Source organism: Triturus cristatus, chromosome 5_2, assembly GCF_964204655.1.
Source record: "Triturus cristatus chromosome 5_2, aTriCri1.1, whole genome shotgun sequence".
Taxonomy (NCBI): Eukaryota; Metazoa; Chordata; class Amphibia; order Caudata; family Salamandridae; genus Triturus; species Triturus cristatus.
In genome coordinates, this window is record NC_140588.1 from 205645331 (window position 1) to 205933688 (window position 288358).

The 288358-nt window shown below is 43.7% G+C and overlaps 1 long non-coding RNA gene across 2 annotated transcripts; it reads right to left on the minus strand.

The window, feature by feature from the left end:
• Positions 1 to 31121: 31121 nt before the first annotated feature.
• On the minus strand, positions 31122 to 206332 carry LOC146822804 (uncharacterized). Of its 2 annotated transcripts, none has more exons than XR_014961835.1 (5): positions 206244 to 206332; positions 181917 to 182001; positions 169703 to 169864; positions 136136 to 136195; positions 31122 to 32787 (listed from the first exon to the last, which is right to left on the minus strand). It is a non-coding gene; the product is annotated as an uncharacterized LOC146822804 (long non-coding RNA). The 2 variants fall into 2 exon arrangements; XR_014961834.1 differs by lacking the exon at positions 31122 to 32787 and adding an exon at positions 134026 to 134851.
• Between the last annotated feature and the right edge of the window lie 82026 nt (positions 206333 to 288358).

A 288358-nucleotide genomic window follows, 5' to 3' on the forward strand; every position in this document is an offset into this window, starting at 1 on the left:
ATATATATTATACTATTATACTAAATTGTTGGAGAAATATTTTTCAATTTTAAATGTGTCAAGTTGTTATGTTTGACAACATCCACTCAGCAGCACTAAAGGTGGTCTTACTAGCAGTGAGCTGAGCTGTTATGCAGCAAATATTTTATGAGGCAGGATTTTACAGCTTATTAATGGAAGGTGTGTAATGTAGCTGTTAGAAAAGGAATCCGGAGAGACAATTTCACGTCCTATATCACCAGAGATGTGAGGCAGCAAAAACTGATCATAAAAGCCCAGAAAGATTGAGTTCCCTCGGAAAGTGCTTAAGAACTGCAACATAGTGTTGTCAAAGAATGATCAAGTGTTTCCTAATTTGTGAATCAAACAGCAAACAGTTGAACCATTATGCATGCAAGAACCCCTTTACATTGAGTATTTCCTTTGTCTTTTAACAACAACTATAAAATATAATGGCATTAACATTCTAATACAACAAGTAGGAAAACTACCTCAGTACTGTAACATGTATATGTGGAAGTTAGCCCCTGCAAGTATTACATACATTTACAACCCCTTTGAGAGGAAGGACAGAACACAGGATATTCCCCAGAGGTCACTAGTTGCAAGTGAATATTCTTCATTTTTGCAGGGTGGGCTTATTTCCATCTACACCGTGAATGGCATTGGAGCGGTTAACCTATATTCTTTGTTATTTCAGGATGTTTCATGTCCAACATTTGCCGAAATAAAACCGAAAGAAAAAATGAGACAAAAGAGAATGTCCACCTGTGTTACCAAAATATTGTGTGGCCTTTGGATAAGAACATCACCTCTTGGGGCATAACAGCCACCCAGTAAATCAATTGGCTAAATTGATTGAGAACCTATTTGATGAAGCAACAGCTGCATTAGAAAACATTACCAATAAAATAATCACAATGAGGACAATGGTCATCCAGAATAGATTGACCTTGAATATTTTGTTGGCCTTGGAAGGTGGGGTCTGTAAGGTAACTAGGCTGAAGCCTTTCACTCACATTCTTGGAAAGTGTCAAGATCTGCCACACTATATAAGATCTACCACATAGGTAAAGAAGCACAGAACATGTGGGAAGGGGGTTTAAGGTACTCACTGACTTCTGGACTTGGGGCATGGGGAACATGCGTGCTGGAGGTTGCCCTGCAGGATTTGGTATCTTGTTGCTCCTTTCCATAATACTAACTGTTGTACCCTAATGTATTTCTTCTGCTGCAACTAAAATGTTTAGGCCTCAAAACCTAGCTGGTCAATGTGTTGACATGAACATGGTTCATGAGGTCCCTAGGAAGGTAATACCAGGACCCACCATAAAGTAGGAGGAAAAGGTAATGGTGGCCACTGTGGTTAAGTGAAAGACACTAATAAGTGTCAAAGGAGGGAATGTAGAATACACTTTGTTTCAGGTTCCACTTTGTGACACTTAAATATGAGCTTGCAGAATGTCTAATGGCCTGCCGGCCTGTGCTGAACTCGCAGTGACAGCAAGGCTTTGAGAAATAAGGAAATCATGAGTGTACATGACAAACTGTCGCTTTGCCTCACTTTTTTATTTCATAGGTCAATTTCCGTATAGAGTTTAATGTTTGAGGTTAACAAATATCTAACACCTGAGTATGGCCTTAAGGCTGAACCAATATAAAAGCAGCCGCAGGCTGCTCAGGTAACAGTGGTGGGGCCGGGTGGGGGCGGATTTCGAGGGATGATTCAGAGGGAAAATTACATAAATAATTAATTTTCCCTCTGCATCATCCCTCGAAACACCCCCCACCCGGCCCAACCACCCCACTGCTGTTACTTGCACGGACTACGGCTGTATAAAAGAAAATATGAAGAAGTTATAAAAACTCATGAAATAAGCTATTTGGCTGGCCATTGCAGAAATATGCATGACTCCAAGCTTCTGCATTTCATAAAGTGATACTTTTAATCTTAATGCATATTTGTTTTATTGGTTTGAACTTCTAAATTATGAATTAATCATAGCCACTAGTGATACTCAGGACTTTCCACGCCATAATTTTTTTCATATTATTCCACTGTAGATGTGCCTTATGCAAATCATTGTGGTTCCTGTCTAATAGAAATAGTCCAGCCTGAACTTCCAGGCCAGGTGCCCTCCAGCCAGGAACACAAGGCACCGCAGGTATGTTTCGTTCAGTGCAGGGGAGACATTTGAACATATTTTTTGTCTGTTTACCATGGTTCACATGATGTTATGTCATTTGGCACTTGTAAAGCGCGTCTGTCACTCCGAAAGGAGTATCCTGGCGCTGACTTGGTTTGGAGGTGAGAGTGGGCCTTGAAGATACTAAATATGAGAGAGGCATAATTTGTCTGGGGCAATAAATACCCAAGTCTTCAGGGCCTTCTTGAATTGAATTTCTGATTTAAGTAGCCTTAGATGAGGTGGAAGTAAATTTCAGGCAGGAGTTGATAGACTCCGACTGGAAAAAAATCGGGCAGACATGGCATCTGAGGAGAAATCTAAATAGAGTGAGTGGACGCTGTCATGAATTCCACCAGTGGCAGCTCTGCTCAATAATATTACCGGTGGCTGATTCTTTCATGGTATGTTACCCAAATAAATACCAGGCGCTATAACATGTTGCGGAAGAAAGAGGGGTGGACGTTACACTGCCTATTTTTGACTACTTTCAATTTTCCGGCACACTTTAAATACGTTTTACTTGTTCATATATGGTCCTCTCTTTTCCTTTCAATCTAGGATGTATCTGTCGTACTTCTTTGTTTGGTGCGTCATTTTTTGTTATTCTTGCCACAGGAAAACAAAGAGGAAACGTGGCCCTCTTAAGACAGAAGCATAATGTTACGCCCTTGAAAACTATATGATTTTAACAACTTCAATGACTCTCAATACATTTCCAGCTGTGGCTACTCTGGGTACATCAATTAACTTGACTCTTTCAGACTAATTTCCCTTTGACTTTCTGATTGATCTCAATCTCAGCACAAATTAATTGACTTTGCTTTACTTCTACTCAATTTCCTTTCCTGAACTCCTTGCCTAGCCTTTCGGCTTAGTTCATCGGAAGGCTGGTTAATCCTGCCACCAAATTGATAGAACTGCTTTTTCATCCATTTTGCTTCCCACTGATCACTTGGTCGTTGCACGTAGCTGCTTTTCTGCTTTACCGTCTGGTTCGTGACTTTGATATTTTACTAATTTTGTCAAGCAGATGAGATTGTCTTATAATAGCATTTCTCTCTACTTTCACTCCTGTTTCTCTATGCAATTGGCTACTATCCTTTAAGTGCCCAATACACCTTACTCTGAAAACTATTTCCTAAGTTTTATCAAAATTTGCCTCAATCCATTTTAGATGTAAACCAAGAGTTTCTACAATTTACAAATTACCTGACCTGTAAATTAATTTTCAATAACATTCATTCTTCAATTGATTTTCCTGTGTGCTTAACACATCTGCCAAATGTTCATTCCATCTACACAGCCATCGCTCATATTTATGTTCAATGAGCTGGATCCTTTCACTATAAATGGTGAATAATGTTGTTGTTGTAGACTTGTAAAGCGCACAGCTACCCAACACAGGGGCGTCCCGGCGCTGTAGACCGCTGGGGAACCCGTCCTGGCTATCCCTGTGAGATTGTCCCTTTCTGGGTATCTCCAAGGTGAAACCAGGCATCCCCGGCGTCTGTGGGGGGCCGTTGTAGAGATGAGGCAAGCTTAATGCCCAGAGTTGCCGAGTGTGTTCCTGGTTAGAGTAGGTACCGAGGCGAGAATTATCGAGTCCGTTTTGATCCTGGTCCACGACCCTGCCGCACAGGCCGATTCTCTGCTTACGGGTCTGCCGCCTCTAACTAGTGAGCCACACCTCTCCACCATAATATCCAGCCAATTAGAAGAGTGGAATGATTCTTGCACAAGTGTCCAACCACACATGTGCGAATCTGGAGTGAAACTCAGGGGCATATTTACAAGCCCCCATTGCCACAGGAACGTCACTTTTTGCGACGTTCCTGTGGCAATAGGGAGGGACTTCACCTTATTTACAACGCAGTGTTAAGCCACTTAACATGGTTTAACACTGCCTTGTAAATAAGGCACCCTTTCACACTATACTTAGCGTGACTGGGGTGGGCAATGGGTGTTGTGGTGGGAGTTCCGTAGCAACGCACATTGATGTTGAAGCTTCCCCATAATTACAGGACTGGCGTAAATATGGGGCAGCGCCAAAATTAAGACAAAAAAAATGGTCTTAACATGGTGCAACGAGGAGAGATGCTTTGTTTGTCCTTGTTTTTGCTATTTCTATGTGTGCTGCATTGTTCAGCATATATAGAAACAGCAAAATGCCCTGCATGATTGTTAATGTGCAGGAAGGTGTCCCTTCCTGCACATAAACAATCATTTTAAAAATGACGAGTTGCAACTTCTATGTGTGATGCACAAAGCAGCACACATAGAAGTTACAAATCGCCATTTAAGATTGTTTATGTGCAGGAAGGGACGTCTTCCTGCGCATAAACCACCATTCCCACAATGCAAGCACCCTTGCACTATGGCGCCAGCGCCATGGAAAACACAGGGCTGCACCGTATTGTTGTTAATATGGTGCAGCTCTGCGTTTCAGAAGTGGTGGAGCACGCTGTTAACCCAAGAAGGCTAACGCCACGCTCATTGCTTTTCTTGTAAATATGCCCCTCTATGTTATATCGGTCACATGTACTTATATATTTATGAATTGGCTTTCGTGTGTATTCAAATTGTTTATACAATTGTGTTGTGTTAATAAAGTAAAGTTTATTGATGTTCAATTATTTATAATCTTTACATCTCAGCCGAGAAAGAGAAAGAGTGGCACAGATAAAAGCAGAATAAAAACATACAATAGCAGAGCATGATAAGAAACACTACAATGCCAAGCTCGTATTAAGGCCCATAGGGGCATATCAGCAACAACCGGTGATAATTATCGCTAAGCTCACTTAGCGCTAGGATAATTATCGCCGGCTATCGCCGAATTGTATCGCTGAGATAGTGTGCTATTAGCAACGCGTATCTCAAAAGCGATAAAATTCCATGCACAAGCTGCCAATTGTGCGATTATCGCTGGAAATACAGCGATAATCGCATAAAGTTTGGCAATAGCTTGCTGATAGGTCAGGGCAGACTCAGCCATGATATCCACCTTCTATTGGATATCATGGCTAAGTCAAACTAAAAGCAGGCGTAAGGAAAATAGCTATAACCAAGGTTAGCGCTACTTTTCTTATCACTATGCTTGTTAGTGTGCCCATTGATAATTGGAGAAATGTCGGTTTGCGACACTTCTCTAGTTATTTTTTAGCTGGAACGCCCACTTTGCATCTCATTCGAGATGCAAAGGTGGGCGTTACGGGAAAGGGCGCTAAAGCAAGGATTCACACGATAGCGTGACCTTGCTTATATAGCGATAAAATAATTGCCGCTTTTCGGCCGAAATTTTTTATTGCCCCCTTGTTGATATGCCCCATAGACTTTACGACTTAGCGTGTATTTTTTGTTACAGCACTGCATTTTATCAGTAGTGCATTTCATCAGCAGTGCTCACCTCAGCCACAGAGGCAATGTAGAGATCAACAGTGTAGGCAGTCAGGTGGGTTCAAGCTTGAGAAGGTAACAGGTCAAGTGAATGGTTTAAATAAACAACTGAGGCCTCCATTACACATTTCATCAGCCCCATGTCATTGGCGCTACTGCCATTACTGGACGAGTCAATGTGACAGCCATAATGGAAGGTGACATACAGATGTAACCATCTTTGAATGGTCTTTCTCTGCACACCTCACGCATGAAAAGACCTAATTGAACTATGCTATAGACATGTAGCAACACCAGTAACCGTAATAATAAATAAAAGCAGATTTAAATAAAATTCTTCTAACTTTAGTGGTTCTCGTCTACCCTGGCACTTTAGTTTTTGTCGCAAACTGAACGGACATAAATGCCATTGACAAAAATGTGGTAAGGTCTGCATTCACAGTCAATGTCTGGATGTACACTGCTTGTCAAAAAATGTATTATTTACAGCATTGAAGTAAATATTTTGTTATCAAGACCCTAAAAAAATCCACAGCAGTTTGCCCACTTCACATAAAACATTCCATTAGCTCCTGCATCTCTTTTTCAATAAGACAGATTTGCTTTTTTATCGGTGCTGTACGACTGTAATCCATTTAGTCTTTGAATCGTCAGTCTTGATGTATCTATATTAAAATTAACGCTTCATAAATGTCCCATTCACAACACTCCAAGGGGCAGATTTATGAGCCCCTTGCGCCACTTTTGCGTCACTTTTCCCATGTTAAAAGTGACGCAAAAGTGGCGCAAGGGGCTCATAAATCTGCCCCTAAGTTTCTTCCAAGGCAGAATTTCTATCAGAACAGCCCCATCCCAACCATAATGTCGCCTATCATGGGTAGTTATAAGCAGATCTTTGGATTTTTTTTTATATGACCTTTGCATTCTATTCTATTCACATATTAAATGGCATATTTATTGAGTACATATACCATTTGTGTCCAGATATTGTAATGGTAAAATACATAGCCCCTACAAAAAATATGAGAGCACTCATAGCCCTAGTCATAAGGCTAGCACTGAACCTAACGGTGACCTAAACTTAAGCCACCCGAAACCTAACCAGGATGGTCAGTATACATGCGTGGACGTACACCTGTGTCTTGAGGCCGGAGGGAGCTGATGCTCACCCTCCAGCCGAGATCATAGTTTATGAGGTTTTTCAATGTATATTGTTGCAGCCAACAGTGAGTCACTTGTCTGGAAGTCTAAATGTTCATTATAACGTGTACCAGCATTTATTGTTTATTCTTTTGCAATGCAATATGGCGTTTCTGTAATTTGCGTACTGAACTTTGGAAGCGCTTAAGTGGAGCCATATTTAAAGGCGAGTAGCCCACTATTTCCTTCAATGATACCTTATGAGATTGCCATAGACTCCACATAGGTAGTCATTCCCTTTTTTCTTCCAACTGGTCCTTTTGTGCTTTGCCTGTTGCTGTTTGTTTTCGTGTTGTATTGTTTGGGTTTGAAGAGAGGTTTCTTTGTTCTTACTTTTTTCCTGTTTTAAGTGCACCCCAAATGATTCCATAAATGTGTTAAAGCCTACTTTCTTTTTTACATCACAGCTTTATCGTACCTTCATAACTTTCAATGTATTAATAGAACTGTAACGTCAATAAATCAATCAGCAGATTTGTAGAAGTTTTCTTCTCACCTGTAAGGCTACCCAGATGCTTGCAGCGCCAAGTTGATAGCCAAATAGCCAGGTCCGCAGAGACTTTTGGAACTCTGAAAGAGATGGAGAGGTCCGTAGACGAAAGAATAGCTTGTTCCATGTCTTCACTGCTAGATAGGAGAAGGAGAGACCTCTGCATCTGCTATGTTGGATGTGGGGGTGAGGGCTAGAGAAAGGGATGCAGAGCGGAGGTTTCTGGTGGACTGATGGAAGTTCAGGTGGTTGTTCATGAAGACAAGTCCGAAGTTGTGTAGGGCCTTATATGAATATGTTACAAGCTTGAAATGACAACTTTTCTGTAAAGGGAGCCAGTGGAGTTTCCTGAGGGAGGGGCTGCTGTGGGTTTGTCTAGGGAGATACAGGACAAGTGATACTGTAGTGATCTGTATGGTCTGTGGTGATCAAGGAAGTTATTTGCTATTCCTGCGTAGAGAGGGCTGCTGTGGTCCAGGTGGCTTCTGGTGAATGATACGCTCGCCTTCATTCCAGACGTGGGCGAAACAAGGTAACCCCTTGTCAAAATACTTTTTTTCAAGAGACCCCTCACCCACCAGGGGTGCCCCTAGGTGGCATGCTTCATCATTGGGGTTCCTCTCAATTCTCTACGGATTGAGGCGTGATGCGACTTGCGAATTACGTAGGAACACTTTTTATTGTAGACTATGTGTAGTGCAGTGATGTGGAGTGGAAAGGGAAAGAAAATTTAAAAATACCTAACTAATTGGCCACTCTTTTAATCCCACCCCTAGTTGGTATGGTTCAAAATCAGGGGTTGTTTACTGAGAAAAACCTGACCTTAATGAGTCTGGTTGTCTCAGTAATGTGTTTTTGTCAACATGTTTTGAGCTGTAGTGAATCTTTTAATAAGGACACAAATCATGCACACCGAATGCGCACTGTATACATACGGTTCTAGTCATTCATCTGTGTTTCTGTAGATGCTATATTATTGTATCATTTTCAAAGCCAGGGTTGGAGGGGCTTGTAGTCACACTTTTGTCAAAGCCGCATGCTATTTGCTCCTGGAACCGCCTCCCTCTCTCGGTCATGGGCCGGGCATCCCTGGCCCAAATGGTGCTCCTACCGAGATGCCTGTATGTCATACAGAACTCACTCTTCATTATCCCAAGCTCCACCTTTAAAAGCCTCAATAGTCTTTTGACATCACTGGTCTGGGATGGACAGCGTAATAGGGTTAAGCTGGAGATACTGAAATTAGACACCGAGCACGGGGGACTAGGACTACCAGACCTGCAACTCTATCACATGGCCACCCTCCTTCAGTATGCAGCACTCTGGAGAAGGAGCTATTGGCGGATTGGGGATGGGAAAATAACTTACTCAGATGTCTCATGATGGGGTCGTGAACACCATCACAACACCCATTTGTGGTGCGTCAGGTGGAGGTAGACTGGGAAAGAACAGTCACATTGGTTCTGCATGGAGCTCCTTATTCACGTGCACTACCTTTACAATGGTTGCAAAATTATTGCCATATCCAGAACGTTATGGACTTGGCAAAATGGTTTGAGGGAGGGTGCCTAACTGCGGGTGACATATATTGCAATGGGACGTTTCTTAAACGGTTCCTACACTCGCCAAGGCGCAGGACTGCTTTGGCCTTCCGGAAAGGCAATTTTTGCAGTATGCGAAGATCTCTTACACCACTCGGGAGATATGGACTGCATTCCCAAAAGAATCAATGGAATCCCACACATTGATAGCAATTCTAGACCCACACAGTGATTGCACAGGTGTGTGTCGTGGCCTGCAACGTCCGATTCAAGCTCGTACAATTTCAGTATCTGCATCGTACCTACATGACACCCCTCATGCTGGCCCGTATTAACAAAGTGCGCACTGTAGAATGCCCTTTCTGCGGCATTGCACCAGCTGTAGTTGCACATATGACATGGGATTGCCCTAGACTTCAGTGGTATTGGGAGGGGGTGTTTAAGACAATCAGAAGGACGACCGGCATCCACATTGAACACACCATTAAACACTGTCTCCTGGGGTCCTACTGACCCCGAAGATGACTAACAAAATGTGGCATAGGTTTGCAAACTTACAATTGGTGCTTGCCAGATGTCCCATAGCAATACACTGGACGCAGGCTGCGCCACTCACAGCACATAAGTGGATGACAGATATGCGGGAATGGGGGGGTGGAGAAGGAGAGGCCGCTACGTATAGTAAGCACTGATGAGAACACTGAAAGAGATCTTGAGACATGGAATCTATTGTTAAATAGCCTGCAACCTCAAAGTCAGGTAGTTGAGGGAGCAAGCACTCCCACACAACTAGGCACTCCGATGTCGTGGCCTGGAGGTGAGGAACATGAAGGCTTCCTTAGCTGATCTTATTTGTAAATGTGACAATTTCGAAGGTAGATTGACAGATGTGGAAAAAAATAACTGAAGGTTGGAGATGAAAATGACAAGGAGTTACAGAAGTTACAATGACACAAAAGGTGTAGTTAAGAAAAAAACACATGAGAGAAACCATGTCTTAAATCTTAAACAATTTCAACAGAATAAGTACCCACTATCTGGTGGAGGTTTCAGAAAAACACCTTACATGCATCATTTCATCTGCGTTATATGTTTGAAGTCCTGATTTCAGCAGACGAGGACGCAGCCTGAGAGTCATTGACACAGGCATAGTATAAGGATGGGTAATAAACAATAAGAGGAATGAATATGACTACATTGTCATGCTGGGTCTGGTGGCTTAGTGAACTAGTAAGCCCACTGTAAAGGACTGTGTTAAACCTTATGGTCTCAGTTCAAATCCAAGTGGGTCCACTCAGCCTTTTATCCTTCTCATGTTGATAAAATGAGTACCATTGAGTTGGGTAGCAATAAACATCTGTTATTCAGCACCAATATACCCTTGGGTGAACGTGCACTTTACAAATACACATGATATGTTATTTAAAAATACACGTTATTTATATTTCATTTCAGAGAGAAGGTGCAAGTGAGAAACTTTTCCAAAAATCTCCAGAGGCTGGCTAACCCTCCTGCAGCAAATATTACCTCTCCATTTATCCTGATGTCTATGCAGAAGAACAGAGGAATTACAGAGCATTTGCTGACCCCAAATATATTGAAAATATAATTAGATATTAACACTATATAATAGTATCACTAATTAGTAGTTCAGAAATAATTCTAATTTAACTTTTGAAGTAGCTTAGTATATATCTTTACGTCTCAAAAACCTTTACAACTAGATGATGTCATCAGTGATGTCTTTTGAGAAGTCATCACTGATGTTATCAGTGATGTCACTGACCATGTCATGAGTGAGGGTATTTATAGGTGGTAAAGTGTGCACAGTTTCATGCGTGCAGCCTTTGAAAAAGTACGTTTTTCCAAAAGGCGATGTAATGTTTTGCTGTATTGTGCAACTAACCGAAGCTGCTCAGTTGGAATAAATATCTTACTTGAAGAGTGCACATTGTCCTGAGGTAACTCCTTGGTGTTTAAAATATATACATATAGTGTGTGTGTGTTTGTGTGTGTGTGTGTGTGAGGGTATATATATATGTGTATATATATATGTGTGTGTGTGTGTGTGTGTGTGTATAGATACTGAAAAAAACCAAAGGTTACAGGGACGTTATAGTTAGGCTCAGATTTCACTTATTTAAAACCATTGAAATTCAGCAGTTATAGTTACCTAAGCACATTATAACTTACAACCCGCAATGCACTACTTATGACCTCACATATTACATCACTCATAGCATGGTCAGTGACATCACTGATGACATCATTGATGACATCTCAAATGCCTTAGTCACTTCAGCTGCTGTATGGAAATTTTGTGGTAATTTGTCAAGCGTGAGAAAAAATGGGGCTCCGAAATGCAGTATCCCCATCCAGGGGAGCAAATCCTCCATGGATCTGACTGGCCTTAAAATGAGATCTGATTGGCTGTCAACACTTCAAACAGTAAGTGTTGGTTGGAATATCTCTGAGTAAGAAAATATAAATGTAATGGCTGCTAAAGTCCTCATGTAGGGCAATACATGTTAATCCTTTGCCTGGTATCGATTTCTACCTTCGGGCTAAGGGCCTGATTTAAAGTTTGGGGGACAGGTACTCTGTCTAAAACAGGTTGGATATCCTGTCTGCCTAATTACAGGTGCATTGTATCTTAATGCACTCATAATTAGACTAATAAGATATCCATCACATTTGTGATGGACTACCAACCCACAAAACTCCCAATCAGGCTGTTAGCCTTTTTTGTGAAGCTCAAAATCCTACAGTGGGGTAAGTTTGAAGCTGTATCTGATAAATTCTGTTAACAAAACTAATTTTGGCTAAACCTGCACACCTTTATCGGTAGAGCATGATAAGCTAAATTGCCACAACTATATGGCTAAGAAGAACATTACCAAATGAAGAATATTTGGACAAAGTACAGAACTTTGGAAAATAATTGGAACGCTTATCCGTGGACTATTATCCTGTGCTTGAGAGAATCAATTGTATCTGGAACCTTGGTGTGATTTTGAAGAACTAAGTAGCCACTCCTACCCTCTGGGAGCACCACATTTTTATACACACCACTTTGAACAATATATCCTAAGGTTTGCGCCTGTACAGCTTTCCTGGATGCCTGTGTGGCAATCGTTATACTTTTTTGCACCTGGAGACAAGTGACGCATTGGCAGTGAGTTTTCCATGACACTGACAATTCAATAGTAGAAATCATTTCATAAGCATTTTCCTTTGTGACTAATTAAAATGCATGTTAGACATCTCGTGGTCCAATCTTGTGCTTATAAACAAATTCAATCACCACAACGCTACACATCTGTGGTGCAGTATTTATACAGTTTCTTCTCGTGCTACTTAAAATTTCAGCTCAGTTAAACAAACAGATTTTGTCGTGTTCACATTACTTTTTTAATGCAAACCAGACCCAAAGTTTTAATGCGGGGTTTACAGTTGAGCGCAAATCAGGATTTGTGTTGAATGGTAACCCAAAGTGACCTAAAGTGACCCAAAGCTGCACAATACACTGCTTTGAATTACTTTGCATCAAGGCTGCTTTCCATGGGTGGTGCATGGACATTAGGATGCAACCAACATGTGCTTTGATGCAAATTCCTATCCATAAACAATTGTAGACAGGGATTTGAAGCAAAATCTTCCCTCCTTGAAACAGACATCACACAGAGAAATATTTATATTTATCCTTGCTTTTCCTACTTTGCATGTGTACTACATTGTACAGCAATCATTCAAAGTAGAAAGCACCTTGGAGCATAGTTTTTGGACTGCAAGGAACCCCTTCCAGCACAAAACAATTGCTCCCCTGAATGCAGGGACCCTTTCACTATGGCACATGGCAGCCAAAAGTGTGCCAGCTCAGAGAGATAGGTTGATAGTGTCACATCTTTGTTCTGCTCTCTCTTCTTTACACAACGAAGTGCAGCAACTTTACTTGTTGCACTGCACTGTGTTAGTTCTATGTACATCTGGGCCTTCATATTTACATATAGCCTTTCTTGATTGGAGGCCTCCTTTTTTTAAAAGTTAGGTTTTGTTCAGACAAGAATATAGCATAAGCCGATTAGTATGCAAATACTGCACAACACATTACAAAGTTTTATCATTACATGAACATTTGAAGCATCAATAAGTTTTAAAGGTCAATTACATTGCTCAAGTGCATTTTGTTTGTTTGTAATATAACTCCTGATACAATAAAACAATTTACATAGATATAGTGTCTGGATCATGTTGGCAGCAAGTGTGGTCTAGGCAAGCCTAGAGGTTTTTGGGTGCCTTAATCAGGGGGAGGAGGAGTGGTAGCCTCCAACTCCTTCGTGCGTTACAGGGAAGGCGGCCTCCATATGTGGCAGGGTAGTCTGCGTAAAATGGTGGGTGTTTAAGCAGCTATTGGGGCGATCTTGGCGGGGTCGCAGTTGGCTCTGGTCTAGGGTCGTCTGGGAGGGTCTCGCCATTCCCTCTGAGCCAGATAGTGAAGGGTTCCCATATATCTTTCGGGCGAAACGCCATTGGCATAAGGTCCCAGAATGCTGCTAACTGCTCTTGACAATAAGCTATGTCTCGCACCCACGCAGCAGCACAGGGAATTCTAGGGACACCCCAAAGTATAGCTAGTCTATGCTTTGCGAGCAGTAGCATGATACCTGTTAGGTGGCATTTCTCAGGTGGGATTTCCTCCACGTAGCTCAGCAGTGCCACCAATGGGGTACACTCCAGTGTCAGTCCAGTGAAAGCCTGTATAGTGTCATATACTTCTTCCCAAAATCCAGATATAGCTGGGCAATCCCAAGCAATATGTAGAAAGGTAGTGGCTTCACGTCTGAATTCCAGGAACACAAATCTGGGCGTAGTCCCAGTCTGTGTAGCTGTAAGGTGGTGCGATAAAAAATAATAATAAAAAATGAATAAAGTACATGGTTACACTAACTATTGTGTCCCCGCGCTGCGGTACAAAGAGGCACATATTCCGGACAGGGCAGAGAAAGCAGAGACAGCTTAAACAGGAGGGCTAACAGAGGGAAAAAAGCCACATTTTCAGCTCCTTTCGGAAGATTGTCTCCGAAACCTCCAACCGGAGCCCCAGGGGGAGTTTATTTCATTGCTTTGCTGCTAAAAAGTGAAAGGAGCGACCACCCATCCTTGCTCTCTTGATAGATGGAATACTGACCTGCCCCTTCCCGCTGGATCTTAGTTGACGGGTCGGGGAATAGGGGGCTAGTAGATCATGCAAGTAGGTGGGCCCATTTCTTTGTAGGATACGATGGCTGACATAAAGAGCCTTAAACAGAATTCGCTCCCTTACTGGAAGCCAGTGAAGGGAAGCTAAGGCCTTATTAGAAGGGGCTCTCTTGGGTAACATCAGAACGAGATGCACTGCTGCATTCTGGATACGTTGGAGTAAAACTTGTGTAAATTTAAAATGTAGCTTGTAGTTTGGGGATAAATATCTCAGCTGTGAGCAACAGAACACCTATTGTTTGTCTATAGGCAGTTCTTCCAAGTCATGTCTCCACTGCGCCAGAGCCCCGGGGGCAGCCCATGTGATATTTGTTTGTGTGAGATTATATAGCCTAGTTATCAGTCTTCGAGGTGACGGTGTGGTTAATACGTGGTCTAATGGTTTCATGATAGCTGGGGAAGTTGGGAAAGTACGGTGAATTGTTTTGCAAGTAGCACAGCGTTGATAATATAGAAGTAATTCCAAAATTGGCATTTGCATGTCTCCCTGGCTCTTTACCGGCTCAAGAAATGTGTCTTGTGGATACAAGTCCCCTATTGTGGAGATACCCATATTTCGGGCACACATTATTGAGGCCTTGTCATGAAGAAAGGGAAATTGTGGGTAAAAGGCAAGTGGAATAGAGGGTGCGTAGAGCAGTGGGGTCCCAGTCCGCTTCTTCAAACCTTCCCAAGCCCAACGTAGCGTTTCGACTGTGTTTATTTAGTTAGCAGTTCTATGATAGGGTTTATAAACAGCCACTTGCAAGGGGGTTGGGTCAGCCACGTCCTTCTCAATGGTCACATGTGGCTGAAATGGGAGGGGATGTATCCAAAAATGAAGATTTTGGGCTTGTGCACATAACGCATAGAGTTTGAGGTCAGGAGCACCCATCACTCCCCCCGATAGTGGATGTGTTAATAGTTCCCAACTCATCCGGGGCTGACCACCGGCCCAAACCAGGGCAATCATGATGGACCACAGGGATTTAAAAAAAGGCCTGAGTTAAGGGTATTGGTATATTAGCGAATAGGTATAAAAATTTAGGGAGAAATATCATTTTGGTTATGGCAATTCTACCAGCTAGTGTCAGAAGCAGAGCAGCCTAGAACTTCGACTTGCGCTCCAGCCAAAGTTATATGCCATATTTCTTGTAGGTCTCTAGTTAGCCATACGCCAAGGTACTTAACAGCACCGCCAGCCCATGTAAGTGGAAATTCCAATTGGGTTTCTAATGGGCCTTTGGTTAGAGGCAGAATAGAGGATTTTGATGTCAGACATACCTCCATAATGGAGGATTTCTCTTTGTACTGGGTTTAAATTGTCATCTGGCTTACAAATGTATAATGTTATGTTGTTGGCGTACATGGAGATTATGTGGCTTCTATCTGTGAATCCTAGTCCCCGAGTGGAGTGATGTTGACAAAAATCTAGCAGCCAATGGCTCCATTGCCACCGCAAAGAGTAGCGGTGAAAGCGGGCATCCTTGTCTAGTTCCGCGGGTTATGAAAAATGGTTCAGATATTAGACCATTTGCTTTGAGCTGGGCTGTAGGTTTGGTACATATTAAGCTAATCAATTTAATAAAATTAAGACTGAATCCCATCCTGGGTAGGATGGTAAACAAGAAAGGCCACTCCAAGGAGTCAAACGCTTTGGTTGCATCAAGAAACACTTCAATGGCCGGTATTTGAGGGTCATTATGGTGGACCATGGCAAAGAATGTGCGCAGATTATGTGCTGCTTACCTGACCGGAATAAATCCAGATTGGTCGGGCCTGGCAGTAAGTGGTAAAAGCAGCTGTAATCTGTTAGCAATCAGTTTGACAAGAATCTTTGCATCAACATTATTTAACAAAAGGGGTCTATATGAGTCACAAATATTTATTTCCTTGTCTGGTTTTAATAGGGAAATGATAACTGCCTCATGCATAGCTGGCGGTAGGATTCCTGTTTCCAACGATTCCTGATATGCATCTAGCAGTCAGGGCGCTAGCTCTTCCACGTATGACTTATAGAATCAGCCCGTCCAGCCCAGGAGCCTTTTCGCCAGGTAAGCTTCTAATGGCTTGTGTGATGTCTTCGACTGAGAAGGGTACATCTAAATAAGCTCTGTGGGGCTCGCTAAGCCAGAGTAGTTCAATTGCGTCCAAGTATTCACCGAGTTCGGGGTTAGGTGTATTTTGTGTGGCTGTGTATAATGAAGAATAAAATCTAGTTAGATACTCATGTGTGGCCTCTTGCCCTCTAATGGGGGATGAGTTTTCATCCAGCAGCTCGGCTATAAAGTTAGGGGCCGTGAGTTGTTTGAGTGCATTAGCAAGGGTCCTACCTGACCTGTCACCCTCCCCATAGCTACGTGCTCTTTCATTTTTCCCCAAGAATCTGGTTTACCATTCCGCCTCTTTAAATTCCGATATTTTACTCCGGATAGATGCCAAGTGCCTGAGTCTCTAGATTAAAAGAACAGTAGCTCAATAGATTTGGATTTCCTGCTCCAATTTTGTAAGAGTAGAACAGATACATCTAAGCACCCCAGACTGCTTAGAGATGCAATCCCCTCTTATTACAGCCTTGCAGGCCTCCCATAAAGTTGAGGGAGAGTCCCCGGACCGTTCATTTTTGGAAAAATATTGTGTGATGTCAGTTCTAATTTCTTCTTGAATGCTTCATCCAAGAGGGCATATGGGGAAGATGCCAACTAAATGTGCGAGGGGATGTTTGTGTAATCCTCCAGCGCAACACAACGGGGCATGGTCAGACAGTGTGCGTGATAGATGTAGCACATCCATGGTCCAAGATGCAACATCACATGTTACAAGCTAGTAGTCCAATCTGGACTGGACGCTGTGGTAGGAAGTAATGCAAGTGCCTTCTCTGGTGTTAGGATATCTGCTTCGCCAGATATCAGTAAGACCGTGCTCAATGATAATATTATTTAGCTGCTGGGACGCATTGAAGTGTGGATTGTGAGGGGCTCCGACTCTATCCCAGTCGTTGTTAAGAGTAACATTAAAATCCCCACCCCAGATAGTCGTGTCACCGCCTGTTGCCATTACGTTAGCCCATACAAGGAGGAAGAAATGTGGGTTGTCAACATTTGGACCGTGGCTGGCCACCATGGTGACCTGTTTTGTCATGAGGGTGCCAGTTAGAATGATATAACTCTCATCTGGGTCTATCTGCATGTGCGTGTTTGACCAACCAAGGCCGCGTCTAATCAGTATTGAGACCCCCCTGGCGAAGTTGGAATATGGGTCCGAGTGTATCTCTCCCAGTATCCATTTTTCAGTTTAGGATCAGTAACGTTTTTCAAGTGAGTCTCTTGGAGGAGGCACACATCTATGTGGTGTCTTTTTAAGAATGCGTGTATCAGCCATGCTTTTCTAAAGTCATTAAGTCCTCTCAGATTCCATGTGAGGAATTGAGTCTCAGTCATGTCTTAGTAGGAAAATTGTATGATACGTTTTATGCATGGGGAGTACGCACTGCAGAGCATCTAAAATGGAATAAGGAGATGGCATTGCGGTTTCTTCATTTTGCATAGATTAGAAAGTGCTTTGCCTATTGCAAAGACTAAGTTGCTATTTAACCTTTGCAAATGCAGTGCAGTTAGTGAACATGTGTCTGAATATGCAGTGAACTCCCTGACCCACCCACATCCCACAGCAACCTCCCAATTAGGTTGTGACTTATAACAACCCACCCGCCCTTGAAATACCCCTTTAACAAAACAAAAACACAAGCACATGGGAGATCTTCCTGTGGGGCTTGGGACATCGGCTTTTACCTGCCATATGGCAGGGTGGTCAGTCTTTGGCATGTGAGACGGAATATGCCAAATAAGAGGCTAGTGCCCTACGAGAACCACAATCACTGTATTACTTATTACTATGGCCAATATACCTAACGCGGTTACTACTAATGCAAATGTATACAAATGTGGGTGACAAGAGTCACAGCTATTGAAGAGACATAACAAATTATAATCACTTAAGTACTGTTCTGAAATGGTTTGTTGTGAGGATTAGGGAAGTTGCCACCCTTCAGTCATTATCGCTAAAGTTCTGTTCAGGAACGGATTGTTGCGAAGAGCAAGGATGCGACTTCCTTGAGCATATATGCTTGGTGAATTTTAATGCTGACATAGCGTCCGTGAAGAATTGAGTTTGACCTTTGTGTGTGATTTTTATTTTGACCGGATACAGCATAGCATACGGAATGGAGGCGTTTTGTAGAATGTGTTTCACTGAAGTGAACTCTCTGGGTGCAGCCTGAACTGCGGGGGTGTAGTCTGGGAAAAAGGAGAGTTGATTTCCTTGGTAGGATATAGGGCTGTTAGCTCTGGCCTCTCTGAGGACTACATCTCTGTCCCTATAATTCAAGAGGCGTGCAATTATTGGACGTGGCGGGGCACCAGGTGGAGGTCTAGGGATCAGTGAACGGTGAGCGCGCTCAACAATCATGACTTGCGAGACCATTGGTCCAAATAGTTCACGGAGCAGGTTTCTATGAATGGCTCCATTTTCAGAATTGCCATGGATTCTGGAAGGTCAGTAATTCTAAGGTTGTTGCGCCTAGAGCATGCCTCCACATCCTCATTTTTAGCCTTAATTACAGCCAGGACTTTCTCCATGTTTAGTATTGTGTGCTGGATTCCGCATGAGAATCTTGAGTGTCTGATAGCCTATTCTCCAGGGTGTCTAAACGATTCCCATCCACATCCACCCTTTTTTTAACTGTTTCCAGGCTGGAGGTAAGTGTGTCTATTTTGATATCTATTTTTTGAATTCTTGAGTGCACATCCAGTACGATAGTCTGCAAGTCTTACTCCTACTGTTCCACCCCGTCTTTGGTGCCCTGGGTAGTGTTTGTCTCTGAGCTCACATCAGTTGTGCGGGTTTGGTGCTTGTTCTCAAAGAGGAGATTTGACTGTTTACGGTCTGTTTTACCCAAGGTTGCAGATGGTGTAGGGTTAATGCAGGGCGACTCAGCCGAATCACCACACCTCTCCAGGGTCTCTGATCCAGTGTGTGCTGCGCACGCCCGCAACGCAGGCAGTTCAATAATTCAACTGTGTGTGGTGCTGAGGTGATTTAGTGCATTTCGGCAGCGATGTCTGTTTCGCAGCCTGAAGGGTGGAGGGTGACCCCCAAATACGAGGGGGGAACCAGAGTTAATATCCGTGGGCTAAAAGGGTGGGAGGAGTGCAAGGTATCGGCAGCCAAATGAGAGGGAGAGGCCCGATGGGCACCAGCTCAATCAAAACCGCACTGCAGCAATTCAGCGAAGTAGGAGTGGGTAAGATGGCGGAGGCCCACCCTGGCACACTTCAATCTCGCACAACAGCCCCAACCGTCCTCGCCCCAATGTGGGAGCAAATCCAGAACCTTCCTCAAAGCGGGTCTCGGGCACACTGGACCTCCGCGCTAGCCCGACCCTCACAGGCACGAAGTGCCAGATGGGGCCTAGGCCTGAACGGCGCGGCCTCGCCCGGTCCGCACCAACTCCAATCCCAGCCCACACTCACCACACAGCCTCCCTGCTCTGCCCCACTCTCAGTCCCTCGGGAGGCGCCTCCGGTTTTCTCCATGGCCTCAGATCCTCGATGGCAGCTTACAGCAAGCAGCACAGGCGGATCACAACTCCCGAACTCCGGTGGAACCACAGGCTCCGGGGGAGCACGCATCTCACCCTCTCAGCTGGTGTCGCCTTGAGAGTAGAGAGCAGCAGTTGACCAGGGCACAACTCCCGACCTCCAACAGCTGCCAGTCGCTTCTAACTCTCTGAGGTACGGGAACCCTTCGTGTGTAGTGCTAGGGTGCTTCTGGCCATGTCGGCATCGTTACTGGGCGCTGTGGTGTGTGGTGGCCATTTTCGATAGTTGATCCTGTTGCGGCACCGTCCGACAAGTTTGGCTATTTCCAGATGGTCCACCCAAGTGAAACTTCACCCGGACAGCGTAGCCGATGGCTTCTTATGATATTGTTGCGTTGGACTGGCAGATTCCGTGCCTTTATTGTGATTTTTGAAGGATTTTGGAGCCTGGCCTGCAGAGACCCTTCAGAAGGCAGCCATTCTGCAGCACGACGTAGTCAAGCCCTTGATTGAAGGCTTCCTTTCTTTTGTTTTCATCTCTGCATCCTAGGCTGCATTTCTTAATGTTTCATGTATCTTGATGTCTTTTCTTTCACCTCCTTTCTTCTCACAAGAACAAGAGCTGATTCTTCTGAATTATCTTTTGCCTAAAACACACTACTATCTGTGATCTTCTTTCATGTCTTTTTTCACACAGTTTTATCACTTTTCTTCATGTTTGACTTGCAGGTTTTTGGTCCTAATTGTATGAATTCAATTTTGTGTTCTCCTCTGATATTTATTGTGATGTTTTATGTTCCAGAATATCACTTTCTTATGACTCTTCATTGTCTCTGGTAATGTTTTTGTTCAAAGCACTCTAATGCTTTTAGACCGTGTTCATGCCATGTAAAACTACATAATATATAAATCTGTTACAAATAATAAATTATGACGTTTGATGCCTCTACCCCTGACGATCACCTTAAGAAATAAAAGAGACTTGCACATAAAAAGAGTTAACAAGTTACATACAGGCAATGACTATTACAGGAAGGTTACATTTTCTTCACGGACACATTAGGCACGCAAATGTGCTGTTAAACTCTTAATACTTTATGTCAGATTAACCTTCACACAAGCACTCATCACAAACAGACTGGAGTACAGACAATTCAAACTCATCACAGATCAATACAATGACGTGTACAACACCAGACCAGCATACCTGAACAGACCAGCCAGACAGACAACTATGCTGAGCATCACTCCCACTAACACACACTCCCAGCATTTGCAAAAACACAGCAGGAAGGCGCCTGTTCTCCTTCATCGCTCCCAAAACTTGGTACAAACTCCCTCAATGCATCAGAGGCTCCTTCTCACTCTTGAGTTTCACAAGAAGTTGAAGGCCCGGCTATTTCAATAACCATGCGGGGTCTCTCACTTTTAACTTCTGCCCAAGCGATCAGAAGCCACACCGGAAATTAGCACCCTCTACAAATCGACATAACATAACAACATAGCACTTTATTCATGGCACTTTTCAAGCAGGCTGCAAGGGATCATACCATTATGTTAAAAAGTCTCTAAAGTCACAAAAAGCTAATTTCAGCCAGCTATAGTCAGCAGATGTTCATTTACTAGGTGCCTGAAGACAGATCATATAGGAGACAAATAAAAAAAGGAAAGTTATCGAGAGAAAAAGAGCAAGGAGCACGAAAGAGAGAAAGAAGGTGTGAAGAAGCACATGGCAGTGGTGTAGCTAGGGGTGGGAGAGGGGTGGTCCGCCCCAGGCGTCACGAGTCCCGGGGGCGGCGGCATCCCCTCTATTACCTGGCGTTTCAGGGTGTCAACAGCAAGGTCCACCCCGCTCCTCAATGCGTTTGCCGCACAAACGGAGAATACTCGCCAGCACCCCCCCACTGCTCTTCACTGCAGCCGCCGCAGTGCGGCAAACGCAGGGATCATCATAGGTGGCCAGAGGGCTAGCTAAGCCACTGGCATATGGAGGTCGGGAAACAATGAGAAAAAATTGTGAAATGCAACAAAAAGAAGGCATAGGAGTATATATTGACAAATGAGACACCTTAGACATGGTGGAGAAAGTGAGAGTAAACATTCGAAAGCAATATGGAGATAACTGATTGGAAGCCACTGACACTGAACCCAAAAAAGGAGAAAAATGAGGAGGCGGTGAGGGAATCATTCAGCAGTTTTAATGGACTAAAGAGATTCTTACGATGAATCAGGGGGCATTCCTTGATATGAGAAAGAACCAAGGGTCATATTAACAAGGGCTTTATCTCTCTTTTTTGGCTCAAAAAGCCGAAAAAGCAGAGATAAAATTATCGCCCTATTTACAAGAGGGTGCTAACATGCATAATCGCATGTTAGCACCCCTTTTCCCGACGCCTCCCTTTGCATCTCTAATGAGATGCAAAGTGGGCGTCACAGGGCGTACCCCGGATGGACTACCTTGTACAATATCGCTGATGTTCACATCGCGATATTTACAAGGCAGCCCACAGGATTTTAGCACACGTTAGATTTTGGCGAAAACTGAGGTTTTTGCCAAAAACTAATGTCTGCTAAAATCTTAACATAGGGGGTGAATTATGCTGATACGACCACAGGGTCGTATCAGCAAGGTTATTGCCGTCTTGCAGGGAACATTGCTGGAAAACCAGCGATGTTCCCTACAAAATGGCGATTTCTTCGCTATCACTGGATTTCTAATCGCCGTTGTGAATAGCGTTGTTGATACAGCGCTATCACGGCGATGAAATCCAGCGATAGGATAAACATCGCTAAACGCGCTTAGCGATGTTTATTTCCAATCGTTGTTGATATGCCCCCAAGTGCTGAAGAAGCAATTTAAGAGAGGAAAAGCTAGTAAGAATTTCATTTTCTGTTGGAAAAATGCACACAGAGGAAGGTTGTACAGGAAACGTAAATGATGAGTCAAAGGTGATGCCAATATTCCTGGCTGATGAGGAAAAACATACTTGGAATCAAAGGGAAATGAATAGGAGTATTTTTTGGCTGAAGAAATAGGAAATAAGGAAATATCAGTGTACTTAGGATTAGGTTTAAAGATATGCAGCAACATCCTGTTTTCAACTGTAGAAAGACAGGAAGAGATCTGATTATTAAAGGAGTGAGTGAATGCAGAAAATAAAAACTAGATCGGGGAGTCATCAGCATAAAAGCGTGAGGTGAAGCCAACAGTGGAAATAATGGAGATCAATGGAATAACATAGACAGAAATAGTGGAAAACAAAGCATCGAGTCTTAGGAAACACCATACCAAATAGAGTAGAAAGAAGATACAGCACTTTTGAAGGAACCTGTGAAGGACTGATCAGAAAATAGGATTGTAGCTGTTAAAGAACAGTGGCAGATTTCCAAGTGTCGAGAAAGAACAAAGGAAAATACTTCCAAGCATTTTAAAAGCAGCTGCCAGATCAAGTAAAATATGAAAAAAGACTGTTGTAAAATCCGTGAAGTAGAGTAGTAGACACAGTGAAAAGTGCTGGCTCGATAGAATAGTCAGGATGAAAACTAGATTGTACAAGCGGAAAAAGACTATTAGCCTGAAGAACAGAGAGGTGTAAAGAAAAGTTTCAGTATTTTAGAGAGAAACATGAGCAGGGAAATAGGCCAAAAATAAGAGAGATTATAAGAATCAAAAATAATCCTCTCAGGTGAAGGAATAATTTAAGCAGATTTAAATGAAGATGGAAAGAGTCCAGAACAGAGATACATAGGGGCAAATTTACAATCCCCTTACGCCAGATTTGCACCGCCGTTGCATCACTTTTGAGACGCAGCGGCGGCGCAAAGCCAGCGCCATGCTGCGGGCTATTTATAACGTGACACATCTAGGGTGATGCGTCACGTTGTAAAGCCCTGCGCCACATGTGGGCATTCCTGCAGGGGGGGGGGCGTTCAGACGCAGGAACGCCTCCTAAAAGTGGCTGAGTGAAATCTACAAGATTCCACTCAGTCACTTTTACGGCCATGCTGCGTCAAAACCATGCGCCTGCTTGAAGCAGGCGTAAGGATTGACGCAGCATATTAGGGATAGGGGCACCCCGAGTCATGCTGGAGCTCCGTCACGCTTGCGACGCAACTCCAGCAATGCGCCGCCTTTCCGCGGGGGGATGCGACACGCATCTGCCCATCTGTGTGGCCCATCAGTGGTGGCGCACGGGTGGGCAGATGCGTCGCAACTCTTCTGGCGCATCCCTGCTGATTAGCAGAGATGCGCCAGAAGTAGTAAATCTGCCCCATAGATTAGAAAACTATAACATATGAGGTGATTTCAAAGATTACAAAGTTTTAAAAAAATAGTTGGTATCATATGTAGATCTGGGGCCTGATTTACAAAGGTAACCTTACACATTTATAAAAGTTTACGGTTTTCACTATTTACAAAAATGCATTTTAATTGTAAGTTTAGGAGTGCGGAGACTCCGCATATAAAAAGATAAGACATGTCTTTCTTTTTATGTGCAGCAATCTCTGCCCGACTTTGGAGTCTCTGCACTTGTAAAATTACTATTAACGTGCAGTTTTGAGAATACTGAAAACGCCTAAACTTACACAAAGGTATAAGTTTACCTTTGTGAATAAGGCCCCTGGTTCTGAAATAGATGGAATTATGCCTTTTTTTGACTCAAGGAGGGCATTGAAGATACACAAAGAGAAGAGTGAGAATCAGGAAGAACAGAAGAACTGTCTGAAGGGGTCAAGGAGAGCAGTGCAAATATCAGAATTTGTTTAATTAAAGTACATAACCAGCTAAATAGCAGTGTGAAAAGACAGAGAAAGGACCAATGGTAAGAGGAGAGAGCAGATGATTAAACATGATAAATAGATGGCAGGGATCATGAGAATGTTAAATAAGTGTTTGAAAAAAAAAAGTGTTCTTTAACAGATATGAGTTGAAGGGCAAAGTTAAGATTGATAGAACGAAAGGGAGAGAAAAGGGTAAAAATATATATAAGCCAATCAGACTGGCTTTATGAGGGTGCCATCATATTATTAGAATCATTCGCATGTTTGAACCTTATAGCTAGAGGTGGGTAGGATGTTTTATTCCATCCGCCAAATTGGCAGAATTTGGCAACTCAACAATACTCTTGTAATGCAGAATTCTGGCCAGATTCCACCAATTGCTCCTCTACTGCGATTTTCTAATGCGGACAGTCGCTGGTGGTCGCGACAAGTCGGAGTCTGGGAGCTGTTTCCTGACTAGGAATTCCACTGGTCAAGTAGATTTTTCACACCAATGACAGCAAAATCATCTTGAATGGCTGAGCCCTCTTGCGCACCACATGGTGCCATTTGCTCTAATTTTTCAGTGCTGCTCGCTCTACAGGTACTAAATGACAGTGAGAGCAAGGCAACATGCATATGTTTTGCCTGTGGGTGGAATCCCTCTGACTCTGCCTGGATTTTTATGCAACTCTGTGGAATTTCTCAGAGTGAAACTCAATAAGCTGCTACTTATAACATCACTACAATCAAAAAGAACAATGGGCCCAATTCACAAAAGTAATCTGAGACAAAATCATAACTTTACGACTTTCCGTATTCACAAAAGGCATTTTGGAGTAGTAAAGTTAGCAATCCTAACTTTACTACTCCTAAATGACTTTTGTGAATACCGGAAGTCATAAAGTTAGGATTTTCTCTTAGTTTAGGAGTAGTAAAGTTAGGAATCCTAACTTTACTACTCCTAAATGCCTTTTGTGAATACTGAAAGTCGTAAAGTTAGGATTTTGTATCAGATTACTTTTGTGAATCGGGCCCAATGTTAATAAACAATAACTTTCCTTAAATGCAATTTCTCATTATCAAGGTTACCAATAAACCATTTTGATTTCTAAAAACATATGTGTCAGAGTCTTTCTCAACAGTTTACAGACCACCAAATGTAGCCATTGGACTAACCACAAGGAATTCCTCCACTCCAGAGGTTAAGAGCAAGAGCTCCAGCTTCGGCAGTACTTGATTCAATAGCCAACCTTTCCTCGTGGTCATAAATTCAGTATAACCTGAAACTTAGGGCAAATTTGTAAAACATTTCTGTGGAAGTGGGTGGTCAAATTCTGCAGGCCTCCCAAGCATTCATTTAATCCATTGGCCACTACCTTCTTGGGACCACTACAATCCCCAGAAAATGTGTAGCATAGCTAATTAGTATCATTATCTAGTGCTCCTCACCCGGGTTCATGCATAGTTTATGAGCGGGTGGGCTTTTCTCGGCCTTGCGCCATGTACCCTTTATTCTCTTAAATCCAGGGTGCCCATGCCCACTGAGTACCCAGATGCTGAACCACATCAGAGGGAGGTCTGGGAATCTACTCCCACCATCCCTAGATGGCTCCCTGCCCCACCGGCACAGATGGTTGTTGTACGGGAACCGGCACGTCATTCTCCCTACCCGCTTTATGCATGCAGAGTGTAGGCACAGACCTGCTTTACTCCCCCTGCCACAAGGAGGGGGAACAAGGCACCACCACTGGGTGGGGCGAGACAGCACTCACCCCATACTCTTTCATATCAGGCTCCCAGGGATGAAGTCTCAGACCTCTATCAATACTGTGCTAGCCCCAGGGGAGATGAGGGCCCCTGGGAACAGTTGATGGTATGTGGCAGAGGCCTCACACATGGCACTTCCCCACAAGGATAAATAAACAGAAATGTACCGACCCCTGGACCGTGGCCCACATTGAGCATAATTTAGTGAAATATAGTGGAGCACTATGCACAAGATTTTGTGGTTCTTTCCTTTAATAAGGCAAATCTTTAAACCTGCATATCTTTGGCCCCATTGGACTGATTGCCTTCATCCTTGGCTCCTTTTGCTCCTGGTGACCAGACACTAGGAGCATATTCTTTAGGTCTCCTGCCCTCTAAAATGGTGCATTTTGTAGGGATATGGATTCTTGGTCTCACTTTGCCAGGCCAGTCATCTGAGTGGGATCTGGTGCTCATCTCCTGTTGGTGTGTCATCATGTGCAGCCCCCACAACCAGCCAGAAGACCCTCCTCCTTGCTGCACTCCCCAGGCCCCAGAGCATCCTGGCATCTTGAAAGGCAAGTTGGTGGCGGTAGAGTCCAGGTCATTTTTCAGGCTAGTCTTCAAGGGTATAACGGAGACAGCACCACTGGCCCTAGAGAGAGCCATTCCAATCCTGGGGATCAGCTGGATTCAAAGTCCCTAGTCCATCCTTGCAGGGTTTCAGGTGGCTTACACTTCCAGCTGGGCATCCTTTCGCTGTCATTGCTCCCACGTCCAGGATCTTCTCAATTTTCTTTAATTTGTGCAGTAATGGTTAAGTAGGGGTGGGAAGTTTGAGTGGCCAGAAACTGCTGGGTTTCCTAGGATGCCACATCATCCCCCACTCTCCCCCAACGCCCCTGCACAGCATTCAAGAACAATCCAAGATGGTGACTTTCTATGTTGTTAAAAATATAGCACATCCCTGTACTTTTAAAGTGACATAATAGCTTGCAGTGCCATGCAGCATCCCTTATTTGTAATAAGACCCCACATATTTTCGAGTAAGCACTGTAGACCCACATTATGAATGCCCACTCATGGTATAAGGACTACTGCTGGTCATCATCAGTCCTTGCAGAGTCCTTTATGCTATGCGGAACGTACACGTGGTGCACACTCTTGTGCACATGTTCACATGTAAGCAGTCTAGTGCCTTCTACCATAGCTGTGCAGCAGTGGCATTACCTTAAAAGTCAGACATTGGCAGTTAGCACGCTCAGTCCAATTATCGTGATATTACCATGAGTTACGGGTAGTCAATTGCAAAAAATCCTTGTGGACTAAATGGGTGGAAACCATTTACTACAGTCTAAAAACAACAACAAAAAGAGATCAAGGGGGTAAATTGTCCCGGAAAGAGGCTGTTAACAAGTCAGGTAAAAGACAGTGCATTTTATGTTATATTGTGGATACAGGTCTTGATGGTGGCAATGGGACGGAACACCTAAAGGAAGTAGATAGTTGGAAATGGTCAGAAGGTGGAATTTAATTCAAAACTTTATTTCGCATTAGGTTAAATGCATAAAAGCAAGTGAATAAAACAGTTCATATAATGTGTGCAGAAGGTGGAATTAGTGGTAGTGATCACGAGGAAGCAGTCTGAAAACAAGTGGAAAAGAAGATAAGATTTTCTGTATCACCAAGCATAAGCATGGGAGTAAATTGCAAGAAAAAGGACAAATCAAACGATTACATTATCAGGGACCTGTGAATGAAAGCTGTCCAAAACAAATAAAAATAAAGTGTACAAAATAGAACAGTGACAGAGCCTCAGAAAACGAGGTTAGTGGGCCAGTTGGCCAATAAGAGATAAGATAGTCCAAATGTGAAGGGTGAACTTGTGAGATGAAGTGAAGTTCAAAATATGAGCTAGACAGAAAAACGTACAGTAGATATGGCAACAATCCTTTGAATTTGATAAAGAATGCCAACCAGGCACCCACCTGTACAATCTGAGGAGAGTGAGAAGCAAGCGACTCAAACACAGACAATGTAGCAGAGACGGTAGAGTTGTTCAAACGTATCAGTGTTTCAGCAAAAACATAAAGTTGTAACTGTAGGGAGAGAAAAGTATCTAATGCAGTGATATTTATGTTAAAAAAAGGTCTAAAATTTCAGAGATCCATCTTGACATAGAAAGTAACATAAGAGTCCAATATTTGAGAATAAATGCAATTGGCTATACCTGAAGTTTTCTTACTAGGAAGTGAATGATGACTAGTGATGTGAAATAGGACCAGATCCTATTATGTTACCTCAACTCTGAAATAGCATATGTTGTTGTGCAGGACATAGAGAAAAAGGACATAAAGGGTGAGAAAGCGTTGAGCGAAGAGGTGCTGAAGTATGGAATAGTGGCCCAAAATGTTGTCCAGCATCTATGGAACAGTGTTAGCCCAAAGCCCAGGAAGCCAAACAGCTTCTTAAGCCCAGAACTCAAGCAGAGGTCAGGAGAAATAGCAGCTGATACTAAGCAGAGCATGTTGTCTTAAAGTTGACAAGGACAGAACACTGATGTGCTGCTTCACAACAAACACACAGAGGTAAACCAATGGGAGGCAAAGGCACAGGCAAGGGAAGTTGCTATATTGGTTATTGGGCACAGGGGCACATGGAAGGCAGAATAAAATTACAGAGAGAGGCCAGATTGACAACATATTAGCAGGCAGAAACTCCTACACATTACCCACACAGTCTCCATCATTCCCTCACAGATGACTGCTCAGGCAGATCAAATTGCCTTGCACTGCAAGGCCCAAAGAGCACAAACAGCAAGCAGCAGCAGCAGAGAGAGTGGGAAATAATCAGGGTGAGCAGAAAATCAGTTGGTATAGTCCTCTTCCTATCACTGCACTCCCATGAAGACTTCTAACAGCAGAGGACTGGAGCAGCAAAGACATTCATGAAAATGGCCAGCAGGTATACTAGGCCACTCTGGATCTGCACGCAGCTGGAAAAAGAGAAAAATGATAGGATGTCTGTATTTATGTGTGCTGCCATGACTATTCTGACCATTGTGCTGTGCCATGATGGCGATGTGCATTTCTTTTAACTGCAGCAATATTAATTGGTGTATCTAGTACACAAAAAAGAATCTTGCAAAGTCTGCACATTAAAGCATCACTTTATGTGCAGTAGTAAATCAGAAAATGACAATAAGATCCTCTGAAGCTCACTGAACAGTTTATTTCTATCCTTTTGTGACTTAAATGCAGAATTCCCAACATAATGATAACAATTAACCAAAACATAAACCACCCCATTAGCCTCCACCCAATTTTACAGAATGCATCCATGACACTTGTTTACCCATCACTATGTCTACATGCAGTATTTCTTCTTTTGCTTCTGGAGATACGATGGATCATTATGAGGCCTTGGATGAGGAGAAACTGAGTCTCATTGCCCATACAGATCGCTCCCACCCAACCAATAGTTTGGCAAGTTTGAGTTTATCAGTATTACACAGTCGGCAAATTTAGGGACATATCAGCAACAACCGGCGATAATCATCGCTAAGCGCACTTAGCGCTAGGATAATTATCGCCGGCTAGCGTGGATTTTTATCGCTGAGATAGCGTGCTATTAGCAACGCTTATCTCAAAAGCGATAACAATCCTAGCGCTAACTGCCTAACGTGAGATTATCGCTGGAAACCCAGCAATAATCTCACGAAATGTGGCGTTAGCTTGTTCATAGGGACTCACAAACTTAGCCATGATATCCACCTTCCATAGGATGTCATGGCTAAGTCAGTCCTGAAGCAGTAAGGAAAGTAGCGATAAAAGGGTTATCGCTACTTTTCCTGCCGCTATGCTTCATAGCGTGGGGCTTGATGATAGGAGAAATGCCGCTTAGTGACATTTCTCCTGTCATGTCATGTCAGGAACGCTCACTTTGCATTACAGATGCAAAGCTGGGCGTTAAGAATAGGTGCGCTAATGCAAGGTTTCACGCGTCAGCGTGACCTTGCTAATTAGGCGATAAAAGCGGCGATAATTTTCTATCGCCTTGTTGCTGATATGCCCCTTAAAGCTTTTCAGTCTTGGCGGAAGTGTGGCTGCCACAATCCCCTCTGAAAGATAAGTGATTACCAATGCGAAGCCACTGTCATTTGGCTATTCCCAAGCATTTCCACAAAAGTATTATATTATGCCTAGACTGAAATGTAAATGTAGGTGAACTCACCCCCTATAGTTTAGTGGATTTTTCTAGTTGAATCAGGTAACCCAGGAACTTCCTTGGGTAATCGTTATCTTCAACCAAAATTAGGCAATCTGAGGACAATCCCACCATTTATGTGTCAAGTCTCCTATTGCTTCATAGCCCTCCAGCTCTTGGAGATAAGCTGTAGATAAAGCATATGTAATTTCAGAAAGTGTCTCCTCAGTTAGTTCCCCCAATCTGTGTCTCTGGCGATGTCTGTCATTTGATTTTGCTTCCAAAAGGGGGGCATGTATCTGCAAGAGTACACCTCTAGTGTCTTATGGTTGCTGCACATACGTTTCAAAGGGGTTACCACTTTCGTTGCCCCCTTCTTCAGCTCAGGGTGCACTACCCTGTGGTGTCGCCCTGTGCGACAACGTTTGTTGGCGCCCCCCAATGAGCACATCTACCACAGATTCTCTCTCTTCCACCATTTAACAGTGTTCCTCAAGTCTCTATCACCACTCTCTCTCAGACTGATTTAGTTTTGTAGCACCACTCATACCAGTGTAGGGTGTCAGAGCACTTTACATCACCACACATTGGCACAGAGACAATCATACATGTGTAAATCAGGGTATAGGAAATGTTACTTAAGACAGAGGACTACAGGATTTAGGAGTCACATGTCATCTATACTGCTAGACAGTATAGTTTAAGAGTCCTTGGTGTGGAAAAGCACAAATTCAAAATTTAAAACATAACATCATTGTTAGGGGTTTTCTTTATTAATAAAAATTGATTTCTTCTACCCAAACAAACACTTTTTGCAAGTTTAGGATAATGACAGACAGGGCAAAAAACATATAGCGCTAATATATATCTTGTAGTTTGCATGCAGCTCTTTGATGACAGTTAATAGCTCACTATGCTATATTAGGAATTTAACCTATAAACTGTAACAAAAGTAATAAAGGATCGCTGAGACACAAGCAGCAACCCATTGATCTATTTACATTATGTGTACTTTGTAATCTGCATGGTACACATTCTTTGCAATAGGCACATTAACCTACTGCACTACCTTACCATGAGTTAAAACTTCCACTAGACAAACCTACGGTCTCTCTCCAGCAGGAACATTAATCCCTGGAGTGATCTTGACCTTTTTATTGATGGCTGAAAATTGAAGGAAGCAAGGAGCACGGCAGCAGGTGCTATTAAAACAAAAATATGCCTGCAACCAGGGCGCCCCCACCCCAAGTCACAGCCCGTGCGGTGGCACCGGTCGCACCGCCCTAGAGCCGGCCCTGTCTGTGGTATAGGACTGTGCAGCAGAATTTTGCCGTGTCTTCACCTCAAACTCATGCATACATTACTCAAAAATGTAAACCTCCCCATTGTGAAATATGTCTACTATCATTAAGCAACCTCCACCTCGAAAAAGGGTCTGGACTCAGGGTTGGGGAAAAAGGTTTAAAATGCGTAGGTGTGTGCAGAAACGGGAAGGTAGTCATTTGTATTCTTCAGGTTATGGCGTCTCAAGTTGAAACTGTGATACCTGTGGTGGTGCTTAAGTATACATTTGGTGAGCATTCGGATTTAGGTTTTCTTATGAGAGCCCATAATGAGGGACCTGTAATAACCCTATCCAAATAGAGCCATAGTGGCTCTGACTCCTGTGAGCACCATTCAGATATCACCCTCAATTGGGTTGCATAATAATGTAGATTAAGATGTGGTAACACCAAAATTCCTTTATCTGTAGGCCGGCACAATGTGTTGTCAGCAATGAGGAGCCTGTCCTCCTCCCTAAATGAACTTCAAAAAGGTCTATTTAAAAACTTTAAAGAGCGACTCAGAAATTTCTATTGGAAGGACCTTGAAAGGATATAATATTTTGGGTAGGATTGCCAATTTTAATGAATTATTCTACCCAGACAGGGCTATTAGTTCAAGAAGGAGAATACCAACAATCAAGAAGCATGAGTCCAAATTTCCCTGCATCGGGGGTTGATCTATTGCTAAACTGACATCCCTACATAAGTATTTTGAATCAGGAGGAAAGGTGTCAGTACATTGAGTCTTCCTAAGAAGACTATCACAAGAGAAAGAACTCATTCTGAGATGCTCTCTCTCCGAAGAGAGAAGTTGGGCTCTTTCCCTAATTCTAACAACCACCTATCCACTGGTAGCATTCCCATGATGCACAGCTTGCACGGATTCCACAATGGGTATAGTCATGAGCGTACTTTTCCACGGTTTTCTCCATGTACATCCTTTGCAACAATTTGTCCTTGATTCCCATGCCTTCTCCTGTGTGAAACCAACTTCGGTCTTTATCACCTCCAATCCATGTAATTGTAACTTCTTCTACTTTTGCTTAGCTGCTAAAACAATGACATTATCTTGTCTACAAAAATGTTTCTCCACCTGCAATGCAAAATGTGGGAAAGAATAGATTACACAGTGCACATGAAATTCAGAACATTAATCCTAAAGTGAGAGTTTGTTAGGGGTTTGCATTTCAAGCAACAGCTTCAGTTAACATATGAATATATCACCCGTTTGCATAACTAATTTAATTTCGACTAATACATTTATCTAATGGGAAGCATTATCATTAATAAACAAATTTGGGGCCAGATGTACGACCAATTTGCGAGTGTAAAATCGGTCGCAATCCGAATTGCGCATGCAAAAATGGCCGAGCGCAATGTACGAAATGCACTCACACACCTCAAAATTGTGATGCGAACGAAGACCGACTCGCAAAAATTGTGATCAGAGTTTGTTTTCCGCAAATAGCGACTCGCAATTAGCGAGTCGCAAATGACAATGTACAGACCATTCGCAAATTGCGCAAATTGGACCATTTGCGCATGCAATTTACCGCTAATCAGAACAAGGTGGTAAACAGGCCCAAACTATAAAAAGTGGCCCAGAATGCATCTGAAATCTTTCCACAATGGCTGCCCTGTATGTGATGGCAATGAGGATGTGGATACTGGCTGCTCAGCAGAGAAGGTGGAGACAGGAGAGAATATTTAGAGTCAGGCTGACATTGTTTGAGAAGACAGAGGAAGAGCTATATGAACAATACAGGCTGCGTAGCACTGTCATTCTAGACCTCATTGACACCCTGAAGCCACAATTGGAAAGCAGAACCCTGCACAGCAATGCAATCTCCACACATGTGCAGGTGTTGCGCTCCCTTCACCTATTGGCCACTGATAGCTACCAAGATGTCATTGTATTGGCTGGAGGTGTGTCGCAGAGTGTGTTTTCAAGTTTCTTACACAATTTCCTAGATGCCATGCTACACCACATCCATCACCACATCTACCTGCCGAGAAATGATGTGGAACTTGAAAATACAAAAATGTAATTTTATAGACTAGCAAGTTTTCCACTGGTCATGGTTTGCATAGATGGGACCAAAGTGCCCATATGTCCCCCCTCACGCATAGAATACATATTCCATAATAGGAAAAGCACACATTCCCTCAACATCCAAATTGTCTGTGATGCAAACAACATCTTCACAGACATTGTTGCCAAATATCCAGGAAGCACACATGACTCATGCATTTTCAGACACAGTGGCATATACCAGAAATTAGAGGTGACTTTAATGAAGGATACCTACTAGGTACTGAATTCTCTTGTCCACTGTAAAATGTAATTGCACTATGGTGTCTGCCTACATGTTGTCTCACTATCACATATCCCCCCCAGGTGACAGTGCGTATGCCCTGCATCCATGGATCCTCAAACAGCATCTGTTGAACACCAACACACCTGAAAGGTGGTACAACAGGGCACATAGATGCACCAGATCAGTCATTGAGCACACATTTGGCATCCTAAAATCACAATTGCGTTGTCTTCACAATAGTGGTGGAGCCTTGCAGTAAGCGCCTGAGACAGTCTAAAAAATCATGGCAAACTGTGCCATACTCTACAACATTGCCTGCAGGTGGCTTGCCCGTGGAGGTGTCTGAGTCAGACTCGGGAGATCAAGACTCTAACCCACCAGCCCAACAGAGTAGCGATGGAAGCTCAGCAGCAGAGGGGAGAAGATGTAGGGAACACATAGCCACACATTATTTTTCAAGGTACGTCATTGACATTTGCAGTCTACATGCAACAAATGACATCACAAAATGAATTTCCCTTTATTTGAGGGGCATGTCAATGGACAATGCTGGACAACCTGTCCATCTCAATCCAAATTAAACTAGAAATGTCATGTAGTTATTGCACCAGCCAAAAAACCAACAGGCACTTTTCTACATGAAAAATAATTTTTTGCCTCTTCGTCCAGCATGTGGTGATCTGGCACGTGGGATTGGTGGCTGCCGACTGCTGCTTCGCCACTCTAAAGGTGAATCTGCAGTGGAGACACTGCTGCGGCTGGACACCTCACTGTCAGCTGTCTCTGTGGCTCCTCCTGTAGCAACCATTTTCATGTGTATTGCCTAAACTGCAGATGTAATTTGTTGCAGCCCTTATGCAACGTCACCACTGTAGTGGCCCTTTTCAATTTGCAGAGCCAGTGTGCCCTTGCTGTATTGCGTTGTTGCCGTTGCCAGCCTACCAATTGACCTGGTCATTGAGTGCATTCCGTGTGTTCTGCTGCGCTCCATTCTTCAGTGCTGCACTCTCTCCTCCAACAACTCTGTACATAGCTGCCCATTAGCCCCTGTAAGGGCATCAAATTTACCCTCAATATGGGCCTGGTTTTCAGCCATTTGTTGGGTGATGTTAAGGAACCCCTAACTCAGCTTTGCATTTATCAGCCTTATCTGCTTTTGTTGCAGGTGCTGAACCTTCAACATGGCCTGCTCCAATCCACCAAATACCGAATGATTGCCTGCTCCAGTGTGGGTGGGAGTATGCATCGGAGCCTGAAGCCTCCTTCCTGACTGCTGTGCCGGACGTTAAACCCAGACCCTTTTGCCCAGAGTGCGATGGGATGATGCTTGCTGCTGTGTTGCTGGTTGCTGGTGCGTCATGCCCTGGAGTCTGTGATGAACTCTGTGCAGCATTTCCCAGGACATTAGAACAAGTTGGCTCATCCTGCCTTTCCTCCATATGGACCTGCTCCTGCTGCGAATCACTAACAGCTCCCATTGGCTCTCCACCCAGAGGTGTATCTATGTTACAAAAGGGGAAATAAATAAAATATTTTGAGTCACTAGCTCAGTGGTGGTACTATGTTCACAACTCATGTCAGTCCCTATCTGCACTGTTCATGTCACGTACTACATTTCCCACAATGCACCAAGTGTGACTTTTGGATCATATAGCGGGAGCATGTAGATGCAGTTGGGTGTGGGTGTAGGGCATGCATTTGGGAAGCAGACTTCTTAGGTTATTGTGAGATTGTTGTTTTTTTAATAAAGCCCTATTGATCCAGGTTTATCAGTTTTATAAGAATATTCCTTAATTGCAGGGACAGGATTTTCAAATATATTTTAACGTCCATATTTAATAAAGCACTCAGCTTATAGAAGGTACAGAGTTTAGGATATTTTCCCAGTTTATGGACTATAGTTTTTGTTGCCACTGCCATTGTAAGTGTGACCTCCACAACACCCTGCATAAAGGAGTTGATCAAGGTATGCCTTTTGCACATTAGGGGAAAATGAGCCTGCGGCATATAAGGCTGAATAAAAAAACTTTTAAAAGGCTGTGACTTAACTTTCCTGTTGAGTCAAGAGGTCATTCATGTTGCTCTTAATTTCTCTAACGTACCCATTCTCATGTTTCTGCCTAATTTGCTTTGTTAGAAATTTACCCACTTTGTTTCTTTGGAATAATATGAGCTTTTCAACTGGAGGAAGGACAGCTCCAACCTGGTAACATGATGCATTCTCAATTGGCCCCTGATTCCTGAGACCAATGGGAGCATGCACGAAGAAGGTGCCTTCCCATAATTTAACTCTGCTCTCTGTAGTACGTTTTCAAATTGTTCCCTCCACAGCTGCCTAATTCTCCTCACACCAGAAAGCGGGTCTATATAGTTTCCCCTTATCATCACCTTAAATTCATCCCATAGGCTCATTATTAAATCCTCCCTATTATTGTTGTCTTTAAAATAGTTTTTAATATAGGAGAGGAGTTTGTCTTTAAAGACTAGGTCTCTCAGCATGAGATGGCGAAGGATCCTTCTTGACAAACGTTTAGGTTGACTGTGCCAGTCTGAATGCAGAGTGGGTGAAGCATGATCTGATAAGTAAATTTGCCCTATATCTGCATTTTGAGCTGATGGGGATCAATGCATTGCTCATCAACGGATTGTCAATTTGTAAGGGAGAACAGTAAACGTGTGAAAAAAAATGGTATCTAGCTTTGCTCTGTAGTCTCCAGATGTCCTGTAACCCAAGATCTTTCATATATATTTTACGTTTTTTAGAGAAGAACCCAGTATGTGACACCAGTGTGTTTGTTCTATACAAGCTTTGTCTCGTGCCAAGTTAAAATCTCCCATTAATCTTAGGTCCCTCTGAGCAAATTCCTCTAATATAGCTGTCAAGCAACAAAACAGCCTTGCTCTGAGTTAGGTGCATATATAACTGCAAAAGTGACCTTGCTCCCCTCCGCACAATTTGCACAAGTAATGTCAAACCATCCTTATCTCTTTTAAGATCCTTCATCCCAAATGCAAGAAGCCCTTTAATAAAGGGTTCATACCAGTTATGGTCTGCCCTTCTATACCTATTGTCCTTGTGCAGTTCTTTCATGTACTCTATCTGAAGAAGAGAGCGTTAGCCTCATGGTTTGTGTAGTGCATGTGGTGGGTATTAACTTCCTCTTGTAGTAACTCTCCAATAGGGAGGGAACACAAAGAAACAGTACAAACATTGTAAATAGTTGTAATAGTGATGCGGTACAGATAAGGGTTCCTCCCAGAGGATACCCTGTATCACCACACAGTGATTACCTGGTGCACCATCCGAGGGTGGCATGTCTTATCTTATGGCATCAATTAGACTCCAAAAGAGGGCCCACCTTGAATTAGTAGGGAAAAAAGTTCAAGGTTAAGACACTTTTTGTGTCTCATTCCTCCATAAGGCACTTGAAAAAATGAGAATACTTGCCTCCCCTCCACAGGCCATTCAAAGGATAATAAATATGTATTCAGTTCTTAGGCCCCGTGGAAGGATGAGCAGAAGGCTCTTCCTAAAGAAAAGTTGGTATGACACATGTACATTGTTTAACAGATTGATAGGCAGTGAAGCTTCTACTGAAGACCAATCTTTAGCTGGGGATTTTGGTACCCTTGCACTCTGGAGTCATGGCGTTCTCCATTCAAACTTCTCTGCAGTGCTGGGTCTAGTCTTACCTCATGATTCCGCCACGTGGTCTAAATCTGCACTCGCCTCCAGGGTCAGTGCAAGAATTGTCGCCATTTCTTTGACCTTTGAAATTTAGTGTGTCTTATTACGGTATTCAAATGACAGGCCAAATGGGTAGAGCCACTGATATCATATTCTGTCATGGCACAGTTTGGCCTTGATAAGCTGAAGCGCTGGCGGCATAATAATGTTGAAGCTGGTATATCCTGAAAGAGAGCAAATTCAAAGTTCCTGTGTTTGATGGAGTCTAGGCTATTAGCAGCCTCAAGAACTCTTTCTTTTTATTGAACTTCATGAACCTTAATTAGAATGTCTTTTGACCTCCATGATTCTCCTGTGGGCACTGGTCTATTCTGTGGACTTGCTCAAGTCGAGTGTCTCCTTATTCTCCTTTCAGAAGGGCAGACACCAGTTCCCCCATAAAATGTTGTAAATGTGTTACTTCTCCCCTTCTTGAAGACCATGAATCCTAAGGTTCTCCCTACAGAAATGGTTTTGCAGGTCTTCAAGTTTAGCATTGTTGTGTTAGCCTGTAACTAAAGGGTATGTCATTTTTCAGTGAGGGAGTAGGTGGCATGCTCCAGGTGCTGAACTTTAGCCTCTGCTTTAAATACTTGGTTGCCTGATGAGTCTATTTTAGGGGATAGAATAGAGATTTTCTCACAAAGATCAATGAGAAGAGCTGTCAACTCTCTGGCTAGGTTGTTTTAATTTTCTCACGCAGTTCTGACTTGAACATGTGGAGGGTCGGTTTTCATTGGCATCATCCCTGGAGGTGAACTCTCAGATGTCATAGCTGATGATCGGGAAAGGGTTCCTCTCGTATGAGTCAAACAGGTTCTTCTTCTTTTTGAGGTTTTTCTTCAGCTGCACCTGATGAGGTGGCAACAGCCTCTTATTGAGCTCCTGTGGGGGTTTGTATTTTCAAGAGTGGGAGGGAGCCAGCCTCCCCAGCCTACAGAGTCCCCAATCTAGGGCCCAGTTCATCAATTTCCCCAATGAAGACACCCTCCTTAAGATAGGTATATAGATCACTTATTTCTATAGGGTCCACATATTCTTATTTGGAGCTAAGGAAGGCTAAGCATGCAGCCCCTCTGCAACCCACCATTGTACATAGAGAATAGGTCCAGCATACTGATCCTTCCATGGCACCAACATGGTGATCTTCACCCCTCTTCTGGTCCCAGGCATTTGCCCCAGCTTCAAATTGCCCTCTTTAGCCTCAAGTTCTATTGTGCAGATCTCAGCAGGCCACCCACCTCAGGCCGCCGCTATCACAGCTCTGTCAACCTTTAAGTCCTTGTGAGTGTCGAGCTCACCAGATTCTCCCACCATGAGCACTGCTCACCTTTCAGGTTGATCTGGTTCTCTCAGCATCTTAGTTCAGCTCTTGAAAGTCTACATGGTCAAGGAGGCTCCACTCTGGCGGTGGGTGTGTCCCCAGGGAAGCGCAACACACCTCACCGAACCAAGCTACATCCTGCATGGAGGCGGCTACAGTCCTCAGAAAGTTTTCATTTGCATCCCCTCCACCACCATTTCTAGAGAGGGGTCGGTTTGGGAGTTCATAGTGCTCCTCAGGATAAGCTGCAATACTTCACTTAGCTGACACTCAGATATGCACCGTGGGTGTCATTTGGTAGTCCTCTTGGCTCGGCAGATCCCGGGCTCAATCCTCGAAAGTGATGGAGCCACCGATCTCTCATACCCAACCCGTGAGACTGTCCATCTCTCGCCTTTCTAGGTCTACTTCATTCTGGGAGAAAAAACCCTTAGTTAGCCCTGTACACTGCAAGGGGATGTGAAGTCTCGGCGAGATCTAGCTGACGGCAATCATCTTGGACCATTTCCTGGCCACGCCCCACAGTGCTGTGCATTTTAAGAGTATCCATCTGACAAGCAGACCTCATGGCCAGCTATGACCACCGTCACTGTCGGAATGCAAGAATCAGCTGAGCAGAGTGCTTGCAACAACTAGGGTCTCTGTTTGGACACACTGTTGCATCTGAGTCCAGCATTTCTGATAACCTTGTAAACAGCACCTTAGACGATAATTTGAAATATAATGGCACATAATTGCGTTATTCTGTTACATTTGATTAAAACAAATAGTATAGAGGAAAAACGTTTTTTTTTGTTGAAACACTGAAATTCAGCACATTTCAGTAAGGACTGTACCAAAGCCATGTGAAACTATCCTAACCTAAAAAAGAGAGTTGTGTCTAATCTCAACCAGCCATGGTAATTTAATCTCTGCAGCAGACAAGCCTGAATAGTGTAGGATAAATCAAAGAATGTTGAAACAGATGTCTCATTCCCATTCGCAAACCAGGGATGTGCAATTTGCATACTGATTGGCTTGTAAATGTAAATGACATTTTTTGTAATATGACCTATATAATAATAAGTCACATCACAAATTGCCCATTTGCTTGGGGTTGCAAAACAACCTGCCTAAGGATTTTTAAGTAGGCTGGACAAAATGTGCAAGCCCATGTGCTTTAGCTGCCAGGGAAGGGTGGGGGCTGGCAAGCACTGCATACCTGCAGCCCTGCGTTTGCAAAACACAAAAATATTTTATAAAGTAGTCTGTGATCCTCAAATAAACTGTTTCTGCTCTTAAATTAAAAGAGTTTCCTATTTTGGAAAACATCTTTGAGGTGTCAGTAACTGATCACTGGTTTGTGATCGCGATTATAGTTGAAAACTGTTGAAACACACAAAACTGAATCACGTTTAGGAAGGAACACCTCTTTCAAGCCCTGCTTTGTACTGCAGGCCCTTTTTACATCTGGGCTGAAGACAAACTTTTCCCAAAAATGCATTAGAAACATAATTATGTCTGCAGGAGGTTTTAGTTATTCAAGTTAACTACCTGGGGGGGGCTTATTTAAAAGTCCCTTGCGCCACTTTTGCATCATTTTTAACATGAAAAAAGTGATGTACGGGTGGCGCAAGGGGTTTGTAAATAAGGCCCTGGGCTTCTTAAATATCACTCAACTTATTGTTCCTTCCACCACAGTTCATACCATTGGACAAGCCCACTTAAATCATTAACTGCTTTATTTTGAATAACTGCGGGGCATATCAGCAAGGGCCGGCGATTTTTATCGGCCAGCGCTCTTAGCGTGAGGCTAATTATCACCTGCAAACTCTGAATTTTATCGCGGAGAAAGCGTGCTGTTAGCAACGCTTATCTCCAAAGCGATAAAATTCAGAGCGCAAGCTGCCAAATGTGCGATTATCGCTGGAAATCCAGCGATAATCACACAACTTTTGGAGATAGCTTACTGATAGGGCCTCACATACTTAGCCATGATATCCATCTTCCATAGGATATCATGGCTAAGTCACTTTCAAAGCAGGCGTAAGGAAAGTAGCGATAACAGAGGTTATCGCTACTTTTCTTGTCGCTATGCTGTTTTGCGTGAGGCTTGATAATAGGAGAAATGTCACTTAGCAACATTTCTCCCATTATCCTGGGGAGGAACGCCCACTTTGCATCTTATTAGAGATGCAAAAATGGGCGTCAAGGGAAATGGCGATAAAGCAAGGTTTCACGCGATAGCGTGACCTTGCTGATAAGGCGATAAAATTATCGCTGCTTTCGTCCGAAAATGGACTCAAAAGCGTCGCTAATTTTTTATCGCCTGCTTGCTGATATGCCCCTACATTTATTTTGTGCACATACATACATCCACCTAAAACAACCTAACAGAGAAAGTTGAAGGCACTTGTATTTCACAGTAGCTGCTTGTTCCTATATATATAGTAGTGTGACATCACATACTTCCGTAACAATCAAGACATTTACTGAAAACTTCAGTTTTGACTCTTCATAAGTCAGCTTTGGTATATTTATTTAGACTGTAGAACACAAGCACAATTCAGTAAACTAGCAACAGGATTGATGCAAATGTATATGCTGAATCCACAACTCCTGAAAATTGAGATATTTCATCTGACCTGAGAGGGACATCTAGTAACAACTTGAGGTACTGCAGCTTTGTAAAAACTTCAAGCAGTTGGCTCTGACGCTAAGGGGACATCTAAACCACTTGAAGCACTGCAGCTTTATGAAAAATGTTTCTAATTGTTACTTCTGGCTCAAGAGGGACTTTGAGCAATGAGTTGAGGTAGGGCAGGATTAGAAATGTCTTGCTAGTCTCCAGTTTGCTGAAAAAGAGCCTCCCAAACAGAAATACACATACATAAACCCAAGAGCATTTTTGGGCAAATTACTTTATCCACTGGTTTGCTCAACTGACATGAACAATTTGCTTCTACCTACCATAAAACAAAGTGTAAGGCAGCGGCTCAGCATAGTTCAGCCATAGATTGGCCTCACTATGAGCAAATGCTGGTGACTGACACACACATGTAGCACTAGTTAGAAAACATTCTGTTAACAATAATGTTGAAAGCAGGTGCATTTTCCAGTGACTTCTAGTACGTCTGCATATTAAGTGTGACCACATTGTTCCATAGTAATTAGACATTTGTTGACCATTTTAGCTGTATTGCCTACCTCATGTTTTGGAAAAATCATAAGAAAAAATATACATAAAGAAAAACCTTTAATAAACCCTTTTAGTCCTTTTGGGTTGTTAGAAAACCACTCAATTTATGCTTCCTTCCTCCACAGAACACCGTATTAAAAAACTGTAGTCAGACCCACTTTCATCATTTGCTACTGCAGTGACTGCATCTCAATTTTGCACGAACCTCGCATGATTAGAGCATTGAAGGCAAGTTTTCCCAGTGGCTTCTAATGCAGTACGGTTTCATCACCCACTTCCATACCAGTCAATGCATTTACTGAAAGCTGTAGTATTAACTCATCTTTATAAGTAAGCTTCAACATTTGCCCCTATCTTATAGAAAACAAGCAAAAACTATTACAAAAGAACAAGTGTATGTGCAAATTGATATGTTGAAGCCACTCCTTCTCAACTTTGTGGAAGACGCAAGAAATTCCATCTGCCTCGAGGGGGACCTCTTGTAATGACTAGAGGTGCTGCGGCTTTGCAAAGACTTCAAGCAGTTGGATCAGACTCAAGATGGACATCTAGTAACAGATTGAGGTAGCAGTTTTGTGAATGTCTTGCAAGCCTTGGGTTTTCTCAAATATAATGCATGGCACAAATAGATATATACATGTCAAAACAAAAGGGCTTTTGGACACATTTCTTTATCCAGTGGATACAGAATATTTGATTCTTTCTATCCAAGAACACAGTATAGGACAACGGTTTAGTACAGATCAGCAATAGGATGGCTTCTATGCAAACAACTGCAGTTTACTGGCACACATTTAGCACCAGTTAAAAAACTATGGGGCATATCTACTATGACGGCGATAAATAAACGCAAAGCGCTCTTAGCGCTTTGTTATTTATCGCCGTCTATCTCTGGAATTTCTCGCCCTGGTAACACGTTATTAACAACGCGTTACTCCAAGGCAATAACAATTCCTGAGATAGCGGGGAAATCGACGTTTTGCAGGGAACATCGCTGGTTTTCCAGCGATGTTCTCTGCAAAACGGCGATAACCTTGCTGATACAACCCACAGGGTTGTATCAGCATAATCCACCCCAATGTTAGGGATAGGTAAGTCTGCCTTTTAGCAGACGTTAGTTTTTGGAGAAAACAGCGGTTTTCTTCAATAACTAACATGTGCTAAAATACTGGGGCAGCCTTGTAAATATCGCGATGTGAACATCAGCGATATTTACAAGGTTGTCCTGCCCAGTGACGCCCACTTTGCATCTCATTAGAGATGCAAAGGGGCACGTTGGGTAAAAGGGTGCTAATATGCGCTAATGCATGTTAGTATCCTCTTGTTAATAGGGCAATAGTTTTATCTCCACTTTTTTGGCTTGTAAAAGCCCAAAAAGCGGAGATAAAGCCCTTGTAAATATGCCCCTATCTGCGAAGAATGAAGTTGAAGGCACTTGACTTGAGATTAATGGCATCTAGTACCTCTGAATATTATCATGTCATCACATTGTTCCATAGTAATCAATGCATTTACTGACAGCTTTGGTTGCCTTGCCAGCCCACAGTTTCCAAGCAAAATGTGATAAAAACCCACTTATAAATAATTAGGGCATCCGGTTTTATGGTGTTTGTTTTTTGGCCATTTCCGTCTGTATTTATCCATATTTATTTTGTGTACTGCGTATAAACGATGTGGTAAAACTATACATTTCCACATATATTTAACTGATCGGCGGGCACTCATACTTTGATGTCTGTTGTGTTTTAGCTATTTAAGCTGCCAAATATTACTTAATGATATATCTAGTGGTAAATACTAGCATTATACCATAAATATATGTTGACACATGCGTTATTTAAAGAAATGTCTTCCTGTTAATTTCCCATACTGTCCATCTGCTCGCTGCTGGCTTATAATTCATGAAAGACAGCACGGAAAGACACTTCAAAGAAGCACAACTTTCTGTATTTATCCACTTTTAAAAATCAATGCAGACAGAAAATACATTGGGGCATATCAGCAACAACCGGCGATAATTATCTCTAAGCGCACTTAGCGCTAGGATAATTATGGACGGCTAACGTGGATTTTTATCGCTGAGATAGCGTGCTATTAGCAACGCTTATCTCAAAAGCGATAAAAATCCTAGCGCTAACTGCCTAACGTGAGATTATCGCTGGAAACCCAGCGATAATCTCACGAAATGTGGCGTTAGCTTGTTGATCGGGCCTCACAAACTTAGCCATGACGCTCACTTCACTTACTTGCAAGCCGTGAGGGGAACGGCACAGACCATTCCTGATCTATTTGCCCACGCCCACGCCGTGAGGGGAACGGCCAGCGCGAGTCCAGGCCATCGGGCCACGCCGTGAGGAAAACGGCCTACAAGGAACTACATTTCCCAGCGGGCTCTGTGTGGCGCTTGTAGAACGCGTCAGCCCAGCGCCGGGCTTAGCCCTCCCGCAGCGCAGGACGCGCGCGGGTGAAACCCGGGCAAAGGGCGGGCCGCCTGGGGCCGTCCGGGGCCGGGAGAGGCTGGGCTGGGCCACCCCCATGAAATCTTGTCTTGTGGAATTGTCCAATCCGTAAGGGTTCCTTTTTGCTTACTTGGGGCGGCAGCATTTAGCTTGCTGTATGTGGGTCTTGTTAATTCAACTTCAGCATGAGTAATAAGGGCAAAATGTCAAAGCCTGCTTCTTCTTGTCGTATTACCAGGCTTAAGGCTGCTACGGCACAACCTCTCCCAAGCCTTACTGCCATTGACAAGATGCTACAGAAGACAATTGGGGTTGTAGCATCTGCAATAGAGAACACAGAAAGGCGATTGTCTATTACACCGGCTGCCCCTCCCCTTCAGTCGATTGGGGATTTCTCTGCTGGCACTGTTAACCCCCCTGACTTTAGCTCTTCTCTCATGTGCTCTTTTGTAGAGTTGCCCTGCGCTCAAATTGCACATGATGGTACTGACCTCCCTGAGGTCTCTAATTCACTTTTACTACCCGTAATTGGAAAAGTTTCTAAACCATGCTTGAGAAGAAAGAAAGGTAAAAATAAAAATAAAAAGCTGGCTAAACTACCTTCACCTCCAGCGGATGTAGTGCAGGTTGCCGATAGCCTCTCTTCGAACAATCTGGGAACTCCTGTCTGGGTCACACACCTTCTATCTGATTTTGAAATACACATTGGAAAGATCATTGGTTCATACCTCAAGCCATTAACATCTAGGCTTGACAGATTGATCTCTCTGATTAACAACCCAGGCCCAGGGAAATCCCAATTGCTCGGCTTTCCAGGAATCTCTGGCATTGATAAATCCACTCCTATCCCTGATCCCATAATTCCATTAGCTGGTAAAAATACAACAGCTGTACCGGCTTCGGTACCCGTAAATCCTTCACCTGATCCCGCCTTACTTTTGACTAGGGCAGGCATAGTAGATGAGGGAAAATCCCCACCCCGGAGGGGATTTATTGAAAATAGACCAGACCCATTGCACCGCCAACCTCGATCTAGTGGAAGAAGTGGAAATAGCTTGGAGGTAGGGACCCTAACAGCTTTGCCCACTCTTGACCTTCCGACTGAATCTTTACCATATGTTGTGGTCCTTGTGGGGGTTTCCTCCTTAAGCCAGGGGAAGAGTGAGGATTACTTCGAATTAAAAAACAAATGTGTCCAATGGCTTAATAAGAACAGGCCTCTTCCTCCTAACATTCCTGGTGAAATACTGGGTGTACGAAGGGTTGATTGGATCGGGAGTGGGCCTAAAACCATAACGGGAAACTGTGTTGTAATCAATTTTAGGAGTACCAGGGCGGTAGAATACATCTGCAGCAGGTCGCTACCTTGGTCTAACACCCAAATCATCCCCTTGCACCTATCATATTTCTACCCTACTCCCCATCGGAGATCTGGGCAGGATTTAGTTAGCCGACAGGAGGGGAGCCAGAATATTCTGCCATTAAAAACCTATCAGGGTACTACACACCGGGAGGCTCACCATCTATACTCCCCTCTACTCTCTTACTTTCCACTAAGAAACAGGTATAGCGGGTTGGAGCAGGTCGAATGACGCTCGGTGTGGCAGAGCACTTTACCCCAAGCAGGTAATGCGTGGAGTATGCCAACAGGGCAATCGGCGGGTACCGGTGGCAGTAGCACCTACCAGAAGCAAGCAAGGAATAGCTTACGAAGTATAGAGCTAAACCCTTGTTTATAAAAACGTGATAGAGAAAGTGGGCCAATATTTTATTACAGAGGGAGGCAGTGTTAGACAGACCCATACTCAGCCAAAAACAAGTAATTCCTGGTATACGGTCCAATGTAGGGACAAAAGGAAGGCGATAACTGTAGCTCTGCTCAAAAAGAATCCTTGTCTAGTTAGAGCGGCTAGGAGGGATTATGCTAGGTCACTAGTGATAGCGAAACGGGATTGGGAAGAACAACATTGGCAAAATCTTAAAATCGTTTCCCTGAGCAAGAACTCCTGTATTTTCTGGGATTTAATTAACAAAGCCAGGAGAGGGAGATCGGAACCGATCGCTAACCATATAACAGAACAACAATGGTTTATGACCTGTATTGTGGTGCAGATGAGCCAAGTTCTCCACCTCCAATAATGGATAGTGATGTTAGAGTATTTATGGCTCCCGAGGACCCCTTCTCCATTAATGAGGTTAAAACGGCTATTAAACATCTGATCCCTGGAAAGGCGGCAGGTCCCGATGGGATACCTGGGGATCTCCTTCTAAAAGACCCAGTAACTTGGGCTAAATTGATCTCCCTAATAATGAATCTGATTTTAAGAGGCCACCCAGTCCCGGACTCATGGAAGGGAGCTGAGGTGGTAACAGTGTTTAAAAAGGGGGCGAGGGATGACCCTGCCAACTATAGACCGATTAGCCTGATAGACGTGGTCCAAAAGGTGGTTGGCAGGGTCATCATATCCAGGGTAGGGTCGTGGATAGAAGGAAATAATAATCTTTCCCACTTCCAAGCGGGTTTTAGGCAGAAGGTGGGTACGGTCGAACAGATCTTCCATTTTTTTGCCATTTACTGGAAGGTCGTGACCATCGGGAAGGGTAGCTTGTACTTGGCATTTATAGATCTCAAAACAGCTTTTGATCTGGTTCCACGTTATAGATTATGGGATGTTTTCCAAAAGATGGGCTTTCCCATTACCCTCCTTGAATTAATCAAGAAATTGCACGAGGGGAATTATGCAAGGATTAGATGGGGTACCCAGGGCCAGTTGACAGAGAGAGTGGCCGTAGGGAGAGGAGTCCGCCAGGGATGTGTAATGGCGCCAACTCTTTTCTCCCTTTTTGTGAACGGAGTGGTGGACCACTTGAGGGAGGACCCAGCCGACGCCCCGTTCCTGGCGGGGGAAAAAACACCTACGCTGCTCTTTGCGGATGACACCCTCCTGATTTCTAAAACTCCGACTGGCCTCCAAAAACTGCTGGACCGCTTTAGCTCGTTCTGTGAGGATAGAGGTCTTGCTATCAACACTTCCAAAACAAAGCTTATGGCCTTTTCGCCAGCAAAGAGATTTAAGAATAATGTCTCCCTTAATGATACCCTATTGGAGTTGGTATATTCATTTGACTATTTGGGTGTAAGGGTCAATAGTCTGATGAATTGGAGGGATCATTTGGCCAAAATGCTTTTAAATCATAAACGAGTATCTGGAGCGATTCTGCGGGAGCAGAGAGAGTCCACGAGTAAACCCGTAGCCCCGGCTCTTTCTATGTATGAAGGACAAGCATTGCCCTCGGCGCTTTATGGATCTGAGCTGTGGGGTTTTGAGGATACAACCAATCTGGTGAGCTCAGAAAACAAGTTTTTGAGAGAATTGGTTTCACTCCCTACCTCCACCCCGGTAAAACCACTATGTCAAGATATGGGTAGGCGTCCATTAAAAGATATAGTTTGCCTGCACCCGTTACTCTTTTGGGTTCGTCTCAGGAGGTCGCCAGAACTTTCAAACTACACGGCTGTCTTGGATGAACTAATTTTACTCAACTCGGGTAATAAGATTAAGTGGTTGAGTAAACTCAAACAGCTGGTTTTAAAATTAGGGCTAAATGAAATATGGGCTAGCCAATTACCACCCTCCAAGCAAGTTATGAAGAAACTATATTGGGATTGGGTCCAGGAGGAGGCTATATGTAGAGGCAAAGGGGGTAACCTTACAGAGCGGTTCTTAGAGTTTAAACCCGAAAGGAAACTCGAACCGTTCCTTGACTTTATACAAAAACCCCTGGATAGATCACTCTATCTAAAACTAAGGTTCGGGACCCTCCCGGTGAATGAATTTACTGCTGGGTGGAATAATTTAAGCTCTATAGCTATATCTTGTCCTGGGTTTGCAGCCCCTAAGGAGTCTGTGGCTCACTTCCTCTTTGCTTGTCCAGCTTACAGGGGTGCAAGAATGTTATGGCATAAACCAATATGTAGGGAGTGGGGTCTAATGTGCCATAAGATGGCCTTGCGGGTTTTTATTACCGATACGTCCTCCCTAGTTATGGTTTGTGGGGTAGCTAAATTTCTGGGCAGTGCCTGGCAGACCCGCATGCGTAGGATAAAACAAACCCCTCAATGATGTTTACATGAATTATGACACGTTGCTTTTATGAGGTTATGTATTCTGTTTTAATGGCATATTTTATTTTTATGATTTTTAAAAAATGTAATGTACTGCTTGTACGTACGATTGGATTGGTGTTACGTTTTTTTATCTGTACAGGATGTGTACACTTTTATGATAAACATTTTTTTCGAAAAAAATAAAACTAAAACTAAAACTTAGCCATGATATCCACCTCCCATAGGATATCATGGCTAAGTCAGTCCTGAAGCAGGCATAAGGAAAGTAGCAATACCAGAGGTTATCGCTACTTTTCCTGCCGCTATGCTTCATAGCGTGGGGCTTCATGATAGGAGAAATGTGGCTTAGCGACATTTCTCCTGTCATGTCAGGTCAGGAACGCCCACTTTGCATCTCATTAGAGATGCAAAGTGGGCCTTAGGAATTCGTGCGCTAATGCAAGGTTTCACGCGTTAGCTTGACCTTGCTAATTAGGCGATAAAATTATCGCCGCTTTTCGGACGAAAACGGCCGCAAAGGCGGTGATAATTTTCTATCGCCGCGTTGTAGATATGCCCCATTGTTTTCTGTCTGTATTTATCTGTAAAAATCAGTAAAAACGGAAAACAGGGAGCCTTATAAATAATATGCTTCCTTCATCTGCAATGTGCAGCAACAGGTGACTCCATGTCATTGGGCAACCACCTTCACTTAGAAAAAATACATATCGATCATGTACATGTCAACCTAAAACTCATTCTCAATGTTAGAATGTTTAAGACACTTGAATTTCACAGTGACCGCTAATACGTATGTATAGTAGGGTGTCATTGTACATCCAACAAGGGCAGAGACTGTCAGTTGATTCCTTTGTGCTCTACTGCAGCTTCCCAGAGTGTTCTAAAGAACAACTAGAGCGCTAACATTCCTACTTATGACAAACGTATGGCTCACCTGAAGCCATCTTGATTGGAATAAAGTGGTAACTCTTAAAACATTTAATTTAAAAAGGAACAAAATGAGAGGGTTCATTTTGCCATAGAAAGTATGATCAGTGCTGCAGAAAGAAACATTAGGGCACATTTTGAGTGACTTCTCAAATCCTCTTCTATTTCATTAAAAAATTCTGACAAGCAGACAGAAACATGCAATTTCAATACCAGCAGCAGACTTCCCTGGTGAGCAGTAGCTTTACTACAGTGATCTAATGAGCAACTAGAGTGCTAACATTCTGAATTTATGGCAAATATGTGACACATCTGAATGCCTTCTTGATGGAATCAAAGTAAAAAACTGAAAGTCTTCCTACTGAGGAGACAGTATTAAATGAGGAAATTAGGAAACTTCATAACAAATAAGTCTCCCAAGATGGCCGCCAGAGACAAAAGAGCCCAAATGTAGCACAAATATCACCCAGATGTAGCCCAAGTATAGCCCAATGACAGAGTGTCCCAGAGTGCTCTAAAGAACAACAAAAGTGCTAACAGTCTTACTTATGACAAAAGTATGGCACACCTGAAGCCATCTTGATTGGAATAAAGTAGAAACACTTAAAACATTTAATTTGCAAAGGAACAAAATGAGAGGGCTCATTTTGCCATAGAAATTATGATTAGTGCTGCAGAAAGAAAAATTAGGGCACATTTTGAATTCTCAAATCCTCTTCTATTTCATTAAAAAATCCTGACATGCAGACTGAAACATGCACTTTGAATACCAGCAGCAGACTTCCCTGGTGAGAAGTAGCTTTACTAGAGTGATCTACTGAGCAACTAGAGTGCTAACATTCTGAATTTATGCCAAATATGTGACACATCTGAATGCCTTCTTGATGGAATCAAAGTAAAAAACTGAAAGTCTTCCTACTGAGGAGACAGTATTAAATGAGGAAATTAGGAAACTTCATAACAAATAAGTCTCCCAAGATGGCCGCCAGAGACAAAAGAGCCCAAATGTAGCACAAATATCACCCAGATGTAGCCCAAGTATAGCCCAATGACAGAGTGTCCCAGAGTGTTCTAAAGAACAACTAGAGCGCTAACATTCTTACTTATGACAAAAGTATGGCACACCTGAAGCCATCTTGATTGGAATAAAGTAGAAACACTTAAAACATTTAATTTGCAAAGGAACAAAATGAGAGGGCTCATTTTGCCATAGAAATTATGATTAGTGCTGCAGAAAGAAAAATTAGGGCACATTTTGAATTCTCAAATCCTCTTCTATTTCATTAAAAAATCCTGACATGCAGACTGAAACATGCACTTTGAATACCAGCAGCAGACTTCCCTGGTGAGAAGTAGCTTTACTAGAGTGATCTACTGAGCAACTAGAGTGCTAACATTCAGAATTAATGGCAAATGTGTGACACATCTGAATGCCTCCTTGATGGAACCAAAGTAAACAAGCATTGAAAATGCAATAGGTCTCACCCTCGTCTAAGTTAAAGCAATTCTATTTGTAATTAGGTGGCTTTTTAGCTTTGCTTTTATTAGTGTTTTTCAAACTTTCATGTACATAACATGCAAATGTATGCATATCTGTATATGTATATGTATGCATGCATTTATATTTATATTTATATAGATATGCAGATTATATTTATGTTTATATATGTATGTATATATATATATATACACATATACATATATATAAATGCATATGCATATATGTGCATATATATATGTGCATATGTGTGCGTGTAGAGAGAGGTAGAGAGGTAGAGAGGTGGAGGTAGAGAGGTAGAGTTAGAGAGGTAGAGAGGTAGAGAGTAGTAGAGAGAGAGGTAGAGTGAGGTAGAGAGGAAGAGAGTAGAGAGTGAGTAATAGAGAGTAGAGAGTGAGTAGTAGAGAGTAGTAGATGGTAGTAAAGAGAGTAGCAGAGAGTGAGTAGTAGATAGTAGTAGAGTGACTAGTAGAGAGTGAGTAGTAGAGAGTGAGTAGTAGAGAGTAGTAGAGAGTGACCAATAGAGAGTGAGTAGTAGAGAGTGAGTAGTAGAGAGTGAGTATTAGAGAGTAGTAGAGTGAGTAGTAGAGAGTAGTAGAGAGTAGTAGAGAGTGAGTAGTAGAGAGTAGTAGAGAGTGAGTAGTAAAGAGTGAGTAGTAGAGAGTAGGAGAGAGTGAGTAGTAGAGAGTGAGTAGCAGAGAGAGAGTAGTAGAGAATAGTAGAGAGTGAGTAGTAGAGAGTGAGTAGTAGAAAGTTGTAGAGAGTGAGTAGTAGAGTGAGTAGTAGAGAGTAGTAGAGAGTGAGTAGTAGAGAGAGTAGTAGAGAGAGTAGTAGAGAGTGAGTAGTAGAGAGTAGTAGAGAGTGAGTAATAGAGAGTGAGTAGTAGAGAGTGAGCAGTAGAGAGTGAGTAGCAGAGAGAGAGTAGTAGAGAGGAGTAGTAGTGAGTGAGTAGTAGAGAGTGAGTAGTAGAGAGTAGTAGAGAGAAGTAGAGAGTGAGTAGCAGAGAGTGAGTAGTAGAGAGAGAGTAGTAGAGAGTAGTAGAGCAGTAGAGAGTAAGTAGTAGAGAGTGAGTAGTAGAGAGTAGTGCAGTAGTAGAGAGTAGTAGAGAGTGAGTAGTAGAGTGAGTAGTAGAGAGTAGAAGAGTGAGTACTAGAGAGTAGTAGAGATCGAGACGCAGAGAGCAAGTAGTAGACAGTGTGTAGTAGAGAGTGAGTAGTAGAGAGTAGTAGAGAGTGAGTAGTAGAGAGAGTAGTAGAGAGTAGTAGAGAGTGAGTAATAGAGTGAGTAGTAGAGAGTAGTTGAGAGCAAGTAGTAGAGAGTGAGTAGTGGAGAGTGAGCAGTAGAGAGTAGTAGAGAGTGAGTAGTAGAGAATGAGTAGCAGAGAGTGAGAAATAGAGAGTAGTAGAGAGTGAGTAGTAGAGAGAGAGTAGTAGAGAGTGAGTAGTAGAGAGTAGTAGAGTGAGTAGTAGAGAGTGAGTAGTAGAGAGAGAGTAGTAGAGAGTGAGTAGTAGAGTAGGGCCAGGACCCCTGGTAGTGTCGGATCTATTTGCTACTCGCGGCTGGCGCTTTTGGGTCTTTGGCCGGAGCAGTCCAGGGAATGCACCCGATTCCTTCTGGATGGTGAGGCACAAATGCACTCTTGTTCCTACTGCCACTTTTCTACCTTTAGGTATGCCGGCAGAAGCGGTGGGAGGAAGGGCGGTGCACCTCCCCATGCTGGGTTTGGGAAGGGAGATGGCTCTGGGTCATATGCTGCCCCCTGTTCTAGGGAGATGCAAGCCTCGGCCCCAGAGCCTGCGACGATTTCAGTGAACAGCATTATAGGTATTCTCCTTAACGCCCGCTCAGTGGCCAAGCATAAACATGAACTAGAATTGTTTCTAAGCGCGTATTGCCCTGACATGGTCTTTATCACCGAGACCTGGACGGGTGCAGCATCTAGTCCCGACTGGAATACTGCCCTGCCCTCTGGCTATGCGTTATTCAGCCAGGATAGAACAGATAGCAGAGGTGGCGGTATAGCCATAATCTATAGGGAAACACTGAAGGTTCAGGCTAGGGCTGTAGCGAACCTACATGCGGAAGCATTGCAATTTTGTATTAAACTAAAAGACATGACTGTTTTCCAAGGTCTGCTGGTTTATCGGCCGCCAGGCCCCAGAGCCGCCTTTCCACTGGCTCTTCAATCTCATCTGGAGTCCTGTACTGACTCTGAATTTTACTCCATCCTTGGCGACTTTAACTACCATCTGGAGCTTGATAACAATACCGATACCACCAGACTCTTGGATTGTCTGGCAGCTTTTGGTCTGCATCAACTGGTTTCGGTCCCCACCCATATTGGTGGTCACACCTTAGATGGTGTGTTCTCTAGCCACCTTGACCTATTATTCTGTAGGGCTGAACCCCTCCCCTGGACTGATCATAGAGCGGTGTTCTTTAAGGTTGGGGTTAAGTCAATGGCAGCGGGTGTTCCCCATAAACCTACTAAGATCTCGTTCAGGCGATGGAATAAGATTACCTGCGCTGACCTAACAGCTGCTCTGGACCATTCCCCCCCAATTTTAAATAGCAATAACGAGGTGGCAGCAACTCAGTTTAATGACTGGATCCTGGGAGCAATAAATTGTGTTGCTCCCCTTCAGGTTGCCACACGTAATAGACGTCCACCGGGTGCCCCTTGGTATGGACCAGAGCTTAAAAAGTTGAAAGTAGAGTGCAGAAGGCGCGAGTGACAATAGAGAGTGGAGTACAGTAGGGTTAGCAATGCAGCCTACAATGATGCCCTCAATAAATATAAGCAGGCCATTCTGAGTACAAAATATGCCTATTTTACTCGGAGAATTGAGGACGCAGGTAATTCTGCCAAATAACTTTTTAAATCTGTGTCTCTTTTGGCCAAACCCCAGCAGGCCAATTTGTTCAGTCCCGACCAGGCTTTCTGCGATCAGTTGGCAGCCTTCTTCCAAAACAAGGTGCAGACAATATATGACGACCTGGCCAATGCATCAAGTTTAATATCTGCCTCCTGCAAGCAGCAGATACCATGTACGGAGGAGAATCTGGCGTGCAGTCTCACCTCCTTTGGTCCTCTGTCTAAGGAGGAGGTATTGGATTTGTTAAGATCTATAAAATCAGGCTCAGCTACCGATCCCTGTCCTCCGCAAACTATGCATTTGGCGGCTGAAGGGATCGGTTCCACCCTCACGTCCCTGATCAATCAAGTTCTGGCTGCGGGGACCTATCCAGCTGCCTGGAAGATGGCCAGTATTAAGCCTCTTCTTAAAAAAGCCTCTTTGGAGCCGTCAGATTTAAAAAACTATCGACCTATTTCTGGCCTACCATTGGTAGCTAAAGTAACGGAGAGAGCTATAAATCGAAGTCTAACTGACCACCTAGACAAACATGGCCTGCTTGATCGGTCCCAGGATGGTTTCCGGCCTAAACACTCCACTGAATCGGCCCTAATAACGGCAGCGGAGGGAATTCAGGCAACAGTTGATGGAGGAGGGAGGGCAATTCTTGTCCTCCTTGACCTATCTGCCGCTTTTGATACCGTCAATCATGCGGTGTTGGTACAGCGACTAAAAGAGGTAGGGATTACTGAGCGGGCCTTGGCCCTCCTCTCCTCGTTCTTGGACGATAGAAAGCAGAGCCTAAACTGGGCGGGCCTACATTCAGGTAATTTTACCTTGCCTTGTGGCGTCCCACAAGGTTCCGCTCTCTCCTCGACCCTCTTCAATGTGTATGTCAGGCCATTAGCCAGAGTAGTCAGGAAACATGGCTTTACTCTTGTGTGATACGCTGATGATTCACAATTGGTGATATCAGTAACGGACAATCCTGAGTTAGTAGCGGCCAAATTTCATGCATGTCTAACGGATGTGATGGAATGGATGCGCTAGAGCTTCCTAAAGATAAATACCGAGAAGACAGAAGTCATGGAATTCGGTAGGGGCCCTCCTCTGTGGAACACTCTGTGGTGGCCACCGGAGGCCGGGCAGTGTCCCTTAACGGTCACTAAGGTGAGGAACTTGGGGGTGATTTTTGATGATAAGCTGAATATGTCAGCTCAGGTCACTAGTTTAACCTCCTCTTGTTTTTTTCTGCTAAAAACACTGCGAAAAATCTTTCCTTTCATTCCTCAGGCGTTGCAGAAGACGGTAATGGCTGATCTCTTTATGTCCAGGTTGGACTGTTGTAATGATATGTTCCTGGGTATTGACAAATACCAGGTTGGTAAGATCCAGTCACTGCAAAACGCGGCGGTTCGTGTCATCTTGAATTTACCTAGGGGACATCCCACTTCTAAGGGAAGAAGATCATTACACTGGCTTCCGGTCCAGCAGAGAATTGAGTTTAAGGCACTCTGTCTGCTACACAGGGCACGGTTCGGTGGGGGTGCAACTGACGGAAGGGATAGGTTTAGGCCTTACACTCCCTCTCGTGACCTGCATTCGGCCAGCCTTGGCCTCATCTGCACCCCCAGATTTAGATTAGCGAGATGGGGTGTTCGCTCATTTGCCAGTTGTGCAATTAAATTATGGAATAAGTTACCAGTGGCTATGCGACTTCACCAGAATTTCGCATATTTTGGGAAGGTCCTGAAGTCTCAGCTGTTTAATATTCACTAGTGACTGTTCCTCCCTCATCGACCGTATACACTCCAGGGCCAAGGCGCCGTTTGGCATTTGAGCGCTTTACAAGCTTCTTTATACTTATACTTATACTTAGTAGATAGTGAGTGGTAAAGAGTAGTAGAGAGTAGTAGAGTGAGCAGTAGAGAGTAGTAGAGAGTGAGTAGTAGAGAGAGTAGTAGAGAGTAGTAGAGTAGTAGAGAGTGAGTTGTAGAGAGTGAGTAGTAGAGAGTGAGTAGTAGAGAGTGAGTAGTAGAGAGTAGTAGAGAGAGAGTAGTAGAGAGTGAGTAGTAGAGAGTGAGTAGTAGAGAGTGAGTAGTAGAGAGAGAGTAGTAGAGAGTGATTAGTAGAGTAGGGCCAGGACCCCTGGTAGTGTCGGGTCTATTTGCTACTCGCGGCTGGCGCTATTGGGTCTTTGGCCGGAGCAGTCCAGGGAATGCACCCGATTCCTTCTGGATGGTGAGGCACAAATGCACTCTTGTTCCTACTGCCACTTTTCTACCTGTAGGTATGCCGGCAGAAGCGGTGGGAGGAAGAGCGTTGCACCTCCCCATGCTGGGTTTGGGAAGGGAGATGGCTCTGGGTCATATGCTGCCCCCTGTTCTAGGGAGATGCAAGCCTCGGCCCCAGAGCCTGCGACGATTTCAGTGAACAGCATTATGGGTATTCTCCTTAACGCCCGCTCAGTGGCCAAGCATAAACATGAACTAGAATTGTTTCTAAGCGCGTATTGCCCTGACATTGTCTTTATCACCGAGACCTGGACGGGTGCAGCATCTAGTCCCGACTGGAATACTGCCCTGCCCTCTGGCTATGCGTTATTCAGCCAGGATAGAACAGATAGCAGAGGTGGCGTTATAGCCATAATCTATAGGGAAACACTGAAGGTTCAGGCTAAGGCTGTAGCCAACCTATATGCGGAAGCATTGCAATTTTGTATTAAACTAAAAGACATGACTGTTTTCCAAGGTCTGCTGGTTTATCGGCCGCCAGGCCCCAGAGCCGCCTTTCCACTGGCTCTTCAATCTCATCTGGAGTCCTGTACTGACTCTGAATTTTACTCCATCCTTGGCGACTTTAACTACCATCTGGAGCTTGATAACAATACCGATACCACCAGACTCTTGGATTGTCTGGCAGCTTTTGGTCTGCATCAACTGGTTTCGGTCCCCACCCATATTGGTGGTCACACCTTAGATGGTGTGTTCTCTAGCCACCCTGACCTATTATTCTGTAGGGCTGAACCCCTCCCCTGGACTGATCATAGAGCGGTGATCTTTAAGGTTGGGGTTAAGTCAATGGCAGCGGGTGTTCCCCATAAACTTACTAAGATCTCGTTCAGGCGATGGAATAAGATTACCTGCGCTGACCTAACAGCTGCTCTGGACCATTCCCCCCCAATTTTAAATAGCAATAACGAGGTGGCAGCAACTCAGTTTAATGACTGGATCCTGGGAGCAATAAATTGTGTTGCTCCCCTTCAGGTTGCCACACGTAATAGACGTCCACCTGGTGCCCCTTGGTATGGACCAGAGCTTAAAAAGTTGAAAGTAGAGTGCAGAAGGCGCGAGCGACAATAGAGAGTGGAGTACAGTAGGGTTAGCAATGCAGCCTACAATGATGCCCTGAATAAATATAAGCAGGCCATTCTGAGTACAAAAAAAGCCTATTTTACTCGGAGAATTGCGGACGCAGGTAATTCTGCCAAATAACTTTTTAAATCTGTGTCTCTTTTGGCCAAACCCCAGCAGGCCAATTTGTTCAGTCCCGACCAGGCTTTCTGCGATCAGTTGGCAGCCTTCTTCCAAAACAAGGTGCAGACAATATATAACGACCTGGCCAATGCATCAAGTTTAATATCTGCCTCCTGCAAGCAGCAGATACCATGTACGGAGGAGAATCTGGCGTGCAGTCTCACCTCCTTTGGTCCTCTGTCTAAGGAAGAGGTATTGGATTTGTTAAGATCTATAAAATCAGGCTCAGCTACCGATCCCTGTCCTCCGCAAACTATGCATTTGGCGGCTGAAGGGATCGGTTCCACCCTCACGTCCCTGATCAATCAAGTTCTGGCTGCGGGGACCTATCCAGCTGCCTGGAAGACGGCCAGTTTTAAGCCTCTTCTTAAAAAAGCCTCTTTGGAGCCGTCAGATTTCAAAAACTATCGACCTATTTCTGGCCTACCATTGCTAGCTAAAGTATCGGAGAGAGCTATAAATTGAAGTCTAACTGACCACCTAGACAAACATGGCCTGCTTGATCGGTCCCAGCATGGTTTCCGGCCTAAACACTCCACTGAATCGGCTCTAATAACGGCAGCGGAGGGAATTCGGGAAACAGTTGATGGAGGAGGGAGGGCAATTCTTGTCCTCCTTGACCTATATGCCGCTTTCGATACCGTCAATCATGCGGTATTGGTATAGCGACTAAAAGAGGTAGGGATTACTGAGAGGGCTTTGGCCCTCCTCTCCTCATTCTTGGACGATAGAAAGCAGAGCCTAAACTGGGCGGGCCTACATTCAGGTAATTTTACCTTGCCTTGTGGCGTCCCACAAGGTTCCGCTCTCTCCCCGACCTTCTTCAATGGGTATGTCAGGCCATTAGCCAGAGTAGTCAGGAAACATGGCTTTACTCTTGTGTCATACGCTGATGATTCACAATTGGTGATATCAGTAACGGACAATCCTGAGTTAGTAGCGGCCAAATTTCATGCATGCCTAACGGATGTGATGGAATGGATGCGCTAGAGCTTCCTAAAGATAAATACAGAGAAGACAGAAGTCATGGAATTCAGTAGGGGCCCTCCTCTGTGGAACACTCTGTGGTGGCCACCGGAGGCCAGGCAGTGTCCCTTACCGGTCACTAAGGTGAGGATCTTGGGGGTGATTTTTGATGATAAGCTGAATATGTCAGCTCAGGTCAATAGTTTAACCTCCTCTTGTTTTTTTCTGCTAAAAAAACTGAGAAAAATCTTTCCTTTCATTCCTCAGGCGTTGCAGAAGACGGTAATGGCTGCTCTCTTTATGTCCAGGTTGGACTATTGTAATGCTATGTTCCTGGGTATTGACAAATACCAGGTTGGTAAGATTCAGTCACTGCAAAACGCGGCGGTTCGTGTCATCTTGAATTTACCTAGGGGACATCCCACTTCTAAGGGAAGAAGATCATTACACTGGCTTCCGGGCCAGCAGAGAATTGAGTTTAAGGCACTCTGTCTGCTACACAGGGCACGGTTCGGTGGGGGTGCAACTGACGGAAGGGATAGGTTTAGGCCTTACACTCCCTCTCGTGACCTGCGTTCGGCCAGCCTTGGCCTCATCTGCACCCCCAGATTTAGATTAGCGAGATGGGGTGTTCGCTCATTTGCCAGTTGTGCAATTAAATTATGGAATAAGTTACCAGTGGCTATGCGACTTCAACAGAATTTCGCATATTTTAGGAAGGTCCTGAAGTCTCAGCTGTTTAATATTCACTAGTGACTGTTCCTCCCTCATCGACCGTATAACTCCAGTGCCAAGACGCCATTTGGCATTCGAGCGCTTTACAAGCTTCTTTATACTTATACTTATACTTAGTAGATAGTGAGTGGTAAAGAGTAGTAGAGAATAGTAGAATGAGCAGTAGAGAGTAGTAGAGAGTGAATAGTAGAGAGAGTAGTAGAGAGTAGTAGAGTAGTAGAGAGTGAGTAGTAGAGAGTGAGCAGTAGAGAGTGAGTAGTAGAGAGTAGTAGAGAGTGAGTAGTATAAAGTAGTAGAGAGCGAGAAATAGAGAGTGAGTAGTAGAGAGTAGTAGAGTGAGTAGTAGAGAGTAAGTAGTAGAGAGAGAGTAGTAGAACGTAGTAAAGAGCGAGTAGTAGAGAGTGAGTAGTAGAGAGTGAATAGTAGAGAGTGAGTAGTAGAGAGTGAGTAGTAGAGAGTGGTTAGTAGAGAGTGGTAGAGTGAGTAGTAGAAAGTGAGTAGTAGAGAGAGAGTAGTAGAGCAGTAGAGAGTGAGTGGTAGAGAGTAGTAGAGAGTAGTAGAGTGAGTAGTAGAGAGTAGTAGAGAGTGAGTAGTAGAGAGTGAGTAGTAGAGAATGAGTAGTAGAGAGTAGTAGAGAGCGAGTAGTAGAGAGTGAGTAGTATAAAGTAGTAGATAGCGAGAAATAGAGAGTGGGTAGTAGAGAGTAGTAGAGTGAGTAGTAGAGAGTAAGTAGTAGAGAGAGATTAGTAGAGAGTAGTAAAGAGCGAGTAGTAGAGAGTGAGTAGTAGAGAGTGAATAGTAGAGAGTAGTAGAGAGTGAGTAGTAGAGAGTGAATAGTAGAGAGTGAGTAGTAGACAGTCAGTAGTAGAGAGTAGTAGAGTGAGTAGTAGAGAGTGAGTAGTAGAGAGAGGGTAGTAGAGAGTGAGTAGTAGAGAGTGAGAAGTAGAGAGTAGTAGAGTGAGTAGTAGAAAGTGAGTAGTAGAGAGAGAGTAGTAGAGGGTACTATAGAGTGAGTAGTAGAGTAGTAGAGAGTGAGTGGTAGAGAGTAGTAGAGAGTAGTAGAGAGTGAGTAGTAGAGTAGTAGCGAGTGAGTAGTAGAGAGTGAGTAGTTGAGAGAGAGTAGTAGAGAGTGAGTAGTAGGGAGTGAATAGTAGAGAGTAGTAGAGAGTAGTAGAGAGTGCGTAGTAGAGTAGTAGAGAGTGAGTAGTAGAGAGTAGTAGTAGAGAGTAGTAGTGAGTAGTAGAGAGTAGTAGAGAGTGAGTAGTAGAGAGTGAGTAGTAGAGAGTAGTAGCGAGTGAGTAGTAGAGAGTGAGTAGTTGAGAGAGAGTAGTAGAGAGTAATAGAGAGTGAGTAGTAAAGAGTGAATAGTAGAGAGTAGTAGAGAGTGAGTAGTAGAGAGTGAGTAGTAGAGAGCAGTAGAGAGTAGTAGAGAGTGAGTAGTAGAGAGTAGTAGAGTAGTAGAGATTGAGTAGTAGAGAGTGAGTAGTAGAGAGAGAGTAGTAGAGAGTAGAAGAGAGTGAGTAGTAGAGAGTAGTGAGTCAGTGTGAGCCAGTGTCAGTCAGTGTCAGTCAGTCAGTGTCAGTCAGTAAGTGTCAGTCAGTCAGTCAGTGTCAGTCAGTCAGTGTCAGTGTCAGTCAGTGTCAGTCAGTCAGTGTCAGTCAGTCAGTGTCAGTCAATCTGTGTCAGTCAGTGTCAGTGTCAGTCAATCAGTGTCAGCCAGTGTCAATCTGTCAGTGTCAGTCAATCAGTGTCAGTCAGTCAGTGTCAGCTAGAGCAGCTCTGCTGACCTGGTTCTCTGGCTCTAAAGCTGCTCTGCTGACCTCGTTCTCTCCCTCTAAAGCAACTATGCTGACCTGGTTTCTCTGGCTCTACAGCAGGTCTGCTGAACTGGTTCTCTGGCTCTAGAGCAGCTCTGCTGACCTAGTTCTTAGACTACAGAGCAGCTCTGCTGATCTGGTTCTCTGGCACTACAACAGCTCTGCTGACCTGGTTCTCTGGCTCTAAAGCAGCTCTGCTGACCCGGTTCTATGGCTCTAAAGCAGTTCTGCTGACATGGTTCTCTGGCTTTAGAGCAGCTCTGCTGACCTGGTTCTCTCCTTCTAGAGCAGCTCTGCTGACCTGGTTCTCTCCCTCTAAAGCAGCTCTACTGACCTGGTTTCTCTGGCTCTACAGAAGTTCTGCTGACCTGGTTCTCTAGCTCTAGAGAAGCTCTGCTGACCTGGTTCTTAGGCTCTAGAGCAGCTCTGCTGACCTGGTTCTCTGGCTCTAAAGCAGCTCTGCAGACCTGGTTCTATGGCTCTAAAGCAGCTATGCTGACTTGGTTCTCTGGCTCTAGAGCAGCTCTGCTGACCTGGTTCTCTGGCTCGAAAGCAGCTCTGCTGACCTGGTTCTTAGACTCTAGAGCAGCTCTGCTGACCTGGTACTCTGGCTCAACAACATCTCTGCTGACCTTGTTCTTAGACTCTAGAGCAGCTCTGCTGACCTGGTTCTCAGGCTCTACAACAACTCTGCTGACCTGGTTCTCTGGCTCTAAAACAGCTCTGCTGACCCAGTTCTATGGCTCTAAAGCAGTTCTGCTGACCTGGTTCTCTGGCTCTAGAGCAGCTCTGCTGACCTGATCCCTTGGCTATAAAGCAGCTCTGCTGACCTGGTTCCCTCCCTCTAAAGCAGCTCTGCTGACCTGGTTCTCTCGCTCTAAAGCAGCTCTACTGACCTGGTTTCTCTGGCTCTACAGGAGCTCTGCTGACCTGGTTTCTCTGGCTCTACAGCAGCTCTGCTGACCTGGTTCTCGGCCTCTAGAGCAGCTCTGCTGACCTGGGTCTCTAGCTCTAAAGCAGCTCTGCTGACCTGGTTCTCTGGCACTAGAGCAGCTCTGCTGACCTGGTCCTCTGGCTCTAAAGCAGCTCTGCTGACCTGGTTCTCTCCCTCTAAATCAGATTGCTGACCTGGTTCTCTCCCTCTAGAGCAGCTCTGCTGACCTGGTTCTCTCCCTCTAAAGCAGCTCTACTGACCTGGTTTCTCTGGCTCTACAGAAGTTCTGCTGACCTGGTTCTCTAGCTCTAGAGAAGCTCTGCTGACCTGGTTCTTAGGCTCTAGAGCAGCTCTGCTGACCTGGTTCTCTGGCTCTAAAGCAGCTCTGCAGACCTGGTTCTATGGCTCTAAAGCAGCTATGCTGACTTGGTTCTCTGGCTCTAGAGCAGCTCTGCTGACCTGGTTCTCTGGCTCGAAAGCAGCTCTGCTGACCTGGTTCTTAGACTCTAGAGCAGCTCTGCTGACCTGGTACTCTGGCTCAACAACATCTCTGCTGACCTTGTTCTTAGACTCTAGAGCAGCTCTGCTGACCTGGTTCTCAGGCTCTACAACAACTCTGCTGACCTGGTTCTCTGGCTCTAAAACAGCTCTGCTGACCCAGTTCTATGGCTCTAAAGCAGTTCTGCTGACCTGGTTCTCTGGCTCTAGAGCAGCTCTGCTGGCCTGGTCCCTTGTCTATAAAGCAACTCTGCTGATCTGGTTCCCTCCCTCTAAAGCAGCTCTGCTGACCTGGTTCTCTCGCTCTAAAGCAGCTCTACTGACCTGGTTTCTCTGGCTCTACAGGAGCTCTGCTGACCTGGTTTCTCTGGCTCCACAGCAGCTCTGCTGACCTGGTTCTCAGCCTCTAGAGCAGCTCTGCTGACTTGGGCCTCTAGCTCTAAAGCAGCTCTGCTGACCTGGTTCTCTGGCACTAGAGCAGCTCTGCTGACCTGGTTCTCTGGCTCTACAGCAGCTCTGCTGACCTGGTTCTCTCCCTCTAAACCAGATTGCTGACCTGGTTCTCTGCCTCTAGAGCAGCTCTGCTGACCTGGTTCTATGGCTCTAAAGCAGCTATTCTGACCTGGTTCTCTGGATCTAGAGCAGCTCTGCTGACCTGGTTCTCTGCCTCTAGAGCAGCTCTGCTGATCTGGTTCTCTGGCTCTAAAGCAGCTCTCCTGACCTGGTTCTCTGGCTCTAGAGCAGCTCTGCTGACCTGGTTCTCTGTCTCTAAAGCAGCTCTGCTGACCTGGTTCTCTCCCTCTAAAGAGTTCTGCTAACCTGGTTCTCTGGCTCTAAAGCAGTTCTACTGACCTGGTTCTCTGCCTCTAGAGCAGCTCTGCTGACCTGGTTCTATGGCTCTAAAGCAGCTTAGCTGACCTGGTTCTCTGGCTCTAGAGCAGTTCTGCTGACCTGGTTCTATGGCTCTAAAGCAGCTCTTCTGCCCTGGTTCTCTGGATCTAGAGCAGCTCTGCTGTCCTGGTTCTCTGCCTATAGAGCAGCTCTGCTGACCTGGTTCTCTGGCTCTAAAGCAGCTCTGCTGACCTGGTTCTCTCCCTCTAAATCAGCTCTGCTGACCTGGTTCTCTGCCTCTAGAGCAGCTCTGCTGACCTGGTTCTATGGCTCTAAAGCAACTCTTCTGACCTGGTTCTATGGCTCTAAAGCGGCTCTGCTGACTTGGTTCTCTGGCTCTAGAGCAGCTCTGCTGACCTGGTTCTCTGGCTCTAAAGCAGCTCTGCTGACCTGGTTCTTAGACTCTAGAGCAGCTCTGCAGACCTGGTTCTCTGGCTCTATAAAAACTCTGCTGACCTGGTTCTCTGGCTCTAAAACAGCTCTGCTGACCCAGTTCTATGGCTCTAAAGCAGTTCTGCTGACCTGGTTCTCTGGCTCTAGAGCAGCTCTGCTGACCTGGTCCCTTGGCTCTAAAGCAGCTCTGCTGACCTGGTTCCCTCCCTCTAAAGCAACTCTGCTGACCTGGTTCTCTCACTCTAAAGCAGGTCTACTGACCTGGTTTCTCTGGCCCTAGAGGAGCTCTGCTGACCTGGTTTCTCTGGCTCTACAGCAGCTCTGCTGACCTGGTTCTCAGCCTCTAGAGCAGCTCCGCTGACCTGGGTCTCTGGCTCTAAAGCAGCTCTGCTGACCTGGTTCTCTGGCTCTAGAGCAGCTCTGCTGACCTGGTTCTCCGGCTCTAAAGCAGCTCTGCTGACCTGGTTCTCTCCCTCTAAATCAGCTCTGCTGACCTGGTTCTCTGCCTCTAGAGCAGCTCTGCTGACCTGGTTCTATGGCTCTAAAGCAGCTCTTCAGACCTGGTTCTCTGGATCTAGAGCAGCTCTGCTGACCTGGTTCTCTGCCTCTAGAGCAGCTCTGCTGACCTGGTTCTCTGGCTCTAAAGCAGCTCTGCTGACCTGGTTCTCTGGCTCTAGAGGAGCTCTGCTGACCTGGTTCTCTGGCTCTAAAGCAGCTCTGCTGACCTGGTTCTCTCCCTCTAAAGAGCTCTGCTAACCTGGTTCTCTGGCTCTAAAGCAGTTCTGCTGACCTGGTTCTCTGTCTCTAGAGCAGCTCAGCTGACCTGGTTCTATGGCTCTAAAGCAGCTCAGCTGACCTGGTTCTCTGTCTCTAGAGCAGCTCTGCTGACCTTGTTCTATGGCTCTAAAGCAGCTCTTCTGACCTGGTTCTCTGGATCTAGAGCAGCTCTGCTGACCTGGTTCTCTGCCTCTAGAGCAGCTCTGCTGACCTGGTTCTGTGGCTCTAAAGCAGCTCTGCTGACCTGGTTCTCTCCCTCTAAATCAGCTCTGCTGACCTGGTTCTCTGCCTCTAGAGCAGCTCTGCTGACCTGGTTCTATGGCTCTAAAGCAGCTCATCTGACCTGGTTCTCTGGATCTAGAGCAGCTCTGCTGACCTGGTTCTCTGCCTCTAGAGCAGCTCTGCTGACCTGGTTCTCTGGCTCTAACGCTGCTCTGCTGACCTGATTCTCTGGCTCTAGAGCAGCTCTGCTGACCTGGTTCTCTGGCTCTAGAGCAGCTCTGCTGACCTGCTTCTTAGGCTCTAGAGCAGCTCTGCTGACCTGGTTCTCTCCCTCTAAAGCAGCTCTGCTGACCTGGTTTCTCTGGCTCTACAGTAGCTCTGCTGACCTGGTTCTCGGCCTCTAGAGGAGCTCTGCTGACCTGGGTCTCTGGCTATAGAGCAGCTCTGCTGACCTGGGTCTCTGGTTCTAGAGAAGCTCTGCTGACCTGCTTCTTAGCCTCTAGAGCAGCTCTGCTGACCTGGTTCTCTGGCTCTACAATGGCTCTGCTGACCTGGTTTCTCTGGCTCTACAGCACCTCTGCTGACCTGGTTCTCTGCACTCACGATGCACACACCCGACTTCGCGAAAATATGTTTAAAAATAATATAAGTTTATTATAAGTACAAATATGTTATTTTTATGACTATCTTAGATAAACTCTTACATACATAGATATCATTTTGGAACATAAAATTTGTTTGCGTGAGTCGCGCGCCCCAGCACGTATATGAAGTCATGCAGGACCCGCCACCGTGCAAGCATCTCGTACCGTAATGCGCATGTGTTGCAAATGCACGGGAGCAGGAGTCGCGGACTGGTCGCATACCGATCGCGCACATCACGTAGTATTAAATGTATATGATGTAACTGAAAAACACACAGCCATCGCACACCGTACGCGGATCCTTCACGACTTTTCTAAAATAGCGTCTAGAATCCATGCACCCACCGTGATATGTAGGCTTTGAGAGCGCGACTCAGAAAAAAATTTGGAATAAACATTTTTTTTAAAGAAAATATTATAAATATATTAAAATAAAAAATGAAAACAAAAAAATTAATCAATATTTCAGTTTGATTTTTTGTGTTTTTTTGCAATTTTCAGAAAATATATAATGTTATTTAATTAATAAAATATTTATCAATGAACAGTTAAAAAACTGTAGAAAATCAGTACAAAAAATAGGTATAACTACTATCACTTAAAAATTAGCATTTAAAAAAGCTTTGAAATTCACTGAAAAAACCATAGATTTCAGAGACGTTATAGTTAGAAATTAGTATTTAAAAAACCTTAGAAATTCACATAAAAAACCATGAGTTTCAGGGGTGTTATAGTTAGATGGCCATTTCACTAGTACAAAACCATAGAAATTCCTCCGTTATAGTTAGTTCTGCAAACTATAACTCACGCGCCCGCAATGCACTGCTGATGATGTCACATATTGCATCATTCATGACATGGTTAGTGACATCACTGATGACATCTCAAATGACATCACTGATGACATCATCCACGTGACAATCTGATACACCTCATCATACACTAGTATAACCATTCATCACTCACTGTAAAATACAGAGTACCATATTTGAAACCATTGGCACACCAATGCCAGTTACTACATACCCTCTCACTGATTCCTAAGTATACACACACAACTACCCATTCAACAACAGAATCATGTATATATGCAGTCACTAATTATTCGAACACTATCAAATGCACTTATACACATATATAGACATTGACACATCATCAGTCATCTTAGTTGGTTGTGCAGTCATCCTACTCACTCATGAAAAACATTAATCACACTAACATTTACTTACTTGCACAATTATCCAATGTTAAAAAATCACCATTACAATTATACATTCATTCATATAGTTACTCTCACAATCACTGACTCTTACACATACTTATTTATATACACCAACTCTCACATACAATGCCTTTTATTTTTTTACTTTGTTGATGATGTACAACTAAAACATATATTCACTCACCAACACACAAATAAATACACTTAGTCACCCAAACAACTGTTTCCACATGCACTCTTAAACCTATACACCTAGTCAATCAACCATTCACACATCTATGCATAGAGTTACACACACCCCATCCAACCACACACAAACTCAGTGTCCCATACAAATACTCACCCAACTAATCAATAACTAATATACACACTCATGTAGTTAGTGATCAACTGATGCAGCATGTTATACAACAACAGAGACAGTGATGCACACATTCACATAGTTTAGTTACTAATCCATGTATTAAGCGAGACCCTTTTAATTACTCACTTAAACAGACAGTCAGACAGCTACTAAATCCTCCATCCAGACAGTTATATATCCACTCAATCTTCAATACAGATTGGTATATATATTATACATATTTAAATTTCAAACTAAACTACATTCACTGGATGATGTCATCAGTGATGTCATCAGTGATGTTATTTGAGATGTCATCTGTGATGTCATCAGTGATGTCACTGACCATGTCATGAATGATGCAATATGTGACATCATCAGCAGTGCATTGCGGGCACGTGAGTTATAGTTAGCAGAACTAACTATAACAGAGGAATTTCCATGGTTTTGTACGAGTGAAATGGCCAGCTAACTATAACACCCCTGAAACCTATGTTTTTTTTCTGTGAATTTCTAAGGTTTTTTAAATGCTAATTTCTAACTATAACATCTCTGAAACCTATGTTTTTTTCAGTGAATATGTATATATATATATGTATATATATCAAAGCTCCAACTTCCTCCAGTCGCAAAGGAAATAGGCACTCACGGGAGACGCTTAGAAGATGTTTTTATTCCGGTAAAACAAACAGACGCGTTTCGGCGAATTGCCTTCCTCGGTGTTTGCTCGCACACCGGGAGACCGCCATTTTAAGTGCATGCAAAAACTGTCATCATGAAACATCAATCATAGAAAGCGGACTTGCATATTAGCAGATAAACGTCCGCCATTGCTAAATTTGCAATTTTAACTTTGTCGAATGATAAATACATATCAAATCACAACCTAAGTCATAAAATAAATTTGAAGACAAGTTATATACATGTTCACACGCACTTGGGCTATTTAACAAGATTACGCCATATATTGGCTGCGGCATCCACGTAACATCGCCACAAACGGGTTGTCAAATCCATTTTAGAAAACCCGTCGTAAATAGACGGACAAGGCTATAGTTATAAATCATTGCTCAGATTATGTTCACACTGTGTGACGGTACCTTACAGCTTGAATGCCCTGTGTCGTAATTCCAATTAGAAATAGACATAGGAACCTCGATCTAATGCGTGGCTAAAATGTAAACCATGATTTGGCCATGTATTGGCTAACAGTGCCACCTCACCAATAAATAATTATTAGTGTACCCAGTTGCTATCACATTATCTTACTTTTCAATTCGCCGTGTATCGGCTATTATGTACCATCCTAAATGCTCATAATATACAGTAGTTAAAACCTTTTCATAGTCCGATAACAATTACATAACAATTGTCAAGTTAGTTGGTTGGAGATAACTCTACTCATAATATTGGCGAAAAGTACAGATCCTATAGTTGTATATTATTGCTTATTGTTATTCTCATGTACCCAGATGTGATGCCAGTTCTTCCCCACTGTTCAGGCCTTTCGGAAATTTGGTTTGGCAATCTATGTACCGTGATTCTAATCTTCGTAGCTGTCTTAATTTATCTCCTCCTCTCACATTGTCTGGTACAAGATCCAAACCATAAAATCTTAATAGATTTCGATTGCTGGAATGTTTCTCGGCGTAGTGCCTTGCTACAGGATATGCTGTATCTTTGTTAGCAATGGCCCTTTGATGCTCCAATACCCTGATCTTTAATGGGTGTATGGTACTTCCTATGTACCATAGATTACAGGGACATATTAGGCAGTACACTACATATGGGGTGCTGCAGGTAATGAATTTCTTGATGATTTTAGTTGTCTGTGTGCCTGGTAAATCGAACGAGAGAACTCGTCTACTATTAGAGCACGCTTTGCACTTCCCGCAGGGAAAGAAACCTTTCATATCCTTGAGGGTTCTAACCCCAGAAGATGCTGCCTCAAGATGACTGTGCACTAATTGATCTCTCAGAGACCTGGCCTTTCTGAATGTCACTTGTGGGTATCCTGGAATATCATCACTTAATACTGGATCAGTTTTTAAGATGTGCCAGTTTTTTCTCAGTATGCGTTTCAATTGGTTCGCTTCTGCTGAGTAGGTGGTAATCATCCTAAATTTCCCTTGATCGACATTCCCTGACTCATTGACTGACTTCTTTTTGCTGACCAACAGGTTCTTTCTAGGAATGCTTTTCACCTTATTCAATGTATTATGCAGTAGTGTGGGATTGTAGCCCCTTAAGGTGAACCTCTGTATGCATTCTTGTGCTGACACTTTGAAATCACACGGACGTGTGCTGTTGTGTTTAAGACGCAATAGTTCCCCATATGGGATGCTTTGAATCAGTTGTGGCGGATGATTACTTGTGGCAAACAGGGTAGAGTTGCCTGCGGTGTCTTTGCGATGTAGTGTGGTGTGTAACTGTTCTTCCATTACAAATACTTTTAGGTCCAGATAGTCCACTGCCACTGGACTGACTACACCTGAGAATTGCAAATTAAGCTGATTGTCATTCAGATTCCTGATGAAACCATTGGCAGATTCGATACTGCCCTGCCACACTATAAATAGATCGTCTATATAACGATACCATTCAACTACTTTCCCTGTTACATTTGCACAGTCATATGTTTTTGGCACCTGCTCCTCCCACCAGCCTACGAAAAGATTTGCATAGCTGGGGGCGAAGCAGGTGCCCATCGCTGGCCCTGATACTTGTCTGAAATAGCTGTCCTCAAACAGAAATATATTGTTCATCAAGCAGAATTCCGTGAACTGTAAAATCATTTCATTGTGTGCAGCAAACCTCAGCTGTCTTCTGTTTAAAAAGTACTGCGATGCTTTTAAACCATCCTGATGATCAATGCAAGTGTAAAGGCTGGTAATATCTAGCACCATCATTAAATAACTTGAATTCCAGTTAATTAAGGAAATTTTGCCCAAAAAGTCTTTGGTGTCTCTTATATATGATTTCAATTCCACCACAAATGGAAAGAGAAAATGATCAATGAACATGGATATATGTTCTGTTAAACTGCCCTGTGACGAGACTATAGGTCTTCCAGGAGGGCGGGCTGCATCCTAGTGTATCTTCGGGATGTGATAAAAAGTTGCTGTCACCGGATTAGGACACCTCAAGAATAAATGTTCATCTTTGCCCAGCATCCCTCTGGTGTTCCACATTTTGATCATAGTGTCATATTTTTCAACACTTTCCAGATATGTTGCTCGTGTTGTAGGCATGTAGTATTTTGTATCTGTGAGTTGTCTTAATGCTTCTTCTCGATATTGTGATCTTGTTTGCAGGACTACATTACCACCTTTATCTGAAGGTTTTATAATGATCATTTTGTCTTCCATCAAATTAGTTAGTGCCAGCTTCTCTTCTTTAGTTAAATTGTCTCTCCCAGTGGCAAGGTACTTTTTGCCTCTAAAGTCAAGTAAATCTTTGACGATCGCCTCAGAGAATACGTCAATAGAGTCATAGGGCATTTGCGGGACAAACAGCGATTTGGGTTTAAATGGACTCTCTTGCATGCCTTGTTCAATACCAACTTTCATTGCCCTTTCTGTCATGGACAATCCAGTATTCTCTAAATCTGCGGTATTTAAATTTTGCAAGAGTTCCACTGCATTTATATCATTGCAGGTCAAAACGTCAGTTGCCGTGATTCTTGAAGCAGTGCCTTTGACATCTTTCATGGTGGGTCGTAATTTAAAATATTTATGCAATTTTAGTTTTCGCACAAAACAAAACAAGTCGATTCTAGTTTGTGTAAATTCCAGGTGGCTTGTGGGACAAAATGTAAGTCCTAATGATAGGACTTTTGTTTCGTTCTTAGACAAAGTTCTCTGAGTGAGGTTGACGACAGTGAAATTACTCATACTGGTTATTTCTTGTTGTATCTCTTCCTCTGCGGTGTCCACGTTCTTCCTCTTCTTGCCCCACCCTGATCGCCGCGTTCTTCGGTGGCGATGTTACGTGGATGCCGCAGCCAATATATGGCGTAATCTTGTTAAATAGCCCAAGTGCGTGTGAACATGTATATAACTTGTCTTCAAATTTATTTTATGACTTAGGTTGTGATTTGATATGTATTTATCATTCGACAAAGTTAAAATTGCAAATTTAGCAATGGCGGACGTCTATCTGCTAATATGCAAGTCCGCTTTCTATGATTGATGTTTCATGATGACAGTTTTTGCATGCACTTAAAATGGCGGTCTCCCGGTGTGCGAGCAAACACCGAGGAAGGCAATTTGCCGAAACGCGTCTGTTTGTTTTACCGGAATAAAAACATCTTCTAAGCGTCTCCCGTGAGTGCCTATTTCCTTTGCGACTGGAGGAAGTTGGAGCTTTGATTTTCTGTGGAGTGCATCGCCACATTGAGGGCACCCACCCGCGAGTGAATTCCCGTTTCGAAAGGGTGCAAACTGAGCTGATATATATATATATATATATATATATATATATATATATATTACCTACTGGCGGTCGCCAGTAGGTAGTTATAGTTAGGACCACGTTTCCATAGGAAAACCTCAACATTCTATTTTGAATAACTTTGGCGCCGGTCGACGAATCCTCGCGAATTTCTCAAAATAGGTGGGGCGCTACGCTCCGCTCCTACCCTGAAAGTCTCGGGGGGATCCGTCAAGCGGGGGCTGAGATAAAAGGGGGGTCCCAAAACGCGTTTTTCCCATGCATTTTTCCATAGGACCTTTAGAACGAGCTACAGCCCGAACGGCTGAACAGAATTACTCAAAATTTGGCAGAGAGGTAGTCCCTAGGTCAAGGAAGTGCCTTTTGTAGGTTTGGTGTAAATCTGTTCAGTAGATTCTGAGAAAATAGCCTTTAAATCAATATATATATCTGAGCCCGCTTACGGTACGCTTACCGTACGCTTACCGTACGCTTACGGTAAGCTTACGGTACGCGTACGGTGGCGTGCGCGAGCGCGATTCTGATTGGCTCTTAGATCTTAGTAAACATTCGAATCGGCCGAAACCAGGAAGCGGCGGCCGCCATTTTCTGTGTTTCACTCTGAAAAAAAAAGAGTGAAAACAAGAAAAGGGGGCAATGAGGAGAGTTACAGACCCCCTTACATTTGTGAGGGGGTCAAAGAAGGACTGTAAAGTACAAAACAAACATTTATTGATTTTTAAAAAAAATCACGGGGTACGCGTACGGTAAGCTTACGGTAAGCGTACGGAAGAAACATGGCGTGCGCGAAGGAGATTCTGATTGGCCCATAGATCTTAGTAAACATTCGAATCGGCCGAAACCAGGAAGCGGCGGCCGCCATTTTGTGTGTTTCACTCAGAAAAAAAACAGAGAAAACAAGGAAAGGGGGCAATGAGGAGAGTTACAGACCCCCTAACATTTGTAAGGGGGTCAAAGAAGGACAGAAAAGTACAAAAAAAACATTTATTGATTTTAAAAAAAATCACGGGGTACGCGTACCGTAAGCTTACGGTAAGTGTACGGTAAAAAAAATAAAAAAAAATAAATGAAAAGCAGATTAAAGAGTTTAGAAATTAGGGAGCTCTAAAAAGAGCTGTTGTGTTTATGAAGTCATTTTTTTAGTGGTACCTACAAGTAAGTACCGATGCAGAGTCTAAGGTTCAAGAGGAAGACTCTGTTCCCTTCATCATTGAAGTGCACACCATCTCCTCTATAAATGTCTTGCATGTCATAACGCAAGTTGTTGTGGTAAATGGCACCCATACCATAGTCACGGAGGAAAGCAGAAACAGATTTGTTGACGTGCTTTCTTGCTTTGTCAATCTGCGGACAGAAATGATTGGACCAGTTCCATTTTTGCCTTTGGCATATGTTGGAAAACACAAAGGCAGTTTTAGGGAAAAGTGTAAACAGTTGTGCAAAGGTGTCCTTCATAAGCATTTCCAGACCTACCCCAGTCAAAGTGCCTAGGTCATTGCCACCACAGTGCACTATTATGAGGTCAGGGTGTTGGATTTGAATGAAGGATTTCACCAATGGCATCAATTGGTGCCACTTTAACCCTCTCTGACCAATCCATTTAATGTCTACATTTGGCAAAGCAAGGTCTCTCACCATACCTGTTTTCTCTGCAAACTTTTCACTCCAGAAGACATAGCTGTGCCCTACAATCCACACTGTGAACATCTTCAAAGGAGAACTGGATGCACTCAGGAGGTGTCTTTCAGTAGAATGGCAATATGAAAAGAAAGACAGTTTGGAAATGGAGGCATACATATTTTTTTCAAAACAAAAAGAACTGATTGGCTGTTTCATACCATTCTAGAATAAAAACTAGGCTGTATGTGTAAATTAATAGAAGCATGTTTTGTATTGGTACAAAAAAATGTGTAACCAAAGAACAGTACTATGGATTTGCTGTAAGGTTTGAAAAGTCAAGCACTCTTGCTCTGTGGAATTGAAACATTGTGTGTCGAACTTCTGACCTAACTCTACACAGCAGTGTTCCATGAGCTGTTGCTATGGTAGCAGGCAGAAGTCAAGTTGGGGGAAGGGTACTAGGCAGAAGTCAAGTTGGGGGAAGGGTACTTTTGGAAAAGGGTTGGTTTTCAACCAATAGAAATGTGTGATTACATTTGAAAAAAAGGGGGAAGCACTGAGATTTGAAACTTACATGTATATGTGTGGAAAAATAGAGGGAAAGTTTGCCATTATCTGGTTCTGCTGAGAGGAGAGAGGTGAACACAACAGAGATCCTGGCTCTGATAATCTGCTGTTTGAGTGTCACATTTCTTTCACAACTAACTAATTTTAAAGGTGAGTTTACAGTTTGAGAGGGGATGTATGTGGTAACTTAAGAAATGAATAATAGAAATGGGAATTGTTTTTGTTGTAGTTACACATGGTGGTTTCATAATGTGTCAGTCTGTAAAAGTGATTTACACTTGCCCCGAAAAAAAAAAGAGCAGTAAGTGTGCTTTCAAATTGGCAAAGAAATTTCGTTTTGGGACTAATGTGAAAACATGACTCTGTGTGCATAGAAGAATTATAGGCAGAGATTTATTGCGTCTTGCTCTGGTGATTTCATAGTTGCATTAGATGGAAAGGGGGAGCGAATTTTTGGGGGAAGAAGCAGAGTCTTAGCACACACCCATGTGCTTGCCATGTATAGTCATGCACAGTATTTAGAAGCGAGTGGGGTTTTCAGGTTTAAGTCTGTAATGCAAATACATTCAGCATCACTAAGGCTGGTTGCCCTTGCTGGAGTGTAGGCAGTCACAGAGAATACACATGGTGGTGGTCTGAAAAAACAGCTTGGACATGTGCATTTAAATAAATCAAAAAAAGTGGTTTTATAATGTGTCAGTCTGTAAAAGTGATTTCCAATTGTAAAAAGTGATTTTCACTTGGCCCGAAAAAAAAAGAGCAGTAAGTGTGCTTTCAAAATGGCAAAGAAATTTCGTTTTGGGACTAATGTGAAAAAATGACTCTGTGTGCATAGAGGAATTATAGGCAGAGATTTATTGCGTCTTGCTCTGGTGATTTCACAGTTGCATTAGATGGAAAGGGGGAGCGAATTTTTGGGGGAAGAAGCAGAGTCTTAGCACACACCCATGTGCTTGCCATGTATAGTCATGCACAGTATTTAGAAGCGAGTGGGGTTTTCAGGTTTAAGTCTGTAATGCAAATACATTCAGCATCACTAAGGCTGGTTGCCCTTGCTGGAGTGTAGGCAGTCACCGCGAATACACATGGTGGTGGTCTGAAAAAAACAGCTTGGACAAGTGCAATTAAATAAATTAAAAAAAAAGGTTTCATAATGTGTCAGTCTGTAAAAGTGATTTTCACTTGCCCCGAAAAAAAAAAGAGCAGTAAGTGTGCTTTAAAAATGGCAAAGAAATTTCGTTTTGGGACTAATGTGAAAACATGACTCTGTGTGCATAGAGGAATTATAGGCAGAGATTTATTGCGTCTTGCTCTGGTGATTTCACAGTTGCATTAGATGGAAAGGGGGAGCGAATTTTTGGGGGAAGAAGCAGAGTCTTAGCACACACTCATGTGCTTGCCATGTATAGTCATGCACAGTATTTAGAAGCGAGTGGGGTTTTCAGGTTTAAGTCTGTAATGCAAATACATTCAGCATCACTAAGGCTGGTTGCCCTTGCTGGAGTGTAGGCAGTCACAGAGAATACACATGGTGGTGGTCTGAAAAAACAGCTTGGACATGTGCATTTAAATAAATCAAAAAAAGTGGTTTCATAATGTGTCAGTCTGTAAAAGTGATTTCCAATTGTAAAAAGTGATTTTCACTTGGCCCGAAAAAAAAAGAGCAGTAAGCGTGCTTTCAAAATGGCAAAGAAATTTCGTTTTGGGACTAATGTGAAAACATGACTCTGTGTGCATAGAGGAATTATAGGCAGAGATTTATTGCGTCTTGCTCTGGTGATTTCACAGTTGCATTAGATGGAAAGGGGGGCGAATTTTTGGGGGAAGAAGCAGAGTCTTAGCACACACCCATGTGCTTGCCATGTATAGTCATGCACAGTATTTAGAAGCGAGTGGGGTTTTCAGGTTTAAGTCTGTAATGCAAATACATTCAGCATCACTAAGGCTGGTTGCCCTTGCTGGAGTGTAGGCAGTCACAGAGAATACACATGGTGGTGGTCTGAAAAAACAGCTTGGACATGTGCAATTAAATAAATTAAAAAAAAAGGTTTCATAATGTGTCAGTCTGTAAAAGTGATTTTCACTTGCCCCGAAAAAAAAAAGAGCAGTAAGTGTGCTTTAAAAATGGCAAAGAAATTTCGTTTTGGGACTAATGTGAAAACATGACTCTGTGTGCATAGAGGAATTATAGGCAGAGATTTATTGCGTCTTGCTCTGGTGATTTCACAGTTGCATTAGATGGAAAGGGGGAGCGAATTTTTGGGGGAAGAAGCAGAGTCTTAGCACACACCCATGTGCTTGCCATGTATAGTCATGCACACACCCATGTGCTTGCCATGTATAGTCATGCACAGTATTTAGAAGCGAGTGGGGTTTTCAGGTTTAAGTCTGTAATGCAAATACATTCAGCATCACTAAGGCTGGTTGCCCTTGCTGGAGTGTAGGCAGTCACAGAGAATACACATGGTGGTGGTCTGAAAAAACAGCTTGGACATGTGCATTTAAATAAATCAAAAAAAGTGGTTTCATAATGTGTCAGTCTGTAAAAGTGATTTCCAATTGTAAAAAGTGATTTTCACTTGGCCCGAAAAAAAAAGAGCAGTAAGTGTGCTTTAAAAATGGCAAAGAAATTTCGTTTTGGGACTAATGTGAAAACATGACTCTGTGTGCATAGAGGAATTATAGGCAGAGATTTATTGCGTCTTGCTCTGGTGATTTCACAGTTGCATTAGATGGAAAGGGGGAACGAATTTTTGGGGGAAGAAGCAGAGTCTTAGCACACACCTATGTGCTTGCCATGTATAGTCATGCACAGTATTTAGAAGCGAGTGGGGTTTTCAGGTTTAAGTCTGTAATGCAAATACATTCAGCATCACTAAGGCTGGTTGCCCTTGCTGGAGTGTAGGCAGTCTCAGAGAATACACATGGTGGTGGTCTGAAAAAACAGCTTGGACATGTGCATTTAAATAAATCAAAAAAAGTGGTTTTATAATGTGTCAGTCTGTAAAAGTGATTTCCAATTGTAAAAAGTGATTTTCACTTGGCCCGAAAAAAAAAGAGCAGTAAGTGTGCTTTCAAAATGGCAAAGAAATTTCGTTTTGGGACTAATGTGAAAAAATGACTCTGTGTGCATAGAGGAATTATAGGCAGAGATTTATTGCGTCTTGCTCTGGTGATTTCACAGTTGCATTAGATGGAAAGGGGGAGCGAATTTTTGGGGGAAGAAGCAGAGTCTTAGCACACACCCATGTGCTTGCCATGTATAGTCATGCACAGTATTTACAAGCGAGTGGGGTTTTCAGGTTTAAGTCTGTAATGCAAATACATTCAGCATCACTAAGGCTGGTTGCCCTTGCTGGAGTGTAGGCAGTCACCGCGAATACACATGGTGGTGGTCTGAAAAAAACAGCTTGGACAAGTGCAATTAAATAAATTAAAAAAAAAGGTTTCATAATGTGTCAGTCTGTAAAAGTGATTTTCACTTGCCCCGAAAAAAAAAAGAGCAGTAAGTGTGCTTTAAAAATGGCAAAGAAATTTCGTTTTGGGACTAATGTGAAAACATGACTCTGTGTGCATAGAGGAATTATAGGCAGAGATTTATTGCGTCTTGCTCTGGTGATTTCACAGTTGCATTAGATGGAAAGGGGGAGTGAATTTTTGGGGGAAGAAGCAGAGTCTTAGCACACACCCATGTGCTTGCCGTGTATAGTCATGCACAGTATTTAGAAGCGAGTGGGGTTTTCAGGTTTCAGTCTGTAATGCAAATACATTGAGCTTCACTAAGGCTGGTTGCCCTTGCTGGAGTGTAGCACTCTGGACATGGGCTTTTTAAAAAATCTGAAAAGTGGTTTCATAATGTGACAGTTTGTAAAAGAGATTTTCACTTGCCCAAAAAAAAGAGCAGTTTGTGTGCATTCAAATTGGAAAAGAAATTTTGTTTTGTGACTATTGTGAAAAGAAATGTAGTAATATATTTAAATACAATAAAGGATTTTTTTTTAGTTTTTTTCAGGTATTGCTGAAGAACAGTGAACAAAATTTAAGATGCCTACAAAATCTCGAGTTCAAAAAACGCTAAAAAAAAAACTATATTTGAAGACAACTGGAGGACCAAAGTTAGTAGAAGATGCTCATGTTGGGAAAAAGAAAAAATCTTCTGGTAAGCAGAAAAAACAATTTCTTAAAAAAATATTCAAAACAAAGAAAAATGTACAAAATGTCTGTCCTGGGAAGAATGTAACAAAACGAAGAGAACAGCAAAAAATTGAGAATTTAGTTAATGCAAATATACCTTCTGCAACTGAAAAGTTTTACATAAACAGAAAAACAGCGTTTAAAGAGATACGTAGAAAAATGTTTCAGAGAAGAGTTATGTCCAATTTGATAAAGGATGTGAAGAAATATAAGCAAAAGGCAAAATATTACAAGAGAAAAAAAGAAATTGAAGCCATTGCAGCAAAAGCATTAGAATTAAAAAGGAAACTATTCATATTAATTTTGAATAGGATGCGTACATTAGATAAAATGGTTAATGTACTGAAATCACAAAGCAAAAGCAAAAGAGTAGTGAACAGAACAAACTTTTGTAAAGTGTTTTTAGGAAAGTGGATGCATAGTTCAAGTAGTGAACCTTTTTTTAATGAAGAGAGCTATTTTCAAAGTAATAGTTTGCTGCATGCAGTTGACACCAGAGGTCGTTCATACGAAGTAAAAAATGGTTGCATAATGGAGAAGGAGATAATGGTTCCAAGAGATGAGGTACAAGTGATGGCAGATGAGGCAATGGGGAGACGTCCTAAAGCCCCAGTGTACACTTGGAATTGTAGTAGTATTTGCACTGTGCGTCAGGAATCTATTGACAGATTTCGAGAGTTTCTAAGAGAATATAGTAAAAAAAGTGTAAAACAGAAGATTAAGGTGCTTCAAAGTCTGGATCCATGCAGAGTGAGAGAGAATACTGGTTTGCAGGGTCATTCTCTGGCTTGTCTATCTAGAAAAGTGTGCAATAGTGTTTTCCATCATTTTAGGATGCTGGCTGTTCATCATACTGAAATGAGAAAGTTTGTGAGACGGTTGTATTTTGTCAAAAGTCCAGCAATAAAGTTAAATGAATTGAATAGGGCTCTGTTCCGAGGAACGGTATCAGATGTAGAGAAGGTTGTTGATGAAATTCAGTTTTGTTACTTTGGTCCTGAACAAAACAGTGCAGAGAAGGACACAGTAAATGAGGAAGAAGTGGAAGAGAATGTAGAACCTTCTGTAAGTAAGACATTTAATGATCACATAACAAAATTTGCAATAGTCTCTAATGAAAGACCAAATGTTACTTGTATTTGTTGCCGCAGAACTCATTATAGAAAACAAACTAGGAATGTTGATCTCTACAGAAAGAGTGAAAATGAAGATAATTATAAGTGGATGGATTTTGCCACATATATATTTCTTGAAAATTGTTTTGAATTGGGTGAAGATCAGCGTATTTGTAAATACTGTTACAACAAGTTAGAGGAAAATAGAATGCCGACCAGAGCTGTACATAATAATTTAGAATTGGATGCTATTCCTGCTGAACTTTCTGAATTAAATACATATGAGTCTATACTCATTCAATGTGTTCATCCGTTCCAGACCATAGTACGTATGGAGCCCAAAACTGGTAAATTACCTCCTTCAGATTTACTGAGAGGTTTAAAAGGTAGAGTGGTGTATTTGCCCTTGGATTTGAAAAAAAATATGGAAACTATTGATGCGGATACTTTGGAAACTGAACCATTAATTATTCTGGTTAATGGTGTACCTACAAAGAATAAGAAGATTTGGCAGGAGCTGGTAGATGTGCGGAAAGTACAAAGAGCAAATTTGTATTTGAAAAAAAATAACAAATGGTATGAATCAATTTATATAGAAGAAGAAGAAGAAGACGAAGATTTTCAAGAAGACACAGAAACACCAACTGGACAAATTGAAAAAGTGGACAAGACAAAGGAAGAAGAAATTTATGAACATTTTAGCATACATCCTCTTCATTCGAAAGAAGTTATGGGAGACAATATTGATCTCTTTCAGATGAAGAAAGCAAAAGGAACTCCCGTGAGTGTATGGGAGGAGAGCTTGGAAGCTCGATGTTTTCCCCAGCTGTTTCCTACGGGAAAAGGAGGACGATACGATGAACGTCCAGAACAGATTCCAGCTTCAGAGTATCGGACTACAAGACTATATGCTGAAGATCCCAGATTTCGACAAAGTATTCCTTATTTGTTCCATCTTTTATTTGAAAGCGACTTGTCTGCACTGTCTTATGCAGTAAATCACATTTTAAAAAGTGGAGTACATTTACAAAATGTGTCTGCTAAGGATTTTATGGAGAAAGTGCAGCACCGAGATGATCATTTGGAAACACAACTGATCAATCTGATGGCTTGTCAGCGTGGGGACAAATGAATATTGGTACCGACGCCATGGTGAACTAAAATGCATGTTACGCAATTTAGGAACACCAACATGGTTCCTTACCCTAAGCTGTGCCGAGTACGCTTGGGATGATTTACTGGATTTTCTACGAGAGGCCAATTCAAACATTAAAAACATCGAATACAAGACAGCAGGAGAACTGTGCTCATTGGATCCGGTTAATGTTTGCAGATATTTCAATCATAGATTTGAGGCTATGATGTCCTTCATCTGCAATAAAAAAAATCCACCCCTTGGAGAAGTAGTGGATTTCTTTTGGAGAAAAGAGTACCAGGCAAGAGGTGCTCCTCATATTCATATGCTGTTGTGGATCAAGGATGCCCCAAAGTTTGGAACAGATACTGATGAAGCAGTGTTATCTTACATTGAAGAATATGCAACATGTGGTATACCAAAAAGCACAGAAGAGAACAAGTTAAAGGAGCAAGTTTTACGTTTCCAAAGTCATCGGTGTGGAAAATACTGTCGACGGAAATACAAGAGCAAAGAAAAATACTACACTAAATGTCGATTTGGATTTCCTAGACCTGTTCTTTCAAATGGAAGAGTAAACAGTTTTATGTCAGCTGTGAGACATACTATCACAAGAAAATCACCTAAGAATACCTACAACCTTAAAAGAAAAGAAGAATCAAAAAATATAAATGACTACAACCCAGTCATTTTATCCATGTGGAACGCTAACATGGATATACAGTATGTAGCTGACAATTCCATTGCTGTTGCACGATATGTAACGTCTTACATTACGAAATCAGAAAAAACAGAATTGAAGGAAATGTGGGAAGAGATTTCTCACGAGAAGACTGTTAGTAAGAAGCTGTACAGTTTCAGTTTGAAGATGTTATCGCATCGAGAAATTGGATCCTACGAATGTTCAGATAGGTTATCTTCTGCAAGTCTCTACTCAAAGTCAAGAAGAATAATTTGGGCAAGTTTAGGCCTTGCAGCAATGAGAAATCGGGTACTGAAATCTGTTGGAGAAATTGAATATTTGGCCGAGAATGACCCAGAAAGTACAGATATATTGAAAACAAACATGTTGGACACATATTATCCCAAGAGAAGTCATCATCTGGAGAACATGTGTCTCTATGAAGTGTTGCAGAACTACATTTATTCACGGAAAGCTGCAGAAGACATTAATATTGGAAAATATAAAGTTGTTGGTGAAGAAGGATGTTTGGTGAAGCAAACCAAAGGAAGTTTGATAAATCACCGGAAGCTGAGTTGCGACACTACCGACAAGAAATAATTTTACTACTTGGCTCTTTTACAGTTGTTTAAACCATGGCGTACAGAGGATGAACTACTGGGAGAATTTCAAAGCTATGAGGATTCATTTAATGCTTGCAAAGACAGCATACAATGCAATACATTCACAACTTATCTGCAAATGTTAAATGAAGAAATTGAACAGGAAACTACAATTGCAGCAGAAATAGCTAGAGACAGTTCTCAGGACAGCCAAAGTTCAGGAACACACAGTCAAGATCCCCTAGGACAACCAATCGTTGAAAATGAAGCATCAATAGCCATGAATGAAGTGGAAACAGCTATGAATCAAGCTCAAGAAGAATTTATAGACTTAGAAAATTTGGAAAGACAACTGAATCAAGAGCAGCAACAAATTTATGAAGAGATCAAAAACAAAATTGATCACGGATTTCTACATGTAAAAAAAGAGTGCTCATGCACATCATTTCATCCAATCAGGATGTATGTAAGCGGACAAGCTGGCACTGGAAAAAGTTTCCTAATTAAAGTCATCAGAAGCTACCTAAAGCAAAAAACGGATTCTACGTTGTCTTGTGTGGTTACTGCTCCAACTGGGTTAGCAGCATATAACATAAAAGGAATCACCTTACATCGTTTGCTAATGTTACCAGTGGAGCATGAGAACAAAATACAATTCAACAAGCTAACTGGAGAAGCATCCTTGGAAGTTTCACGAGTATTGAAGAAGATGCAAGTTCTCATTATTGATGAGGTGAGCATGGTATCAAACTTAATGCTTGCCTTTGTGCATTTAAGAATGCAGCAAATTTTGAAGACAGACTATGACGTGTTATTTGGTGGAAAACACGTCATAGTTTTTGGAGATCTTTTGCAACTTACTCCAGTTAAAGGACAACCAGTGTTTAATACTGTGACACATGAAGACACGAAGAAGTCATTGGGAAGCATCGGTAATACAAATATTTGGTCCTTCTTTGAGTACAAGGAACTTACAACTAATATGAGGCAAGCAAACGATGAAGAATATGGAAGTATTCTGAAAGATATCAGGATTGGACTACTCACAGAAGCTGGCAAAAAAGCATTACAGACTCGGCTGCTACATAATTTATTTCCAAAGGAAGAAATAGTTGCAGAGAAGATATACAAGAACATTGCAGAAAACAAAAGTGTCATCTGCTTAATGCCTACTCTACGTGAATGCTCAATATTCAATGAGGAGCTTTTGAAATTGGAAAAGGAAGAGATCAGGAAATTGGAAGCAGTGGACAAAATTGAGGATGGAAGAATTACTGTCACAGTAACAGGCAAACTGAAAAATAAATTGGACTCACTAGAGAAGAACATCTCCAAAACAGCTGGATTAGAAAAAAATCTATATGTTTGCATGAACTGTAGAGTGTTTTTAAGGAGAAATTTGGATGTTGAGAAAGGTTTAGTTAATGGAGCGATGGGAAGAGTTGTGGGTTTTATTAATTATCAGAAAAAAGAAGGAATTGAATGTTTAAAAATAAAATTTGATCAGATAGATGAAGTTAAAGATATTTGTCGTTGTACAGTTCGTTTTATGCTTGTGAAAGACTTATATGTACGTAGGAAGCAGTTTCCGTTTTCTCTAGCATATGCTGTAACTATTCACAAGTCTCAAGGATTGACTGTAGATTGTGCATTTGTGAACATTGGTTCAACTGTGTTCAAAGAAGGTATGGCATATGTTGCTTTGTCACGAGTCAAAACATTATCAGGTTTATTCATGATAGACTTTGAAGAATCAAAAGTTAGTGCTGATACAAATTGTGTAAAGGAGTATAATAGATTAAGAAGAAGCTATGCTCCTCATTTAGGTCAGTATCCTGTGTTGGAGAAACGTGTAGTTTCTCGTAAAAGAAAAAATGAGAATATCTGTAGTGAAGATGTAGAGAAGAGGAAAAAAAAGAGGAGTGATGTAATTGCAAGCAAAAAGAAAAAGGAAAATGAAGAACAGGTTGTAGGATGTCATTTTGAAAATAGCTCTGGTGTCAACTGCTACGCAAATGTAGTGCTGAATGTTGCATTTTATCTGGAAAGTTTGCAAGAGCAGATAATAGTAAATCAGGGAAAAAGATTCTGTTCAGAGCTGAGTCTCCTTTTTCAAAAGTTGAGTAAAGATAAAACTCAAATAGAAAGTGCTACTGACATTAGAAAACTTTTAGATGTATGTTCAGGACGAACACAGTTTTCTCAAAATGAACAGCAAGATGCACATGAATTTTTGATGTATTTTCTTCAGGTAGTGGAAGAAGAAGGAGTTCCCATTGACATTTTTTTTGGTCTCTCTTATAAATGGGAACATAGTTGTGATAATTGTTATAATATATGTGGCTCTATTGTTGATAATGAAAGGTTTATTTATTTGACATTGCCAGAGAGTAAAACAGCAAAAATAAGGCAAAAAGATTTTTTGGTAAAAAATGTAAATATGTGTACTGTATTATAAAATGTTTACAAAATATTAATACTTTTTTCTTTTTTTCCAGATAGATATAGAAAATTTTCGAAAACTACAAACATTTTTAAAACTATTTTTTAAAAAAAGAAATGAATAAATATTTTTTCAGTGAGTATGGTAAGTCAATAATAATAATTGTAGTCTCTCAAGGACAATGTAATGTGATAAATGATTTTTAGTGTTTTTTTAAAAAATAAAAAAAAAGTACGCGCACCGTACGCGTACGGTAAAAAAAAAAAAAAAAAAAGTTTTTAAAAACATATGTAAAAAAAAGATGAAAGATAAGGTTGGCTCTTAAAAGAACCGTTGTGTTCATGCAGGGACAGAGGAAAGGAAGCATGGGAAAATTATTCAAAGCGACAAATGTGCTGATCTATTTTGTTGTTCACTAGGGAAACACTGGTCTCCCTATGGCAAATTAGATCTTTACAAAATGTGCAATGAATATCAACCTTCCGAAATCGAGGGTTCATTTCCAGAGGGCCAGCAAAAGGAGATTCTCCCCCCACAGATGAAGGGCTCACCTGACCTGCAGAAGAAGGAGTAAGCCCTGCAGGTGATGGTCCAGGCTGAGCTGCTGTGGATGTACTGGCTCGTCTTTCTGAAGAGTTACCTCCAAAAAGATGACCATGTGTCCTTCTGTGTACATCCTGGAGGTGTCTCTTCATGGTGTGATTCCCAAAGGAATACTTCCTGTTAGGATTACCTCTAGAAAGTACACGCTGACACAGCTTGCAAGTAACTAAGGGTGCATTCACCTTTTGCTGGCCTTCTGGAAAAGTAAAATAATCCCAAACATAAGAAGGCTTTTGTTTCCTCGATCTCTGCCTCAAGACAGTGCTGCTAGTGCTAGCCTCACTCTCAGAAGAGCTCTGCTGTTCTGCCATCGTATCCCAAAGACAAACCAGCTCCTTCTCCCAAGGGATCACAAGCAGAAATGAGGGGAATGGGTGTGGTGTAGGAGAGTTCTAGAACTGAAAGTAGTTTCAACCAATCAAAAGTTGTGTTTCAAGATCACATGACCTACCGTACGCTTACGGTACGCTTACGGTACGCTTACGACAAAAAGTACGCGTGCGCGTAAAAAAGACAAGCGCTTGCGCGCATGCGCATAACAGTCACTCCCCGGCACTTCCGCGTAACGTGCGCGTGTGGCGTAAGCGCGCACGCGTCCCACGCGCAGTACGCGCGGCTACGCAAAGTGCGTAACTATACGCAAGCAGCGTAGATAGATTACGGACGTTGCGTAAACCGTACGCTTACCGTGAGCTTACGGTACGCGTACTAAAAAAAAATAAAAAAAAAAAAAAGAACTGGAAATAAATTTTACATGTTTATTTTAAAAAATATATTAAAAAAAAATATTTAAGGATTTAAAAAATTAAAGCATAGTCTTTATAAAAGGTAAGAAAATTAAATTAAAAATATGTTTGAAAAAATTGAAGAATAAAAAAAAAATTAGCATTTAAAAAACCTTGCAAATTCACTGAAAAAACCATGGGTTTCACACACGTTATAGTTAGGAATTAGCATTTAAAAAACCTTTGAAATTCAGTGAAAAAACCATAGGTTTCACACACGTTATAGTTAGGAATTAGCATTTAAAAAACCTTAGAAATTCAGTGAAAAAACCATAGGTTTCACACATGTTATAGTTAGCTGGACATTTTACTCGTAAAAAACCAATGAAATTGCCCCGTTATAGTTAGTTCAGCTAACTATAACTCGCGCGCCCGCAATGCACTGCTGATGACGTCACATATTACATCACTCATGACATGGTCAGTGACATCACTCATGACATCACTGATGACATCTCAAATGACATCACTGATGACATCACTGATGACATCATCCTTGTGATAGAGTGGCAGACCTCCTCTTCCCCTAATATAACCTTTGACACACACATTCAAAAATAGAAACTACAATGTTCAAAACAATGGACATACCAATACCAGTTAAAACAACCTTTTCAGTAATTCTAAGATCCACATACACATCCACTCATTCACCAACAGTCCAATTCAGTCACTCATACATGTACTCACTCATCATATGTACTCATACACCTATACATCCTGTTACACAATGCCACTCATCCATAGAGTTACTCACACACATAGTCACTCATGCTAACAAAGAATCAAACATACATTTACTTGCATATACAGTTATACACACACCACCACACTTACTTCTACGGAAACTTACACATACTTAGTCTTTTAAACAATCACTTATAGAAACACATACTTATTCATACAGGAACTCTTTCAATCTCTCACTCTCACATATACTCACATATATACACCAATAGTCACATATACTAGTTTAAAACATATGTAGTTACTCATAAAGACACTATTGAGACAGTCATTCACTCACTAACACATCCATACACTCACTCATCCACCCATAGAGTCCTGCACACATGCTGTCTTCAACACATACAAAGAGTGAGTCATTCATTCATGCACCTATGCACTACGTAATACCCCCACCGAACCATGCAGACACTCAGACTGATACTCATAAAACCAACTAATAACCTATATAGACACCCATGTAGCTACTCACCAACCCATGCAGCCACTTATACACAAAGTGAGAGACTGATACAGATATTTACATATTTAAACATTACTCACTAAGCCATGTATTCACTATGATACACTTAATCAGTCAGTTACACAATCAATTTTTCAAAAACAAATCATCCATTTAGACACTTATATACCCATTTATTCTTCCATCGACCTTGAGATATACATATATAAAACATATTTAATTTTCAGAAAAACACACATTCACTGGATGATGTCATCAGTGATGTCATCAGTGATGTCATTTGAGATGTCATCAGTGATGTCATGAGTGATGTCACTGACCATGTCATGAGTGATGTAATATGTGACGTCATCAGCAGTGCATTGCGGGCGCGCGAGTTATAGTTAGCTGAACTAACTATAACGGGGCAATTTCATTGGTTTTTTACGAGTAAAATGTCCAGCTAACTATAACATGTGTGAAACCTATGGTTTTTTCACTGAATTTCTAAGGTTTTTTAAATGCTAATTCCTAACTATAACGTGTGTGAAACCTATGGTTTTTGAACTGAATATATATATATATATATATATATATATATTATCTACTGGCGGTCGCCAGTAGATAGTTATAGTTAGGACCGAGTTCCCATAGGAAATCTGAAAATTCAATTTTGAATAACCTTGGCGCCGGTTGACTTATCTTCGTGAAATTTTCAAAACTAATGGGGCGCTCCGCTCAGCTCCTACCCTGAAAGTCTCGGGATGATTCGTCAAGCGGGGGCTGAGAAAAAAGGGGGGTCCCAAAACGCATTTTCCCCATGCATTTTCCCATAGCACTTTTAGTCGAAGGTAGAGCCCGAACGGCTGAACAGAATTACTTGAAATTTGGCAAAGAGGTAGTCCTCAGGTCTTAAATGGTGTAAATCCGTTCAGTAGTTCCTGAGAAAGTCAAAAGTAAAATCACATATATATCTGGGCGGAGCCTAATCACACATCTCATCGTGAGATCTGATTGGCTGTCAGCACTTCATCCAAGAAGTGTTGGCAGCCATCTTGGGACCAATATACATGATAGCACCTCATTAAAAAGCATTGCAGTTAATAGAAGGTTTTAAGACTTTAGTTACATTATAAATCATTTGTTGATGGTACCATACTCATTTTAGGAATTGTGGTGTGTTCTAAGGTGATTTTACCATGTGAAAAAGCCTTCTGCTGTGATATCATGAATCATGTTTGAGAGAAAACTATTTTCTCATGCTATTCCCACAGAGGTTTGGAAGGTGATCTATAAGCTAACTGAGAGCATATTTTCTGTAAATTCACATTATCTTTCTCAGTCATGTGAGAATGAAGTCTGACATTCTCAGTAAAACATGTACATCCAACAAGGGCAGAGACTGTCAGTTGATTCCTTTGTGTTCTACTGCAGCTTCCCAGAGTGTTCTAAAGAACAACTAGAGCGCTAACAGTCCTACTTATGACAAACATATGGCACACCTGAAGCCATCTTGGTTGGATTAAAGTGGTAATTCTTAAAACATTTAATTTAAAAAGGAACAAAATGAAGGGGTTCATTTTGCCCTAGAAAGTATGATTAGTGCTGCAGAAAGAAAAATTAGGGCACATTTTGACTTCTCAAATCCTCTTCTATTTCATAAAAAAATTCTGACATGCAGACTGAAACATGCACTTTCAATACCAGCAGCAGACTTCCCTGGTGAGCAGTAGCTTTACTACAGTGATCTAATGAGCAACTAGAGTGGTAACATTCAGAATTTATGGCAAATGTGTGACACATCTGAATGCATTCTTGATGGAACCAAGTAAAAAACTGAAAGTATTCCCTACTGAGGAGACTGCAGTAAATGGGGAAATTAGGAAACTTTATAACAGATAAATCTCCCAAGATGGCCACCAGAGACAAAAGAGCCCAAATATAGCCCAAATATCACCCAGATGTAGCCCAAGTATAGCCCAATGACAGAATGTCCCAGAGTGTTCCAACGAACAACTAGAGCGCTAACAGTCTTACTTATGACAAAAGTATGGCACACCTGAAGCCATCTTGATTGGAATAAAGTAGAAACACTTAAAACATTTAATTTACAAAGGAACAAAATGAGGGGGTTCATTTTGCCATAGAAATTATGATTAGTTCTGCAGAAAGAAAAATTAGGGCACATTTTGACTTCTCAAATCCTCTTCTATTTTATAAACAAATTCTGACATGCAGGCTGAAACATGCACTTTGAATACCAGCAGCAGACTTCCCTGGTGAGCAGTAGTTTTACTACAGTGATCTAATGAGCAACTAGAGCGCTAACATTCAGAATTTATGGCAAATGTGTGACACATCTGAATACCTTCTTGATGGAACCAAAATAAAAAACTGAAAGTATTCGCACTGAGGAGACTGCAGTAAATGAGGAAATTAGGAAACTTCATAACAAATAAATCTCCCAAGATTGCCACCAGAGACAAAAGAGCCCAAATGTAGCCCAAATATCACCCAGATGTAGCCCACATGTAGCCCAATGACAGAAGTGTGCAAAACACTTATTTTTTTGTGTATTTGCAGTTTTATATAGTGCAGACTTGTCAGGTATTGGAATGCTTTACATGAGCATTGGTTACATCACACAAGATCAAATTCATTTTGGATGTAGACATGGGGAGATTAAGTGATTTGACAACAATCACAGAATGTTGAGCTGAAGCAGAAACTCCAACCTGGTTCCCCAGTTGCAAAGTCTGCAGCTCTGGAAGTAACACCACATCCTCTCGCCAAGGTGCAACATTTAATCAAGTGGTCAACTGGATAAAAAAACATAAAGATTACAAATAATTTAAAAGTTCTTTGTCGGTATTTGAAAACTCAGAAAATATGTCCTCATTTTAGTTTTTTAGAGCACTAACCATAATTTTGATGCAAATAAGACCCTCTCATATATGTAATTTCTAAAGGAAATACTCTACGTATTACAGTTTTGATTACATTAAGATCACGTCAGGCGTTCCACACTTTTGTAATAAATATAGAATGTTAGCAATCTAGTTGTTCATTGGGATACTGTTGAGAGGCAGAGGCCAGGGGCACGGACTCTGAAAATTGAAGGCAGGTAGGAGAGTGCAGAGGCAACAATTTGACCACACTGGGCAGGCAGGAAGGGCAGTGGCAGCACAACAGACTATGGAGGGCAGTGGAAAGGGGGGCAGGGGCAACAAACCAGCAATACAGAACTGGCAAGAGAGGCTGTGGCAATATAATAGACCATTGTGGGCAGAAGGAAGAGGCAGTGGTAGTACAACCATACATGCCAACAGACCCGTTTCAGCCAGGAAACATCCAATGTTTTTAAGATCAAATGGGCTTTATTTGATCTGTCTCCTGTCTACAATCTCATCTTTTTCAATGTAACTCAAAGGGGAAAATCAAAACCCCAGTTTTTTTTTTCAAAATCTCCCTCTTACCAAGTTCAAAATGTTCGCAAGTATGGTACATTGAATCATGGTAGGCAGGAGGAATTGGGGTAGGGACATGGACTCGGATAACAGAGGACAGGAGGGACATGGAGAGGTGCACCAAACTGACCCTACAGGGCAGGCATCAGGGTTTGCAGCAGCACAATACACCACACAGCGCATGTGGGACGGGAGTGCAGCACAACAATCCATAGAAAGAAATAGGGAGGGGACAGGACCAAGTACATGGACAACAGAGAACAGATGGGAAAGAGGCAATGGTAGCTAGCTGACCATAATGGACAGACAGGAGAGAAAGCTGCAGCATAACAGACCATAAAGGGCAGGACGGACGGATCAGGGGCATTACAAAGGAACAGACAAGCCAGGATGGAGGGAATAGGGGGTCTGCACATGGAAACAGAGGGCTGAGGGCAAGGTGTCAGGGCAGGAGCAGCAAGATGACCATGGAGGTCAGGCAGGATGGGCGCTAGAAACAAGACACACCATGGAGAGCAACAATGAGACTATGGTGGCATACACACAGACCATGGAGGGAAGGTGGGAGGGGGTCAGGGGCAGCTAGCTGACCACAGAGGGAAGGTGGGAGGGGCCATGGCAGCACAGAAGACCAGGCATGGCAAGCGGGAGGGTTAGTGGCAGCACAATGGCTATGATGGGCAAGAAGGAGGGTGCAGGGGCATGCACAAAGGACCATGGAGGATAGAAGGGAGGGTCAGGACCTGGGCACAGACAGAGTTCAGGGGAAGGGGCCTCACAACAGACCGCGCGGGGCAGGCAGGAGGAGCAGTTGCAGCACTACAGATCAAAGAGGGCAGAAGGGTGTGGCAGTAAAATGGACCATGGAGGACAGGAGGAAGGGGATAGGGGCATGGCATGTGGACAGACAGGGTGGAGGTGGCAGGGACAGGTTACAGTCATCTGACAATGCCAGGCAGGTGGGAGGGGAGTGGCAGCTCAACAGAACACTCAGAGTAGATAGGAGTGGCAGGTCCATGGAACATAGTGGGCAAAAAGGATGGAGCAGGGGCATGCACAAAGACATCGGAGGGCAGGGGGGAGGAGAATAGGGGCAGCAAGCTAAGCACAGAGGCTAAGCAGGAGGTCAATGATGGGCCATAGAATTGGGCAATGGAGGGCAGGAGGAGTGGACTGGTACATCATGCTAAATGGAGGGCAGTGGCAGCACATCAGACCATGCATGGCACGAGGGAGGAGGCTAGTCCATGGATTCAGACAACAGAGGATAGGGAGGAGGTGGATGGGGCAGCAAGCTAACTGTTCAGAGAAGGTGGGTATTAGGAACTTTATTGTTTTTAAAATGTGTTTCTGTGCGAACTACTTAAAATATGAACAAGTATGCAGCATAATCACACTTTTATTCAGGAAGAAGAGGACGTTTGTGACTGTGACTCCGGGCTCACTTGGCAGAAACACCCCCTGACCCTCCACCCCCATCGCAAAATGTAATGCCCGTGAAAAGGGTAGGTGGACGCAGTGTTATATAGAACATAGTCCTGAGAGCACGATTGAAAATGAAAACTAGATGTAGTATATGGTATAAACTATGCACCAAAAAGTGTGATATAAGATGAACCGGGGCGTGAAATATAATATGCAATACATTGTGCGCAATGACAGACTCATTGGAGAGCGCGAGATAGCACAGGCACTAGCGCGTGCTATGCGATATGCGCCTTGGAGTGTAATATGCACAGGGCAGTGTTGTGTAACATAACTAGTCTCTAAAGTTGTAATATAAAATATGTGCTGGGGAGTGTAACGTTGCATATGCACTGTGACAAAGATATGGATCCCAGATTGTAATATGTATGGCATAGCGCTGTGCGTTATCACATATACATCGAGGAACGCACGTTAGATGGGGCAATATAAACCGTGCGAAGGCAAGTGTGGCATGACATATTCACGGGGTGGTGTTACAGTGCACATGGGCTAGAGAGTGTCATAGCATACGCACTAGCTGGTGGAATACAACACAGAGGTGTGAGGCAATCGGCGGGCACTGGTGGGTGTAACACAGCATTGGGCTCAGCCAGGAGCACACTGTGACTCTCAAGTGAGGTTCGTCTCCTTTCCAGAGAGTAAAATAAAAAGTATTACACATCCGACGGTGGATGTGTTTTTTTATTAACCGTGAGGAGGGTTTCTTGCATAGTTTGGTCGAATTTTTGTCGAATTCCCTTTGAATGGCTTGGTGTGCCTGTATATTAAATGTGCCCGTTAATAGCTACCCATGTTTGTATAAATAAACAACAAGGGTGTCTACTTGGAGAGTACCCACCGGCGGGGGCGCCGGGATTAGGCACGGTAGGGCGTCAGACACGTCAGAGCTTCACTAGCGGTGTAAATACATTCCATGTGGATTAATTCTATGCATAGTCGCCTTTTAATGAATATCACACAAATCGTCATGGTGATAGGTACATACGGTTTGTCCAGGATGTCCTAGGTGTTTCTGTAAATATATATATTTTTAAAATAATAAAAAACAAAGGCCGGCCCCGGGGAATGGGGTCCCCTTAGCCATAAGTGGCCTGAGGAAGGGGGCAACGCAGCCCCCTTCTAAAGAATTTAAATTAAAAAAAGGCCATGACCCGGGGGTTGGGGTCCCCGGGGCCGATTAAGGCCTTGGGAGGGCCACATTTATTTTTTTCAACAAAAAGAATTAGGGTGCAGGCCCTGGGGGATGGGGTCCCCAGGGCCAGTAAATTAGAAAAAGAAGGGGGGCCACACAGCCCTCCTTCTTAACAAAATAAAATAAATAAAAGACCGGCATCAATACTGAGGGTCCCTGAGGGCCAACTACCCCAACAGGTATCTCCAGTGTGTGCCAGGGAGCTGCGTTGCAGACAGGTGCTCTGAGGCCACTCCCCTTTTTACACCTCTATGCAACGCAGGTCTGTGGTGCTTACTGGAGGTACCTAGTGGGCTAGTTTGACCCTAGGGACCCTTAGGATTCAAGGGGACTTAATCTCTCAACTTGGAACTGCCACAGGGCACGTTTACACAGTGGTGAAGAGAGGGGACGGGGCCTGAGGTGACGTGTGCAAACACGCCCTGTGGCGCGTTTTAAGTTGGGGAAATAATTCCCTTTCAATCCTGAGGGACCCTTGGGGCCAACTAGTCCACCAGGTGCTTCCAGTAAGTGCCTCTGCTCTGCGTTGCAGAGAGGTGGTGCATGCCTAGCCCCTTTTTACACCTCTCTGCAATGGCGCTTACTGGACGTACCTAGTGGGCTATTTTGCCCCAAGGGATCCTCAGGATTCAAGGGGACTTAATCTCCCAACTTAAAAAACAGCCACAGGGCATGTTTACACAGTGGGGAAGGAAGGGGACGGGGCCTGAGGTGACGTGTGCAAATACGCCCTATGGCACATTTTAAGTTGGGGAAATAATTCCTCTTCAATCCTGAGGGCCCCTGGGGGCTAATTAGCCCACCAGGTGCTTCCAGTAAGCGCCACTGAGCTGCGTTGCAGAGAGGTGGTCCAGGCCGTGCCACTTTTTACACCTCTCTGCAACGCAGCTCTGTGGTGCATACTGGAGGTACCTAGTGGGCTAGTTGGACCCAAGGGACCCTCAGGATTCAAATGAACTTAATCTCCCAAATAAAAACGGCCACAGGGCGTGTTTACACAGTGGTGAAGGGAGGGGACGGGGCCTGAGTCAACGTGTGCAAACAAGCCCTGTGGCGCGTTTTAAGTTGGGGAAATAATTCCCCTTCAATCCTGAGGGACCCTGGGGGCCAACTAGCCCAAAAGGTGCTTCCAGTAAGCACCACTGAGCTGCGTTGCAGAGAGGTGGTCTAGGCCGTGCCCCTTTTTACATCTCTCTGCAACGCAGCTCTGTGGCGCTTACTGGAGGTACCTAGTGGTCTACTTGGACCCTAGGGACCCTCGGGATTCAAGGGGACTTAATCTCCCAACTTAAAACGGCCACAGGGCGTGTTTACACAGTGGGGAAGTGAGGGGACGGGGCCTGAGGTGACGTGTGCAAACATGCCCTGTGGCGCGTTTTAAGAGGTAGTTTTAATCCCCTGCCCTATCATATACTAGGGGCTTACAGAGGAGGTCATGCTGATCACAGGGGGACCCCAACGCATAGTGTTCCCTAGTGTATGTAGGTGTTTTCACTGTATTCTGAGTGTCTTTTAACATAGCACTAGCTCTAGGACTGGTTAGTCAGACTCAGTTACCACCAGTATCCGTCTGAAAAAGTTGAGGGTACAGGATGATTTAGCAACAAGGCTTCTTTCTGCCCTTCTGTTTGTTCTTTCTGCACGTTATCCTTCTTCCTGCACTTTTCTTCGTCTTTGAGGACTTCTGTTGCTTCTTTCTGCATTTCTTTTTTTTCTTTCTGAGCGTTTTTTCTTCTTTCTTCACATGTCCTATCTCTGTAGGCATAGTTAGAAATTAGCATTTAAAAAATCTTTGAAATTCACTGAAAAAAACATAGGTTTCAGGCACGTTATAGTTAGGAATTAGCATTTAAAAAACCTTAGAAATTCACTGCAAAAACCATAGGTTTCAGGGGCGTTATAGTTAGCTGGACTTTTCACTCGTACAAAACCATTGAAATTCCCCCGTTATAGTTAGTTCAGCTTACTATAATTCGCGCGCCCGCAATGCACTGCTGATGACGTCACATATTACATCACTCATGACATGGTCAGTGACATCACTCATGACATCACTGATGACATCTCAAATGACATCACTAATGACATCACTGATGACATCATCCTTGTGATAGAGTGGCAGACCTCCTCTTCCCCTAATATAACATTTGATACACACATTCAAAAATAGAAACTACAATGTTCAAAACAATGGACATATCAATACCAGTTACAACAACCTATTCAGTAATTCTAAGATCCACATACACATCCACTCATTCACCAACAGTCCTATACAGTCACTCATACATGTACTCACTCATCATATGTGCTCACACACCTATACATCCTGTTACACAACGCCACTCATCCATAGAGTTACTCACACACATAGTCACTCATGCTAATAAAGAATCAAACATCCATTTACTTTCATATACAGTTATACACACACCACCACACTTACTTCTACCAAAACTTACACATACTTAGTCTTTTAAACAATCACTTATAGAAACACATACTTATTCATACAGGAACTCTTTCAATCTCTCACTCTCACATATACTCACTTATATACACCAATAGTCACATATACTAGTTTAAAACATATGTAGTTACTCATAAAGACACTATTGAGACAGTCTATCACTCACTAACACACCCATGCACACACTCATCCACCCATACAGTCCTGCACACATGCTGTCTTCAACACACACAAACAGTGAGTCACTCATTCATGCACCTATGCACTACGTAATACCCCCCACCGAACCATACAGACACTCAGACACTCATACTGATACTCAAAAAACCAACTAATAACCTATATAGACACTCATGTAGCTACTCACCAACCCATGCAGCCACTTATACACAAAGTGAGAGACTGATACAGATATTTACACATTTAAACATTACTCACTAAGCCATGTATTCACTAAGATACACTTAATCAGTCAGTTATACAATCAATTTTTCAAAAACAAATCATCCATTTAGACACTTATATACCCATTTATTCTTCCATCGACCTTGAGATATACATACATAAAACATATGTAATTTTCAGAAAAACACACATTCACTGGATGATGTCATCAACGATGTCATTTGAGATGTCATCAGTGATGTCATTGGTGATGTCACTGACCATATCATGAATGATGTATTATGTGATGTTATCAGCAGTGCATTTTGGGGGCGCGAGTTATAGTTAGGTGTAAAAAGGGGCGTGGCCTCAGACCACGTCTGTGCAACGCAGCCCTGTGGCACTTACTGGAGGTACCTGGTGGGCTAGTTGGCCACCAGGGACCCTCAGGATTGAAGGGGAAATAATCCCCCAACTTAAAATGCGCCACAGGCTCTTCCAATCTCTCACTCTCACATATATTCACTTATATACACCAGTACTCACATATACTAGTTTAAAATATATATAGTTACTTATAAAGACACCGTTGAGACAGTCATTCACTCACTAACACACCCATACACACACTGATCCACCCATACAGTCCTGCACACATACTGTCTTCAACACATACAAACAGTGACTCACTCATTCATGTATCTATGTACTAAGTAATACCCACCATTGAATCATACAGACACTCATACTAATATTCGAAAAGCCAAGTAATAACCCATATAGACACTCATGTAGCTGTCACCAACCCACGCAGTCACTTATACACAAAGTGAGAGACTGATAGAGATATTTACATATTTAAACATTACTCACTAACCCATGTATTCACTAAGATACACTTACTCAGTCCGTTATACAATCAATTTTACGAAGAAAAAAATCATCCTTTTTGACACTTATATACCCATTTATTCCTCCCTCGATCGACCTTGTGATCTACATATATAAAACATATTTAATTTTTCAGAAAAACACACATACACTGGATGATGTCATCAGTGATGTCATCAGTGATTTCATTTGAGTTGTTATCAGTGATGTCATGAGTGATGTCACTGACCATGTCATGAGTGATGTAATATGTGACATCATCAGTAGTGCATTGCGGGCGCTTGTTATAGTTAGCTGAACTAACTATAACGGGGGAATTTCAATGGTTTTGTACGAGTAAAATGTCCAGCTAACTATAACGCCCCTGAAACCTAAGGTTTTTTCAGTGAATGTATATATATAAATATATATCCACATCAATGGGGTCAGAACGCCAGATCACACAGCAGCGGGTGCAGGCTACGGGCCGGACCCAGGGCCAAAATTCAATTTTGCACAAAGTTCCGTCGCACACATCAATCCTTGATTTCTCTGATGTTTATTTATGAAAACAGAGCCAGTCTGTCAACCGACGCGTTTCGGCTTTGCAGCCTTTGTCACGGTAGGGAAACATTACTTTCATCATCTGTTTTATAATCCCACTAATTAGGAAACAACCCCATTGGCTTCTGGGAGTTGTAGTTTTTTTCAATGTTCCAATGACAGTTACAACAATATCATTATTTTGAGCTGTCTACATTTTAAATTAATCGCATTTGCTAATATGTCCACATTGACTAGTGCCTTTTGATCAATTTGAGAGTTCAAGTCTCTGTATAGTACATATACATATTCATTAAGGTTAAGTAACTCCATATCACTCGTGATCTGTAAGTGTTAGATTAGTATCTCGTCGCTTATTGCCATTCTTGGGGACAGTTACTTGTACTGATTCATATTTTTATTTGGGTTCATAGTTGTCTCAGTTTCTGCTTCATATATATATATATTCACTTAAAAAACCATAGGTTTCACACAGGTTATAGTTAGGTGGACATTTCACTCGTAAAAAACCAATGAAATTCCCCCGTTATAGTTAGTTCAGATAACTATAACTCGCGCGCCCGCAATCCACTGCTCATGACGTCACATATTACATCACTCATGACATGGTCAGTGGCATCACTCATGACATCACTGATGACATCATCCTTGTGATAGAGTGGCGGTTGCGCGAGTTATAGTTATCTGAACTAACTATAACGGGGGAATTTTTATTGGTTTTTTACGAGTGAAATGTCCACCTAACTATAACCTGTGTGAAACCTATGGTTTTTTAAGTGAATTTGCAAGGTTTTTTAAATGCTAATTCCTAACTATAACGTGTGTGAAACGTATGTTTTTTTAAGTGAATTTGTACGGTTTTTTTAATGCTAAGTTATGTATTTATTAATATATATATATTTTTTAAGGTTTTTCACCGTGCGCGCACCGTGCGCGTATGGTGCGCTTCGTGCACCGTTCGCGCGCTTTGGGCACATGGTGCGCTTCGCGCAACGTGCTCGCGCATTGGGCACGCGGTGCACTGCGCGCACCGTGCACCGTGCGCGCACCTTGCGCGAACCCCGCGATTTTTTAGAAAAAAATAAAATGTTTATTTCACCCATGGGGGTCCTTCTGTGACCCCCTGACAAAGGCTAGGGGGTCAGGAACTCTCTTCCCTGCCCCCTTTTCACATTTTCCACCTTTTTTCCCCCTTTCCTTTTCAGTGCGAGAGACAACATGGCGGCCGACACTTCCTGATTTCGACCGATTCGAATGTTGACTGACATCTAACAACCAATCAGAATTTCGCTCGCACACGGCACCGTGCATGCACGGTGCGCGCGTATAGATATTTATATGCTTTTAAAAGCTATTTTCTCAAGAAATACTGAACAGATTGACTCCAGACCTGCAAAAGGCACTTCCCTGACCTGAGGACTACCTCTCTGCCACATTTCAAGTAATTCTGTTAAGCCGTTCGGGCTGTACCTTCGACTAAAGGTCCTATGGAAAAATGCATGGGGAAAACGCGTTTTGGGACCCCCCTTTTTTCTCGGCCCCCGCTTGACGAATCACCCCAAGATTTTCAGGGTAGGAGCTGAGTGGAGCGCCCCATTAGTTTTGCAAATTTCGTGAAGATTCGTCAACCGGCGCCAAAGTTATTCAAAATAGAATTTTGAGATTTCCTATGGAAGCACGGTCCTAACTATGACTATCTACTGGCGACCGCCAGTAGATAATATATATATATATATATATATATATATATATATATATATATATATATATATATATATATATATATATATATATATATATATATATATATATATATATATATATATGTATATATACACACTTGGGAAGAGGGAGGGATAAATATTAAATGAAAAAGATCCCCAAAAAAGTTTAGCATAGGACAACGCACCAGTTCGGTTCAGCTATAGGCAGTGCTCAATATAAATATCGGTGAATTACTAGCACATATAAGTATCTCTAATTAAAAACAGTCTGCTATGAACCAGTTTGAAGAAACTTGAATTTACTTGTGGGTGCTAGTACCTGTGCATATTAAGGGGGTGTCATCACAGTGTTCGAATATAATCAAGACAGTTATTGAAAGTTATACTATTGACTAATCATAAATTAGCATTTGAATATTTGCTGTAGAAATCAAGCACACATCGTTATAGTATCAAAAGTGATAATGCAAATTTTTTATTTTGAGTGATGCAATTTTGTGGAACACAGTTGTAGCAGTTGCATGGCATTTGGGAGAGCCAGTTAAATGTCTTGAGGGACTGCAACTGTGTTGAAGACTTAAAGCTGTTGCTTCTTATTGGAAAGGGACATCTAATAATGATGTACTGCAGCTGTGTGAATCATCAGACCTATTGACTTTGACAAATCTTGTTTCTTTATGTGTGGCCAGTGCAGTATCTGCAAAAACTAAATAAATACAATACCTTTTTCAAAATGACTGAGGGCCTAACACTTTAAGCATTTTGGAACATACACGAAAATAAGCTATGCTATATTTCAATCTGCACATGTAAGTTTCCCATCCGGAATCACAGAATCGGACTAGTGAACTATTCCACATGCAAGGATACGTTGAGAATGCAGAATTTCTCCCAATATGGTGGATTTTTTATATTTTCAATTTTAGGGCCTCAATACGATGTCAATTGGAAAGCATTCTGACCGACTCCTTGTCGGATTAGTTTCTGACAGACTCGGGTTCGGGGAGTCCAACCATCCGATGACGATGTTTCCGAACACCATTCGGTCGGACTCCTATTGACTTCAATGGCAGCCTGTCTTCCGACTGACAACAAAGGCTCCCATTGAAAAAACGGGTGGTTGCAGAAAAACCTTGTACCCTGTTGTGGGCACCCCACTGTGCATGCCACACTGTGCATGGTTGTAAAAAGGACTCCCACGAATACCCCCATGGGCCGCAACTGGAGTCCTCTGGGTGAAGGGGGCCTGCTACGCACCCCCAAAGTCAGTTTCCGACAGCTGTTTTGTGTCGAACGGACCGATTTGGAAAGGCTGTCCCAATCTGACAATGTAATACGTCAGTTGGAAACGCGACCCATAGACCTGTACGATTTGGCTCAGGACCGACTCAGAGTCTCCGAATGCCGATCGTAACCAAGCCTGAAAGACTGAACGGTTACCTTTCCATTTTAATCGGTCAGTCGGAAATGTTTTTGAGTCAGTTGGAAACATAGGAGCATATTAGCAAGGGCTTCATCGCTGCTTTAGCGGCACTTTTTGCAGATAAAGCGGCGATTTTTTTATCGCCCAATTACCAAGCTGTTGCTAACAGCAGTTAGCGACAGCTTCCAGGCGATAGCGACCGGTTTAGGGGCCGCTTTGCATGTCAGCGATATTTATCGCTAATGACATGCAAAGTGGGCGTACCCAAACTGGTAGCGACTGAAAGCAGTCACTAACACAGCTATCGCCTATTAGCAATGCAGGCGAAGCGATAGAAAAAGTTGCGCTAAGCTGCTGAAAACATGACTTACCTGTTTCATCAATGGGAGGTGGATTGTCAGGCTAAGTCCACCATGGCGTTAATGCGTGAATATCGCTGGATTTCCAGTGATATTCAGGCATTTCACCGCTATCGCTGGATATTTTATCACAGTGAAGATAAACGTTGCTAATAGCATGTTATCGCCGCGAAAATATCCAGCGATAGACGGCGATAAAAACAAACGCGCTAAGCGCGTTTTGCGATAATTATCGCAAGTTATTGCTAATATCCCCAATAGTTTCCTAGATGGGTTAGGATAATCAGAATGCCGTTCAGAGCCTTTCCAACCGACATCGGAATCAGCCCCTAAAGGTTAAAGGCAGGATTGTGGATCTGTTTGGGAGAGATAAAATTTATGTGTTGGTTAAAACTCACAAACCTGCAAATTTGCAGATACTTTCCTGATAAGGGCATCTGTTTTCTCCAGCTTCACAATAAAATTGCCTGCCTCACACTTTCTCCAGATATACAAAAGACACACATGTGTGAAGTGCTTCTTGAAGTAACAGGGCAAACAAAAATATGGGCTCTCTCATAGATTCAGTGGGGATTTCATAAAAAAAGCCAGTAGCTCTGGATTTTACATGCTTCATACTTGCATTAAGTACCAGGGAAAGGTTTTCAGTGTTCATTGCCTTTTTCTTTTGTCGAAGAACATATACATGCCCCTAATTCTCCAGGGGTTTCACTTGTCCTTGTTACTTTCCTTGGTGTACATTTTATGAATCATTAAATAAACTGCTACTTAGTTTCCTAAAAGGTTATTTCTAAAGTGGCAGTATTGGCCAAATTAAGATCAAAGGTGATTTACACCTTACTTGAATTGAAAAGTACAATCATCTTAACATGATGTATTTCCTTGTGGTCAACGGAGAATCCCATTCAAAGACAGTTTGCATTGCCAGGATAGTGGATATATGTGGTCTATGACTGGTGTCTTCAGTTGTCTTGGACAAGCTCCCCCACAGTAACACATAATTCTAGGGACCTGCGGATGGCATGCCATTTCATTAGACACATACTTATGGCGGATTCCTTTTAACATAATTACTAATGTCAGATTTAGATGGGAAAAATGTAAATGTTTTGGCTGATGTCACACCAGGGTTGACAATTTACAACAGGCAAGTCCTGAAGAAGGCTCGCTAAAGCAACCTAGGGGCATATTTACAAGGCGGCGTTAAAAAATTATCGCCACTTTTTCGGCCGTTTTCGGCCGAAAAGCGGCGATAATTTTATCGCCTAATTAGCAAGGTCACACTAACGTGTGAAACCTTGCTTTAGCGCATGAAATCTTAACGCCCAGCTTTGCATCTGTAATGAGATGCAAAGTGGGCGTTCCTGACCTAACATGACAGGAGAAATGTCACTAGGCGACATTTCTCCTATCATCAAGCCCCACGCTATGAAGCATAGCGGCAGGAAAAGTACCAATAACCCCTGTTATCTCTACTTTCCTTATGCCTGCTTCAGGAGTGATTTAGCCATGATATCCTATGGAAGGTGGATATCATGGCTAAGTTTGTGAGTCCCTATCATCAAGCTAATGCCACATTGCGTGAGATTATCGCTGGGTTTCCAGCGATAATCTCACGTTAGGCAGTTAGCGTGAGGATTTTTATCGCTTTTGAGATAAACGTTGCTAATAGCACGCTATCTCAGTGATAAAAATCCACGCTAGCCGGCGATAATTATCCTAGCGCTAAGTGCTCTTAGCGATAATTATCGCCGGTTGTTGCTGATATGCCCCCTAGTTTCTAATGGGGCCTGACACAAAGTCTCGTTCTGTTATGTGGATTGTTATGCTGCCCTAGTTTCTAATGGGGCCTGACACAAAGTCTTGTTCTGTTATGTGGATTGTTGTGCTGCCCTAAGATCTGGTAAGCAGCCAAAGCAGTTATAGTCTAAAAAGTTGAATGAAAAAAAAACAGTTTTAAGGCGCATATGGTTGGTAGGTTCCAGGAAAAGTTTCTCTCTTATTCGGCTAGTACTATGATGAGGAAGAGAAACGGTTAGTGACATTAGGATTACCTACAAGTAATTTCAACATTATTGTAATTGGTGCAATTTTTTCACCTATTTAAAACAGAACCTTGGAAAATCAATTCATTTCTGCTATCAGCAGCAGTCACAGAAAATTAATATTTGCCAACTTGCATTTTATTTAAGTAAATTTTTTGAAAAAGCTACTGACATTTTGCTGTTTGTATGCATCTCAGTAGAAACCACATGATTAGCCGTACCTCTAGAATTTACAAACTTAGGGGCATATCAGCAAGGGCCGGCGATAATTATCGCTAAGTGCACTTAGCGCTAGGATAATTATCGCCAGCTATCGCTGCTTTCTATCGCGGAGATAGCGTGCGATCAGCAATGCTTATCTCCAAAGCTATAGAAATGCAAGCGTTAGCTGGAAAACAGTGTGATTATCGCTGGAAATCCAGCGATAATCACACTGTGACCGGCGATACCTTGCTGATAGGTCTTAGCCATGTAATCCACCTCCCATTGGATTACATGGCTAAATCAGAATTAAAGAAGGCGTAAGGAAAGTAGCGATAACCATGGTTAGCGCTACTTTTCTTATTGCTATGCTTCTTAGCGATTCCCTTGATAATTGGAGAAATGTCGGTTAGCGACATTTCTCCAGTTATTTCGGGAAGGAACGCCCACTTTGCATCTCATTAGAGATGCAAAGTTGGGCGTTCAGTAAACAGATGCAAAGGCATGGATTCATGCGTTAGCGTGTCCATGCTGATAGGGCGATAAAATTATCGGCGCTTTTCGTCCGAAAACGGATGCTAAAATGGCGATAATTTTATTGCCTCGCCTTGCTGATATGCCCCATAAAATAGTAAAATATTTGACCCCTTCTTTCAGCAAAGATACCAGGGGCATATCAGCAACAACCGGTGATAATTATCGCTAAGCGCACTTTGCGCTAGGATAATTATCGCCGGCTAGCATGGATTTTTATCGCTGAGATAGCGTGCTATTAGCAACGCTTATCTCAAAAGCGATAGCGCTAACTGCCTAACGTAAAAGTATCGCTAGAAAACCAGTGATAATCCCATGAAGTTTGGCGATAGATTGCTGATAGGGCCTCACATACTTAGCCATGATAGCCACCTTCCATAGGATATCATGGCTAAGTCAGTTTCAAAGCAGGCGTAAGGAAAGTAGCGATAAAAGCGGTTATCGATACTTTTCTTGTCGCTATGCTGCTTTGCGTGAGGCTTGATAATAGGAGAAATGTCGCTTAGCGACATTTATCCTGTTATCCTGGGGAGGAATGCCCACTTTGCATCTCATTAGAAATGCAAAGATGGGCGTTCGGAATTCAGGCGCTAAGGCAAGGTTTCACGCGATAGCGTGACCTTCCTGATATAGCGATAAAATTATCGCCGCTTTTCGGCCGAAAAGCGGCGATAAGCCCCTGGTATCTTTGCTTGTAGATATGCCCCCAAATTCTTGTAATCTCAGGAGGAACGCTAAGGATCACTCTGGCATCATTGATAGACAAATCGTTTCTAGTTATTATCTCTCTGCTTTCAAATGCAGTAAGTGCTCTAGTTTGTTTCTCGGAAAACTATCTGAGAAGCAGCAAGGAAAATAGCTGAATAGAAGAACATGTGATTTAGGCGTCAAGAATATTGTGAAATAAATATACACAAGAAAATTGTTAAGCTTCAGAAAAGCTCGGTCTGCATGAACCCATCAAGAAGCTTTCGACCTTGACGTGCTGTGCAGTAGATGTTTGACTAGGCTGTGGATACCTTTCACATGCTCCCTCCACACTAATAAACCCACAAATTTCACACACTCCCACAGCTGATGAAATTATTTTTATATGTGTGAGTCAGAAGCAAAATGTGAGAGAAAATCTGTGACTTTTTACCTTTTGTTCTTTCATAAGTAAGTTAGCTGTTTCAGTAGCAGTCACTTTTGATCAAGAGCTGATAGAACTGTCAATGTAATAATTCTGTTGTTTTTTTGTGCATGGACTGAAAGTATTCTGCGTACTCTACTTCAGTTTTAGGAGCAATTTGTCAGCTGCTCCACTGCCTCCTCGCAATAGGCCACAGGCACATTTAAAGCAGTATATACATTTGTTCTAAGGTTCTCCCTGCCATATGATTGATTTTTAGGTTTGACCTAGAGGCAGCTGTCTCACCAGCCTAATTTTTCCCCACAATATCATAATAAAAAGGCATATCTATCTATCTATCTATCTATCTATCTATCTATCTATCTATCTATCGATATATATATGCATATATATGTATATCCACCACAATTTTTCCTTGATTTGGGGTCGCGATCATTGCAGATAAGCATTCCGCTTCATTCAACCAAAGGCGTGCAGCTTCCCTTTCCTGCGTGTCGTCCCTGGCCTTACGCGTTTCGAATTCTTTTAATTCTCATCAGAGGCCCGTGCAGCGATCCTTTTCAGTCCGACCACAGTACCCAGCTTGAGTTTATATAGCGTTCATTTGGCTTCAGGTGTGCCTAATCATAATTCATTTGTTGAGCACTCTGGGAAATGTAGTCCTTTCACTTTGAATTTTTTAACCCTCCAGTGGGTGTTGATGCTGTACGCAGTATGGGACCAATTCCTCACCCTCCATTGGGTTTTAGAAAGAGACTCTGCATGTCTGTAATTCCGGATCTGCAATGCCCGATCAAAGAAAACAAAGGAGTCTGTTTCTTCCGGGTCCGGCATTGGGTACCGGTGATGCGTTATCCCACGCGGGCAGGAATTGCCGCTTATACATCCACCACAATTTTTCCTTGATTTGGGGTCGCGATCATTGCAGATAAGCATTCCGCTTCATTCAACCAAAGGCGTGCAGCTTCCCTTTCCTTCGTGTCGTCCCTGGCCTTACGCGTTTCGAATTCTTTTAATTCTCATCAGAGGCCCGTGCAGCGATCCTTTTCAGTCCGACCACAGTACCCAGCTTGAGTTTATATAGCGTTCATTTGGCTTCAGGTGTGCCTAATAATAATTCATTTGTTGAGCACTCTGGGAAATGTAGTCCTTTCACTTTGAATTTTTTAACCCTCCAGTTGGTGTTGATGCTGTACGCAGTATGGGACCAATTCCTCACCCTCCATTGGGTTTTAGAAAGAGACTCTGCATGTCTGTAATTCCGGATCTGCAATGCCAGATCAAAGAAAACAAAGGAGTTTGTTTCTTCCGGGTCCGGCATTGGGTACCGGTGATGCGTTATCCCACGCGGCCAGGAATTGCCGCTTATATATCCACCACAATTTTTCCTTGATTTGGGGTCACGATCATTGCAGATAAGCATTCCGCTTCATTCAACCAAAGGCGTGCAGCTTCCCTTTCCTTCGTGTCGTCCCTGGCCTTACGCGTTTCGAATTCTTTTAATTCTCATCAGAGGCCCGTGCAGCGATCCTTTTCAGTCCGACCACAGTACCCAGCTTGAGTTTATATAGCGTTCATTTGGCTTCAGGTGTGCCTAATAATAATTCATTTGTTGAGCACTCTGGGAAATGTAGTCCTTTCACTTTGAATTTTTTAACCCTCCAGTGGGTGTTGATGCTGTACGCAGTATGGGACCAATTCCTCACCCTCCATTGGGTTTTAGAAAGAGACTCTGCATGTCTGTAATTCCGGATCTGCAATGCCCGATCAAAGAAAACAAAGGAGTTTGTTTCTTCCGGGTCCGGCATTGGGTACCGGTGATGCGTTATCCCACGCGGCCAGGAATTGCCGTTTATATATCCACCACAATTTTTCCTTGATTTGGGGTCGCGATCATTGCAGATAAGCATTCCGCTTCATTCAACCAATGGCGTGCAGCTTCCCTTTCCTTCGTGTCGTCCCTGGCCTTACACGTTTCGAATTCTTTTAATTCTCATCAGAGGCCCGTGCAGCGATCCTTTTCAGTCCGACCACAGTACCCAGCTTGAGTTTATATAGCGTTCATTTGGCTTCAGGTGTGCCTAATAATAATTCATTTGTTGAGCACTCTGGGAAATGTAGTCCTTTCACTTTGAATTTTTTAACCCTCCAGTGGGTGTTGATGCTGTACGCAGTATGGGACCAATTCCTCACCCTCCATTGGGTTTTAGAAAGAGACTCTGCATGTCTGTAATTCCGGATCTGCAATGCCCGATCAAAGAAAACAAAGGAGTTTGTTTCTTCCGGGTCCGGCATTGGGTACCGGTGATGCGTTATCCCACGCGGCCAGGAATTGCCGCTTATATATCCACCACAATTTTTCCTTGATTTGGGGTCGCGATCATTGCAGATAAGCATTCCGCTTCATTCAACCAAAGGCGTGCAGCTTCCCTTTCCTTCGTGTCGTCCCTGGCCTTACGCGTTTCGAATTCTTTTAATTCTCATCAGAGGCCCGTGCAGCGATCCTTTTCAGTCCGACCACAGTACCCAGCTTGAGTTTATATAGCGTTCATTTGGCTTCAGGTGTGCCTAATAATAATTCATTTGTTGAGCACTCTGGGAAATGTAGTCCTTTCACTTTGAATTTTTTAACCCTCCAGTGGGTGTTGATGCTGTGCGCAGTATGGGACCAATTCCTCACCCTCCATTGGGTTTTAGAAAGAGACTCTGCATGTCTGTAATTCCGGATCTGCAATGCCCGATCAAAGAAAACAAAGGAGTTTGTTTCTTCCGGGTCCGGCATTGGGTACCGGTGATGCGTTATCCCACGCGGCCAGGAATTGCCGCTTATATATCCACCACAATTTTTCCTTGATTTGGGGTCGCGATCATTGCAGATAAGCATTCCGCTTCATTCAACCAAAGGCGTGCAGCTTCCCTTTCCTTCGTGTCATCCCTGGCCTTACGCGTTTCGAATTCTTTTAATTCTCATCAGAGGCCCGTGCAGCGATCCTTTTCAGTCCGACCACAGTACCCAGCTTGAGTTTATATAGCGTTCATTTGGCTTCAGGTGTGCCTAATAATAATTCATTTGTTGAGCACTCTGGGAAATGTAGTCCTTTCACTTTGAATTTTTTAACCCTCCAGTGGGTGTTGATGCTGTACGCAGTATGGGACCAATTCCTCACCCTCCATTGGGTTTTAGAAAGAGACTCTGCATGTCTGTAATTCCGGATCTGCAATGCCCGATCAAAGAAAACAAAGGAGTTTGTTTCTTCCGGGTCCGGCATTGGGTACCGGTGATGCGTTATCCCACGCGGCCAGGAATTGCCGCTTATATATCCACCACAATTTTTCCTTGATTTGGGGTCGCGATCATTGCAGATAAGCATTCCGCTTCATTCAACCAAAGGCGTGCAGCTTCCCTTTCCTTCGTGTCGTCCCTGGCCTTACGCGTTTCGAATTCTTTTAATTCTCATCAGAGGCCCGTGCAGCGATCCTTTTCAGTCCGACCACAGTACCCAGCTTGAGTTTATATAGCGTTCATTTGGCTTCAGGTGTGCCTAATAATAATTCATTTGTTGAGCACTCTGGGAAATGTAGTCCTTTCACTTTGAATTTTTTAACCCTCCAGTGGGTGTTGATGCTGTACGCAGTATGGGACCAATTCCTCACCCTCCATTGGGTTTTAGAAAGAGACTCTGCATGTCTGTAATTCCGGATCTGCAATGCCCGATCAAAGAAAACAAAGGAGTTTGTTTCTTCCGGGTCCGGCATTGGGTACCGGTGATGCGTTATCCCACGCGGCCAGGAATTGCCGCTTATATATCCACCACAATTTTTCCTTGATTTGGGGTCACGATCATTGCAGATAAGCATTCCGCTTCATTCAACCAAAGGCGTGCAGCTTCCCTTTCCTTCGTGTCGTCCCTGGCCTTACGCGTTTCGAATTCTTTTAATTCTCATCAGAGGCCCGTGCAGCGATCCTTTTCAGTCCGACCACAGTACCCAGCTTGAGTTTATATAGCGTTCATTTGGCTTCAGGTGTGCCTAATAATAATTCATTTGTTGAGCACTCTGGGAAATGTAGTCCTTTCACTTTGAATTTTTTAACCCTCCAGTGGGTGTTGATGCTGTACGCAGTATGGGACCAATTCCTCACCCTCCATTTGGTTTTAGAAAGAGACTCTGCATGTCTGTAATTCCGGATCTGCAATGCCCGATCAAAGAAAACAAAGGAGTTTGTTTCTTCCGGGTCCGGCATTGGGTACCGGTGATGCGTTATCCCACGCGGCCAGGAATTGCCGCTTATATATCCACCACAATTTTTCCTTGATTTGGGGTCGCGATCATTGCAGAGAAGCATTCCGCTTCATTCAACCAAAGGCGTGCAGGAAAAATTGTGGTGGATATATAAGCGGCAATTCCTGGCCGCGTGGGATAACGCATCACCGGTACCCAATGCCGGACCCGGAAGAAACAAACTCCTTTGTTTTCTTTGATCGGGCATTGCAGATCCGGAATTACAGACATGCAGAGTCTCTTTCTAAAACCCAATGGAGGGTGAGGAATTGGTCCCATACTGCGTACAGCATCAACACCCACTGGAGGGTTAAAAAATTCAAAGTGAAAGGACTACATTTCCCAGAGTGCTCAACAAATGAATTATTATTAGGCACACCTGAAGCCAAATGAACGCTATATAAACTCAAGCTGGGTACTGTGGTCGGACTGAAAAGGATCGCTGCACGGGCCTCTGATGAGAATTAAAAGAATTCGAAACGCGTAAGGCCAGGGACGACACGAAGGAAAGGGAAGCTGCACGCCTTTGGTTGAATGAAGCGGAATGCTTATCTGCAATGATCGCGACCCCAAATCAAGGAAAAATTGTGGTGGATATATAAGCGGCAATTCCTGGCCGCGTGGGATAACGCATCACCGGTACCCAATGCCGGACCCGGAAGAAACAAACTCCTTTGTTTTCTTTGATCGGGCATTGCAGATCCGGAATTACAGACATGCAGAGTCTCTTTCTAAAACCCAATGGAGGGTGAGGAATTGGTCCCATACTGCGTACAGCATCAACACCCACTGGAGGGTTAAAAAATTCAAAGTGAAAGGACTACATTTCCCAGAGTGCTCAACAAATGAATTATTATTAGGCACACCTGAAGCCAAATGAACGCTATATAAACTCAAGCTGGGTACTGTGGTCGGACTGAAAAGGATCGCTGCACGGGCCTCTGATGAGAATTAAAAGAATTCGAAACGCGTAAGGCCAGGGATGACACGAAGGAAAGGGAAGCTGCACGCCTTTGGTTGAATGAAGCGGAATGCTTATCTGCAATGATCGCGACCCCAAATCAAGGAAAAATTGTGGTGGATATATAAGCGGCAATTCCTGGCCGCGTGGGATAACGCATCACCGGTACCCAATGCCGGACCCGGAAGAAACAAACTCCTTTGTTTTCTTTGATCGGGCATTGCAGATCCGGAATTACAGACATGCAGAGTCTCTTTCTAAAACCCAATGGAGGGTGAAGAATTGGTCCCATACTGCGTACAGCATCAAGACCCACTGGAGGGTTAAAAAATTCAAAGTGAAAGGACTACATTTCCCAGAGTGCTCAACAAATGAATTATTATTAGGCACACCTGAAGCCAAATGAACGCTATATAAACTCAAGCTGGGTACTGTGGTCGGACTGAAAAGGATCGCTGCACGGGCCTCTGATGAGAATTAAAAGAATTCGAAACGCGTAAGGCCAGGGACGACACGAAGGAAAGGGAAGCTGCACGCCTTTGGTTGAATGAAGCGGAATGCTTATCTGCAATGATCGCGACCCCAAATCAAGGAAAAATTGTGGTGGATATATAAGCGGCAATTCCTGGCCGCGTGGGATAACGCATCACCGGTACCCAATGCCGGACCCGGAAGAAACAAACTCCTTTGTTTTCTTTGATCGGGCATTGCAGATCCGGAATTACAGACATGCAGAGTCTCTTTCTAAAACCCAATGGAGGGTGAGGAATTGGTCCCATACTGCGTACAGCATCAACACCCACTGGAGGGTTAAAAAATTCAAAGTGAAAGGACTACATTTCCCAGAGTGCTCAACAAATGAATTATTATTAGGCACACCTGAAGCCAAATGAACGCTATATAAACTCAAGCTGGGTACTGTGGTCGGACTGAAAAGGATCGCTGCACGGGCCTCTGATGAGAATTAAAAGAATTCGAAACGCGTAAGGCCAGGGACGACACGAAGGAAAGGGAAGCTGCACGCCTTTGGTTGAATGTAGCGGAATGCTTATCTGCAATGATCGCGACCCCAAATCAAGGAAAAATTGTGGTGGATATATAAGCGGCAATTCCTGGCCGCGTGGGATAACGCATCACCGGTACCCAATGCCGGACCCGGAAGAAACAAACTCCTTTGTTTTCTTTGATCGGGCATTGCAGATCCGGAATTACAGACATGCAGAGTCTCTTTCTAAAACCCAATGGAGGGTGAGGAATTGGTCCCATACTGCGTACAGCATCAAGACCCACTGGAGGGTTAAAAAATTCAAAGTGAAAGGACTACATTTCCCAGAGTGCTCAACAAATGAATTATTATTAGGCACACCTGAAGCCAAATGAACGCTATATAAACTCAAGCTGGGTACTGTGGTCGGACTGAAAAGGATCGCTGCACGGGCCTCTGATGAGAATTAAAAGAATTCGAAACGCGTAAGGCCAGGGACGACACGAAGGAAAGGGAAGCTGCACGCCTTTGGTTGAATGAAGCGGAATGCTTATCTGCAATGATCGCGACCCCAAATCAAGGAAAAATTGTGGTGGATATATAAGCGGCAATTCCTGGCCGCGTGGGATAACGCATCACCGGTACCCAATGCCGGACCCGGAAGAAACAAACTCCTTTGTTTTCTTTGATCGGGCATTGCAGATCCGGAATTACAGACATGCAGAGTCTCTTTCTAAAACCCAATGGAGGGTGAGGAATTGGTCCCATACTGCGTACAGCATCAACACCCACTGGAGGGTTAAAAAATTCAAAGTGAAAGGACTAGATTTCCCAGAGTGCTCAACAAATGAATTATTATTAGGCACACCTGAAGCCAAATGAACGCTATATAAACTCAAGCTGGGTACTGTGGTCGGACTGAAAAGGATCGCTGCACGGGCCTCTGATGAGAATTAAAAGAATTCGAAACGCGTAAGGCCAGGGACGACACGAAGGAAAGGGAAGCTGCACGCCTTTGGTTGAATGAAGCGGAATGCTTATCTGCAATGATCGCGACCCCAAATCAAGGAAAAATTGTGGTGGATATATAAGCGGCAATTCCTGGCCGCGTGGGATAACGCATCACCGGTACCCAATGCCGGACCCGGAAGAAACAAACTCCTTTGTTTTCTTTGATCGGGCATTGCAGATCCGGAATTACAGACATGCAGAGTCTCTTTCTAAAACCCAATGGAGGGTGAGGAATTGGTCCCATACTGCGTACAGCATCAACACCCACTGGAGGGTTAAAAAATTCAAAGTGAAAGGACTACATTTCCCAGAGTGCTCAACAAATGAATTATTATTAGGCACACCTGAAGCCAAATGAACGCTATATAAACTCAGGCTGGGTACTGTGGTCGGACTGAAAAGGATCGCTGCACGGGCCTCTGATGAGAATTAAAAGAATTCGAAACGCGTAAGACCAGGGACGACACGAAGGAAAGGGAAGCTGCACGCCTTTGGTTGAATGAAGCGGAATGCTTATCTGCAATGATCGCGACCCCAAATCAAGGAAAAATTGTGGTGGATATATAAGCGGCAATTCCTGGCCGCGTGGGATAACGCATCACCGGTACCCAATGCCGGACCCGGAAGAAACAAACTCCTTTGTTTTCTTTGATCGGGCATTGCAGATCCGGAATTACAGACATGCAGAGTCTCTTTCTAAAACCCAATGGAGGGTGAGGAATTGGTCCCATACTGCGTACAGCATCAACACCCACTGGAGGGTTAAAAAATTCAAAGTGAAAGGACTACATTTCCCAGAGTGCTCAACAAATGAATTATTATTAGGCACACCTGAAGCCAAATGAACGCTATATAAACTCAAGCTGGGTACTGTGGTCGGACTGAAAAGGATCGCTGCACGGGCCTCTGATGAGAATTAAAAGAATTCGAAACGCGTAAGGCCAGGGACGACACGAAGGAAAGGGAAGCTGCACGCCTTTGGTTGAATGAAGCGGAATGCTTATCTGCAATGATCGCGACCCCAAATCAAGGAAAAATTGTGGTGGATATATAAGCGGCAATTCCTGGCCGCGTGGGATAACGCATCACCGGTACCCAATGCCGGACCCGGAAGAAACAAACTCCTTTGTTTTCTTTGATCGGGCATTGCAGATCCGGAATTACAGACATGCAGAGTCTCTTTCTAAAACCCAATGGAGGGTGAGGAATTGGTCCCATACTGCGTACAGCATCAACACCCACTGGAGGGTTAAAAAATTCAAAGTGAAAGGACTACATTTCCCAGAGTGCTCAACAAATGAATTATTATTAGGCACACCTGAAGCCAAATGAACGCTATATAAACTCAAGCTGGGTACTGTGGTCGGACTGAAAAGGATCGCTGCACGGGCCTCTGATGAGAATTAAAAGAATTCGAAACGCGTAAGGCCAGGGACGACACGAAGGAAAGGGAAGCTGCACGCCTTTGGTTGAATGAAGCGGAATGCTTATCTGCAATGATCGCGACCCCAAATCAAGGAAAAATTGTGGTGGATATATAAGCGGCAATTCCTGGCCGCGTGGGATAACGCATCACCGGTACCCAATGCCGGACCCGGAAGAAACAAACTCCTTTGTTTTCTTTGATCGGGCATTGCAGATCCGGAATTACAGACATGCAGAGTCTCTTTCTAAAACCCAATGGAGGGTGAGGAATTGGTCCCATACTGCGTACAGCATCAACACCCACTGGAGGGTTAAAAAATTCAAAGTGAAAGGACTACATTTCCCAGAGTGCTAAACAAATGAATTATTATTAGGCACACCTGAAGCCAAATGAACGCTATATAAACTCAAGCTGGGTACTGTGGTCGGACTGAAAAGGATCGCTGCACGGGCCTCTGATGAGAATTAAAAGAATTCGAAACGCGTAAGGCCAGGGACGACACGAAGGAAAGGGAAGCTGCACGCCTTTGGTTGAATGAAGCGGAATGCTTATCTGCAATGATCGCGACCCCAAATCAAGGAAAAATTGTGGTGGATATATAAGCGGCAATTCCTGGCCGCGTGGGATAACGCATCACCGGTACCCAATGCCGGACCCGGAAGAAACAAACTCCTTTGTTTTCTTTGATCGGGCATTGCAGATCCGGAATTACAGACATGCAGAGTCTCTTTCTAAAACCCAATGGAGGGTGAGGAATTGGTCCCATACTGCGTACAGCATCAACACCCACTGGAGGGTTAAAAAATTCAAAGTGAAAGGACTACATTTCCCAGAGTGCTCAACAAATGAATTATTATTAGGCACACCTGAAGCCAAATGAACGCTATATAAACTCAAGCTGGGTACTGTGGTCGGACTGAAAAGGATCGCTGCACGGGCCTCTGATGAGAATTAAAAGAATTCGAAACGCGTAAGGCCAGGGACGACACGAAGGAAAGGGAAGCTGCACGCCTTTGGTTGAATGAAGCGGAATGCTTATCTGCAATGATCGCGACCCCAAATCAAGGAAAAATTGTGGTGGATATATAAGCGGCAATTCCTGGCCGCGTGGGATAACGCATCACCGGTACCCAATGCCGGACCCGGAAGAAACAAACTCCTTTGTTTTCTTTGATCGGGCATTGCAGATCCGGAATTACAGACATGCAGAGTCTCTTTCTAAAACCCAATGGAGGGTGAGGAATTGGTCCCATACTGCGTACAGCATCAACACCCACTGGAGGGTTAAAAAATTCAAAGTGAAAGGACTACATTTCCCAGAGTGCTCAACAAATGAATTATTATTAGGCACACCTGAAGCCAAATGAACGCTATATAAACTCAAGCTGGGTACTGTGGTCGGACTGAAAAGGATCGCTGCACGGGCCTCTGATGAGAATTAAAAGAATTCGAAACGCGTAAGGCCAGGGACGACACGAAGGAAAGGGAAGCTGCACGCCTTTGGTTGAATGAAGCGGAATGCTTATCTGCAATGATCGCGACCCCAAATCAAGGAAAAATTGTGGTGGATATATATGTATATATATATATATTCACTGAAAAAAACATAGGTTTCAAACACGTTATAGTTAGAAATTAGCATTTAAAAAACCTTAGAAATTCACAAAAAAAAATCATACATTTCAGATATGATATAGTTGGTTGGACATTTCACTCGTACAAAACCATAGAAATTCCCCTGTTATAGTTAGTTCAGCTAACTATAACTCGCGCACCTGCAATGCACTGCTGATGACGTCACATATTACATCATTCATGACATGGTCAGTGACATCACTCATGACATCACTGATGACATCTCAAATGACATCTCAAATGACATCACTGATGACATTATCCATGTGAAAATCTGAAGCATCTCCTCACACTCTAATATAACGTTTGATACATCCACTCTAAAATATAGAGTATCATTTTCAAAACCATCGACACACCAATACCAGTTACTACATATGCACACACTGATTCCTAGGTCTGGACACACATCAAATCATACATCCATACTGTCCCTCAGACATGCAGTCACTCGTGAATACAACACTATCATAAGTATCAGTGGCACACAGTGCGGAAGACAGTCCGTCACCGTCCACTGATGTGTCAGTGGCACACAGTGTGGAAAACAATCCACATTTGTCCACTCATGTGTCAGTGGCACACAGTCCCACAGCTGGTACAGAAAAAGCCACAGGTGGGGCAGTGCACACATACGAGGACGAGGATGTGGATGGGTTTGAGATCAGAAGAAGGCACTACCATTCATTTCCGCCACCTGGCATGTTTATCCTTGGTGCCACACATGGCCCAACGACCTTCCATTGTCCCACGTTGCACTCTGATGCACTCACCTTGGTCCGCGACATGGCCTGCCATATCCTCTTCAATGCAAAATGACACGGAGACCTCACTGGGGACTGTACCCTTCCAGTTCTGCCGAATCCTGTCCTCCCCGGAAGGACTCTGGTTCACCCTCCACGAGCATATATTGTGAAGTGCGCTTGTCCTGTCCCTCTACCGTACCAGCTGCTAAACTCCACTGGATGTGCAATAAACATCCAGTGACGCACTGCTGTGTTATGTCTTACCTAATTTATGTATGAATATGTGGAAGAATGTAGAAACAGTGATTCACCTTACGTCAATGATGGCTCATTTAATGGGATGCCAGTCACTGTATGCTACATAGCCTATTGTGTTTCTGGTGCCATAAACACTACAATGGGGACACATGCATTAGTCACTTCCTTGTCCGGACATGTACTGAACCACGGCCAGAGCCCCAGAGCCCCAGGGTCATTGTGGCTATCCCTGCCCTGTTCCATCATACGCCACACCATGTGACTCCGATTACTTTCTAACATTGGCCCCACATAGCTACCTGTCGCAGGCGTACTTGCTGTTGGTGTGCCGGTCAGTGGGCTAGGTGTCAACATGTCACGACCACTCCCTAACGGCAGGTTTGCACACACACCACACCCATCCGGCACATGCGTCACAGGCCATGTGACCACGCAAATATAATGGATCGCCAACGTCACATCCTTTATTGCCGGTGGTTACTGGATGGCGCACGCTCCACGGGTCTAAATCATAAAGAGTCCATTAAAAGTTGTGCAGAGGGTTAGTCGCACCCTGAGCTGTATGGCCGTCACAGGTCTTCCACCACGTGGCGCGGACTTGAGTTGCACAGGGTTAGTACCACCCGAGGATGATGTGGCCATCAGGGCCCTACTACCACGTGGCGCGGACTTGAGTTGCACAGGTTTAGTGCCACCCGAAGCTGACGTGGCCATCAGGGGCCTACCACCACATAGCGCGGATCGAGTTGCACAGGGTTAGTCGCACCCTAAGTTGTATGGCCGTCAGCAGCCTATCACCACGTTGAGCTGACTTGCGTTGCACAGGGTTAGCAGCACCAGAAGCTGATGTGGTCTCCGCCATTGATGACTCAGGACTCAGCGACATGTGTGGGATCTGCTGGACCGCGGAGCCGGTCCACATAATGTGCACCAAGCCATGGTGGCGGGACCGGGCCCTGGAGATTTCACGGGCATGTGGAATGCCCACTGGTAGACACTCCGGTGGCAGCAGGTAATTATTTGGTCATGGATGAGCAGGGGCGGCAGTGTCTCTCTCTCGCACTTCCCTCTCTTCACTCTCTCTCTCACTCTCTTCCTTCCTTTCCTTCTATCTCTCTCAGTTTCTCTCCCTTCTTCCTTTTTCACTCCTTTTCTTTCCTTCCATCTCTTTTGCTCTTTGGCTTTTTTTTCCTTCTCTCTTTCTCTGTGTCTCACTCCTTTGATATGACACACGTCCTTATTTTGTGCTTTATTTTCCAGACCGTGTCATCGACATTGATGGACCCGACAGGAGTCTTCCGCCTTGTTGTTTTGTGTTGAGTTTGTGAAATTTCAATAAAGTTTTTGATTGTTACTTAAGTACTATGTGACTCTTTCTCGTTCTTATTACTGTTATTTGGTGGTGTCCACCATGGTGTTAAATTTTGGAGCAGTTATCGCGGGAATACTGGTGATATCTGCAGTTTGCACCAGCTTCTGAATAGTGTGTTAGATTTATCTCAACTTTAGTTGCATTAAAGTGTTGATAATGAGATGCAGAGTAGGCGTTCCCGTGCAAAAACACACTAGGTGCACCTTTGCGATTTATTCTAAATACTAAAATCCTGTATTGAATTGCACTGTGGTAGTGGGTGCATTTTCAGTGCACACACAAAATCAATGAAGAATTATATTGATTGGGAATAGTGGGTCAGGTGCTGGATCTTGACGGGATACACTGCCCAGTTTGTTTATTTTTCTGTACACGAAAAAACCACTTCACAAAGGAAGGCAAAAAATGCGATGCGAAACAAATTCTGGTGTTAAGCCTCGTTAGCACCTGGGATTTTACACCTGCTTTCTGCTTGTGTTAAGCAGGATGACTACCTGCAGCATGAAGCGGAACACAGCCAGGAGCCAAACCAGAACTCCCACAGGTGCCATAGAGTCAATAAGCATGATACACGGATACCCATGAGGACCACAACACTCATCACAACAACCCCAGGACCGCCAACGCCCCGAACCCGCATCTGAGCAAGTGTGTCCGTGTGGTCATTGTGTTAGCATGATGGGCACGGGCCCCTCAACATCACAGTGTGCTGTCTTCAGCGAACCTTACCATGTCACCTCAGCATTGGCAGTGAGTATTCACCAGCCAAAGTATTCACCAGCCCTTGCTAATATGCCCCAAAGTTAGTTCAGCTAACTAGAACTTGTGCCCCCGCTCACTCATGACATGGTCAGTGACATCACTGATGACATCACGGATGACATCTCAAATGACATCACTGATGACATCACTGATGACATCTCAAATGACATCACTGTTGACATCACTGATGACATCATCCAGTGACTGTGTGTTTCTCTAAAGTTTAAATATGTTTTAATATATATAAGGAAAGGCGTGTTGAAGAATGAGTGGGTGTATAGGTGTCTAAATAGATGATTTCCTAGGTGTGTGACTGACTCTATAAGTGAGTGATTAAACATAACTTACTGAATGCATGGGTTAGTGACTAAACTGTGTGAATGTCTGTATTCGTCTGTCTGTTGGTTTGTAAGCGGCTGCATGGGTTTGCGAATAGCTGCATGAGTGTCAATATGGGTTATTGATTGGTTGTCTGAGTATCTGTATGGGTGCCTGAGTGTTTGTGTAGGTGTGTTGTGTATGACTCTGTGCATAGATGTGTGAGTGGATGATTCACTGGGTGCATGGTTTTAAGAGTGCATCTGTGATGGACTGTATGGGTGGGTGAGTGTATGTATGGGTGTGTTAGTGATTGACTGTATACCTCAGTGGTACATGTGTGAGTAACTACATATGTGAAAGGCAGTATATATGTGTGTTATAGTATATAAATGGCTATATGTGAGAATGTGTGATTGTGAGAGTAGCTGTCTGGATGAGTGTGTCCTTGTATCAGTGATTGTATAAGAGCGTAAGAATGTGGTAGTATTTTTATGAGTAAGTGAGCTGGTGAGTGTATAACTGTATAGGTGAGTAAATGGGAGTGTGATTAATTATTTGCATGACTAACTGGGTGTGTGAATACCTCTATGGATGAGTGGTGGTGTGTGAGTGTCTATATAGGTGTATAAGTGCATATGATAGTCCTGTACTGAGTGACTGTAAGTATGAGTAACTGTACAGGTGAGTGAGTGGATGTGTGTGTAGACCTAAGAATCAATGAGTAGGTATGTAGTTATTGGTATTGGAGTGTCTATGCTTTTGAGAATGGCCGTCTGTAATTTTGAGTGTGTGTATCAAAGGTTATATTAGGGTGTGAGAAGATGCATCAATTTATCACATAGATGATGTCATCAGTGATGTCATGAGTGATGTCATTTGAGTAATGTAATATGTGACATCATCAGCAGTGCATTGCAGGGGCGCGAGTTATAGTTAGCTGAACTAATTATAACGGGGGTATTTCACGGGTTTTGTATGAGAGAAATGTCCAGCTAACTATAACTTTCTCTAAAACCTATGTTTTTTTCTGTGAATATATCAAAACAATACCCTTTCAGGTATGGAGTGACGAAAAAATTATGCAAAAAAAAAAATCAAAGAACTCTGGGTAGTTCTCAAGTTTAGGTGGAAAGCAGCTCCTGTTAGACCACTCTCAACACCAGCAACACCCTAGATCTGCTCACCTCAAATGTCTGATTTTCTATCAAAGTATTTAACCATGGGATTAGCACAGTACCAACCACGACAAGATAGAAAAAGACAATTTTTTTTCTATTTCTACAGCAAAGTCTTTAAGCATAGAACTAGCAAGTGCTGTCCATGCTGAGCTGTAAAATGACAAAAGCCATTTACCACTCCACTCCACTTTTTGCTTCTAAAGCGGCGATATTTTCATCGCCCCATTAGCAAGCTGTCGCTAACAGCAGTTAGCGACGGTTTACTGGCAATATCGCCAGCGACAAAATTCCTATCGCTAAGGAAAATCTCGCTAATAGGCAGGTGGGGACTTAGCCGTAGAATCCACCTCTCATTTACTATTATGGCTAAGTCAAGTTTTTACCAGGTGTAAAATCCTGGCGCTAATTGTTGTTAACGCGCATTTTCTTATTGCGCCTCGGGTATTGCTAATAGGCGATAGCTGTGTTAGCGACTGCTTTCAGTCACTACCAGTTTGGGTACGCCCACTTTGCATGTCATTAGAGATAAATATCGCTGACATGCAAAGCGGGCCCCAAACCGATCACTATCACCTGGAAGCTGTCGCTAACTGCTGTTAGCGACAGCATGGTAATTGGGCGATAAAAAAATCACCGCTTAACAGCAAAAAGTGCTGATAAAGCGGTGATCTGGCCCTTGCTAATATGCCCGAAATGCTTTTGCCATTTCTACAGCAAAGTCTTTAAGCATAGGACTAGCAAGTGCTGTCCGTGCTGAGCTGTAAAATGACAAAAGCCATTTACCACTCCAGGCACAGTATTACAGCTTTGAATTGGTAAAATACCAACCAAGCCAACCTGAAATGAGTAAAACCAAGCCCTAACACAGGGAGCACCCAGTATAAGTCAAAAGAATATCCTTTCAGGCATAGAGTGACAAATAAATTATGCAAAAAAAGAAGCAGAAAACTCTGGGTAGTGCTCAAGTTTAGGTGGAAAGCAGCTCATGTAAGAGCACTATCAACACCAGCGACACTCTATATCTGCTCTCCTCAAATGTCTGCTTTTCTATTAAAGTATTAAACATGGGATTAGCACAGTACCATCCATGCTGAGATAGAAAAGGACAAAGTCTTTTGCCATTTCTACAGCAAAGTCATTAAGAATAGGAATAGCAAGTGCTGTCCATGCTGAGCTGTAAAATGACAAAAGCCATGTACCACTCCAGGCACAATATTACTTCTGGAATTGGTAAAATACCAACCAAGCCAACATGAAATGAGTAAAAGCCATCCCTAACACAATGTTTCGCTCTAATTTGAGCTCTTTAGAGAGGTATAGCTTTGTCCATACACAAGGAAGCCCCCAGTATAAGTCAAAGCAATACCCTTTCAGGAATATATTGGCACATAAATTATGCAAAAAAAGAAGCAGAGAACTCTGGGTAGTTCTCAAGTTTAGGTGGAAAGCAGCTCCTGTCAGAGCACTCTCAACACCAGCAACACTCTAGATCTGCTCACCTCAAATGTCTGCTTTTCTATCAAAGTATTTAAGCATGGGATTAGCACAGTACCATCCACGCCAAGATAGAAAAGGACAAAGGGGGATATTAGCAACAACTTGCGATAATTATCGCAAAATGTTTTTAGCGCGATTTTTTTTATCGCCTTCTATCGCTGGATTCTATTGCAGAGATAATGCAGTATTACCAACGTTTATCTCCACGGGGATAGGAATCCAGTGATAGCGGCGAATCCCATCTACAACGTGAGAATTCCAGCGACAAAAATCCTATCGCTAAGGAAAATCTCGCTAAAAGGCAGGTGGGGACGTAGCCGTAGAATCCACCTCCCATTGACTATTATAGCTAAGTCAGGTTTTTACCAGGTGTAAAATCCTGGCGCTAATAGCAGTTAGCGCGCATTTTCTTATCGCGCCGCGGGTATTGCTAATAGGCGATAGCTGTGTTAGCGACTGCTTTCAGTCGCTACCAGTTTGGGTACACCCACTTTGCATGTCATTAGCAATAAATATTGCTGACATGCAAAACAGTCCCCAAACTGATCACTATCGCCTGGAAGCTGTCGCTAACTGCTGTTAGCAACTGCTTGGTAATTGGGCGATAAAAAAATCGCCGCTTTATTGGCAAAAAGTGCCGATAAAGCAGTGATCTGGCCCTTGCTAATATGCCCGAAAGTCTTTTGCCATTTCTACAGCAAAGTCTTTAAGCATAGGACTAGCAAGTGCTGTCCATGCTAAGCTGTAAAATGACAAAAGCCATTTATCACTCCAAGCACAGTATTACAGCTTTGAATTGGTAAAATAGCAGCCAAGCCAACCTGAAATGAGTAAAAGCAACCCCTAACACAATGTTTCGCTCCAATTCAAGCTCTTCAGTGATTGATAGCTTTGTCCAGACACAAGGGAGCACCCTGTATAAGTCAAAACAATACCCTTTCAGGCATAGAGTGAAGAATAAATTATGCAAAAAAAGAAGCAGAGAACTCTGGGTAGTTCTCAAGTTTAGGTGGAAAGCAGCTTCTGTTAGAGCACCCTCAACACCAGCGACACTGTAGATCTGCTCTCCTCAAATGCCTCCTTTTCTATCAAAGTATTTAAGCATGGGATTAGCACAGTGCTATCCACGCCGAGATAGAAAAGGACAAAGTCTTTAAACATAGGACTAGCAAGTGCTGTCCATGATGAGCTGTAAAATGACAAAAGCCATTTACCACTCCAGGCACAGTATTACAGCTTTGAATTGGTAAAATACCAACCAAGCCAACCTGAAATGAGTAAAAGCAACCCCTAACACAGTGTTTTGCTCTAATTAGAGCTCTTCAGAGAGGTATAGCTTTGTCCAGACACAAGGGAGCACCCAGTGTAAGTCAAAACAATACCCATTCTGGCATAGAGTGATGAATAAATTATGCAAAAAAAAAATCAAAGAACCCTGGGTAGTTCTCAAGTTTAGTTGGAAAGTGCCTCCTGTTAGAGCACTCTCAACACAAGCGACACTCTAGATCTGCTCACCTCAAATGTCTGCTTTTCTATCAAAGTATTTAAGCATGGGATTAGCACAGTACCATCCAAGTCCGAGATATAAAAGGACAAAGGGGCATATTATCAACAACTGGCGATATTTATCGCTAATCCCCCTTTAGTGATAATATTCTTACCGCCGCACTTCGCCAGAATCCATCGCCACTTTAGCGGCGTATCAGCAAGATGCTGCTGACAGGCGATAGATACCTTTTCCGGCGGAAAAGGAGGGCAATAGATTTTGTGTGCTGCCGATAACAAAATGAAGGCTAACGTGGAAAAAGTGGCGAAGGGCCAATCAGTGCGAGAATCCCATCGCTTATTAGTACCACCTTGCATTGGACCCGTAGAGCGGGAAAATACACTATAAATGTGCCCCAAAGCTGAAAAAAAATTTGAAAATACAAGAGGAGCTATGGAAGAAGCTGGGACCATTGCTGAGGCCAGAAACATCACCACAGATACCCAGGAGGACCAGCCAGAGACCATGGGGAAGGCCAAGAGGAAGAGGAATCCAAAGTTCAGCCTGCAGGAGAACCAGGTCCTGATAGCGGAGGTGACAGAACATGAACAAGAACTGTTTGTCACCTCCACAGTGACATTGGCCAGGAAAAAAGTAATATGTGAGGAGATAGTGTCCAAGATGAATGCCGTAGGAGAGATGAGAAGGACAGTGGATGACTGCAAGAAGCGTTGGCATGATACAAAAGGCAAACCAAAGGAGAAACTTGCGGCCAACGTGAAAACAGCGTGGCAGACTGGAGGTGGGGGTCCAGCGCCACAGGAGGAGCTGGACGAGTTGGAGGAGCAAGTGTCCTGAGTCATCAGTGAGGAGACGGTGGTCGGAGTTGCGGGCCAGGATAGTGCCGAATGTGAAGAGACACAACAACACCAGGGTAAGCATCAACCAGGGACGGGGGGAAGGGGGGTGATGGGCACAGTGGCACTCATGTCCAATTACATTAATTGAAGTGCAATGTATGTCCCTAACACCCCTGTTCATGTTGGCATAGGGACATATCACCCTTCTCAAACAACACATTGCACAACACACATTGGCCAGCATACAGACCTCCTACTTAGCACAGGAAAGTTAGCCCTAAATAACTAACTAAATAGGTCGAGATCAACGTCAGAACATGCCATAAGTGCCCCCTCAAAGTACAGAGTGGAACAACAACCTGACATGCAGTAGGGTGGCAAAATGGGCCCCTTGCCACATTACCACACATATACAAATTCACTGCACAAGAACACATCTCCCTCAACTGCCAAATAGCATGTGCACTGTGCGTGTGACTGTTCATGTGCACAATAAGGCATGCCACCACCAATGTCAGAACACCTGCAGCTATCTACACATGTGTATGAATGGTGTTCAGGAATGTGCATGTGCAAATAGGTGGACATTGCTGTGCAGACACAACCATGCACACAACTCAGACACATTTGCACAATGCTGCAGGTGTGCTGACATTGGTGGTGGCACGCCTCATTGTGCACATGAACAGTCACATGCACAGTGCATCAGTAGTCACGGCCTCACTGTGAGATGTGTCCCGGTGCAGGCAATTTGTATGTGTATGGTGATGTGGCAAGGGGCAAAATCTGACATCACCTGCATCACCATGCAATGAGCCCCCTTGCCTGTCTATGAGATGCAGTCTCATGTACACCAGGTGAGGAAACATCTAGTGAGTCTGCATACCAGACACACATGCAATGTGACAAGTTGACCATGTAGACTGCTGGATAAAAGTTGCCCCCTGTTAGAAATGGGATCTCTGGTTGGCTAAGGCTTGCGCTAAAGCCAGGCAGAGACCATCACTCTAAGTCAGGGCTGGGGAGTTACACGCCAAAGATAACCCCTGCTCACCCCCTTGGTAGCTTGGCACGAGCAGTCAGGCTTATCCCGGAGGCAATCTGTAAAGCGCTTGCGCGCGCGCACAGCAACAGCACCCTAGGCCCACCACAAAAGAAACTCCACACAAGGTTATATATCAAAAATAGCCTTTGTATTATAATAAACACATTAGATGATAATCACATAATTTACACTGTGCCACCTGGCACTGGGCAGAATTTTACAGGGGACTATTTACACAAGACAGGGCCACATGGACCACTGTCAGAGTTAGCACAAATCACCAATTGTAAATGTAGAACATATACCAACTGTAACACAAATTATAACTGTAGAGCACAACCAGTAACTACTGGCGCAATAACGACCTCAGCAGTATCACAATAGAATCAGGTATAAAACCTATCCTGTATACATCACAGGGGCATAAACACATATATTACACAGACATGCCAGCTTCTAGAAGTGGCACAGTAACGCCACACACATCATCGCGCAGCATTCAATCTCACGAGTTCGCACATACCAAACTCGACCCTGTACTCCTCTCACATCAGGACTTAACACAGTCACTCAGATCCCCCATGCATTCCTATGGGAGGGCAGGTCAGTCTCACTAAAAAATACACAGAGCGCACGCACTTTCCACTGGGACACAGTGTAAAAGCGCCTAGAGGCCTTAAACCACTAATACAACATAGGAAAAAGGCTATGATAAATACAAAAAGTTTTAGGGGTCAACTTGCCAGAAGGACCAAGTCCAACACAATCCCCTTCCAGCCAAAACGCAGGGCAGACCATTCACCACCGTGATGGTCTTCCCTGCTTGGGGCAATAGAACACGGATGCAGGCCCGCACTGCAGGGACACCCTCCAGACTGGTAAGACAGTTTCTACCGACCCTGATTTCTCAACCTGACCACCACGTGACACAGGTACCATTAGTCCGGGAACTGGGAATGGGACGTTCACATTCATCCAGCGCATCACACATTCATCCCCAAACCCCTCCCAAGACTGGTAAGACAGTTTCTACCGCCCCTGATTTCTCGACCTGACCACCACATGACACAGGTACCATTACTCCGGGAACTGGGAATGGGACGTTCACATTCATCCAGCGCATCACACATTCCTCCCCAAACCCCTCCCAAGACTGGTAAGACAGTTTCTACCGCCCCTGATTTCTCAACCTGACCACCACGTGACACAGGTAACATTTCTCCGGGAACTGGGAATGGGAATACATGCACTGGACACACATCTGCTGCCACCACTGGATCCCACCCTTACTGGTGAATCCAGAAACCACACTGCACTTAGGGGATGATCTACCCTCCCGAGCTAGTGACTCCATACCAATTAAGTCCCCACTGTAGGCAAGCCCAAGAAATAGCAACCAGCAAAGGGGCAGTTACCTCCTCCAGCTTCTACTGCAGGCCAACCAAAGAAATAGCTGTCTGCACAAGGGCAGTTACCTCCTCCAGCTTCTGGTTTCTATCCTTGGCAGGACACCCAACTCAAAGTGCACAAGAAACACATTTCCACAGAAATGACACTTAAAACAAAGTTAGAACAATAATCCCTTTCCATGTGACTATCTAAATGCAGAGTTTTGTAGTGCAGCCAGCTGTCGCTGTGGTACTGCGCAAACGCAAGTCCTAATCCCACCGCTGATCACCAATGTTAGAAATGGGATCTCTGGTTGGCTAAGGCTTGCGCTAAAGCCAGGCAGAGACCACCACTCTAAGTCAGGGCTGGGGAGTTACACGCCAAAGATAACCCCTGCTTACCCCCTTGGTAGCTTGGCACGAGCAGTCAGGCTTATCCCGGAGGCAATGTGTAAAGCATTTGCGCGCGCACACAGCAACAACACCCTAGGCCCACCACAAAAGAAACTCCACACAAGGTTATATATAAAAAATAGCCTTTGTATTATAATAAACACATTAGATGATAATCACATAATTTACACTGTGCCAACTGGCACTGGGCAGAATTTTACAGGGGACTATTTACACAAGACAGGGCCACATGGACCACTGTCAGAGTTAGCACAAATCACCAATTGTAAATGTAGAACATATACCAACTGTAACACAAATTATAACTGTAGAGCACAACCAGTAACTACTGGCGCAATAACGACCTCAGCAGTATCACAATAGAATCAGGTATAAAACCTATCCTGTATACATCACAGGGGCATAAAAACATTTATTACACAGACATGCCAGCTTCTAGAAGTGGCACTTCTACACTAGACACAGTAACGCCGCACACATCATCGCGCAGCATTCAATCTCACGAGTTCGCACATACCAAACTTGACCCTGTACTCCTCTCACATCAGGACTTAACACGGTCACTCAGATCCCCCATGCATTCCAATGGGAGGGCAGGTCAGTCTCACTAAAACATACACAGAGTGCACGCACTTTCCACTGGGACACAGTGTAAAAGAGCCTAGAGGCCTAAAACCACTAATACAACATAGGAAAAAGGCTATGATAAATGCAAAATGTTTTAGGGGTCAACTTGCCAGAAGGGCCTAGTCCAACACCCCCCAATAATGCACACAAACAGCACACAACACTCAAAGGGTGATGGAAGACAATGAGCAGGGTGATGTGCCAACAACCCCACAGTACATGAACAATGCATAACAGGAATGTACCACACCAATATGTACTGCATGCCTTGTCTTTGTGACATACTCGCTGAACCACAATGTGCCTGTAAAGCAGTCTCACTAACAAAGTATGTCAACAAGCAAGCATAGATACATTGGAAATAATCATGTAAACTGGCCAAATGCCACACTCAACCCCTAAGTAAAATAGCACACATAACATCCCTAGGGCCATATGATTAAGAAAGCCGATAACATCATCGCCGTCCTAGCGGCAGGAAACTGCAGCTAAAGCAGGGTTAACAGCCTTCCCTAGGGCACAACAACAAGTCTGTCACTGCCGCTTCAGCAGCAGTTACATGCCGCTAGAACGGCGATAATGTCATCGACGTTCTAGACTAAATGGCCCCAAATGTACACATCTGACACACAGAATACAGCATTCCACATCAGTCCTGATGTGACTTGTCCATCACACCATCATGTGCAAATCAAAGAAACAGCCTGGAAAGCCAGCTGTGTCAGTGAACAAATATGCAGTCAGGTAGTCATGACCCACATGCCAAGCCAGGCATTGAATGACCGAACCATGACAGCAGGTATCATCCATGGCAACATTTGCATGGCACATACACAAACCCACATCACCTGCACATATGCATCACTTGTGATGGTGGAGTTGACCAGGCTTCAGCACCAGAAATAGGCATAATGCTCATACATTAGAGAACTGACCACTTACACACCACACGTGTGGTCAACTTTGAGGGTAATGTGTGTTGACACATTGTAGCATATTACCAACACCCCATCGCATCCACAACATCACTTATCTATTCACGTTGGTTTTGCAAGAGTCACAGTGCACCATTTTCAAGGCAGCGTAAAGTCACTCAATGTGGCAGAAAGATATGTCAACTTGCTGGATGCTGACTTGAGAAAAGGTCCACTAACAAGTTAAAGCTTGTGTGGAAATGGGGTGTGCAGTGGGTGCTGTGGTGGTTGTGCCACAACAGCACCCATTGAGACTCTGCTGCCATCCAGCATCAAGTTAGGCGGGAAGATGCTACAGTGCTGTTCTGAACCTAAGAGAAACTATGGACCTAAGGTAGCAAAAGTAGGAGAAAAGCCTTAATCCCCTTGTCACTGCCTGTATCATGTGTGCTGTCATGTGCCTCCTACATTAGAAAATCCAAATTCCATGGTATATACATGTACAGGAATGTGTCCTAAATGTAATTTTTAGGTTTCGCCTGAGCCAGCGCATGCTCTGGTCTGGCGAGACATCTAGTGAGTGGGCTTTAGAAATCGCACCACAAGCTTTTGCTGGCCTAGAGCGTGCGGTTACGTGCACATTAACACGCATTCGTCGCATCACAGTGCTCCTCCCCCTCCCCCACCACAGAGCGCGTCCCCCCCTCCCGCTGGCTGCTGCTGCTCCCGGCACTATCTGGCCACTTTCACTTTCAGGGTCACGCGGCCTCGTCACTTTCACGGCTGCGCGGACAATGCTTGTTTTTATTATTTCCTTTTAGCGCGCGCGCCTCCTCGTTCGCACCTCTGCCCGTCATTGCTTCCGTCTAAGCTCCTATTTAGCACTTTGTTTTAAAATATGCCCCTCCCACCCCCACACGCATACCTTTGTTGCTTGACCTGTCCCTCCCACCACCGTCTTCTCGTCGCTGCTTGACACCTCACCACCCAGTGACTTTCCCCATTCCGCTCCCGCCATCCTCCCACTCGTCCACTTGCTTTCACCTAAAATACTTTTTATGCTAAAGCCTCCACTGATCCTGATAGCAAGTATCTGTATGAGTTACCAAAACTGACATGAAAAACATCTAGTGTAAACTCTCCTGGCATCTCCTCCTTACACCGGCAAGTGCAATGGTTCTGAGCTTTTGACGCTTTGACTGTAAACATTGCCCACCTGTGCTCGAGTCCCAGCATGCAAAGCAGCATGAGTCAAAGTGCCAGTCCAGACTGAAGGTGTCCCAGTGTGAGGCTGCAGGAACATCTTTACCAATGCTTGTGTAATGTTTTCAGTCCGGTGCTGACAGGAGCAGAGGACACACCTTTGTTGGGAATGCGAGTTGTCTAGAGCCATTGGGGCGTGTGTGTTAACCATGCTGGGCTTTGCTTTTAGTTGGGTGCATGAGTGTGTTTAGAGGGGGCTGGGATGGGGGGGTCAACTACACGTTCACTCCTCGCTGTCCATTTGCTTAAGGTGGCAGGATTTTATTACATTTGAAAAGAAAAACACGTGAAATGCTGTTCATAAAATTTACATGTCACCATAATAAAAGTTATGAAAATCGCCATACCTTAAGAAAAGTATTCATAAGTACAATAGCAATAATCCAAAAACATTTTAAACAAGATTTCTGCAAGCAAAGTCAAAAGGAGAAAAATATAGGTTATATGTGATATTTTGTAGCGCCCCGAAATGTCACAGCTCACTAGCCGCTACAAAGATGTGATGGAGCAGTGGGGGCTCTAAGATGGCTTTGTTTAAAGGGACCCTCTTCCTTGCACATCCATCTTGAAGGGTGTTTCCCATTGAGCCATCCAGTGATTTACATTGTCAGGTGCTGTGTACCTGCACTTGCTTAATTAGAAACGGAGAGTACCGGTGCTTGTGAGCAGGACGTCAGTGCAGTGGTACTGGCACGTCTCTGCATGGTTGCAGTGGTTGTGATGGGAGAGTACTGGCACATCTCAGCATGTCTGCAGTACATTCAGTGGGAGAGTCTGGTCATCTCTAAGTACGATTGCAGGACTTGTAATGGGAAGGTACTACTACTACTTCCCTCATATTAGAGTACTGCTACTTCTCCACACAGTTGCAGTGCATGCAATCGGAGGGTGCCACCACCTCTCTGCACAGTTGCAGTGCTTTTACTTGGATGGCATCACCACCTCCCACGCAGTTGCAGTGCTTGAAATAGTGGGGCACCGCCACCTCTCTGCACAGTTGCAGTGCTTTTACTTGGACGGCACCTCCAACTCTCTGCACAGTTGCAGAGCTTGTACTTGGACGGCACCAGCACCTCCCGTGCAGTTGCAGTGCAAGCATTGGCATAGCCAATAGGTCTCGCCTATGGGACCTTATAAGTGTTTAGCTTTGCAACAGTTGATGTTGTTGCACCAAGGATATTGTGCTGCATAACTAAATACTTATAAGGTCCCAAAGGCTAGACCTATTGGCTATGCCAATGCTTGTTTAACTTCCATGTGTGCTGCATGAAGCAGCACACATGAAAGCTAGCAAATTATGTTCCAGCTCCGTCCATGTGCATTAAGCAACTACTTCCTACACATGAACAAACCTCGCTAACTGCAGACACCCTTGCACTATGGTGCAAGACAGCCAGCACTGGCGCACAGCAGTGTAATATACCACCATAGCAGGGTGAAACGCCAGGCTGAACAACAGCCTTCACAACATGCTTGAACCTGGCATCAACAAAGTGTATGTGAGATCCGTGAAGACAAGTTGGCCAAGCCCTTACCCAGCCACTTCCTTTAGAACATGCCCCTGTCCGTTCATACCGCAACAACTATCCAAAGTCACGCATAACCATACTCATAACGGGTAAGCCAAATGGAGGGCAGTCAGCAATGTATGCTACACCAACAAAGGAATTACGACATGCACACAAGACAAATCACAATAGACAAAACAAAATGGATGTCCATGCGTACTACATAGTGCAGCACATATTGATACTGCTAGTAAGCCTTAATTGCTAATGTGCCTAAGGTCTGCCCGACTCACACATAACCATACTTGACAAGAACACATGCACATGTGCTGTACCCTGCAATGGTGCATGTCCGTGAGCCACATTGACAAGGCAACTGACAGTGCATGATTACTAGCATGCCTGCAGGCCCAAACTATTCACATGGTTAAGACCACCTCACTGAGGTGGCTGTGTTTGGACAACATCGTTAAACAAGCAAGTCACACTATGACACATCCCCATGTACATACAACCACGGGTGTAACCAACACATCTGAGATCACAGAATGCACAACTCTCACAACTCCGACCAAGAGCCATATCCTACCCAGTTTGGCTCAACACAGCATTGTAAATGCACAGAACCCAAAGGCACACCATATGAAAGGTACAATGGGCAGCTAAACCAAAGATGCAGGTGACACCAGCCCACAATGCAGTGCACACACAGACAAATCAGTACCCATCAGCATTGACTACTATGTGGCCCAAATAGCATGACTCACACAAATGAACAGAGTACAGAACAAATGACGCTTGTGTGTAGATATTGTACAATCACATTTGTCATAGCTGGAAACAGTGAGAGGACAATGTACAACTACAAAATAACATCCGCAATGCCAGCTAAACCATCATTATCCTGCAACAAATAGGCAACTCCCCAAAAACAGTATGAATGGACACTGTCCTGCTGTCTTCATGTAAACACATCCAATGCATGTCCGTACATGACTAACACTGTTTAACTGTATCTCCCCCGTCACATTGCAGACAGCACCTCCTAGACAGCAGGCTGGCCAAACACTCACTGATGACGAGGAGGAATACTCCACCATCGATCATGAAGTACTGCAAGAACCGCTAGACTCCTTCACCACCCCATCTCCAGGAGCAGGGCAACCCAGCAGCACAGCGCCAAACCCAACCCCTGCACAAACCAACCTGCAGCAAGCACCTTACAACACAGCAGCCTCCACGGACCCTGAGAACACAAACTCAGCCTTCCAACTGTGCTCGGGGTCCAGCGTGAGATGGTGGAACAGGTGCGGTTGGGATTCGAGCGCCAAGCGGCCACACTTGAGACCATGAGTGGGTGTCTGATTAGCATAGGGGACCACAAGCAGAAGATCACGGACACCCACAGCCTGCTTGATGCCCACCAACGGTCCATGGCTGACATTGCTGGAGTCATGTTTCTGAGAGAACAACAACTGTCTGCTCAGAGTGGCTCCAACAATGTTGGCCAGCGCTTGGACAACATGTGTCGGATAATGGAGAGCACCATGCAGATGCAGGCACAAGATATGGCTGCCAGGGCCGCACACCAGGCCTATGTTGCTGGGATATATCATGCCCTGCACCAGCTCATGACGTCATTGCTGCCACAAGGACTGGTGCAGAGGATTGCTGCTGCTGACTCCACAGCCTCAGCTCCACCACCTGATGTGTCAGTGCCTCACAGTGCTGCACCCACTATACCACCACCCACATGTGAGGCACATGACTCATCAGAGGATGAAGATGAGTTTGAATGTGCTGTTTTGATAAGGAGGAAGCGGTAGCAGCCATCAGTGCCCAAAGCCCAGTTGCATCCTTGCTGCCTGGCTTTGTATCATGCCACGGAAAATCTCCTTGCAAAGGGCTCCACTGTCCTCCAACAATCACCTTGGACCACCACTGGACTGCCATTTCCCTTTTGTACCTGTCAATGCCACTGCTATCATCCTGTGGACTGAACAATGCCTCTTCACTTGGACCTGTTTCCACCAAATTACTGTGTCTGGCCCTCCAATGGGTATACATACAATGTGTGCATGTATGTCCAAGCACTGGTCCAGTCTTCATCCTCAGAATGTAAATAAAATCATTTAACTCACAGAGATGTGTGTGGGACTTTACCACCACAGTATAGAATTATTTGAAAAGTGTCAGGACACTGATTCAGCCAGAAGGTACAGCAAGGGAAATACGACCAATGTAACTGTTTCACCTGATACAGATAGGCAGTGAGTTGGTGTTGTATGTGTGAACTAGCATTGCCCCCATTGCTCCAAAAGAACCATATACCAACCTACCAACCGAGCCCCACAACCTTCCATGAAAAGGCATGTGTGCTTAAAATTCCAAGTCAGTCTCTGGTCACGAGTTCTGTCCTCCTCCTCAATTGCAAACTAACATCTCTTGCCATATCTACACTCACACTACGTGGTGGACAAAGTCTGTTGTGATGGTGCACATTGCATGTCACATCCCAAAATACTGGACTGCATATTCACATTGATGAAGACACGGAAGGACACATGGCCACCATACACATACAGTACCACAATGTCTGCCTCAATGTAGTAGATCCTAAAATAGTGGCTCAACACAAAGTGCAAGCCGTCAGTCAGCCCCTCCCGGTTGCCAAAAGATGTAACCTAAGACATGCCCACTCCCATGCTGTGGCCACTGCGAACTTATCGGGCAATATGTGTAGTTATGCGTGTGGCACTGCACACAGCATATAGTCAGATGAACTGACAAAATTTCAAGGGCGACATCAACATCAGCCAGTGGCAGAACTAACAGCAGGGCCAAGTCCACATTACGCTGTCCCTACAGGGAGCAATGCAACATATCCCCCTCTTGTGCAGCAGAACAGTGTCACACACCCCAGACATTAGCTGTGACAGAATCCTACACTTGACTGCTCCTGTGACTCATGCTAGACATCTAGGGGTTGTAAACTCTGTAAAGCATAAAGCACTACACCCAAAATACCTTTCGTGTGTAAACTAAAATGTCCAGTCATCACTTACCCTCACATTACCTGTGTAAAGCAGGAACACTGCTGTTTCATGTCCAGTACACAATGCACACAGATCACAGACATTTATGGCATTGCCGGGAGAGTGAACGTATATGTCCTGCAACATATCTTTCAATGGAAGTGGACACAATGTCACTACACAGCAAGTGTGGCTAGGTCTGTGCAATGTAGATGGACTCTGTGGCAGGAGTATTTGACATGCAGGTGTGTGACAGAATCGTTATAACCTTGGGCCTACATCCATCTCCATGATGGATAGCAGTAGCTAACTGTAGTCACTTGCCATGCCATCTCACTAGCTCATGTGCACAATGGTCACAATGTGCAGTACAAATCTGTGAGTCACACAGAAGATGTAGAACCTCACTGACGACTGTGCCTAGACTATGGCGTCATCAAAATTGGACACCCTGTCAGCTAAGCGAGTTCGTTGTGTACACATCTAAGGGATACGGACCCCAAACATCATGCAAACTTACATGTCATGAGCATACTTAGCGAGTCCAATGGATAGTCCAGTGATGGCAAACGTTGCATACAATGGAATGACCCACACACCACTACCTCACCCCGGACATAAGTACAAGCCGATATCTGAAGTATCAAAAACTTTACTAGAACTGTATCAATATGCACGTCAACTAAAGTAACACTTATCACTATGACTAATCCTAAAATATGAAATAACTATCAACCAATCTTACCAGCCTAAACTACCTACACTAACTAATCCTAAACATGCAACAACACATCATAGACATTAACCCCCTCCCACCCTTAAGGCACACCACGAGACAGGACATAGACACCGAAGCTACACATAAACTGACTAAACATGGAACCTACACAAATATACATTTTTTAGGGGATTGTTAAATATTTTTTTAAGAAAAACAACATCAACCCCCCACCCTAAGGAAACGGAAACGTATACCCAAATACTGAAGTCCAATTACATTCTAATACCTACCTAACTAGCTCACACTGACTAAAAACAACACTACCTAACTAATACATAACTAACCTAACAACACATCATAGCAATTACAAGAGTTGGCGGAAGGGAGTAGAGTGGGATGGTGGTCAACAGGTCCACCCATCATGGCAGTCCCAAGTGCTTTTGAATGTCCGTAACTCATCTGTTTACATCAGACACTTCATGCCTAAGATCGGCCAGTGAGACAACAATGTCCTGGAGCAGCCTCCTGTCCCGCATTGTGAATGGGACCACTTCATCCCCAGTTGCAGGTGGAACAAAGCCTTGGGTTGGGGGGCGTGGCGTAGGTAAATGCCCAACCTGTACCTGCTGTGACACACCACTGACACCTGATGATCCGGGGGGGCATGTGCGACATCCATGGAATACTCCGGCACCGCCTTCCATGTGCCTTTTCTACACTCCTCGTGGTACTTCTTGGCCATGTTGCGTTACCCCTTAGCAACCTTCTTAGCATGCCGGAAATGGCCCTCTGAACCTGGAAGGCATGTATCTGCCCAGGCGTCATGTTGTCTGTAAAACATACAGAAAGGCAAATCTGTGTCCCTTGGCCAATGTGAATTCCCTTCATACACACCTGTAATACAAGTTTACTTAAACATGGGAGCAGACACTACAGCTTAACTATGTGAAGTTGGCAACTGACACAGACAATGACATGTTGAAGCATTGATCAGTGACTACATGCTGGGGAGACTGACATGACACTGCATGGCATGGTACATGCCCTGTCACCAACTAATTTTCTTGACTGTGCCTAAACTTTTGGCCATAACATACACGTGCAGAGGTTGAAATGTACAAGCAAAGGTATGACTAAATCATTACTTCTCCATGTGTAGCACCACCCTCATCCACAACAGTGACACTGGACTGCAGGATAGGTACGGTGTCCATGTGCAGGCATGTGAGTCCCACAGCACATGTTTGCTGTTATTCACGACTGTGCAAACACAGGCAATCATGCACCAGAGTTCAAGGCTGTCTGCCAGCAGGGATGTTTGCACATGTGTAGGGAGGACTTTCTCCCGGGACATGAACACTCACAAAATGCCATTGTGTAGGTATCATGTGTGCAGCGTTGTGCAGCATACATGAAAGATACATTTGTGGGAAATGATGTCGGTAACTGTCTGTACTTGAAGGGTCACCTTGCAGTAATTCTACACACCATGTCAACTCTCTAATCCCATGTGTGCTGTACAAAGAAGCTAACATGTACTAATCAAACCTGAGGAGAAAAAAGCATCCCTGCCAAAATGGCCTGAATACAACCTGGACGTTACTCCTGGGAAGCTGTGCACTGCCAGGTATGAATGATGCACTTGGACGACAGGGGCAGCCTCTGATACAATAGGTGTTGCCGTGGTACGCAAAACACAACCCCCATAGCACGACCCATCCACACTCAACACAGCATGACACTGTACCTCTTTGACAAGTAAGCGTTGATGCATGTGGAATGTATTGACGCTGCCCAGATAATGATGCTAGGCCCAGATTGACTACACCACATGTGAGGACACTTACGTTCACTTATCAAAATGGCCTTGATGATATGCACCTCACTTGCAATGTGTGTCACTGACTGGGGATGGGCCAAGTCACAACAGTGAGACCAATGCATTTGTCCAGAGTCACTTACCGGATGTTGCACACCGCTGAGAACCAAAATACATCATCACACTGTAGGCAGGCTAGATGGGAAACACATACATACTTCATGATGCAACGGTGCTCATGTGACCCATACATCCAAGCCAACACAAGATGAAGATAAATTAGGTCCCAACTCACCAGTGTCGTGTGAGTCCTCGAAGCTGTCAATGTCCCCCTGTGTTATTGGCGGTCATCCATCTGTGAGACAAGGCAAGAAATATGTATTTGATCAAGACGTGATATCATATGTAACTTATTATTCATACCAATCATCACCATGACAGCAAATGCAACCTAACTTTAGTGTGGCGTCTCGTGTTGACTACCTGATTGGTTCAACTCTGACTGACATCCACACCAGGCTTGTGACAGATGATTTTGGACAGAGAAAGCTGTAATGCTAGCTGACATGACCATATTCATAGTGTGAGACATCCACAAGGCAACATTACTCCATGCATCCTGATGTTCTACGTGCACTTTGCACAAATGTGTAGCTGCACATTGCACTAAGCTGTTACACAGAGGTTGTTGGTGTATGACAATCTGAAGCTGCCCACTTTCCTAGACCCTTTGTCACTAAACAGATGTTTTTCACACATCAACTATGTTCACAGGGCAGCGTAGCTAACATCCCACACTCCATTAGGGCAGCTATTTTGTGACTACCGTCTGGCCAGCACACAGCTAACAGACTCCCTTCCCTGGATAGTTAATGGACAGTCACACATGCCGTACACAAACAATCGTCTGCCTGTAAGCACAATCTGTGCCTGTGTGCCAGCTAGGGCAGTAATTTGCTAAGAGTCGTTCCAGCGCAGTGGGTGACACAGACTTGCTATGCATATGCGCACGCACACGCTCCCACCGTATCTTACGCGCTGCCACATTGTAGTCTTGCAGGATGCGTCCTTCCCTCTCCAACATCAGAGGCAGGTGGAATTTGATCAGTCACAGGAACCTCCCCACTGTCCCCTCAAACATCCTGCCCATCCTGCCCACAGCCGGCATCTCCCCACACACCTGTGATCCCACAGCCCAAATAATAAAACCCTCAGAAATGTCAACAACAAGTATCCAACTGCACTACCCCAGGACAGACACCCCACAAAACAAAGGACAGAGGACAGTAACACACAGTAAATGACTACACAACACTTCACTGACACAAAACACAGGACACAGGACACAGCAAAACTCTGAAAACCACCAAACTTCAGCAGACACCACCCAGAAACTCCAGCCCTCTCAACACTAACCAGCAATGTGCTCAAAAGAGAAACTGAAACTGAAGAACACTACTCCATTAGACAGGAAGCATGCATGCATCACTGCCTGTCTCTTAGGGGCCCATTTTTGGGTTTGCGGCTAAAATTTGCACGCTAATGGTCAATTGAGTGTACTATTAATGGGAAAAACTGTTGCACGATGATTTTAACATTGGGCGTATGGGGGAAAAAATGTTGCTCTACTGGTTAGCGTCAAGAACTGCACGCTAAGAGGGTCTAGATGCACTGGTTTACAGTCTAACTGCAGATAGTATTTCAGAGCCATGTATCAACATGTAGTGGTTAGTTGGCACTCAAATGACGGCATGCAAAAGAGGTTTCACAACACCAGACACCCTAACTTGCAGCATGCAACACAGGTCACACCACATTTGCATATCCAACGAGAGGAGCTTCAATGAAGCATGGGTTTTTAAAGTGTGCTGCTCACCCGTGCGGGTCACAATTGGTAGGGACATTACTTTCTTCTGCCTTCAAGTTGTATGTGTACATGCATGTGTTGTCGGTGATGATGAGGTTGCGTGCTGTTACGTGTGCAGGGGCCAAGGGGTCTGTGTTGCCCCACAAATTGTTGCCTTTCCTTGCAGAGGAAGCGTATTCATCCGAACGTGCAGTCCATTTGGAGATGACGGTCTGGTTGTTGGATCAGGGATGCGGCTTGTCCGTCTGCTGCGTAATGTCTGTGATCCACATAATTGTTGAAGTGCTTGTTGGTCTTGAGTTGGTTGTGCAATGAAGGATAGTTGATCTTGACACACTGATTTTTTTTTTTGCGGCTTTTGTATAGCGCATGGCTACCCGGAGGCATCTCAGCACTGCAGCGAAAGCTATGGGGGAGGGGAGGTTTAAGGAAATAGCCAAGTTTTCAGATGTTTGTGAAATATCAGATGATTGGCTTCATTGCGGATAGGGAGAGGTGGGGAGTTCCAGTGCTTCGAAGCATTGTAAGAGAAGAGGCAGCCGCCTGTTCCGGCCTTCTTAATTCTGGGATCCCCTGCCAGGTAAAGCTCATCCGAACGAAGACTTCGAGTAGTCTTGTATGGTCTGACCACATTTTTGGTGCTAGTTGGGCCTTTGCCTTGCAAGCCCTTCTGAGAAGGTGGCCTGATATATGCTGTCCACTAGTTCTAGTGGGCACCTTGTATCAGTCCAAACAACCCCTTATGGTGAATGGTTAAAGACAACCTTATAAGAAAGCTATCCTAGTGGTAGCTATGGAGAGCAGCCTTCAGGCTCAGTCTTGAAGGAATGTAAAGCAGCTTGTTTTACCAGTCTATAATCTCTTGAATGATCAAATGAAAGGACAACCACACCAGGTATATATTTATAATATATGTATTTAGGTTAACACACACCCCTCTAGACTCTTTATGAGACTGGAGTTCGAAGTACTTCAGTTACAAGATAGCAATCATCAGTAAAAGCACAAATACACGTTTGGGCCCTAGGGGCGTACCAAACCATATACCACAAAAGTGGTATAAGAACCACGACTGGAAAGGCACTAGGCATATTGCCTCTAGGATCGCTGGGACCCCAAGGAACCACCCAACAGGGGACCCACGGGGACTGTATGCAGTGTGTAAACACAACCGCAGTTTCCTATTTTCTTCTATGGGCAATGTCGCGGTTGGAAATTTAAAGATTAGGGACACTTCAAATCGAGTCTGGACCAAACCCTTTTGGACTTAAGAAGTTCTAGGGCTAGCACCCACGAGAGCACTGGAGTACTCGAGTTACCTCACCCAGGGAAGCCGGGTGCATAGGTGTCTTTTGGTGTCGGGTCGTGTCGTCGATTTCAATGGAAGCCTGCAAGAACTGCTGCTGCCATGAAGAGGAGAAGTGTACGATGAGATCCAAGCCTGGATCTAGGATGTAAGGAACCTGAGCAGAGGGGACAGAGTCTGGGCCACTAGCCAGTGACCTAGGGCAGGATGGACCAATGCCCACAGATGTCGGGTGCTTCACGTGAGTTGATGGGTGTCTTGACTCTTCAGCCACAAGGTCCAGGAGGCGTTGACGAAGTCCACGAGCCGGATTTGAGCTGTCCCACGAAGTCTGTCGAGTGCTGCAGTGTCGGCAATCAGAATGGACCCAACAAGCCTTGGCAACGGCAAGTCACTGGAATTCAGAGAAAGGACTGCGGTGCAGTCCAGCAAGGTCTGAGGGACTCACCCAGCGAGGGTAAGTCGGGGCATGTCTGGAGCAACTAGGTAAGCCCAATCAGAAAAGGAGTCACCTTCGTTGGGGACCTGCTAGCCAACGGGCTAGTGATTGCAAAGGAGCCTCAAGCAGTCGCACTTGAAGCTGGCCCACGGGTCACTCGTGGAGTGGAGGCCAACAATCTTCGGTACAGGAGGTGCTCAAGGCTGGGGCTACTCGGATCCCAAAGCCCAACTTCGAGGAGGACCAGGACGATATGTTGCTGCAAAAGTTCATGTTGTCCAGGGGTCAAGGTTCCACGTCACCCACGATAGCCACGGGCATCAGCTTTGCTGTGGACTCACGGTAGCCTCTGGGAAGTCTGAAAATCGACATCTGGGGATGCAGAGACTTTGGCGTCTGGCGGGAGCTTCAGAATTGCAGACCGGTCAGTTGCTTCTTTGGTGTCTGCCAAGCAGGGGAGTCACTCCTTGACCCCAAGGGATATTTCTTCCATCTTCTAGTCGTGATAGAAAGTCGAAGGTCCAGGATGTACATTACAGAGTTTTGTCCAGGATAATCTAAATTCTAAAGGGACTGGATTCCTATACTTATACTAAGTTTAGGGGATGGACTAACTCTAAGGCCCCACCTATGGGTGGGCCAGGAAATAGGGGTGGTTATAAGCATTTCCTTTGTCCAGTTTTACACCAGAGCAGGGGCAGGAAGCCCCTGCAACCGGTTTGAACTGGAGTATGCACAGGGACACCAAGTGTGCCCCCAGTGCAGGACTTTCAAAGCACCAGAGAGTGCCCCCGCCCAGCCCCAATACACATCAGCCTGTCTGGGGAGGTGGGGACACCTCCCCTCGACAGGAAAGCTATTGTCCAGGCCTCCCCTGCTGGAGTTTCGGTTAGCAGCAGGAGGCCAGACCCGTGTCTGTGGCAGAGGCATCCTTTTTGTGATGCCAGGGCTCAGGAAAGTCCTACCTGGTTTAGCCAGTGTGAACATGTCTCTCCCTCTAGAAGGGTGGAATGCTACCCCCGCCACCAGAATTGGCGGGGGGTAGTATTCCAAAGCGTTTGACACCAAACACGACATGTTTTGATGCAGCAATCCCAAAGTTAGCATTTACCGCGAGTTTATAATGTACTTAAGAGTATATGGTATGGCTGTATCACAGAACAGCCATAAGGAAGTATTCTGAAAGCTGCAGAGGGGCTCAGCTCATGCTTGGGCACCCTCTCACACAAAACCAAGCACTCTGCCTTCAGGATTGTCAAGGCCTGCCGTAGGAGTGGCTTATAGGCTTATATGTGTCTGTATAGGGTAGTGATATAGGTAGCCTACACCACAGTAAGGGGTGCAAGCACACGCTTACCCAGGCTGCAGTAGCAGACCTGTGGTGCCATTTCGGAGTGCTTCTCAGGGGTGGCATAATAAATGCTTCAGCCCGTGGTAGGCCTCTGAGGTACCTATGCCCTATGTACATAGTATACCATACACTAGGGGCTTATAAGGCACTCCAGAATCCAATTAGATATGTATCTAATGTACATGGAAACCATTTTAGAGAGGAAGCAGCTAGGCTGTGGTCCTGATTAGCAGGGCCACAGCCAGACTAAGGTCGAAAAACAGTGAAACACCAGCAAAAAGTGGTGGTACCCATGTGAAGCAGATCCTACTCTCCTACAGCCCTTATGCGCGATGCAGAGGGACTTAATATGTATTCTCTCCTGTACCGGGAGCCAATGAAGGGAACGTAAGGCAGGCTTTGCTGAGCAACGTTTTTTTGTGCCCGTAAGAAGTCTAGCTGCCAAATCTTTTACAGTGTGTAGTTTGGCAATCACTGAGTTGGGGGCACCCAAGTGAAGAGCATTGCCTTAATCTAACCTGGCGAGGATTAGGGCCTGGATCAAAAGCTTTCTTGAGTGGCAGGATAAGAGAGGGCATATTTTTCGGGTTGTTCTGAGCAGACCGTAGCAAGTGGCGGCGGTTTTCCTTGCTTGGGCTCTGAGAGTGAGATCGTAGTTGAGACACTGCAAAGATGATTCGCCCCCAGTGCACGCTCATATTTCATTTTTGACCCCATTGCACTCCCATATTTCATTTTTGACCCCAGTGCAAGCCCATATTTCATAATTTACACTACATAGTCAGTGAGTCCCCTGACTGTGGTCAAGGCCACACTCTCTCCCCAGCAACTCCACACATAATACACCGCCGTTGTGTCTTGCCTTCTCCTGGGAGGTGTTGAAGCCCCCAGCTGGAGCCTAGGCCAATTACCTCTGCCTGATTGTATACTTGCCATCTTTGTATGTGATCCATCACTTCATTGTGCTAAATCAGAATTGGTATCCTTTGGGCTTTCAGTGTAGTGTCTGGATCACTAGCTGTCTGTTGGTTGTTAGTCCGCCCTCATCCTTTATCATGCCGCTGGTGGCCCTGCAGCCACGCACCCTCCACAGCCGATGCCGCAGCACAGCCAATCCTCACTCAGCCCTCCCCTACTTGTGGCGTCCGCTGCACAGTCGCACAGTGGACGCGCACAGCATGCGTGATGCAGGCGCTTCAAAGGTGTGCATGAGGCAAGCCTGTCTGTGCCCATCCGCGACCCGAGCAGCGCAAGGAGCCGTGGATCGGCCATGAACCACAAACATGACTACACCGCCTTCCAGGCACTCAACCCCGGGAGACACACCGGTGGACAACTATACACGCTCAACACAACCCACGGACAGGTCTCCTGCAGACACTGCCAGCGATCCTTCACCATCGACAGTGCACCCACGAACATAGAAGGGCCACGGTACAACCGCAGCACCGTAGCCCTGACATGCATCCTCCTCAACGTGCACTACATACACAGGCACGCCATATATATCTGGGAGCTTGTCAACAGCCTCACACCAGACCTCGCATTCTTCACAGGAACCAGGAACGACACCACATCCGGCCCTGACATTGCCACCGCAATCCCCCCGGATGCAAGATTCCGAGACAGGATTGCCCCGAAATCGCCCAGGAGGAGGACTCAACAGAGCACACATTCCCCCCCTCCAACTCTCCAACCCCAGCCTGAACGACCCCCTCTCCAAAACATAACACCTCCACTTCCTGACCCAGAGCAACCCCAGGACCACACTTCACAGTCCCCTTGTCTACAGACCTCCGGGACCTCGCAGCCAGGCCGCAGACACCATTCCCAACATCGTCGCACACCATGCCATCTCCTCTACGGGCTACATCCTACTTGGTAAGCTGAACTTCCACATCGACAACTGCAGCAAACAGCTTCCAGACACCAGCCCACTACCCACCACCACCAACATGCCGAACTCACGACCTGGAACCCCGGCAACTTTCAACACATCACAGTGGCCATGAAGAGCACCCACTCATGACCCCCCCGGAGCCCTTCCCACCACACATCTACCACAGGTCCACCGCTGCCATTGCCCACTAACTATGACGGACCATCAGCGCCTCCTTCAAATCCGGCATCTTCCCAGACAGCTTGAAGCGTGCAGTGCTCAAACACATCCACATGGAGGCACCATGCAACCGGACAAAGCCTGAAATTCAACCAGCACATCTCTCTCTTCCCCTTGGCTGCCAAGGTCGCAGAGAGACTCGTGAATGCTCAGCTGACCACCTTCATCAAAGTGAACTCCATCCTAGACTCCTCCCAGTCAGGATTCCATAGCATCCACAGCACTGAGACCACCCTCCTGGCCGCCACTGATGACATACGTATTCAACATGACCAGGGGCACACTGCGCCACTCATCCAACTAGACCTCTCCGCAGTTTACGACAACGTCTCACATTACACTCTTGCATCCCGGGTTCAAAATGCAGGGATCCGAAGGACCACACTCAACTGGATCCAATCCTTTCTCTCAGGGAGAACACCGAGGGTCAGACTGCCTCCCTTGCTCTCAGGACCCACGGACACTAACTGCAGAGTACCCCTAGGATCATCGCTCCGCCCAAGCTCTTCTACATCTACATGGACCCCATCGCCACCAGCATCCGACAGCTTGTGCTCAGCATTATGTCTTACTCCAACGACACCCAGCTCATCCTCTCCCTCCCAAAGAAACAGGAAGGCACAAGATGCTGCTCCCATGAGGGGAAGAAGTACATTGCAGACTGTTTGAGTGATAGCTGGCTGGAGCTCAACTCTGAGTAGACTGTGGTCCTCATCCACGGACCCTCCTCCTCAGCCTGGGCCAACACCTGTTGGGCCTCCACTCTCGGGATGCCACCCACCCCTACAGACCACGCACAGAACCTCAACATCATCCTTGACTCCTCCCTCACCATGACCCGCCACATCAAATCCGTTGCCTACACCAGTTTCAACTCCCTTCATATCCTACATAAGACCTGCAAATGGTTGAACCCCGAATGCTGAAAGACCCTCAGCCACACACTCATTCCCAGCAGACTCAACAGCGGACACGCCCTCTATGCCGGAATCAACATGACTCTTCTACGCAAACTCAATACCATACAGAATGCCACAGACAGACTCATCCTCTGGACCCCACGGCACAAACACATGGACCGACACCTACGGGACCTCCACAGGTTCCCCGTCAGGAGGGGAGTAACCTTCATACTCCTCACCCATGCCTACAAATACTTCTACAACATCAGACCCAAAGTGCTCTACGAGAGTGTCTCCTTCCACGCACCCAACAGGAGACTCCGCTCCGCTAAACGAGGGTGGGCAGAGACCCCTTGCATACGCAGAGCTGGAGCAGGTTGAAGAGCCTTCTCCTACATCACAGGCAAGACATGTAATGGGCTACCCGCTAAGGTCACAGGCTCCATGACCCTGCACACCTTAATGAAGAAGCTCAAAAGTAGGCTCTTCAGCTGAGGTGAAGCTGCACCCCTCCTCCCCCCAGCGCCTTGAGCCAATCACGGGTGAGTAGCGAGCTATATGAACCCCCTGATTTCTTGATGGATTGAACATACACACCCAAATGAATTTATGACCACTGGCAACAGAGTACAAATTTGCTCTTATTCACTGGCAAAAACAAATATCAACTGATTTGCACAAAGGACACTGGATTAATTATGGATTGTGTAGGACAATTAGCACCATGTAGACTCTAGTCTTACACATTTGACACACTGGAAAACATCTCTTTTACGAGGAGACCTTTCCTGCATGGAGGCCTTTTTTGCTTTAGATTGCTCTTTTTGGGCAACTTACCCTTTTCATAATGATGTACCCATGCTGGACAACAACAAGCAGACAGGGTATGTGTGTATGATTTATTATTGGCACACAGCATGATTGCGGTCATTTTTCAATGGTATACATTGGAGGGTGAACGTCACAATGTGACGTGCTCAGTTGAAGTAGTTGTTTATGATTCGGTCCCTTCGTGCAGTTCCTGCTGCATTTACTGTGGGGTGTGCACCACGTGCCTCAGCTTCAGCTACATCCTGGTTGTCGTCTGATGCAGCAGGCACTTCGATCCATGGGGCATTTGTGCGCACACATATGTTGTGCAATACACATCATGCAAGGATGATTTTGTTGACCATTTCAGGGCTGTACAGCAGTCTGCCACCTGTGATGTCCAGGCAGCGGAAACGTGACTTTAGTACACCAAATGTGCACTCAACGATGCACCGGGTGCGTCTGTGGGCTGCATTATACTGCCTCTGGGCCTGGGTGGTGGGGTTTCAGATGGGTGTCATCATCCACGGGCATAGTGCATATCCTTGGTCACCTGTGACATTTAATAGAAAGAAATTGACATTATTGGTTGTGCCGGCTGTGTTGTTGGTGTAGTTGGTTTTGTGTTGTGTCATTTGTGTTATGTTGGAAATCATGTTAGCCATGTGTTGCTTAGGATGGTTAGATGCATCACTGCTATTTGGGTTGATTCACTGTTGATACTCCCTCCCCCGGACGTCATCAGTTGTGTGCGCTGTGCGGTTGCATGACTGGCTCTTCTCCCCTCCTCATGGTCAATGCCATGTGAAGGTTGAAATGGCAATGGGCCACAACAGACACGGTTCACATTCAGTTGTGCTGCTGTCACTGCTGCAGGACATGACCCAATGCACAACATATGTGGTTTTCTGTCACGAGCAGCCATATATCACCAGTCATCAGCCCCCTTGCATGCAGGGACCATTTTCATGCATGAACACTTCACCCATTCCATCAGCATCATCAGACGCAACACTGTACACTCTGTGGACTACGTACTCATTCATGAGGGCCTCCAAGTCACATGTCACGGCTAATCATATTACATTTGACTCAGTGGGGCTCTATTTCCTACCAGGCAGCATCTTGTCTCCCGGTTGTGCGGACCTGCGGACCCTCTCACCAGCTCCCGTAGCCTCGCAGCGCCAAGGCTGTCCCAGTCTCCCACCGCCGCGTCATCAACCATCGCGGCCGTGGTAGGAAGACGGGACTACACACCCCAGCAGCCCTAGCGGCTAGAGACCAGCTGACGATCAGTTTCGTGCCAGGAGGCGCATAAATCATCGCTGCAGCCCCGGCAGAGCGGGCTCTATTTCCTACCAGGCAGCATCTTGTCTCCCGGTTGTGCGGACCTGCGGACCCTCTCACCAGCTCCCGTAGCCTCGCAGCGCCAAGGCTGTCCCAGTCTCCCGCCGCCGCGTCATCAACCATCGCGGCTGCGGTAGGAAGACGGGACTACACACCCCAGCAGCCCTAGCGGCTAGAGACCAGCTGACGATCAGTTTCGCGCCAGGAGGCGCATAAATCATCGCTGCAGCCCCGGCAGAGCGGGCTCTATTTCCTACCAGGCAGCATCTTGTCTCCCAGTTGTGCGGACCTGCGGACCCTCTCACCAGCTCCCGTAGCCTCGCAGCGCCAAGGCTGTCCCAGTCTCCCGCCGCCGCGTCATCAACCATCGCGGCCGCGGTAGGAAGACGGGACTACACACCCCAGCAGCCCTAGCGGCTAGAGACCAGCTGACGATCAGTTTCGCGCCAGGAGGCGCATAAATCATCGCTGCAGCCCCCGCGACGCGGGATCGCGCGCGGGTGGCGCCGGGTTAAGCCCGGGACAAGGGCGGGACCGTCTGTGGCCGTCCGAGGCCGGGCCGGGCCCAGGATCTTGTATTTCACGGACTTGTAAGTAACCAGTTCCATTGTCATACCCCTGTCCTGCAAGTTGTCGCAATTGTCAATCCTGATGTCGAAGTCCAGGTCATCTAATTTATCTGGCTCAAGTGAAAAGAGGACGATGGATAATTATCTCGTTAAAGTCGTCAACAAGATCAACAAAGATAGGAGACTTTCCTTGGGTAGACTGAGCCCTGAAGCAGCTCCATCAGACACAATAGCCCCTAATACTAAAACACCTTTTCCTGAAAGTTGTAGCGCAAATTCTAACACTGCTGATGTTAACATTGATGTACCTCATGATTTGGTAAATGCTGAAAGCATGGCTGAACTTGATTCCCTAAATGACTCAACCTCCTCACAGATTGTAGTACCCTGTTTAAAGATCACCCCAACTCCTTCTCCCATGCAGAGAAGAGTGCGGGCGTGTAGGAAGGCTCCAGTGAAGAGGGTGGTAACTCGAAAGCCAAAAAAGCAAGGTCTACCCCAATCAAGCAGGGGGGTTACACCAGACTCATTAAAAGAAACGTTAGTGTCTAATGATAATGTCGAGGGGGGTTTTCTTCATCTAGCTTCAATAGGACACTTGGTATCAATCCAGTCCAAACTGGAGGCTCTAATTAGCCCCTTGTTGGCGAAGTTAGATTCAGTTTCTTCAGAAGTAGACAGATTGAAAGGCCTTCTGGATTCCTATTTAACTCGACCTTCTTCCCTGATAACCCCTCAACCGGCCCTACCGGCCCCCGTGGACCATAGTCTAACGGATAGCGCCCCGGTCCCCATTTTGCATCCGCCTGGTATTTACAGCGAGGGAGTTCCTAGGGCCCCGGGGGGTAGTAGTCAGTCACGTTGGCCTATAAACGCTTCACCTATCACGTTACCAGTACATTCACCTTCTACTGTAGCCACCTCCTCAGGTAAACCACATTTAGTACAAACACGCTCTCAGAACATCCAGAAGCCTGTAGCCGAGGGAGAAGTTTTTGGGCCTACTAAATACAAGAGAAACCATATTGTTAACCTCCCACCACAGTGCGCCCCTTACACAGTGGTATTGATCAATGTCCCTGAGGTTGACTCTTGTATGTCTAACTCCAGGCAGGAAACCCATGACTCTCTAAAAAATAAATCACTTGCCTGGCTTAACAAAAACTGCGGCTTTCCGCTGGCATTTTCTAACGACATATTATCCACTCGTAGAGTTGGTTGGATAGGGGATGGCAGGAAAACTACAAGAGGGGACTGTATTATAGTCAATTTCAAATATCCACAACATGTGGCCACCGTCCTCTTAAGAGCTGCCTCATTATCCAACCAGGATAATCTAGTTTCTGTTAGACCTCTAGGTTATTTTTACAGTCATTTGAATTGTACACAACAGCGACGGCCCCAACAGCACGAGCATTATGAATTTGGTACAACTAGGGGGGGGGTTGGTTGCCTTTCTAATAAGCCACCGAGAGCCCCGATGCATTTTAATGGTGGGGACACTCATGGAAACCAGCCACCTAGCAGGCAGAGGGATTTTATTCTCCCCCTTTCTAATCGATACTCTGCCTTGGAGGAAAATGATTGACTGTCTGATACTACCAGGAAGCCTCCCGAGTCACCAGCACCATTCCTCAAAATTGCCACTTGGAACATTGCCGGCTTAAAGAACAAAATGGGGAACTTGGATTGGCTATTGTCATTAAGAGGCTATGATATCATCGCGATGCAAGAGACATGGGATCTGTCGAACAACTTTTCTCTGGATGGGTACAGCAGCTTTTTTATTCCAGCTTCCAGTAGTATGGCCGGACGCCCCAAGGGGGGCCTGTTAACCCTATTTAAACTAGACATTAAAGGGTCACTTAGTCAACATTCATCTGGCTCTGAAAACTGTTTGATCGTAGAACTTGCATCGCAGGAAAAGAATAACATACTTTTTATTAACTTTTATAACTCTAACGCCAATGATTGTACCAGTCTCAATTTAGAAGTACTGGACAAATTCTTGTCAACCTATAGTACTGACGTACACACTTATGAATTAATATTGTTAGGGGATTTTAACATACATCCATGCCCTTTATTATGCACTGGTCAGGACGTTGATATCCCCCCGTTCTCATCCCAAGTGCATTTAGAGCGTACCAGGCGTGGTGATTTGCTCGAAACCTTCTTGGCTAGCTGGAATTTATACGAATCAGCCTGTGGGGATGGAAATACCAGAATCCCCTCGTTTAAAGGAAATGACAAGGGCTCTATCATAGATTATATATTTTTGTCTCCTTGTTTGTTAAGTAATGTCATTAAATATTACACAGAGTTATCAGTTTTTAGCGATCACAATCCCGTAGTTATAGAATTCATGCTTGTTAATGTATTCTCTCTTAAATCAGTAAAAATTAAAGGGGGAGCAGACCTTGTGGTAAAAGACCAAAATCGCAGGTTGAAATGGGCAAAGATAGTTCCCGAAACCTTTTTAAAGGAGGTGTTGCACAGGAGGGAGGACGAAGTTGCAATTTGTTTATCAAATAGAATTGAATGTAACGAGGTCATAGTAGCCTTTAATAACATTTGTAATGAAATCGATTGCAGCCTTCAGATCAAATCTAGTCCTACGGTCCGCGTGGGTAACAGATGGTTTGACAAGAAATGTTCTAACGCCCACAGGGACCTATTAAAAGTATTAAAGACAACCCCCAAAAATAGGGAGGATATAGCGAGTGCTAGGTCCATATATAAAAAAAACACTTTTAGAGAGAAAGAGGGCCCTAAAAGACAATGCCTTGGCTCAGTTATTGGATCCAGCAATACTAAAAAATAGTGGCCTGTTTTGGAAAACAATAAACCAGCCACTCTTTTTAGAGGACTCACATACCCCCTTGGAGGCCAATATTCCCGACGAGGCTTGGATTAGACATTTTAGTGAGATTTATACGGATCCCACTGGCACTGATATTGACGTCGTTTCCCTGTTAGTGGAAGAAGGGATCCCTTGCCCTGTTAAGCAAAATGTTATCTTTGCCCCGGAAGAAGTGGAACGGGCAATTCAATTGTCTGCAAAAAACAAAGCCCCAGGCCCTGATGGGGTGCCAGGGGACGTCTTTAAATATGCACCTAAGTTCTGGTCCAAAATCCTATGCAACGTCTTTAACGTCCTTACTACCGATAAGATTCCGGACTCATGGAAAAAGTCTATTATTGTACCGGTCTTTAAAAAGGGTAGCAGACAAGACCCATCCTGCTACAGACCGATATCTTTAATTGATTCATCAGTGAAGATATTGGGTAGGGTCATTCTATCTAGGTTGAATGACTGGATCACTGAGAAGGGGATACTATCCAATATCCAGTATGGCTTTAGACCCAAAAGAAGTACAATTGATCAAAGCCTTAATCTCCATTTACTGGCCGAAAAATATACGAAGGCCAGAGAGGGGTTCCTATACCTGGGGTTTATGGACCTCTCATCAGCCTTTGATCTTGTTAATCGCTCTAAATTATGGAATATCCTGCTCAACATAGGCTTGGATAGGGCACTAGTTTATCTTCTGGCTGACCTCCACTCTAACTTAACAGCCGTGGTTAGAGTCACCTCGGAAGGGCGTTGCACTAGCCACTTTAAGTCAGAAAGAGGGGTGAGGCAGGGTTGTATTTTGGCTCCCCTCCTCTTCACCATTTACATAAATGCTCTGGAACCCTTCCTTAAGGCGGCAACTCTTGATGTCCCACGTATAGGGGAACTTGGTATTCCAGTCCTCCTATACGCAGACGACGCTGTTTTGCTTTCACGCACCGGTGTAGGTCTCCAAAGGTTATTGAATGCATTTGAAGCCTTTATGAGTACCCTGGACCTCAAGATTAACGCTAAAAAATCTCAAATTATGATTATGGGGAGGGGTACGAAAAAGAGGTTAATAAAAACTTTTACATGTGGAAACCATGAACTCAGCAGAGTAGCCACCTTTCCATATCTTGGGATCACGTTTGATGAGAAAGGCACTTGGGGCCCCAACATAAAAAACAGAAATATTGCTTTTGCTAGATCTTCTTTCGCTATCCAGAGTTTTATAAAAAAACTAGGAGCAAGACCTATAGTCACCCTGTTAAAAATCTACAAAGCCAAAAGTCTAGCGATCGCAACATATGGCAGTGCTATTTGGGGCAATTGCTTGACGGAATGTATTCAGATCACTGAAAATAAATTTTTGAGATCTGTTCTTTCCGTACCCCAGTCAACTTCTACTTACATCGTACACTCTGAACTTGGCTTGGGTTATATTACTGACCAGATTAAAATGGCCCCTGTTCTGGCTTGGTTGAGGATATTCCCCTCAACCATATCATTATAAAAGATTGTATGCAGCTAGATAGAGCTTGTAAAATACCGTGGCTAGTCTACATTAAAAATAGCCTCCTTAAGATAGGGAGAGGTGATCTCTATTTATCTCCGTCTACAATAACTGTACAAGATCTAGTTCAAATTAAAGGATTGTTGGGAGATAGGTTACGATCTGACAGGGAACAAACAGAATATGAGAAACCCATGGTTAGGGCGGGGATTAATCTAAGTTCTCATGTTGGTCTTGAACCATATCTATCCATCGTCAACCTGCCTTATCATCGCTTTCACTTAACCCGTTTTCGGTTGAATTTAATCCACTTATCCTTGGGTCATTTCCCGACCTGGTGTTCTCCCGAAAACGCTCTACCCTGTAACTGTGACAATTTCTCGACACAGAACACCTTGCATTTCTTGATGTTCTGTGACCACTTTATGGCCTTAAGAAGGAAATACCTGCTCCCGATCCTTAGAGAGGCTGGGTTTATACAGGTCAAGCCCGCACTTCTATTCTTACAGTTATTACAGACCCCGAGGATTACCTTTCACGTTGCTAATTTTCTAGTGGGGGCGATCAGAGTCAAGAAAAGGATGGTGATAGATATCACCCCAAACTTGGGCTCTTAAAAACGTTGTACTGTTTTTTTGCTCATGGCTAGTGGTCATTTGATGGAAGATTTTTATATCGATTCTATGTAAATGTTTTGTATAGTTCATTTTATCTTAACTGACCTCTTTTTAACGTACATATAGAATTGAATTTTATAGCATGTATCTATTTTAGCATTATTTATGTGTATATAATGATTAATTGCATACGAGCAATGTTCTTATTTTGTATTAGTTGTATTTTCTTTTGTCTGAGTGTACTTAATTTTATCCCTTGTCTTTTTATGATATTGATTTATCGAAATAAAGTACTATGACTGACTGACTGACTCAGTGAAATATTAGCTAACATCAGACTGACCCAGATCTTCTGCACACTCATCCAAAAGGCAGGGCACACCTCTGACATCTTCGTTGCATATTTAGACTTCCTCAAGTACATTGGTGCCACTAAACACACATGTCTACGTGACCACTTACGCATGCTCCACCATGTTGTTGTGCCCCAAACCACCATTGGCCACATGCAGGCCCCCACGAAGTTGGTGAAGATCAGTCACCGATGAGATGCTACACACCACCATCAACTGCAACAACAACACTGCAGTCATCGACAATGGCGCAAGTCCACATTTTCAGGACATGTATCTCCAACTGCACATGCACCCTTGTCACACTATGCAACTGAAACATACATCAGGCAATGAGTGCCACCTCAGGCAGCACCAGCCATATATGTGGGCGATGCAGCTGCTGACACACGGAGTGGATCTGGTGCATGCTTTGGGATACCAGTAAACAGCAGCACCAACACATACAGAATACTCATATTAAACTTTAACAATACGACCACACACCAGACTGCTCTTCCGGGTAGGGTTGCTGTGATTAGCAAATTGTATGATCAGCAATGAGTGCCACCTCAGGCAGCACCAGCCACATATTTGGGCGATGCAGCTGCTGACACACGGAGTGGATCTGGTGCATGCTTTGGGATACCAGTAAACAGCAGCACCAACAGAATACTCATATTAAACTTTAACAATACGACCACACACCAGACTGCTCTTCCGGGTAGGTTTGCTGTGATTAGCAAATTGTATGATCAGCAGATGGGGCAAGCTATACCCAGGGGAGACATGAGTCTTCATCCTCGTAACAGAACAATAGACATGTGGCATCATCTGGGGTTCCAACACTTTCTGAGGCCCCATCACCAAATCTATGTACCTGTGCCCCATTTTTGACTCCTCAATCTACATGTACCTAATGGTGCACACAGTGGCCTGCAGCTGCATCACCAGACTCTGCATACTCCATGCACCTGTCACATGGATCCACACATTGTCGGATGTAACAGTGACTCACACAGTCATTGCCATCAGGTTGTGCTACAGGGACACACAATATGACAACATGGGCACGTCTGCAGTCAGCTTACTCCCAACTGCCCTGCACAACACTTGGGCACTGTGTCTTGTGTTCCTACTTTCATTATGGATCATGTGCCTCCATTGCACATACATGGTTCCCACCTTTCACCACATTAGCTTATGTTTGGGACAGGGGCTGAGCATTTGGGTATGGATTGTCTACATATCTAGCCACAGTACACACAGTTCTTGGTGTTGTTGTGTCTGGTTTGTGGGCATGTTGATTGACATGTTGTATGTGTGTTTGTAAAATGTCCAATCTCAGAATTGTGAGTTGCATGAATGTGGATTTGAGGCGTATGGTGTGTTAAGTTAGTACTTACCAACAAGGACTGCATTTCCATATGTGCCATCCTGGAAGCGCTGGTTTATGATGGACTGTCGGAAGATGTATGAATCATGCACACTCCCTGGGAACTTGGCTATGACGTTGGTGAACATTCCCCGTTGGTCCACTATTGCCTGCACATTCATGGAGTGTGTGTGCTTTCTGTTGCGGTATATGTGGGCACTGTCTGCAGGGGGCACAAATGGGACATGAGTGCAGTCATTTGCCTCCAACACCAGTGGGAATCCAGCTATGGCGTAGAATCCTTGCTTGGTCTCAATCTGTTCCTGCATAGTGTTGGGGAAGTGAAGTTGCTGGGGTATCAGGCTGAGTATGCCATCCAAGACAGTTGGGAGGAAGTTAGAGAAAGGTGCAGAAACAGTACAAATGTGCATAACGAGGCAAGAGAATTACAGTAAAAGCAAGAGTGTACAGAAAGAGGCAAGAGGGGTGCAGAAAGAAGCAAGAGAAGTGCAGAAAGAAGCAACAGAGAAGTAGAAAGAGGCAAGAGGGGTGCAGAAAGAGGGAATACGAGCGCAAAACGAGGCAAGAGGAGTTCAGAAAGAAGCAAGAGAGGTGGAGTCAGGAACAAGAGAAGTACAGAAATAAGCAACAGAGGGGCAGAAAGAGGCAAGAGATGTGCAGAAAGAGGCAAGAGAGGTGCAGAAAGAGGGAAGAGGGATGCAGAAAGGGGCAAGGGAGTGCAGAAAGATGCAACAGAAGTACAGAAGGAGGCAAGATAACTGCAGAAAGAGGCAGGATAGTTACAGAAACAGGCAAAAGAAGTACATAAAGAAGCAACAGCGGTACAGATAGAGGCAAAAGGGGTGCAGAAAGAAGCGATCGAGGTGCAGAAAGAAGCAAGGGAAGTGCAGAAAGAAGCAAGTGAGGTGCAGAAAGAGGCAAGAGAGAAGCAGAAAGAGGGAAGAGGGTGCAGAAAGAGGTAGGACAAGTGCAGAAAGAAGCAACGGAGGTTCAGAAAGAGGCAAGAGAGGTGCAGAAGAAAGAAGCAAGAGAGGTACAAAAAAAAGCAAGAGAGGTGCAGAAGAAAGAAGCAATAGAGGTGCAGAAAGAAGCAAGAGAGGTGTCAGAAGAAGGGAGGTGCAGAAACGGAAGAGATGTGCAGAAAGAGGCAAGAGAAGTGCAGAAAAAGGAAGGAAGGTGCAGAAAGAAGCAAGAGAAATGCAGAAAGAAGAAATAGAGGTGCGAAAGAAGTAATAGAGGTACAGAAAGAAGCAAGAGAAGTGCAGAGAGAAGCAACAGAGGTGCAGAAATAAGAAAGAGGGGTGCAGAAAGAGGCACGAGAAGTGCAGAAAGAAGCAACAGAAAAGCAGAAAGAGGCAAGAGAAATGCAGAAAGAGGCAAGAGAGGTAGAGAAACAGGCAACAGAGATGCAGAAAGAGGGAAGGGGTGCAGAAAGAAGCAAGAGAGGTGCATAAAGAAGCAACATAAGTACATAAAGAAGCAACAGAGGTGCAGAATAGGCAAAAAAGGTACAGAAAGAAGCAAGAGAGGTGCAGAAAGAAGCAAGGGAAGTGCAGAAAGAAGCAAGTGAGGTGCAAAAAGAGGCAAGAGAAGAGCAGAAAAAGGGAAGAGGGTGCAGAAAGAGGTAGGACAAGTACAGAAAGAAGCAACAGAGGTGCAGAAAGAGGCAAGAGAGGTGCAGAAGAAAGAAGCAAGAGAGGTACAGAAAGAAGAAAGAGAGGTGCAGAAAGAAGGGAGGTACAGAAAGCGGAAGAGATGTTCAGAAAGAGGCAAGAAAAGTGCAGAAAAAAGAAGAAAGGTGCAGAAAGAAGCAAGAAAAATGTAGAAACATGCAAGAGAGGTGCAGAAAGAAGCAAGAGTGGTTTGCGCACCATTAGTACCAATTTAACACCAACATTTAGCAATAAGTAACAGGTGACAATTCCAGGTTTGCAAAGGGCCTTCCACCACGCTATATCTCTTGTCTCTGCATTTTTGGTAAAGTTTAAGCTGTTTGAGCTATAAACAGGGTTTTTTTTGTTCAAATCTGCAGATTATGTAACAGATAAAGGATTATGTGGCAAATTGCCAAAATGTATAATTATGCGAAGATCGGTGCAGCCGAACAGTCACATAATTTCAGTGGCCCTGCTCGTACCTCTGACTAGGTCCAGAAGTGCTGCTCAGTGGTTCCTTCTTTTTTTGTCTTATTCAGTTTATAGTTTAGCTTCTATGGAAATAAGGAATACTAAACCTGAGGTTACCACTCTACAACACAGACTACCATACCATATAATTACTTTCCATAACACATAATCCCACTCTATATAATTGCTATACACTAAATACCACATATTTATTTTCTATCCACATAATTTTACTGCACAACGTTCTACATAATTCCAGTACAGACAACGTACATCCACTCCACTCCATAAAACATTAGTAAAAAACTTGTACATTTACATTGCTAATAGTTGGACATTTTGCAAATGCGAGACCTATTACATTGCAAATGCTTCTTTAACTAGTAGTTGCGGTTACAGAGTGGTGGAGAAAGTGGGCTGGGCCTCTGACGAGCACGCAGGAATTCCACGGCACAGGACTTACAGGAGGTACCAGGAGGGCTTCTTGGCCCCTAAAGTCCCTCAGGAGTAAAGTGGACTTACTCCCCCAACCAGTAGTGTGCCAGGAGGTGCATTTACAGAGTGGTGGAGAAAGGGGGTGTGTGGCCTCTGAAGACCTCTTAGAAATACCACTGTGTGGGACTTACTGTCAGTAACAGGAGGGGTAGTTAGCCCCCAGGGACATCCTTGGGGGCCAACTACCCCTCCTTTTACCTCCAGTAAGTCCCACACAGCAGGATTGCTAAGTTCTCATAGCAGGTCATGCCCCATTTGCCCACCACTCTGCAAGCCTGCTCCCTGGTACGCTCCTGGATGGGGATTGAAGTCCCCTTCACTGCTGGGGGACCTTAGGGGCCAACTAGTCTACCTGTTACCTCCAGTAAGCCTCACACAGTGGGATTGCGGAGAAGAGGACGCAGACAACACCCCCTTTCTCCTCCACTATGCAAATACACCTCTTGGCGTGCCCTTAGATGGGGATGAAGTCCCCTTGCCTCCTGAGGGTCCCTGGGGGCCAACTAGTCTACCAGGTATCTCCAATAAGCCCCACACAGCTGGTTTGCTGAAAGTGGTCTGAGGCCATGCCCCCTTTTTACACCACTGTGCAAATGTGTCTTCTGGTGCACTTCTGGTTGGGGGATGAAGTCCACATAAGTCCTTAGGTCCTCAGGACACAAGAAGACCTCATTACCCCACCTGCAGTTCACCAAGAGGTGCTATTGAGGAGTGGTGTAAAAAGGGGTGTGGCCTCCTACTACCACTCAGCAATCCCACTGTATGGGGCTTAATGGAGGTACCTGGTAGACTATTTGGCCCCTAAGGACCCTCACCAGTAAAGGGAACCTTATCCCCCTACCCAGAGCGCAACAGGAGGTGTGCTTGCAGAGTGGTGCAGGGAGTAGGCGAGGCCTCCAGTGAGTTGCCGTTTTTAAAATTTTTATTTTAGGAATGGGGGCTGTGTGGCACCCCTTCCCCTGAACCTTTTGGGCCCCGAGGACCACATCTCCCAGGAGCTGGCCATTAAAAAAATATATATTTAAAGGAACGGGGGGTGTGGCCCCCTTCTCGAGGCCAATTATGGCCACGGGGACCCATCCCCCGGGGCTAGGCCTTTGTTTATTTATTTTTATAAAGGGGAGGTGGGCCGTGTGACCGCCCTCCCCTGGCCGATTTTGGCCCTGGGACCCTATCCCCCGGGGCAAACATTTTTTTATGGAACGTGGGCCACATGGCCCTCCTTTCCTGGACCACTTTTGGCCCCGGTAACCCCATCCACTGGGGCCTTTCCTGCCTTTTTTGTTTATATTTTGGAGGAGGGCCATGTGGCCCCCATCCTGAGGCCAATTATGGCCCCAGGGAACCCATCCCCCAGGGCCCGTCCTTATGTTTATGTGAGGTTTTTTATCAAAAAAGGGAGGGGGCCAAGTGGCCCCCCTCCCGGCTGTTTTTGGCCATGGGGACCTCATCCCCGGGGCTTGGCCTCAAATTGGGAACCGGCATTGCTTTTGGACAAAGGAAGCTGCAAACATGCAGCTTTCTTTGCCCAAAAGCAATTCTGCTTTGCTTCATGGAAGCGAGAGCAGTTTTATGCTCTCGCTTCCATGAAGTGAAGCAGATGTTTGCTATGGCACGGCGGGAGCGTTGCTACCACCCTGTCATAGCAAACTGCAATGTCTCGGGCTAGGCACTCCAGGACATTGCTGGAGCCAGCCCTGGTTGGGTGGGGCCCCCAGGCCTATGAAGGGCTCCACAAAGTGGGCCATGTGGCCCCCCTCCAACACTTTTATACCCCCATGAAGGTGGTGCACTATGGACCCCTGTAATGTAATCCTTGAATGCCCCGGGGAGGTGGTGGTCCCCATGGAAGTGTGGGGGGGGCAGGAGCCACCCACACTTCATTTTAAAAATTGAAGCCCCGGGGGGGTGGCGGTCTTCTGGGCATGAGGGGGGTGTGAGGCCCTCGCATTTAAATAATAAAGCCCTGGGGAGGTGGCAGTCTCCGGGGCTGGGGGGCCACGAGCCCACCCATAAGTAAGGAATGCCTCAGGGTGGTTGTGGTCCCTGGGGTAGCATGGTGGGCAGGAGCCCCTCCAAGCAGTTTTTTATTAACAAAAAGTTCCAGAGAGGTGACGGTCCCTGGGGCTGCGCGGGGCCCCTGCATCACATTTTTACAATGCTTCGAGGACCTGGCGCACCCAGGGGTTTTAGTTAAACAAAGCGTGGGAGACCGTGCTTCAGTTTTTAAAAACTTTTTTGCCGGGTCTCACGGACCCTAAGTGAATCCTGCCCAAAATATATATATAAAAAATTGGGGGGCCCTCGGGGTTCCTGTGGGACCCTGTGAGCAGGTCTAGGGGTCAGGGTGTTTCTACCCTGCAACCTTTTCTTGATTTGAATACTTTTTTGAACCTTTTTTCTTGTGACTCGGTTCAACCAAGTCACAAGATGGCTGCAAACACTTCCTGGTTTGAAGTGTTGGTTGCCAATCAGAGTCAAGCGAGTTAACGGGAGGGTTCGCGGATCCACCGCGGTGAACAGCTGATAATATCTTTTTTATATATGTATTTCTCAGGAATCGCTGAATGGATTTACGCCATTTAACAAAAAGAGTGTTTTCTGGACCAGGAGCTACCTTTTTGACAAGTTTGGTGTAATTGCTATGGAAATTAACATGGAGAAAACACGTTTGGGACCCCCCCTTTTTTCTCAGCCACCACTTGACGACACAACCTGAAACTTAAAAGACAGGAACTAAGTGGCGTGCCCCATTAGTTTTGAAACTTTTGCAAAGGTTCCTCAAACAGCGCTGAAGATATTGGCAAATCAAAAAAGGATTTTCCTGTGGAAACTAGGTCCTAGCTATAACTACCTACTGGCAACCGAAGGTTTGTAGCCGAAAGGCATTTGTCAGGGCATTTTGTTTGTGGCTCATTAAATATTTTGGCAATACTATCCCGTGAGTGTTAGATTTCTTCTTCTTCAAACAAACATAAGGGTGAATTCTGCCATCACCCTCGCAGCACCCATCATGCAAGTAGCATTGCAGAGCCAAGGCGGAACTGGTGAAAGTAATATATATATACATATTACCTACAGTAGGTAGTTCTAGTTGGAACCATATTTCCATAGGAAAAGCATTTTCTAACCTGCTTATATCTTTGGCGCTGTTTGACAAATCTTCACAAAATTTCACCAAAAATGTCCCTCAGTAAATCTTGTTGAGCACAGAAATTTTCGGGGCAATCCTTGAAGTGGGGGCCGAGAAAAAGGAGGTGGGTAAAAAAAGTGTGTTTTCCATGTTGATTCCTATAAGAGCTTTAGTCGAAGCTGCAGCCCGAAGCACTGGATGGAACTACACAAAATCTGGCAGAAATGAAGATTTGAATATGCAGATCACACTTTGTCATTTGGTGTGAATCTGTTTAGTAGTTGTTGAGAAATGCAAGAAAATGCAAAGAGTGATATGTCTGGCAATTGCTAATTCATGACTGTTTCGCAATCATTCTCAAATGCGCACACCAACAGGAATACCATGGTTGGCTGGCCACAACCTGAGCAGAAAGTTGCGGCCGCCATTTTAGAAAATGGCACACGTCGCGAGGGTGACTATTCACTACAAAAGTGGTATAAGGGGTCAGGGTTGAGGTACCCTGACATCATATTTGACATATAGCGGTGTCAGTAAGACAAGGTATGTGTAAAAAAAATGGTTTCGCCGTGTGATATTCCCAAAGACATCGCCAATCTAAGAGTGGCCCCTCATCAACTTAATGGGGAATTCGCAAATATCATGTCACACACCCACCCTCAGTTTACTTACATGCTTACAGATCCACTCACAGACACGCACAAACCCAGTGACAGACGCATTCCGAGACTCATACACCTACTCATTAGTCCCACTCTGACACCAACACACCCACTCACAGACCCTATCAGAGACTCTTTCACCCACTCACAGACCCACTTGTGCACCCACTCATAGACTTACTCATGCACTAACTCAAAAACCCATTCAGCCACTCATGTGCTCACTGTCAGAGCCACTCAGACACTGATGCACCCACTCACAGACCCATTCAAAGACTCATGCATCCACTCATATGCCCACTCAGATACTAACACACCCACTGAAAGACCCATTGAGTCAGACAGACTCACACTAAGACTCATACCCCCACTCACACACCCACTCAAAGTCTCAAACATCTACTCACAGACCCACACAGACACTGATGCACCCACTCACAGACCACTCAGAGACTCAGAAATCCACTCACAGACCGACACAGACACTTTTGAACCCAATCATAGACCACTCAGAGATGCGAACATCCACTCAAAGACCCACTCAGACACAAAAGCAGCCAGCCACAGACCCACTCAGCGACTCAGACGCCCGCTCACAGAGCGGCTAAGACACTGATACACCCACTGACAGACCCACTCAGAGATTCAGACATATACTCAGAGACCCACTCAGACACTGATGCACCCACTCATAGATCCACTCAGAGACCGACACACCCACTCACTGATCTATTCAGAGACTGATGCACCCACTCACAGATACATGCAGACACTGATGCACCAACTCTCAGACCCACTGAGAGACTCAGACACCAATCAGACACTGATGCACCCAGTCACAGATCCATTCAGAGACTCAGACACGTACTTACAAATACATGCAGACACTGATGCATCCACTCACAGAACCACTCAGAGACTTGAACATATACTCACAAACCCACTCAGACACTGATGCATCCTATGACAGACTCACTCACAGAGTCAGACACTCAATTACAGACCAACTCAGACACTGATGCACCCACTGACAGACCCATTGAGAGACTTAGACATCCACTCACAGACCCACTCAGATACTGACATAGCCGCTCACAGTCCCAGTCAGAGACTCAGACTCTCACTCACTGACCCACTAAGAAACTGATACACCTGCTCACAGATTCATTCAGAGACTTAGACACAATCATAGATGCATGCATACACTTATGCACCCACTCACAGACCCACTGAGATACTCAAACACCCACTCAGAGAGCCACTCAGAAACGGATGCACCCACTCATAGACCCAGTCAGAGACTCATTCGGAGACTCAGACACACTCTCACAGAACTACTCAGAGAGTCATGCACCCATTCAAACTCCTACTCAGACACCAATACCCCAGTCACAGATCAACTCATATTCATATTGAGTCACTCAGAGACACATACAAAAACTCATGCACTCAGTGACAGACTAATTGATATTGTCACACACTGACACACCCCACTGAGGCACTCATGTATGCACTTACAGATATACTCAGACACTGATACAGCCAGTGGTAGACCCACTCAGATACTTATGCATTCACTCAGAGAGCCAATCAGTGACTGATACACCAACTCAGGGACCCACTGACACACTAACGCACCCAGTCACAGATGCCAGTCAAAGACTTATACACACTGTCACAGACACATTGTGAGAGTTATAAATGTGTTTAAGAGTTATTTAGATAGTAATGTATGTAGTGTGATAATAGAATCATTTTTTTCAGTCACAAATTGTGAATATTCTGTTGGCTGTTAAATGTCTGCTTTTGTTTTGCATTTTTGCGACATAGTCACAATTATTGCGACATTGTCTCAAATATTTTCAAAGATTGAAAAAAAAAGATATTTATAAAGACAATTAATAATATTTTGGGCCCTAGGGTGGCTCTGACAAGAGCCTTTGTATGGATTGTGTTTATATGACGGTTACACATAAGACCAGATGCAGAGGTTCAGTTTGCTTGGAAACCCTCTGTTGCCTTTGTCTGTAAAGTGCACTCCATAACTTTTATAGATTCCATGCATGTCAAAACGCAGGTTGTTGTTGCAGACAGAGCCCTTGTATGGTCTCGGAGGAGTGCAGAAACAGTTTTATTCACAAATATTCTGACTTTGTCAATCTGTGGACAGAATTGATTAGACCACTTCCATTTCTGTCTTTGGCATATGTTGGAATACACCAAGACAGTGTTAGGGAAAAGAGTCATTAATTCTGAAAAGTTTTCCTTCATTAGGATTTCCAGTCCTACCCTAGTCAGTGTGTCTAGGTCATTGTCACTGCAGTGCACAATCATGAGGTTAGGGGGTTGGGAATCCACAATGCTTTTAACCAAAGGCATTGATTGATGATACTTAACCCAGTCTCTGACCCATCCATGTAATGTCCTCATTAGCCAAACCCAAGTCTCTGTCAATACCATTCTTTCCAACAGCTTCTCTAGCCCAGAAGACATAGCTTGGGCCCACAATCCACCCTCTAACTATTTTAAAGTGAGGTAGCAGTAGCAGACAGAAGGCGGCTGGAGCTGAATGAGGCAGTTTTCCAAAGGAAACTCAGTTAAAATTTAGGTTTTCCGCTGGTTTAAATAAGCACATATTGTTGTCAACATGTAGGTGAATAAAATTAGGTAGTGTGTTGAGAGGATTATTGACTATATCTGTGATGAGCTCTGGTATAACAAAATGTAATACAGGCATGGATATGCTTTTTAATGTCTACAGTAAACCCCACCTGCTGCAGCAGATTTTGTAACAAGTATGGTCCTTCTAGAATGTGGTGTGAACTTGTGACCTACTGGTTCTAGTGGGTTAGTATGGAGACTGTGCTAAGAGTGTATTGGGGAAGGGTGTTAAAGACACAAGTTACTATTTCTTATAAATGTGATGTGTTTAGACTTGTATTACTATAAAAAGGGGTTCATTTCCTAGTGAGGGTTTGGAAAAAGTGTACTGTAGTGTTGAAGTCATAAAACTATGAAGGAAATATGTTTTTGGACTTTCTCAGCAAATTCACCACGATGAACGTGAATAAGTTGCAATTATACACAAATAGCATCCATTTTGGTAGTCTTTGTAAAATGGAGTGAAAGGATTAACACATACTAGCCATTGAGAAGTACACTTCCAATACTAAAATATGAAAATAATGTTTTCATTTGCTGCCTTCTGCAGTACAGTGCAAAGTTGAAAAAGTTGGTATTTATGGTTGCTTTTTTATGAGATTTGTGTGCCATTCTTGTGCTTACTTTTTACTAACCCTGAGACTGTTGCAGCTATCTAATAAGAGCAACAAAGTCTATTTTATCAATGAACTCAATATTCTGGTATGTGGATTACATTTCCTTTTAACCCAAAAAGTTGATTAAGATGGTATATGTGTATGTGAAATTGTAAATAAAAGAGTCTGAAATATGTATCAAGGTTTATGACTGGTAGTATGAGTGCTTTTATATATTTATCACTAGGATACTAATATACAGTTTATGTCAGGTATAGACAAGGTTTTTGTGAAGTTAGTTTGCAATGTGTTTCCATGGAGCTCTATATTCCCTTGTGCGGATTTACTCCATTCTCTTAATAGTATTAAAAACACTGAAGTATAATTGTTAAAGTTATATGCAAGAGTGTATTTGAAGATGTGAACGTTTTATATGTGTATACATGATCTGCTGGTGATACAGAATATTTTCCTTTGCATTATGGGACTTGTTGTCCTATTTATTCCATTGTAAAAGAGGACAATTACACTCAGAATTGAAAGAGGTAAAAATGCACTGTAGGTGCATATGAATGAGAAACTTGTGAAAGTTGCCAGCTATGTATTAGACATAATTTAGTGTAGCTGTTTTGAAATTATATTACAGGTTTGTATATGGTTAGATGGTGAGATATGTTGTTTAACTGTGTCCAAAGTTACATGTGTAGTATGGGACTGGTAGCATAGTTATTCATGTATTGTAAGAATATGGGTCAGGATTACTAGTGGAGAGTGTTCCTTTGGAGTCTCCCCGCCAGCTTGACTTTGTATGTAACATCTATGTGTGAAGTACTGAAAGCTTGTTTATGAAGAGTTTACTGACCTGTCAAATATACTCTACATATGTTATAAAGTATGGTATTTTGTGCTGAAAAAAGTTGTTGTTTAAAGTTTTAGTAACAAATTGTCACGCATATCATTTAAAATGCCGAAAATGTAATACATGTACTCTGAAGTTTTACTGAGCTATATGCAGTTATGAAGACGCATGTGCCCAATTATACATCCACTCTACCACCCAGGCTTTAATCTGACAGACCTCAGTAGAAAAGCAGATAGGCACTAAAACACCCAGTGAGACAGTAAGAAATGTATCTAAGTATTTACTCACACTGATAGGTAGAACTGAAGTGTGCTAGTACTAATGGGGGTTCTTGTAGACACACATAAATAACCCAATACTCACTAATACACTCAGGAGGAAATCCATTCAAATCCTTTCAGACAGATTTAGAGAAGGATTGATGTCTGAAAGATAGGCAATCACATACCAAGAAACATACATGCATATTGAATTACAGTCTGAGATACCAACTAAGACATTCATTGAGAAATCTGTTGAAGAATTGACAATTTGACTTCTACCATGCAGAGAAATACCCTTTGCATTATGTGTCAGGTTTGTATACTTGATCTTGCATCTGCAGTTTTAGAGCTAGATGTCTTTGGTCACTTAAAACTCGAACACAAGGTGTAGACTGCTTTCGTACCACATATAAAAAAATGAAGGCAGGATATAGCTAGGCCACAGTGGAGGGCAATATGTGTTTAAAAGGTTAGACATTTACTCAGAAGATTGAGTGAGCTATATACACTCTTAGAGACCCATGTGTTCAATTATACATCTAATGTGCCACCCAGATTTGAATCTGACATACACAAGTAGAAAAGCAGTCTGACAGTGAAACACCCAGTGATATAGTAAGTGTAGCAAGTAAACATTCAGTCAGACAGAGAGAGAGCTGATATGTATCTAGCGCTAATGGAGCCAGTTGCACACACATCAAATACTCATGAATACACCCAGGACGCAATACATTCAGCCCCTATCAAACACATTTAGAGAAGCATGCATTTTACAAAGAGAGGCAGTGATTTACTAAAAAACTTACATACACATGAAATCACAGCCCCAGATATCTAGTAAAGTACTGACACTTTGAAGTCTACCATACACTGGAGTAGTCTTTGGATTATGTCTCAGGAGTGCTATACTTGACCTTGCCAATGTAGTTTTACTGCTATTGCTGTTTTTTCACTTAAAACCCCTATACAAGGTGTAAACTGTTCTTGTACCGCTTATCAATGACCACTAAGGTAGGCTGTCGCTAGGCCAAAAGGCAGGGTGCTATATGTTTAAAAGGTGACACATGGACTATGAAGATACAGTGACCAATATGCACTGCTAGAGACCCATGTGCTCAATTATACATCCAACCTGCCACCCAGACTTCAATCTGACATACGCAACTAGAAAATCAGAGAGACACTAAAACTCCCTGTGAGATAGTAGGAGAAGCATGCAAACTTTCACTCACACAGACAGGGAGAACTGCTATGTATCTAGCGCTGATGGAGCCAATTGCACTCATTCTTAAATATCCCAATACTCACTAATGCACCCAAGAGGCAATCCATCCAGTCCCGATCAGACACATTTAGAGAAGCATTCATGTCACAAAGAGGGGAAATTATTTAGTAAGAAACGTACATTCACATGCAACCACAGCCCCAAATAGGAACTGAGCCACTCATTAAGATATCTGCTAAAGAACTGACACTCTCAAGTCTACCATGCAGAGAAGTAGCTCTTGGATTATTTCTCCGGTCTGCTATAATTGAGTTTGTGCATGTAGTTTTACTGCTAGAGGCTGTCTTGTCACTTAAAACACCTTCACAAGGAGTAAACTGCTGTTGTACCACATGTAACTGAGCACTAAGGTAGCATCTGGGCCATATATCAGGGAGGTATGTGTTTAAAGGTAAAACATGTACTTTGAAGTTTCTGTGAGCTATATGCACTCCTAGTGACCAGTGTGCCAATTATACATCCACTCTGCCACACATTCCTCAATCTGAGACACCTAAGTAGAAAAACAGGCAGAAAATAAAACACCCAATAAGATAGTAAGAGAAGCACCAAAGCATTCCCTCACACAGACAGGTAGAACTGATATATATCTAGCTCTAATGGAGCCAGTTGCACACACACTTAAATGACCCAATACTCACAAATACACCAATTAGGCAATCCATATAGCCCCTATCAGACACTTTTACAGAAGCTGACATGTTACAAAGAGAGGCAGTGATTTACTAGCAAACTTATATACACATGGAATTACTGCCCAGATAGAGACTGAGAAACTGATTCCGATATCTAGTAAAGTACTGACACTTTGAAGTCTATCTTACATTGAAGTAGTCCTTGAGTTATGTCTCGGGACTGCTATACTGAAACTTGGCATGTCATTTTACTGCTAGCACTGTCGTGTCACTTAAAACTGCATTACAAGGTGTAAACTGTTTTTGTACCAATTATAAATGACCACTAAGGTAGGGTGTAGCTAGGCCATAGGGCAGGGTGCTATTTGTGTGTAAAAGGTAACACATGTACACTGAAGATACAGTGACTTATATGCAGTGCTAGAGACCTACGTGCACAATTACACATCCACTCTGCCACACAGACTTCAATCTGACATACCCTACTAGGAAAACAGAGAGAGACTAAAACACCCAGTGAGATAGTAAGTACAGCACATAAACATTCACTCACACAGACAGGGAGAACTGACATGTATCTAGTGCTAATGGAGCCAATTGCACACACACTTAAATATACCAATATTCCCTATTACACCCAGGAGGCAATCCATCCAATCCCTATTGGACATATTTAAAGGAGCATTCATGTCACAACCAGAGGCAATGATTTACTAACACACTTACATACACATCCAATAACAGTTCTAGATAGTAACCGGGACACTAGATCAGATATCTGGTAAACAAATGACACTTTCAAGGCTCCCAGGCAGGGAAGTAGCCCATGGGCCTGGTACATTTGAGCCCATTCATACAGTTTTACTGCTAAGCCAACCTTCACATTTAAATGTCCAAGGGAATGGATAACCTACTATTTTACCATGTATAACTCTCCACTGAGATAGGGTGGAGCAAGGCCATAGAGCAGACTGCTATGTGTTTAAAAGGTAAAGCATGTACTCTTATTTTTCAGTGACCTGTATCCACTCCATGAGATGCATGTGCCCAATTATACACCCACCCTGCTACCCAGGTTTTATTCGGATATACATAAGAAGACAAGCAGACAGACACTACAACACCCATATAGAATGTGACAGAAGCACTTAAACATTCACTCATACAGACAGGCAGAACTGATATGTATGTAGTGCTAATGCAAGCAGTTTCACACACACACACACTTAAACAACCCATTACTCATTAAGACAATCCATGCAGCCCCTTACAGACACATTTAGAGAAAGATATATGTCACAAAGAGAGCGAGTTATATACTAACAAAACTACATAAACATGTAAGGAGAGCACCAGATGGGAAATGAGACAGTCATTCAGATATCTGCTAAAGGACTGACACTTTGAAGCCTACCATCCAGAGAAGTAGCGCTTGCATCTTGTTTTGGGCCTGATACACCTCAGGCCCTTTATGCAGCTTTTTTGCTAGGGCAATCTTCCTATTTAAAAGTCCTAGAGAATGCATAAACTGCTCTTGAAGCAAATATAATTCACCACTGATGTGGGCTGCAGCCAGAACATACAATAGGGATCTATGTGCATACAATGGAACCGATATACTGTGAGATTTCAGAGAGCTATAAGCACTCCCATGTGCCCAATTATAAATCCACTCTGCCACCCAGGCTTTAATATGACATACCTAAGTAGAAAAATAACAGACACCAAAACATCCCTACACTCTGTGACATTTAACAGTCCTGGGCAAATTGTTTTTCTAACATGTATAAGTGATTTCTAAGTTAGGTGTGGTAGGTCATAAGGGATGGTGCTTTGTGCTTAAAATGTTAGGGATGTACTATGACATTCAACTGAGATATATATACTTGTACAAATCTATGTGAAAATTAATAGGGTAATGTAAGGAATTTTACAATAAGAGAACTGTTTATGTTCATAGTTAAATATTTGAAAAATGTAATCTGATACTACATTAGTAAAAGGTAAATCTGGGTATCTTGTTTGCTTTCATTACAGGTATCAATATCTATTTAAGTTCAGACAGTTACCATGCCATCAAAAAGTGAGAGAATAAAGACCAGTAGCACCAACAGTATTTCCTTAAAACTGAGAATAAAAAGGAGTAAAATGTCAAAAAACCTGTAAAAGAGAAAAGACCTGCTGCGAAGAGGATGAAGACTTTTGTTAAAATTTTATGTGCTGAATTGGAAAGAGTGGTAAGTCAAGCAAAGAAAAAGCAAAGATTGAGATGCACAAAGGAGCAAACAAAAGTTGGTGAAAAGAAGACTGAAAAAGCTAACAAAAAAACTGAGACTCTAACAAGGAGGCAGAAAACGTTTAAGGAAATTTGAATTACAATGTTTCATAGTAGAGTAATTGTTAATCTTACCAGAAGTATAAAGAAGTGTAAAAGAAGAATAGAAGCACTCAGGCAAAAGGAACATGTTGAGAATATAGTTGACAAGGCTTTTGCTTCGAAAAGGAAGTTATTTATTTTGATTTGCCAGAGAATGAAGACACTTGATGAAGTAATATTGTGCATGTGGAGACATAGTCAAAAGAATATATTTGTTAGTAGAAGTAACTTTTGCAAAATTTTTTGGGGTGAATGAACACATATTTCAAATACTGAGCCTTAATTTAAAGATGAAAGCTACCTCCAAGACAATACATTAGTGCATGCAGTTGATGAATCAGAACAATGTTATGAGGTAACAAATGGTACTCCCATTCTAAAAGAAGTGATGGTAGTTAGAAATGTAGAGGAAGTGATTGCTGAAGAGGTACAGGGAAGATGGAGACAGGCCCATGTATACAAATGAAACTGTAGTAGTGTTTGCAATATTCAACAGAAATCTATTGATCTATTGAGAAATTTCCTATTTAAGTTTCTAAGCAGAATTTGAAAACTGAAAATTGTGAGTTTACAAGGATTAGATGCTTGCATAGCAAGGAAGCATACTAATTTACAAGGACACTCACTAGCATGTCAATCAAAGAAAGTGTGTTAAATCACTTGTCATTTCAGAATTTCAGGTGTACACCACTCAAAAAGGCAAACTTTAGTTAGGAGGCTTTACTATGTCAAAATTCCTGCACTATGTTTAGGAGAAATAAATAGAGCGCTTTTGCAAGGTGCATTGGCAGAGGTAGGAATTATATCTGATGATGTGCAGTTTTGTTTCTTTGTTCCTGAAGAAAACTATAGGTAAAATGAGGATTTTGTACCTGGAGATCCAGTGGAACAGGAAAGAGGAATTACTGTTGATCATTTGAAGAGGAGATTAGAAAGATATCAGTGTTTCTTCAGAGAAACCAAACTACGGGGCTTATTTAGAAGACCCTAGCGCCGCCGGTGTGTTACTTTTTCCCATATTAAAGGTGACGCACCGGCTGCGCAAGGGGCTTGTAAATAAGTCCCTATGTTTGTATTTGTTGTCGACACACTCATTTTAAGACTCAAACTGGGACTGTTGATTTGTATTTAAACAGTGAAAAAGAGAACAATATTAAGTGGCAAGAATTTTCTGTTTACTTAATTGTAGAGGAACAGTTTGACTTGTCCACATGACAGGTTATATGTAAGTACTATTACAATAAGTTAGAAGAAAACAAAATTCTTTCTAGAACAGTGCATAACAAATTAGATATAGTACCTATCCCAGAAGTACTTCAAGATCTGAATGTGTATGACTCTATATTTATACAATGTTTACCTCCTTTCCAAACTATTGTCCATAGGTTACCTCCAACCGAGCTCCAGAGAGGTCTTAAAGGTAGAGTTGTATAATAGCCATTAGATTTGTAGCAGGATATTGAAAATGTAGAGGTTGAGAGAGATTTGGAAGAAACACTTATAAATCCAGTTACTGGTGTACCTACAAAGAGCAAAAAGATATGGCAAGAGTTAGTAGATGTTAGTAAAGGAAAAAATGCACATTATATCTGGCAAAAAATAATATATATTATAAAGATATAAACATTATTCAAAATGTGCCAGATTTGGAGGATGATGCATCATTGTCAAGATTGTCTAGATTGAAAAAGTTGATTGATCCCGATCAAGAGAAATGTATGAATACTACATTATTCATGCTATTGATCTCTTTCAAATGAAAGAAGCAAGAGGAGCTCCCTTGAGTGTGTGGGAGAGAAGTTTAGAAGCTAGCTGTAAAGATACCAGCATCCTAAATTTTGCCATTACATTCCCTATACAATTCAATTTCTATTTAAGAGTGTCTTGTCAGGCCTATCTTATGTAGTAAACCACATTCTCAAAACAGACCAGAATCTGGAAAATATGATGGCAGGGAATTGGTTGACAAAGTTCAAGAAATGAAAACCTGGAATACAACTTAATTAATTTAATGGCATGCCACCATGGCATCAATGAATATTGGTATCGTCCACGTGGTGAGCTGAAATGCAGGTTGAGAAACTCATTTGTGCAGCGTACACATGGGATGGTCTCCTTGAACTGCCAGAAGAAAACTCTAACATAAAGGACATCAATCTAAAGACAGCCGAAGAACTTTGTTCGATAGACCATGCTAATGTTTGCAGACATTTTAACCATAGGTTCCAAGCAATAATGATTTTCATCTGCAATAAAACAAATCCTCCTCTCGGTAATGTAACTTGGGGCGCAAAGAGTACCAAGCTAGAGGTGCTCCACATGGTCACATGCTGTGATGGGTCAAAATGCCCTAAAGTTTGGATAAGACACTGATGAGTATGTCTTATCTTTTATTAAACAGTATGTGACATGTGCCACCCCAATGGATATTGCTGACAAGGGTTTGAAACTACAAGTTTTACTGTTTCAAAATCATATGTGTGTGCAATACTGTTGCTGAAAATACAAATCCAAAGGAAAATTGTGCACAAGAAGTTGTTTTGGATCTTCATAACCTGTGGTCTCTGAAGGAAGAGTGAAAAGCTTTTTGTCTGCAGTCAGACAGAACCTCACACGGAAATCAGCAAACAGAGGCTTTAAAATATATGAATGACTACAGACTTGTCATTCTAAAGATGTTGAATCAAAATATGGGTCTACAATGTGTTGCAAACAACTCCATCACTGTTGCTCACTACCCTTCATATATAACAACATCAGAGAAGACCGAGATAAAAGAGATGTGGGAGGAGATTTCTGCAGAAAAGAGTCTTACCAAAAAATCATACACTTTCATCTTGAAAATGCTTTCCCCCAGAGAAATAAGTTCAAATGAATGCTCAGACAGATTAGGCTTGGCTAGTGTCTTTTCCAAGCCAAGAGGAATTCTGTGGCTAAGCCAAGGCCTTGCAAGTAGTCATAATAGAATATTAAAGTATTTTCCAGAAATAAATACCTTGTAGACTTTGAACCAAAAATTACAGAAATTCTAAAGACTAACATGCTGGATACATAGTACCCAAGAAAGAGTCCTCACCTTGAAAAAATGTGTCTCTATGAAGTACGTCAGCACTATACATATTGAACTAATGAAACTGAAAATATGCAACATGGGAAATATGCAGTCCTAGGATGTGATGGTTGTTTAAGGAGACATACCAAAGGAAATCTAATTAACCATAGAAAACTTAAAAGCCTAACTCCAGAGAAAAGAGAGTTTTTGTACTAGCACTTTTACAGGTATTCAAGCCATGCCGTGCCAAATCAGAATTACTTGAACACTATGGGGCTCATTTATGAGCCTCTGCCTCACTTTTGCGCCACCGGTGTGTCACTTTTTGTGACGCACCAGTGACGTAAAACATGTGCCATGTTGCGCCATATTTACGAAGTGACGCATTTAAGTAGATGCGTCACTTTGTAAACCTCTGCGCTACATTATACCTGCGCCAGGTATAATCTATGCAGGGTGGGCGTACCCCCGCAAGAAGGGGTCGTAGGAGTGGTGCAGTGAAATCTATGAGATTTTGCTGCGCCACTTCTAGGACGCCAATGCGTCAAAACCTTACGCCTGCCTCATGGCAGGCGTAAGGGTGATGCAGGCCCTTTCACATGGTGCCACTTTTTGCACTGACAGATACGTCAGTTATACTAACGTATCTGTCCTTCCTTGCGACATGATGCATCATATTGTAAATATGACGCATCATTGGTGTCGCAAGGAGGGTGCACTGAGAAGTGGTGCATCGCTGCTTTCACGCAGCAATGCGCCACTTCTCGTAAATGAGGCCCTATGACTTTTACAAAGACTTCTTTCATGCTATAAAAGATATCATTGAATGCTCAGTGTTTCCAACTTGTCAGTGAATGTTGAGAGATGAGATTAAACAGGAAGAAACCATCACTGTTGAGATAGTCAACGAGAGTTCTCAAACCTGGCAAATGTTTTGCACCAGAAAGTCAAGATCCTCTTGGAGAGCCATTAATTCAAAATGAAGCCTCAACAGAATGCAATGCAGCAAGCAAGACATGAAACTGTAGATTTTGAACTGTTATTAAAACAACTTAATATTAAACAGAAAGACAGTTTTAATAGAGTTAAAGATAAAATAGAGCATGGATTTCTGCATAAGAAGAGTGTGGATGTTCTTCATTTAAACCAGTTCTACTATATATAAGAGCACTAGAAGTAGCTTCTTAATTTAAGTACTCATCAGTTATCTACAGAAGGCAACAGATTCAAATTTGTCATGTGTAGTTACTGCACCAACAGATTAGCTGTACATAACATTAAAGTAATTACTCTTTATCGACTATTAATGCTTCCTGTGGAACATAACAACAAACTAGAATATGAGAAATTATAGTGCCGCTTGTCATGAGGTAGCAAGAGTTTTGAAAAAACTGAAGCTTCTAATTATTGATGAAGTGAGTATGGTCTCAAATGGAATGCCTGCTTTCGTACATTTAAAGATTGCAGCAGTTATTTAAAATAAACTTTCACATACTGTTTGGTGGGAAACATGTAACAGTATTTGGTGACCTACTACAACTTACACTGGTAAAAGAACAACCTGTTTTCAAAACACTTCTACAGAATGAAACAAGAAATTCTCTAGGAAGTATTGGGAATGTAAATATTTGGCAAAACTATGAATACAAAGAATTGGTGAGAAATATGGGTCAAGCATCAGATGTGCAATATGGAAATATACTGAAGGACATTAGTGTAGGAGTTCTCACAAAAGAAGGCTAAAATGCTGTGGATAGTCACCTTATCAAGAAACCATTTTCATCTAATATTATAGTAGCAAAACCTATGTATAATTTCATTAAATTAGAGAAGTCTATAGTGTATTTAATGCCAACCCTTCTAGAGTGCTCCAAATTTAATGAAGAATTACTACAACTGGATAAAGAAGATATTTTGAAAATTACAGCTGCTGATAAAATGGAATATCAGGGACTGACAGTACCACTTAAAGAGAAACTACAAGCAAAATTGGATTCTTCAGAAAAGTCTGCATCAAAAACTGCAGGGTGAGAGAAGTGGTTACATGTGTACAAAAATTGTTGTAGGAAATTAAATGTTGAAGAGGGGTTAGAATATGGTGCAATGGGCAAAGTTATAAATGTTATTAACTACCCGAACTGAGATGAGGTGGAATACTTGGTCATAAAATTTGATGAGGTTGATTGTGTCAGCAGAGTGGTTGATGCAATGTACTTTTTTTGCTGGTGAAAGACTTATATATCCAGCGAAAGCAGTTTCCACTGTCTCTAACATATGCTTTAACCATCCACAAATCACAGGGTTTAGGTGTAGATACAGCTTTTGTGGATTTTGGAAGTACTGTATTCAAAGAGGGAATGCCATATGAAAAATTGTTAATCTGTCCAAAGCAGAAGATTACAAAACAGAGTATAGATGCTCAAGAAAAGGAAGGAGAGAAAGGGAATCCTCAAGAATAAAAGAAGAGAAAACTGTTAAGTGATGGAGAAGTTGGAGGTTCCCACATTTAAAACAGTTCAGGAGTCAACTGCTATGCCAATGTTGTTCAGAATGTACTGTTTAATTTGCCTCAAGTAGGAAACCAAATTAAACAAAAAAGAGATAGGACAATCTGTTCTGTACTATATAATTTACTCCAACATTGAATGAGAGTCAGAACTGTAATACATTATGTTTCAGGAATCAGAGATCTTATAGATATATACATCGGATCAGTAGTGTTTTCTCTAAATATTCAACAAGATGCACAAGAATTTATTATGGCAATGCTAGGAGTAGTAGAGGAAGAGGAAGTAATTATTAATGTGTTTTTGGATTGAGTTACAAATGGAATCATGGCTGCGAAGATTTTAGATTCACGTCTAGCACTGTAATTAATTCTGAATGATGTCTCTAATTGACATTACCAGATAATAAACTATGCCTTTTGACAAATTCGTTGAAAAAGACCAACCAAAATATTACCTGTCTAAACTGCAAATCAGATGTCATGTATATGTTGTTTCTACAAACAGCTGGGAAATATATTATACTGATGTTACAACGATGCAGAGCAAATGGCTCAAAATTAGAAACTGAAATTACAAACTTCGTAGCTAGACAAATATCAATTACAGGAACGACTTTTACTATTTTGGCTATCATCTTTCATGAAGGAGTTAATACAACATCTGGACACTACACTGTATATTTAAGATCACAATCTGGATGGACAGAATGCAATTACATTAATCTAAAATCAAAAACAAGACTACCTAGGAATTACCAAACTCATATCTCTTCTTTCTTCAACTAACGTTCTGAGGACAATTTGTGGGTAAAAAATGCTAGATGGTAATTTTTATTAAGTGGTTAATCTGTTTATTAGACTTTATTCGACCTATTGGGGGTAATGTCTTAAAAGTTGATCAATATGTGCCATTGGTTTTACCTTTCACGAAGGACTATATATAACATCTAAACACTACATTCTCTAATTACAATAGAAAGATGAATGAATGTAGTCCAATTACTAACGTTTTTGAAAAGATCTTTAAAAATGAAGAGTATTTTTATATTGCAGAAACAAGTTAATATAACAACTAAACAGAGCACTCTGTGGATGGACATACTCCAATTATTAAGCTTTAAGATGAAATCAAACACTGACTTCAAAATTAAAAACCTTTCCCTTTCTGTTTTTCCTATCAAAGTTCCGTGTCCTGTTTCTGCCAAGAAAGTACTATATTTTCTCTACATGGATCATCAGTAGTTTACACATCATTTGGCCTACCAGGAGTGATGTTCTCATAAGGATCTCCAAAACTGTGTTTCTGATATTGTACCTGATATATAAAATGAGAACTATTTACTATGTTTAACACACGTTTTGTTAAATTACTGCAGCAACTGTGGAAAAAAATCACTAATTAATGACTTGAGTGAGTGTAATTCATATTATCACTAATTTGTAGTGATCTACTGTGCATCTTTGCTTTTTTGTTGTTTTTTTTACAATCCATAGATTATTTTTTTCCACTGTTTAAGGATAATGCTTCATACACACCATTGTTTAGGGTGAAGATATAATAATATTTTTAACATACGTTTTGTCAGATTACTGTAGTAACTGTGGAAAAAGTCACTTATTAATAACTTATAGGGAGTTTAATGCATAGTATCACTTATTTGTAGGGATCTACTGTGCAGCTATGAGTTTTTTTTATAATCCATTGATTGCTTTTCCTCCACAGTTTGAGGATGATGCTTCATACAAACCATTGTTTAGGGTGAAGAAGTATGTAAACTGGTAAAAGCTCTGTTTCTGTAATTCTAAAGATTAAATGGTAACATATTCAATAGTGGCTTTAGTTTAACAATGTTAGATGTCTCAAAAGAGTTCTTCTACCACACACATATTACTTCCTGATATCCATAAAGAGTGTTTTTAAGCATAAACTGTATTTGGAGTTATCCTGTACTCAGTGATCCATGCATCACTCATGCACTTATTCTAACATGTCTGCAGCTGTCATGCACTCATTCAATCATCAATGCACCACCCATGCACTCATTCAATCAAGTATACTCTATGCATGCACATACTCTAATATTCATCCAGAACCCCTGCACGGATTTTTATATCCATGGACCACTCATCCACTCAATCAATTATCCATGCACCACTCCGGCACTCATTCCAAGATGCTTCCACAAATTCTAATCTCCATGCACCACTGATGCACTCAGACTAATATCCATATACTTCTCACGCACTTAATCAATCATCTAGGCACCATATATTAACCCTGATTGCACCACTCATGTACTCATACTAATATCCATGCACCTCTCCTACAGTCATTCAATCATCCATGCACCGCTTATGCACTTAATTAATAATGCATGCTCAACTCATACACTCATTAAATCATCAATCCACTTCTCATGGACTAATTCAATCATCCATGCACCTCTCATTGCACTCAAATAATCATCCATACATCATGTATACACTTATTCCATAAGGTATGCACTGTTTATGCCCTCATTCAATTATCTATGCCCCACTCATTCAATCATCCATGTACCTCTCATGCACTCATTGTATAATTCATGCACTGCTTGTACACTTACTCAATCACCCATGCAACACTTATGCACTCATTCAATCATTGATGCACTACTCATGTACTCATTAAATCATCCATGCACCACCCATGCACTCATTCAATTATCCATGCCCCCTCATGCACTCATTTTAACATCTCATGCACCACACATGCAATCGATGCATCACTCATGCACTCATTGAATCATCTGTGCACCGGTCATGAATCATTCAATCATGCAAGCATTCTAACATCAATATACCACTCATGCACTCATTCTAACATGCATGCACCACTTATGCACTCAATCAATCATTCATACACCACTAATGCACTAATTCAATCATCCAAGCAGCATTCATACACTCATCCAATCATCCATTCACCACTCATGCACTCATTCAATAAATCACACACTCATTCAATCATTGATACACCAGGCATGCACTAATTAAATCATCCATGCACCACTTACACAGTCATTCAATCATCCATGCCCCACACATGCCATCATTCTAACATCTCATGCACCATGCATGCAATCATCCATGCACCACTTATGCACTTACTAAATCATCTGTGCACCAGTCATGCACTCATTCAATCACCCATGCACCAATCATTTGTTCATTCTAACATGCATGCACCACTCATGCACTCATTCTAGCATGCATGCACCACTCATGCACTCATTCAATCATTCATACAACACTAATGTACTCAATAAATCATCCATACAGCACTCACTCATTCAATCATCCATGCACCACTCATGCACTCATTCAATTATCCATGCACTAATTCAATCATTGATACACCAGTTATGCCCTCATTGAATCATCCATGCACCACTTACATAGTCATTCAATCATCCATGCAACACTCATGAACCCATTCTAACACAATTGCACCCTTTGTACTCTCTTCAATCTCCTATTCACCACTCATGCACTCATTCAATCATCTATCCAGCAGTCATACACTCATTCACTCATCCATGCAACACTCATGCACTTATTCTAATATCAATGCACCACTGATGCCCTCACTCAATCATCAATGCACCATTAATGTACTCATTCATGCAATCATTCAATCATCCATGCACTACTCATGCACTCATTCAATCCTCCATGTACCACTTGGCAACTACCGCCAGATCTCCCTGCTACCGCTCCTGGGTAAACAACTGGAAGGCATAATAAATAAGCAGCTGGGATCATACCTCGAACTCAATCAAATCCAGGATCCCTCACAATCTAAGTTCTGACCAGGGTTCAGTACAGAGACTGCACTCCTGGCCGTGACCGATTCGCTGAGACAAGAGATGGATGCCGGAAGACCTGTGGCATTGTTACTATTAGATTTGTCTGCAGCCTTTGACACCATCTCTCACTCAAGGCTCGTGGAAAGACTGCAAGCAATCGGTGTCCAGGGGACAGCATTAAAATGGCTACAGCATTTTCTGTTAGATAGACTGCAGACGATCATCCTAGGTCCATATTCATCGGGCAAAACACGCTTGGACAAGGGTGTACCACAGGGCTCATGCCTGAGTGCCACTTTGGTCAATATTTATATGGCCCGCTAGCAAAGGTCACTGAGCATTTCAGTTTTGAGATCATATCATACGCTGATGACACCCAGCTGATGTTTACTATGGGCCAAGATCTGGATCTGGAGAAAAAACGTTTTTAAGCAGGAATGCTAACAATCTCCAATTGGATGACTGAGAACTGCCTCCAGTTAAACCCAGATAAAACAGAGATTATGCTGCTTAGAAAAGCCACAGCCATCTGGTCGGATGACGGGTGGCCTCACCAATTGGGTGCCAACCCTGTGCCCAAACAAATAGTTAAAAATCTAGGGATAAAACTAGATCAAGCCTTAACAATGAAAGATCAGATTGCAGCTACTACTAGCTCCTGCTACTACAATATGCGCCTTTTGTGTACACTTTTCCCTCTCCTGCCCACAAATGTCCACAGAACTCTGGTTCAAGCAATGGTGATAATTAGACTGGACTATGGAAATGCTCTCCTGGCTGAAGTTAGCGATACCTTGCTCACCAAGCTCCAGGTGGTCCAGAACACAGAGGCCGGACTTATACTGAACCATCTTGCAGACACTCCTTCTGCGCCTCTGTTGAAAGAACTGCAATGGCTACCTGTGAAGAAGTGCTCCAGTTTTAAAATCTGTTGCCTCACGTACAATGCCCTAAGAGCTAAAGGCCCACGCTATCTCCACGCTAATAAACTGACGACTTACATCCCCAGTCTCAATCTCAGATCCAGAATCCAAGCCTTTCTGTGTGTGCCCCGAATTTGTGCAACTCGCACCGGGGAAAGGCTTTTTCCTATCTCGCCCCAGTGTACTGGAATAAATTGCCTATAAGCCTCCAAGAGACTCCCACATACAGCAAATTCAGGAAATTACTAAAAGCCTATTTATACTAATCTTCGTTGGTAAGCACCTCCTGCCAGGATCCGCACCAGCGTTGAGATGCCCCCGGTTGAGACGTGTTTTATAGCAAATAACATTAACATAAAATAACATAACACATTCAATCATCCATGCACCCCTCATATACTCATTAAATCATCAATGCACCACTTATGCAATAATTCATATACCACTCATGCATTAATTTAATCCTCCATGTATCACCCATACACTCATATACTCATGTAATCATCCATGCACCAGCCATGCACTCATTCTAAAATGCATTCCCCACTCATGGTCTAATTTAATCATCCATACCCCACTCATGAACTCATTCTAACATCCATACACCACTCATGCACTCATGCAATCATCCATGCAGCACTCATGCACTCATTCAATCATCCATGTACCACTCATGCACTCATTTAATCATCCATGCACTCATTCAATCATCCATGCTGCACTCATGTACTCATTCAATCATCCATGCATTAAAGTAAAACGTTTATATTGAAATGTAGTAAGCCCAGTGTGAAGTGCCACAATATTTGTATTAACTCTAATAAACTTGAATTTACTAATCACTTTTTCTACCTGGGGATTGTCTTTGACAACAGGGGCTCATGCCCAAAAGCTATTAACTGTGGAAAAACTGCTTTTTGCCAAAGCCACGGGTGCCTTGATTAATTTTACCAGGAAGTTAGGAAGGCGCTCCATCGAGGAATTGCTGATAATATATAAAGCTAAATGTATTTCAGTTGCCCTATATGGAGCTGGCATTTGGGGTTATGCGAATGTAGAGTCCCACCAGCAAGTTGAGAACAGGTTCTTAAGATTTTTGTTAGCTGTCCCAAATTCCACGGCAACGACATCTGCCATGTTCATTTAGGACGGTCATACCTGCCAGATCTTATTAAAATCCAGACAATTTAATTATGGCATAAGGTCTGGACAGGTGTTACTACCGGCCTCAATCGGGATATGATCAAAGACTGTCTGAACCTGCAATGGGCCCAACGCATTCCCTGGCTCGCCTACATCAAAATCTTTATGCATGACCTAGATTGCTCAGATTATTTTGCCAAACCTGACACCCTGTCTCATATCTCAAGGAAGGACCTCAAGGTCTTATGTATTAACCACCTGGAGACGATGAGATTGTCATCTAATATCATGAAAATGTCAGTCAGAGCCCATCAACTGCTCTTGACTCAGCCAGGAATCCAACCCTACCTACTAACAACTCATGGAAATTACGACAGGATGCTACCGATACGTCTACATCTTGGCAATTTCCATAACCTGGTAACATTTACCCAGGTAAATGATTGGTCACACATTCTTTGTCCATGCCCCTGTGACAAATCATAAGCACAGTCCACAACTCACATACTATTTTTCTGTAAGTTGTATACCCTTCTCAGGAAAAGATGGATTCTTCCTTATTTGAAGCTGCAAGGCCTGAGACAATGTCGACCCGCTTTTTTTGAGTTGCAATTTTTAGATGACAAAACTTTTAATGTTCATATCGTAAAATACCTGAAAGTGGCGATAAGAACAAGGAAAACAATGCAAACCCCATCTTTTGTACAATTTGACTTAGGTTTTAATCCAGGTTAAGGCAACACTGAAATCTGGTTTTAGTCTTTGCTTTTTGTAAAATGTAGCTAGCTGATTTCTTTTTAAAATACTCATTTTTAACTTTCCAATGTTGTATTTTATATGTCTGTCAAATTGTGAACACATGAATTAATTTTCTTATGCTTATTGTGTACTCTGCTTTTAAGATTTGACATTTTAAATCGAATAAAGCATATCTTGACTTGATTCATCCATGCACTACTCATGCACTCATTGAACCACACATACACCACTCATGCACCCACTCACTCACTCATACAAGCACTAATGCACCAATTCATATACTCACACAGGCACTGATGAACCCATTCACTCACCCATACAGGCTCGCATGCAGCCATTCACTCACCCATACAGGAATTTGTGCACCTATTCACTCACCCATATATGAAATCACACATTCATAGAGCATACTTTATCTTTTTTAAGCATGAAAGGCAGTTCTAAAAAGAACATTTTGTTGTTGTTTTTCCAGAACTGTTTTTTGAAGATTTTATATTGTTTGTGTGTTTTTCATTGAAAGAAACAGCAAACAGGGTAGGAAAAACTAAAATAAGCAGGAGAATCAAGCTGCACAAAGTAGAACTTGAATAAAAATTAACACTTGTGCTGTCTTTCTAAACGCTGCAACTGACTGCTCTCCAGCAGTCACTTTGGTTGTAAAGTCCATGCAGTACATAGCCATTTGTCTTGTGGGACTTTTTGGCCTGGTACAGGCGGAGCAGTCATTGATGATGATGGCTCTCTGGCTCTCTTTGCCCTTTTTAAATCATGATTATGGTATGTTTGAAGGTGCTATAGCATAGAGGTAGTACCACACGAGTACTTCTTGTTTGAACCTCTAGATAATGTTTTGCTGCACAGGGAACATGTCACAAACTTGGGAACCGTCTTAGACTCCCCCAAACGGTATGGTAAAGAACTCCCATGTTATGTTGACCTTCTTCTGCTGGGTCTCTTTATTTATTTGCTCTTCTCCTTCCACTTCCTCAATACCCTGGTCTGCCTCCTGCTGCAGCTGGCTGCCATCTGTACCTCCTGTTGCCATTTTTAGTTTCCAAAATGAAGATCTCCAATAGCACTATACCACTGCACACACACCTGCTTAGAATGATTCAACAATGAATGGAGCATTTAAGAAAAAATAAGGTTGGGGACTTCCTATTAAAATAGTTGAAAAGTATTTTATCAAATCGCATCACTTTCCTTCCAGGCCATGTGATCTTCACAACACGAACATCATTGCGAACACCAGAAATTAATATAGAACTAACTTTCACTAAAGTAAATACAGAAACATATCTTCAGACGTCTTCCTTATAAGCAACTACTGTCATACCTACCATAGAATATGGGTATATATCTTTTTAACACCTTTGAAAAACACTCTTGTCATGAATATTGGTATTGTTGCACCGACCGGCATCGCTGCAAAATACAAGATTAGTTTTCAGTAAAATAACTAGAAAACATTAGTTTAAACAGTACACTAATAAACACCTAGTGTTAAACATACTGTAAAATGTGTGTATGTGTATGCTTTCTACTTTAAAAAAAAGACATTCGTCGTAATTAGCGACATCGTCATGATACCTGGTGTCACTGCGAAAAATTGAAAATATCCTTTAAATATGGTTTTTATAGAAACTCACTAGAAATACACAAGTTTAAACATTATTGTAATAAACCCCTAGTCTCCAAAATACTGTAAAATGTGTGTATATATGTGTTTTACACTATGAAAACCATCCCATTTTTGCGGTGATGAAAAATCATAAAAATAACCTATAAGTTATTATTAAACTAAAACAAATGAGAAGGGTACACTTCCACAAATGCATGAAATAGTGGATCATTATACACCTCTAATCTACAATATTCCATTTATGAAAGAAAGCAGAAAACCCTTAGAAATACACTAAAAACAAACAAATGTTACTGGCATGTAATAGTTAGGAAAGAGAATTTAAAAAACCTTATAAATTCACTGAAATATCAAAGGTTACAGGGACGTTATAGTAAGGAAACAGAATAAAAAAACATGGAAATTCACTGGAAAAACCCAAAGGTTACAGCGACCTTATAGTAAGGCTTGGATTTCACTCATACAAAACCAATGAAATTCAGCAGACATAGTTACCTGAGCAAACTATAACTTACGCCCCCACAATGCACTGCTTATGAGCTCACATATTACATCACTCTTGACATAGTCAGTGACATTACTTTTACTATGGAAACATGGTTCTAACTACAACTATCTACTGGTGACCGCCAAGAGGTAATATATATATATATGTATATACATTCACTGAAAGAACCATAGGTTTCAGGCACGTTATTGTTAGGAATTAGCATTTAAAAAACCTTAGAAATTCACTGAAACAACCATAGGTTTCAGGGGCGTTATAGTTAGCGGAACATTTCACTCGTATAAAACCATTGAAATGCCCCCGTTATAGTTAGTTCAGCTGACTATAACTCGTGCACCCGCAATGCACTGCTGATGACGTCACATAATACATCACTCATGACATGGTCAGTGACATCACTCATGACATCACTGATGCCATATTTTCTGAGTTTTCAAATAGCGACAAAGAACTTTTAAATTATTTGTAATCTTTATGTTTTTTTATCCAGTTGACCACTTGATTAAATGTTGCACCTAGGGGAGAGGATGTGGTGTTTCTTCCAGAGCTACAGACTTTGCAACTGGGGAACCAGGTTGGAGTTTCTGCTTCAGCTCAACATTCTGTGATTCTGGTCAAATCACTTAATCTCCCCATGTCTACAACCAAAATGAATTTGATCTTGTGTGATGTAACCAATGCTCATGTAAAGCACTCCAATACCTGACAAGTCTGCACTATATAAAACTGCAAATACACAAAAAATAAGTGTTTTGTACACTTCTGTCATTGGGCTACATGTGGGCTACATCTGGGTGATATTTGTGCTGCATTTGGGATCTTTTGTCTCTGGTGGCCATCTTGGGAGATTTATTTGTTATGAAGTTTCCTAATTTCCACATTTACTGCAGTCTCCTCAGTAGGAAATGCTTTCAGTTTTTTGCTTTGATTCCATCAAGAAGGTATTCAGATATGTCACACATTTGCCATAAATTCTGAATGTTAGCACTCTAGTTACTGATTAGATCACTGTAGTAGAGCTACTGCTCACCACGGAAGTCTGCTGCTGGTATTAAAAGTGCATGTTTCAGTCTGCATATCAGAATTTTTTAATGAAATAGAAGAGGATTTGAGAAGTCACTCAAAATGTGCCCTATTTTTTCTTTCTGCAGAACTAATCATAATTTCTATGGCAAAATGAACCCCCTTATTTTGTTCCTTTGTAAATTAAATGTTTTAAGTGTTACCACTTTATTCCAATCAAGATGGCTTCAGGTGTGCCATACTTTTGTCATAAGTAAGACTGTTGGCGCTCTAGTTGTTCGTTAGAACACTCTGGGACATTCTGTCATTGGGCTATACTTGGGCTACATCTGGGTGATATTTGGGCAACATTTGGGCTCTTTTGTCTCTGGTGGCCATCTTGGGAGATGTATTTGTTATGAAGTTTCCTAATTTCCTCATTTACTGCAGTCTCCTCATTAGGAAATACTTTCAGTTTTTTACTTTGGTTCCATCAAAAAGGCATTCAGATGTGTCACACATTTGCCATAAATTCTGAATGTTAGCACTCTAGTTGCTCATTAGATCACTGTAGTCAAGCTACTGCTCACCAGGAAAGTCTGCTGCTGGTATTCAAAGTGCTTGTTTTAGTCTGCATGTCAGAATTTGTTTATGAAATAGAAGAGGATTTGAGAAGTAAAAATGTGCCCTAATTTTTCTTTCTGCAGCACTAATCATAATTTCTATGGCAAAATGAACCCCCTCATTTTGTTCCTTTGTAGATTAAATGTTTTAAGTGTTACCACTTTATTCCAATCAAGATGGCTTCAGGTGTGCCATACTTTTGTCATAAGTAAGACTGTTAGTGCTCTAGTTGTTCGTTAGAACACTCTGGGACATTCTGTCATTGGGCTATACTTGGGCTACATCTGGGTGTTATTTGGGCTACATTTGGGCTCTTTTGTCTGTGGTGGCCATTTTGGGAGACTTATTTGTTATGATGTATCCTAATTTCCTCATTTACTACAGTATCCTCAGTAGGAAATACTTTCAGTTATTTACTTTGATTCCATCAAGAAGGCATTCAGATGTGTCACACATTTGCCATAAATTCAGAATGTTAGCACTCTAGTTGCTTATTAGATCACTGTAGTAAAGCTGCTGCTCACCAGGGAAGTCTGCTGCTGGTATTCAAAGTGCATGTTTCAGTCTGCATGTCAGAATTTTTTTAATGAAATAGAAGAGGATTTGAGAAGTCACTCAAAATGTGCCCTAATTTTTCTTTCTGCAGCACTAATCATACTTTCTATGGCAAAATGAACCCCCTCATTTTGTTCCTTTTTAAATTAAATGTTTTAAGAGTTACCACTTTATTCCAACCAAGATGGCTTCATATGTGCCATACGTTTGTCATAAGTAGGACTGTTAGCGCTCTAGTTGTTCTTTAGAACACTCTGGGAAGCTGCAGTAGAACACAAAGGAATCAACTGACAGTCTCTGCCCTTGTTGGATGTACATGTTTTACTGAGATTGTCAGACTTCATTCTCACATGACTGAGAAAGATAATGTGAATTTACAGAAAATATGCTCTCAGTTTAGCTTATAGATCACCTTCCAAACCTCTGTGGGAAAAGCATGAGAAAATAGTTTTCTCTCAAACATGATTCATGATATCACAGCAGAATGCTTTTTCACATGGTAAAATCACCTTAGAACGCAACACAATTCCTAAAATGAGTATGTTACCATCAACAAATGTTTTATAATGTAACTAAAGTCTTAAAACCTTCTATTAACTGCAATGCTTTTTAATGAGGTGCTATCATGTATATTGGTCCCAAGATGGCTGCCAACACTTCTTGGATGGAGTGCTGACAGCTAATCAGATCTCACGATGAGATGTGTGGTTAGGCTCCGCCCAGATATATATGTGATTTTACTTTTGATTTTCTCAGGAACTACTGAACGGATTTACACCATTTAAGCAAAAGGCACGAGTCCGAACTGAGGACTACCTCTTTGCCAAATTTGGTGTAATTCCGTTCAGCACTTCGGGCTGTAGCTGCGTCAACTCGTTCTATGGGAAAATGCATAGGGAAAATGCGATTTCGGACCCCCTTTTTTCTCGGCCCCCGCTTGACGAATCACCGTGAAATTTTCAGGATAGGACCGGAGCTGGCCAAAAGTTTGGAAAATTTTGCGAAGTTCATCAATCGAAAATAGGTCCTAACTATAACTACCTACTGGCGACTGCCAGTAGGTAATATATATATATATATATATATATGTATATATATATTGATTTATCTATCAATCCACTGATTTATATATCAGTCCTATTTATCTATGGGTCTGCTTTAATGCCATTCATATTTTGCTTGCGCTTCCTCCACAGCATGGAGTACTGGATCAACCCAATTCATCCCTTGACTACTTACACTGTGAGTGACAACATTTTGCATAATCAAATGTGCACCGCCGCCTAAAAAGGTGTGAAATTTAGACTCAGAGCAGGAGGGCCTGGCTGCAGGCCCGCACCTTTATTTGGTTTCTATATTTTTTGTGTTTTTTGGCATGAAGCATTGGTTGGCAAAGAAATGCCTCTGTAAAATTCACACCATTGCTAAGGTCACACTTTGCCAATTCATGTTTTCAATAATTTTTAATAAATGTAAAGAGAAACAATTTTTGAAAACAGCTAAGTAAATATTGAAACAAATAAAAAGCGATAATTAAGCAAGCAAAAAAAAGTAAGCGTCAAATGTACAAGGCACCATAGAGCGAGATGCAAGCAAGATCCAAATAGATTGTCAAGACCTAAACTCTGGTTGGTTAAGGATAGAAATAAGGATGCTTTCAATGTAAACACAACGTTCTAGAAATTCAGGGCCTGATTCACAATGGTAAACATGTACCTTTGTGTAGGTTTACAATTTTTTTGTTATTGTTAACCTAGAAGTTAATAGTAACTTTACAACTGCCTAGACTCCTCAGTAGGGGCAGAGAACTCTGCAGATAAAAAGTTAGATCTTCTATCTTTTTCTGTGAGGAGTTCTCTGCCCTGACTGTGGAGTCCCCACAGTTGTAAAATGTATATTAACTCGTAATTTATGCATACCAGAAAAAGTAAACTTACACAAAAGTGAATCAAGCCCTCATTCTTTAGGTTCCATTTAGCATTTTTTCAGAGTTCACACCCTAAGTAGGATTTTCTGACACTCACAAATTGATACACTTAACCCAGGAAAGTGTTTTGAGAAAACAATAAGCTTAAAGCAAACCTTAAATGATAAGAGGGAGGTTTAATGTTTGTTCCATAGAGCACTGAAAATATACAATCTTCCTTCTGTTGCCTACAAAGTGTGACAAGATTAATTTTGGCCATATCAAGGTGAGTTGCGCTGGTTCAGCACAGTGTTTTTTGCATCTGATGCATCTAACATTACTACATATAACTTGGAAGTTTTCCGAGTTAATGCATGACCTTTGGGCAAAACAAGCTGGAAACAGCGAGTGGGAATCTCTGTTCACCGTTTCCAACTATTTCTGTCTAATATTCATGTACTAACTCACAGAAATGTCTAATTATATGTCTGAAATTTAGATTCCTCATCAAATGGAAAAAACACACCCTACGATCTTTGCTGAACCAGTACATCTTATAATAAGATAGTTCCAGGTTCCCTCACCAAATCACAGAAAATATCTGGGGACAAATGTTGGAAACTGGGCTTCCTTGCAGATGCTCCTCCCACTTTTTGCCCCATTTTAGACTTCTAAATGCTGGATTTTGACACTGATTGTACATTGGGAAATATGACACGGTACTACGAGTACTAATACCACGCATGTCATTACAACGTGGGTATTACTACGTGTTGTCATTTACCACGATGTACTATTACATCGCATACTTTTACCACGAATATGCCTTTATCACGCATGCCAATACAATGCAAAGGCATGCGTGGTAAAGGTTTGCTCTTGATGAAAGTATCAAAGGTAAGTTACACTACCCTGTTCTACCCTAAACCCTAATTTAGTATCCTTGCATGACCCTCCCCTGACCCAGTACTCTCCCCACACTAAAACACTACCCTCTGCACGACCCTCCCCCGACCCCCATTCCTCTGCCTACACTAAAACACTACCCTGCACGACCCCTGCCACTACCCTAAACCCTAAAACAATACTCCCTACACTACTCTCCCCCTACCCCCAGTCCTCTCCCTACCCTTAGACACGACCCTGCACAACACCCCCACCCTAACCTAAAACAGTACCCGGCACTACACACAACCCCCACCGACCTCCTTTTACCCTAAAAAATTAACCCCCACCTCGGGCACAATCCCCGTTACCTCTCTCTCCTTCTGGTTCCTCTATCTCCTCCTGGTTCCTGCTGCACATCGGGTCTGAGGGGCTGTGTACATCGTTGTTAGGAAACAGAAGAACATTTGTTTCCTCACAACGAGGTGGATCGCCAATATTTTTTTACATCACATGTGCTTTTACCACACATGCCTTTACAACAAAAGTCGTTGTAAAGGCATGCATGGTAAAAGCACATGCGATGTAAAAAAAATGCATAGTAATGACCACGTTGTTACATCGCATGTGTGGTAACGCTTGCGATGTAATTGTATAAGGGGAAAAAGCCGCGTTGTAATGGCTGTTTCCCACACTGGGACTTACTAAACTAGCCCCAGCACCCGTTCTCTTTCTCCTAAAAGTGATGTGAATTAGTACCTTAGCACATTATTGTTGGGAAGAGATCAAAAATCAAGCCAGGCTAAACAATTCTATTTTTACAGTATTATATGAATCTCTCTCGGCATTACAGCTAGAGGAGGCCTGGCTCACTATTACCACATACTCCGGGTTTAAAACTGTTGTCAATAATGCAATTAAACATACCTCATTATTAATGAATAAAAAAGTGTTTTCAAAGAAACATCATGCATGGGCAGTGAAACAATCTTACCAGACGCTGAAACCTCAAACGTACTTGTCTGAACACCTTTCATACCAAAAAAAACATTATTTGTCACTGCTTCGGCTGGGGTCATTCCCCTTGAAGGATTTGACCCCAAAATGGAAGCATACCTGGCCAACAAAAGAATGCCGCCTTTGCGGTCAGGGTGAAGAGACATTATTACATTTACTATACATTTGCCCCTCATTACTGGAAATTCAAAAAATTGTCCTTTGAGAGTACTTAAGGAAAGAACAAATAAGGACATGTAGAGTGGCGGTCATAAAATGCCTTGGAGGCTTGTCAATCCAATTGTCCTGCAGAGCTATAAAATTCCGGAAAATTGCAGCAAAAGAACTGGTCAAAAAAGCGATCTAAAATGAGTTTCCTTGAATTGAACTGTTTGCACACTTACTAATTGCACAGTCTACATTTTTTATTATTTTCTACCGAATGGTTTGCACATGTTTCAAATACACTGATTATATTTTTTAAGATTGTTTCTTAGTCCAAATAGCTGCTGATTGTCTGAGGATAGGACCTTGTTGTGTTTTTATCTTTAGCTTTTATAAACGTCTCTCCAATGTATTATGTACAAACGTGGTTTTCCCACTCTTTTATGATTTTTAACGAAAGCCAATAAAAGTATTATTGACTAGTACACCTAATTAGCAAGATACTTTGCCCCTTAATAAGTACCTAGTATATTGTACCAGTGGTAGCCAGGGCAAGGGTGGTAAAAGGGTCATCAGGGATAAAGCACTGTGTAACCCAAATAAAAGTGTGTTTTCAGGTCTGTCATTGCAGCCCTGCACGAGCAGCCTGTCTGCTTGAGAGTGACTCTGCACACATCATGTGAGGCAGAGCCACAACACTGCCTTAAATTAAGTAAGTCACTCTTAAAGTTGTCCTCCAAAGCCCAGGAGGTAGAGTGCATTACAATAAAGGTGTGGATAAACATGTTTATACATACATATCCATACAGTAGCCAAGTAAAGCAAGGTTTCACCGCAAGTGATCAGTGGTCCATAAAGTAGCATGGGCTGGCTACTGTGATAACTCAAGACAGGCCTGGTAGTGACTAGGGAAATTCCATTGGTTGAACTAGAGCTCTCACACACCCAGCAAGCTGGGTGTCATGCTTCATCATATGAGCTCTGCCCCTCGTCAAGGCGGCGCTGCAATCCTTGACGGGCACCCGAACCGGGGCTCTTTATCGGGGATCTTCTGTTCCTGCCGGTTGGTGCATGGGGGTGAGGGGCCTAATGTGTGTAGATGTGTGAAGGAGTGAAATTAAAACGGGTCAGTTAGTCCTTATCAATAGTTTATTCGGAAGGTAAACTACCCGATTAAAATGGTGTAGAGTGGCTAGTGTACTAGAGAAGGTGTCTAGTCATGAAGCTCTACTCTATAGATCAACATGTTCGTGCCTCGTGTGTCAGGAGGATCTAGGCACTTCTTCAGGATCAGAGGTAACTATCTACACTACGTGGAGAGGTGCATTCTACCTACCACGTCTTCAGGTGCGTTACCTGCGGACAAGGGTGAGAAAAAGTATAATACCGGATAACAATCTGAACAATTCTCTTCTAAATATAAATAAGGATTATAGTAAAAGTGAAAAGACTACGCTATTAGGGTTGCAGATGCTAAAGGTAGATCAACTCTTAAATTATTATAGCGTATGGTGTCTATTTAGACCAAGTGTGCAATCTAAAGAATAAAGAAGTGTGCAATTAAAATATTTTAAAAAAATATTTAAAAACATATGTTAATGGTGAGTAATAATTCAACACTCATGGTCAAGGGGATTACAGCTGCGAACTCACCTAGTGGGTTGCTAGGAATTGCTAGCAACAGTCCTGGCGGTGAGGGTGAATACCTCCAAAAGACTAGCCACACCTTTAGGAGGACACTGAGTGGAAAGGTGACTTACACCCACAGGATGTTGTCACCTCAGGGGGGGTTACCAGCAAGGACAAGTAGCCCATTTGCCGCTGTCACTCACACCCTTACCACCCCCTAAACTAGGATTTAAGGGGCTCCTCTGACATCCGAATCTCAGTTCTGACTTTGAACCCGAGAAGAGGCACAAAGTAGACACTGACAACAAAACTGTTGATTCTGACGCAGTACAGCGAGAGGACACTTAAGAGCCCTGAAAAGACCATATTCTGGAATTGTGTATTTGACCATGGCAAAAGCTTGTTGCTCCTAGCAAGAGGGGCAACAGTGGCTGCCAGAAAGCGAAGCTTGGATTGGTGGGGCAGGTCATGCAACCAGCAAGTTGCAGGACCTGTCAAGAGGGAGCCTTAAGAGAATCTGTGTTCTGCAAGCCCAGATTGGTAACCAGTACTCCACTCCTGTTTGCTGCAGCCAAGGCGTGGAGATCATCCCCTTGAGTGACATCTCCAGCCCAAGAGCAACTCACAGCGACAGCAACCAATGTCAACAATGACACCGCTGCAGTGTTCCTGCTTCCTGAAGTTGGAGTCATCGAGTGTGTGGTAAAACATCTTTGGCGCTACCTGCTCCGGTGACTAATGGCTGATAGCTACCTCTGCACCCGGAGTGACTGAGCAAAGTAAAAGAAATACAAGTCCTAGGACCCCAGAGGCCTCTACTTTCTGTGGATAGAGCGGAACTCCATCTCCGAGTGTAATTTTTCACGTGCAGCAAGATGGACAGCTCCTGCTCATCCCTTCAGTACCAAGGACAGCCAAGTCACCTCTGCAAGAGTCCGAGTGTCACTTGTGTTTTCCCTTATTCATTTCAATGGGATCTGTTTGAAAGGTTTACTAGATCTATTTTTGAACACTTTAAAAATGCACAACTCCGGTTGTATGTATGATACAAAGTTTGTTTTAGTGTCTATATTTACAAATAAATAAGCTCTATTTTTATAAATTGGTGTCAGATTTCATTCGAGCTGTCTCAATTACCTATGCACCATAATGGTACTCTAAATTGCTTAACACATGTTCCTCCAGTAATGTCTGACTGCTCTCTGCCACACCACCAGGACTGACCTAAGGATTAATGTTGTTGAACCAGGGATCATCTCTGTGTATTGTGAGAATATGTATGGTAAGGGCTCCCAGCCATACCACTTAATATTCCACCTTGTAATTACGTACTAAGGGGGATTTTCACAAGGATCTATCTCCGATTTAACAGCACTTTAGCACAGCCAAAGTTGTGATAAATTTACCACCCCTTTCACAAGCCGGTGCAAACAGCCAACAGCACCACTTTCCTTGCCTTAGCATCCGCAACAAACCTCGCCACAGATGACCCTGTCAACTATCGCTAATGAGATGCAGAGTAGGCGTTCCCGACCAAAAAGCAGCGACAACATCACTCCGCAACATTCTCAATGACCAGACAGATCTGCGATAGGAGCACAAAACAGGCGATAAGGCGCGTAAGCACCAGGAATTTAACACCTGCTCAGACCTGGTGCAAATTCGGACCACAACCTGCACCAGACAAGGGAGCACCGCCCATAGCCACACATGAAGAACAACAGATGCTCCCGAGCAACTGAACATGCAGCACGGACACCCAAGAGGGCCACAACACCCACCGACACCACCCCCAGGCCCCCAACACCCCCCCGGGTACCCCCCAGCCCCGGACAAGGAAACTTCACACCAACAACACGAATCCCAAAACAAATATTTAGCCTGATGTCGCACAAGCAGGAAAATCAACATGTGTGGCCAGAAAATTGAGAATCAGTCATACAGTAATGCAATCACCAAAACAAAACAACATTCAAACAAAAGCCAAAACAGCCATTCGGATGAGTCCTAGCAGGTCAGCACTGGAAAATCTGTAGGACACAGCCTGGAAGACAAAATCCAAGAAGAAGGTGTGCAAGAGAAGAAGGTGTGCCATGCGCCCAACAAAGGAAAGAGATGGAGAGAGCGAGGAAGAGAGACGGAGTGAGATTGCACAAGCAGCGCAAGGCCTCTCGGGCACCTGGCTCCACATGCCAACATGTGTGTGTGTATCGCCATCCGTGCACCATGAGCCCAAGGCCTTGTCCCAATCCCAGCACCAAAGCCACATTACATTCCGAAAACGCAAGTAGCAGTCAGACAAACATCAGGGATGAAAGCTCCATTGTTCCAATGCAGAGGGCGGGAGGGCACCTGCACCTCTGACCTTGGTCCAGAACGTGGCTGGAACACCCTGAGAGAGATGCCACGGCAGAAGGGGACGACTTCCACACCATGCATTGCGCCAATGAACTATCCGACTTATCCACACCTCACACACAGAAGCCCCTGCATGAGGTACCCCCGCATGGGATGCCCTTGACACTCAGTGAAACAGCAACTCATTCTCCCCAACGTTGCACACACATTCAAATCATTGCTCAGAGCTGTGGCATATCCTCCACACAACTGCCGCAGTCCAGCAGGTTCCACGAGACGCACCAATGCAATGGCAGGCCATCCCAGGCACATGCACAACCCTCGTCACATGGAACAGTACCGTGCACGTATGCTGCATTTACTGAGCGCAGTGCCACTGGCAGTGCTGCGGATCGGTTACCGGCTGAGATTTCGCCTGGCCTACTTCACCTGCGTCCAGCCCTGGTTCCACTGCCAAACATGCACCTTCGAGTGTCCCATGGAAGTCTGCCTATCCAACACAACCATAGATTAATTGGATTATGAATTATGTCTGCGCCCCCTGTTGGATCACGAACAGGAGTGTAACCGAAACAGCCGTGCATGGGATGCCTTGACATACTGCGCATGTATTGGCAGTTGCGCATGGGAGATTGCACAATTCCTCATGTGCAAAGACCACATCGAGGCGCTCCCCTATTGGGCTGTATTGCGGATTGGTGAAATGGCATGGGCTTAGCACACCTGCCCGGACCAGTTAATGGATTGGCTCACCCTGGTATTCCTTGAATACAACAACGACGTACTATTGGAACACATTGCACATGAAGCTGCACGGGCATTCATGGATGAGTAACTATGTTCCTGCAGCCACATCAGATTGTCACCAACAGCACAGGTCCCAACAACTTGTTGCATCGTGGGGAATGCTCACATATCCCACCACAACAAAGGATATGTCTGCCTTCGTCAGGACTCTGGATGCATGTGCGTGGAACTATGCTTGTGTACAAACACCTGTGCAAGGTGATGCAGGTCCATGGTCGGAGCAACACAGCGTCGTTTGGCAACGTTACCAATTCGGACACACTGCTGGGGGAGAGTACACACATGGCACTGTAGCACGACATGTGAACCTCTCGGACCCTTTCACCTGATCACTGTCAGCAGAGCAGACAATCGGTGCACTCCAGTGGCAGAGCACTATACAGATCCCATGGGAGTCATGCCCCCTCACACAGGGCAATGGGCAGACACCAAAACACACATGACTCGTCCAGCAAGGCAAAGTGGACTGAGACCGTTGCCATCCGTAATATTTGTTCCCCATTTTTCACTCACCATTTTCTGAACCTCGACATGCTCCCATGCTGTGTGTAAGTGTCTTAAGCTTGTCCATGCCTGTTGTGGCCGAAGCCTCATCTGTACTGACACGCACATGCCAATAAAGTCTATGCCACTCCATTGGTGTCTAACTGTGATGTGTGATGATTAGATTGTCCACTTGTGTGCCACAATGATCATCGTCCCTACACAGGGAGGAACTGACTGACACATGTGCAATGGGGGTGGCTCCCTTTTGCAAGCTCCACCTCTGTGAGCCAGACATTGTTTTGGGATAGTTGCTGGCCAACCTGTGCACTTACGTGTCTTCAGCAATGTGAGCATGGTGTCCAATCTCTGACCATGTGGAGCAATGTCATATATCACAACAGAATGTGTCTACACAGATGTGTGTGAGTAGGTATGCGACGTGAAGTTCTGTTGTCACATGTGATGAAGGACACCACTCCTGGCCTGCTACCGATTCGGTCATTCCTACACACAGCCCTATTCAATATATGGACGTGTGCCTACGTTGGGGGGTTGTGAGATTGTTGTTATTGTGCAATGGGGACACAGCTAGTACTCACGTTCACAGTCATCCAATTGGCAATGTGTCTCAGGGATACATATGCGCATAGATGTCAGTTACCAGGGTGTACCCTCATGTACAATCATTGTCCCTACATCCAGCCATACTTCCATACGTGAGTGAACATAGTCATGACACATCTGTGTGATTTAGAATGTTTTATTCACATTCAGGTGATTAACGGAGCTGGAGCTGTACATGGCCATCCAAGCCCACATTACATGGAAGCCCAGTGGTGGGCTAACCAGAGTCCTTTGGGGATTGAAAAGTGATTAGGAAGAGGGGGAGTGGCGTCCGCAGCAGGATTGCTGTGTAATTGTCCAGCAGTGAAGATATGGCAGTCTGTGTTGGGGTCCGGGGGAATGTCACAGAATGTTCCAGGGGTCAGTGGGAGGTATTCTCCCAGGGCATGATGCATAGGGCACAACCAGGCAGGGACAGGCCTTTTGGAGGTGATGGATGCTACTGCCTCCTTCCGCACACAGTAATTACCATCCCCATCTTACTCCCCTGATACGGGTTCTGTGTCCGGTGTGTGTGGCGGGGTGATAGCTGTATCACTGTGTGCCACTGACACATCAGACTACGGAGGTGATGGGGCAGCATCACTGTCTGCTACTGACACGTCAGGGGTCGGAGATGTGTGTGTAGATGTTCCCGCGTTAGTCATCTGGGACAGGCTCAGTGGCAGCACTGGCAAGTAGAGGAACCGCAGGGCATTGAAGTTCCCAGCTAATACTCGCTGGTTTCCAGCCGTGGCAGCCATACTTACAGCCAGCATCTGCTCCATGGTCTCCATTGACCTCCGCATCTGTGCCAACTCTGTGCTGTCATCGCTGGTGTCTGTCTGACCAGACAGTACTTGTATTCAGTTAATGGCCCCAGCGAGGTTAGCCAAGGTCTGTGGTGGAGAATGATGCGTACAGGGGCTGTCCGATAGGGACTGTAAACGGTCCCTGATGGGACTCAGACACCCACGTATGGCATCGAGTTTGGCTGCCACGAGCTCGAAACCCACCCGCAGCTGTTCAGCCAACTCCATCTGGCAAGCCCACACACACTGTTGGAACTCCATGTATTGGTTGGGGGGGTCCTGGGAGACAGCTGTGGTGGTGTGCATTGCCTGCTGTGTGGTCTGTGCAGGTGGTGGGGTCACCTCAGGGCAGCTGGCCTGCCCTGCTCCTGGGGATGGGGTGCAGAAGCTGTCCATTATCCGTTGGAGGGTGTCTTGACATGTGTGCAGGTTGTCTTTTTCATCATCAATGATGAGAAGTGTGGTGTGCTCTGCAGGAGGTGTTGTATGTCCCTCTGCAATGTAAAGGGGAGATGCAGGTTAACAGAGTTACACATGTATGTTGAAGATTTGCAGCTGTTTCCATTCAGACTGCATGCCAGGGTACATTGTGACTGTTTTGGTGGAGTCAGTGTGTTTTTCGACTACATGACGGATGTGTGGTATTACCCACACAGTGTCAGGCAATGCCAGATGTGTGTGGACGGTTACCACGCATGTGCGGAACCTGTTGCAAGCCCTGTCCTGTGGTGTTGGTGTTGCACTTTGTGCCACATTGCCGTCATTGCTGATGTTCTGTGCTTGCTATGTGTATGTGCTGCATTGTGGGAGAGTTGCACCTGCAGTTCTGATTTCGTGTAGCCTTCTCCCTTTGAGGTGGGGTGCCTTTGAATTGTGTGCTTTTTGGGGGCTGATTTGTTTATGACTTGGGTCATATGTGCTCTCGGACAGATTTTGTGGCCTGATATGTCAGAGTGTGACCTGCTCCGTTGCGGATGTGATCAGCACTGGGCCACCTCCATGTCGAATCGTGGGACATTTCAGGTTTTTTGACTGCTGCCATGCTATCGGGCATGCAGTGTCACTTGCATAGTCAGTGTGGGTCACAGAGCTGCTGCGTTGCTGGATTCAGCACATGTGCATGGGTCGGTTGTGATATTGGTGATGAGGAGGGGGGCCCCTTTGTGCACTTTGTGGACGGGGGCCTACTTGTTTTTTCTATGTGTGCTGCAGTGTGCCAAGGCTATCAGGGATATCTTCCACTTTCATTGTGGGTGTGCAGTGTTCTACACATAATTGTGCATGTGTGCCATTGTGCCCATCTCCCCCCGTCCCCCCAGTCCCTGGTAGTTACTCACCCTGTTGTTGTTGGGTCAGGTCGTATCGAGCTGTGTCCAGGGCCCCAAATCCTGCCACCGTCTCCACACTGCTGACTGTGGCCACCATTTCCTCCAGCTCATCCACCTCCTACTGTGTCGCAGGACTCCCACCTCCTGTCACCGTTGCTGCCTTCCTGTTGGCCGCGAGTTTCTGTTTGGTTTGGCTGTGTACTTCATGCCAGCGCCTCATGACCTCCTCCATTGACCTCCTCGACACTCCAACTGCATTGACGTTGGTGACGATGGCCTGCCATATTTCCGTTTGGGTTGCCAGTGCCGCAGTGGAGGTGCTGAACAGTTGTTGATGGTGTTCTGTCACCTCCGTGACGATGATCCGTTCTTCCTGCGGACTGAACCCTGTCTTCCTCTCCTCCTTGCCCTTCCCCGAACACGGAGTTCCTGGCTGGCCCTCCGTGGGGCTTGTGGGGTTCGGCTTGTCCTCCGCACTCAGTCCTGGTGCGGAGGTGCTACGCAGTTTGAATTCTTTTTTTTTTCTAGTGCATTTTCCCACCAGACGTGTGGGATTTGCAGGCTTGTGTCTGCTTTTTGCTGATTTTTGTACCGTGATTGGCCTCATCACATGATTTATTGCGTTCGTGTTTTGCATTTTTGTGGCGTGGCGTTGATTTTTACGCTGATATTTGATGTGTTATCTGGTGACTATCGCATGCTACCCCCGCGTTGTGAATACTTGGTTGGCTCGGTGAAATTTTCCCGCGAAAGGCTGCGATGTTGATAGTTGCGTTAAGCTACTCTTGCGGTAGTTATCACTGGTTCTTGTGAATGTACCCCTAAGTTCTTTAAAAAGAAGGCTGGACCACAGCTAAAGACAACAGAGGGTTTCGACCTGTGTACTGCAGAGGCGGAAGCAAGTGACTTAGAGAGAGGAGCAGGGCAGGAGGCAGGAGCAGGTAGCAGGAGGAACAGGAGCAGGTGATTGCAGTTGGAGCAGGTGATTGCAGTCGCAGCCAGTTTGGCATGCTAGAGCTGTTGCCGTTATCATTGCCATGTCCCCTGTGGAATCAGCTTTGGTGTGGAGTGGGGAGCAGGGATGCTGATACGGTTCTTGCTCCTGATGACTCCCCTTAGCATGGTGCTTTTTGCCCGCACAGCCACCATTAATGCTACAGCTGTCTCCTGACCTATGCCTAGTCACTCTCCCTTCCTACTGGAGTACCTCTGGGTTCCGTGGCCCACAGCAGAATAAAGATGAGAGGCAAGAGGTAGGACAGGCCACTGGGTGTGCATAGTATTATATGGGAAGAGTGTGCTAGGGACAAAAACAGTGCCCTATAGATGCATCGAAGCAGCAGGCTCAGAAGTCAGTGCTGCTTACACCCAGGGGTCTCCTAATATTCTCCTGCTATTTTCATTCCGCTTGCCTAAACAGTTAACTGTGCCACAAGCCCTTGCCTTCACAGCCTCTTTCAGTTCTATTCACTGAAACTGAGGAAGCAATAGGAAAAGAGCATAGGAGGAAAGTGTCTTATGAGTATTGCACGAGAAGACAGCGAGTAAGTGAGAGCATAATGAAGACAAGCAGCATTTGCTGCGTTGGCCATCATGGAATGGTGCGGCACGGGATTGAGGCTTGTGATCCGACCTGGCAGAACCTGCCTTACGTTATATGCCACTTGCCACCATTTTTTTTCTCAGCAAGGCTTCTAACCTAATTGGAGCTTTAACTGGACTGGACAAAGTTTGGGATTGTTTATCACCTGCAGCAGTGGCTGAAAGAGTCACTATTTGTCACAGGAGCTTCTAGGTGGACTCCACAAGTTTCCCCTGATTTTGGCAATTTCATTCTGCACCTTATATGTCATTTCAGAGGAATGATGAGGTTTATTTACACTCTCTTGGTGGTCAGTGTAGAAAAGTTAGTGTGTTTGTGCGGCAGATCCAGGGCCCAGTTGTGTAACTTTAAGCATCTAAAAAACAAAACCCTAGGTCTCGAGTAATAAGTGGACAGGCGCACTGCTGAGTTGAATTTAGTAAGGAAAGCAGTCTTCTCATTTTGTAGGAGAGTTAGAGTGAAGGGTCTTGTAATAAACTTAGCATAATATTAATTCTCATTTTCTATTTGGCAATAATGATTTGGCAAAAAAGGCCTAATATCACCAGCAAAAGGACGAACCATAGAAGAATGGCATGAGAAAAGCCCATTAGTAGATGCACCCTGAGAAGAAGGATATGCATAACAGGGAGTCCCCAGTAAAGAAGCTCCCCTGGCTTTCAAGAATCTGATCTCGCCAATGTCCCAGGAAATACCCCACTTGGTTGCATCTTATAAAGGAATTTGTGGGGAAACATTTTAACAAGGTGGTTAAGAGGGGGATGAGTCCCACATCCAAGGCATCTAAAAAGGTATAGATCATCCAGCATGGGCCTGATTTATCCCTGGAAGAAATCCTTTCTTAGGACGAAATACTCCACCCACCATAGGTGGCATGCTTCATCAATGGGATTCTCCTTGTGACGGGAAAACCTAGTCCCGCCACGGGCCACAACCCTCTCTCTGAGAGGGAGGGGCTCAGGGATTTTTTAGTTTCCTAGTAGTTGAATATACTGAATCCAACAATGACAAGTAACAAAGTGGGTTGGGTGAGGTACGCAGGGCAAAAAAGGAATGTAAGTGAAAAGGGTGGGTTAAAACTAGCTATCAGGTACGCAGTCTACCTTTATTAATATGTCCTGGGGCCAATATTAAAAAACAACAAAGCACTAGCAGGAGAAGCATATACCTGCAAGTTGGTGAATAAACTTATAGGTCTACATGTTTTAGCCAGTTGACCATAACTAGAGGTGTTGTGGCTTTCGTCAGGACCAGTGCAAGCTGCTGCTTGCTCTTAAATTTTTTCCACAATTGTGGATAATAATGTGTGAAGTGATTCACTGGTAGTACCTTAATGAAAACAAAATCATAAGTTCATTACATAGGGCATCAGACACAGCATTTGTAAGTGTACTGGATATCACTATTCTTCCTTCACTTTGATCTGTAAGCATTAAACAATGCTTCTAATTATTTAGACATTGTGGGCCAGATGTACGACCATTGAATTTTGCGACTCGCAATTTGCGACATATTGCAAGACGCAATTTTCAAGTAGCAAAATTCAATGTACAACAATGTGTCAGACATTGTTTGCGATTCCCAATGGGGTCGGAAATTGCATGCCTCGTGAACATTAATGAGGCTGTCACAATTTGCGACACCATTGGGAATGGCTAGCACTCCCAAGGATGGTGGCCTGCTGGAGTCAGCAGACCCCCTTGTATGGGACTGCTTTGTCAATAAAGCAGATTTTTTTTAATGCAGCCTGTTTTTCTTAAAGGAAAATGGGATGCATTTCAAAAATAAAAAATAAACTTTTCAGTTACATTTTTTAAGGGCAGGCATTGGTCCCTGGGACCACTGCCTGCTCTTAAAAAATATTTGCGCACCCATTCATAAAGGAAAAGGGGTCCCCTGGGGACCCCTTCCTGTTTGCAAATGGTTCACCACCTACTTGAAGTAGGTGGTAAACTGCAAGTGTTTTGCAACCACAAATGCAGTCGCAAAACACTCATAAATGACAACAGTACCTGCTTTTAGGGAGGTATGCCCTTGGCACGCCCCTTCCTAATACCGAGTCGGTAACCCTATTTTGCAAGTCGCAAATAGATTAAGATTAGCGACTTGTAAAATAGGGTTAGTACTTTGTGCCACAATTTGTTGCAGTCGCAAACAGGCCAAATGCCCCTTTGCGCCGGTAATAAACGGTCTTACATCTTGCCCTGTGTCCTAACTTCATATGTTAGTGTATATATAAAAACATTGTGGGGGATATTCTCAAGAACGTGTGATAACTACCGCAAGAGTAGCGTAGCGCAACTTTCAATATTGCAGCACATCTCAGGAAAATAGCCCAGTGTCAACGTGGAATTCACAACAAGGCGGTACCATGCGATAGTCCGCCGACACCATGAACAATACAACCACCACGATGGAGATAAAACCAAAAACCACAACACCAAAAAACACGCGATGGGCCAAAGCGCGGTGAGGAAATCAGTGATAAGCAGCGCCAGGCCTGCAACACACACTTGGCAGGCTGAAAAAATCACCATAAAAAGGATAAAAAACACCCACACACAAACTGACGTAAACCCAAGTACCATGGAGGCAGTCGGAGCAGGCGCAGAGACCGAGCAAAACCCCACAAGCACCCCGGACGACCAGCCCGGGACATCGGGAACAGGGAAGGGCAAGAACAAGGAGAAGAGGAAGACAAAGTTCAGTCCGCAGGCGAACAGGATCATAGTCACGGAGATGATGGAACACCATCAACAACTCTTCATCACCTCCAATGATGCTGGATGACATGGAGGAGCTGGTGTCGACATTCATCAGTGTGGATACTGTGGCTGCAGTCGGGGGACCGGACACTGCTCGACAGGACACAACACAACCTCAACAGGGTGAGTGACCACCAGGTACTGGGGGACGGGTGGAGATGGGCACGATGGCACACATGCACAATTAAGCAGGGCACGGAACATACCCACAATGACCCTGGCTCCTCGCACAGACCCACAGACTGTCACAATGTACAATGCCATGCTGTCAGAATGTCAACCTGTACCATGCGGCTACATACATGTGGACACATTTTAATACACCATCCCCCCTTCACATCCCAGGGGCATCGCCAACACCTCCTGCAGAGCAGTCCCAGCCACTCTTCACTGATGACGAGGACGACAACACCAGCATCGACGCACAAGCCCTCCTAGACATCATTGACCTCATCTGCGACTCACCTCCAGGATCAGGACAGCCCAGCTACATCAATGATACCCCACCCACAACCCAAACCACCCAGCAGGAGGCACCCACAGCCCCGGCACCCTCCCAAGTCCCCTAGGAACAACAAATGGCCTTCAAACGCCGTGTGCTGGAGGGCCAGAGGGAGACGGCTGAGCAGGTGCGGGTGGGGTTCGAACTCATTGCTGCCAAACTGGATGCCATCCTTGGGTGTATATGTCCGCCCCATGGTCTCCAATGAGCCCAGACTGACATCGCTGGAGTCATGACGCGGAGAGTAGAACAGCTGTCCGCTCAGAGTGGCTCCAGCGATACCAGCCGTGGGCTGGCACACATGCGGAGGCTCATGGAGTACATGGAGCGGATGGAGATTGAAAGGATGGTAGCCACCGCTGCACATCATCGAAATGTAGCTGGGATCTATGATGCCCTGCAGACCTCCATCATGGCATTGCCACCACAAGGAGTGGCGCTGATGAATGCTGCTGCCCCCACATCATCCACATCCGCACCCCCTGGTGTGTCAGTGCCTCACAATGCGGCAGACATATCCACTCAGGCACCTGATGTGTCAGTGGCACACAGGGCTGCCGACAATCCCCCTCCAGCCCCTGATGTGTCAGTGGCACACAGTGCTGCAGCCGGTACTGCAACACCCACAGGGGTGGCAGGGCAAACACGAGTATGAGGACGTGGATTGGTTTGTGATCAGGAGGCACTAGCATTCATTTCCGCCACCTTGCCTGTTTCTGCTTGGTGCCGGACATAGCCTCATGACCTTCCACTGACCCCTGATAAACTCCAATGCACTCACCTTGGACAGCAACATGGACTGCCACATCCTGTTCGACGACCGATGACACGGCGGACATACTGCGGACTGTACCCTTCCTCTTCCGCAGTACATATCATCCTCGGATGGACTCTGGCTGGCCCTCCACGGGCCCATATTGTGTAGTGTGCTCGGCATTGCCCTGTACCGCTCCAGCTGCAGAACTGCACTGGATGTGCAAATAAACATCCAGTGATGCACTGCTGTGACATGTCTTACATCATTCAGGTATGGATGTGTGGATGACTATGGGGACAATGCCTTTCCTTGCATCAATGATGTTCATCCTGTGGGATGTAAGTCAGAGTGTGCGACATTGCATTTTGTGTACCTGGTCCCATGAACACTACAACAGGGACACACGCATCAGTCACTTCCTTGTCCGGACATGGACTGGGCCATGCCCTGAGCCCATGAATCATTGTGGCAAGCCCTGCGCTGGTCCAGCATACGGCAGGCCAGACCACTCAGATGACGCACTGAGGGGGGCCATCATTGCTACCCATCGCAGGCATACTCGCCGGTGGTGTGCAGGTCACTGGTCCAGTCGTCAGCATGTCATGGCCACTGCGTGAGGGCAGGTTTGCACACCCACCACACCCATCTGGCACAGGCATCACAGGCCATGTGATTCCGCCAACATAAGGGGCCGACGACGTCACATTCCCCTCTGCCTGTGGTGACTGGATGACGGACGCTCCACAGTTCTCAATCATAACGGGCTCATGAGTAGTTACACACAGGGTTAGTGGCACCCGAGGCCTTGCGGCCGTCACAGGCCTGCCACCACGTGGCGCTGACTGGGGTTGCACAGGGTTAGTGGCACCCAAGGCCTTGTGGCCGTCACGGGCCTGCCACCACGTGGCGCTGACTGGGGTTGCACAGGGTTAGTGGCACCCGTTACCTTGCAGTCATCACGGGCTTGCCACCACATGGCGCTGACTGGGGTTGCACAGGGTTAGTTTCACCCGAGGCCTTGCGGCCATCAAGGGCCTGCCACCACGTGGCACTGACTGCGGTTGCACAGGGTTAGTGGCACCTGGAGCACTGCGGCCTGCACAGGCACCCCACCACAGGACGGTGACTTTGGGTGCACTGAGTCAGTGGCACCTTAAGCTGCTGGGCGGGTGTGCAGCCTGCAATGATGCCCCATCACGGTGGTCTGGACAGCTCAGGTTTAGTGTGCCCTGCTAGACCGCAGTGTAGGCCAGAGCCAGCGGGCTGCACGGGCCTACTGCCATGTGGTGTCACTTCAGGGATCCCAGACTTAGTGGCATCCATTGGGCTGAGCAGGTGTGCAGCCTGCGATGGTGCCGGGTGCACTGGTATGTCCTCTGCCATTGAGTAATGAAGACCCAGCACAAAACGTGAGACCTGTTGGCCTGCGGAGTGTGGCTGCATGGTGTGGAGAGTGCCATGTCCGCGGGCCCTGGGCTTGTGGCTTGCAGTCGCACGTGGTGGGACATCCTGTCTATGTGCCGGTGGCGGAAGGTGAGCAGTGCAGCCTGGGTATGCATGGGCGGTCATGCTCCGATGGGCGGCAGGAGGGGTTGGGGTGCCTCTGCCTGGGTGTGCATGGGCGGGCAGGCAATTTTGTCTTGTGCAGGTGTGTGTACTGTGCCAGTCATGTATCTGGACTCTGTTTCAGCTGACGCCTCTGACTCAGATGTGTGACCTGGTGAACTGTGATACATACTGGCACGTGGTTGGAGACACACCAGTGGCAGCAGGTGAGCAGTGTGGCCTGGGTGCACAGGGGCGGCACTCTTTCTCTCTCACCCTCTCTCTCTCTCCCGCTCTCTTCTTCTCTCTCTCTCTCTCTCTCCCTCTCTTCTTCTCTCGCTCTCTCTCTCTCTCTCCCCCTCTTTTTTCTTCTCTCTCTCCCCATCTCTACTTCTCTCTCTCCCCCTCTCTTCTTCTCTCTCTCTCTCTCTCTCCCCCTCTCTTCTTCTCTCTCTCTCCCCCTCTCTTCTTCTCTCTCTCTCCCCCTCTCTTTCTCTCTCTCCTCTTCGCTCTCTCTCTGTCCTTTTATGTGCGGAGGACACACTTTCTCATCATGTTTTTTGGCTTGCAGGCTGGGATCTACGGATTGTCCCGAGGGGAGCGGCCATGTGTCTTCATTTAATTTCAGTGTTTATTTTAATAAAGTTGCATTTGTTGCTTCGGAAGTGAATGTGTGCTGCTCATTTCTGTGTCGACATATGCATGTCACCAGTTGTGATTGTGCGACGTCAGGCGGATTATTTTGTACATGTTTAGGTGTAGCTGATGTGGCATGTCTTTGGTCGGGGGGTGCCAGGGAGGGGTGGTCCTGGGGGTGGTGTCGGTAAGTGTTGTGGCCCTCTTGGCGGTCCGGGCCGCATGATGGGTGGCTTCATGGCATCTGTTGGCCTTCCAATGTGGCCCTGGGCTGTGCTCCCTTTTGTTGGGCAGGCTGCCGTGCGTCTTTACACCAGGTCAGAGCAGGTGTAGATTTTCTGGTGCTAACACACCTTATCGCCTGTTTTGTGTTTTTATCGCAGTTCTGTCTGGTCATTGAGAATGTTGAGGTGTGATGTTGTCGCGGCTTTTGGCATGGGAACGGCCACTCTGCATCTCATTAGCGATAGTTGAGTGGGGCCTCTGTGGCGATGTTTTTTTGCAGCTGCTATCGCAGGTGAACTGGTGCTGTGGCTGGCACCATCTTGTGAATGGGGAGGTAAATTTATCACGGATTTGGCTGCGATGAAGTGCCGTTAATTCGGCGATAGCTCCTTGGAAGTATGGCCCTGTGTCTTTTTAAATCTTACCCATACATTGCAGGGGAAGGGCCATACCTTAACCTGGTATGCAGCTCAGGGAGGGGGCACCGCTCTGAAAGAGATGGGGGAAGAGGGGAGGAAGGAATATGAAAATGTGCAATATATTCATTAATCATCCTCGTACATAGTAACATGGAACAATAAATGAACTGTATCAGGAAGAACGAGCAAGTATTAATGTGAAGTCCCTTATTATTGCTGTGTCCTATTATGGATCGTAAGCAAGGTGAGGAGAATTTATCAATACAAATTCACGTTGGTGAAGCCTAAAACAAGATGTCCATTTGGATGCCGGTGACCAAAAGGGTCAGGGTCAGTGAGAAGACTAAACTATTGTCACCGATCTTATGCCCCTTTCAAACATCCAGTTGTGTTTTGGTTCAGTAAAGCTAGGATACATGTACTTGTATATCGTGAGGCCGGCAAAATTAGGAAACGACCTTCAAGGTACACGTATGTTGTGAGGTAGACAAAATTGGGAAAAGACCTTCATGGTACCTGTAGTTGTGGTTTATAAAAGCTGAGCATGGAGTCATGGAGAACTGTTTGAAAACAGGGAGAGAGAGAGAGAGAGAGAGAGGCAGCCTTTTACCAGAGAGAGGCAGCCTTTTACCAGAGCGAGGGGCAGCCTTTTACCAGAAATTAAGCTAGGATACAAGTGCGCGTGTATCATGAGGTCGGCAAAATAAAAAAAACGACCTTCATGGTATCTGCCGGTGTGATTTATGAAAGCCGATCAGAGACATGGAAAAACTATTACAAAACTATTTTGAAACAGGGGGAAAGGGGTGAAGGGGCAGCCTTTTTTCCAGACAGTTTCTAGTCCTCCTTACAGGATCTTGAATTCATCTAGGAAAACTTTATGAAACAGTTAAGTTTAGTACCACATACCTCTCAATCGGAAATCCAGACGTGGTAGTCTGCAGGCGTAAGGGGAAGGCAGCACTGCGTTCAGCATCTTTTAACCTACGCACTTGAGAATTTTCCTAGAGTCAACAAGTCGCTGTTCCTGTGATGTCACAACTGAGTCTCAGCTGCGACAAAGAACACTGGGAAAGGTAGTTTTTTTCAACATATTCCCTGAAATATGTAATCTATTTCTAGGAGTGCCTCGTCAGCGTTGCACACAGTGTTAACCAATGTGTTAAGGCTGAATAGTATATGTAATCAGAAAGGGGATGCATGAGGTGCATTGAATAACAATGCACGTTTTGTCTGTAATGTCAACAGGCCTTTATAGAGGCTTGGACAGGCTTCGTCTCAGACTGCCATAGTGTTATTAACTTGCTGCAAGTTTCATTTCCACTCCTTTCGTTAAAACAGTAGGTGGTATCTGTCTGTGCTGGAAAGGTCAGAGATTAACTTTTCCTAGACTCAATGGTGGAACCTCAACTTAATTTTAAATTATGTTTTGAGGGGATCGCTATCATTTCTTTTCAGAGAGGTCCATGGAATCTCATCATTGAGTGTCACAGTGTAACCTGTACACCCATCTTTGTTCTCTTGAAAACAAGAAGTTGGTGATGTCAGAAGTATGTGAAGGAATGTAAGGTTGGTCGAGGACCGTCCACCTTAGATCCTCTGCTGTATGATTTTACTCCAGGAAATGGTTGGTCAATTTGATTGCCTTCTTTTTGCATTATATTGTGCTTTTATGTTCCATTATTGCGGTATTAGTCTTCCAGGTAGTCATCGCCACGTATCTTAATCTGCAGGGGTACATCACTAGATAGATCAGCTTCTCACTGTTGCAGTTTGTGTGCCTTTTGAGTATCCATGGTCTGTCAGTGCCAATGTCAATGGATGTCGTATGATTTGTTTTGGAACATACTCCACAGGCTCCTCATGGAAAATGTCCCATCACTCCCAGAAGTCGCCATAATTATTCCTTGTTGTGAGATCTCTTCTCTCAGGCCCAGTATGCACCAACCGGTTCCCTCAGGTTCGTCCTTCTCTTCACGGCGAAAAACGTTTTTTCTATCACGGTATTCCAGGTATTCAGAATTCTCCAGTTTTTGCAGATTGATTTCTTGATATGGTTTGAGAGGGAACTAAAGGTGTTTAGACATGTCAATCTAGACAGTGATTCTTTTAGAGGGGCAAACTCAATAAGTGCATCTTTGTTGTTATTGCGTGCTCTTTCGGCTGATCGATGTATCATCAAGGTGGATAGTTCCTGTTCTTCAGTTGGGAAGACAGCATCTCTCCATTTACTTCAGACCTGTAAATGGAGGAACCATTCCTCCTAATCCGTACGAATTGTCCAAAGGGGAGGTTGTTGCGTAGAGACTTGGGATGATAACTATCACAAGACAAGAGTGTGTTCCGGGCAATTGGTTTCTTATATAGTTCTGTTTCAAGGCAACCCCCTGATGAATAAATCAGAATGTCAAGAAATGGTATGCTGGTTTTGCTTTATTCTAATATGAAATTGAGGAAAACATTCTGGGTGTTCAACCATTGATGGAAATTTACGATTGTTTCTGGTTGTCCTCGCCAAATGACCAAAATGTCATCAATATATCATTTCCACATCAGAATGTGGGCTCTGAATGGGTTCCCAGCAGAGAGCACATGCCCTTCTTTGAATTTGTGCATGTAGAGGATCGCTAGACTGGATGCGAACGTGCTGCCCATCGACTTCCCTGAGACTTGGATCTAAAGGGTCTCTTCGAAGCGGAAAAAGTTTTCTTTCATTGCTTCACGCACACAGTCCAAATAGGACTGGGGTAATGGTGTTCAGATCTTTGCTTTCAAGTAGTGTCTCGATGGTCCTTAATGTTTCATCCTGTGGGATACAGGTATATAAGGATTCTACGTCAAATGATACCAGATGATCTGTTGCGGTTGAGAAAGGTACATCTGTGGGTAGTCTGAGGACATCCTTGGTGTCTTATAAGTATGTAGGCATCTCACACACGAGTGGGCGCAGGAAAAAGTTGACAAATTGGGATAGAGGCTCAAGTATAGAGCTGATCCCTGAGATGATAAATCTCCTAGGTGGTGGTCTCTGTGCCTTGTGTATTTTGGGAAGTATGCAGAAATACAGAGTAATTGGGTTGGGAGTGACCTAGAACTCCGCTTCCTTGGCAGTAATCCATCCATTCTCTTTTGCCTTCTCTATTAATCCTGTGATTTTAAGTTTGAGCCTCTTCGCTGGGTCCATCTTCAAAGGACATCAGGCACGGTTGTTGTTAAGTTGTTTCAGGCACTCCGTCCTATAGAAAGTTGTAATCATGATTACTGTAGTACCGCCTTTGTCCGCGGGTTTGATGATGATGGTTCATCGTTGCTCAGTGTCGCCAGGGCTGTCCATTCATTCTTCGGTAGGTTATGAAAATGCCTTGGAGTGGACTCAAGCATATTCATCACTTCTTTTATCACAGCTTTCTCAAAGGTGAGGACATGTGCTGGTATCACATGAATTGGGGTTGAAAGTAGATCTGTTCTTCAAACGGGTGTTAGGGCTGTTAATCTCTTCCATATTCAATATTTTGTCCTTGAAGTAGAAGTGTAATCAAATCTTCCTAAGAAACTGAGCTTGTTCTTGCTGTATCTGAAGAAATCCATTCCCTTGGTATGTTGGTAAAAAGCCAAGTCACCTATTGAGTACTCGCCTTTCTTCTGTACTGAGATCTCGATCACTAAAATTCATGATTAAACTGTGTCTGTGCTCATCTCTGGTTGGGAGAGGAGCTTCGTTTTGCTCTGTGTTGCCCCGGGAGATGGCAGAGGACTCCATTGTACGATTGTTTCTTGTTGGTGTTGTCTGCTTCCCCTCGAGCGTCCTCGACCTGATTCTAAAAAAGGTTAATTCTGGTATGGGTGAGATTGTAGATGGAATGGTACCGTTGGTGGATGAAAGTTCGATGTTGGGTACCCTGATGGTGTGGGTTGCCACCACAGTTGTTGAGGCGGACCATACTGAAAACCTCTCAAATTACCTCTGGCTCTCTTAGAGTGTCTCTTCCTTTGTGTCTTATTGCTGTTGTTTGAGTCAGAGTCACTAGACCATTCTTCACTCCCACATGTTGAGTAGTTGGACCCATATCTCTTGTGAAATCGTGGCGGAGTGTAGTCATCGCTCGTATATGAATGTGTCTTCTCTAATGAGAAACAAGCCAGATCTTTCTTGAACTTATTAAACTTTGCTGTAAGTAAATATTCTTTGTATTCCTTGATATCCTTGTTGTTTCATCTACTTGTTTCCTTTGCAAAGAATTTATAACGACCACCAGTAATCTGGAGGGTAGTTCCATTGTTTCTCAGCAGGGTGCACATTAAATATATGTGTCAGATTCAAGACTATCCTCCTCACCAGTCAAATATGTCTGACTCCCAAATAGCTGATGAATATATAGGAATTTCTTCAGGTGACAGAGGACGTAAGAATCAGGAAGAACTGCTTCAATTAAAGGATGGAAGGGCTGAAAGCAGGAAAGGAGCTAATTGCTCTGAAAATCCAGTCCCATCATATCAATCAAATCAGCTGTTCACACCAATTTTCGATGTTTCTGCAACAAATGGAGGGTCTCTTGTTGATGTATTATTTTTGATGCAGAACCTTCTGCATGGGATTTTGGGGTATGTGAGTAGGGCGAGTGAATGTTTAAATACATCAAGAAGGCATTTGGTAAAAAGTGCATGTGCAAGTGGTACCCAGATATTTTTGTGCCCAAAGTCCCGATGCTTGTGCTTATAGAAAAAGTGCCCCAGAAAAAAGGAAGCCACGAAAGTTTGTAAAAAGGGTGAGAGATCCCAAGAAAAACCCTAAGCAGCACAGATAGATAAAAATGAATAGTAAAAGGGTGACAAAGCCTCAAGCTAGCAATCTGCGCACAAAAGGAAAATGTTCAGTCATTAGCAATCTGATTAAAGGCTCTGGGAAGTTTTCTAGTTGGGAACAAACTCATAATAAAGGGAAATCTGAAAAGCTATATCAAGAGATGAAGCAAGTGGGAAATTCAAGGCTCAGAGTTAAAGGATTCTTTGGTGGTGTTGATCAACAAGTGAACATTGGTAAATTCATTATTAAAGGTATTAATAAACAAAATTGCATAACATAATCCACTCAAGAAAGTGAGACAGGGGAATCTGACCAGGAAGGTAAGAGGAGGTTAGATGGGGTTATTAATACAATAACTAATAACCATAGGATAGTCACCAGTAGTAATATCATTAGAAACTAATAACCTTTGGTATGCTAAGGGATTGCAACCACTTGTGGACCCACTGGTAATGTATTTTGATGTTGTCAAGCAAGGGAAGAGAGCCAGCAAGATGAGAATGCTAAATAGGTCAAAGTTACTTGATATATTCCATACATGTAAAGACCAGTAAGATATAACCTATTGTGAGATCAAACAAGTGGAATTTCTATGTGGGGAAATCTGTGAAGAAAATACCAGGGGCCACATTCTTTTCTAGACTAATAAAGAAAATCATAGAAAATGCAAGGGTTGAGTTAGCCTTGAATGGTATAAAATTCGTACCACCCCCAAAATAAGATGTTAAACAAGTTGAGTCATCACTAAAATATCATGCAAGTCTAGATGTCAGACAGGTAAACCTGATTCTTGAAGGTCGTAAGATCAAATCGAACAACAGGATATCAGAGAGATAATTTCCGCTTGACTATGGCAACGAAGAGCTACAATAGATTTGACCTAAAGAATCTGGACGATGTAACTCAGCAGGAAATCTCTTGGTTAAGTGATATAGATTAGGATAACACATCATCCAACCACTTTTCGCTAATAATATGGAATGTGTATGGGCTAGGGATATCTTAAAATATGATCAAATGGAAATAACTTTGTTTGAATATAAGAGTCTGCGTTTCCAAGAGACTTGGCTGTCAGGGGAAAAATTGCATTTCCTGGGTTTCGATCAAATCTACTCTGCATCTTCACTAAGTGGGACTGGGTGCAACTCAGGAGGATTAATTACCTTGATCATAATGTGTATTGCTTAGGAAATAACAAAGTTGCCAATGAAAAGTAAGCAGATCCATGCTGCTTAGTTGGATCTGCCCAATCCTGGTGAAGTAGTAGAACGTGTGGTTATAGTAAAGGTCTACATTAATCAGAGGGAATACAAGTATAATTTAGTCCAATTTAGATTATTGGAAGAGGATATAGGTCAAAATGTAGTGTTATATCCATCAACTCTGATTCTAGCTGTGGGAGATTTTCACTTCAGATTACAATCAGATCAGGAAGAGGCTAGTTCTGGGGATAAATGTGTGGTCTTTAAGATACCTCTGGCTACCTTTCTACAATGTAAAAAGTCTAAGTCATTGACCAAGTTACAGGGTTTCTTGCACAGCTGTAGTTTTTTCCGCATTAATGGCCGCTCTGCTTCAGATGTACCAGCGTGGCAGTCGTACAGGCATTGTGGTACAGAAGGGCCAATAGATTATATTTTCATCCAAATGTGGTACTTCCCCTGGTTGAGGACTTTCAGGTTTTGCCATATAAAACGAGTGCTCATTTCCCACTGACATCCAAACTACATTTAAAATTGGCCATCAGGGAGGCCAATATGCCATTAGATGCAGAATTCCCAAAACGCCTTACAATGAGGATAGGTGCTTAACATGTGCAGGCGTTAGTGGAATTGCAAAATAACATTTATCCACACTGTTATTTATCTTATGAGGGAGACTACTAAATATAGATGTAAATACAACAAAATCATAGGTTACATGTCTAGTTATAGACTGGTGGAAGAAATCTAACTTACTAAACTCCTGCATTTATACCGGGAGCTAAAGGAATAGATGGTTTGATAGGGAAGGTCAGTTGATGAAGCAGACGTTAAAGAAGTTACGTGGAGCCCTGATGTCTATAGTGTTATATTGCGGACTGTTAAGACAGTGTGAAAATATGATAAGGTGCAATAATGCAATATGTTACAACACAAATTGGTAGAAAATGACTACTGTAGGGAAAAATTTACAGAAATTCTGGAAACTGGTAAAATAAGATACCCATGAGACTGGTGAAGGTGAAGTTACTATGGTACTAGAAAATATATGGATAGAGTTCATAACTACCCTTTGAAAGGGAACGGGTGACCTCGCCCCTCAAAATTCAGTCATCAGTAAAAAATATAATATCTACAATCAGACTCATCTCCCCGCAATAGTAATAAAATCCAACCAGGATTGGTGGGTAAAGTTCCTCGCCAAGTCATATAAAGCATTACCAACTGCAGGTGTGTACCGCATGCATTGGACAGGGGTCCATACATAAAAAGGGGACCCTATGGTCTCGAAAAACGATAGGTTTATTAGCTTTGTGAATGTGGAGGCAAAGATTTATGGAAAGATTCTTTTGAACACTCTTAAAATATGGATTGAAGAAGGGAATTTGATCCCAATAGAACAAGGGGGCGTTATAAAAGGCAATTCCACCACTGATCATTGTTTTTGACTCTGAGCAAATACCCACAAATCAGTTGAAGTAGGGAGATCCCTTCATGTCTGTTTTGTTGATTTTAGATCAGCATTTGACTTAGTAATCCATGAACTCTTTTGGACAACATTTAAAACTATGGGAATTCCGGAAGACACACTGAGAATCTTAAGAGAACTCCATACTAAAAATTGGGCAAGAGTAATAGTGGATAAAGCGAGGGGCCTCTCAAGGAAAATAAATATGGAAAATGGTTTGCGCCAGGGATATGTTCTGACTGCAAAACTCTTTGCATTGTACTTAGCAGATCTGCCAAAAACTTTAAAGTATACACGGTCATTCTCACTAAAAATGGCAGGCTTTCACATTCCCTGCCTCCTTTATGCTGGTGATCTAATAATCATAGCTAGCACTGCTATCAGCCTCATAAAGAAATTGGAAGAATTTAAGTATTATTGTTAAAAAATTATCCTGGTAATATATATGTTAATAAGACTATAATTATTGCATTTGGCAAAAAGAATGTGGGAAAGGGATGGTTAATTGGGCAGACCTGATTTAAGGAAGTACAAATATATAATTATCTGGTGATGATTTATAATAAATCTCTCTCCTGGAGGTTGCACATAGTTATGCTGAATATTAAAGCCTGTCCGACGATCAGTGGATTAAAAAAATGTTAAAGTATTTATGGTGGTCCCTCACTACAGCCAATCCCTGCTGCATTTAGGACTATGGTCCAACCATTATTTATATATGGGGTGAGGTACTAGATTTGTGTGGGTACTGGGGCAGGGCAAAGATGGAGGGGCTGCATATAAAGAATTTGCTGTCCCTACCAAAATGTGCAATGGCCCAGGCAATAGGGATGGAATCTGGATTAGATTTATGGTCCATGATAGCTTTTGCTTGGTCTCTGAGAGTCTAGGACAAATTAAAGCAATCGGAATACACAGAGATAGCTTCTGTATGCAAAATGAAATAATGAAAAGGTAATTGGTTTGGACCAGAGAGGTTAAAAAATTGCTGGTTTATGTGGTGTATATATTACAAATAAATAATTACAGTGCTGCTTACTCTAACACCCTATCAAAGAATGAATTAAAGATGGGGGGTTGGGAGAGAAAAGGATCTGGATTATTTAAGAAAGAATGCATCCATAGTAGATGTTTGTGAAGTCTGGGAATCCAGTATTCTTTTCCCTGAACTGCATAAGTGGCCTAACCAGGCAATGTGCAATGCAATGTTAAGGTTCAGAATTAATCTGCATCTGTTGTAATCTCACCCAGCTGGAATAGCGTCTTTTAAAAACATAGAAGGTTTTTGCAGCTGTGGGTTAAATATGCATTTAACAACCCTACATAGTGTACTGCACTGTTTTTACTTTTTAAATGTATGTCAAAAAAATTAAAACCTGTATTTTTAAAATATATTGCAATAATGAGATTGGTACAAAAGTATTTTTACTACATATGCAACATATGGATGTAGTTGGTACATTGGCAAGATTTTTAATGGCTTTAAAATTTAAGCCTGTGATAAATGAATCATAATTTTTCATAGATTTTGCAATGCTTTAATATTTTAATTTTCAGAAGAGTGTTGTAATATTTTGTTTTATGGATTTGATATTTAGTTTAAGGGACAGTGTCTCAAATAAACATATACATGAACTAAACTGACAAGAGACAGGACACCAAAGAAGGACATCAAGAGGCAGGTAGTAGTATCAAACTTGAAAGTGTGAAGGGCAAGAAAGGCTGCTGAATCACTTGAAAATAGGAATCGCCAAACACAAAGAATTGATGTATTGAACCCCAAAACTCAGCAAGGCTGAGACAGGGCTATGGCAGGGCACGATTAAAAAAAAATATATATATTGTGCAAAAGTATTTAAATGCGCTTGAATTGTACTTTCATTGCTCAGTTTGAGCCGCTGGTTGCAAGTGGGGGCCACCAGTAATCATTTCTGCAGACTGGCTATTTTCCCTCACAGAGCAGGGACTTAGTATTGTCTCATTCCACTCTGTTTTTTTAATCTGTTCTATGGGGGACAATTTTCTTTCTTGGTTCCTGCTCTGTTGCTGTTTGTGTGTGTTCAGCTTCAGTGCCCTAGCTGCTTACATTCAAATATAGTATTCTTCCACCCACGTCCTCTTAATGCTGAAGTTGCGTTAATGCTGACTCATCTGACGTTCTTTCCACTTCTTATAGAGGATCTTATGCGATCTCTGTTGTAACCTTTATCAAGTATTATTTAAAACTCTTGTATCGTTCTAATTCCCTTGAAGAGGTGCTCATTTTGGCCTGGAATTCTGGGGCGTGGTCTTGCCACCTCTAATCACCATTGCCTTCCATCCTCCTGATTTAATTTGTGTAAACTTAGCCAGCAGCATTGCCCTGTTTAAATAGTTTTGTTCTGAATGTATGCCTTACTTTAACTGCTGCTGAACAATGAGTTAAAACGTTGTTTTTAGCGTTCTTTAAACGGGCTGTCTGTCCATTTAATAGAAACAGTGGTACAAAGTGCAAGGCTAATTCCTTGCAGGCTAATTCTGTTCTCTATCTCCCCACCACCACCCATGGAGTTGTTTGATTGCAGCTCTTTTTGCTCTCCTCCCCTACATCAAAGGCTCTTGGAAAAATAAAGTCAGAAGAAACCATTGACCCTAACAAAAAAAACAGCCTCCTTTTAGAAGAAAACACAGCTGCTGCTGAACCAGAAAACACAATATGCTGGTTTATTTATTCTTTGCAATGTAATGTTCATCAAAAATGTTTAAATTAAATGTATTATCAAAAGCTCTCCCATTCTTGTAATTTTCTCAAATATCTGCTTGTCTTTTAGAGTTGCTGGGCACATTTGCCCGCTGCATTTCATATCAACTGGAGAACATCGAAGTGGAAGCTGACGTGCAGTTAGACTGCACACTTTGTGGCATATTCACAAGGATCTATCGCCGAGTTAACGGGACTTTATCGCAGCCAAAGTTGCGATAAACTTATGGCCCCAATCACAAGCTGTTGTTAACAGCCCACAGCACCAGTATACCCGTGATAGGAGCCACAAAAACATTGCCACAGATGACCCCGCAACTATCGCTAATGAGATGCAGAGTAGGCGTTCCTGTGCGAAAAGCTGTGACAACACCACACCTCAACATTCTCAAAGATCAGCCAGATCGGCAATAAGAACACAAAACAGGCGATAAGGCATGTTAGCACCCGGATACTAACACCTGCTCAGACCTGGTGCAAAGTCGGACGACAGCCTGCACCACAAAAGGGAGCCCAGCCCACAGCCACATTGGAAGGGCAACAGGTGCCATGGAGCGGGAAACACCCATTACAACGACTCTGTTTTCACGCGCTCCCATCGCAACGCGGCTTTCACATCGCAGGAGTCTTGACACTGCATGCTTTTAGATCGCATGCTAGTAATGCGCATGCAGATTTACATCGCTAGCATTTAAATCGCAAGCAATTGCAACGCATAAACTCGTGCTGCGACGACATGGGACATCGACATGGGGCATTAATTGGCAACATTGGATAAAGTAGGGGAACGCTTTTACGACCCCCCCCCCCCCGCACCCACACCTGTAGTCGAAGGCGTATGGGACATTAATTGGCCACATTACAGACCCCCCATGAAAGATTTTAGACAATATACACATTATCAACATATATTTAGACACGTTTACTCACAAATGGCAAATTACGACTTTACACCTTCCAAATACCACCTTACTACATCTTAATGGAAATCACCCAATTGGCCACATTACAGACCCCCCCATGAAAGATTCTCGACAATATAAACATTATCAATATATATTTAGACACGTTTATGCACACATGGACAATTACGACTTTTAGACCTTCGAAATACCACCTTACTACACCTTACTGTAGTTGCTCTACAGAGAAGACCAATTACTGGAAATCACCCACACGTGGATGATGCATGGGTGGATGTGTAAAAGTGTGGCAGGATGCATGATGGATGGAGAAAAGTGGGGATGGGGACATGATGGATGGCTGGGTGGATGGACGGATGGGTAAATGCATGATGGATGGATGGATGGATGGATGGATGGATGGATGGATGGATGGATGGATGGGTGGATGGATGGATGGGTAAATGCATGATGGATGGGTGGGTGGATGGATGGATGTGTGAAAGTGTGACAGAATGCTGGATAGATAGATGGATGGATGGAGAAAAGTGGGGATGGGGCATGATGGATGGATGGATGGGTAAATGCATGATGGATGGGTGGATGGATGGGTGGATGGATGGATGGATGGGTAAATGTGTGATGTATGGATGGATGGATGTATGGATGGATGGATGGATGGATGGATGGATGGATGGATGGGTGGATGGATGTGTATGTAAAAGTGTGACAGTATGCATGATGGATGGATGGATGGATGGATGGATGGAGAAAAGTGGGGATGAGGCATGATGGATGGATGGATGGGTAAATGCATGATGGATGGGTGAATGGATGGATGGGTGGGTGGATGGATGGGTGGATGGATGGATGGATGGGTAAATGCGTGATGGATGGATGGATGGATGGATGGATGGATGGGTAAATGCATGGGTGGGTAAAAGTGTGGATGGATGCATGAAGGGTGCCTGGGTGGAGGGGTGGAGGGGGTGGGTGGGTGGATGGATGGATGGGTGAATGCATGATGGATGGATGGATGGATGGATGGATGGATGGATGGATGGATGGATGGATGGATGGATGGATGGATGTGTAAAAGTGTGACAGGATGCATGATGGATGGATGGGAGGAGAAAAGTGGGGATGGGGGCATGATGGATAGCTGGGTGGATGGATGGATAGGTAAATGCATGATGGATGGATGAATGTATGGGTGGCTGAATGTGTAAAAGTGTGACAGGATGCATGATGGATGGATGGATGGAGAAAGTGGGGATGGGGGCATGATGAGTGGCTGGGTGGATGGATGGGTAAATGCATGGGTGGGTAAAAGTGTGGATGGATGCATGAAGGGTGCGTGGGTGGAGGGGTGGGTGGGTGGATGGGTGGATTGATGGATGAATGGATGGATGGGTAAATGCATGATGGATGGATGGATGGATGGATGGATGGATGGATGGGTGGCTGGATGTGTAAAAGTGTGACAGGCTGCATGATGGATGGAAGGATAAAAGTGGGGATGGGGCATGATGGATGGCTGGGTGGATGGATGGATGGGTAAATGCATGATGGATGGATGGATGGATGGATGGGTGGATGGGTGGATGGATGGGTAAATGCATGATGGCTGGGTGGATGGATGGATGGATGGATGGATGGATGGATGGATGGATGGATGGGTGGATGGATGGATGGGTAAATGCATGATGGATGGATGGGTGGATGGATGGGTGGATGGATGGATGGATGTGTAAAAGTGTGACAGGATGCTGGATGGATGGATGGATGGAGAAAAGTGGGGATGGGGGCATGATGGATGGATGGATGGGTTAATGCATGATGGATGGGTGGATGGATGGATGGATGGATGGGTGGGTGGGTGGGTGGATGGATGGGTGGATGGATGGATGGGTAAATGCATGATGGATGGATGGATGGATGGGTGGATGGATGTGTATGTAAAAGTGTGACAGGATGCATGATGGATGGATGGATGGATGGATGGATGGAGAAAAGTGGGGATGGGGGCATGATGGATGGATGGGTGGATGGATGGATGGGTAAATGCATGGGTGGGTAAAAGTGTGGATGGATGCATGAAGGGTGGGTGGGTGGATGGATGGATAAAAGTGTGACAGGATGCATGATGGATGCATGGATGGATGGATGGAGGAAAGTGGGGATGGGGACATGATGGATGGCTGGGTGGATGGATGGATGGATGGATGTGTAAAAGTGTGACAGGATGCATGATGGGTGGATGGATGGGTGGGTTTATCCACTCATTCCTTCATTCAACCATGCAGACTAAAAATCAAACTTCTACTTACCAGATGTCCCCTCATGCAGCCAATCAGTTACTCATATATTAACTGATTCTTACAGTAAGTAATTGAGGGGGAAATGGCAGGAGGCACGCTGACCGACACCTTTTATACCCCACACATACGTTTTTAAAAGGATGCCGGTAAATTATTACATTAGGTATGGTTTCAAATGTACGTGTTTTGTGGGAAGAAATACACAAAAAAAAAAAGGGGAATAGAAAGAAAAGAATTGCCATCATGGGTAAGGGGGGGGCCACGGGGGGGGCAGGGTAGAGGCGGCATCACCAATGACGCGATGTTATGACGTCCGATGTTACCTTTGGCGATGTTTCCTACTTGCCTATAGGCATCAAAGCATTTGCGTTGCAACAGCGCACAAAGTAAAAAATACCGATGTGTTGGATTGTGCGATGTATTCGCCGCATGGTTAACGCACGCGATGGGATCATGCGTGATGTATCGTCATACATCCCATGGAGCCATTGGTCATGCAGCCCGGTCACCCAAGAGAGCCACAACACCCACCACCCCAGGACCCCAACTCCCACCCGGAACCCCCCCAGACCACCACAGAGACAGTGCAGACAAAGACAGCAGACCCCCAGGAAATGTACCAGCCTCACAGACTCAAAACCTGAAAATGTCATTGCCCACTACAGGCTCAAAAGGACAACCATCCTACGCATCCTGACCATCATTGCCCAACAGGCCGACGGCACCAACACAGCGGACAACCAACATCCCACCCAAACACAAAGCTGCTGGCTATGCTGCACCTGTTGGCCCCTGGTACCCCCAACCAACACCCACCAAAGTCAGAGGAGTCTCACAGCCAGCCACATCCAAGTCCCTCACACCTGTCCTGGACATCACCATCAGCCTGGTACCCCAGTCCCTATACATCAAACACAATGCGCAGGATATGCTGGAGACCAAACAAGGACCATACACCATAACTGGATGCACGCACATGTTGGGGGCAATCCACAGCACACATGTCCTACCTGTGCCCCCTGGTGACACAGCACACAATCATCGCAACAGAAAGCACACATCTCACATCAATGTGCAGGCAACATCCGAACACTGTGGAACCTCCACCAATGTCGCCTCCAAATACCCAGCCAGTGTGCATGATTCCTTCATCCTCCGACAGTCCAACAGCAACCAGCATTACCAGGATGGTGCCAAGGGAAATGCACAGCCCCTTGGCAAGTTCCAAATGAACACCCCACTCACCTCAACTCCACAACCATGCAACCCACAACTCTGGCAATGCACACGTCACAAAATCACAACCAACATGCAAAACAACATGCCCACCCACCAGACATGACAGAACAATTCACAATGATAACCTGGGCAAGCCGTGAACATGAGCCATCAATGGCATGGCACCTCAGCCACACACTAGCCAAATGTGGCGAGAGGTGGCAACCAGGCCTCAGTGAAGGACGCAGGAGAACCATAATTGGGAAAGTACACAATGCCAAGAGTGGAGGAGATGTGCTGGACAGACTGCAGTATGCGGAACACACCCATATCCATGGTGACATACACCTCTGATATATGGAGTGTAGTGGACAGTGGACGCGATCATGTCACCCCAGCCAGAGGGGAAGTTCACAAAAATGGTGCCTGTTACGCCCCCCGGAAACGTAATTGGAGTGGGATGACCCGGCGTACACCAGGCCAGCGTAGGGGTGTGAATAAAAAGCACGTAGCCCTGGGAGTGGTCCTCTTCTGGAAAGCCCAACATATTTGCCAGGGCGGCACCTCTGACCACGCCATGAGGCCACCACCGTTCTCGTGAGCGGAGTTGCCTGCGATCCTGTGCACCTGCCGTACCCTGGCCCGCTGGACCCCGAACCCATCAGGCCCGCCCCTGCGCAGCCAGGCCACACTGATCACCTTCCGACTCCGGCGTGTGTCAAGGAGAGCCCACCACGTGCCTCTGTGCAGGCTCCAAGCCCGAGTCCTGTGACATTGGCTGCCCCCTCAGACTATCATGGCCTCCACAACACAGGCCCGCTTTAGTCCTTTCTCGTTGACGTACTCTACTGCCGCCTCCGGCCTACACCACGGTCAAGTAGGTCACACATTTGGAACTGAGTCTTGATTACACGATGGCAGAGTACATTGTTTATTGCAGATTTTATATCAGTATACTCCCTTTGATGTGGTGCCACCAACTCTGTGCATCATATAAATACAATGGTTCTGTCGGGAATTTCTAATTTCTTTTAGAAAGTTCAAAAAATATTCATTACATGTAACAGATATCAGATAAATGAGGAAAAAAGCACACACCAATAAAAAGTTTGCGATTTATTTTTGCTCAACCAACTCTGCATGGCATTCTTACGACATATGTCTGTTGTCCCCTGCTGACTACTGCCTTCGGCCTACACTACGGACCAGTAAGTCACACATTTGGAACTGAGTCTTGATCATACATTGTCCGTGTACGCACAATAATGAAGATTCAACTTCACTGTACTCCCTTTGATCAGGTGGCAGCAACCATGTGCATAGCATCCCAATGACACGTGGCTGTGGGCCCTTGCTGACCACTGCCCCTGCCTACACTGCGGTCGAATAGGTCACACACAATTTTGAATTCAGCCTTGATTTATTTATGGCTGACTTGATGTCATTGTACAGGCCTCAACGCAGACTGCAACCCATTTCAGCCCCGGTGCCACTATGTCTATTCTCTGAGACCCATGGACACTTTCTGGTTGGACTTTGGTGGCGACTGAGTCATGGACTTGGGGTTGTCGTCGCCATCATGGCAGTGATACTGACTTTGTGGCGAGAATGAGGCCGTGGCATTCCACCCCTCCATTTGCTGCTTCTGGACAGCTCCCACCCCCTGCATCATGCCCTGGAGGACACCTTCCACTGTGCCCCACAACCCTCCGCAACATACACCTCGGACATTGATGAGGACCCGCTCAGGTCACATGGCCCATCTGACTGCACCGCAAGTCACCGTCCCGTGGCTAGGTGCCTGTGCCGGCTGCAGTTCATCCGGAGCCACTAACTCTGTGCTGGTCATTTCCAGGACCCCTTCTTCTGAGATATTGGATGGCCCCTGAAGCGATGGCCTTGGGGTCATCAACGCCATGTGTCTGTGACCCTGCAATGTCCACAGCCTCCGGCCTTAACTGCGGCCCACCAGGGCTCACACATCAAATCGAGTCCTGACCGGCCTGGACTTCGCATCACCACAGGAGATACCCACGCCATCACCACCAGAACCGACTCCAACTGCAAAATGCCTGTGTCAACACTCTGTCCATCATCCCCTTTGGTTTTGCTTTGTTCGCCATAAGTTGGCAAGGTATGCCCAGACGTGAGTCCCTTGCTCACTTTGCCACTGGATTCAAGCTAGCAAATAAATAAAAACAAAAATCAGAAACCGGTCCCAGGATGCTTGTTTCCGTCCAGGGAAGACATGGCTTGGCAGTTCGGGCTGAACTATTCCCATGAGGCACAGGGTCAGACTGATTTGCATATGGTCATGTCTGAATTGGGGTGGCGGAGTGAGCTAAAGAGAGATGATGGATTAAACTCAGATCAGTTGACTGGGGGTGAGTGCTTGCAATGTTCAACACTCTGTCCATCATCCCCTTTGGTTTTGCTTTGTTTGCCCTAAGTAGGCAGAGTATACCAAGACGTGGGTCCCTTGCTCACGTTACCACTGGATTCAAGCTAGCCTGGCTGATGACGGCTGATGAGCCAGAAACCGGTCCCAGTATGCTTGTTTCCGGTCCAGGGAAGACATGGCTTGGCAGTTCGGGCTGGACTGTTCCCATGAGGCATAGGGTCAGACTGATTTGCATAATGCCATGTCTGAACTGGGGTGGCGGAGTGAGCTAAAGAATGATGATGGATTAAACCCAGATCAGTTGACTGGGGGTGAGTGCTTGCAATGTTCAACACTCCATCCATCATCCCCTTTTGTTTTCAAATTGTAGTACAGGCAGACTGACGGAGTTGCCTCCACATGTCGTGGATGCCTTCTTCTGCATGATCCCCTGCTCAGCACTCCAGGTGCCACTGACTCAGTGCACCATAAATCATCGTCCATTACTGTCTTGGTTATGTACTGTGGTGGATTCACGCAGCAATGTCACTTCAGGCGGTCTGTAAGACCTGGGATGACGATGAGGAAGATGATGCGGGTGCACACCCCCTCACTGCAGCTTCATCATGTAGGTCCCGAAGGGACAGAATCCTAGACATTCTCTTCACATGAGCGTGCTCAGCTCTGGTGCCCCAGACTCAGCACACTGCAACTCACGGACACTTCTGTTTGCTCATTGTGTGCCCTCTGGACTTGCCCAGGCTACCTCCATGATGCTCCACAGTTGTCCTTGTAATGCTGGTGTTGTCTGTTTCCGTATTCATTGTGTTAACTGTTGTATTTGTTGCCAGCACCAACAACTCCCTGAGGGCTGGCTTGCACTCACCCCACACACATCTAGCACAGGCGTCACTGTACATGTGGCCCTGCAAATAAAGGGGCCGGACGCACGTGCCCATAGCCAGTTCGACATGATATCTGCGTGTGTCCCTGTGGTCTTGTTGTATGCATGAGGGCCCTGGGCCCCACGACATTACATTGTGTAGTGTACAGCAGATGCAGACATGTCACCGCAGGCAGCGGGTTAGAGCTTGGACATGTAGCTTTGTCGTCACCCACTCAATTTGTAAGGGAAGTGGACTGTGCCATTGTACGCTTAGACAACGTGGGTGTGTGACTGTTTGGGCATGGTTCTGTACTGGGAATGTGCATCTGCATGTGTCTCTATGGCAGTGTGGGTCTCCTTTGTGGGGTGTAGGTGGTCCCTGAAGGGTAATGGACACCCATGTATGTGTTCTGTTTCGCCTTCCATGGGTTTGGACCACATCCGCACCTGTTAGGCCACCTCCTTTTGGCATTCTGACACCTGGCATCGGTGTGCCATGTGTGGGTTGGTGAAGCATTGTGTGCTTCATGCTGTGCGGTCTGTTGCATGGGCTAGGTTCTCCTCTAAGTGGCTTGTCTGCCCTGGTCCTGGTCGTGGGTTGCGTGGGATGTCCATGGGCTGTTGTAGGGCGTCTGTGTCGAAGGTGTGGTGGTCGTCTCTGGCATCACTGATGGGTTGTCTGGTGTGACCTGCTGGAGGTGTTGTTTGTCCCTCTGCAATGTGAAGGGGAGATGCATGTTGACATTGTGTTTACATTTATGTTGGCGCATTGTTCTTGTGGACATGCAGACTGTGTGACAATGTACATCATGACTGGGCGGTACTGGCAATTTGAGTTGGGACAGTGGACATTTGTACTACATGACTGATGTGAGGTTGTACCTGTACATATGCATCTCACAGTTCCCTGCTCTGTCCAATGTGATTGGCCTGTTTCTGCTCATGGGCGGACCCAGTTGTGTCCCCTGTTCTGCAGTGTCGGTGTTGCACTTTGTGCCACATTGTCCTGGGATGTGCTGTGATTGCTATCTATGTGTGCTGCAGTGTGTCCCTGGGTATTTGTGGTTGTGCAGTGTGCTACACATCGTTGTGCATGTGTGCGATTGTGCCCATCTCCCCCCGTCCCTCCAGTCCCTTTTAGATCCTCACCCTGTTGTTGTTGTGTCAGGTCCTATTGAGCTGTGTCCAGACTCCCAACTCCTTGCACCGTCTCCACACTGATGACTGGCCTCCATTTCCACCAGCTCCTCCTGTGGCGCAGGACTCCCAGCTCCTGTCGCCATTGCTACCTTCCTGTTGGCAGCTGGTTTGTGCCTGGTTTAGGTTTCCAAGCCATGACAATGGCTCTTGGCCTCCTCCATTGGCCTCCTCGACACTCCGTCTGCATTCAAGATAGTCTGATTGCGGGTCAGTTGCTGGTAGTGTTCTGTCACCTCTGTGACGCTGGTCTTGTTTTCCTGCGGTCTACACCCCGTCTTCCTCTCCCTCTTCTCCTTGGCCTTCACCGACACCGTTGTTCCTTGCTGATGGTCTGTGGGGCTTGTGGGGTTCGCGTTTGCCTCTGTGCTGGGTCAGGGTGCATCCATGTTGCTACGTACTTTGGATTCTTTCTGGTGTATTGTTTTTGTTGTTTTTATAGTGCATTTTCCCACCGGACTCGTGGGATTCGCTGGCCTTCCACTGGTTCTCGTTTTTTTTTTTTTGCGGCGTGGTGTTGATTTTTGTGCGCCGATTTGACGCATTATCTGGTGACTATCGTATGCTACCGCCGTTTTGTGAATACTTGGTTGGCACGGCATAATTTTCCCGCGATAGGCTGCGATGTTGAGAGTTGTGTTAAGCTGCTCTTGAGGTAGTTATCACACGTTCTTGTGAATATACCCCTTTATTTTCCCATTCAGCCACTTGTAGTTCAACAGTTTTGCATAAGTGGAAATCCATTTTCCAGTAGCAATCAGCAGTACACTTTTAGGTGTTACAATTCTGGAAGCACATTACATTTTTTAATTTTAAAACTAAAAATATTAAGGTTTTCTTTTCTCCCCAACAAAGAATGTTTCCCTGTCAGACCCAAGTCTGGACATTGAAAACACTGCAGAGGTGCATATTTCAATGTTTCAACATATATTTGCAAGTAATTTTCAGTCCTGAAAGTCCTGACATATTGCTAAAAACTCTTTTTATTTCTTACCCTCGCCTCACTATCTTTCTGAGGTGCAACTTTTAATCTCTTCATGAGTGAAAGGAATTTACTTAGAGCTTAGGATTTCACTGGTTTGCTCAAACTGACAGCCTCAGCACAAATACAAAATGCACTGCTGTGGCCCTTTGGAGGCTACAGCTGGTAAACAACGCCATCTGTGATTGGTATTCTGTTTCTCCCAGACAACACAGCCGGTGTGATAAATGCTGTGGTCTGCCATAAACGGTAAAAGTATCTCTGGTAATTTGTTCTGCAGGCTTAGTAATGACATAATTGACATCGGCATGTCATTCCTAAAAACTCGCCTGATATCAATGCTGATCGAAATGCTGAAATTACTTTGATTGAACTGTGCAACATTTTTTTCTGATCTTGAGCGTTACAACACATGAATTTGGGGCCATATTATCAAGGAACGGCGATAACATCTGGTGTGAACCTGGGCTTCTATGGAAATTCACAAGGGCATATTATCAAGCCCATTATCGCCGCTTTAGCTGCAGTTTCCTGGCGCTAAAGCGGTGATAACTTTATCGCCATTCCTTGATAATATGGCCCTTGGTGCTTTACTGAGATTTTGCGCAGGTGCTCGCATGATGCATGATGCAATGCAGCACAATAATTTATTTGCGTTAATGTATCTATCACAGTATTTTGGAGAAAAAAAACACAATCCCCCGGCAGGAGCATTGCAAAATGATGTCCCTCTCTACATGGGGAAAGAAACAAGCATTTGCAAAAGTTTGAGCTATTGGCATTGTAAATGACAATGCCTTTCATTTATGTGTTTTGAAAACCTGCAAGCGGTGCAAAAACACGCACTTTGTACTAGTTACTGCTAGTCTTGCATCTCATAAGCAACAACGATTAGTACAAAATATGTGTTTACGCACCGCTTGCAGGTTTTCCAAACACATAAATAAAAGGCATTGTCATTCAAATGCCAATAGCTCAAACTCTTGCAAATGTGAGACCTATTGCATTGCAAATGCTTGTTTAGGATTACAGACAAATTTGTAGTCATGAGACACATTTGAAATTCCAGACCTCGATTCTGCTGCGCTGTGCACACAGAGGACAAATGAGAATTATATGTTGTTTCCATATGTAACACGAAGGAAAAGTAAAAAAAAATACAGTTTCATGATGTTATGATGTAAAGTGTGACAATGAAAACTTTAATAATTTAATATCAGTCAATAACATTTATATACTGCACTGGGACAAATGTACTTTCTAAAAATAATGATGGCTTATGTTTGTATTCGTGGAAAATGAATAAATAAAAGTTTACAAAAGAGATTGTCCTTACCTGTTGATTCAAACGATTTGAAAGAAGACTTTTAATGGTCAGTTTACAGTAGGAAGCCTAAACTCTGTGGCGTACATTCCAGTTAAGAAATACCTATTAAAACATGGTATAATATTTTCATAAAGACTTTGCTTGACTAGGTAATAGAATAGAATAGAATAGAAAATTACTTTATTCGGCTTTTGTCAATTTAAAAACCATAAAAGCAGTTACATAAAAAGAAAACAGATACATCTCATATTGTGCATTAATATCCACTACTAGTTTAAAAATATTTCAGAGGTATTAAAGAAAACAAAACATACAAATTCTTTATAAAGTACTGTTATCATGCTCTAAGGTGTCTCTGTAGTATTACACATCATTAATTTTGGAGAGACAAGTTTATCTGTTCAGGTTCAAATTTTAGAGAGTCAGTTCCCAGAATCTATAGCCATGTAATTTTTATAGGTTCAATCGGTGTCGAAAAATACATTTCAAAAACTTAACAATAAGCCTTGCTATCCATTACTCACCCAATCGCTGTAGTGCCAATAATGCCGGACGGCACCTTCTGATGCCCGTGAGTTTTAACAGCGGTATTAGCCATATTTTTCTATGGTCCCTGTAGAATTGACAAAAAAAGACTGTATGAATTGTTGCCTGTCTAGAGATATTATCACAGAAACAGCAAGGTAGAACCTTATCCCCGTTGTTGCTTGTTGAAAAATCTACCAGACGGTGGAACATATTCAACCTAAATCTAACCAGGAGAAATCTTTCAAAGGTGGTAAAATCATAGGTTAGATATGGCTGAATGCTAAGAGTAATTTGCACGGCCATACTTTGTTGTACGGTTAATTTTGACACTTCGTTAACAGTCCGTAATTCTTCAAGATGGCTAAGGGACGCCATTTTCAGTGTTTTCCTAGATACCGATCGAATCGAGGTTGGAACCAGATAATACTTTTCCATACCTAGATCAGTTAGGAAAGATTTTATATGGGTTAACCAGCCAATCTTGGTTACAAAGTCCAGCTCCATACAGTCTTGGATAATTTGCTGTGTGAATATATTCTTATCCGAGGACCATATACGGTGCCAGAGCAAGAGAGGTTGAATTCTGGCTAGATCTGATATATGAGCAATCCCCAATTCCAAGTGACATGAGAAAGTCGATGCGCTCCTGGGGAGGGATAGGAGGTATCTCAAAAAGGCGTTCTCTATCACTTGCAGGGAGTTTGTATTTACATGCCCCCACACTCCAGCCCCATATAGGGCTATAGATTGGCATTTGGCTGTGTAGATTTTTAGGAGTTCTACAGGGGGTCTCTTTCCCAATTTTGTAGCGAAATTAACAAGGGCCCTAGTAGTTCTTACAAGCTGGAACTTTCTAGATTCAATAGCTGCTTTCCAATTTAGTTTGCGATCGATGGTAATTCCCAGGTATGGGTATTGAGCTGTAATGGCAAGTTTCTCCTGATTCAGGTATATTTCCTTTGTCCTTTTTTACCGGGGCCAGAAATCCTAACAAAGGTTTTTTTGATATTAATTCGTAGATCTAGCTTACCCATAAAATCAGAATATCTGTTCAGTGCCCTTTGTAGCTCAATCGGGGTTCTGGCCAATATCACTGCGTTGTCCGCGTAGATTAGGGCCGGAATCTGGCGATCTTTTACGCATGGGAGGTCCTGACTCCCTTTCAACATGGCTATCTCCAAGCCATTAGTATAGAGCGTGAAGAGAAAGGGGGCCAGGACACAACCCTGTCTGACTCCTCTCTCCACCTTGAACGACGCAGATAATTCTCCATTTACCCCAAACCTTACCCTGGCTGAGGCTTTGGAGTACAGTTCACGTAGGAAATTTAGAATTGATATATCTACTCCCATATCCCGTAGCATGGACCACAGTTTCGCGTGACTAACACAATTGAAGGCTGCAGACAGGTCCACATATACCATGTAGACACTGCCTCTCTTTGCAGACACATATTTTCCCAACAACAATGTCAGGTTTAAGGCCTGATCGACTGTCCCTAGGCCCTCCCGGAACCCAAACTGGATATCTGATAGGATCTGTCCATCCTCAGCCCATCCCTGGAGGCATTCTAGGATAATCCTCCCCACCATTTTACCCACAGAATACAATAGTGAGATTGGTCGATAGCATGTTACATCTTGACGATCCCCTTTCTTAAAGATGGGGACCATAATTGTTTTGGACCACAAAACTATTAGTCCCACCCCACATGCCGCATTAAGTACCCTTGTCAGAATTGGGGCCCAAAGTCCTGAATTTGATTTAAATAGATCTGTTGGGACCTGTAGGAAGGTGGATATCTGACTATGGTTACCCCCAACTTTTTGCCTAGTGTCTAGCTGGTTTTTCGACTTAGTTGGCCTGAGATCCTGCCATTCAGGGTCTCAGGCTGTCTGCTCTCTCTTTAAAATGGACTCCATGTACCCTAGGTACATACACAATTGGTAAGGATCACCTTATTGGACCCTGTACAGTGTACCCTAGGTACCCAGAGCATAGGTGTACCCTAGGCCTCCCAGGGGCTGCAGCATGTATTATGCCACCCCTGGTCTGGCCTTCCAATCAGACACAACTGGCTGATCACTCAGCTGGGGCAAGGTCGTGTAATCACCCCTTGCTGAGATATAGTATACCTATATCTGCCCTTAAAATAGACACATGTGTACCTATCAGCCACTCCTATGGCAGGCCTTAACAATCCTGGAGGCAGAGTGCTTGGTAACATGTGAGATTGTGCTCTAGCATGAGCTGAGCCTGTCTGCAGCTTTCAGAACCATGTCCTTATAGCTGTTCTATGATATAGCCTACCATATACTCTTAAAGTGCCTTATAATCTTAAACGGTTATGGTAACTATGGATAGGCTTTATCAAAACATGACGTGTAAGGTGTCTAACACTTTGGAATAATACTCCCATACCATTTCTGGTGATGAGGATTTTATTCCCCCCTTCTAGAGGGAGAGACATGTTAAAATCCTACTTTGCTGTTTAACTCTGACCAAAGCCTCAGCATCACAAAATGGATGCTGCTGCCACAGACACAAGTCTTACCTCCTGCAGCTGGGAGCTGGGTTTCCTGCTTGGGGAGGTGCTAGCACCTCCCCAGACAGACTTTAGTGTATTGGGGCAGGGAGGGCTGAATGGAATGAGACATGCTTGGGGCACACAAGGTGCTCCATGCATAGTCCAGTTCAAACCGGTGCTGGGGCACTCCAGCCCCAGCTCTGGCGCGAAACTGGACAAAGGAAAGGGGGTGTAACCATTCCCCTTCCTGGTCCCACCCATAGGAGGGACCTTGCAGGTAGCCCAGCCCACTAGCCCAGTATATCAGTAGGTAGCTGAGCCCTGCTAAATTAGATTAACCTGAATCTGCAACTTGAACAGAAACTCTGGACCTTCGACATCCGACCTCAGGAAGAAGACTGAAGAAATCTCCCTTGTGGCCAAGGAGTGACCACCATGGGCAACCAGGCACCATCCAGCGACCGCTGCTTTGCTTTGCGACAGATCCTACGAGGGACGACTGCAGAGACTGACCAGCGCCGAGACTTCCAGACACCTCTGACCCAGATCCACATCTCCAGCGAAGCTGAGACCCGTGGAGGTGACGAGGGACGTGGGACCAGCGACTTGGGAAAAGTGGCTAGTACCTGACTAGCGCAACTTCCAAGGCTCCCTCGAGGCTGTGCTTGGAGAATTGAGAAGCCCACATCCCGAGCACCATCTGCAACGAAGATCAGCTCCCCACACTTCACGTGTTCTGCGTGGGGACCTTCTGCACCTGAGTTGCTCGACGTGTTGTCCGGTTGCTGGCCCGTTGGCTAGTGACTTCTGCGACGATGAACCTTTGTTTCCAACTTTCTGGTCCGGCTCCTCCAAACTGGCACCCGCTCCTCTGTAAAAGAGAAGCACCCCAGACCTTCCTGGTCTGCACCGGAAGCAAGTCCTCCATCCTGTGGGGGTTCCGCTTGCCAAGGCTTGTTGGGTCCTGACTTGACTTCGACGCCGCTGACAACAAGAGCCTTCATGGGACAGCTCACCTCCTGGTCCTGGTCATCCTCGACGCCTCCTGGTACCCGTGACTGCTGCGACAAGCTTCACCTCTTCACCTGCATCTTCACGACATCGACTGGTTCTTTCCTGGTTCCTTCCTGGCTCCTGGCTGGTGACCTAGACTCTGTCCCTTCTGCTTGCAGGTTCCTTCCTTCTTGATCCTCTCCTTGGGATCCACCGGACACTCTTCACTGACTGCCTGTCAGCAACTTTCCTTCAGGCATCCATAGGAGTCGACGACGAAACCCGACGCAAGTTCACATCTATACACCCGCAGCCCGTGGGCTAGGTAACTTGAGCATTTCGGTGCTCACAAGGGTATTGACTATCCAAGGGTCTAGTTTCCGAGTCTCGACTTCCTAGCTATACCAGAAGTGTCCTAAAACTGCTAATTTCTAATAACTTGCATTTCTATCGACTTTTACGCATTACGCGTGAGTGTTTCCACTCTGCACCTGAATCCCGTGGGCCTCCCACTTCCTAACCTTTGGTAGTATAGTGTAGCCCCAGCGATTCCCTAGGCCTAGGCCTATCCTGTGTTCGTGACAGTGGTTCTTATACCACTTACTTAGTATATGGTTTGCGTGGCCCCTAGGGCCTAACTGTATTACTTACCTGTGTGACTTAATGTATGCTTAAATAAGACTGTGTTGTACTTACCTCGAATCTCATAAAGAGTGCTGAGGGTTTGACTAGAATAAATACATTCTATTTTTATATATATATGTTGTGGTGTCCTTTCATTTGATATTCAAGGGATTACATATGGTATAACAGCTGGCTTCACATGCCATTCAAAGTTTAGCCTAAGACTGTTCTTGTCCATGCTACCACTAGGATAGCTGGTCTATAAGGTTGACTTTACAACCAATCACCATAAGGGTTGTTTGGACTGATACAAGGTGTACACTAGAATTAGTGACATCATATATCAGGCCAACTTCTCACAGGACCCCATCCGGACCAGGAGCCTTTCCATTTTTACTGGCTTTTAATGCTAATAATACCTCTTCCATGGTTATACCAATATTTAGGGGATAAGATGTTCCTAAAGGTGGTAAAATTACAGGATCTTGGCTATCCCCTTCCCCAGGATGGTTCGCAAAGATCCTTGAAAAATGCTCTACCCAAACCCCCGCATCAATTGCCACCTCAATAGTAGGGGAGTCTTTAGAATTCAAAAGAAAGGGGGATTTAACTACGGTCCAAAAAGCGGAGCTATTTTAATTTTTACTGCTTTTCTGGAGTTGCGCCCATGGATCCAGTTTAAGTTCGGCTTTCTTATCTTTTAAGGCTGAGTTATATTCAATCGTCAAAGTTGTTATTTCCTGCGGCGCCCTGTCTATTTTTTGCAATGCTTTTTTTAATTTGGAGTGTGCTGCTGTACATCTATGGTTAAACCATCCTACTTTTTTCGGCTGGGTTTTTTTTGATTTCACAAACAAGGCATTGTTGATTGCTTTCTGAATCTCCCCAAAGTGGCCCAGGAGTTCAACAGGTAATAGAATAATTAAGGAAATATTAAGCGGTAAATCAAATTAAAATGCTAAATATAATTAATGTTTCTTTAACACTATAGCAGGATAAATTCTGATCTGCGGAAGGTATGTGGAGAGCCACAACCTGTACCTCGAAATCGGTATGCACACACAATAGCTGGTATTTTACATTCAATTATTCTTTAGTATATGCTATTTATCTACTAGTCATGTGTATTAGAATTATTATTACAATTATTATGCACACCTCACCACTCAAATTAAGGCAAAGGTTAAATAGGTTGCCACCATGTTTCATCCCACATCTTGTCCCTCTGAACTCACCTAGCCATCCAGCAACATGCCTGCATTAGGTTTTTATAATATGCCAAGTCAGGTCATATCTATAGCTGTACATTTTTCTGCCATCATGTTTGAAACTAGAACTCCAAATATCAGGTTCCCCTCCAACAAACTGTATATGTGCCCTACAGCGCCCCCCCCCTCCCTTCACTGGAATGTCATTTACCTTTCTTGAACATAGTGTTCTATGTACTTGGATCATGCTCCGATCCTTTACCATTGTGCAGGGTATGTGAAGAAGGCTTCTTGTTCAAGGTATACACAGAGATTTACTGATAATTTTCTCCCTTTTTCCTAAGAGCTAGAACATACAACATAATCTTCCCAGATCCTCACTCCCATTCTCCCAGCAATATGCATGACGTCCCATCCAGGTTTCCTTTGTGTGTGGCTGTCTAAAGGAAATACACAATGTCCAGCTGTCACCCTGCCCAGCCAGAGATCAGAGACAGGCAGCAGATACAAAAATGGCTAAGAGAAGGAAAATGGCTGCATTTTTTTAAAGTGGCATTTTCAGAGTAGTAGTAAAAAATTCAACATTACAATTAAAGAGGATTTATCATTACAATTCCATAGGTACTAAATATGACTTATCTACCTTCTTTCAATTGGGAATTACAGCCTAATAAATGTAATAAGGAATCCACAAGGTTAACCTATGAAAGGGGTAGGCGCAGGCCTCTCAATAGTGAAAAACAAATTTGGGAGTTTTACACTACCAGGACATGTAAAACTTAAAAACACATGTCCTACCTTAGTTACATAGCACCCAGCACTATGGGCTACCTGGGGCCTACAATAACGGTGAGGTGTATGTAATAAAATTGTATTTTATTGCCGAACAAAGGATTTCAAATGCCAAGTCCACATAGCAGTGTACACTCAACACACAGGCCCTGCAATGGAAGGGCTGAGACATTTTTGAAGGCTACTTGAGTAGGTGGCACAAGGAGTGCCGCAACCGCCCCAGTAGCATTTCATTCGTAGGCCCTGGGCACATGTTGGGTACTTTTTCTAGGGATTTATAAGTAAATTAAATGTGCCAATTGTGGATACGTCAATTAAACCGTGCTTAGGGGAAAGAGGACATGCACTTTAGCACAGGCTAGCAGGGGTAAAGTGCCCAGAGTACTAAGGGCAACAAAAAAGAATCAGCAAAAATATGAGACAAGCAAGCAAAAGGTTTGGGGAAGTCCACCCCACCATAAGGCTGTCAGGTCTAACAACAGGGAAGAACAGTAAAAGAGAAACACTACACCTCACTTTTGGAATGGGTTCTTTAAAGGTGGGAATTGCCACTGAACCACCTTGTGCTTGAGGAATTCAAGGTCACTGAGGTGCCTGTAGAGGAAACAGCAGATCACAGGTAAGTACAGGGGTATTAGCCTGGGTGAAATGATACAATACAAGCTAACCAGTTTTAGCATGTTGCAGTACTTAGCCCTCAACGCCACTGCAAACTGGATTGGTAAGAAGCTAAGGTAGCAATCAAACACAACAAAGCACAATGTAGGGAAATGAATGAAATTCAAGGGAACTGAGAGAGAAGAAAACAATTAAAGTTACAGACAGGTAATGGGTGAAAACTCCTACAAAGCAAAGAGCCACAACTCACAAATCTTTGCTTAGAAAAGCTACATGACAGAAATGATCTTAAATACTAGCTCTACCTTTAGCATTCTGGATGTGTACCAATAAACCCCAAGTAAGTGCATTAGTGAGCACGTTTGTTAGTTGTCTTGTGTCCCCAAGCTCCTCACTTTCCATTGTCCTACTGTACACAATCTCATTTCCCTTTTAGCCCTAATCTTTATCTGCTATATATGCTGAGCTCCCAGAAACAAGTGTTTGGACTAGGTGTTGATAAAAAGAATTACCAATGAAATTTCCACAGCAATCAGGGACATGAACAAATAATGCAGATGGCATGATCTTTCATATAGATATTACAACCTATCCAAGCAACCAGATACTGTAATTGGCCTCATAACGTACATGCGTCCATGTTCTCCTTCATCTTGCATTCTGGAGATTTATCCTTCAAAACTGGAAGAGTAGTGCTTACTACATCTGAGGTAATGGCCTTAACTATGGATATGTGGAGGGTAGTGTGAGTAAAGTGAAATTCATGCTGCAGATGTATCTCTTTCCATGTTACATAAATACAGACTACAAATCGATGCATGAAAATTAGATAGGATCCTGCAATTTACTACTAGAACAAATGGTTATGATGTACAATTGCCGGACACTTGTTTCAGAGTATTTTACAGTGCTCACTCTTCGGGTCAACCGTTTTTAAAAAAGCGAAGTGCAAAAAAGGATAGAGGAGTACAGTAGCTACATGTAAATATGATCTTACAAAAGACTATTATCTTATAAAGCACAAAGCATGTTTAACAAGGTACAGCCTACGCCTTTTGTCCTAAACTCAAGGGAATTCTTCAGGGCTGTTAAAAAATAAACATAGAACATGACTTTAGTAAAGAGACAACAGATAATATATTGATAAATCATGAGATACACCTAATTGTTACATTAAAACCCAATACAAAAAGTCCTGGTCTTGAGCCAAAAAATTGTGTTAATCTGATTGTGAATTTGTCTAACTATGTACTTAGTGAACATGAGATTAATGTTCTAATCAAGGGTTTAGGATTTTGTCCCACCAAGATTTGTGATTTTTCAGAGGTAAACATTGATATATTCAAATTTATAAGATTGCTGAAACTAAAGAGTTTTTTTGCTCTAAGTCCTGGAAAGATACATGATAAGGAATGTGATATCAAGGAAGTGTCAAAAGAAATGCAAATACAACCTGATGTTACTAGTGATAGTAAGTCAAGGCCCAAATCGAAATTTGTTCCACAGAGCACACAGTTTAGTGGGATAGAACTATTTCACAAACGGGTTATGAATGACTTGTATGCATTGGAGGATAAAACTAGATCTACATGTGACAAAAGAATTGTGAGCAAAAATCTAACTAGAAGTGAGTTTCTGGTGTTAAACACTCATAAATCCAATACTTCTCTAATAATTTGTGAGGCGTATAAGGGAGGCAATGTAGTTGTGATAAATCACTCACAGTATCGTACGGAGGTTTTGAGACAACTAAATGACATCACGTGCTACAAAAAAGTGTGTACTGACCCCATTTCAATGGTTAAAATTCTAATCAATGAGAAATTGGCACATTGGCACAGTGTATGTCTTCTGACTGATCTAGAGTACAGATACCTCAGGATAGAACATCCTAGCTATCCATGCCTTTATTTGCTTCCAAAAATTCACAAGGTAGCAGCCTTCCCTCCAGGCGGACCTATCATTTCGGGTATGGGTTCACCCACTGGACACATCCCTGAATTTGTAGATGTCTATCTTAAGCTTTTTGTTGCAAACTTGCCCTCATATGTGAGAGATACTGTGGATATTCTACAAAAAATTGAAGATGTATTATGGGATCAAAAATGTATGATGTTTATAACTCTAGATGTGGAGAGTCTTTGCACCTGTATAAAGAAGGATTTGGGTCTAGCTGCTCTATACCTTTTCCTATTGACTAGATGTGCTAACCTTTTTGAACATACAGAAATTTTAAAAGAACTGTCAGATATTCCTCTATCAAGCAACTACTTTTTTTTATGAAGGCAGTTGCAGGGTACTGCCATGGGTTCCCGGTTTTCCCCCTCTTATGCCAACCTTTTTATGGGTTGGTTTGAGAGGAGGCATGCCTGGGCCCGGAAGGCTCACCCAGAAGAAGATGGCTACCCGGTGAGGAGCTACGGCCGGGAGCTCCCGGACAGTGACTGCCATTCTGGCTTAAACCCCCCTTTTTCCCGTAATTTCTCCTGTATCCTGGCAGCGGGCACTGAGAAGACATGGCCGATGCCTGGTGGAGCCGCTTGGTTCGGCTAAAGAGGAGTCTGGCCCGGGTTTCTCCTGCGGCCGTCACCTACCCAGCCGGACATCGGGTCATGGCATCCCTCATCCCACTGCTGCCTTTTTCCGTCTCTGCTGCCTCCCTCGAAGCAAATCGCTGCAGATTCATGATGATTGTCCAGCCCTGGCACAGCTCTGGCACCTTCAGATGGCTCCGGATGGCGTCGGATTGCTCAGGGGCGAGATTCAAGTCTTCCTGGACATCAACATCTTGCTGCTGTTTTCTCCCTCTGCTGCTTCCCTTTGAGCGAGTCGCCGTGAATGGCTGATGATTGGACCAGCCTTGGCACAGCTCTGTACTCATCGGCTGTCTTCCAGTCCTCGCTGCTGCCTCACTACCTCCCCATGCTGGCCGTCTACCTGGATGTGCTCCGCCTCGGCTCCACCTCGGACAAGCCTTGGTGCAGCTCTGTCCTCATCGGCTGTCTTCCAGTCCTCGCTGCTGTCTCACTGCCTCACCATGCTGGCCATCTGCCTGGATGTGCTTCGCCTCTGCTCCGACTTCTGAGACCTGAGAGACCTTTCCAGGTATGGGGTGCGGGAGCTATGACTGAAGGATTGCCTACACCGATGCCCCAGTGTTCTCGAACCTACACGCCTCTTCACCCTTCCACCCGCCTTTGATTTTGGAACTGCATCCCCCCCCTGACTATTCACACTTGCTCTCTGGTTCTTATTTATGGACTTTCAACTTTTGCTCAGCCCACCATTTTGTTGCCGGCCACCGTCGATTCCCACGACCTGGACCCGCCATCTTGTTCGACCTCTGTCCTTTCCCCCTTTCCTCCGGTCTCCCCCTGACAATCCTCAAATGTTTGTCTCCCTCTTTCTGGTCTGCCTTAACTCCATCCCCCCTCTGGTTCCCTCCTCTCCCCTCACCCTCTCTCAGAACACTACTCTTGTCCCCCTCTACCTTCTCTCCCCATATGATTTTTCCACTCACATTGTTAAAACTGTGCAACTAATGTTTTTAAATTACTGTACCTTGTCCTTATGTTAATCACTCTGATACCTTGAGTTTGAGTCAAACGTTTTTCTCTTTTAACTTGGTGCCTTTACTCCCTCCCCCCTCATGTTCCCTTCCCCCACCTATTCTTAGACTCATATTCTTGTCCCCTTTCCTTCTCTGCCTCTTATGATTTATCATTCACTTTGAAATTTCTGTGAAAAATGTTTAAATTACTATTCTTGTAACTTGCTGTTGTTCCTTATGTAAAGCGCTCTGATACCTGCGGGCCTAGTCAGCGCTATATAAAGCTCAATAAACAAACAAACACAAACAAGGCATCTGAATGGACAGAACATGTCCATTTGTGGGGACACTTTATTGACGATATTATAATAATATGGACAGTGTCCCTTACACAAATGGAAGATTATTTTTGAAATCTGAAAGACAATGATTTTAATGTCAGATTTACTATGAATAATCACAAAACCAGGATAGCTTTCCTGGCTTTTCAGCTTCACATTAAAAATAACAAGATTCACAGTACTCCTTTTCGAAAACCTACAGCCTGCAACAGCATTCTACAGGCAAGTAGAGCACATCAAATGGGCACTATTAAATCTATCCCCTTTGGAGAAATGTTATGGATTAAACGTAGCTGCAGTGAAATAAGCGAGTGTGAAAGGAAATTAGATTGTCTGATGAATAGGATGTCCCTGCGAGGTTATGACATGAGGTTATTTAAGAGTACTCAGAGAAAAGTAAAAGATGTAAAAATAAGTGAACTACTGAAAAAGAAAGGAGTAGATAAACAAATAAAGCCATTAGCCCTAATAACCACTTTTAACTCCTCAAGTCATCAAATTTGGCGTGTACTTAAAAAACATTGGAATCTATTGGAAAGTGTTCCAGGTTTGTAGTCACACATGGATAGTTATCCAAGAATAACCTATAGAAGAGGTCGCACTATTAGGGACATAGTCAGCCCAAGTTACACACTGCAAGTGGAGGAGGGTAAAACATTGTACTGGTTCCCCCCTAAACCCAAAGGATTTTTCACATGTAAGACATGTAGCATGTGCCATTTGGGCACTAATAAAACAATGAGTTTCATGTTCAATACTACTTGTCAGTATAGGAGCAACACTTTCATCAATTGTCGTACAACTTTTATTATTTATGCCATTATTTGTACATGTGGAAAAGTGTATGTAGGCAGTACAATAAGAGAGCTTAGATTTAGAATATCGGAACATCTCAGAGCCGTTAGAAATGTGATTTATCCACGCATGTATGTAATAGAATTAGAGACTCTAATTTCACGTTTTATGGCATTGATGTGGTTAAGACCAACATACGAGGTGGTGACAGGGAGCTTTTGTTAAGACAAAAGGAATCCAAATGGATTTCTCGTTTATGTACAGTAGGGTTTGGTCTTAACGCAGAACATGAGTTCCATCATTTTCTATAAAGTTGTGGATATTATATCAGGATTTCTCCTCTTTACGGAATGTGACCTTGTACTCTTTAGGTAACTATTGGTACAGCTAAAACCGTGAATCTTGTTATCAAAGATGTTAGTATTCCACTTGGTGTGGGTTTGTTATCGATTTTTAATAGAACTAGTATTTTCCACTTCAAGAAGGCTGACACCATTTCGGCCAATAGTGATCTCTTTTCCTCTGTTAGACGATAAGCAGTCTGCTTACATTTCTCTGAAAGTTATTAGTTACATGGAGTATATTTGACTACAATCTGATTCCTTTCCTTAGAATTGTACTGAGTCTCTTGGGGTATGCCTAACACAATTATTTACACTCTCTGATAAGGATTGAGAAATAGATTAAAAAATAATTTTTCCACTTTAAGATGGCCGACACCTCTGTGGCCACTAGTGGTTCAGTTTTCTCTGTCTTATCTCGCTAGATACTAATAGATGAGAAGCCTTGCTTACTTTTATAAAAGGCAGTAGTTAGGTATTTTTTATATTTGGTAACTACCTGATTTATTTGTATTTAGACTTCGGAATTATACCCTATATAGCCTTTTAGACTTTCCTGCTAACAAATATGAACCAGTACTGGCATTATTTGCCCAATACAAGGTGGCCAATACTTTATTATTATAAGTGGTCCTTTTTCCATGTCTTTACATGACACCGTAATCAAATCGGCATGTTTGTGGGGTATTTAAATGGTTTGAAACAATGAGCACGGTTTCAAGCACTCCAAACAGGATGCCCCTTCACGTTTACTCAGGTGAGGTTCTAATAGTCATGTACAGTCTGGTCGTAGCACCGGCAGTTTGCTTATTACATCGATGGCTGGCTGCAGTCCGGTTTCTACAGAATAACTTTCAAGTGGTCAAGGAATAGTACTTTACAATGACTTTTCATTTTTTCTGATTTACTTTAGACAATGTCTAACACTTAAATGGGCATCAACTCCATTTTTGTGAGCCATATAATGGGTGCATATGAAGAATTTTAATGACGGGTGTAACAATTACTATTTGACAGCTCCTACGAGAAGGGTGAGCGTTTTTACAAATGGGTGTCTCTAAGATTGACTCTTTGAATGTTTTTTGGGATCAAGGAGGGGCACTAAATAATGTTTTCCATTTGTTTTTGTATATACAGGTTGTAGAGTCTCTGGGATTATTGTAACCAGAGCTTAGGTTCTATTGAACATTAAAGTTGTGGACACGATTGAAATATTATGGGGTATACACATTCTGTGAATATGGCTTCTGATATGAGCTAAAACAATTATAGGTAAGGGCGTTTTGGTGGTCGAATAACATATTGTTGCACCACAACTAAAGAACAATTTTGAAATACTAAGACAAAATGTCTTTTTTTTGTATTTGCTTCTTCTGACTACTCATCTCATAGATTTGATTTATTCCTAAGGAATTGATGTCTCTCTTTTCAAAGAATTACAATAACCAACACTTACATTTTGGTGAGTTCTCCATTTTACACATCAAAGAGGGTTATTTGAGCGGGGTACACGTATGGTTAAGCAATATTACATGGTACTTAATTTAAATTTATGTTTATGAAAATATTTCTGGAATTTGTCCTTATTTTTTAGAATTATTATTAAATTAGAGACATCATTGCAACTCTGTGGTTAAATTTTTTTAAAGAAATTAGAGACCAGAGGTCTTTTTTGCAACTATGGAGTGAATTTTTGTTGTAAAAGTTTGCTACAAGTTGGGATGCAAGGTCTTACAAGCATAGGCAACAAAATGTAGTTACCATAGTTCCTTTTATTCAGCTTGTGTTGGGTATAGACAAGATGCTTTGTATATAGGGAGCAACATCATACAAAGGAATATGGGGAACTATCAATGAAAAATATTCTGTGTAATTATAATTGTGACTACACTGTATGAATTGCTTAGAGGTTACTTCTGATTTTGCCATGCTTATGGGGTAATTATGCTCTAAATATACATTATTTTTTATACTTTTTGTTTTGGGGTTTTAATGTAACGATTAGGTGTATATCATGAATTATCAATATATTGTCTGTTGTCTCTTTACTAAAGTCATATTTTATGTTAATTTTGTACAGCCCTGAAGAAGTCCCTTGAGCTAGGGACGAAATGCATAGGCTGTACCTTGCTATACGTGTGTATTGTAATGAAGATTCAAACATAAAGAAAAGAAAAAGGATACAGATTTATCTAATGTGCTTTGTGCTTTATGAGATAATAATCTTTTATAAGATCATATTTACATACAGTTACAGTGCTCCTCTACTCTTGTTTTTTGCAGGATCCTGCAATTGTTAGGGACCTACTGGACAACCAAACCCTATTCCCTTTCTGTCATGCATGTGCTTTAATTCAGTGTCTGTCTGCAAAACATTTTTATGATACTTTGGATTGCAATACATGCAGATGTGCAGCCTTTTAGATAGGCTGGTGTTATTGCAAAACAATGGCCACTGAGGAAACAATGGAGACAACGATCTTCTGAGGCCACATCTGAGGATGGAAATTGTTGGAGCAGAAGAATGGAGATTTAGGGAAAGTGTGTAGAGATGTATGAAAAGCAACCTCTATCTGTTCAGTTCATTGGTACAAGGCATTTCTATGATCAATCAAGACATTTTGCAGGTATTTTTCAATGAATTGGTTCAGTCACTCTTTCTGAACATCCATTTTTGGATAGTAGCTTTCAGACTTGAATGCCCAGTACCCACTCTTTTCATTGTTCTTTCCAAGCAAGAGCCCCCAAAGGAGTTCCACTATCCATTATGATAGTTCCCAGACTTTGAAAACGACAATTTCATGGAAGTAAAGGATAGTCGATTTGTATTATCTAGTCACATTGTGACTTATGATGTCACCCTACCAGATAATGTACCCAATGAAAAGAGGCTTCTTTGATTGCTAAGAATTCCCTGTCGTAGACTGTATATATCCCTTCAGTTTGTTAGAGAGTCTGGGAGGAATATTACACAGGAGGCAAGTCAATAGTCTCAGAATCTCTTCGAGATAACACTGACCTATTACAAATGATGAGACATCAGTTTCTACAACAGAGGGGAAGGGTTAATCTAGATGTCTCAGAACTGGTCAGATGTTCCTAAGTGTTTTTAAAGGATTACTCCAGTGCTACACTTGAGCAAAAAGAAAATGCTCCTGCAGTGAGAATTTCTCCAACCCATAAGTGATGTTGATTTAACGTATCAGCATATATCAGAATGTCTTCTAAGTAGACCACCATGTAAACATTCAAGACATCACAAACAATGTCATGTATGTAGTGTTGGAGGGTGACTAGAGCAAAGCCTAATGGACATCACTAGCTACTCAACATGACTATACCAAGTATTGAAAGCCATTTTCTAGTCATCCTCAGTTGTCCACTGATCCGCCTTCCAACAGTCACCAGGTTGTGTGTACCTCTCAGATAAAATTCAGTGAAGATTTTTTGAGTTTTGACCTCATCTAGGGTACTTTGAGGTGAGTAGTAAAGAATAATTGATCCAGATGATAATAGCATCATTTCACAATACCCTATACAAGGTCGGTATTCTCCACTTGCATTTGGTTGCAAGGAAGACAGAAGCTCCAGCTGGGAAGATTGAATGCTAGATAAATCACTTTTCTAGGTTATCTTTCAGCTATTGATGCAATATTCTAATCTTCCCTCACCACCAATGGATGTATTCTTCCATGTGTAATACGTTCCTCCAGCAAAAAGTCTATCATACAGTAATACTTCATATGGAAAAGCAGAGTATCAGCTCTGTCTTGTTATTCACATCCCATATATCCCTAAAGGTGGTGTTATAGAATTATTGTAATTGACTACTTCATCTTTAGTTGTGGGGATGATATCTGCAAATCAAAGTAGGATAATGACTACATGTTCTCATATTTTCAAATTCTAGAAACAATGTTCCATCCAATAAGTAGATGAGAATTTAATAGTTTGAGTTTTGTCTCATCAATGTTGCTCAGAGGTCTGTGGGAAATACATATGCAGCAATAAGATCATATTATAGTTCTTCTACATAGCCAGTCTGTGTAGCCATCAACAGTAGCAATATGTCCCTAAATACTGCTCTGGAGGTTAATGTTGTTCCTTAGATACCCAGAATTTCCTCTTGGGTAGACAGCTCAGTGATTCAAATATGTACCTAGGTCTGAAATGTATAATCCATGAAGCACCTTGAAGTAAATGAATCTAGTAGCACAAAATCTAAGACTGGGCAAGCTTTCGCGGACAGAAGTACTGGTAAAAAGATAGCAGGATTTCCAAGTATTGGACAATTCAGTTGTTCAATTGCTCGTCCCTTGTTTGTTACTCAGGAACAAGCTGATCCGTTTCCCTCTAGCTGCGAACACATCCATAAAAAATGGCCCTTCATTCCACAGTCAAGGCAGAATCGCGCCTTTTTCCATTAGTCTTTTCTTTCATTTAGTAAGAGTCTTTTGAGCTCCTGCAGTCTACATCATTTTATCCCGATCAGCCAGGATCCTAATAGGTTTCGATATATTAGGAACCAGGATGATCAAGTATAACCTTTCCTCTCAGTCTAACAGGACTTCTGTTGAGAGTCCAAGAAATTGATTCAACTGCGCTGCTGCAGCCGCTCCAGTCCCCTGTTCTTCCTAAACCAATTATTGAGAGTGGCTAATATAATTGACAACTTCTTGCTGCATTGCTTTATCACCAACAGTCAGGTATAAGCTGATTGGGCTTGAGCTTTAATCTGTGTAAAAAATGGGCCCTAGTTTGTATGCAATGGACTGTGATTCCAAATCTGCGGCCATCCCATGTAGGGGTTTCTTTGGTTAAATAGGATAACGCAAAGCCTACTTTGGACATACCATCAACAAAATGTTGTGGTTGGGCTAAACAATGCTTCTGACACTGTGTCAAAAAATTCTGAGACTGATGAGGGTCCTCCTTTCTTGTGAGGTGTAAATACTAAGTTGCAAAGGGCAGCATATTTATTTCGGTCCTTGTTCCCAAATTACTGATATTTTCAATGGCATGGCTATTAATAGTGGACATGTTTTCTGAAGTTCAAAATGAGTTACCAGTGGTATTAGCACTTGGTGTCACCTGATAATCGGGCTTATCAAGAATATTCTTTCTTGATAGGCAGTATCTAATTCTTGATGTATATTGGCGATGGGTCGATCCATAGATTAAATGTTGTTTTTTTTCTTCAGGCCCAAGGGTGGGCTTGAAAACTGTCAGGTTCCTGGTGAGCAAAGCCACTAAAGGTACCCTCTGTCCCTGAATACCTAAATAAATGTGACTGATGATTGACACACCTATGATGGAATCCACGAGGTAAACAGGCAATGGAAGTTAGAGTAAAACACTGAACTGGATCTCACCCTCCGAATGGATTCATCACAGGCAAGGGATGGCACAGAACAGCTCATTGCTCGAGCAATGGAAGAGAAAAAGAAGACCACAGGTGCGGATGAGAGTAGTCACAGCAGACCTAAACGACATACTAGCGATGCAGGCTTATTTGATTCAGAAGCAGTTGTTAGTGTGTTGAGCACTTGAGCGGACCAGGATAAAAGACAAGGATCTCAAACAACCTCAGGAAAACAGGTTGGTCGAGACTTTAGGAGCTAAGCAAGAAATAGATAACCAAAGGTTTCAAGCAACATAAAGCACCATGTAGAAAAAACAGGCCTAAAATTAAACCTAAAGTGAGGGATCCTAGGGGAGGAAAACAGCATACATGAGTGACGGATAATGGGCATAAACAGCAAAGAGCCACAGCAATTTATGACACACTGCCAGGCAAAGGATCCATGCAAGAAATTGTCTTAAATGCTGGTTCTACCCGTAACAACCCTGAAATGTAACAATTCCCATTATATGAGTGTATCAGTGAGTCGGTCAGTTAGTTGTCTAGTGGTCCTAATCTCTTCAGGTTCCATTTTCCCTTTCTCCAAATTCTCCATAATTCATAAGCCCTATGCTTGATAATCTGTGCTGAGCCGATTCCTGACACACAGTAGTAACACAATTTTGCCTAAGTTTGAAATAGTACTGCATAATCTAGTACAGTATGATTTTGAAGTTTTTTCACTGACTAAACCTAAATAAAAACATGTTGTCTAATATGGTGCAGTTACACTCAACAATGCATTAACTGCAAACTTTTTCCTAATTTTGGATTAGTTAAATGAAACAATGGCACAGCTGGCCCCCAAATATTCAAATTCATGCACTGTCCTTTTCCCAAATTTAGTATCTCTCTACATTAAGTTCCTCTTAGCCACAAACCTGTATTAGTAATTCTGTAAATCAATGGAAGTACATAACTTGGCAAGCCCACATTAAAAAGCAAACATGCCGGTAAAAATATTTATAATTTTTCTAAAGTTACTCTTGTACCTGAAGTTAATTGAAGTTCACTAATTTTTTTGTTAGTTGTTACTGGATTCAAATGTAATTCAGTATCAGTCCTTGTAGTAATTTGTCAGGTGCACTTCCAGAAATCACATATGTATGTCCTAATCCAACCTTTGTAATGCTTTTCCATCTTTCATGTTTTCATTTATCAACAAGCAGTTTTTCCCTTTATATAGCAAATACCTCATTCATCAATGGAAAAACAATTGCACTTCACCATATACATGGTAATATTTTAATGATCGCCTGGAATTTGGATCCCTTCTTTTTCATTTTGAATACATGCCCCCCCAAGAGAACAATCGTTCACACATTAAAGTAATTTACAATTTAACTACTGGTTGATCAGGATTTGCCTTTATTATACTGATGAAGTTTAAAGAAAAGCCACATCTATTCAAGGAAATTGCTAATTACTAAGTACCTTTTTGAAGCCCAATGCCTGCAAGATAGTGGGGATTGTATAACTGAAAATGTTCTGGCTGTGAATATAAGTGGTCTATTTATAGTGTAGAATGTTTGAAATTACTAGAAAACATCCCTCATTGTAGGTGGTGTCTTTTTTGGGTTTAGGGGAAAAATGAATGTGAGCAAACAAAAATGAGCAAGGTTTGCTGTGTTCAAGAACAGTTTTTTTTGAGCTGCAATACTTTTGATTTCAAAATATCAGGAAACTGATTCTAAAAGTTTGTGTGCAGGCAATTCATATTTGTTCATATCCTATAATTCTAAATCATATATCTGTCCTTCAGTTAATTCAGGGGACTTCTTTAAATGTGTCAATCAATCAATCAATCAGGGGGTTTGTAGAGCGCGCTACTCACCCGTGAGGGTCTCAAGGCGCTGGGGGGGGCAGCTCTGGATCATTTGAGGTCCTTCCTGAACGTGTGCAGGGTCGGGGAGCGTCTGATGTTCACAGGGAGCTTGTTCCAGGTCTTGGCTGTGATGTAGGAGAAAGCTCTCCCACCTGCTCTGTTTCTGAGGATTCGGGGGACCTCTACCAGGGCAAGGTCGGTGGAACGGAGGTTCCTCTTGGGTACGTGGAAGGAAACTCTCTCGTTAAGGTATTTGGTTCCGATGTTGTATAGGGATTTGTAGGTGTGGGTAAGGAGTTTGAAGGTGACCCTCTTCTCAACGGGGAGCCAGTGGAGGTCTCCTAGGTGTTGGGTCAAGTGTTCATGGCGCGGTGTCCAGAGTGCGAGTCTTGTTGCGGCATTCTGGCTGGTTTGGAACTTGTGTAGAAGGGTTCTGTTGATTTTGGCGTATAGGGCGTTGTGTGGGCAAAGTAGCATGAATGCTGTAATTTGATTCAATATTTAATTATCGAGAAATTTAAAAATCCTCTTTTAATTTTTTATTGATTTCATGACAATTCACTGCTCAGAGGATGTATTTCTAATTAAAAGAATCTTTGTTTGGCCGGCCAGGCACTCATCCTACTCTGTTTATCTCCTGCCACTATTACACAGTCCCCACTTTATGCCCAATACTGGATAGGATATCTAAATGAGGTAAACTATTGATATCTGTGTGCAACTGGCGTATCACAAGCATAAAACATGGATGGGATTTCTATCTTTCTGAGGTTGATATATTAACTAAAATTAAGCTGCATAGTTGCAGTTATGGCTATTGTGTTGGTGTGTAGTTAGGCAGAAAAATAATGCTTTGAAGGCCTGATTCACAAAGGTAAACTTACACTTTTGTGTAGAGTTACAATTATTTACTATTCACAAAGGGATTCATGAGTAGTATATTTACAAGTGCGGAGTCTCCACACATAAAAACACCTGTGGGCCTGACAATTACTTTTAGCTCTCTGCCGGCACAGCTGCGCCAAATTGCATAAGGACAACCCACCTTATTAAGAAATGAACTTGTGTAAGGCGGACAGTCCTTCGCCTTTCCCATGGAGATGCCTGGAAAAAAGGCACCGCAATGGAAACGGCAAAAAATTTCCAGCACGGCATGGACGGTGAAGTCCATGCTGTGATGGAACTTTGGGGAAATACAGAGAGGGTTTGTTCCTCTTCTGCCAGTCCCGCTGAGCATCTTACATTATGGCGCAGCCCTGCCACAGCAAGGGAACAACTGTTCTCTGGCGCAGCCGGTGGTCCTTTGCTACAACAACTTTGAAAGTCGTAATGCGGTGGATTGTGGACCTGTAATCTCATAATCTGGCCCTAAAGGAACAATGTAAAATGCTCAGCGGGACTGCGCATATTAGGAGTTCCGCCACCACTAGCCACTTCCTGGTGGAAGCCCTGCCATGAAAAGACTGGCCGTGGAGGAACAAAGGGGGCCCTACAAGGCTCCATGCCCTCCCTGCCATGTGGTAAAACATGAGCACCCTGTCTGTATTCGCCTAAAGTTCCAGCACAGCATGGACATCACCGTCCATGCCGGGCTTGGACTTTTTTACAGTTCCCCTTGCGGTGCCTGTTTCCCAGGCACTGACATGGGAAAGGCGAAGGACCATCCGTCTTACACGAGTTCAACTCTTAGTTAGGCGGATCGTCCTTCACGGCTATAGGGCAGCTGTGCCGGCAGAGAGCCGGCGCAACTGCGCCAAAATCGTAATCAGGCCCTTAGGGCTTTTCATGTGCGAAGCCTCTGCACTTGTAAAGATACTGCTCATGAATCCCAATGTAAATAGTAAACAACCATAGACTTTCAAAAAAGCGTAGGCTTACTTTGTGAATCAGGCCCTCCGAGTTTATTAAGTGAGGTAAAATAACAACACACAAGCGTTTGCAGAAATAGTTTTTGTTATGCTATTGATGTCATTGGTTGCTGCTTTGCTGGACCATATTGTTGCCATTAAGTTGTTTAGTATGACTGAAATTGCCCCTTGCTTCACAGGGAAGCCGAGGTTAATTATATTTTACAATTTGGGAAGATGTGAAGAAAATGTATATTAGATGAAAGCCATGGTAATGGGGGATCTAGTTGAGTATTGATAAAAACTTCCTCTGGGCCCCATCCACAAATATTTGACTGTGAGTATGTCATTTACTTTTGCACTGCACCTGGAGTAAGCCAAGACAAAAGTATTCCTATCTTACAACTCAATTCAAGCAGTACGCCAGAAGTACTAATCTGGGAAACTGGGTTCGAGTCTCAGCGATGACGCTGAACATCCTGTGATTCTGGGCAAATCACTAAGGGGCAGATTTACAAGCCTCTTGCGCCACTTTTGCGTCACTTTTCCCATGCTAAAGGTGATGCAAAATTGGCGCAAGGGGCTTGTAAATCTGCCCCTAAATCTCCACGTGCCTAACAAAAAAAAAAAAGAATGTGAACTCATGTAACGCAAGTGGTGCTATATAAAGCGCTCTGATACCAGATACCTTCGGGTCAAGTTTGTCGTGTCGTGACCCCAATAATGACAGACACGACGGTTGTCTTTCTTAGAGCTTTATTCCTACTTGCTCACTGGTCTCCCGTCCCTACTCTAACTGCCGCTTCTTCCCGTCGCTCCTCCTCTTCCCCTCACCCCGAGACTCCGCCCACCCAACTGCTAGACTGCTCACGATATTACATCTCCCCCTTTGTTAACAAAACTTGTTTCATCTGTTTACATCTCTTCAATCAAACGTCTGGGCCGTTGAATGTCTCTTGTTGGTCGGAGGGACATACCTTCAGACGCAGTCCCATTGCTTCCCAAAGTGTTCCGTTCCCGATCTCTGGGAACCTGATCAGATCCCTCACTGTGTTCAGTCTCAGAGGTTGCAGGCCCCTGTGTGAGTGTCTCTCTCATGGCGGGACTCCATTTTTGAAAGTGAGATACATTTCGGGTGATGCGTCTGTTCTCAGACTCAGCAGTAAGCATGGTGCCTTTTTGTTGAGTGATTGTGAGTGGTTCCGCTCTGAACCGACAATCCGTTTTCTTGTTTTGTTCTTGTTTAACCACAACACAGTCCCCTTCATGAAAGGAGAGGGATCTAGCTCTTCTTCTATTGTCCGCATAAGATGTCATACTCACCTTTCCAGCACGATCAGCAGCCACTACCTCTCGATGAACGCGACCTGGTGACACCGGTCGTAAGGCACCTTCCCACGTAGGTATCCATGTTCGGATGGGGCACCCCAGCATGAGCGTAGCCGGGCATTGACCTGTAGTAGCATGGGGTGTTGTTCTATACGCTCGGAGAACTTCGTTAAGAGCGGTTTGCAAGTCTTTTGTCAAGGGTGGCTTGCTGGAAAGTCTTTTTGAGCGTGGCCATGAATCTCTCAACGGTGCCATTAGCTTGGGGCCACAGGGGCTTTATTTTACGATGATGGACATTCATCAGTTCTGCGAAGTCACTAAATTCACGTCCATTGAATGGGGGACCATTATCCGTTTTCAGTTCCTTAGGAACACCCCAAGCCGCAAATACTTCATCCAAAACCGCAATGGTGGCGGAGGCACTGGTGGACGGCACAAACTGGGCAATGGGAAACCGGGAGTATTCATCCACTATCACAAGGACATATTTGCCTGATTGCAGTGGTCCATAAAAGTCCATGGCTAGTTCATGCCACACTCCCGGCGGTAGCGGGGTCATCTGCAGTGGGGCTGGAGGATCACCGTGACTTACTAGTTGACACTGAGGACAGTCCCGCAACGTGAGTTCCACTATTCGATCAAGAAGTGGGAACCACACACGCTCCCTGAGAGCCCTTTTTGTCGCGACCACTCCCCGATGGCCTTCATGGGCAAGGTTGATGACACCTTGCCGTAGTCAACTTGGGATGACGATCCTTTGATCTCTTAGCAGCAGACCCTCTGCGGTGACAGACAACTCCTCACTCACGTTTTTAAAAGCCTGCATTTCTTGGCGCACCTGCGGATCACTCTCTTCTTCTGGACCTTCCTGTCTCCATCTGTTGATCTGCACTCGGCGTATCACCCTCTGTAGCATCACATCGTGCAGGGTGGCCTGTTGAATGGCCTCCAGAATGGATGTATTCCTCCGCGACGGATGATCCAGATGTGTGGGATGCTCTGGGGTGTCGCGACATGTAATCAGCTGGGTTGGCTGATTTTCCCGGCTTGTGGACAATAGTATAGGTGTACTGTTGCAGGCGCAGGCCCCAGCGTTTTATACGAGGTGGCATTTTGGATCGTGGATTTCCAAAAATGGTGACAAGCGCCTGATGATCGGTCACCATGGTGAAGTGTTTGCCGTATATGAACACATGAAAATGTTCACAGGCCCACACCACTGCAAAGCTCTCTTTCTCTGGCTGGGAATAGGCCTTTTCAGTGTCAGATAAGCTTCGCCTGGCATATGCCACGATATGTCTTTGATCTGTGTCATTGTCGTACTGAGCCAAAATGGCCCCTAAACCCACTGGGCTCGCATCCACCGTTATCTCCGTCTTGCGGTCAGGGCTGAAATATGCAAGACTGCCAGCCGTCTCCACTGCTTGTTTAATCTCCTGAAAGGCTTGCTCACACTCGGAAGTCCAGTCAAAAGGTTGTCCCTGCTTGGTCAGGATTCTGAGCGGATGACTGAGGGTGGCATAATCCTTGATGTATCTAGAGCAGTAGCTTGCCATTCCCAAAAATGACCGAATGTCACTGACGTCTCGAGGGCTCTTGGTGTCATTTAGAGCGATCACTTTTTGGGGGTCGGGCTTCATTCCAGCTCCCGAGAAGATGTGCCCGAAGAATTTTAGAGTAGACTGATGGAATTCGCATTTGTCTTTGTTAAGCGTTAGGTTAGCTTCCAGGAGAGCGTGACACACTCGGTCGAGAGCAGTATCGTGTTCCTGGACATTGGCCCCATACACAAGGATGTCATCGCTGTAGTTCAGCGTGTTGGGGATGTGGTGAATAGTCTGGCATATAGCCTCCTGAAAAATCTCAGCCGCCGAAGAAATACCAAAACTTAGCCTTTTGTATCGATACAGCCCCAGGTGCGTTGCAAAGGTTGTGATGTACCGAGAGCTCTCATGGAGCTCCAGCTGGTGATACCCTTTGTTGAGGTCCAGCTTTGGGAACACTCGGGCACCGTTCAACGCAGAGATCATATCACTCAGATGGGGTCCTGGGTGTTGTTCTCTTTCAATGGCGGTGTTGGGTAGCCGCATGTCGACACACAGCCGGACCTTACCAGGAGTCCCCTTCTTTGGAACAATGACCACTGGTGACACCCATGGCGTGGGGCCTTCCGTTCTCTCAATGATGTCAGACGCCAACAGCTCCTGAAGTTCATCCTCCACGGCTTGCTGGAGATGGAACGGCACTCGCCGAGGGTGCTGAGCCACAGGCTGAATTTTGTCGTTGATGTGTAAGCGAATTTGACGCCTGTTCATTTTACCAAGTCCCATGAACAGTTTCGGGAACTTGTGGATGATGTCTGTAACGTTGCTGACGCGATAGAGAATTTCCACCAATCGCATTCGCTCGGCGGTCGGCAGACTGAGGAGGCAGTCGGCCTCTGGGCCTTCGATGACGTGGATAACAGCGGGTACCGACGTCATTCTGTGCCTGTGTTGTTGAGAATTTCCCTAGACAGGGAAGTGGCTTCCTGGACATCCAGGTGTATACCCGGACATATGCGGGACTCAGTGGTGGCAGAGGTTTCATTTTTTTGTACTCGGTCACAGGAATGTAGTTCAGTGACGCCCCGCTGTCCAACACAAATTTTGTTGCATGCTCCCCTACACTGATGTCCAGTCAGGGATACTTCTTGAGTTGGTCCGGGTCAGCAACCATACTCGCGTATTCAACTGTGTAGTCCCGTTCATAAGCTGTTGACCTGGATTCTCTAGAGGGGGACCTCCTCGACCGCCTGGATGTCTGTGACTCTCTGCTAGAGTGTGAAGATCCTGACGAGGACTTTGGGCGATCTTGCACCGCTCTCACGTGATGCCGTCGCGTGTCCACTCGAGACGACCTGGGTGGATCTTTCCCTTTCTCTCGATGATATTCCCCACACATTGCTTCAAAATGGTTGCTCCGACCACACTTTCGCCACTGCTGGCCCATGGCTGGACACGCATCTGTATGTGGAAAATCACATCCACACCTGTAACACTTCCTCAAATGCTCCTGTTTCTTGTCTCGCCTTCCTGACTCAGGCCGACGACGTCTGGAGTGCTGATGACGCGACGGCGGTCGGGAATACCGTAATCGCTCTCTGGACCATCGGCGAGGGCGGCTGGCTTGCACCAGGCAAACTTGCTCTCTTCGGTCACTGCATCCTGCCTCCATTTTCTTGGCCTGTTCCTCCGCCTGATCGTGCACCCTCGTCATCTCTTCGATTTCATCCAAATTGTGACTCTTCTTCAGCAGCTTCCTCCGGAGTGTCTCAGACTGGCAACCATCAATGATGCGCAAACGGATGGCATCCTCTGTTGAAAATGTGTCGAAATTGCAGTGGCGTGCCAAACGGCGTAGCCGTGTTATGTATGTGCTCATCATTTCTTCCTTCTCCTGACGAGCTAGTTGGAACAAATACATTTCGTAATCCACGTTTTTCTTGTGCATAAACTTCTTGTCCAAAGCTTCTCGTACTTTGGCGTACGTCCCCGAGTCCGCCGCCGGGAGCTCTTTGATGATTTTGCTGATGTCTTTTCCTACAAGATTGCGTAACGCAATTAGTTGGTCTTCATTTTCTGTTACTTTAGACCCCTTAATGTAATCTTCGAAATCCTCAATCCATTCTTCCCATCTGGGGCCCATGCTCCCGCCAACCAACAGTACCAGGGGTTCTGGGGGGCGTAGATGTGACACTCCCATCACGATGGGTTTGGCCTCATTCCGTACGGGCGACCCGTGATTTGACATCGTGTTCCTTTCTCTCTCCTCTATGCTTTTAGGTATTGTCTTCTTCCACTTACTCGTGCTTGTTTGTCAAAATCCTCATTCACTTGCCAATGCTTTGTTGATTATTACTTGTGCTTCTCTGGTGCCTGACTCTAAAATGGCCGCCCATTCACTTCATAGGGATGTCCTCCTGTGGTTGCCTGATTCTAAGATGGCCGCCGGACTGGATCCCACGAGGCTTGACTGCCCTCACGTCTTTCCCCACACTCAGGGCTGCAGCGAGGACTCACTCACCAGCTTTCCACGGGCACCACCGTTCCAATCGCCCTCCTCTGGGAACCACCGTGCAGGTAGGCTCGAGATCTAATCTCGACTTCTTTGGCAGGCACGAGCGCTAATCCTCACGCTTGAGGGGGAGGTTCACTCACGGCGAGACAGCGCTCCTCTTCATAGCGCGCTCGCAGTCTCCTCTTGTTCCCGCTGTCGTTGACACTCGAGCAGCAAGGCAGGACCGGGGTTAGGCTCCCGATCGCTCTCTCTCAGCCTCACACGGCCCTCGGCACACTCGGGGCACGTTTTGCTGTTTTGGCGCGAACGGCGCTCACTTTGAATTTTCTTTCTTCTGCGCTCGACCGCGCTCTTACCACGGGGCTCCACGCGATCTGGACATCGCAGAGCGTGGACAATGACCGCTGGTCTTTGATGCAGACGGCGATCTTGTCATTGGCTCACGTGTCGCGACGGCGACTTCCTCTGCGTGATGCACAGGGACTGACCACGGTTTCTTCTGGGTTCAGGGAGAGCAGACTGCTCATCCCATCCTCGTCGCCAGCTGTCGTGTCGTGACCCCAATAATGACAGACACGACGGTTGTCTTTCTTAGAGCTTTATTCCTACTTGCTCACTGGTCTCCCGTCCCTACTCTAACTGCCGCTTCTTCCAGTCGCTCCTCTTCTTCCCCTCACCCCGAGACTCCGCCCACCCAACTGCTAGACTGCTCACGATATTACAAAGTTCGCGCTATATAAAACTCCATAAATTAAAAATAAAATAAAAAAATACTACAAGAATAAATCATATTGACTTTCAGCCAAATTTTTGAATGCAGCTCTATGTTTTACTTTTTCTACCTAAAACGATCACCTGTCCACATTTCCTACTAACTTTTAATCTCCCAATCAGGAGAGTTACACTCATGTTCTCTGTGTTATGTCTGGGTCGAGAAAAATATTTACCAATTAATGAGAGTTTATTCATTTGACTCATAATATTGTAGGACTGTAATACAATCACATTCTAAATTAGTTTAGAAGCTAGCTTACAACATTTACACATAAGCCCCCTATCAATCATTCAGCTCGTCCTTACCAGAACATTTAATGAAGTTGAATGATACCTAATAATGTTGTTTGGACATTCAACACTTTAGTTACATTAAGGACACACAGCAAAATTCCACACATCCCCCTTTGCCAAAGAAAGGAGGAACACAGAGTGTAAGGTTCACACTATTACCTCTTGATTAGGGCTCCGGGTTTTATGTGATTTATTTTTTTAGGATTTCCATCTGTATTTATCCATATTTTTGGGGGGGTTATCTTATTGGTATTTATCTATATTGTTTTGTGTATTAAGAATAAATGGAGTGGTAACATGGTATAGTTCCACATTTAACTGATCAACATGCACTCCTACTTTGATGCCTGTTACGTTTTAGCAAATTAAGTAGTCAATATAGCAAAACACTACACTCACATGTAAATACTAGCAATATATACAAATACATGATGACATATGCCTGTATTTAAGGAAATCACATTCTGTTTTTTAACTCCCCATGCTGTCTATCTGCTCAGCTGTTGGCTTGGAACTCATGAAGAACAGCACAGTAAATCACTCACAAGAAGCACAAGTTTCTGTATTTTTCTGATTTTAAAAATAAATACAGACATGAAACACATTGTTTTTCATCTTTATTTATTTGGACAAATCAGTAACAATGGAAAACTTGGAGCCAGTGGCGTAACGAAAGTAGAGTGGGCTGCCCTGCAAAGTACACAGTGGTGCCCCCCTCTGGAATTAATCTGAAGTTCTCAGGCCTGAGTACTGTGCTAAGGGGGTCCTCTGCAGCTGGGGGCCCTCCCGCATTGCAGGGGCTGCGGGGGCCTGTGTTACGCCCCTGATTGGAGCCTTACTCTTAATTCAAGCCCAGAGATCAACTGATTGGAAGCACTTTTAGAAGTATTCAGAAATACATAATCTTCTGAGAATCTTCTATTTTGGTTAGTACTATGACCGTGTTCCTTACATGATTTTATTCACAAATTCTCCTTGGCACTACATTCACAATCCATATTCTCAAACAACTTGATATGATGGTTTAATAAACATGGATCAATCCTTCCTACTAATGGAAATGTTCACTTTCACCACATCACCTAGCTTTGCTGCTGTTGTCAACATCCTTTTCCTAATGTCAGGATCTACCTTCCTCTTCTCTGTAAATGTATTAGTCTGCCCTATGAATGAAACTTTCTTTTTAACTCAAGCTTTCTTGTGTTCTACTCAATCCATCCAGAATAAATTCAATGTTGTGATTTGTAAACCACAAGCATAGTCTTCCCAATAGTTTATCAACAGGCAAACTGATATGCATCAATCATCCTCTGTGATTCCTCCTTACAATAATTAAAAAATGTTTTGCCATTTGTACATCTTCTTCCAATGCCTTTTTTCAATCTCTACCTACCACACTGTTCGCCCCAGGATGATATAGAGCAAATGTGTGCTTACCCATTCAGATGAGAAATCCCCCATCTCAAGATGTGTTAATTGAACTCTTTAATCATTCAAAAAGACAATTAATAGCTTTCTCTCCTAAAAATATCTTTCAGAAATGTGATAACTGTGTTCGTGACCATACTTTTGAGCAGAGCAATTTCAGGCCACAGCAGAAACAAGTCAATGAAATTAAGATATATACGGCAACCAATTCACCTATGAGTGGACCAATGATGTTAATGCAACCTCATCTTATGGCTTCTCTTGTAGCCATCTTGGAGCTGTTAGAGGTGTCCTTGTCTTACAGACTTTATCAGTATAGCAATACTTTATACAATATTTCACTATCATTTGAATAAAATTGTCAATATTTGGTCATCAATACTACCATTTTACTCATCCTTCAGTTTTTACAATGCATGAATTTTAGGAGTAGGTGGAAATTATTTCTGACATATGCCTGCCTTACACGTGGATTTCAGTAGTAAGCCATTAGTGCTACAAGAGTAAGTTCCCTCAATTTCTTTGTGAATCTGGACCATTCTGTTTATCTATCTAGCAAAGATCAATTGACATTTTTTTCTTATTTCAGACACATGAGTTTTGAAAATGTGCTGATGAAGGAAACCTGCAGTTTGAAGTCCTAGATACATTCTGGAAAATTATTTGTGTTTGCTGCTACTATATGTGATCTGGATCTGTACAGTTTGTGATGGAGCGGGAATATCCTAAACTCCATTGCTTTACCTATCAGTTTGCTTTTGACAATAATTTGTTTTAAACTTATTATGTCCTAAAGAAGGCTGTGGAAATTCTGTGGAGACTTATTTTAGCTTTCCATATTTACAGAAAATGTATATTTCACGGGACATCTAAAAGGGGATAGTGGATGCTCTTGACAACAAGTGTTGTTCTTGTATTTGTATTTCACTCGCCAAATCCTCATGATAATAAAAAGCTCTTTTTCTTGCCATGTTTAGCATGGTCACCCCCATTTTCTTTTAGGTTTTCTTGCTAGATTTTTGACTCTCTGACCTAGGGCACTGCTAAACAGGCCCCACTGTATGTGCTCTGATCCCTAAAACATGTCAAGATACAATATACTCCTCACTTGCATATTTAGCTGACCTATAAATCCCTTGTATATTGTGCCAAGTATACGCAGGGCCTGTACGTTAAATGTCACTGTTGAACTGTAGCTCATGTTGTGCCACCACTAGAGTGACAAGGCAAAGCATGTCTATAGGCCTGTCCCTGCAGACTGGGTGTGCAGTTTTGAAACAATTTGATACAATATACTCCTAATTGGGATTTTTATCTTACCTACAAGTTTCTTCTACATGGTAGCAGGCGTACCCAGGGCCTGTAAGTTAAATGTCACTGATGGACTGCAGCACATATTGTGCTACCACTAGAGTGCCAATGTAAACCATGTATATATGATTGCCCCGGCAGGCTGGGTTTGCAGTTTTAAAACTGTCAACACAACCTCGCAAATTAAACCTTTCTTCTGAACCTAAACCTTTCTTTTTAAAACTAACAAATCATCCCTAAGGTAATCTGTAAACAGCCATAGGGCAGAGTGCATGGTATTTAAAAATTGGGATATGTATATTTTATTTTTTACATGGCTCGGCATTGAAAAACAACCAACGTTACTGTTGCAAGGCTGGCTCACCCATAGCAATGTCCTGGGTTACATTATAACATATTCTAATGCTTAACTTCAGTTTGGCAGTAGCTCTAATATTATTCAAAGACTCCTTTTCATAGTAAATTGAAATCCAAATTAACGGTCAAGTTAGATTTGATTTTAAATTACTATTTTAAAAGTTGCACATTTAGAAAGTTGTCATTTTCCTGGCAGAGCCAAATGTGCCTTTTTGCCAGGACTCAGTGTCAATCGGGAATGGAATGGCACCTTGATTAGGTGTGAGGTGGCTCCCAGAGCAGAGACAAAGGGAGCGGGGTTGACCTTCCCCTAACAGGAAGGCCATCTAGGCTGGGCCAGGCTGTGCACAGCAAACTTAAAGGATGGCTATCCTGTCACAGTCAGATGTAGCTCACACTTGAGCCTGCCCCATCTATTGTCCCGCTGGCCAGCCAGGTACCAATGCCAGTGGGAGAGGTGCTGGCCCCAGAACTGGTTTGAGTGACCTCAAAGGAGGGTTACTTATTTCTCTGGCCATGGCTCTAAGGTGGGCTCAAGAGTTCTAGGTAGAGGAAGAAAGGTTCTGCCATGTTGAAGTTTGGTGGAGACTGGCACTCTGGGATAGTTCAAAGTAAAGCACACAGGAAGTGCTGCAAAAGTGAGTAGGGTCATCCCTGGAAATGTTTACCCCATAGGGTATGGAGTGGCCAGGAGTTACACCACAACAGACAGTATGGGGCATCACTGTGGCACCTCCAGTGCCCTGTCCAGAACACCTTTTGACCTGTGGAAGACAAAGAAGGACTGTACCTCTTTTGGGGATCTGTGAGGAGAATCCTAAGAGTTAGACCTGCTCCCACTTGTACCCAGGACTGAATAGTGGACTCCAAGGGTCTGTTTGCTGACCTCCTGTGAAGCTATAAGGACACAAAGCCTTTGAGAAGGCCACTTGCTGGTGGGTTCTACTGGAATGGGTCAATACCTCTAAATGGAATCCCTAAGGTCCTGGGACCCCAGGATAAGTGTAAAAGTGTACTCCTCCTACCTAACCCTAAAAGCTGGGACTTGAGGATTTTTGCCTGGCAAACCAACAGAAGACCTGGTCCAAACTGCCAAGCCGATCCATCGAGGATGCATTATCAATGGGCCAGACTACGCTTCAGCTCCCAATAAGTTCTTCTCTACAGTAGCAAATCCAGTTCAGCGGATTAGACGCTGACCGGTATCCATCGTCATCTAACCCTCCCCGGTCACAGCCTACAGCCTTGCCCCAGTGGGGAAATCTGACTTCCAGAAAAGAGGCTAAGTCTTATGGTAGAAACCTACACCATACCTAAACCCGGGAAGCATCCGACTAACATTGATGGCTTCCTCGGTGAGAACTCTAGGTTTTTTCTGTCCTAAGCTTTTTCCACCTTCATCGGTAGCTTCACTGTAACCTAGACTTTGATCGCCAATGACTCAATCTTCAGGTCCAGCTTGCTGCCTTGCCCCACTGAGGTCCCTACCTTCTCAAACATCTTCTTAGTCAGAAAATAGCTCTTTGTTTGAGACCCAGCTGCTCCTTGTATCTGACTCTTGCTCCATCATACAAAATATGATTCTGTAACTTGTTACTGAATCTCAGTTTGCTTTTTCGATTCAGTATTTGGAAGAGGTGTGTTCTTGGCATACCTTCTAAATACTAAATCAATATGGTATGTATTACTCAATTCAATTTCAATTCAATTTATCTTTATTCGGATATAATATATATCCATAAAAGTACAACATCACTGTTAATTCACATATAACTACAATCATCTCTCATGAATAAAATAGTTAAAAAATATAGATGAATTTATAAATTGAATCATAAAACCTGTACAACAGCTTATCAGTGCAGTTTTTAAAAATAAGTAAATTTGACCGATAATTCATACAAGGACCAACAACCTTACTGTGCAAAAAACGCAAGTGTAAACTTTTAAACACTGTGCAAAATGGGCAATTTGTAAACATCCGACTGTGAAGAAAACAGATTTGTCACATGTGTTACAATCTGTTGGGTACCAGAAGGCCCTGTATATACCTATGTTAATGAATTACAAATAGGCAATAATTTGCCTTGTGTGAACCATAAAAGTGTCCCCAACATTACTGTGCAAAAATCGCAAGATGTAAACATAATCATAGTACAAATAAGCGATTTATACCGACCAACTTTATACAAGATAGACATATCGTAAATAGACATAGTCAAATGAAAGATTTTAGCAAATTGATAAAACCTATCACGGGGCAGTCATAGAGGCTCGGGATTTGACAGCTGCTTGTAAAAAGGAGCTAACACGGTAAATCATATCCTCACAGCCCAGTTGCAATATTTCTTGATATGCAGAGTTATGATTAGTCGTCTCATTTGCCTTAAAATAGGGGATTAGATATTGTTTTGTGTACCTAACATAAAATTTACAGGAGAACAGGAAATGTGGTAGTGTTTGTTTACCACATGGACAAAATGTCTCCTCCAGATTTTTATTAAAACCAATCGGAAAGGAGAGTAGGTATTTTACACTGTTATCCCTAAGTCGGAACAGCAAGCTCCTGTTCCATCTCCCAATGTTTTTCCTTAGATACTCCTGTGGTTTAGAATAGTTGGTACCTGCTGTCCTCAAAATAGGCATATATCTAATAATAGATGGATTACAAGACTCGATCTTTACTCTATCTTTGCGATATAGGTCGTATAAGGCGTCCCTTGCTGATTTTAAAATTGTGTTTTCAACAGCAGAGGGAAAAAGGAAAGTGTGTTCTAAATGAATGCTGGCTAAGCTTTTACGTACAGCTTTAAGCCAAGGTATATATTTACCCCTATCACATCTGAGGCAATCTGTGATGATCCGTTGGGTTAGAGTGGCAGCAGGATTTCGCCATATCTTTAACCAAAATAAGGCGGGGCGGGATTTGATAAAGTCCTCGACATAGTGTAGGTTCAGTTCTTTGTGGCATATAAAGGTGGGTGATGAAATTTGTGCCCCAAGTAACCTTCTGCAAAATCTGTTTTCTTCCACTTGTATGCCACTGCAGTCTGCGTGCCCCGAAACTTCAGAACCGTAGGTCGCAGTAGGCAGACACTGGGTTCTATAAATCTGCAGTAATGGGGACACCACTTCTGCTATTCTGGGTTGTCGCAGACTAATTATAGAGTTAATTGCTGTGCCAAGTTTGTTTCTACCTCTAGCTAAATGCGATTGCCATGAGCCCGTGTCAGAAAAGACTAGGCCCAGATAGGGGAAAGGGCTAGTGCTTTTTAAGAGATCACTTCCGATCCTTATATTCGTTATACAGTACTTTTTAGGTCCACATGACATTATGAAAGATTTGTTAAAATTGGTACGTATTCCCAACTCTTCCATAAAAGGGACAAAACCTGAAATTAAAATACGTAATATTTTAGGTGTGCGGCCCATGAGGACCGCGTCGTCTGCATATAAAAGTGCGGGGTACAGGTGACCATTTATTTTTGGTACGTCACTAGTCAGTTCAATCAGGGAATTATTCAATTCATTAATATAAAGAATAAAAAGCAGGGGGGCCAGAACGCACCCTTGTCTGACCCCCCTGCCAATTAAAATATCCCTGGAGACCTGGCCTTCATTATTAATCCTCACCCGTGCTTTCAGGTCTCTGTGCAAATATGCCAAAAAGTGCACAAGTGCATCATCTAGCCCATAATTTAAAAGAATCTCCCATAAACGTGAACGGTTAACGAAATCGAAGGCCGAAGTTAAGTCCATGAAACCCAGATATAAGGGTACTTTTTTTGCTACTGTGCATTTCCCCAATATAAGGTTTAGATTTAGGCACTGTTCAACTGTTCCAACGTGGCTCCTAAAACCCAATTGACAACAATTTAAAATTTGTTTCTCTTCTGCCCAATTCCTGATTTTGTTAAAAACGACCCGGCCCAAGATCTTCAAGGTGTTATCAATCAGAGATATTGGGCGATAGCAGCTAGGGTTCGATCTATCACCTTTCTTAAAAATGGGTACTATTATGCTCGTGGTCCAAGTTTCTGGAATTGAGGTATTGACCAAGTTGTTAAAAACATTACATAAAAGGGGGGACCAAAGACCGGGTTCGGATTTAATAAGATCAATTGACAAACCATCTGGGCCTGGAGCTTTGTTCCCTGCGCTTTCATGTATAGCATCTTCAACTTCAGATAATAGTATAATCAAGTTGGAGGGTGAAGGGAGACTGTCAATGCTTACTGTTTTAGCTGAGTATATTTTGGAGAAATGCTCCACCCATGTGTTGCTCAGTATGTTACAATTTATTGGAGTGATATTTGATCCAGTAGACCTGAATGCTTTCACCTCTCTCCAGAACCCCGTGACGTCTTTGAGGGCTGCAGCGCGGGCAAGGAAATCCCACCGTTCCTTTAGCACCACCTCCGCGCGTATTTTAGTTGCTTTCTTGTAGCGCTCTCTCAAAAGTTTTACTAATGCCATGTCCCTTGGTTCGGCTTTTAATGCATCACGTAGGGCCCTATTGGCCCAGGAGCAGGTGCCGTCAAACCATCTGGGGTTCTTGCCCTGAGTTATGACAGGTTTGGAAATTTCTCGTTTGATTCCGGCACATAACCTAGTAAAAGCCTGAATAATGTCTGTTCCAGGGCATGTGCTAGACAGGCATGTCTCTATAAGTGGTCGGTGGGATTTTATGGTACGAGCCAGTAAAGCTTTATTATCTATCCCTCTCCAGGTTACTTTCAACTTGTCAGTAGATGATGTCAGATCTTTTGCCCCTAATTCTTTTCGTTTCCTAAATTTGTTAAAAAATCTAATAGTAGTAAAAATTGGGTTATGGTCGCTGTGACTAGTGCCTAAAACTTCGGCCTTTAATAAAAAAAATTCAAGGGAAGATGAAATAAAGATATAGTCAATGATGGATGAACAACCACGACCTCTATAGGTAGGCAAAGGACGATTATCTGGATCGTACCCAGCTTTTGTCATTACATCGACTAGGTCATGAATGGATAGATAATTGTTCAGTTCTTCACCTCTTCTACAGGGGGTTTTCCCAACACATCTTATATCAGGTATATCTGTACTATTGTACAGATGGGCATTAAAGTCCCCCCCCAGACAAATACCGTCTAATTTACCATATTTGTCTTCATGCACTAAATTATCAATACATTTGAATAGCTTAATACATTTTTTATTTGGCAGCGAGATGAAATCATTATTATAAAAATTTATTAGGCATATCGTAATTCCATGCGTGTAAATCAAAGCCTGGAAATTGTCATTATTAGTCTCTATTGATTTTATGCTGTTGCCTTCAGTGATCTTTATCCATATAGATAGGCCCCCACTTGGTCTGCCAAGGTCGGGAGTGGGTACAGTTTTATTATGGCAGGCAAATCCCTCAAATAGTAAACCACTGGTGCACCAGGTTTCTTGGAACATCAGAATATCGAATTGACTGACCATGTTAACCCATTCATTAATGGTCATTTTGGCTTTTAGGCCTGCGATGTTCCAACTAAGTATATTCAGGTTTTGTACATTAAATCTTGGATCGGTGGTCACAAATGGAATAACTAGTACTGGTTTTGCCTGCCGTAATTCTTGGGGGTTATCGATAGGGCTACATTCAACTATGCCAAAATTATCGTACGGTGGGCTCGGTTGTTCTGTTTCAACATTACCAGATCTATAAGTTGGTCAATCCTGGTTCTCCAAATCAGATAAAATACTAAACCAATTAGATGACTGAGGTATCTGGATGGCAGTATTGTATGTCCTGGGTCGGGGTCTATAAAAGAAGCCCAATGGTACTAAAATGATGTTTGTAGGACTAATAAACGGATCAAATGGAGCATTCAACAGCCATTTCGCCAATGAGGGAAACCTTAATGATACAACTATGCAATCGCCCGTGATGTTTTTAACGGAGGATCCCACCCAGGCCACCCTGCGGACCATTAGGATATCATTAGCAATCTCCCACCCTACACCCTTATGTTTACACAACCAGTCCATACATTTATTTTTGAGCTGATCCCAAGACTCTATTTGATCGTGTCTAAGGGGGGGCACGCCAGCTAATATTATTACGTAGGGACAAGCTTCTGGGGGCAACTGAAGAATAACTTCCGCACATTTGTTAACCTGTGGGATAGTGACCGGTCTATTAGTTATCTCAGAGGATGTTTTCACAGAACCTAACATGGGTACTGTAGTTGGTGCAATAGAGGGAGGTACCAGGTTGGCGAGGGGGTTGTCCACAGTGTGAGCCTTTTGTGGTAACGGCATACTAGCCACAAAACTATGCGGGGGGTTAGTTGGTAATGAATTTAAATTTATCCCCCCTATGCATTCTTTACACGCATTAGTTAGTCCAGACGATGCACTATTACTGATGCCCTCTGCGATTCCTTTATGGATGGCGTCCAAGTCTTTTAATAGCCTGTCACCCCTGGTTTGTTTAATAGTTATAGTCCCTTTTCTCTTTATTTCCTCTTTTTTCACCAGGTTCTCCAATCTGTCAAATCTTTTAAAAATGGCGTTAAACTGTTTTTCCATTAAATCCTTCAATCGATTGAAAGTGGAGTCCACTATGGTATCAATTCAATTTTCATTCGGCCTGCCTTGTGTGCCATCCCTCCGTACAGACTCAGTTTGAGTAAAGGCAGAGGTACGAGCCGTTTCTGTTATGGTAAGATCTAAAGTGCTGGTTGCTGGTTGCATGATGCGGTTAACAGGTGCCCTACTGGGTTCATCTGCACCTCGAGACCACATACTCATTGGCGTTGGTTGAGATTTATTGCAGGGGGGCTGTTTCCTCTTACTTCTAGAGGATTTTCCGGGGCCCCTCTTCCTTTTCTCTCCCGCAGTCTTTTCTGATGTAGTTGCTGGTTTGGTGTTACTTACAGCGTTGGGGCTTTGCTGGGAGTCAAGGATGGCGATTACATCCTCGGTGGTTATAAGAGCCTCGGGTATGATTTCGGGATGTAATGGCTTGTTGACTATTACAGTAGGTAATAATGAAGGGGGGGCCACAAGTCCGTCTACCCATGAGCCCTTTGATGATGGTTGGTGTGGGGGTATGTAGCCCATAGAGAGTCTCCTCTCAGTGTTCTCAATTTCTATATTTACCCTATTCACAGCGTCCTCCAACATAATCTCAAATGAAGATGTAAACGTGTTGAGACCTCCAGATGCGGGGGCAATTGGGGCGGTTGTGGGTGTGGGGATCACACGTGTGCTCATCGTTTATATATATGGCCACTTACCGGCACTCACTGCTTAGAGGGGTGACCCAGCCCAGCCTCAGCCAGCCCCGGACGGCCACAGACGACCTGCCCTTTGCCCGGGCTTAGCCCGCGCGCGGTCCCGCGACGTGGGGTGTGGTGTTGTATTTAAAGCGCCTCCGGGCGCTGGGCAGGTGACGCTGCGTCCGGTGTGTGAGACCCAGGGAGCCTGGGTGATGTAGTCCTCACTCAACCTCCCTCCACGCTGCGGCCACGAAGTTCTGAAACGCGGTGGCGGGAGGGGGGAGGGACAATGCAGCAGCAGCGAGATGGCGGGAAACAGAGTTGGCCAGGGGTCGGGTTCCAGCAGGGGCAGCCCAAAACGACAGCAGGAGACACACCCGCTCCACCGGGTGTGGTGTTGTATTTAAAGCGCCTCCGGGCGCTGGGCAGGTGACGCTGCGTCCGGTGTGTGAGACCCGGGGAGCCTGGGTGATGTAGTCCTCACTCAACCTCCCTCCACGCTGCGGCCACGAAGTTCTGAAACGCGGCGGCGGGAGGGGGGAGGGACAATGCAGCAGCAGCGAGATGGCGGGAAACAGAGTTGGCCAGGCGTCGGGTTCCAGCAGGGGCAGCCCAAAACGACAGCAGGAGACACACCCGCTCCACCGGGTGTGGTGTTGTATTTAAAGCGCCTCCGGGCGCTGGGCAGGTGACGCTGCGTCCGGTGTGTGAGACCCGGGGAGCCTGGGTGATGTAGTCCTCACTCAACCTCCCTCCACGCTGCGGCCACGAAGTTCTGAAACGCGGCGGCGGGAGGGGGGGAGGGACAATGCAGCAGCAGCGAGATGGCGGGAAACAGAGTTGGCCAGGCGTCGGGTTCCAGCAGGGGCAGCCCAAAACGACAGCAGGAGACACACCCGCTCCACCGGGTGTGGTGTTGTATTTAAAGCGCCTCCGGGCGCTGGGCAGGTGGCACTGCGTCCGGTGTGTGAGACCCGGGGAGCCTGGGTGATGTAGTCCTCACTCAACCTACCTCCACGCTGCGGCCACGAAGTTCTGAAACGCGGCGGCGGGAGGGGGGGAGGGACAATGCAGTAGCAGCGAGATGGCTGGAAACAGAGTTGGCCAGGCGTCGGGTTCCAGCAGGGGCAGCCCAAAACAACAGCAGGAGACACCTGTATTACTGTTTTGCAACCAAAGTCTAGTCACAAAACATCAATACTTTACCACCATTTTAAAAGGGGTGGTAACATGAACCCTTTTTCCCTTGAGAGGGTTTAAAAGTAATTTTTTAAGAACAGTCACTTCAAAGTTTAAATATTTTTTTCAAATTATTTCATTTTCCTTTAAGCAAAATGGGCTGCATTTAGGAATAAAATATTGCATTCATAGACATGGTGGTCAGCTGACCTCAGCAGGCCAACCTCCCTGTGAAGGCAGTGATTGCTAATGGTTTGCAAATTGTGACCTACACTATTAATATGCATGAAGTAGATCTATTTGCGATCCTCTAAGAATCGCTAATGAAACTCAAAAGAGTTTCATAAATTAGGAATAGCGATATCATACATTAGGAATAGCGATTTCCGATGGACCTGGGAATCTTGGCAGCTATGCAAACATTTTGAAAAACTCTATAAAGACTTTTGAAAATTCAAAAAGGATTTCTCTTTAAAATGTGGGTGCAGTATATGCGATTAAATCACTGCATTGAGTGCCATGTACAGTGTTACTTTCTAAGTAGGAAATTAGAAATATGTGCTAAGGCAAGATGGTGATTGAGTAGCACACCTGGTTCATAGCTCTCGGCATGAGTTAAAATTGCCATGGAGAATGGGGGAATGAAGATGGAAAAACAAGCGGCTGGACCGGAGATGCTGTCATGCTTGCACTGGAGATTCCCTCCACCAGTAGAACACTCACCGGACATAACGAACAGCCCAATGAGTGGAAATTCATCCGTATCATGGATCATGCTACAGGCAGTTGGTGCTCATGGTGGTGTTCTGCTCCAGCATCTGCTGGGATGGAGTATGCTGCCTAAAAGTATCTGGCCTGACGGCTAGAGCAGTCGTACTCAAATTAGGGGAACCAGGTTCGAGTCTTAACAGGGACGCTCACCATCCTGTTATTCTTAGCAAATCACTTAATCTCCATGTGCCTAGAAAAAGGAATGTGTCCATCTGTAACGAAACTGGTACTCATGTAAAGTGCTCTGATACCTTTGGGGTCAAGTTCATGCTATATAAAACTGGAAAAGGATCGAGGCTGCAGTGAGAGACAAATTAAGGGTCATGGATCCTGGTGCAGGTGTACCCGAAGTTGGAACAGGGCAGTTTGGGGGGCAGAAAATCTGAGTTGAACAACCGCATAAATGATTATGCTCCTATGCAAGCACTGGTGAGCAGGAAGGCTCCCAACCAAGGAGATAGGCAATGAGGGCCCCCGACCCAGCAGACGTTTGTGTAATGAGAGCCGCCGAGCATGAGTTGACACCAAAAATGTACAAGGCGTTATCAGAAAAGTCAACAAACCTGTGCTGAAATTGGGGATCAAATTTCTGCTGTGGAAGAGCTGGCAGAGGCGCTGGAACTATATGTAGGGGTGCTCCGAGGCCAAACTGAATTACAGCAGTCGTGGATGTTTGACCTGATGTGGATGATGGAGGATTTTGAAAATAGGCAGTGCACAAATAATCTGAGGTTTTTGGGCCTTGCAGAGGGAATAAAAGGCAGCAATATGATGGCCTTTATGGTAGACCGCCTGAGAGTGGCTTTTCCCAAACTCACCGCTTAGCATTGAGACTTGGAAGTCCAACATTTGTACCGCTGCCCTCTAATGCTCAAAAAAACATGTGATGGGCAAGCCGATATACCCAGGGCCTTGTTGGTTTTCTTTGGAAGCTTTTTGTTCAAACAAGCTATCTTTGAAAAAGGCCATCTCAATGTCAATTGAAGTTATGATGGGCATTCTTGTTTAGCCCGTCCTTTAATGGTTTCATGCCACAGCTGAGAGAAGATAGTGGCTTAGGCACTTATTAAATCTTTCCAGGATTTGGGAGAAGCCTTTTTGCTGGATCCAGCTCACCTGCAGGTCAACTGTAAAGGCAAAATGCAGACATTCTTGGCTGAGATGAAAGCTTCAGAGGTTTTGAAGATATTTTCTCTGTGTTTGGAAAGTCTCCGAATGTAGGAGGGTGAAAATAAAGGGGAGCTTATACTGCTGTCAATACAGGTGGTTATATTGTTCTCTGGTTACTGTCTTGATATGGGTGGATAGACCAGAGATAGGGAGGGATTATGTGTTGTTTTCTTCTTTAAGGTCGGCTACAGGTACTTGGATGTGTTCGCTTTTGACATTTGGGTTTTCCCCGAAAATATGGTATCTAAGCGCTGAGGGGGGAGCATGCAAAATGTGGTTAAGAAATCCATTACTCAGGCCCTGGGTGGTCTAATTGCTTAAAATTGGTGGTGGGGGGACAGAGGGTGAGGGAGGGTTCTCTGGGGAGACTCTGGCTGGGGCCCTGAGGGCCGCGGGTTGAGGAAGAAGTAGGAGGCTTGGGGGCAACACAAGAGGAGAGTCATCAGCACAGATTGATTTTTTCTAGGTAATAATGGGGAAATAAGCTGACAAGCTAATTCAAGGGTCTCAGTACAACCGCAAGGAGTATGAGTAAGATAAGCAGAGTAGCGCTCAACATCTGTGGCCAGAATGACAATAGTAAAAAGAAAAAAGGTGGCTCAAGATCTAAAAACTTCTGCAGGCGGATATACTCTGTCTACAGGAGACACACATAGAAAAATGAAGGAAACGCCTGCTTGAAACTGTTGGCTTTAAACTGGTTGGGTAACTTGTGAGGACTTGAGGGGTTGCCATTATGGCACAGGGAAATACCTCCAGATTGAATCGCACAAAGGCAGATAGGTTTGGAAGATGGGTAAGCATGTGAATGGCCTCTTAATCTTGGGTTCGGTGTATGGGTCAGTTGCTGATGACCCGACAATATTCGATTGGTTGAATAATGATTTGACTATCTGGAAAACTCCGATTGTAATGTGTGGGGACTCTTATTTTAACAGAATTGGAGACTGGCTAGAGGGAAGGCCAAGCGGATATTCAGGGTGGAAACTAATGTTTTTTGGGCCGCTGGTTTGTCAGGGGAATAACTATGGGCTGGCTGATGCTTGGTATAAGCTTAAAGCCTGAGAACCGGGGTTTGCTTATTATTCTGAACCTCAAAGGTCTCATGGCCGTTTGGATTATAAATTTGTTTTCGTATGGCCTTTTACAAGGGTCTAAAATTGAAAAGTTTCATCGGCTTATGTTGGGACAGGAATTAGCTGGGACAGGTTCCGGGTCTACTGTTAGGCATTGGACCTTTGAGCATACACTTCTCCCAGAGAAAAACTACATTCAGCATATGAGGGGCTTAATTTCAGACTTTTGGGAGTTTAGTGGAAGTAGTGCTTAATTCGTGGCAGTGTGGGATGCATTTAATGCCAGAGTACGAGGGGAAACTCTCAGTTTTGGTTTAAATCGTCAAAATAAAGAAAAGTGGCAGCTTAGTGAGCTATATAGGGCCTTGGAAAAAGCTGAATCCCAGCTAATTTTAGCAGTTTCGGAAGGGCACAATAATGAGGGGGCTAAGAGCAAGGTGACATTAGCAAAAGCCATGATCAATATTATTTCAGTAAAGAAAACTGCCGAAAAATATACAACTTGAAAAGGGAATGCTATGAATAAAGCTAATGGGTGGGACACTTATTGGCAGTCTGAAATAGGGAAAAAAGTATGCAGGCTGGAATGAGGGAAATAAGAGATGCTCAAAAGTCCCTGGTCTCCAACCCAGAAAAAATTATGGAGATATAGGATTTTATGAGAGCCTTTAAAAGGAAGAAAAGGAGGATGACAACCTGAAAGGGGATATGATACGCTTTTTCGAATCAGTCTCCTTCTGGAGACTAATGGCCTCATTATGATATCAGTTGGAAACTTAACCACCCAACTCCTTGTCAGATTCAATTCCGACGACTTGCAGTCGGCAGTTCCTCCCTACCAATTATTATGCTTCGGAACATCGTTCGGAATAACTTCCATTGACTTCAATGGGAGCCTGCGTTCCGACTGACAACACAGGCTCCTATGGGCACAATGGGTGTCTGCAGAAAACCCCGCCCTCTGTCGTGTGCACCCCATGTTGCCTGCCACACTGTGCATGGTTTTACAGGGGGGTCCCTTTGTACCCCCTCGACCCCAAACCGGAGGACTCAGGATGAATTGGGGCCTGCGAGGGGCCCCCAAAGTCAGTTTCCAACAGCCATTTCGTGTCTGACAGGCCGAGTCTGAAAGACTGCTGGAATCCCACATTATAATTGGTCCGTTGAGCTGTACGAATTGGTTCCGACTGACTCAGATTCTCCGATCCAGAATGACTGAACGGTTTGACTTAAAACCGCGAGCATCGTAATTGTTCGGTCGGAAATGTTTTCAACTAAGTCGGACGAATGGGTTCTGACACGGTCTAGGGCATTCCGACTGTCGGTCGAAGGCTTTCCAACCGGCATCCTAATCAGGCCCTTAGTGTGGAAGAACGGGATCTATTGGAGCCCCCCATCGATAGAAGAAGTACAGGCTTCCATCAAGAATTTGACTTTGGGGAAAGCTAAAGGATGGGATAAGATCCTGCTTGAATTGTAGAAGGTTTTTCTATCACAGCTAGAATTAGATGTGCTAGATATACTTTTGCAGTTGCAAAATGATCAGCCATCTCCAGATCCATAGTCAATGGCAAACATAATTGTTTTCCTGAAGAAAGGTACACTACCCCAAGAGCCTGGATCATATAGGCTGATATCACTTAGCAATAGTGACACAAAGATCTATTCTAAAGTTCTAGCCTCATGCTTGAGTTTAATTAAAGGTAATATCGTATCACCAAGACAGCATGTGCTTATACCGAGAAAGGGAACCGCAGACCATACCGGCTGGGTCATTATGCTTTTTATTGCCCCAACTGTGCCTCGGAACTTCATGGCTTTGATATTATTAGATGCAGAGAAGACGTTTCATATGGTTTCTTGGAAATACTTGTAGATAGTCATGGGTCAGTTTGGAATAGGATCCCGAATCATTAAGGCAGTAAGAGCAGTGTGTCAGAAAACAACTGCCAGACTGCAATTGATGTGGGAGCAGTCAGGGATAAATGCAAATTCAAAGAGGCACTAGACTGGGATGTCCCTCTTCCCCTTTACACTTTGTGCTCTGTATTAATCCCCTGGTCTGGAAATTTGAGCTGATCCCCCTGAGAGTAGCCATGCAATTCCACGGCTGGAATGCTAAAATGCATGTAAATGCGGATAATGTGGCAATAGTCACTCCTAGCCCAGAGATGGCTTTAACAGAAATTGAAAGGGAGGCTCAGGTGTTTGGGCAATTTTCAGGCTAGTTGCTCAATCAAAGCAAAACCCAAGTAGTTGCAACAGTCATTCACTTGTTAGGGATGATAGGGTATTCAAAAGAGCTGTGTACTTTGGAGTTCACATGAGATCCGAGTGGGATCAGTTGGTTTATTACAATGTAGTCCCCATTATCAGGAAGGCAGCTAGAGACTTGCATAGGATGGACAATTTACATCTATGTTTATTTTGACATAGCAATGTTATAAAGATGATTTGGCTACTGAAAGTATTGTATCTGTTCAGGGCAATCCCTCTGGAATTCAACAACTACTGGTTCACGGCCATAAATAACATGATTATATGTTTTATCTGGGCGTATTAAAAAATGAGATGAGCACGAAAATATTTAACTCTCCCTAGAGATAAAGGTGGTTGGATCGCAACAGATCTGAAACTCTATTACTGGGGAGAGGTTCTTCAGTACATGTGTTCACTCCTTAGGGATCAAGGAGTAGATGGATAAATGGGGGGAATTTCTCCTATCTCTGAGCTGTTGACAGGGAAAGAAGATACGGGATATTTCTTGTGGCAAGTTGAACCCACCTACTTTAGAAAAGTTTAGTTTAAGACCTTACAGGGAGCTTTGAAGATGTGAAATTCACTTCATAAAAAGCTGGGGTTAGGGCGCTTCAAATATTATACCCCATTACAAAGAAATCCATCACTTCCAGATATTTTATGGGGTTTGATCGTGATGGGTTGGGAGGAATGTGGAATAAAGAAATTAGGTGATCTCTTTACCCATGTTGGTTTAACCTCATTTGAAAAACTACGGTCTAAGTTTGAGAGACTATTTAAAATATTTACAGATTAGATATTTTTTAACATGAGGGGGGCCTGTGATTCTCAAAAGCATTATACAATCAGCCATCTGTATAAAGTCGTGACTGCCCTGTCACGGGATGACATGAAAAGACAATTTGAAAAATGTCAGAATTAGCTTGGCACCTTAGAATTGCTGTTTTCTGGAATCACTAAATCTAGGTTGTCTTGTACTGCTTTTGCCAATCTACAAGCCAACACTATAAAACTATTTATGATTTATATTTCATGCCTGGGAAAACTGCTACATTTGGAGGGACTATGGGTACTGTATGCGCACGCTGTCAACTTCAGGACAGGAGGCTGAACTAATTTGTATGTTTTGTGGTTGCCCTCAACTGGAACCACTCCAAAGTGACCAAATTTTTTGATTCCTGCTTAATTACTGAAATCACCTTAACTCTTCAGCTTATCTTATTAGGGTACATGGCGAAGTGGTTCCCCACCCTGCTCAGGCATTTACATTTATAGCTAAGGCTGTGGTCCGCTTATGTATCACTTTTTCCTGCTTGGATTAAATCCCCCCTTCTTTTCAACAATGTTTAATCTAGAAATGGTCTTATATCTAAAAAGAGGTAAAAAAATAAAAACCTAAAGGGGAAACAGATATGGGCACCCTTGTTCGACTGGCAAGCTAGTCAATCCAATGGGTAAAAGTCCTGATGAGGGCAATGGGATCTTCATTCGCCAGCTATTAATATATAACCCAGGTCTGCTGTTTAAAGCCAAGTACCTTTGGATTGCTGCTTACCTAGTAGATCGATTTGAAAACGTTCTGTACACTATGCACTTAAGGATCTAAATGTATTGGCTGCTATTCCCTTAGGGGAGTTGTTAGACATTGTATTTATGATTTCGACTTCTTAAATGACCTTTTTATTTTTTAAATCATGTGCAAGATGAAATGAGATTCCCTTGTAACATCAGAGTGTGTATGAATGCCTCACTATGGTATTTTATAAGATGTGAACATTTATGAATTCCTCATTGGGGTACTCTGCATTTTTAGCTTCTCAGATGCTAATTGCTGAATCTTCTTAGTGGTACTCTCCTCTTTGATTGCATTTATGTTTAAAAACTGCAGTTAAATTGTTTTTGAAAAAAAGAATAGTGATTACCTAATTATGAGCCCCAAGAAATCGCAATTAAGAAATCGCCCTAATTTTGTTTTACTTTGTGAGGTTGATTAAAGAAAGAAAGTCCTAATTTTGATCCACCTGACATTGACTCAGAAATCAAGGACTTGGGGGCTTATTTATGAGAACTTGCGTGACTTTTGCGACGCACCAGTGGCGTAAATAAATGCACCATGTTGCGTCATATTTACTAAGTGACACATCTAGCTAGATGCGTCACTTTGTAAACCCCTGCGCCACATTATACCTGCGCCAGGTATAAGGGGCATCATATATGAAAAGTGATGCATCGCACCGTGAAAACAGTGATGCGTCACTTTTCATTGTACCCTCCTTGCGACATGCTCGATGCGTCGTATTTACAGTATGACTCATCATGTCGCAAGGAGTTACAGATACGTCAGTATTTCTGACATATCTGTAGGCGCAAAAATGACGCAGTGCTGGAGTGTGTCACGAAAGTCCTGCAACCCTATCAATGGGTCATTTCACATGGGCAAGACCCATTTCAAATGTGCCTGCGTCGGTCTTCTGCCTGCTGTGAGGCAGGCATAAGATATTGACGCATTTGCGTCCTCGTCACTTCTATGAGGCTTACTTGCATCAGAACGCCCACCCTGCATACATTATACCTGGCGCAGGTATAATGTGGCGCAGGGGTTTCCAAAGTGAGGCATCTAACTAGATACGTCACTTTGTAAATATGACACAACATGACGCATTTTTACAATGCTGGTGCGTCACAAAAAGCGGCGCACCGGAGACACAAAAGTGATGCAGGTGCTCATAAATAAGCCCCAGTGTAATCAGGGTGAGCGTTCCAACACAAGTAAGCCTCATAGAAGTAACGCAGTGAAATATATGAGATTTCACTGCGCCACTTCTGGGAAGTAAGGGACAGATTTACAAGCCCCTTGTGCTACTTTTGCGTCACTTTTAACATGGGAAAAGTGATGCAAAAGTGGCGCATGGGGCTTGTAAATCTGCCCCTAAATGTGTCAATATCTTACGCCTGCCTCACAGCAGGTGTAAGACTGATGCAGGCACGTTTGAAATGGGACTTGCCCATGTGAAATGACCCACTGATGAAGCTGCGTCACTTTTGTGAAACACTCCAGCAATGCGTCATTTTTGCGCCTACAGATACGTCAGAAATACTGAGGTATCTCTAACCCCTTGCGACATGATGCATCATACTGTAAATAGGACGAATCCACCATGTCGCAAGGAGGGCGCAATGAAAAGTCACGCATCTCTGTTTTGACGCAGCGATGCGTCACTTTTCATAAATGAGGCCTTTAGAGTGCTAGACCCCGAGATTAGAGGGCACCCACAGAGTGGTTCTGTATTTTGATTGGAAGTCATGTAACTTGTGACAAGCCATTGGTTTCTTCAAATTAGATCCATGAGGTGTTCTGTTGTCACTAAGGTTGATGTACGACATTACTTTGTTCCTTTGTGCACATATTGATTGAGTTACCCTGTTGCTTCTTATGATTTTTCATCCACAAACTGATTTCAGCTACGATAGTTTTTTTTTAATGAAATTGGGATTAGGTTTCTGAGCTGGCAAGTCAATAACACTATGCTCACCAACTGAAAACAACATGCAAGTGTTGTTAGCGGGAATTCTACTCTCTAAAATATGAAAAGTAGCTAAGCCGATGCTCGATTCACAAACTTTTGCTGGAATTACTTCTGAATTACTCCTGACTTATTCCTGAATTCTATGACTAAGCCAGAATTACTACTACAGTAAGTCACACCTGTTCAGAGCAAAAGCTTTGTGAGATAGATAGAAGAAGTCTGATAATGTTTATTGGCTTCAAACGCTAGTTTCCTAGAGACTTTGAAAGGCATGGGCAAAGTGGGCAATTGCTCAGGGCTCCCACATTCCAAGGGGAAAGTAAACTGTATCTCTCTGTAGCACACATCTGTCTATTCTTTGTCTAAACCTTTCATCTCCTCATTGCCTCCCACTACCACAATCTCTTTTGGACCAGCCTCATCTTAACTATTATTTTTGGGGACCTTGGAAAGATATTTCAACTGATTTTGTGTGAAACCCATTCCTAAGCGTTTTTGTGGAAAGATGCGGGCTACAACTAGTGGGTAATAAAATGTAAAGTTGTTGTGAGCAGGGGGCCCAAAAAGATGTCTTACCCAGGGCCCCAAAAACCCTTAAAACGACACTGTGGTTTTCACATTACGAACGTAGCCAAATTGCCACAGTTTGTCTTGTTTCCTCCACAAGTTATGCACATTCCAGTTACACTAACAGAAGTCTTTGTCACAAGCATGCTTATATATAGGGGACCAAATCATAAGCAATTTTTAAAAAAGTTGAAGATCTATGAATTGAAAACTTACATCCACAATGCAGCTAGATTTTTAAAAATGCTCAAATGTGGCCATGAGAAATATATATCCATGAGAGTTTCTTCCTTATTCCTCAACAAAGTGCCCATCAAAAGGAGTATGTTTGGTAGAATTAGGCAGCAAATTATTTGATATGTTTTCTCTTTTTTAGCAAAAAAGTATTACGCGAGATTTTAAAAAATGTCTTCAACTACAACCCAGTGATTGCTGTGGTTGTTCCCTTTTTATTCCCCCGTGGATGCACAGGTACTCAAATCTTGTTTTAGAACAAATTCACATTCTTCCAAGGTGGAAATGATCATGAAAACTATTTTTGTATAGCCTCAGAGTTCTGGCTACGTGGGTGCTCCCAGTATTTTTAATGTGCCTCCCCTTGATAAGTCCTGTTTAACTCTCCTATTTTCTAATTCATTTATTCTACACGGAATTAGGTAGTACAAACAAATCAATTAATACAATAAAATGTATGGGGTTTGAACAGACAAAAACCACATACTCATTAGTGGTGTGTATTTCATAATTCGACTTAAAACAAGAATAGTCGACCAGCAATAATTTTTTATACTCAAAGAAAAACATATATGAAATATAATTTAATAATTCAAGGGGCACAATCAGTAATTCATCAAAGCCCCTCTTGATCCTTGACTATTGCTTCAATAACTGACCAGGATTTCCATTCTGTATTTGATGCAAAATCAGATATTCTAAAGAAACTGTGCTCTTCCTATACGTATATTTCCTTTTTCTGAAAGTAAAGTTTCTTGGAATGTGGCTACAGAATGTATCCAGCAAATGGAGAAATGTGTAAAAGAAACTACTGGTTCTTTTTGAAGGACCAGAGAAAAACCTTGCATCTGACTTTTTGTCCGGGTTTGCTGATCCTTAACATGTCACTTACTTTCATTCAGAAACCAGCATTTGCAATGCAATAGGTCTCGCATTTATGCGAGTTTGAGCTATTGACATTGCAAATAACAATGCTTTTTTTTTTTTTAAATATAAATAAATGGCATTGTCATTTACAATTCCAATAGCTTAAACTCTCGTAAATGCGAGACCTATTGCATTGTAAATGCTTGTTTTTTATGTCACTGATTCCTCATTTGCTTGAAATATTTCCCACTTCTGCATGTGTCATATGTATGTCAGCTTGTTTGTAAAGATGTTTTTGCACTGCACCTTTTTGAAATGTGCCAAAACCAGGGCTGCTAGAATTATGCAGCAGGGAGGGCCAAATTGTGCGGCAGGGTGAGTAATTTTTTTTTTCCAAGAAAGGGCAAATTATGTGGCGTAATAATGCAGCACATTTTGTGATAGTGTTATTTCATTATTTTGTCATGTTTACACTTAACACTGTCTGGGCATTGGTTACACCCCTTTGATACCAGTTTAGAACCCAAATATAGCAATAAGCAACAGAAAGGTGGCAAGTAAAGCTTTGCAAAGGGCCTTCCGCAATCCCGCAGCATGTGTTGCAAGGTTTTGTTTGTAACTTTTGATCCACAAACACTTTTTTTCTGCAATCTTCAGATTAGGTAGCAAATGATCGATTGTGTGGTAAAATACGTCAAGCCCATAGTTATGCGAGAACGTCCACGGCCTCAAAATCGCATATTTTCAGTGGTCCTGGGTATAGATGGGCCACCGTGATTGTTTATTAATGCCTAGACAGGCTTTACACACACAGGTTCATGTAAAGTGAAAGCAAACCCTCGTTCCCTCCTAACAAGTCATCTGCATTCTCAGTGCAAACTAACATTGTCCATTACAGGAAGTGAGGTTTATTCTCAGTGGACACTGTGTGGGTACTAACAGGATGGCCCTCTGTGCTGCAGACAGACACTGCTGTCGACATGTTGCTGTTTTATGTGTCCCAACGAACATGCGCTAAGGTATATTTATTTACAAGTCGTTTATTGATTTCAAGAGCAAATTGCTGAAGCGATAACGCGCAAATTCACGTAGATATTGCTAAGAGTGTTGGAAAAATCTAATTGATTTATAAAATAAAGGGGAACAGCCTCTGTCAAAGCAATTACCGTAATTAAAAAAAGTTGTTTCCTCTGTAAATTGAAACTAGTTTGGTCCGGGATTCTCCACCCTCTTACTGATCGTCTGGCCTGACAGTCTGTACGCTGTCAATGCTCGGAGAGAGCAGATCGACTGGGGGAGGGAAGGGGAGAGAGCTCAGGTTGCCACATGTATGCAGGAACAAGAGAGGATTCTAGAATTCACTAGTGCAAAAATAAGAGAGGCTTTTGTGTGTGTTTATGTTTTTGTATTTTGGGAACACAGCATACGATTTGTTTTAATCCTTTAATCAGCAACAGAAAAGAGTCACACAAACTGAACAACATCTGAGAACTGCTATCGATCGCACGGGGGAAGGGAGGCTGGGGGACGCCAGCGGCTTCTCCTAAACTCACACTGACAATGTAGGTTGAACATGTTTACATCAGCGACGGCCCGTATAGGGCGTGTTACCGGGGCGGTGACGTAAGGCAGAGGAGGGGCAGGGTGGGGGGTTGCAAAATGCGGCATATAGCCGATTGCATATATATCTATGAAAAAAGGTATCAAGGAAAAAATACATCAATCATTCATGAAGAGAGCACATTTAATTACCCCTTCAAGAGTATCAAATAATCATTTAGAATACATCTGGCATAATTTTCAAAATATCACAAGAAAACAGGCGTTTGTACAGTGAAAGATACAAAAACATATATCACACAACATCAATTAAATGTATAACACACAACAATTAACCCAAAAGCAAATCATTTTCATCAGTGTCCCCTTCTAAGTATCAGGCGGACCACTTGGAGGTAGTCAAACTAAAAGTGGGAAATACAAGCAAAGGGGGCAACAATGACCCAAAAATTATTTCAGGTGTCCCAACAACAGTCTGTGAATCACTGAAGCTCAGGTGACTCCTCCATCCAATGTCTGTCGACGTGACCACGTTTCAGCCAAAGTAAACTTAAGGCCTCTTCAGGACAGGGGTTGAATGACAACTATAACAATAAAGGGGGAGGGGGACAACATTAATCATGTCCGCAAGACCCCAAGACTAGGAGTGGTGACCATGCCGTGCACACAAATCCACGAGCCTACAAAAGGACCCCTCCTCGGTGAACCAAATACACCTTACATCCCATCAACCTCAAGGTGACTTATTAAGGAAAAAAGGCAAGGAGGTGGATACGTGCCAAACAAAACAAAGTGACAGAGAGTACCTAGTTGCCTCCCTCACCATTGTGCATATACTAACTAATTAGAAAAAGAAGGTAACAGCATCCGAAATTGTATCTCAATGGACCACCATCCTCATGAGCCTTATTTATGTCCCAAATAACGAGACCGAGACTTTAAGCCTTATATCCCTTCACCTAAATAATGTCCTGATACACTTACATGTATCTTCTAAATGTATCACTTCCGAGGCTGCTCACTCGATATAGAAAAAACGTTCTGTCAACACAGGGGAAAACAGAGCAACAAAATATCACAGGGGCTGCAGAGATAAATAATCAATATACACAGGATGAATAATCTATGCCTATGTCCCTTGTGATATACAATCATCAAACACGTTGATACGCACATACCTTTTAAAACGCTCCGCGCGCTTCTAGTCTGGTCCTTCCTTTGAGATCCAACCACCGGTTCTCCACTCTGTTTCTAAGGATAATAGAGATATGTGAAATGACTGGCGGAAAGGAGGATTGTAATCTCCACTGCGGTGCCTGAGAAGACACTGCCTCAATTGTGGGGAATGCGATTTGACCGACCGCCCGATGGGCTCCTTGAGCCCGTCGAAAGCTCTCAGTCTGTCCCTGGGCCAATGCGGTCTGACCAACCACATCCTAATGCAGAGGGACCAATGGGACCAACACCGAGGGCATGTCAGTGTCGGTCCCACTCACATCTTAATGGGCCCCCACAGGACCTTGTGTTGTAATGCTTCTTAACTCACACCAAAGATTTCAGAGGTCTCAAGAAGCAAATGCAATAGAGTTGTATATATTTTACCTAGAAGGGTTTCTTTATATACAATAGAAAACATGACTCGAGGACTCGTGTAGTACTTGACATCGCCAAACGAAGACTCACCAACCAGATCATTCTTTTTTATTTTTATTTATTTTAAGGTTTTTTTGCAAGCTAAACAGAAAGAAATAAAAAAAAAAATCATGGCAGATCATAATTGACAATTAGCGGCAAATTTTAACAGACCATTTCACCGAAAGAGAACATAATTAAAAACAGATTCATCCTATCCAATCCATAATGGGGGCCCAGATTTTCTGTCCAATCTCGCGTCTTCTTCGACCTTTTAGTCTGTATACTGCTGATTCCATATTATATATGGCCAGCAATCGGGCCCTCCAGTTTGTGAATGTGGGTGGGTCAGGGCAGATCCATTGAGAAGTAATACCCACTCTGAATACAGATAGAGCAATAAGCAAAAAACATACTTCAGCTTTACTCCGTCCTGTCGAACTATGTATCTGATCGACCCCCAGGATCACTAATACAGGTGTTATAGTCAGGGGTTTACCGGTAATCTGGACAAGAAAGGATTCAACATCTTGAATAGATTGGGCCAGTTTAGAGCAGGAATAGAACATGTGGATCGTGGCAGCAAAAAAACCACATCTGGTGCATAGATTCCCCCGATTACTAGACCATTTGGAGATTTTCCCGGGAGTGTAATATAGGTCAAATATTGACATGTAGTGTTGGGCCCTAAGACTACCAGTTATTAAAGTCTGGCTAGCTAGGTCAAGAGAAATTGCCAGATCCGTACCTTCTTGTCCAAATTTCCTGCCCCACTTGTCATTTTGGGTACTCAGATCATCAGGCAGGTCAGAGATAAGTGTTTGATAGATCAGCCCAATCCATGATCTTTTCTCTATAAGCCCTACAAGAGGAATATTCTCGAACTTTACAACTCCTAAGGTTGCTATCTTTAACAGATAGCTCCTGATTTGTAGGAACTTAAAGAAATGCCTAGTAGGGAGCCCATATTTGTCTTGAAGATCAGAGAAGGAGACAAATTGACCCTCAGTGAAGAGATCGCCCAGTACATTAATCCCTAGATTAGCCTACCCAAAAGTGATTGAGTCCAGAAAGATTGAGGGCAGTAGACCATATGACAAAAGGGGGATATATGCATTAATATTAGGCCAGACCGTCGTCGAACCTTTTTCCAAACAAAATACATTGATTGTATAACTTAAAATTTTGTTTTCTTATAGTAACTTGGTTCAATTTTTCTCACTAAACAATTACATGCATCCTCCCCAAGTAACATTTCAAAAATTGTTGGTCTAGCAAATTCAGGCACCATTGCCTTAGCCCTTATATTAATGGTCCCATTTGCTGTAAAAGTGCGGCCCAGTGAGATAACATTAAAGAAGGTAAGTCCCAGCCACCCCTTAATCTAGGGAGTATTAGCCATTTGGAGGCCCTTCTGGCTTTGTGATAGCCCCCAAAAAATCTTAGACAAGCCCTTTCTGCACTAGAAATTAGTTGCCCTTGGAACTCGATTAGGATGGTCCTAAATAATTATAGGAATTTCGGGAGTATAGACATTTTTAATACATTGGAACGACCCTGGAGTGAAAGGTGCAAGTGGTCTAATCTCTCCAGAGTCTGATTCACTTCTTTGATGATAGGTAATATATTGCTTCCTGCTATCTTCTCTACTATAGGGGCGATCTTTACCCCCAGGTAAGTTGCAACTGGAACTATTGGAAGACCTACAGGTTTGGCAGCATCTGAATGTATAACCTGGGTTTTGTCAGCGTTCAGACGATAGCCCGAGACTGCCCCGAATTGTTTAGCTACATCATATACTGCTGGAAGAGCCAGACAGACATCCTTTGTAAAGATGGCGACGTCGTCAGCATAAGCTAAGGTTTTATAAGCCACACCATTAACAATGGCCGGCTGTATCAAAATTTTGCTATCCAATTTGCTCAAGAAGGGGTCAATGTAGATTGAGAACAGAAGCGGGTAGCAGGGGCACCCCTGACGGGTTCCTCTGCTGATCGAGAAGGAGCGCGACTCTTGTCCTGAGATACGGACAGAGGCCACTGGGGAGATATTTAGAGCTTGTATGACGGTAATGAACTCATGCGGAAATCCCTTGATTCTTAGCAGTTGCCATAAAAAGGCCCAGGAGACCCTGTCGAACGCCTTTTCGGTGTCCAAGAGGATCATTGCCAGAGGCTGTTTACACGCCTGAGCCCAATCGAATAATGTAATTGCCCGTCTGATATGATCTGCTGTATCCCAGCCAGGCACAAAACCGTGCTGGCAAGAAGAGACTAAGGGAGCAATAACCTTTCCTAATCTAAGTGCGATGATATTGTTTTCCTAAGTGAAGCTAGGAAAAAAGGGTGTTGGGGGCAAGATGGCGGCCGTCGTGACGGCCGAGTGAGCTGCTCTCACACTCTCTGCTACTGCTGATTTGTCTTTTGGGAATGGAGAACCCTGCTGCCTGAGCTTTTTCTTCGAACTGTATCAAACTGTATCGATCTGTGGCTGGACTGACCCTTTGTGAAAACTGGATAAACTTTCTAACTGCTTACCTGGAGTACTCTGATGATCTGGCGCATCCAGTCCTGGGCTTGGAGCATCCCGCTCTCCTGTTACCTTGCATCTCTGGCGTCCTCAGGTCGGGTGAGCACTCTATCCACTGGGTCTGCTGAACTAGCATTGCAGACCGGGCTACGGATTCTAGTACCCTCCGCTATGCCACCAAAGGGATCCAGAACAGGCGTCAGGGGTAGGGGTTCATCGTCTGCCCCCGGTGCTTTAGTGAAGGCTCCCGCTACCGCTGCTGAAGTTCGCGCTGATGACCGGGAGGCCGATAGTCATCAAGCAGCTTCTTCCGCAGCACCGGAGACGCTGAAAGGCAATATTGCTGGCCGGGGGAGACAGACTGTTACAGCGCTGTTCAAAGCGTAGATACTGAAAACCAAGCAGCCGAGCGGTGGGACCGAGGTCAGTGGCTCACTGAAATTGCTTAATTCCACTACAGATGTTGGCGCGGGGTGCCAAGATAGTATGGAGCCTTCCATCGTATTCACTCCCCTGTCTGCAAATGAATCAATAACCCAGAACACAGAAACTGCTGGTACGAGATTAACTAGCGCAGGAGCTGTCTCGAATTCCAACCAGCAAACAAGCTGCATTCTGGGTAATGAAGTTCTTCCAGCCGGTGTACTGGTGGCAGAATGTTCAGATACAGTAAAATCAGGGGTTCTCAAGGATTGAAGGGAAGATCTTGATTTTAACAGGGTAGATGATCCGGTTGATAAATTATTTTCCCTGTCTGATGTCTCTAATTCTTCTGAGGACGAAAATCAGGACAAAGACTGGGCTGGAGACTGCAGTGACACTAGCAGCTTTCACTGGGAGGCTGATGTGGATCATTGTCAGCTGGGCTTAGAGACTGTAAAAAGAGCAGGAGCAACTTCAATTTGTCCTACTCGGCCTGATGCGACTACAGGAGTTATGTCCTGGGATTATTCATTCTCACCTGGCTTGGGATACAAAAATAATACAATGGATGGAGTGACGACTGTAAGCACTGCCTCAGCTATCATTGGTTCTGAAGAAATCACGCTATCAACTATTTATCAGGTGATGATGGCACATAGAGAGGAGTCAAGGGCTGAAAGCTCCCGCACACAAGGGGCTTGTAGGAAACTTCAAAACTCCATCCGCCGGATGGCTAAAACCTGCTCTGACTTTTCTTCAAGAATAGTAGAAGCAGAAACTAGGATCTCCTGCTTCGAAGATGATCTTGCCCAGCAGAAATCCAAGGTGGAAACAATTCAATCGATCCGGGATAACACTGTGTACAAATTATCTGATTTGGAAAATCGGGCTAGACGCAAAAACTTCAGAATTTTGGGCATTCCTGAAGGCCAAGAGGGCGCCAATATCCACCAATTCGTGGTCGAACTTTTCGAGGAAGCATTCCCAAATCTCCCTCAATGGGATTGGAAGACCCAAATTCAAAGGGCGCACCGTTTCCCTTTTAACCAACGTAATGCAGGTGGTCGCTCCGACAGCCGCCCCCGTGCCATCCTGATCTCTTTGAATAACTTTCTGGCCCGGGAATCCCTGTACGACCTGGCTAGGCCTGACCACAAAAGAATGGGGAAAGGCTGTAACTTTTTCGTGTGCCCTGATTTCTGCCAGAAAACAGTAGAGCTGCGCTTGCACCCTCGACAATTGACGCCAGAATTCCAGGCGAAGAGTGCTCAGATCTTTCTCCTGAACCCTGCCAAGCTAAAAGCGATCTATAAAGGGCAAACTTATTTTTTTCAATCAGAGGCTCAGGCCAGGGAGTATCTATCATCTATGAATACGGGGCAAAATCCTTGATCTAATTTCCAGACAAGCATAGCGCTCACACTTGAGATTTGATTGACTCTTTTAGGCCTGGCATTGTCCGGTCTTTTCAGGGTCAACACCTTATTTTTTTTCTTTATGTCAATTTTCACCCTTCTTCCTTTTGTCTTTGTTCTCTCTTCTTTTCTCCCTTCATCTTTAAATAGCCGTTTCTTAGTTCCTGCTTTATTCCATTTACAAGATACCTCAGAGTGTTCTTAAGTACTTTTAAGTATGCAGTAGCGAGAGTGTGAGCTCTTTTAGCTCAGCATCACAAGGGACCATAGGTCCCCATGCCCTTGTTGAGGGGTAGAAGGGATGGGTTTTGGGGTGGGAAGCCTCTCAGGGTGGAGGGAGGGGCAGGGGGGGTCAGTTTTAAGGGTGGTGGTGGGTGGGGGGCACAAACTGCTTTTTGTAAAAATAATCATGACAGACATCATCAAAACTTCTTAAAACAACAGCTGGCTAATTTTATTTCAGATGGTATTTTGATTGGAGACATTCACCTGAATTGTCAGACGTTTACAGTGCCGGTTTTGGCAGTTTTTTACAGATGATGGGCAGGCACAACATTATCCGAATTTGTTCTCTGAATTGTTGTGGTCTAAATGATAGAAGGAAGCGGGGTATCTTAGCTAAAATTATCAGGCACTTGGATATAGATTTACTCTGCTTGCAGGAGACACACGTTTCCTGGAGCAACCGTGCCTGGTTGAAGGAACTTGGTCTGGATCTGATTGCCTGCTCCCGGCAAACCACAACTATCAGGGGAGTGGCCATAATGGCCAGACAAGGCATCTGCATCACCAAGCAAGTAAAGGCGGATAACGTAGGACGCTGGGTATTAGCAAAAATTTTAAGTAAGGGATCACCATATATCTTATGCTCTTTATATGGCTCCAATCTTGATGACCCCGCCGATGACCCCGCCATTCTAGATTTTTTGAGCGTCGAACTTGCTCTGTGGCCCTCTCCCGAAGTTTTATGTGGGGATCTCAATATTCATCCAAATTCTAATTTTGATTTATATAAGAATACCCCTTATTCTGGGAGGAAGGGCAGGACATTTAAAGCTATTTGTGGGCTTTGTCATGAACATGCCTTGATAGATGTCTGGCAAAGATTGCGCCCGACTGATCTGGGCTTTACCTTCTTTTCTGCTCCCCATAACAAATTTATACGCTTAGATTATTTTTTTGTTACTGATCCAATCCTTGAAGAGACTAGCTGCGAGTTACATCCCCGAGTAATCTCGGATCATAACCCGCTAATTCTACAATTTCCGCTCAGTGGTCCAGAACCTGGTATGACAACCTGGACATTTGAGCGAAAACTTTTACTCGACCAAGAGTATTGTGGATATATGTCTAATTAGATTGTAGATTGTTCTCAGAGAAACAAGGGTACAGCCTCCGCGCTAATAGTTTGGGACACTTTCAAGGCAGCTGTGAGGGGTGAGACTCTCAGCTTCTCCTTATATCGCCAGAAGGTGATCAAGGAAAGGATTAATGGGTGGGTCAACCCGCTTCGGGAAGCAGAGGAAGAACTCATTCGGGTTATTGGGGACCAGGTCCAAAAAGAGGAATGTCAACGTCAGATAGCTATTGGTAGAAACAGAAAATAGCAATATTTCGGAGAGGAGCTAGCGGCCAAGTTTATTCAGTATAAGTCGGATATCTATGAGTTTGGCGAAAATACAGGCAGATTGTTGGCTAAAAGACTACAGTATAAGGTAGTCTTGAATCATATAAGTCACATCAAGGATAAAGAAGACCAGATTCTGGATCAACCGGCCAGGGTGCTGGAGGTGTTTCAAGAGTTTTATAAGACGCTCTATGCTCCAGAAGTGGAAGAGGGTGACGCAATTCCACCAGATCAGGAATTTCTGTGTGACTATACAACATCTATGGTAACACCGGCACAGGTGGATGCACTCTCTTCCCCGATAACCAGGGAAGAGCTGGAACTAGCGATCTCCTCACTGGCAGCGGGGAAGGCCGCCAGCCCTGACTCACTACCCCTCGAATTTTCAGGCATATTCTATTAGGGGAGTTGGAATCCCTGTTTGCACTTGCTCAGACTGGCAGAACCCCTGACTCATGGCATAAGACCACCATTGTAGTCTTTAGAAAGAAAGACAAGCCAGAGCTCAGTCCTTCTTCTTATCGACCAATTTCCCTATTATGTGCTGATAGTAAAATCTTTGCTAAAACCAACCAGATCATTCATTGTTAATATGCTGTTGTAGCTCAATTCTCCTCCATTATCCATTTTTCTTCTGTCTCAGACCTCACAGCTGCATTAGTCTCACATTTGTGGTCATTTCTAATTGTAAGGCCACATAGGCACCATTGTGCAAATCTGTCTGGTAAATCAAGCAAGATACTGTTCTTACCACTTAAGAGCATGTTGGTCATTCTCCTAGCATAATACACTTGACTGTATATGTACTTTTACACTAACTTACCTTCCTACATCGAAATTGACTCAAGCTCTCTTAAGGCTTATTGGGCAGACACTTGCCTCCATATACCTTAAGCAAAGCGGTAGTAAAAAATGCTTCTTCAGGGTTTGACTAGCAAAATCATCAAGTAGCAAAATCAGACATCTTCAGGTCTGGATTAGCAAACTAGCTAAATAGTTAAAGCAGGCATCTTCAGTGCTGGATTAGCAAAATAGCCAAGTAGTACAACTAGTTGTCTTCAGGGCGGGATTAGCAAACTAGTCAAGTAGTAAAAGCAGGAAACTTCAGGCTGGATTAGCAGGACAGTCAAGTATTTTTTTATGTATTTGTTGTGTCAGCCTGACATTGACAGGCCATACAATATAGATATAAAATGATACACACTTCTAAGAATTAATAACATACTTCAATAACTAAAAGATAGCAGTTACAATAAAACATTCTGATATATATAACAAACAGTCGACTCTAAAAATACATTTTTTTTTAATTCATTCCTTAGGGCTCATCAAAGTGACAGAATTTGTTGAGCCATGTAGGTAATTACAGATCACCAAATCAGGTTAAATCGCAAATAAAGTGGTTTTTGAGAAGGCCCTATTCCTATGAATGTGCTAGTACCTGCCCAATTGACCAGCCATGAATGTTGCTTTCTGTAAATAAGCAAAATGAATAGAAGATGGCGGCACTCGGGGTGTGCAACGTTCATCAAGTGAATAAAGTAAACCAATGGTAAGTATTTTAGGGTGCCAGGAAATGGTCCCTTCCGGCCGGTAGGGACTAGAATTTGAACAACAGACGAAGGAGTGCAAGGGGGGCTTACACTGTTTCCAGGGGCACTCCGGTTGGAGAAAAAACTCCTGAATTCTAATTACATCAGTACATTTCGTATAGTTCAAACACGTGTAATCGAGGTGATCATGCTTGAAAGGTCGTTTATTTAGTGGGTCACATATTAAATCATCATAGTAACTCCTTTGTGAAACGAAGCATTAAAAGAAAACGATTTAAACAACATCCATGGATCTATGCATTATCCATATGCATTTCGGGCGGAGCCCTTCGTCAGGGGATAGCGAAGAATCGATGGGTCAGAGTCGCAACGCGCCAAGCGCCGTGTTGCCAACCTTTGGCAACACGGCGCTTGGCGCGTTGCGACTCTGACCCATCGATTCTTCGCCAACCCCTGACGAAGGGCTCCGCCCGAAATGCATAGGGATAATGCATAGATCCATGGATGTTGTTTAAATCGTTTTCCTTTAATGCTTCGTTTCACAAAGGAGTTACTATGATGATTTAATATGTGACCCACTAAATAAACGACCTTTCAAGCATGATCACTGCGCTTTCCGTAAATATACATTTTTACACCTAGCAAGAAAGACATCAATTGCTGATTTTAGGACCAACCAAAAACAAGATAGCTCACTATTAAATAAAGTGTGTCCCCAAGTGGTCCTTACAATATAATAAAGTGCTTGTACATAGCCAACAAGCTGCTCTAAAATGTTAATACCTATAAAAATCGGTCGATTCTACCTAGTCAAAAGGGCATCTAGTTGGATAATCACAGAAATATTTAAATATCATTCAAACTAGGTTGTATCAATCAAATTACCCCTCAGCAGCAATCATAGGCAACTGTAAATTAATCAATGATATGTGCAGGTAAAATAAATAAGTAAGAAACAAATTCCTTAAATAACAGCGTTAGTGCAATTGTCCATTTACTCTCCAAGCAGAATA